This window comes from Dromiciops gliroides, chromosome 2 (genome assembly GCF_019393635.1).
Source record: "Dromiciops gliroides isolate mDroGli1 chromosome 2, mDroGli1.pri, whole genome shotgun sequence".
In the NCBI taxonomy this organism is placed as follows: Eukaryota; Metazoa; Chordata; class Mammalia; order Microbiotheria; family Microbiotheriidae; genus Dromiciops; species Dromiciops gliroides.
The window spans coordinates 273,638,978-273,901,486 of record NC_057862.1 but is presented as its reverse complement, the minus strand read 5'-3'; the positions used below and the strand labels follow the sequence as shown (position 1 = coordinate 273,901,486).

At 37.1% G+C, this 262,509-nt stretch overlaps 2 protein-coding genes across 4 annotated transcripts; both read left to right on the top strand.

The window, feature by feature from the left end:
- Positions 1 to 7,616: 7,616 nt before the first annotated feature.
- Positions 7,617 to 11,267, top strand: LOC122744125 (DNA excision repair protein ERCC-6-like). Its single transcript, XM_043989501.1, has one exon. The coding sequence runs from the start codon at positions 7,638 to 7,640 to the stop codon at positions 11,265 to 11,267; it is 3,630 nt and encodes a 1,209-aa protein (XP_043845436.1). The 5' UTR covers positions 7,617 to 7,637.
- A 33,565-nt stretch (positions 11,268 to 44,832) lies between these two features.
- On the top strand, positions 44,833 to 244,233 carry MAP4K5 (mitogen-activated protein kinase kinase kinase kinase 5). 3 transcript variants are annotated; one of them, XM_043985685.1, is made up of 33 exons: positions 44,833 to 45,102; positions 46,015 to 46,268; positions 99,347 to 99,404; positions 126,513 to 126,603; positions 133,729 to 133,793; positions 157,480 to 157,535; positions 161,808 to 161,855; positions 163,530 to 163,572; positions 164,237 to 164,309; positions 166,028 to 166,159; positions 183,359 to 183,421; positions 189,525 to 189,606; positions 190,339 to 190,455; positions 192,255 to 192,333; positions 195,879 to 195,937; positions 197,235 to 197,302; positions 201,922 to 201,964; positions 205,443 to 205,596; positions 206,684 to 206,781; positions 206,948 to 206,989; positions 208,242 to 208,326; positions 209,165 to 209,244; positions 211,843 to 211,903; positions 216,198 to 216,200; positions 216,284 to 216,398; positions 218,443 to 218,501; positions 222,427 to 222,530; positions 223,065 to 223,242; positions 229,925 to 229,993; positions 231,030 to 231,122; positions 233,773 to 233,843; positions 237,970 to 238,025; positions 243,145 to 244,233. In XM_043985685.1, the coding sequence occupies exons 2-33, from the start codon at positions 46,161 to 46,163 to the stop codon at positions 243,230 to 243,232; spliced, it is 2,541 nt and encodes an 846-aa protein (XP_043841620.1). In that variant the 5' UTR covers positions 44,833 to 45,102; positions 46,015 to 46,160; the 3' UTR covers positions 243,233 to 244,233. The 3 variants fall into 3 exon arrangements, with proteins under 3 accessions (XP_043841620.1, XP_043841618.1, XP_043841619.1); XM_043985683.1 differs by having other exon boundaries at positions 205,443 to 205,605; XM_043985684.1 differs by lacking the exon at positions 44,833 to 45,102 and having other exon boundaries at positions 45,941 to 46,268; positions 205,443 to 205,605.
- Positions 244,234 to 262,509: the final 18,276 nt, after the last annotated feature.

Here is a 262,509-nt window from a genome sequence, read left to right as displayed (position 1 = left end):
AGTTTACTCCATTTTTCAAAAATATTTGTTCATCTATTAATAGATGAAACCACAATAATTTATGAATCATGACAAAATTGACACACAACTCCAATAACATTAATATCCTTTTAAATGGAAAGTCACAAACCAATAAGATTATAAAAGAAAAGTAAATGTACACAAATTAAGTATGGGTTCTACAATAAAATATTAAAGAACTAGAAGTTCAGGCCCAATTTTGGCTTTGTCACCAACTCTGAAAGAACTTTGGTATGTTACTTGCCCAGCTTCATATCTCTTTCCCCAGCGACAGCAAAAAACAGGAAATAACTGCAACCCATCAACCACAAAATTATAATATAAATCCAAATAACTAAACAATTAACATCCTGAAAGCAGGATAAGCTAAATTGATTAGATATGTAGAAAAACTAGTAATAAATATTGGTGATGAATGGTGACACGAGTTAAAGTAGAAATGAGAATGTAAAAGCAGATACAATGTTAAGTGTCACTGGTTATTTTCAGAAATAATCTGGTTTAGGCATTGAAAATAGCAATAATATTTCAGTATTCACCCTTTCTTTCACTTCTTTTTTGTTTTTTGTTTTTGTGACAAATTTGTTTTATTTCTTATACTTCCCCATTTATCTTGATTTAGTCATTTATGCTGCTTCTTTCTGAAGGAGCATCCTTCTGTAAGTCTTTTGTGGTTTTTTGTGGGGGGGGGTTGGTGAGGCAATTGGGGTTAAGTGACCTGCCCAAGGTCACACAGCTAGTAAGTGTCAAGTGTCAGAAGCTGGATTTGAACTCAGGTCCTCCTGAATCCAGGGCCAGTGCTTTATCCACTGCGCCACCTAGCTGTCCCCTTCTGTAAGTCTTACCTTTCCTCCTGTAGGCTGACAAAGTACAGTGGAGCATCCAACATAGAGAACCACTGTTTATGCATGGCTGAAGACAGTGGTGATTTTATAGCAGCCCGGGCACTTTACATCCATGAAATACAAGTTTGAACTCTGCACCAGGTGCTGCTTCTTGTGTTTCTGCTTCTTCTCCTCCGGAGAGGGGTACAGGAGATCTTTCGCAAGAGGCATATTGGCACGGGGAGATCTTCACTGCCAGAAAAAGCTCACTTTTAAAATATATGTAAAGGATAGTGCTCATGAACAAACCTCATTCCTCATCCTTAAAATGTCAGGAGGAATCTTGAGACAGCATTCTTATTACATTTCTCTGGAAAGAAAGGAGTACCTAACCAAAATTCAAAGAAGTGCTCAGTAATACTAGATTTGACAGGGCGACTAGGTGGTGCAGTGGATAGAGCACTGGCCCTGGAGTCAGGAATACCTGAGTTCAAATCTGGCCTCAGACACTTAACACTTACTAGCTGTGTGACCCTGAGCAAGTCACTTAATCCCAATTGCCTCACTTTAAAAAAAAAACAAACTAGATTTGAAACTCAACTTCAAATTGATTGTTACTATGGATTGGCACTGGGCTGGAAAAATCTCAGAATCCTATTCCATACTGTTATGGAATATATACTATATATAAAAATAGTTATATTAATATGGAGGGGACCTACAGTCTTTTAAAAAGCTATATTTCCAATAAACAAGTACTCATCTGAAAATTAACCACAATTCAAAATCCATCTAGACAATCTTTTTACCACACTTATAATCACAGTGATTCATTAGTCTTTCAAACTGTTTAAATCTTTCAGTTATAAGTTTTGTTTGACTAACTGTTGTGTGAATGAGATCTTTGAGATCTTTTTATTAGAAAAATAAAAATTTTAAAGGTTCATTTATAAAGCAAAAACCGAATACCTGGCTTGTATGTGCAGTGAGCATTCCAACCTCCATTTTGGGGGGGTATGGCAAGAGGAAGGGTGCAGACCTACAATTTCACTGCTCTAAGCAAATTCTACCAATACCAGTACAAATAGGGAACTATTCAGCAACACACACTCTTAAGAAAGCTGTGTCAGAGGTAGTTTTGAACTACCTGGATTTAAATCCAGCTCTTTATCTACTATGCCTCTCCCTCTCTCTCTCTCTCTCTCTCTCTCTCTCTCTCTCTCTCACACACACACACACACACATGTATGTGGGTAGCTATGCCATACGGTGGATAGAGCACTAGGCCTGGCATCAGGGAGACCTGAGTTCAAATTTGGCCGCTGACACTTACTAGCTATGTGACTCTGAGCAAATCACTTAACCCTGTTTGCTTCACTTTCCTCATCTGTAAAATGAGCTGGAGAAGAACATGGCAAACCACTTCAGTATGTTTGCTAAGAAAACCGCAAATGGAATGTCTCCCCATGAAGAATGGAACATAACTGAACAACAAAACACACACATGTACATATATCATAAACCAAGGCAAACACTCTCTTGAGGGAATTTAGATCTTTCTTTCCCCAAAGAAAAGGGAAGACCAGAGAATGCAAAGGCCAATTCTCATCCCCTCCTTTTCCCAAAAGGGAAGGAAACCAGGAAAAGACACATGCCTATGAAATTAAAGAGAGGTTTTATTAAGCAGGGAAGAAAATTTAACATGATCATGGGTACTAGCCAGCCTTTTGCTAAATATCATACCAGGTAACAGACTGCAGGGGGTTATATACAGTTTAAACAAAGGCAGGTAAGGAATTTGGAGAAAAAGGTGGACTTATAAAGGAATGAGTTAGTGGGTCCCATTTCCAAGGGAAGGGAGGAAAGTAAGGAATTCCAGAGATCAAGGATGTGGCCTTTGATACACAAATCAGAAGGCATCCTTGGTGATAAGCAGTTCAGTTCAAAGCCTTATTAGGAGATGTCTTTATATGATGATCTCTCAAAAGATAAGACCATAGGGGCAGCTAGGTGGCTCAGTGGATAGAGCACTGGCCCTGGATTCAGGAGGACCTGAGTTCAAATCCGACCTCAGACACTTAACACTTACTAGCTGTGTGACCTTGGGCAAGTCACTTAACCCCAATTGCTTCACCAAAAAAAAAAAAAAAAAGATAAGACTATAAACAGGATATATCCATAGTCACATATCCTGCATTCAGACAAATCTTTACTTCAAAGGTGATATGAGCTTTATTGGCTTTGGAGTTACTCATTCTCTACACATCCAGCTAGGTTTACTCTTGGTCATGCAAAGGACCGTTGGTGTGTTAGCCAAAGCAGTTAGTACACATACAGTTGCTCTGGTTACCTGGATGATTGGGGAACTCAAGAAAATCAAGGTATCCATTTTTACAATATAAAGTATAGAAATATAGATAAGTATATAAAAATAAGCATAAGCTAAATTTTTGAGAAGTTACTACTAGTGGGGGAGAAAGCCTTGTGTGGGTGTTGCTGGAGCAGAAAATTTTGAAGGAAACGAGGGATTCTAAGAGTCAGAGATAAGATGGGAGTTCATTCTCAGCATGAGGGACATCCAGTGCAAAAAGATAAAAATGGGAAATACTGTATAAGAAACAGGAAGAAGGCCACTTTGGATAAACCAAAGTGCAGGAATGGGACAAATGTCTAATAAGGCTTGGAAGTGCTTTTAAAAGCTAAAGAGAGAGTTTATATTTGATGCTGGAGGAAACAGAGAGCCACTGGAATATCCTGAGTAAGTGACATACTTAGGTGGAAATACTTCTACTTCAAGAAAATCGTTTGGCAGCTGTTTGGAAGATGGATTAGAGAGGGGAGGCCTCTCTTGAAACAAGAAGGACATTTAAAGGGCTATTGCAGCAATCTAGGTGATTGGTGATGAAGGCCTGAACTAGAGTACTGGCACGTGAATAGAAAGGAGACAGATACAAGAGATGCAAGTGGCCAATGTATAAGAGACTGAAGAGTCAAGGATAATGTTGAGCTTGGAAACCTGGGTGACTAGATGGTGGCATCTTTGAAAGAAATAGAGAATTTTGGAAGTAATGTGGGTTGGGGGATACACAAAAATAACAAATTAAGCTTTAGACATGTCGGATGCCTGTGGAACAGTCAATTTGAAATATCCAATAAGTAGTTTGAGATGTGTGACTAGATCTCAATAGAGAGTCTATGTGTGTATATATACACACACATATATACATACATATATATACTCATGCATACATATACATACACATACACACATTTACGTGGTGATGATTGAGCAGGGACTGGTTTTGTTGGTTATTTGTATCTCCTGCACTTAGCACAGTACCTGGAATATAATAGCCATTTAATAAATGCTTGTAGACTGACTCACCTGGGAGAGGGAGGAGAAGGGAAAAAAAGAAAGAGGGAAAGAGAAAGGGGTGAAAAGAGGATGGAAAGCGCCTAAGACAGAGCCTTAGGCTACACCCACAGTTAAAGAGTAGGATTTAGATGATAACCCAGCAAAGAAGACTGAGAAAGAGTGGTCACACAGGTCAGATGATAATCAAGAGAGGCCATGAAAAACCAGGGGAGAGAGCGGTCAACAGGGCCAAATGCTACAAAGAGATTGAAAATAATGAATTTCGAGAAAAGGCTATCCAATTTGGCAGTTAAGGGATCAGTGACAACTTGAGAAAGTAGCTTCAGTTAAGTGATCTGATAAAGATCTAAATTATGGAAATAATTTCATCAAATTGTAAAAAATTATTCATGTTTGTAAGCTACAAGCTACTTTGACAGAAAGTAATAGGAAATTAATGTTAATATCAAACCAAAACTGTTCCCTTGTGTAATAATCAAATTCCAAAATAGTCCAACTTTTTTTTATCTGTACAATAAAATCAAGATACCATACTACATGGGGTGGCTAGGTGGCACAGTGGATAGAGCACCGACCCTGGAGTCAGGAGTACCTGAGTTCAAATCCGGCCTCAGACACTTAACACTTACTAGCTGTGTGACCCTGGGCAAGTCACTTAACCTTCATTGCCCAACCAAAACAAAAAAAAAAAGATACCATACTACAGGAATGGTCTCTTCTTACCAACATCAGTGATATCCAATTTGAGTTTCTTTTTCCACTCACGGCAATATCCTACCAATTTCTCAGTTTCTAACTAAAGGCTATTTCTAATTACATATAGACATTACATTTTCTTCTATCTTTTGAATTTGTCTTAATATTTAATATTTCCTGTTTTTTCATGGAGTCACTGGTTCCTATTTGATACAATCTAATTTACAGAGAATTTGTTACTTGGCCAAGGTTCTATACTTCTTGTGCCAAGCTGTTCATTGCCTCTCCAAGTGTTTCTTCCATTGTTTTCATTTTCCATTTTCTCTCTTTTCCAATTTTTTCCTATGGCACTCTCATTTAATTTATAAAAACTTTTTTTTTTTTAGTGAGGCAATTGGGGTTAAGTGACTTGCCCAGGGTCACACAGCTAGTAAGTGTTAAGTGTCTGAGGCCGGATTTGAACTCAGGTACTCCTGACTCCAGGGCCCATCCACTGCGCCATCTAGCTGCCCCTTAATTTATAAAAACTTTTAAAACTCTTTAAAAAGTCTTACTTCATCTCTTCTAGAAATAGTAGTTTTATATCCCAAGTACTTAGCATACAGTAGGTGCTTAATAAATGATTGTTGGCTTATTGAATTTTTTTTCAGATATCACAAAGGAAGAATATAGTATAACAGATATGAAAGAAAAACATTTACATAGTACTTTAAAGTTTATAAAGCAGATTCTTTACATCTACACTGTAAGTATTTTATTTTATTAAAGTATTTTATAAATGAGATAACTGAGAACATCAGAAAGTAATTTGCTCAGTTAGAAAGTGTTGAAGCCAGGATTCAAATCCAGGTCTCCTGAATCAATCAACAAGTATTTATTAAACTTTATTATTTGGAGAAGAAAAAAAGAAGAGAGCCAGAGGTTGCGACATGGGTGACAATCCAGTCAAGGAATGGTCATACAGGTCAGAGGGTAACCAAGAGGGAATGATGTCCTAAAAAGCCCACAGAGAAGAAGGGCTGGTCCATGGTGTCAAATTTTACAAAGAGAAAGGTGAGGACTGGAAAGAAGCCATTAGATTTAGTAATTAAGAGAACATTAGGTGCTTTGGAGAAAGGAGTTCAGTTGAATGATGAGGTAGGTCACAATGAAACAAACTTAGAAGAGAGTGACAGGAGAGAAATTGAACACACCAAGTACAGGAGGAGGGGAGAAAAGGAAGCTTATGGTGAATGACCTCAATTTTCTAAGTAAAGTATGAAGCATTGTCTTGAGCTGATAGGGGTATCATGGGATACTTAAAGAGAGAAGGTTTGAAACACCTTCTGTGAAGACTGGGATAGGCAATCAGTTGGGAGTCTTGTTGTATAGGAGGCTCAGCTAAGATCAAAGTTTGTAGGGGACTCAGTCAGCAGTACAAAAGGAAACTTACTATTCACTAAAATAAGATCCTGGATAAATTATTTGAAGATATAATTGCTGACAACCATTATAAAGTGACTATAATCATCTTGACATGTCAAGCTTCTATTTGCTTTCCTTAGCTTTATAAAGCATCTTGACACTTCTTTTTTTAAATTTAGTTTAATTAAATTTTAAAGAGTATTTAAAGGAGTAGTTTTTATATATGTATACATATATACACATATATGTGTATGTATAAATATTTATGAAATATTGTCATTGTAGCTATTGTGTTTTCCCCAAATTTGGTACTGTGTTCATAAATGATATCACTTAAAAGCATAGATTGTCCTATGTTATTTTGGAGAAAAAGAACAAAAACATCTCTCAAATTCAAGAATTTATGCCTATTATAACATAGGCCAAACATAACAGGGATCACTAACTTTTGCCATTATAGCTTATTTAAAAAGCCCCCCAACGGGGGCAGCTAGGTGGTGCAGTGGATAGAGCACAAGCCCTGGAGTCAGGAGTACCTGAGTTCAAATCCGACCTCAGACACTTAACATTTACTAGCTGTGTGACCCTGGGCAAGTCACTTAACCCCAATTGCCTCACTAAAAAAAAAAAATTAAAAATAAATAAAAAGTCCCCAACTATAATGAAGTAATTAAAATGTAATAATTTCTCTTTAATTTTAAACGTAAGTTTTTATTGCTTTTTATATCATCATAGTTTCCCCCAGCATTCCTCCTGTTTCCCCTCCCAGAAAACTATCTCATATAATTAGTATTTTTTTTTTTTAGGCAGGGCAATGAGGGTTAAGTGACTTGCCCAGGGTCACGCAGCTAGTAAGTGTCAAGTGTCTGAGGCCAGATTTGAACTCAGGTCCTCCTGAGTCTAGGGCCGGTGCTTTAACCACTGTGCCACCTAGCTGCCCCCTAGTATTTTTTAAAGATGATAAAAAAGAAGGAAGAAATTAGCATAAGCAATCAATACATTGAAAAAACCTGAAAATATGTGCAATGTGCAATTCCAATGGACCTTCCACAGAGAAGAGGTGGGTTGGAGGTGTCCTCTTATATCTCTTCATTCAAGTTATGCTTAATCTTTATAATTTTGTTACATCCCCCCCATCCCCCCCACCCCTTCGTCCTAGTCAGCCCCTCAGCGTTAGCGGTGGCGGAGCCACCGAGCCCGAGCTAGACGTCGGTACGGAGGCCGAGCTAGAAACCTAGGCCGAGCTAGACGTCGGGCCCGAGCCCGAGCCCGAGCCCCAGCTAGACGTCGGTACCGAGCCCGAGCCCCAGGCGGCCATGGCGGAGTCGTCGGCCTTGGCCACAGGGAATGCGGCGGCGCAGCTACTGAGCCCGGGGCGAGCAGCCAGTTACGGGAGATATGTAAAAGAAGCAAAAGAAGCTACCAAGAACGGAAATCTAGAAGAGGCCCTTAAACTTTTCTACTTAGCAAAAGACGTTTTTCCCAACGACAAGGTTCTGAGCCGAATCCAGAGACTAGAGGAAGCCCTGGAAAAGCTATCAGTGGAAGGAGATGATGAATTTGTCGATGTGTGTGACAGTGGCCTGATGCTGTATGGAGAACTGCACGATCGACTTTTTGTGCATCAGAAAGAAGGTGTGGCCTTTCTCTATAGCTTGTATAAAGACAGAAGGAAAGGTGGCATACTGGCAGATGATATGGGATTAGGAAAGACTATCCAGATTATTGCTTTCCTTTCTGCCATGTTTGATGCTGAACTTGTGAGGTGTGTGCTGCTGATCATGCCTACCAGCCTTATCAGCACATGGACCAAAGAATTTGCTAAGTGGACCCCAGGAATGAGAGTTGCAACCTTTCATGGTTCCAGTAAGAATGAACGTACTAGAAATCTAAACAGGATTCAGAGGAAGAATGGGGTTGCTATTACAACGTACCAAATGTTGATCAACAATTGGCAGCAACTTTCCCAACTGGATGGCAAAGAGTTTGTCTGGGATTATCTTATACTTGATGAAGCCCATAAAATTAAAAGTTCTTCTACTAAGTCATCAGTCGCTGCCCGGGCTATCCCTGTGAAAAATCGCATCCTCCTTACAGGAACCCCAATTCAGAACAACTTGTATGAGCTGTGGTCCCTCTTTGATTTTGCTTGTCAGGGATCCTTGCTAGGAACATCTAAAACCTTTAAAATGGAGTATGAAAATCCTATTACTAGGGCCAGGGAGAAAGATGCTACTTCAAGAGAGAAGGCCCTGGGGCTGAAAATATCTGAAAACTTAATGATGCTTATAAAACCCTATTTTCTCAGGAGGACTAAAGAGGATGTACAGAAGAAAAGTGCCAATAAATCCCAGAGCAATCTTCGTGAAAAGAATCCAGGTGGTGACATGGTCCGTGAAATCCCTTCCCTTTCCAGGAAAAATGAGTTAATTATTTGGGTGTATTTAGTACCTTTGCAAGAAGAAATATATAGGAAATTTGTATCCCTAAACCACATCAAACAGTTATTAACAGAAACACGTTCACCTTTGGCTGAGTTGACTGTCTTAAAGAAGCTATGTGATCACCCGAGGTTACTGTCAGCACGGGCTTGCAGTTTGTTAGGTCTCAAAGAAGGCAACTTCTCTGGTGGGGATGAAAGTCAAGTGGCTCATTCAGATATCCAGATTGAGCAGGTACTTCATGAATCCCTAATGCAAGAATCAGGGAAAATGATGTTTCTTATGGCTTTGCTTAAGAGATTACAAGATGAAGGACATCAAACTCTGGTGTTTTCCCAATCCAGAAAACTTCTAGACATCATAGAGCACCTTTTAAAGAAAGAGAATTTCAAGATTTTGCGTATTGATGGAACCGTTACTCACCTTTCAGAAAGACAGAGGCGAATTAACTTATTTCAGCGGAGTCAAGGTGTCTCTGTTTTTCTCCTTACTTCCCAAGTAGGTGGAGTAGGTCTCACCTTAACTGCAGCAACTCGAGTTGTCATTTTTGATCCTAGCTGGAATCCTGCAACTGATGCACAAGCTGTAGACAGAGTTTACAGAATTGGGCAAAAAGAAAATGTTGTGGTTTATAGGTTGATCACCTGTGGTACACTGGAAGAGAAAATATACAGAAGACAGGTTTTCAAGGACTCAGTAATAAGACAAACAACCGGGGATCAAAAAAACCCTGTTAGATATTTTAGCAAGCAAGAATTAAGAGAGCTTTTTGCAATAGGGGATTTTCAGAGTTCTGCAACACAGTTGCAACTGCAGTCTTTGCATGCTGGTCACAGAAAGACTGATGAGAAACTGGAAGAACATATTGCTTACCTGCACACTTTGGGAATAGCAGGAATCTCTGACCATGATTTGATGTTCACACATGATGTGTCTGTTCACGAAGAATCCGAGGTAGGGGAATCTCAGTATATTCAAGAAAGGGTTCAAAAGGCTCAACTTTTAGTTGAATTAGAATCGCAGAATAATGAGCTTTTACTGAACAGTGTAAAAACCAGAGTTGAGGAAACCTGGCTGAAGGATCCTGCATCTTCCAAACCAAAGAAAAAATGCTCTGAATTTAATGTTGTACAACATCCTTCACCACCTGTAATTGTTGATCTTACACAAGAAGACTCTCTCAATTCTGGAATGGCAGGTTTAAGTATTGCTGAAGACAGTGAGGTGCACGATCTCTCTGTCATGAATGTAGATGTGTCTATAAAACAATCTGATGTTCACTTAACAGAACACAAAATTGATGATGAATGTATAACTATTTTTTCCAATGAAGAGGGCCATGAAATGGAAATATCAAAGACCAATAATCCTGATGATAGCAATGAAGTTTTACCAGATAACACTCAGGAAAGTGTAAAGCCGTTAGCTCGTGAGACAGCAGAAGCTGACCTTGAGCCAAATCCAGATCAACCAACAAATGATGAGATTTTACTGGAATCTTCCATCTTGCCTCTTAGTCCAGAAAAGTCAATGGAATTGGGTACTTCTGTCATTAGCCTACCAGGTGATCTGTCAGGCCCAAATGCATTGGAGAATTCTGGACCAAACGAGGCCAAGTTAGAAAAAGAATCCTTAGCTGCTTCACTGCAGGATGCTGGTGATTTCAATCTTTTCTTGGAAGACTCTGTAGAGAGTGGACAGAATCCTTCCAAGCAGTCTTTGGAGTCCACTGAAAGGGAGAATAGCATGTGGAATTTAGCAGCTAATCCTAGAGGGGAGAATAGCTTTGGGTATCTACAGCCTGAGAATCTCTCTGGTCAAGAAAGTGAACTGGAAGACAAAATAGCTCCCGTGAAAATGAGATATAAGACGAGGAGGATTGTTTCTGATGATGAAGATGATTCTGTGACAGAAGGAATGTTATCCCCTTTCCCAAAGCCATTACTAACACAATTTAGCTCAACTCCCAAAAACAATAGATTCCAATCTGAATTGTTTTTATCTGAAATATGTAGTGGTGGAAATAATTCTGTAATTTCTAGAAGATCTCTGGCTTCAAGGAGATCACTTATTCATGTGATTTTAGACCATGTTGAAGATATGGAAGAAGATGCCAGTGAGCAAAAGAGTATGGACAAGTATTTAGAAGAAGAAGAAAAAGAAGAAATAGCAGAGGACAGTCAGGAATCTGAACATTCAGAAGAGGAACCTGCTGGAGAAACCTCATTGTCCCAAAGTAAACCCTGCTCTTTGTCCGTGTCTCACTCAGACTTAGCCCAGAGTGCATCTGGTGGAGATTGTGAAGAGACTACTGCACACAACCCAAGTCCAGCTCCTGTGACAGATGAGTATGAGGCTCTTGTCAGGTGTGGAAAGGAACTGAAAGAGAATGGGAAAATACAGGAAGCACTCAATTGTTTACTTAAAGCCCTTGACATAAAAAGTACTGATCCACAAGTTATGCTCATGACTTTAAATTTGTATAAGCAATTTAATCAAACTTGAGATTGTGGTTTGTTTGCTGTACTTTAAAATCTATTGAAGGGTTATCTATGCTTACTTTTCTAATTCAGTTTCTCCTAATGAAGGTGATGTTTTGAGAAAAGGATAGGTTCCAGCATGTTTAGGGTGATGATTCAAACATGCCCTTGTCCCTACTTTTCTGTGAACACTAGTTTCATATGTTGCTCCCATCAAGACTGGGGTGGGGGGGATTGAGGTTTTTGCTATTTTGTTCTTACTCTTTCACTGCCTGGATGGTCCGTGGGGGACAATATTATTTTTTGAAAGGTTCTTTTAAGTTTACACGCCAACTGACCCTGTTCTGAAAAACCTCTTTGGGGGTTTCTGGTTGGGAAAATTAAAGTGAATTTAATTTTAAAAAATTTGTTACATTTGCTTTTGTTTTTCTATCTTTGGTCATTATTTCCATTTATGTTGTTTGTAGTAATTGTGCATATTTTCTAGGCTCTGCACACTTCATTCTGCATGAATTCATGGAGATCTTTCTATACTTTTCTGTATTTATCACATTCATTATTTCTCTCCCTTCCCTTTCTTAAAGAATAGTTATATTTCATTACGATCATGTACCACAATTTGTTCCATCATTTCTCAATCAGTGGGCATCTACTTTGTTTCTAATTCTTTGTTATCGCAAAAGGTGCTGCTGTATATATTTTGGTGTATATGAGGACTTTCTTCTTACCAACAGTTTTCTTAGCCTAATAATGGAGTCTCTGGGTCAAAGGATGTGAACATTTTATTAACTTTATTTGCATAATTCCAAATTGCTTTCCAAAATGGTCGTACTATTCACAGCTCCACCAAAAATGTATTAGTGTGCTTATTATCTCACAACCTCTCCAATTTTGACTATTGCCAATTTTTTTTGGTCAGCTTTGCCAATTTGAAGCATGAAAGGCAAAACCTCAGGACTGTTTTGATTTGTGTTTCTCTTATTATTAAGTGATTTAGAGCATTCTTTCTTTTTTAATTAAAAAAACTTTAGAGCATTCTTTCAATGTGGTCGTAAACACTTTACAATTATTATTTTGAGAAATATTTGTTCACATCCTTTGACCACTTTGACCACTGATCTATTAGGGAAAAGCTATTAGTCATATAAACACATACATATATAACATATGTTTATTGTTTACATATCTTGGATACCACCTCATCAGAGAAATTTGATACTAAGATGTTTTTCTCCATTCAACCACTTTCTTTCTTATCCTAGATGCATTCATTTTATCTGTACAGAAGCTTTTCAGTTTTGTATAATCAAAGTTATCTATTTTATCTTTTGTAATTGCCTCTATCGCTTGTTTAATTAGACTATATCTCCTACTCATAGCTGTGAGAGCTTTATGATCTGCTTTTCTTCTAATTACGAAAAATAATCTTTAATATTAAGGTTACTTATCCATTTAGGCAACATCTAAGCCTAATTTTTGCCAGGCTGCTTTCCAGTCTCTTTACTTTTTAAAGACTCGAGAAACAGAAAGATACTGAGAAAATGCATGTACTTTGGAGGAAAAGATGAAATGTAAAATCTTTGGGTGCAAAGGAATTCTATCCTCTTGCTTTGCACTCAAAATAGTTTTCTTTTCCCAGAAGTATTTCATCAAGTGGTGTTGATGATTTTATAAAGTTACTAGAAATTATTTTTTTATCACCAACTTTGGAAGGAAAATCCTAAATTGGATAGAGAACAGGCCTTAGAGACAGGAAAAAGATTGGTTCTATGACTTTGGGCAAATAAACCTCTCAGTGCCTCTAGGCAACGCTCTCAAACTATCAGCAGCAGAACAGAAGCTGATGGGTGTCTGTAGAGGGAGTTAATACCTATGAAATGACAGGTCCAGGTCTATCTCTTTTTCCTCCCCAACTCCAAGAAACTATTTTTTTCATTAAGATTTTGACAACTGTATTTTAATATACTTGGTTTCCTCTATGATCTCATGTATTTTATGGTATACATTTAAAAACATTATTCTGAGGAGTCCATAGGTTTCACTAGACTAACAAAGGCATCCATAACATAAAAAAGTGGTTAAGAACCCCTGTCTTACTGTAGAAAGACCTATGGATACCATGGAATTCAGCAACAAGGGGTCACAGTGAGTGCCAACAAGAAATATTTATAAGACAAAAATACCTGATCTCACACTTACTAGCTGTGTGACCCTGGGCAAGTCACGTAACCTCAATTGTCCCACCAAAAAACCAAAAACCCTGATCTCTGGTCTTGGTGCTAAAGATTTTCTTTAGGTAAATAGATATTGCCATAATTTTATGAAACACAATAAAGTACATTTTAAAATAAAATGAATACAGAAATTAAAGTTATTAAGTAACTAATTGTCCCAAATTTTCCAGAATGGCCTTGATTCTCCAAATATTCTGTACCATTCACTAATGCAGGGAGTGGAGAGGGAAGGGAGGAGAAGAACCATACAAAAAACCCTGTATCACACTGATAGATTTTGAGTTAAAAAAAAAAAAACAAGGCTTACTCACAGGCTTCCTTTTAGGAGAGGTAATCTGAAGGAAAATCGTCCTTACATTTTCCCATCTGTATTTTTAGCTGCTGCAGTGAATAACATTTCTCTAATTATTAAACTGGAGGGCTACTAAACTACACATGAGGATGCCTGTGGGTGGCATAATGACTTAGAAAACCACATATTAACATTATCTGTGTTCTATTGTACTTTTATTTATTTTTGTTAAGTATTTCCCAATTACATCTTAATCTAGTTCAGGCTGCATTGGGAGTGTTGCTATGGCACTGGAGCCACATATTTGATACATTTGAATTACAGCATTTTTTTCACCTGGCTATTGATAGCTTGGATTTCTTCCTTAAAAATTAACTTCATTGGGGGCAGCTAGGTGGGGCAGTGGATAGAGTACCAGCCCTGGATTCAGGAGTACCTGAGTTCAAATCCAGCCTCAGACGCTTGACACTTGCTGGCTGTGTGACCCTGGGCAAGTCACTTAGCCCCCATTGCCCTGCAAAAAAACAAACAAACAAAAAACAGAAACAAAAATTAACTTCATATTCTTGGACCATTCACCAATTGGAGAATGGCTTTTATTCTTACAAATTTAAATCTACTTGTTATATATATCAGAAATGAGATCATCATTAGAGAAATTTACAAAGTTTTTCCCCAGTTAACAGTCTTCCTTCTAATTTTAGTTGCATAGGTTTCATTTGTACAAAACCTTTTTAATTTTATGTAATCAAAATTGTCTATTTTATCTTCTGGGATCTTCTCTATTTCTTCTTTGGTCATAAACTGTTTCCCAATCCAAGATAATTTCTTCTTTGCTTCCCTAATTTGTTTATGTCCCCCTAACAATGGATGTTTAGTAACATATCCATTTAGAGCTTATCCTGATCTACAACTAATTTCTGCCACACTTTGGTCATATACCTTTAAAGTTTTACTTCAATCACCTTTTTGTTGTTCTACAATCTAAAAACATCAATTTTCAATTTGACACAAAATTTTATAAAAAAAAATTAGGAACTGAAATATTACAATTTTATTAGATAGATTTATGACCAACACTACATTTACTACTGTTAAGTTTTGGTATTGGCTTTCTTATTGCAGATGAGGCTATTTTGGTGACTCTGTTTTGCCGGTGTGGTAGTTGATCAAGTCACTCTCATAACTGGTTGTATTGCCATTGTTCAGTCATTTCAGTTATGTCTGACTGTTCATGACCCCATTTGGGGTTTTCTTGGCAAAGATATTCAAGTGATTTGCCATTTCCTTCTCTGGCTCATTTTATATATAAGAAAACTGAGACAAAGAAGGTTAAGTGACTTGCCAAGGGTCACACAGCTAGTAAGTGTCTGAGGTTAGAGTTGAACTCATAAACATAGGTCTTCCTGATTCCAAGCTCAGTATTTTATCTACTGTGCCACTTTATCTGGTTGTATAGCTGTGGAGGAAAAAAAAATTAAACTGAAATAAAATTCAATTTGTAAAGTAAGTTACCTTTATGGCAATATAACTTGTTATAGTTCTAAAATAACCATACCTTTCCTTTATTTGTTAGAATGGTGTTCAGAAGGTGGCTTCTGGTCAGGTTGGAACAGCTTCCATACTGTACCCATTCTGTAGAGTAATCTGGAACTATGCCTAAAGGGCTATAAACTCTGTATACCCTTTGACTCAGCATTACTAGATCTGTATTCCAAAAGAGATAAAAAACAAAAAGGAAAAGGACCTATATGTATAAACATATTTATAGCATCTCTTTTAGTGGTAGCAAAGAATTGGAAATTGAGGGGATGCCCATCAATTGAGGAATGGCTGAACAATTTGTGGTATATGATTGTGATGGAATATTATTATACTATAAGAAATGATGAGCAAGATGCTCTCAGAAACACCTAGAAAAAGACTTACATGAACTGGTGCAAAATGAAATGAGTAGAACCAGGAGAACATTAAACATAGTAATAGCAATATTGTAAGATGATCAACTATAAAACACTTAACTATTCTCAGCAATACAATGATCCAAGACAACTATGAAGGATTTATGATGAAAAATGTTATCCATCCTCAGAGAAAAAACTGATGAAGTCTAGATACAGATTGAAGCTTACTTTTTAACTTTATTTTTCTTCGGGTTTTTTTGGTCTATGTTTTCTTTTACAACATGACTAATATGGAAATATGTTTTGCATGACATGTATAAACTATATCAAATTTCTTGCATTCTCAATGAGGGAGGTGGGGAGGGAAGGAGAGAATGTGGAACCCAAGATTTTAAAAATAAGTGTTAAAAGTATTTTTACATGTAATGGGGGGAAAATAAAATGCTAACTTAAAAAAAAGAAATTTTAAAATGTTTCTTATGTTGAGTCTAAAACTGCAAAGTGTTGAAAGATACAGCAAGGGAAAGGAATCACCAAATCTGAATAACTGGTATAAGGAGAGCAGGAGGTGGGAATTGCAAACCATAGAATAGGGGAAGAACTAGTTATTTAGGACCTCCATTGTCAGGGTCCTGTAATGGCTGAGCATGTTTGAGGTTTGGTTTATCACTCATAACACTAGGGCTCATCCTATCTCCCATTAGCCCCCTATATAAACACATACCTCACACCCTAGCCAATCTGGAATTGTCATACCCTTATGAAAATCTTACATTTTCTACCTCCATGCTTTTTCATGTCCTTAGAATATTCCTTCTTTCTCTTCCATCTACAACTGTCAAAAGCTTATCCATTCATCCTTCAAGATCCAACTCAAATGCTACCTAATAATCTTGGGTAGTATGAGTTTTCATTGATCAGAACCCCGAATAAATACTTGGTTTCTTCCACCTTTCCTGGCTTTCAGTTATTTATACTTATTTCATCTCACTTATTAGATTGCAAATTCCTTAAAGACAAGGAGCAAAGATGGTCTTACATCCTACAGCATATGAAAAGGCCTTGATACAATTAACTGTTGTTGAATGAAATGAAGGCTATCTACCCCTGCATTTCAGTCTACTTTATGAAACAATCTAAACCTACCCTGTTAGCCTGACTGCTAATTCTATTTCCCATATTTTATAATGCAGTGGAAAGAGTATTAACCCAAGCAATTAGAAGATGTGGTTATGTCTTCTGCTTTCCTACTTAATATTTATATGACTTTGAACAAATTTTTTCATGCATAAGCCTAGGTTTTCTCATCTGTAAAACAGGGCTACTGCCACCTATTCTTTCCACTTCAAAGCTGTTTTTGAGTCTAAAATGATACAATGTAAGAAAGTGCTTTGAAAATTGTATCACATAAATGTTATTGCTGCCCCACAGTGCCTAGAACATAGTAAGCACTCAATACAATTTTTAAAAGTATTTTTTTTTTGCAGGGCAATGAGGGTTAAGTGACTTGCCCAGGGTCACACAGCTAGTAAGTGTCAAGTGTCTGAGGTACTCCTGAATCCAAGGCCAGTGCTTTATCCACTGCGCCATCTAGCTGCCCCCTAAAAGTATTTTTGTAAAACAAAAGACTTGAGATTCTTAAACAGTAATTAATCTTTTTTTTTTTTTTTTAGTGAGGCAATTGGGGTTAAGTGACTTGCCCAGGGTCACACAGCTAGTAAGTGTTAAGTGTCTGAGGCCAGATTTGAACTCAGGTACTCCTGAATCCAGGGCCGATGCTCTATCCACTGCGCCACCTAGCTGCCCCAACAGTAATTAATCTTAAAGCTTAACTTTCTTAAATGAAATTAAGCACCTCTCAGAAAAACAGGATACTGATATTTGAGTGAACTCAGTATCATGAAATACTGGTTTTCAGTAGTGAAAAAGGCTTATTATTATTATTATATTAACTCCAATTGGTCTAATACTTTCTGCTTTACTTTCTTTTTGTTTGTTTTAGTGAGGCAGTTGGGGTTAAGTGACTTGCCCAGGGTCACACAGCTAGTAAGTGCTAAGTGTCTGAGGCTGGATTTGAACTCAGGTACTCCTGACTCTAGGGTCAGTGCTCTATCCACTGCGCCACCTAGCTGCCCCAATCTGCTTTACTTTCAAAATCCTTCCTAATGTTGTTCACTATTCTATTAGCCAGTTTGGCTTCAGAACACGGGATTATTATTCATAGCACACTAGTTTATAAGGTTTACCCTCTACAAATGCATTTTTTTACATATACAAAAACTAATCTGCCACTATTCTATCAATTCCTCTAGGTCTTGGTGAAATTTATCCCCATAGATTTGGAATTTCAATACCTAGAAGAGTTTAATGTCTGAAAACAGAATCAATTGTATGATCTCTTCCAAATCCATTATATAATCCTTGAGGAAACATATTAGCCCTAATCTAGAAAAAAATGTCTATGTATCAGTAGCTGGTATTTCCTAACTAAAAATCAGCTACTACAAAACATTTCTCTAGATAAAAGCTTACCTGTTGATTCAAAGAAATCAAATGCAATAGTCACTTAATATTTAGAATGGCAAAGGGGGGAGGAGTTGTTTTTGCCATCTGAAAGGCTCTTCAAATCTTACTATAATCAATAAACATTTATTAAGCACCCATTTATATGTCAGGTATTGTACTAAGCACTGAGGATAAAATTAAGGGAAAAAACCCAGATCTTCACTTTAAGATGCTTACAATCTTACAAATAAAACAATACAGAAATGGAAGCTGAAAAGGGGTGGAAAGCCAGGGGTACTTGGCACAAGGGCAGGTATGATGTTTATAGAGTCAAAACTAAGCAGAAATTAACTGAAACATTCTAAGTCCTTTGTTATAAAAGGAAGGCTTTGGGAGTAATTTATTGCTCCATCCTCCAGGCCTCCAATCAGAGAGGAGAGGCAACTGAAGATGCTAAGGTTTTGAATGTGAAAGTTGGATTAATCTCCATGTTGATGAGGTTTTATCATAATTCTGATGAGCTTATTTTGGGGAAGGCATGATGTCCCTGTGGAAAGGAAGAAGAGCAGCTGATGGAAAATGAAGTTACCATCATTCATATACATTCAACAATATCCCATTCACATACTGTTTTGGCTAGTTTATTTCTTGCCTGTATTTTATGCTTTTTTGTTTATAAATCAAGACTGCTGGCAACTTTATCTATTCTTTTCCAAATCTCTGAAATTTTATTTCTTAACTGTATTCCCTGTGGAGATACAGATCTTAGAATAGAACCCTTCTATTAGTTACTTGTCAGTAAGTTAATATGCACATCCACTTTGTAATCATTTAGACTTTTACCAAAAAATTCCAACTAAAAGACAAGCTATTTTTTTTTTGGTCCAACTAAGACATTAAGTTTACCTTTGTTGGTTCAGATTTTACTGCACTCTGCTGTGAAAGAGATAAAAGAACTGTTTTCCTTTTCTGAAGTATTCTTTTCACTGGTTATAATGCTGACAGCTGATTCTAAGGCAAAAGAACAAGGAATACAGTATGTGAAATATCTCAATAGATATAAAGTTATATAAACCTGTTCCATACAGCCATTGTGTCTAATTTCAATGGGACCCTCACTATTATAATCCTTTTTAGGCAGTTCTTCTAAGTGTATTATTTTCTGCAAAGTTTACTCCAAACTTTTTACATTTTCCTTCCATCCCTAATTCCGGCATCCTATCAAATAAAATAAACAAATAAGCAAACAAAAAACAACAACAAATCCACGATCATGTTTTGTTAAAGCTCATGCTGGAAGCTTGAGCTGGAAGCTGTGCCTTTAAAGCCATAATCATCGTTACTCATTGGGCTTGACACCTTCCATTTTCAAAATATTATCATTTGTTTCATTCATTTGAGGAAGAATTCTCTCTTTTTTAAAAAAAAATTTAAATTTTTTGGTGAGGCAGTTGGGGTTAAGTGACTTGCCCAGGGTCACACAGCTAAAGTGTTAAGTGTCTGAGGCCAGATTTGAACTCAGGCCCTCCTGACTCCAGGGCCTGTGTGCTATCCACTGCGCCACCTAGCTGCCCCTAGAATTCTCTCTTCTAAGACTAAAATGTTGACTAAAGCAAAGTAACTATTCCATTCAAACTCCCTAAATTTGTTTTCTTTCCATATAAAGGGACTTCAAGGAGCAATTTTGGTCCTGATCATTTCTATGCTTTTCTTTATTAATGAATTCACAAGAATGCCATCCCACCCTAAAAATAAAGACAACTGTTTATTCCTGTGTTCTGTAATCTTATAAGTAATTTTAAAGTTTAACAAATCTTAGGCAGTCACAGCACTTAACTTTTCTTGGTATAATTCTATATCAAACTATAGCAGTATATTTTGGTTTTCCTTGTTTATCATCCTTTTGTATGTTAGTATCACAATAAACTAAAATAAGGAGTAACCAGAATCAACCAATTGTAGAGACTAGACTATAGATTCATGTGTTCAAGATTGAGGGAAGAGAAAAGAAAGGTAGTAGATAGATGTGGGTGTGAAAGCACATCTATTAAGCCTCTTTTTTTTCCTCTTTGAAATTAAGAAATATTTCTGACTGTATCCTTGGTCCCAGTTGAATGAACAGCCTTATATCGATGTTGTCACTGTCAAAGAGAGAATGTTCTGCTCTGAAGTCATTGATTTCATTTTTTTTCTTATCAAAGACCTAACAGTTTTTATAATAAAAGATTCAGTCATGTTCAGGAATCAGTCCTGATTCCTTGAAATTAAGATTGGAGTGAAGACTAGACTGAGTGATAATGTCTTTTGAATAATGTTATGGATAGAGTGCTGGATCTCCTGAGTCCAAATCTTCCTTCACTTATTACCTATGTGACCTTGGGCAACCCAGTAGACCTGTTAACCTTGGTTTCCCTATTTTAAAGATAATAATAGCACCTCACAGGGTTGTTGTGAAGATCAAGTAAGATAACACATGTAAAGCTCTTTGCAAACCTTCAAAGTGCTATATGAATGCCAGTGTTGGTTGTTGCAATATCTTTTCATTCACCCTTGACCAGACTGAATGGTTTCAGGAAGACATTTATCCAAGGTTGGGCCACTATCAACATTACTATTGTAATATTGTAAAAATATTACAATATTGTGCTATTGTAAAATTGTAAAACATCTGAAACTTAAATCTTACACCTCTGTGCTATCTTGCTGTGGAATTTTTTTATTTTGCTTTATGAGTGCTGTAAATGTAAGTAGATATTGCTTGGGTGAGAATTCCAAATAGCAGAAGATCTTGCCTGTTTGGATCTCCTTCCAAGCAAGAATGCTTGAATATTAAATGTAAATTGTCTCTGATAGATATTGGCTAAAATGCAAAGTGCCAAGGATTTTTTTTCCACATGGGGAAAAAGAAAAAAATGTCAAGAAGCCAGAAAAAAGAAATTCAAGTACCAAGGAACCACAGTCAAGATCACACTCAATGTGGCAGGAATTACTATAGAGAAAATCTCAGAATATGTTATTATAAAAGGCAAAAGATAAAGCTTCAGAACTAGGAATAATTTAATCAAGTAATTAGTATTTAATAAATGCTTACTATGTTTCAGGTACTAAGTTAGGTGCTGAGGATACAAGTAAAAAGAATGAAACATCTTTGTTCATTTGATGAATTTAAGGTAAACTTGACCATATTTCTTCTCTCCTGAAAAAAAACCTCACTTGATCCCTGCTATTGTCCTATATCTCTTCTGCCCCTTGTAGCTGAATTCTTTGAAAAAGCTACCTACAATAGATGCCTCCATTTAATTAAAAATGTAAAAAAATTTTTTAAAGTAATAAACATTTTTATTTATAGTTTTGGGTTCCAATTTTTATCCCTCCTCTCCCTCCCCTCTCTCTTCCCTGAGGCTGTAAGCAATCATATATAGGTTATACATGTATGATTATGTAAAACATTACCATATTAGTCATTTTGTATAAGAAAACTTGAATAAAAGAAAAAGTGAAAAATAGCATGCTTCAGTATGTGTTCAATCAATATCAGTTCTTTCTTTGTAGGTGCACAGTATGTTTCATCAATAGTCCTTTGAGACTGTCTTGGATCATTGTATTGTTGAGAATAGTTAAGTCATTCACAGTTCTTCATCAAATAATATTGCTGTCTCTGTGCAATGTTCTCTTGGTTCTGCTCACTTCACTATACATCAGTTTATACAAGTCTTTCCAGGTCTTTCTGAAATCATCCTGCTTGTCATTTCTTATAGCACAATAATATTCCATCACCATCATGTACCACAGCTTGCTTAGCCATTCCCCAATTGATGGGCATTCCTCGGTGCCTCCATTTTTACTCCTCTCTTCTCAACCCCTTACAATCTGGCTTTCAACCTTATCATTCCACTGAAATTAATCTCTGAAGTTACTAATGATATCTTAGTTGCCAATTCTTTTTTTTGTTTTTTTGTTTTTTTTTTTGCGGGGCAATGGGGGTTAAGTGACTTGCCCAAGGTCACACAGCTAGTAAGTGTCAAGTGTCTGAGGCCGGATTTGAACTCAGGAACTCCTGAATCCAGGGCCTGTGCTCTATCCACTGCGCCACCTAGCCGCCCCTTAGTTGCCAATTCTAATGGCCTTTTCTCAATTCTCATTCTCTCTAATCTCTATGCAGCCTTTGACTCTGTCAATCACTCTTCCTTGATACTCTCTTCTCTCTAGGTTTTCAGGACCTGATCCTCCTCCTACTTATCTGATTGCTCCTTCTAGTCTCCTTTGTGGGATGCTTCTCTTGATCATGCCTTCTAACTGTATACATCCCTCAGGTTCTATCCTGAGTACTTTTCTCCTCCTATACTACTTCACTTGGTGATATCATCAGCTCCCATAGATTTAATTACCATCTCTACTCTGATGATTCTCATATCTACTTATCCAGCTCTAATCTCTCTGCTGACCTCTAATCTCCAATCTTCAAATGTATGTCCAATAAACATCTTAAATTCAAATGTACAAAAGGGAACTCATTATCTCTCCCATTAAAACCTCCCCAGTCCCTCCAACTTCCCTATTACTGAAGAGGGCAACACCATCCTCCCAGTTCCTTAGGCTAGCTGTCATCCCTCCTTCCTCACTATATCTCACCCTCCATAGCCAATCTGTTAGCAAGGCCTGTAGATTTCACCTTTATGTCATCTCTCCATGTGCTCCTTTCTATCCTCTAACATTGTTACCACTCCTGATAAAGATCTCATCGTCTCAGGCCTGGACCATAGGAATAGCTTGCAGATGAGTCGGCCTGCAAGTCTCTCCCCAATTCAATCCACCCTCCATTCAGCCACTTAAAGTGATTTTCCTAAAACACAGGTCTGATTATATCACAGGCCCTACTCAATAAACGCCAGTGGCTCTCTATTGCACCCAGAATCAAAAGCAAAATGTTCTGTTTAGCATTCAAAGCCCTTCAAACCCAGCTCCTCCTATATTTCCAGACTTCTTAGACTTTACTCCCTGACACATACTCTTCGGTGCAGTGACACTGGCCTTCTGGCTGTTTGCTCAGACTACTGACCTCTCTGGCTTCCTTTAAGTCCCAAATGAAATCCCTTCTTTTACTAAAAGTCTTTTCCATCCCTTCTTAATTACAGTGGCTTCCCTCTGTTAATTATTTCCTATTTATCTTGTATGTAGCTTTTATATAGTTAACCTGTGTATAACCTCGTTTTGTATATAGTTTGTTTTATATATAAACATGTATGTAAATTCCTTGAGGGAAAGTTCTGTCTTTTGCCTCTTTTTATTTATATCCCCATCGCATAGCACAGAGCTTGACACATAGCAGGTGCTTAATAAATGTTTATTGATCAATAGAACGTGCAAAGTATCTGCGTACCTATTATTGAGATTTCAAGCAACTTTTAAAATGGATGATACTTTGCATTTCTTATTTTTAAAACTTCGTAGTTAAAAGTTCTAATTTTAGATTGTGTGGGCAGAAGAAAGATTACTTGGCCTCCGGGAAAATGATTTTCAGAGAAAAACCACCATGCCCATTTCCACTTCCTGGCAACTTAAATTTCCCTCAAGCTTCCTCGGATTGGTGACTCTCGCCAAAGAGAGAGTCCGGATTGGTTGGCCGAGACCGTGGGGGGGGGAAGGGCGGGGAGAGCAAGTAGTTCCAGCCAGTGACTGTCCCCCGACAGGGCTGGGCCAACGCCCCGCTGAGCAACTTTGGACTCTAGGCACTTCCGCAATCGTTGCACTTGTTTGCCCCGCCCACTGGAGACAAGATGTCGGACCTTGGGGAATTATGGGTAAAGTGACCAGTCGGAACATTCGGTCCCTTCGGTCCAAAGTTTCCAAACGCCACGCAGGGGTGGGGGAGAAAATCCGGTTTGCACTGTTGAGTTAGGTTCCGGGTCGAGTCAATATTTTTCTTCCTTTACTGCACGAACCGGGAGCGTGCCAGCATTCGCTGGGCGGGGCCCTAGCTTTTAGAGCTTTTTTTGATTCAGACCCCACTCTACCTGGTGGAGAGGATAGAAATGTGGGAAGGAAGGTGGCTGCCTGAGGGTCTCAGCTTGAGCCACTAAAATTCTTCTAGCCGCCTGAAGGGGGAGGGAGTCCCGATTTCTGATGCTTCCATTTCTTTCCCTGCAATCAGGGAAGGCATCTTTGTTTGTTCCTTCATAGTAACCTGTGGGGCCCCAAGCCCTAAGGGTCACCTGGAATCTCAGTCCCTATAGTCTGATGCGGTTAGTCTTTTTACCGGGTGAGAAGCAGTTCAGCTTCTGTCAAGCTATTCTCAGATACAACTTTTTTTTTTTTAAAGAACATTCTTTGCGGGTTTTTTGTTTTGTTTTTTTTGCTTGAGACAATGAGGGTTAAGTGACTTGCCTAGGGTCACACAACTAGTAAGTGACAAGTGTCGGAGGCCGAATTTGAACTCAAGTCCTCCTGAATTCAGGGCCAGTGCTTTATCCACTTCGCCACCTAGCTGCCCCCCCCAATATACCTTTTTAAATGTGAAGTTTTCGAAATGAGAATTGCAGAAAATCAGGCACTTAAAAAGATGCTTGAAATCGCTAAATTATATCAATGTGAATTTTATTTTTTTTAATTTATTTTTTACCAAAAGTTGATATTTCTTCTTATTTGGCTTTTCTCCTATAGAAGTGTTTGAGGGGTCAGTGGCCTCTTTTGAAAGATTTTCTGCTTCTTGTAAAACTTTGACATCCACCTTAGGTTTATCAAATGAACAAAGATGGCAAAGTAGGAAATGTTCGGAACTGGGGGGGAGTCAAGCACACTTGCTAATGAGTTGGCTGACCATTGGTCCAACTTTTCTGAGAAAGTTTAGAATTATGCAAGAAAATGACAAAACTCTTTACTCTTTAAGTCAGCTATCTCACTACCTACCACATATCTTGAAGTGGGTAAATAAAGAAAAGCTAGGTGGTGCAGTGGATAAAGCACTGGCCCTGAATTCAGGAGGATCTGAGTTCAAAGCCGGCCTCAGACACTTGACACTTACTAGCTGCGTGACCCTGGGCAAGTCACTTAACCCTCATTGCCCTGAAAAAAGAAAAAGCCAAGATAGTTGAAGCAACACTCTGTGGTAGCAAAAAAACTAGAAATAAAAATAACTGGTACTTATATAGTGCTGCCAGCCACTGTAGGGTTTTCCAAATATCTCATTTGAGGTTCACAACAACTATTATTCCTATTTCACAGATGAGGAAACTGGGGCAAACAGAGGCTAAGTGATTTGCCTACTGTTACATAGTTGGGGAAGATGAAAGGCACTGAAAGGAGAACAATATATCAGGAACGTGATAGAACAGGGCTTAACTTCCCCATACGAGAGTGTCACTCTATAATTTCAACAAACCACAAAATGAGCCTAGAGATTTGAATAGACAGAAGAAAACAAACCACAATGATCATCTCCGTAAATATGAGTGCAATAATTCATGTCATCTCTGTAGAAATGATTCATCTATCTATCTATCTATCTATCTATCTATCTATCTATCTATCTATCTATCTATCTATCTATCTATCTATCTATCTATCTAAAACCAAAATCTCAGTTCTGCACCCCAGGCATTCCATCAATTACTTGTTCAATTTCTCCTCTGGATGTCCTATAGGCATCTGGAACTTCACATGTCCAAAGTAGGACTCAAAATAGTTTTCCTTAAAGCATGGGAATAAATAGAGTCATCCTAGTATATCTGTGCTGAGAGCACTAGCTATTTTTTGTGTCTTAGATCAGAGCTTTATAGTCTTCCAGTTCCTGGGGGTAAATCTTTGGAACAAATTTCTCTCAAAAATCTCATTTCTAAAGAATAAAAGTAATTCCCCGATTGATAAATGAGCAAAGGACATTAACAGGCAATTTTTAGAAGAAGAAATCCAAGCTAGTCTTAGCCATTTGGAAAAATGCTATAAATAATTAATAATTAGAAAAATGCAACTCTGAAGCTCAATCTCACATGCTCAGATTGGCACAATTGACCAAAAAAGGCAAATAACAAATTCTAGAGGAGTCATGGGAAAATATATATATATTAATCCATTGTTTTGGTGGAACTATGAATAAGTCCAAACATTTTGGAATTCAGAACTATGTTCCCAAAGCTATTAAACTGTCTATAACTTTTGATCTTACAATACTACTATATACTACATACTACTAGATCTATGTGCCTGAAAGACATCAAAGAAAGAGGAAAAAGATCTGTGTGTACAAAAATATTTATAGCAGTTCTTTTGGGGATGGCAAAGAATTGGAAACTGAAGGAGTACTCATCAATTGGGGAATGGCTGACCAAGTTGTGGTATATAATATGATGGAATACCATTGTGCTGTAAGAAATGATGAAGAGCAAGGCTTCAGAAAACCAGGAAAACTTGTAGGAACTTATGCAGAGTAAAGTGAGCAGAACTAAAGAAGAAGAATTTATATAATAATAACAATATTGTAAAAACAAACAACCTTGAAAGACTTAGGAATTCTGATGTCAGAGGACTCATGACACATGCTACTCACCTCTACATAGAAAAGTAAGAGTGCGTAAGACCTATTTTCTGTATATAGCCAATGCAAGAATTTTTTTTTGTTTGACATGGTATGTTTGGTGTGTTTATGGCATGTTCATAAAAGGGGTTTTGTTTTTCTTACTTTCTTAGGGGGAAGGAGGGGAAGGGAAATGTGATAAAATGATGGGACTTGGCAGACACCTAGGAACCCCTACCTGAAGTTTGATTTGGAATTGACTGAATTGGGTGAGACTGAGAGACTGAGAACCTACTTAATGATGATTAAATCGGGACCACACCTGGCCAGCGCTGAGTAGAGTGTTGTTCTCAGAAATTGAACCTAGTTAAGGTTAATTAAATTGAGACCACACGTGGCCAACCCTGAGTGGGGTGTGTTCTCAGAGGCTGTGGACTTCGACATCAACAGGAAACCACTCTCGACCAATCAACTTGAAGAACCTCTCATTTTGGGGAGGAGGACAGGAAGTAGGAAGCTGAAGCTGGCGGAGGGGATCTGGCTCTTTCGATTGAGACATCAGCTTGGCAGGAGACCTTCATATGGGCTATGAGGAAAGCTAGGATTTCCATGCTATAAGGGATCTGTTCTCAATCTTTCGCTCTCATCATTATCTTATAATATATCTTTAATTAAATCCTTAAAAGCCTAAACTCTTGCTGAATTTATCAGTGATTTTAGCCAGTTTACCCCCCAAAACAGGGAGGGGGGCAGATTAGAACCCACACTTAGATTTTAAACAACACAGAAAGAAGGTAGATTTTTGCAGATTGACAAAAAATAATTTAAATGAAAGAAAGTCTTCCAGTTTCACTGAAACATCCTCAGTGAAGGTGCTGATCTCCCCTGTGTACACTTGGTCTAAATCAGCCTTTGTTGTGTGTTCATTTTCAAAGAGGACCAATAACATCATAAGATGATGTCTTTTTTTTTTTTTTTCAGGGCAATGAGGGTTAAGTGACTTGCCCAGGGTCACACAGCTAGTAAGTGTCAAGTGTCTGAGGCTGGATTTGAACTCAGGTCCTCCTGAATCCAAGGTCAGTGCTTTATCCACTGTGCCACCTAGCTGCCCGCTGCAAGATGATGTCTTGACTTTCACATGAATTGGATTTAAGTGAGGCGAGGCTGCACAAAGTTTTCAGCCTCACTTTCTTTTCCGGTCATCAAAGTACAGTGGCAAGACAAAAGTCAGGACAACTGGAAATGGCCAAGAATGCAGTAAATAACCTTGGCATCTCTGATGTCTGACCAAGTTTGAAATGCTCCATAGTATCTATTTCAGCCAACTTCATGGCCATTGGAACAAATGGTTTTCATCTACCCATTCAGCCAGGGGAAGCCTTCATATGCTTCAAATAGACATCCCCCTAACTCATCAATGGGGATCTGTCAGTTGAGGCCTGCTGATTACCCTCAACCTGATTTATTCTGTCTGCTGACGGTTTTACTAGGGTGAAGCCACTTTGAATGCTATAGCTTCTTGGAGCCACAAGTGAGAGCTGGGTGAAAGGTAGACACCAAAGGTGGAGCAGTTGCCCTGAAAAGAACTTGGCAAGCTCTCATACCAGAGGTACTAGTCCTCTTTGAATACCCCATGCACCCCACATATATACATAGATATGTATTTGTATCTCTCTGTTTTCTATGCATGTATGTATATGTGTGTGTGTGTATTTATATGTGTTTATATATTTATATATTTGTGTGTGTGTGTACACAGGGTGTCCCACTACACTCAGAGAAGTAGTACACATGTACAAGGAAAACCATGTGTTGACTTACCTGAGATTTTTGTTCTGGTTTGTGTCCCTGATATCTTCATCAGTATGCAGTTCAAACATTAAAGTTGTAGGTCCCGTGAAGGGTGATAAGGTATTGCTCCAGATTTCTTCTTGCCAGCCAAATCTAACATCCTCAGTAGTATACTTTTAAAGTATCTGAAGGAAGTCAATACATAGAAATTGTTCTCCCTTGATATTTTAGCAATTATTGAAGCTTTCAGATTCCTGGATGGGTATGCCAGTGCATATCTTGTGAAGTGGTCAGTCATCACCATTACATTGCTATTTACTTTCAGTGATAGGAATCTAATGCAATTTCCAAAGGCTTACTAGTATTGATAATCTCCAAGAATGTACACAACTTGATAGTACTTTTCTTTGCAAGTATTGAGCACATATTTCTTGATATCTGTAGCTATTTTGAATCTCAGAATTTGAGAGTTTGGAAGGGAATTTAGTAGCCATCTAATCCAACATACACACACACACACAAATGGCAGGCCCACTATAACACATCCTACAAATGGTTGTCCAGCCTCTGTTTGAAGGCCTCCAAGGAGGAGGAGCTCACCATTTCTTTCTTTTTTTTTTTAGTGAGGCAATTGGGGTTAAGTGACTTGCCCAGGGTCACACAGCTAGCAAGTGTTAAGTGTCTGAGGCTGGATTTGAACTCAGGTACTCTTGACTCCAGGGCTGGTGCTCTATCCACTGCGCCACCTAGCTGCCCCAGAGTTCACCATTTCTTAAAGCAGCCCATTCTACTTTTGGACAGCTCTAATTGTTAGGAATCACAGAATTTTCATAGCTGGAAGGAAACTGTTATCCATATCTTAACTGGAATCCTCTACAACAACATGACTGACAAGGGATCATCTGGTCTGTGCTTAAAGATCCCAGTGAGAAATGGTTTGCCACCTTCAAAGGCTCCTCATTTCACTCTTAGATAGCTGTTAGGAAAATTTTCCTTATTTCAAGAATAACTTTTCCTCATTGCAACTTCCATCCATTGTTCTGTGGATCCAAGCTGAGTAAATCTAATCTGTTTTCTACATTATAGCACTTCAGATACTTTAAAGACGACCATCTCTCCCCATCCTCTAACTCTTCCTTTCTAGGCTAAACAACCCCAGTTCCTTCAACCAGTCTTTTTTTTTTTTTTTTAGTGAGGCAATTGGGGTTAAGTGACTTGCCCAGGGTCACACAGCTAGTAAGTGTTATGTGTCTGAGGCCGGATTTGAACTCAGGTACTCCTGACTCCAGGGCTGGTGCTCTATCCACTGTGCCACCTAGCTGCCCCTTAAGCAGTCTTAATATATGACTCAGGGCCTCTCACTATCCTGGTCATCCTCCATCAAATTAACATCTTTTTTCAACTAAACGTGCTGTAGGCATTTCAAATTCAACATATTCAGAACGGAATTACTGTCTTTTCCTCAAACCCTCCCATCTTCCAAATGTCCCTATCAGTATCTACGGAACCACCATTCTCTTAATCACCCAAGTTTGTAACCTTGATGAATCCTCAGTTCCTCATTCTTACTCATATATTCTTGTTTGTACCTTCACAACACATCTTTGAAATCTCCCCTACTCTATACTCACACAGCCATCACTCTAGTTCAGGCTTTCTAGGCTGCTTGCCTGGACTGTTGCTAATTAGCCATATAATTAGCCTCTGCCTTATCTTACCATTCTCCAAACCATCCTCCACCAGGCTGCCAAAGTGACGTTCCTAAAGACCACATCGCTGTGTAACCCTCCTTTTGCCCAAGCCTGTAGTTTTTCTAAGGGATAGCCCTATAGTATGTACTGTTTACACAGGAGGTGACATGATTCACTTAAGGGAATGGTGAACTATGACACCGTGTGAAGGGAAAAGGGATTTATTTCAATTGACTGGAAAAGACCTTAACAAAGGACTTCAAGAGTGACATGTCAAGAGAGAAGCTGAGTAGTGGACTTTTGAATGGCAGACTGAAGCTCCAGAACCATAGACATGTAGGGTAGCTGGCCCCCATCAGGTTCCATTTCTAGCACCTGCAGCCCTAATAACTTCTGTAAGCTATTGCTGGCTCAGCATCTATAGGCTATTAGCTGCCTCCACAACTGTTAGCTCTGTCTTCCCCACTGAGCCAATCTGTAAGGGCCTGCCCCCTTTGCAATTGCTTCTCCCAGACTAACAAGAAACGAGATTAAAAAGCCTCCTTTTGGGGCAGCTAGGTGGCACAGTGGATAAAGCACCAGCCCTGGATTCAGGAGGATTCAGTGTCTGGCCTCAGACACTTGACACTTACTGCTGTGTGACCCTGGGAAAGTCACTTAACCCCAATTGCCTCATAACAAAGAAAAGCCTCCCTTCAATAAAAGCAAAAACACCGTTTATTTAGAAATAAATGTAGAAATAAGGACGAAGAAAAGCAAGAAATACAACCTGTGAACTTGACCCCAATGGACTCTCTACTTCTCTTTTAACTTTTTCTCCTGCCGTGAACTCTTGGTTGCTCCCTCTCTGTGGGTGTGGCTGACCACTGCCTCCGCCACCCCCTTCCACTCAGTAGCTCCCCTCTCATCTACCCTTCCATTTACCATCTTCTTCTACATCGCCACCCGTCTACTTCTCTGGTCTCTTGCCTTCACTACCCTGCTTGTCTACCGTCTGTCTCTTTTAAAAACCTTTTCTCTCAGGGGGCGGCTAGGTGGCACAGTGGATAAAGCGCCAGCCTTGGATTCAGGAGTACCTGAGTTCAAATCCAACCTCAGACATTTGACACTTACTAGCTGTGTGACCCTGGGCAAGTCACTTAACCCCCATTGCCCCGCAAAAAAAAACGAAAAAGAAAAAAAAAACCTCTCTCAGAAACCTTGGGCCCACTGCCCACTCACCCCAAGCTAATTCACTGGCATCCTCAGGGGAGGTGTCCAAGGCTGGCTGGGGTACAGGGATTCCTTGTGTACCCTTGCTTGGCAGAGCAAGCCAGTGCTCTGGGCCTCTGTGTGGGATGTGGCATGCCCAAAGCTTTCTCCTCTCAGGAGCGGCGGTCCCTGAGCCAGGCAGCACTATGCGGTTGGGGTGCACTGACAGTCTGCCCCGGTTTCAGGAAGAGCAGTTGCGCTAGGGAAGGGGCAGCCCATCCCCTGCAAACTGGGCCTGCCCTGGGGCTGCGACAGAGCTGGGAGGCACAGGCAGCTGGCCGGCCCGGTGGGGGAGAGCACTAGGGTGGTCATCTTAATTTTAGCCAAAGGTGGGGTCCCCCAAATCACAATTCTTACACTTCTAGGCTAGGACTCCTCCTTAGGGATTTTGTTCCCTTTTCCCTAGTTGAGCTGAGGTGTTTTATCTCACTCCCTACTGAAAAGCTCATTTACTCTTTGTGTATTGGATATTATGATAGATTTAACTTCTCCAATTTCTATTTGCTGCTTTATTTGAGGTTTGAGAGGTTTGCTAGCTCATAAGTAACAGACTTTTTTGGAAAGGAGCTAAACTCTCTAGCGCAAGTTAAGGACTACCTTCTCCTTTTAATAGTGATCAGGGAAGTGATTTCTTTCTGAATCCAGACTCTTATCCCTAGACTAGATGGAAGGGTGGCAGCTATGTCTAGACTAATATTTGGATATAGGAGAGATCACCTAGCCTTAGCAATTCTAGATCATAACTATCCCTCCCTTCTTACTCTTGGCAAAGGTACATGAAATATCAGATCACATCTATCCGTGCCTTTAACAAGCTGTGTCTATATACCTAGACAGCCCCAAACACATACACCTTGGATGTGTATATACCTGGTATCTACCTATTTATTTATATGTTGTCTCTTTCTATAGAATATGAGCTTCTTGCAGATAGGTACTACTTTTGCCTTTCTTTGAATCCCTAGCACTTAGCACAGTGATTGGCACATAGTAAATGCTTAATAAATGCTTGCTGACTGACTGACTGGTATGTAGAGCTAAACATAATACTCCAGATGTGAGCTATATATTTATAAGTCACTGCAGGAAAAGGTGTATGTATCTTAAGGAAGCATTGGTTGTTGTGTTGGTTTCACTATGACTGAGGGACATTTCCTTGGCCAATTTGTTTTTTGGAGGAACTCCTTTTACTTGACACACTTAACTCCAAAATCTTGTGTGAATTTGACTGTGGCTCCATGACACTTGAATTGTTTCTTTTTGGCTGCTTTGCAATATTTTCTTCTTGACCTGGGAGCTCTGGAATTTGGCTACAATGTTCCTGGGAGTTTTCATTTTGGGATCTCTTTCAGAAGGTGATTGGTGGATTCTTCCAATTTATATTTTATCCTCTGGTTCTAGGATATTGGGTCAGTTTTCCTTTATAATTTTTTGAAATATTATATTTGTAGGCTCTTTTTTTGATCATGCCTTTCAGGTGGTCCAGTAATTCTTAATTTATCTCTCCTTAATCTATTTCCTAGGTTGTTTTTCTGATGAGATATTTTACATTTTCTTATATTTTTTAATTCTTTTGACTTTATTTTATTGTTTCTTGATGTCTTGTGGACTTATTCACTTCTACTATCCCCATTCTAATTTTTAAGCAATTATTTTCTTCAGTGAGCTTTTGTGCCTCTTTTTTTCCATTTGGCCTACTCTACTTTTTAAGGAGTTTTTTTCTTTAGTGAATTTTTGTGCCTCTTTTTATCATTAGGCCAATTCTGTTTTTTAAGGTATTTCTTCAGCTTTTTTTCTGTGCTTCTCTTATCAAGTTATTAATTATCTATTCATAATCATGCATCTCTCATTTCTTTTTCTAATTTTCCCATTACCACTCATCTCTTTCTTGCATTCTAGTAATTCTCATTGGTCTTGGGTCTAATTAGCATTTTTCTTTGAGGCTTTGCTTATAACTGTTTTCACCTTATCTTCTGAGTTTGTGACTTCATCTTCCCTGCCACCATAGTTGCTTTTTATGATTGAACTAGTTTTTTGTTGTTTGCTCATTTTCCTAGCCCATTTCTTGACTTTGAATTTTATGTTAAAATTGGGCTCTGCTTACCTTGGGGTAGGGAGGCACTATCATAAGCTTTTTCATGCTGCTGTTTTCAGAGCTAGTTCTGGGGGTCTGCAAGTTTTTGGTGCACCAAAGGTGGTGTGATTCAGGGAGGGGTATGGTCACTGTTTTCCTAGTCTATGCTCTGGTTTTTACCTAGGGATGGCCCCTGTTTCCATACAGATGCAAACATGAATTTTCCTCTTGGCCTTAGGACTGGTCCCATAGGACCACGTCCCATGCTCTCCTGCAGCCACAAGCACAAGCTCTCCTCTCTGCCTTGTATCTTCAAATAGGGCCTCTACTCCCTTGTGACTGACCATAAGCATTCCTCTTTGCTCTGGAACTGCAACCTAGAATGGTATGTGGACAATAGAGCTGCCAAATAGTACCAGACCCTGTACCCGGTGCCAATAAAGGGTCCTCTGTAATAGCTTTCTGACCAGTTGTCTCACCTCACTATATCTGGAATAAGAACTGAAATTGTTGCTGCTGTTGTTATATTCATCTTCAAGGCCCGCTCCTGGTGCTGCTGCTACCTGTGTTCCAGGCTGGCCCCTGCCCCATTGTCACAGACCTCTCCTACTGACCTCCTAAGTAGTGTTAGGCTGGAACAATGTCTCACCTTTTGTTAGTTCTGCCACTTTAGAATTTGATTTGAGGCATTATTTTATTTTATTTTATTATTATTATTATTATTTTTTTAGTGAGGCAATTGGGGTTAAGTGACTTGCCCAGGGTCACACAGCTAGTAAGTGTTAAGTGTCTGAGGTCAGATTTGAACTGAGGTCCTCCTGAATCCAGGGCCAGTGCTTTATCCACTGTGCCACCTTGCTGCTCCCTGAGGCATGATTTTAAAGTTGTTTGGAGGTGAATGTTGGAAGACTTTGGCTGGATTGCTACCTCTACTCCACCATCTTGACTCCTTCTTCCATCAATTGTTGGAAAGCAAGTAGCTCAGAGAGTCCTTGCAACATATTCTCAAACTGCTGAAATCCAGTTGGACAAATGAAAGCAGTCTTCTTATCTTTCTTTGCCATGGGAATCTGGTAATAGTCACTGCATGAGTCCAATACTGAGTATCACTGGCTACCTAAAAATCAATCCAGAACATCTTGAATTCTTGGCATACTGTACTGTATCACTTTGATTCTTTTGTTCAAAGTCCAGTGTCTATACATGTGTATCTTTTTATTCTTTTGCATTATGTCTACTATAGGTGCTTTAAGTAGGCCATTTAACTATACAATTATATCATTATATCATTAACCAATAGGTTTTTTAGATGGTCTGTTAGGTCACTTATTCCAGACAATGAATTTTCTAAAATCAGAAGTTGGTGAGTTGGATCTTGTAAGTTGCCCGTCAGGCACCTTCCTACATCTCACTCATGTACTGAGAACTCTATTTTCTTCTGGCTAAGCCTCAACTATTCTTTTGATACTGGAGAATACCAGTATGTTTTTCTCTGTCCTTCAAAGGTTGGCACTTTAGAGGTTGAAGTTTTAGGCTCTTATGGTATTCACTGTATTGTTTGGCTCTATCCTACTGTGTGAATGCACAGGCTGCAATGATGGAGAAAAGTGTAGAAGTCCTGTTGTTTGCAGTATTCTGCTAATATCTTGAATAAATTGAAATTATTCTAATTAAAGCTGACATTCCAGTAATAAATGGGAGATCTGGGGGCAGCTGAGTGGTGCAGTGGATAAAGCACTAGCGCTGGATTCAGGAGGACCTGAGTTCAAATCCAGCCTCAGATACTTGACACTTACCAGCTGTGTGACCCTGGGCAAGTCACTTAACCCTCATTGCCCCCCACCCCCAAAACACACATACACACAAAAAAATAAATGGGAGATCTGTTTATACCAGAACCAGAGTATATTTTGCCTTAGTGACACCAGCAATTTTTGGGGGAAAATTTTCGTCACTGTCATCTGAGTAACAAAGACCCAGTGCCTTCTAAAGGCTGTTATGTTGTTTTCTTCAAATTTCTTTCACAAAATAACTAGAAATTAGGAGGCAGCTAGGTGGTCCAGTGCATAAAGCACCATCCCTGGATTCAGGAGGACCTGAGTTCAAATCTGGTCTCAGACACTTGACACTTACTAGCTGTGTGACCCTGGGCAAGTCACTTAACCCTCACTGACCCACCAAAAGAAAAACAAAACCTAGAAATTGATGGTCACTTTATGTGACTGCATAGTCTCAATTTTTTGCAGGGGGGCTTTAAAATATTTTACTCCACATACATACAAAAACAATAGAATTATACATGAAATTGTAAATCACTATTATGAACACCTTTTCTTTTAATTTTAAATTTAGACACAAAAGAAAGAAGGAATGAAGAAAGGAAGAGCACTTCCATGTATATATCTGTCTGTCTGTCTATCTATCTATATCTGAACACAAAAAAGAAGATGGCATATGAAACCATAAACCTCCATTTCACAACATTTGGGTTTTTGTAAAATAGGAAATTCTGCATATCATTTTCAAAATTGCTCTTTTTGTGTTTCCTTCAAGAAATGGTTAACATGTTTAATCAAAAGTCCTTTGGAGTCATGGTTGGTTATTGCATTGATTAGAGGCCTTACATCTTTCAAAGTTGTTTTTCTTTACAATGTTCCTTGTACAAATCATTCTCCTGGTTCTGCTCACTTCACTTTGTATCAGTTCATACTACCCAGGATTTTCTGCAATTATATTTTTAATTACTTTGTTTTTAAATTTTTTATTCATTTTAAAATTTAATACAAAACAAGAAAAAAAGAACATTTCCATTTACACAGCAGAACATAAGAAGATTCAATATGAAATCATAAATTTTCATTTTAGACTGTTTTTTAAAAAAAAAAACTATGGAATAAACACTACACATTATTTTCAAAACTACGTAGCTTTTCTGTGCTTCCTTCAAAGTTTTCTTTTGTTCTCACCTATACATTTTTTCTCCCTCCCTTCCCATCCTGTCCTAGATATATGTGTGTGTATATACTCATATATACATATATGACTATACTATACGTATTTCTATTTATCAGTTCTTTCTCTGGAGGTGGATAGCATCTTCTTTCATAGGTCCAAGTTTTTCCATTTTTTCTAGACATCAGCCAGCTCATTATTTCTCATGTCATAGTTGGATAGATATATCATAGAAATATCATACATTTCTTATATTCATCACAATCATATATCACAACTTGTTTAGCCATTCTCCAACTGAAGGGCAACTATAATTTTGGTCAATCTGATGAGTGTTACATGATATCTCAAAAGTTGTTTTAATTTGCATTTCTCTAATCAATAATGATTTAGAGCATTTTTCTTTTTTATAATTCTTTATTTATAATTTTTATTTTCTCAAATTACATGTAAAAACAAATTTTAACTTCAGTTTTTTAAAACTTTGTGTTCCAAATTCTCTTCCTCCCTCCCTTCCCACCCCCCCTTAAGAACTCAAAGAGAATTTTTTCAAATAAATATATATAGTTTTGATTTCTGCATTGAAAAACTGCCTGTTCATATCCTTTGACCATTTATCAGTTGGGGAATGACTCATATTCTTATAAATTTGACAGAGTTCTTTATATATTTGAGAAATGAGACATTTATCTGAGAGACTGTCTATAAAAAATTTTCCCCAGTTTTCTGCTTTCCTTCTAATCTTAGCTACATTGGTTTTATTTATACAAGAACTTTTTGATTTAATATAATCAAAATTATCCATTTTATACCTCACAGTACTCTCTTTCTCTTGTTTCTTCATAAATTGTTCTCCCATCCATGAATCTGATAGATAACATGTTTCATGTTCTCCTACTTTTCTTGTGACATCTCCCTTTATATTTATCTCATATATTCATTCTGACCTTATCTTTTTTTTGGTTTGTTTTGTTTTTGTGGGGCAATGGGGGTTAAGTGACTTGCCTAGGGTCACACAGCTAGTAAGTGTCAAGTGTCTGAGATCAGATTTGAACTCAGGTCCTCATGAATCCAGGGCTGGTGCTTTATCCATTGCGCCACCTAGCTGACCCCTGACCTTATCTTGATACATGGTTTAAGACATTGATTGATCTATGCCCAAGTTCTGCCAGACTGCTTTCCTGCTTTCCTAATAATTTTTAACCAAATAATGAATCCTTATCCCCCCAAACTTAAATTTTTACATTTGTCAAATATAAGGTTACTATAACCCTTTACTACTGTGTATTGTATGTCTACTCTGTTCCACTAATCTACTTTTCTGTTCCTTAGCCAGTACCAGATAGTTTTGATATTTACTGCCTTATAATATAGTTTGAGGTCTGGTACTGTTGAACCTCCTTCATTTACTTTTTTTCATTAATTTATTTGAAATTGTTTACCTTTTGTCCTTCCAAATTAATTTTATTTTAGTAATTTGATTGGGATGGCATTGAATAAATAGATAAGGCAATTTGGAACTATGCCCAAAGGGCTATGGGACTGTTCATACCCTTTGACCCAGTGGTACCACTGCTAGGTCTGTATCCCAAAGAGACCATAGAAAAGGGAAAAGGACCCACATGTACAAAAATATTTATAGCAGCTCTCTTTGTGGTGGCAAAGAATTGGAAATCGAGGGGATGCCCATCAATAGGGGAATGGCTAAACAAGTTGTGGCATATGAATGTAATGGAATACTATTATGCAGTAAGAAATGATGAGCAGGCAGATTTCAGAGAAACCTGGAAGGACTTACATGTGGTAAGATAGCCAGACTCCCGTTAGAAGCTTCTGGCAGAGATAAGCCAAGGTAGGTAGAATGTGAAGCATGCAAGCATCTTGATATCATTTCTAGAGATAAAACCAAATAATTCCTGAAGAAAGTAGGACCTAATCTTGACCACCAAAATCTGAACCAGTAAGGACTGCCCACAGCATCTAAGAGTACAGTTGGTAGTACAGTTGGTAGTTCATTTTCTTCTTAAAATTTTGGTCTGCTTTATTTAGTGCTAAGATTTTCAGGACAGCTACTTCTTTTTTTTTTTTTTTAGTGAGGCAATTGGGGTTAAGCAACTTGCCCAGGGTCACACAGCTAGTAAGTGTTAAGTGTCTGAGGCCAGATTTGAACCCAGGCCAGTGCTCTATCCACTGCACCACCTAGCTGCCCAGGACAGCTACTTCTAAACTCTGGTACTTTAGCAGATGTTTTTTGCTGCTAAACAAACCACTTAACTTTATAACACTTACTTTTCCTTGTCCACAAAGAACTTTCTTTGCATGAGGTCTTAGTTCTATGCTTTTTTACTGGTTGTCCCCCCATACCTGAAGTCCTTTTTCTCCTCATTCCTTGAGAGAATTCCCTTCCTCAAAAAAATTTTTTACATTCTCCCTCCTTCCCTTGTCCTGTCCTTGAGAAGGCAAGCAATTTGATCTAGATTACACAAGGGCAGTTATGTGGCGCAGTGGATAGAGTGTCAGGCCTACAGTCAGGAAGGTCCATTTTCCTGAGTTCAAATGTGGCCTCAGACACCTAGTAGTTATATGAGCCTCGGTAAGTCACTTTACTCTGTTTGCCTCAGTTTCCTTATCTGTAAAATGAGCTGGAAATCACTCTAGTATCCTTGCCAAGAAAACTCCAAGCAAGGTCACAAAGAGTCAACACAAATGAAAAACAACTGAACAACAACTAAAAATACAGGTGCAGTCATGTAAAACATTTACATATTAGTCATGCTGCAAAAGAAAATGTAAAACAAAAAAATTCCCCAAGAATGATAAAGTTTAAAAAGTATGTTTCAATTTGCATTCAGACTCCATCAGTTCTTTCTCTAGAGGTGGATAGTGTTTTTCATCAGAAGTCCTTCAGAATTGTCTTGGATTATTGTATTGCTATCATATCGTATTGTTAAGAATAGCTAAGTCATTCACAGTTGGTCATTGTATACTATGTGATATCTTTAGAGTACAGACCTGGTAGTGGTATTGTTGAGTTAAAGGGTATGCACAGTTTTATAGCCCTTCCGTCATAGTTCCAAATTATTCTCCAGATCAGTTTACAACTCCACCAACAGTGCATTAGTCTCCCTATTTTTCCACATCCCCTTCAATACTTGTCATTTTATTGTAGTCAATTCCAAGTACAACTCCCAAGCCAGAAACTGAAGTTTATAATAGGAATAATCAGAAGAAAATTCCAAATGCAATGAAGAAATACTGTGGGCTGTGATAAAAATCCAAAGAAATCCAAGAAAGAAAGAATCCCCAAACAATACAACAATTCCAAATAGAGCCCCTGAGAAAAGAATGACTTGGCCATAAGAACTACAGAAGAAATGAAGTGAGAGATAGATAAAAACTGAAAGTTAAAGGAAACAACAGCTATGTTTGTTGTGAGAGGAGCCTGACCAGGTTTGGGAGGGCTCCTGACCAAGGAGAAAGCATAATGCACATCCCACCTGGAGAATCCAAGAGCCAAATGAGCAGCCTGCCTCACCTGTCGGAAGACTCCCTGAGTTTCAGCACCATAATGTTGTGGAAGAAACTTCCAATCTGGCTTGGGAGGGATAATTCACCTAAAGAATTGGAGGCTCACAGCAAATATTGTAAAATGGAGAGATTTATTAGGAGAGAAGAATACATGGCTAGGAGGCAGAGTTAAGATGGAAACTGCCTCTATGAGTAAGAAAAGAGTCAATCTTAAATATGTTTGCAGACAGAAAGCTACATGCCAAGTGAGGGGATTGCAAAACTATTGAGGAGGGGGTACCTAGAGATTGAGTAATGGGCTATCAGTAAGATATGCAGCATACATCCTGCTGATGTGCAAGGAATCTATATCTTGAACGTATAGAACTAGTATATCATCTTTGTTCCATGCAGACCTTGGTATGCTTATCAGTGCTTACATCATAAATGGAACTGTCCCTGAATGTACCAGGGACTGGCTACACCACATTTCTGAGGTGGGAGACAGAGCTGTTTTCCATTTCTGGATTTGTTTTTGTTTTAGTTTCTAAAGTTTAAGGATTCCTTAGGGGTTGGGGTCTTTAGGTTTCTTGGGGTCCCATGTCCCACTACATGTAGGAAAGAATGTCAAAGAGAATTATTATTTTGGAATGGCATAAATAAGCCTTACTCAAGAATTGAACTTCTTAAAACTTAGAATGGGTCAGGGGCACCTAGGTGGCACAGTGGATAGAGCACTAGCCCTGAAGTAAGGATGACCTGAGTTCAAATCTGGCCTCGGACACTTGATAGCTGTGTAACCCTGGGCAAGTCACTTAACCCCAGTTGCCTCACCAAAACAAAACAAAACAAAAACTTAGAATGGGTCAAAAAAAATGATTCCATGAGACAGCATGCAATATCAAAGTGAAATCACAAGATAGGAAAAAAACCCAATAGAATATAATTTAAGGTATGTGGTTCTTGTCCTTGCTCATAGAGCTCAGTACTTTCTTTGAAGTGGGCGTGTCATGCTGGGTGGTTCTTTGCCAGTGTCTCCCATGGCATGCAATCAATTCCAAAGTTCTTCAGAAAGACCTTGAGAGTGTCCTTGTATTGCTTCTTCTCTCCTCCATGTGAGTGCTTGATAAAATAGTCTTTTGGACAAACATGTGTTTTACCTTTCAACGTGGCCAGCCCATCAGAGTTGGGCTATCGTTAGTAGACTTTGAATGCTCAGCAATTAAGCTCAAGAAAGGACCGCAGTGCCTGGTACCTTATCTTGACCAGTGAACTTCAGATTCTTCCTAAGACAATTCTTATGGAAGGGATTCCGTTTCCTGGCATGTCACTGGTATACCATCCAGGTTTCATAGGCATACAGCAATGAAATCATCACAATAGCTTTGTAGACCTTCAATTTGGCAGGCAGTCTAATACCTCTTCTCTCCCACATTTTCTTTTGGAGCCTCTCAAACACAGAGCTAGCTCTGGCAATGTATGTGCCAACTTCATCATGTATGTGTACATGCCTGTCAAGGTAAGTGAACTTATCCATAGCATTAATATTTCTCCATTTGCTATAAGAGCTGATTACACATATGGATGATGTGGTGCTGGCTGCTGGAGAACTAAGCCTTGCTGCCCTGCTCTTCCCTCTCTTGCCCTTCTTTGTCTTGATCAGTGTAAAACTGAATTTCATCTCCCTTCTCAGAAAGACAAGAATCCTGCATCTCTCTAAGCTTTGCTTGTATTTTACTTTTGATGGAGTTAAACGTGGCCTTCTTAGAGAGAGATAAGATATCCTCCTGGCAAACCCTGTGGAGTTCTTGTTTTTAATTTTGTAGCTTCTGCATTTCCCCATCATTTTTGTGAAACCAATCTTGATATTTGGCTGTCTTCTGGTCCAATAAATGTGCTATGAACCAAATCTCTGAAAGCTGCCTACTTCTTTTCTGATCTACTGCTGCCAACTGTATGTTAGCTCAGTTTTCTTTCCAAGTTAGCAAAGAACAGTTCACTTTTGGAGAAGTGCTCTAATCTCTTGACACTGTCTTCTTGACATTGTCTTGGGGCTGCTGCTTTTGTTGAATGCAAATATTTAACTTGGAAAGGATAAGTCTATGATCAGTACAGCACTCTGCACCACACATGGCCTTTGTCACTCTCAAATCCTGTCTGTCTCTCCTCCTTACAATTAAATAATCAGTTAAATGCCAATGTTTGCTTCAAGGGTGCATTCATAAAGTTTTATTTTGTTTAGGTAAACAGAAAGCAGTGGTGATGAGAAGGTCATGAGATGTACAGGTCTTCAGTAGTAAGTGACCATTGCTGTTGCTGTTTCCAACTCCATTTCTACTCAGGACTCCTTGCCATGTCTAGTAGTCTGTGCCTACTAATTTTTTTTTTTTTTGGCAGGGCAGTGAGGGTTAAGTGACTTGCCCAGGGTCACACAGCTAGTAAGTGTCAAGTGTCTGAGGCCGGATTTGAACTCAGGTCTTCCTGAATCCAGGGCTGGTGCTCTATCCACTGTGCTACCTAGTTTCCCCCAATCTGCCTACTCTTACATTAAAGTTATCCAGAATTATAAACTTGTCCTCTTTTGGAATATTGATGATTAGGGTCTCCAGGTCTTCATAAAATTTTCTTTGACCTCATCAGGATTCCTCATGGTGGGAGCATAAACACTGATGATGGTGGCATGGCACTTTCCTGCAAGTGGTAGTTGCATCTTCATGAGCCTGTTGTTTACTCCTTTTGGTAGGCATACAAACTTGTCGACCAGATTAGTTTTCCTTTTTTTTTGGTGGGCCAATGAGGGTTAAGTGACTTGCCCAGGGTCACACAGCTAGTAAGTGTCAAGTGTCTGAGGCGTGACTTGAACTCAGGTCCTCCTGAATCCAGGGCAGGTGCTTTATCCACTGTGCCACCTAGCTGCCCTGACCAGATTAGTTTTGATTGCAAAACCTATGCCAGCTTCACTGCATACCCCTTCACTGTGTTCACTCCAGAAAAATAGGTATCTGGCTATGACTTTCATAAGCTGGCCTTCAATTGTCAGCCTTGTTTCACTCAGGGTTGCTATTTGCAGTCAATCCCAAGCACAACTACCAAGTCAGAAACTGGTTTATGATAGGAGTAATCAGAAGAAAGGGAGCAAATAGAAGAGTTATTGAGAAGGTAGAAATGGTAGGACTCGGTGATGACACCTAATGATGGTGATAACACCTAGGTTGCTAGCCTGGCTCACTGGGAGGAAGGTGGTAGCCTCAACAATAATAGGGAAGTTCAGAAGGTAAGAGTTTTGATGGAAAGTCAATGAATTCAATCATGTTGAGTTTAAGATGTTTACAGATCATCCAGGTTAAGATGACTAATAGGCAATTGGAGACTTGAGAGTAGAAGTCATGAGAGAGATTGGGTCTGGACAAATAGGTATGACAGTCATCTGCATATAGATGATAATCGAAACCATGGGAACTGATGAGATCACTAAGTGAAAAAGTACAGAGAGAGAAAAGAAGAATGTCCAGTATAGACTTGGGGAACTGCCAAAGCTGGGTGTAAAGTAGATGAAGATGCAGCTAAGGAAACAGGAGGAGTCAGACAGGTAGGAGGAGAACCAGGAGAAAGCAGTGTCATTTGTTCATATAAGTCCTGCCAAATTTCTCTGAATTCATCCCTTTTGTCATTTCTTACATTGCAGTAATTATATGTTTATAACATAATTTGTTCAGCTATTCTCCAATTGAGGAGTATCCTGTTCCCACAAAAAAGTGCTACTATAAGTATTTTTTCTAAATATGGGTACTTTGCATATTTCTTTGATTTCTTTGGGGGACATGCCTGATAGTGGCGTAGCTAAGTTCAAGAGTCTGCACAATTAAGTACATTTTCAGATATCGCTCCAACTTGCCTTCCAGAATGTTTATATCAAGTCACACTTCTAGCCATAGTATATTAATATACACATTCTCCCACTGCTCTTCCACCATTATCTGTGTTAATCAGGGGTGTGGAACATTTAAGTCTTCAATTTGCATTTGCCCTTTTTGATCAAAGGCTGTGATGGACACTAGAAGGTGATTAGAATTAAAACAGCATGACCCAAATGACTTGACTGTTTGCCACTACTATAAAATTTAACATTTTAAACTTTTGATAATGTTCTTCATTAACAGCTTTTTATCTTATGGGTGATTCATAAACACCTCAGCAAATATAATGGAAAAGCCTTCATAATCCCAGGGTTGGGGGGGGGTTGTTGTTGTTTTAAACAGAGACCTGGAGAAACAGTCAAATATGATGAGATGCCTAAAGTAACACACTGAATATATGGCTAAATCAGAATTGGATAGGATTTCATACATTACAAAAGCTGTATTCTTGGTATGGCAGAAAGGTTGTCAAGGTGTTGAACAAGACAGTTGGGACAGTATAGATAATCAGGCCCCTTCATAAGTTTCACCTTTAGAGAAATCAGTAGAGAGACAGGTTGTGCAGGTGTTCCGAGCTACCTCAAACAGGCAGCACTGGGGACGCTTTGCAAAACAAGAAGGTGGGGTAGGGTGTGCCTCTGCTCAATTCATCTGGCATTTACTTCCTTGTCCTCCACCCCCAGTGCCATGCTATCTTGGGCAGTTTCTTCCACTTCCCTTTCCCCATAATCTGGATCCCTCTCCCACTCGGTCTCCCTCCTTCACCTTTCCCGGACCGTATAATAGTAGGTAGGCAGTGGGATGCCCCGCAGGGGCCAGGGCAGGTCGCGCTTAAGTCTCCGGGGCTCCAGAGGCGGCGGGAGGCTGTCGTGGCTCGCCTAGGCCTCAGGGTGGCGCTCGAGTCGTGCAGCTGGAGCGCAGGTCGGGCCGGCGGGCGGGTGGGAGAGGAATACACAACTTGGATCTACACACTCACACACATACAGTCCCGGAGGCAGACGAGGGGCGGGCGGCTCCGTGACCAGGCCCACGAGTGGGGAGCGCGGTGAGATCCGGCTACGCCGCCGAAGCTGGAGGCGCGACCTCGAATCCTCTACCCCTGCGAGGGCTCGCCGTCTTCGAGCCTTGGCCTGGCGCAGTCGCCTCGGCCGGCGGGGAGCGGAGAGAAGGAAGCAGGCGGGCGCGCTCGGGCCAGCGGCAGCGCCAGACAAAGAGCGAGGCCCCCGGCTCCAGGTACCGGCCGGAGCTGGGCCCGAACCCCAGGCTAGGAGGCGGGGAGGATCTGCTGGCCCCTGCGGTCCGGAGCCCACCCAGTCGGCCCGGGCCTCTCCCTGGTGGCCGGCTGAACGCAGGCCCCGAGGCCGCAGTTGCTCCCACCACCACCTCCGCCCGCTAGCGCCCCATTCCCGCTGCCCTCCGAGCCAGAGCAGCGCGTCTGCCTGGGGCGAGGCTGGAGCCCGGAGCGGGCGGAGGCGGTGAGGGGGGAGGTCGGGTCAGGAGGAGTGTGGGGGGCCTGGAGGAAAGCAGGGAGCATTGGACCGGCAGAATGCAGGGCCCGGGAAGGAGAAAGGGGAGCTTAGGCCGGGTTATCCCGGGAGCCAGAGAGGACGGGGGAGCGCACTCAGGGAAGGATGCCGGAGACCGGCGGAGAGGCTCGGGGCTCAGAGCGCTGGCCGGGAGGAGTGTAGAGAGCCTGGAGGAGTGTAGAGAGCCTGGAGGACAGGGTGGTGCCTGGAGCCTGGAGGACAGAGGGGAGCGTCGGCCAGGAAGGCTGCAGGGAGCCGGAAGGGCCGAGGGGAGCATTGGCCGGGAAGGCTGCAGGGAGCCTGGAGGACAGAGGGGAGCATCGGCCGAGAGAGCTGCAGGGAGCCTGGAGGACAGAGGGGAGCATCGGCCGGGAGGGCTGCAGGGAGCCTGGACGACAGAGGGGGAGCGCACGCAGGAAGGGGTGCGGGGAACCGGCGGCGACGCTAGAGCCGGGTGCTCGGAGCACTGGCCCGGAGGGGGGCGGGGTGGGGCGGGGAGCGCTGGCAGGCTGGGATGGGGGTGGGGGGCGGCCGGGAGAGAGCGTGCAGCTGGTTCCGGGGGCCTCGGGATTCGGCCTCTGCGCTGACTCCGTCTTCTCCCCATTTTCCTCCGGGGCAGGCGGCGCCGCACGCGGAGGGAGGCCGACTGGGATCGCTCGAGCTCCATGTTGGGAAACGCAGCCGCCGCTGCCCCTCGTAGTTAGCCCAAGCCCGAGCTTTGTGCGGCCTGGGCAGCTCTGGTTGGGGGCCCAGCCCCGAACGACGATGGAGGCCCCGTCCCGACCCACCGGGGATATCCTGAGGCGGAATCCCCAGCACGACTACGAGCTGGTCCAGCGGGTGGGCAGTGGCACCTACGGGGACGTTTATAAGGTGAGCGACGCGAGTGAACACCTGGGCCTTTTACTCGCTTGGGACCATTGTCACTTTCCAGAGTGTGACTTTTTTCATCGTTGCATGCTGTGGAAGAACGGGTGTGTGTGTGTGTGTGTGTGTGTGTGTGTGTGTGTGTGTGTGTGTGAGGGGGGGGGAGGTCTTTGTGTTTGATTCCGTGGAGGAATATAACACGGAATCTCATTGATCAACCCCTGCTCATGGTTACTTGGCATTAAAAGCTTTGAACCTGTAGGATACACAACAGCTTTATCATAGAGTGACTTTCATTGTAGGCTAGTGTACACACAGTCAGATAGGTTTCCATTTGTTTTCCTACGGAGTTGTCATTAAAAGAATCTGCTTGCTTGCATGGATGGGTTCTGAATGAACTGGGAAATTCAGTCATGCTGTTTATGTTCCTTTGTAATCCAAGGAGTTAGTTTTCTGTAGAAAAGCTGGTTCTAATTTATACATGCCAAGTTTTAGTCCTGGACATTCTGAAATTAATGGAGTGGATCAGGTGACAGGCATATGTAAAATTAAAGTGAATGATGATAGCTTATTGAAGAATATGCCCATTGTTGTAAGGTGTAATAGAATGGGGAAGAGATCTGGTCACTCATAGCTTATTGATCCTGCTGGGGATACTTGGAAAGGCAGAGACACAATCCCTGCCCTCAAGGAACTTACATTCTAATTTCTTTTTCTTATGGGTGCCCTGACTAGCCCAAGGGACTAGTTCAGAATCAATTGCTGTTTTGTACATAGTGTATTGTACAAGCAGTGAAAACATACCTTCTTCTGTTTTTTGTTTTTCTTTTTCTCAACCTCCATTTAATATTTGAAAATTTTTCTTCATAATGGTATTTTGTTATTTTCCAGTTACAAGTAGGGATAGTTTTCAGCATTTGTTTTTATAAGATTTCTAGTTTCAAATTTTTCTCCCTCCCTCCCCCCTCCCCAAGACAGCAAGTAATCTGATGTAGGTTGTATATATATACATATATCACATTAAACATATTTCTGCATTAGTCATGCTGTGCAAGAAGTCTCAGAGCACAAGGGGAAAACCTCAAAAAACAAAAACAACAAAAAAAATAGAAATAGTATGGTTCAGTCTGCATCCAGATTCCACAGTTCTTTTTTCTGGATTTGGAGAGCATTTTCTATCATGAGTTCTTTGGAACTATTTTGAACCATTGTATAGCTGAGAAGAGTCAAATCTATCACAGTTGATCAACACACAATGTTGTTGATACTGTGTACAATGCTCTCCTGGTTCTGCTCATCTCACTCAGCATCAGTTCATGTAAGTCCTTCCAGGTTTCTCTGAAATCTGCCTGGCTCATCGTTTCTTACAGCACAATAGTATTCCACTACATTGCTCTACTACAACTTGTTCAGCCTTTCCCCAATTGATGGGCATCCCCATAATTTCCAATTCCTTGCTGCCACAAAAAGAGCAGCTATAAATATTTTTGTACATGTGAGTCCTTTTCCCTTTTTTATGATCTCTTTGGGAAAAAGATCTAATAGTGGTATTGCTGGGTCAAAGGGTATGCCCAACTTTATAGCCCTTTAGGCGTAAAGAATGGTTGGATCAGTTCACAGCTCCACCAACAATGCATGAGTGTTCCAATTTTTCCACAGCTTCTCCAACATTTATTATTTTCCTTTTTTTTGTCATATTAGACTTCCATTTAATATTAACAATTCCTATTTGTATCAGTATTCCTATGGGGTTAATACTCAGGATAGAGCTAATTTTTAGTCTTGTGTGTGCTCTTCAGTTGAAAAACATGGGTACATTTCATACATATTATTTTCCTGGTTTTATTTGAAATACAATTAGTCTTAGTGATTTAAATATGGTTTATCTATTTTTTTAGTACTGCATTTAATTTTTAGAATTTCAGAGTCACTTATACCTCACCTGCATATTTTTGGGCACAGTTTTGCAAACCAATTCTTTTTAATACCATATTTAATTTTGAATATTTTTATCTCCCTGTTTTTCCCATATCACATTTTTGGGAAGAAAATCAAGAAAAAGTATCTTTCTCATAATTCTTTCTCCCTTCTGTTTCCTTTTTCTCCTTAGTTCTTGAAATATCTACTACTTAATGACAGAAGGTGCATCTCTAAATTTTATCTGCTTGGTTTTTATACCAGGGTAGGCAAGACTTTAAATCAAAGGTAGAGTAAGGGGGGCAGGGCAGCTAGGTGGCACAGTGAATAAAGCACTGGCCCTGGATTTAGGAGGACCTTAGTTCAAATCCGACCTCAGACACTTGACACTTACTAGCTGTGTGACCCTGGGCAAGTCACTTAATAAATTAAAAAAATAAAAGGTAGAGTAACTAGGTAGGGTATTGGTAGAAAGGAGAGAAGAGCTAGCTAGCTAGTTAGTCAATAACTCCTTTCTCCACTCATCTGCTTCTCACCTTTTATCTTCCTTTTCCTCCCTCCACCAACCCAACCCCCAGTCTCTTTTTGCCCAGCTCACTTGGGTTGAGGAAACGGTTACCATATCCCTCTCATCCCTTCCTTGTCTCCCTTCTCTTTTCATCCCCACATTTTTTTTTTTCCTTTTGGGTGATGAACATAGCTTTCTTTAAAAAAAAAATATTGAACTATATTAGAGAGGGAAATCCAAAATGTAAACACAACTTTTCAGTTCTTTACAAGTCTCTTTCTTCCTTTTATAGCCACAGTAGATCCCTCAAATAAATGAATATGGGATCAAGAAGTGTTAGAGGATTTAAGTTTCAGCTAAAGATTACTGTGTAACTCAAGGCAGATTTTATTTTAGTTTTACTATATCTTAGTCAAGGAGGTAAGAATTCCACAGGTTAATAAAGTGGATTAGTCTTCCTATAAAAATGTATTTAGGAAGAGCATTGTACTACTACCTCACCCAAGACAAATATATTGAGTTGAATTTTGACTCCCCCCCCCTTCCCCTCTTTGTATTTGCATAATTGAATAGTATGCAAACTTATATTATTAGGTAGACTTAATAAATATTTGCTTTAGCTAACAGGAATTAATTACTAGAATATAGTCTGTTCCATGACTACTCTAAGAAAGATTTTCTCTCTTCTACATCAGAGGTCAGAGATCCTGATTCCTCTAAAAATAGATTTTATTGTTGTAATAAGTTTAGTGGCTTTTGGGATTACTCAGCAGTTTGTAAGAGGAAATCTTTCATATCACTTATTCAATATTAGCTGTTACCTTATTATACTTCATACTAAAAAAGTCCATCTTCTGAATATAGCCTAGAAATATGACTTTTGTGGATAAGATTATAAAATCCATCTGTTGGCAACTTATATAAAGATTTGGTGAAAATTTTTTTTTTCAGGTTGGGTTTGTTTGTTTGGATATTAGAGATGTATGTAGTAAAATGATAAATTTGGATTCAGGGAGTTTGCTGCACTGAGGTAGTTAGAAGTTTTCCAATATTTCTGTACTTTATGACTCATACAAAGAGATGTAATGTGAGCAGGAGCAGGAAATTAAGAAGGGCAGAGAGAAAAAGAAAGAAGGGCAAAAATGTTGGGAGTAAAAAAGACTGTGTTTTAAAATCGGCAAATTGTAATTGTAACCATTGTAAATCAGCTTTCAGTAGAAATTTAGCACGCCTAGGCATTGTTCTGGCACTCCAAGCATCAGTTAGCTATTACTGTACTGATATTTGCCCCAGCCAGGTTACAGTGGACAGATGCAAACCAGTAGGGCATTTGCTATAGAACAGCACTTTTCAGATTATTCCTTAACTTGGCCCTAGGGTGCCCCATTGACTTCTTGGGTAGGACTCTAGTGTATGGGCATTCCCTGAATGGCTTGGAATGATTGGCTTGTAGAACATCTTGCTATGACTAAGGATCTTCCAAGGCAGTTCTAGGATGATTTTAGGACTTAGTGGAAGGGACCCAATGATCTACAAATGTGGTTAGGGAACAATATTGTAGAGAATCAGGTTAACCTACAAGGGATGGATGTTTGTTGCCAACTTCTGACCTTTTCTTAGAAAGCATTGGTTGTCTAAGTATTCATTCTCTGGCAGGTGCCTGATTGTCAGTCCACAGAGAGCATCACATTGTATCACTCTGCTCCATCACCTAAGCCAGTTAGAGGGCCCCTAAATTTAAGAGGACAGGAGGAGTTTGAGAGGAGTTACAATGAGATTTTCAATAAGTTTTGGGGAGATGGAAAAGAAAAACATAGATGCCAGTAATGCTTTAAAGCTGTGGGTCTCGACCCCATATAGGGTCATATAACTGAATGTGGGGGTCAAGAAATTTGGCAACAGTAAACGGTTGTGTATACCTATTTTTTTATATACCTATATACCCAGGGTGGTGTAAAAATTTCTCAGCTGAAAACAGGTCTCAAAGTTTAAGAAGCCCTGTTTTAGGTAATAGCAACTAGTAGAGTTGGGTTGTTGTTGTTTTTTAACTCCTGAAATTGACTTCTGCTAAACATGTATATGACATTCCTATCTTAAGATAGAGACCTGCCACTCTGATCTTCTTTTTTTTTTTTAGTGAGGCAATTGGGGTTAAGTGACTTGCCCAGGGTCACACAGCTAGTGTTAAGTGTCTGAGGCCAGATTTGAACTCAGGTACTCCTGACTCCAGGGCTGATGCTCTATCCACTGTGCCACCTAGCTGCCCCCTCTGATCTTCTTTTGATAGACTTTGATGGATTATGATAAATCAGGCATTATTAGCACAGTGTTTGGCACAGAATAATCATTTAATAAATGTTTTGCTTTAGACCAGACATTTTCATTGATTCTTGGGCCATGCTAGATCTTATGTGATCTTAATTGAGCCCTAGACATGGAGTCCCAAAAGCTTGATTTTGAATTCTGACATTGCTGCTTAATAAGTGACTTTGGGAAAGTCAATTAATATCTCTGAACTTTAATTTTCTCCTTTGTAAAATGGAGATAGTATTGCTAACTGTACCAGAATTTACAAGAATTGAATGAAATTGATTATGTCAAGCAGACTGTAAACGCTAACGTGCTATATAACAGTACTACTTATGTAGTCCTGGTGAAGCCCTTGTAGTATAAGGGTATAAAGGAGGGACATGGAAAAGGATTAGAAAAAGCTTTAAGGGGGGCAGCTAGGTGTCGCAGTGGATAGAGCACCGGCCCTGGAGTCAGGAGTACCTGAGTTCATATCCTGCCTCAGACACTTAACACTTACTTAGCTGTGTAAGTCACTTACTTACTTGGGTAAGTCACTTAACCCCAATTGCCTCACCAAAAAGAAAAAAAAAGAGCTTTAAGCACCCCAGTTTACTTGTCTAGTATATTGGGCTATGTGAGTTGTCTTTACTCCAACTAAATTAAAAACTTGGGGGAATTAAGGGTGTTTGGCTCCCATTACCGTTCTTCATTCTTCTGGACTAATTTTAGAATGCATCAATTAGTATACTACAAGCTATTTGCAATTTTTAATTAAGTTAGATTTAACCTCTGGGTTGCAGTTTACTAAATCGTGTCTTTAGAGATCAGTCTCTATTTGTTTTAAGTATAGCTTTAGAAACAATATTTTCTTCTTCTATTATGTGAGAACAAGTACTTCCTATAAATTTCAAGTGCTGGGGCAGCTAGGTGGCGCAGTGGATAGAGCACCAGCCCTGGATTCAGGAGGACCTGAGTTCAAATCTGGCTTAAGACAGTTAACACTTACTAGCTGTGTGACCCTGGGCAAGTCACTTAACCCCAATTGCCCTGCCCCCCCCAATAATAATAATAATAATAATAATAATAATAATAATAATAATAAATCTTAAAAAAAATTTCAAGTGCTGATCAAGTCTGAAGGATGTGTAATAGTTCTGAGTTTTGGGGGAAACTGGAAAGTAGGTGCAAACATTTGAAATATACAATATTATCAAGTCTGATTTACTGCTTTCTGATGCTAGCTTTCATAGTCAGGTAAGTTTAATCTTGTGACTTGCTGCTAATTTTTATTTTCTGCAGCAAATTTTTTTTGACAATAACAAAATTCATGACAAAAATTAATTTCAAATATAGATGGAAAAATTAGAGACAATACTGAATAGTACTCTTGTGGGAAGAATCCTGAAAACATTTTGGAATAATGGGAAAGAATTAGCAACAGAAAGGAGAGATAAAAGCCTATTCCACTTCTTAAATAGAAAAGTCAGAACTTGTGCTATTCTTCTTGACAAATTACGTTTGAAATATTAGAAAATTTTGAATTAATTTGTGTGAAAATAGTTGCAACAGAATGTTAGCATTTTCCTTATCTGCTTTAGTGGTTTGTAAAGTTCTTGGAAAAAGTTTTTTTTTTTAAATAAGTATAGAATATTACTATTGTTATTGATGTTATAATTTACTGTCTTACTGTAACTCACCTAATGGACTTCTTCATAGTATTCCCTTGCCTTGCTGTTAGGGAAGCAAGAGTGTTTACAAAACTTTATCCAGTCTCTCCAAGTTTTATTGGATTACTTAATTTTTATTCAGTGATTTTGGAGAATGTGTGATTGATTTTGCATCACAAAATTACAGACTTAGAGAGGAACCTTCCAGGAATCTTGCACAATCTATTCCTGAAAGGAATCCCTGTTATACTATACCTGATAAAAGGTCTTTGAGTCTCTGCTTGAAGGCCTCCAAAAGGGGTTCCCACCACCTTCCAAAGCCACCATTTTATTTTTTATCATCTATATGGCTTTTAAAAAAATTCTTCTTATTTTTATTAAGTAAAAACACATCAACCGACAATATCCATATGAAAAGAACAAAAAAGGAGGATTTAATGTGTAAACTAAATCTGTATTATTTATGGCTTATATACCCTGAAACTGTTCTTCTTGTCTTTGTGTCCCAAACTTCCTTCTGTTCACTTCTATGTATTTAAAAAAATTGTTAATTGTTAATTGATACTTGTTCCTTCTTTTGGGGGTGGCATAAACAGTTATGCCACTGCTATCCCACTGTGTTCTACAACTCCCCTTTCCTTTTTCCCCCAAATAAAAGTCCTGCCTTCTAACAAGTATAGTCAAGAAAAACAAATTCACAGATATAATCCATGTTTTATGTTCTTTGTACACATGAATAATTTTGTGTACAAAGAACAGAAAATGGAAATTATATATGAAACCACAATTTTCATTATGACTTGGGTTTTTTAAAGCATATATTAATTTTGACATGTTAGGTTCAAAGCTGTTTCTTGTCCTGTTACCCTTTGAATCTTATTTTGCTCTCTGTTGCTCTCTGTTGTGCATTTTCTTTCATTGTTTCATTGACTGTCTCATAGTTCAGCAAAACACATTAGCCATGCCTGAAATTATATATCTCATTCTTTATCTTTAGTCTATCTGTCAGTAGTTAGGAAGAATGCTTCATCATATATCCCCAGGAGTCTTGGTTGACCACTGTGTTGATCAAAGTTTTATAAAATTGTTTTTTTGTTTTTTTTAACAAAACATTATTGTAGTCATTGTATAAATTACCCTGGTTCTGTTCTCTGAGTCTTCCCAAATTTCTCTGAAACTTTCTCTTTTGTCATTTGACATTTCTTTGTCATTCAGGATTCCGTTGCATTTATAATATATTACTATAAATTGTTCAGCCATTTTCCAGTTGATGAATACTCAGTTTTCAGTTCTCCTATAACAAAAGATGCTAAATGTTTTTGTACATAAATTCCTTTCTTTTTGTTTTTTGATCACTTTGAGTATATGTATATGCCTAGTAGAAGTATAGATAGGTTAAAGATTATGTAGAGTTTAGTGACTTGTTAGGTACAGTTCAAAATTGCTTTCCAGAAAGTTCTCATCAATTTATAGTTCTACCAATAATGCATTAGTGGGCTTGTCTTCCCACTGCCCCTCCAACAGTTTTCATTTTTTGTCATCTTTGCCCACATGATAGGTGTGATTTGGAACCTCAGTTTTAATGTGCATTTCAATTTTTTTTTTGCCTGGGGCATTGAGGGTTAAGTGACTTGCCCAGGGTCACACGGCTTGTAAGTGTCAGGTGTCTGAGGCCAGATTTGAACTCAGGTCCTCCTGACTCCAGGGGCGGTACTTTATCCACTGTGCCACTTAGCTGCCCCCAATTTGCATTTCACTTGCTAGTGATTTGGAGCATTTTTTTTAATATAGATGTTGGATAGCTTGCTTTTTTTTTTAAAGAAAATTGTTCATATCCTGTGACCTACGTATTGGAGAATGGCTGTTATTTTTATACATTTGAACTCCTTATAAACTTGCAAAAATTTTTTCCTAGTTGTTTTTCTTCCAATTCCAACTGAACTGATTTTGTTTGGCAAAAGGTTTTTTGTTTTCTTTTTTAAACTTTAATTTTTAATTTAACAAGCACTTACTTTCTCTTCTGCAAAGACTCATATGAAATGGTATATAGAATGAAGTCAATAGAACAATTTGTGGAGTGACAACAAAGATTTAACCCTGGGGCAATTCCCAGCCACAATTTTAAATGAGGAAACTGTTACCCATTCCTTTTAATGAATAGGTGGGTTATAGACTCAGGATGCAGAATGAGACATAGATTTGTGGACATGGTCAATGTGGGAATTTGTTTTACTTGAATAAAGCTTTTCAGTTTTATTTACTGTAGTCAGGGAGAACTGTGGTCAAATCTGTCTTCAGACATTTAGGATCTGTGTGACCTTAGATAAGTTGCTTACCTCTGTTTGCTTCAGTTTTTTAATCTGTAAAATGGGAATAATAATAGCACCTATCTCTCGGGGTTGTGAGGATTGAATGAGATAATTTCTGCCACAAAGTGAGCACTATATGTTAGCCATTTTTCTTATTACTACCATTCCTCCTCCATCTTCTCCTCAAAGTATCTTCCTACCTGACATAGTAGTTTCCTAATAAGTGCTTGTTGACTCATGAGCCATTCTCTCCCATGTTTGGTCATAAAATTATACCCTATCCATTCTTGTAAAAGGTATCTTTCTCTTCCAGTTTGTTTGCGCTATAAACTTTTATATATAGAGCTTATCTAGGTTTTTGGTGTGAGATTGTTGTTTGTCTTTCATTTGAAGAGTAAGTGATATCAGGAGGTGATGACTTGCAGTGAATTGGAGTTAAGTGAGGCAGGGCTGTGCAAAGTAACCAACCTCACTCTCCTCCAGAGCCATCTGGGTCCAGTGGCAAGATATAGATCAGGACAGCTGGAGGTGGCCTTGGATGTTTAAGGCAATGGGGGTGACTTGCCGAGGGTCACACTGCTAGTAAGTGTCTGAGGTGAGACTTGAACTCGGGTCCTCCCAACTTCAGGGCCAGTGCTCTATTCACTGTGCCACCTAGCTGCCCCACTATATGATGCTGGGTTATATCCAACTTCTGTCAGACTGCATTCCAGTTTTCTCGGCAGTTTTTGTCAAAAAAGGAATCCTTACAGTGAGTCCTTACTCATGATAAAAATGCTGTTCCCCTTCAGAACCCTTGAGGACAGATTGAAGCCTCTATTTTTTCACTTTATTTTTCATGTTTCCTTCCCCCAATATGGCAAATGCCACCAAATAAGTTAATTTATGTAGTGTGAGATTCAAAATTGGATATACAAGTATTAAACTCCCCCTTTTAACTTTTCCCTTATATGTATATCTCCCAGACCACTAAGAAAAAGAAGCCTCTGAGCTTTAATCAGTGAGGGATTAGTTTTTATGGCTTGGGAATTAATTAGACAACAAAAGGTGATACCAATTAGGGAAATAGGAAAGTAGAAATACAAATGAATAATCTCAGATCTAAGCTTGGTCTATTTTCCTTTATAAAACTCACCCAATCCCAAACTGCCCGCCAGGCCGAGAACCAGCACACTCAAATCCGAGCACAAGTCACGGCTAAGTTGAAAAGCCAGAGAGAGAGCGAACTTCCGTTCCTCCATCAATTTTAAGCTGGCATGCTGGAAGTTTGTTGCAGTCTCCTCCCCAAAAGGGAGGTCCTTCAAAAGCCGCTTCAGTAGCATGCGCTCAACTTTCAAATGATTCAACTAAAACTTCCATTTTTTACCACATGCCTCCACCCACCGAGTGAGTTGATCAACTATAACAAGGCAAAATATATAATGTCCTGCTTTTGGCATTGTAATATAGTCAATTCGCAAGTGCTCAAAGGGTGTATATGCTAGAGGACGACCTCCATAAGCTTTGGCCTTAAAAGCATGCTGATTATAGAATTGATGTGGAACAGCTCGAGCAGATTCAAGATGCTGTGTTAGTCACACCTGGTGCTATCCAGGTTCTCTTGATAGAGTCCACAATGCCTTGTGTGCCAAAATGACCTTTTCTGTAAATAAAGAGACATACCTGGTGATAGAACTTCCAGGGAAGAAGTGGTTTTCCCTTCAAAGACATCCAGACTCCATTGATCTGTTTTGCCTTAAATCTTATTTTCTACCTTTATACTTCAGAATCATCATAGGTTATTATATTCTGTTATTTTTGACTGTTTCATCAAGGAAATGCCCCATTTCTTGAAGAAACAAAGCGGGGACTGTAATGATTGGAATGACGCCACCTGCTGGAGACTTACTGTAGAAAAGCTCCGCCATGAGGTGAAAGTCTCTGAGGGCAAGACCATGAGTCTTTTCTTTGGCATCAGGAAGTGATGTTTGCTTGTGGGAGGAAGAAGGGGGAGGCTGGCACTCTGACTCGCTCTCTTTCCTGTGGACTCTGGCAGAGAACGGAGCTAGAAATGCTCTCTCCCTTTAATAGATAGATGAATCAGGCCTTTCTCTCTTTACCAAATTCTTATTCTTCTTAATAAATGCTTAAAAGTCTAACTCTTGCTAAAGCTTATAATTTATTGGCGACCACTCATTAGAGATTTTAGACAGACTAGCTAGAATTTTAGCCTTAACAGTAGTGTCATTTTTATTATATTGGTTTGGTCTATACATGAGCAAATAATATTTAAAAATTTATTTAGGTATGTATTTCTGTAAGGAGTATTTCCTATTGAATTCACATAGTTTCTTTGTGTGTCTTGATAGGTACACTCCTAAATACATTTTGTAGCTATTTTGAATGAAATTTCTGTATCTCTACCTATTGTTTTTTGTTTTGTTTTGGCTAACATAAAGAAAGACTGAGGGTTATGTGGGCTTATTATGTCTTGGAGATTTTGCTAAAGTTATATTTTTATATCAGTTAATTTTTAGTTGTTTTTCTGGGCTCCCTAGAGAGTCCACATATCATCTAAAAAAAACCCCAGTAATTTTGTTTCCCTTTTGTCTATGCTTAGTTCTTGTTTTTCTTGTTGTATTGCTGTAGCAATTCCCGCCACTATGTCAAATAGTGATGATAATAGACATCTTTTGTTTCTGATTTGATTAGAAAAGACTTTTCCTTTATCTTTACCATGCTAGCTATTGGTTTGAAATAGTTACTGTTTATCCTATTAACAAAAGTTCTTTCCTGTGCTTTTTTCCATGTTTTTGACCAAAACGGGTATTATATTTCATCAAAAGGGTTTTTTTGTTTTCCATTGATATAATCATAGAATTTTGATTTTTTTATTAATGTGGTATATTATGTTTTTAATTTTCCTAATATTGAACCAGTCCTGCATTTTGAACATAAATTGAACCTGGTTATAGTGCATACAGTTTAAAATATATTGTTGTAGCCTCTTTGCCAGTATTTATTTTAAAAATTTGCATCAATATTCATTAGGCATATTGTTCTATAGCTTTCTTTCTCTTTTGTTTTTCCCTGGTTTAGGTATCAAGATCATGTTTATATTATAGTTATAAGTCTCTTCTTTTTTAGCAAGTTTATGAAATATTGTGGTTGCATGTTGTGGTGATGTAACCCCTATTTTGAAGCAGGCTAGAATAACTTGTGTTCTGGAGTTCTGAACTAAAGTAAGACTAAGCTGATCAGGTGTCCTTCCTAAGTCCAGGACAAATATAGTAAACCCTGGGCAGGGAGCCACCATACTGTCCAAGGAAGGGTGAACTGATCCTGGTTGGAAATAGAGTAAGCCAAAGATCCTTTGTCAGCTAGTAGTAGGATTGGGCCAATCAGTGGCCTCTACACTTCTAGTCTGGGTGAGATAGGGATAACCAGTCTCTATCTCTGTTTCTTTCTCTTTTTCTTTCTCTTTCCACAGACACACTTCTGTCCATCCATCCATCCATGTTCATTATTCTTAATGTTTGCTAGAACTTTTTTTTCCTGTGGGAGTTCATCTATGACTTGTCTGATTTATTTTCTGAAATTGGTTTATTTAAATTCTTATTTGTCATGTTAATCTCCGTGTTTTATATTTTTGCTACTGTTAATTCATTACCTCTAAGTTATCAGGGCAATATAGTTTCTGATAGTCTCATTTATTTCATCTTCAATGTTGTGAATTCTTTTTTGTTTTCATTTTTGATATAAGCAATTTAAGTTTCCCCCTCTTTTTTGTCAGTCTATTAGTTTAAAAATGTTGCTCCTAGTTTTATTTATTTTTTTCTTGATTCCAGTTTTATTAATATCTTTGATTTTCAGAATTTATTTGATAACTATTTGGGGTTTTAAAATTTGTTGCTTTTCTAGATTTATTTTTATTTTTAATCTTGTATGCCTAATTCTGGTGGCTTTTTTCTAATTGATTTTCATAAGTTTTTATCTCTAAGATATAAATTTTCCCCTAAGATTTTTTTCTAGCTGAATGCCAAAAGTTTTGGCATAGCTTTATTGTCGTTAGTTTCTTTGATGGTATTTTTTATTACTTCTATGATTTGTTCTTTGGCCCGCTAATTCTTTAAGACTGAATTAATTAGACTCCAATTTATTTGAATATTTTCCTCAAAGATCTTTTACTGAACATAATTTTTATTTCATTGTGGTCAGTAAAGAATGAATTCAGTATTTCTGCTTTCTGTCTTGTTGAGCTTTTTATGCTTTAAAACCTGATAAGTTTTTTTTAAAAAGTGCCATGTTTGATTGATATTTATTTATGTAATATCCTTGCCCCCCTTTAAGTTTTCTAAAGTTCTGTTCTGGTCCATAACTTTTTTCTATGCTTATCTTTTTTTTTTTCCTAATTTTTTTTATCTTTTGCTTAGATTTGTCTTGGTATAAGAGATACATTAAGTTCCTCCACTATGATAGTTTTTGTTTCTATTTCTCTCTGGAATTTGATTTTTTCTTTACTTATTTAGAAGCTATGTCATTTGAAGCACATACATTAATAAATGAGTAAATGAAAAAGAATTTAGAGTTTACTATGTACCAAGCACTATGTTAAGTTCCAGGAATAAAATAGCAAAAGCAAGACAGTCTCTGATTTCAAGAAACTCACATTTTAATTGGAGAGACAACACATGAAGAGAATTCATCTGCATGAAAAATGGAAAGTATTAGAAGTATGAGTTCAGTAGTGAGGCAGATGGAAAAGTTTAGAGATCCTTAGATCATTAATACTACTACCTCTGCTTTCTTGAGTTTAGTGGGAACATAGATTTTGCTTTAGTACCTTCTTTTAATTGGGTGAATCTTTATTTCAAATGTATTTCTTCTAGATGACATTGTTGCTTTCTTCTTTCTAATCCATTCTGCTATCTTCCATCCATTTTATGGTGTGATTATCCCATTCGACCTGTTTACATTCATGGTTATGATTTTAAATGGTATTTCCCTCTGCCCTGTGATCTTGTATTTTTTCCTCTTTGTTCCCTGACACCCCTTCCCCTTCTTACCCAGAAGTTGGTTAAAGAGGAATGTGCGTATTAACACTAGTGATGTTAATTGACTTGAACTGTTTTAACTCTACTGCTCCTCTTCTCAGTGCCCCTCTTTCCTCATAGGTTTTTATTCTTTTTTTCCTTCTAATCTCTCCCCAAGTGCTCCATCCTCCAACTTTGAACTTTGTTTTGCTTATGAATACTCCCTCACCTCTTCTACTTATTCTTTCTACTCTCCCACTTTTCTGTTGAGTATTATCTGCTTCTATTTCAAACTCTTTGAGTATGTATGTGTTTTTTATTCTTTCTTTATCCAGTTCAAATGAAAGATTCATGTGATGCTGGTTCTACCTAGCTCTTCTTCAATATTTGTATATTATTCATCTCATATATCTACTGTGTGAGATAATAAATTCCCTTTCCCCTCCAATTTATTTTCTCTCCCAAGACCCTCAAAACAAAACAAAACAAAACAACCCCAGGCCCTTTCTAGCAATTCAGCTCCCTCAATTCAGCTCCCTCTATGACCCTTGTAGTCATTAGGGTTCTGGGAAGACACTAGTTTCTTCTATTAGATTAAAGAATAAATTATCATATAGTCCTATCCAGTTGTTCAAATTTACCTTTCTATGTTTCTTTTGATTCCTGCAGTTGCATTTCACAATTTCTACTCTGTTCTGGCCTTTTCACCAGGAATGATTGGAAATCGTCTATTTCGTTAAAGGGCCTTTTTTGGGGGGGGCAGGGCAATGAGGGTTAAGTGACTTGCCCAGGATCACGCAATTAGTGTCAAGTGTCTGTGGCCAGATTTGAACTCAGGTCCTCTTGAAATCCAGGGTCTGTACTTTATCCATTGTGCCATCTAGCTGCTCCCAAAGGGCTTGCTGGGTAGGTCTTGCCATATAATATGATGAATCTGAGAATCTCTTTACTTGGCTCTCTTTTCCAGGTTAGTCATTTTTGATAGTGTATATACTATATATATTTAGTGTATAGCTATAGCTTCCACTTTTTTCTCCCTCTCCCCACCTCTTTAAAAATTCAGTCTTGATTTTATTTTAAATTTTTTATTGCCTCACCTAGTCATTGCTTTCTAATTGGTCAATTCTCATTTTGAAGGAGTTAAATTCTTAGTACTATCTGTCTTAAGCTGTTATTTTGTCATTTTTTTCCTTTCCTAATGGGTTAGTTATGTTATGAGGAAATAGTGGGGGGTTTGGAATAGGGGTAGGGGTTCAGCGTCCTTAGGAATTCCTCTTTAAAGAATTACACCCTCTTGCATACAAATCCAATAGAATAAGATAATAGTTTATTTAGGGGCTGAGGAAGGGAAACCAAGAGAGAAATCCATGGACTTCTTTTCATGGGGAGAAGGCATGGCACAGAGTATGGCTCTGAGATACTAGTTTCCTCCAGCAGGAGACAGGCAGATACTTTTATAGAGGACTGATAGGGGTGATCATCTGACTGTGCAAAGTTCCCTTTTTGAGGGAGGACCATCCCCCACTGGTGGTGGCTAGGGGAATTGGGTGAGGGGTGGCTGCGGATCTCTCAAGACATCTCTTTCCTCCTCCCACCAAAAAGGCAGCAGCCACACCTAATTTGATCTCCCCAGGGGTGAGGGAGACTGGAATGAAGGGTGGTGGTCCTAGAGCTAGCTCAGTCCTGATCAGGTTCCACTTATCTCTTTAGGTGTGTCAGTCCTTTGGTTTAGTTTCTCTAGGAGAAGGGTCTTTGATGTACCCCAGAGAACTTCTGGGGTGCTAGGCCTATAACATTTCCTTTAAAATCGCATTTTGTGTCTTGTTTCATTTTCTCCAAGTGTTCTTGTTATCCTTCTGACTAGGACATTCATTGCTCTGAGTTTTTTTATTAGTATTTTTTCTTTCTTTCTTTCGGGTGCGGGGCAGTGAGGGTTAAGTGACTTGCCCAAGGTCACACAACTAGTAATTGTCAAGTGTCTGAGACCAGATTTGAACTCAGGGCCGGCACTTTATCCACTGAGCCATCTAGCTGCCCCGTTAGTATTTTTTTCAACTAATAAGCATTTATTTTCTCTTTCTTGTCCTTCCTTCCTTCCTTCTTCTTCTTCTTTTTTTTTTGTCAGGGCAGTGAGGGTTAAGTGGACTTCCCCAGGGTCACACAGCTAGTAAGTGTCAAGTGTCTTGAGGTTGGATTTGAACTCAGGTCCTCCTGAATTCAGGACCAGTGCTTTATCTACTGTGCCACCTAGCTGTCCCCATTTCTCTGAGTTTTTGATGCTCTCCTCTAGGTTTATCCCTTGAGCTTCTCTCAATCCCTAGTATTTCTTTATTGTGTTTGGGATTTTCTTCTGTTGACTCATCTCCAGCCTGGGTTTCTGGATTAGAACTTTGTACTTGGGTCAGATTTTACTCCCTCCCATACTCATAAGATGGTATGAGCAGACCCTGCTTGGTTCTGGATGTGGTAGCTAAAACTATGCTTCACCTTCTGTAGGAATTCCTAGGCTTTGGCTTAGTCTTCTGGTGTATTAATTTAGACTTTGCCCCTGACTCCTTTTTTGTCTCCACATTGCACAGTATTGAGCCTGTAGTTGTCTCTATCTCTTATTATGAATCTGACAGGTCCTAACCAGATATTGTTGATTGTTCTAGTAGCAGGATTCCTGCCAGACTGAAGAGGCTTTTGCCTATGAGGTATTTATTGCCTGTTCTTCACTGGCTCGGAATGGGCTGCTGTCTGCTGTTCTACCTAGTCTGGCTCAGTCTCCTGATGTGGGCTGGGATTGCCACCTGCCCTGACTAGTCTCTAGTGCCTCTACAGGACTCTTGAAACCTGTGCAATCTCTCATTGGGCAAAGGAGCTGACAGCTGCTCATCCTTGATCTTCATTGTTGTTTCTTCTAGTGCATTTGCAAAGCTCCCTTGTGGTACTTACAGAAGATCTAAGCTCTGCAGGATCCAAATACTCCCCTGTCTTTTTATAGTCTCTTTTCTCCTTTTTCAAAATGTTAATAGTATTTCTCTGTTGATGGCAACAACTTCCAAACGGTTACTATTCTCAGGGCAAGCAAGCTCACTTAGCTAAAGCAGCAGGGCACCATAAGTGAGAGGTGGGTGGCAGCATGTCCTAGATAAGTCAAACCACTGCTACCTTGACCACCATCTATCTCCCCTCAGAACTCAGTGGAGACAGCCCAGGATCCCAAGATCCATTGGAATAGCAGTGTTTCCAGCCCAGTGCCCTCAGCCATTCTCTTGATAAGCAGCCCCTGGGGGATGACAGCCTGGCCACTGCTCTAGTGCTGCAGCTGTGGCTACTGAGGACCCAGAACAGAGTCCTTGGCACTGTCACATAGTCCAGTATCAGAAACTGATGTGATTTTATTGGTGGAAATGACACTAGAGAAGAGTCATTATCATCTGCTTTGCCATTGTCTCCTAAGGGCTGTGGGACTTTTCCATCTGACTTGCAGTTGATTCTTCCATGTGTCATCTCCCCCATTAGACTGAGCTCCTCAAGAGCAGGGATTGTCTTCTCTGTTTGTATCCTGAGTGCTCAGCACCATGCCTGGCACATAGTAATAATCATCCATAGCCTTTAGATAGGACATTACAGTTTGCAAAGCACTTTACAGATTTCTCATCTTATCTTCACTACAATCCTGGGAGCCAAGGACTTTTATTGTCTCCATTTTAAGTAGATTTGCCTAGGGTCACATAGCTAGTTAAGTATCTGACACCAAATTTGAACTCCGAAGAAACTTGCTAGAAAGATCATTTTCCCCTTAACTTTTTTCCTCTTCTAATTTTAACTACATTGCTATTATATTTCATTTGCTTCTATGTTATATGCCTCATCTCTTCTGATGATCAACCTCTCTCTTTTTTTAAACTAGTACCAAGTTGTTTTGATGGCTTGCTTTTCACTCACTTTTACCTCTTACCTGATTTTAAAGAATATTAACTTACCCGATTGGTGTATGAGACCTCAAGCACTTCTATTTCGCTCATTACATAATAACCAGCAAGATTAGCAGGCTGTAGAGTGGGCAGTGGCAGTAGCCCCAGCAGTCATCAGTTGTGGCATTGGTGCAGGGCACCAGCATGGGCAGTGTCAAAGGCAGGCCCAACTGTAGCCCTTTGTTTGCTTAGGATCTAAAAATGATTGGCCTCTCCTGAGGGAGGGCTTGAAGGATGGTATTGCTGGATGGTGACTTGCTTTCTGGAAACTGTCGATCAATCATTTGTCAGTTTGACTCTTTGTCACACCATATTTGGGATTTTCTAGGCAAAGATGCTTCATGGTTTGCCATTTACTTCTCCAGCTCATTTTACAGATGAGGAACTGAAGCAAATAAAAAAGTTAAGCAACTGAAACAAAAAATTCCTGTTGTTAAGTGTCTTGCCCAGGGTTATACAGCTAGTAAGTGTCTGAGGCCATAGTTGAACTCATGAAGATGGATCTTCCTGACTCTGGGGCCAGCTATCCACTTTATTCATTATATAGAGGTAAAAGTGTCTACCTCCCTAGCATCCCTGGGAAGAAAGGGGCAGCAGTTCCTCAGAAGTCTGTAATGGGGCAAAGATTTTGTATCCTCCTCTCCCTGCCTTCCCAGCCGCTTTGGGCCTTCCAGGGAGGGTGGTTGATTCTGGTTGGTTGTCTGTCTGTCTGTCGGGGTACAGGTCAATATTCTCTGACCCTTGATTGAGGGTTGGTGTCTGAGTGGGATATGGTGGACTTGAGTCAGTTTAGACTCTGAAGCTTATTACTAGATCATTCTGTCCATGTTTTGTCCTGTTGCTAATAACAGAATATTGCAGTAATCATGTATCTTGCTTTGCTGAACTTGGTGTATGCTGGTACCATCCCTCCCTCCCTACTTGCATTTCAAAGCCCCCAGTCCCTGTTACTGTTAGACCCATTCTGTCCATATTCCATTCCATTGCTAAAACATACCTCTTACCCCACCTTGTTCTGTGGCCAAGCGGGAGAGCTGTCTCCTGTTAGTGCAGCCCCACCCTGATACTTCCTCTCCCTTCTTGCATTCCCAAGTCCTAGCCAGCTCCTGGTACCATCTCTCCCTTCTTCCCCCTTGCCTCCTCCTTACACGGGTGGAGTGGTTTCACCCTTTCCCCCTCCCCTTCCCCCCAGCTCTCGACCGTAGCTGAGCATGCATCCATACCATGATCATGTGCTGAACACGCATACTGGGTGAGACAGGATTGGGTGTTAGATTGTGAGCTCACCCTGTGCATGAGGGGACCCCCCCTCAAAACTTCCATAAAAACCCAACTCATGAGCTCATCAGCATGCTCCTCATCTCTTGCTCATTCTCATGAGAATGAAATAAATCTGTCTCTGCTTGACTTGGTGGTATCCTCGAATTATTTGAGTAAACTGAGGCAATTGTCCCATACAGTGTCTATGCAGGAAATGTTATGTTCCTAATGCTTTCCTTGCTTATAATCAACTCTGTGACCCATTGTGAACTGCAAAGATTAGGTATCACCAATCATGTAAACTAGTTCAAACACATTTAGACCCAGGACACAGTCCTTCAACAGGTAGGGGGTGGGAGGAAGGGAGGTGGAGTTTAAGACTTCTGGTCTTCCATGCCCAGTTGCTGCTCCTTTAAGTGGCTGATAACTTTGTTTTGTTTTTGCTATCTTTCGGCTTTAGTTTTCTTCCCCCTCCAGTATTGCCCATAGCAGGTTTCTTTCATCCCTGTGGTCAGGGTTGACTGACAACTGCTCTAAGTTAGTTTAAGTGGCAGAAGGTCCTCCAGAAGAACTTAAGAACCTTACCACCAAAGGAAAGGGGTGTGGTGAGAGCAGCATGCTCACCCTCTCTGCCCTTTGCTTTCTAATGCATATTAGATTAGATTTTTCCCTCAGAAGTATTGAAACTGTCCTTGAGATTTGATTGACTCAACCTACATAAAATAGGTGCTACCCCTATCTTTATAGGATAAACAACTAAAAGGAGATAATTTAGATTTGATTAGTAGCCAGCAGACTTTCTCATCCTGTGGTTTCATCTCCTGTTGTAGTTTGAAATTCAAATTTGAGCTTGTTCCATTATCTCAAATCTGCCTTGATAAGCATTTATTGAATACCAGCTTAATGCAAGTAGTTATCAGGTGGTAGGAATAAAAAGATAAAACTAAAACCCTTTCCAGCGTTTTGATTCTACTAGGAAGGAAAAACCATATGCATAGGTAAGAAAATGTTACATATGTGTGTATATATTATATATGTATATATGTAAATGGGGAGGGGCCTTATATAGGAAACGACACTTGAACCAATCCTTGAAACAGGAGAAGAAATGTGAAAGTGAGTTTCTCAGTTATTAATTGGGCTTTTGAGTGTTGGAACATCCCTCTTATGTTAGCATATGATATGTTTATCTGGGTTATTGAAAACTGCACAGGGCCAATAACAGTTTCACCATTCCATTGGAGACCTTCCAAGTTGATATGGAAAGCTTTTTGACTGACCTTTATGTGTAGTCATTTAACCACTTTTGAATTCATTTTAATTATACTATCACTTTTCCACTAGAATAACATGAGATACTTTATCAGACACTTTGCTGCAGTCTGAGTAAACTAGAACTACAGTATTCTTATTCATGCTTCCCCATCTTGTATAATCCTTCTGTTACTACAGAGCAGTGGAAAAAAGAACAGCTTTCCCAAAATGATAACATTTTTATATATCCAACTGAACCCACCTTAGACCCTACTTCTCGAGGACACAGTTTTGTATGACATAAATGCTTAATAAATTCTTGTTGATGGGAAGATTTGTGCAACCTGGTGCAGAATGAGGAAAGAACCAGGAAAGCAGTGTACATAATAACTATAAATAGCTTTTTAAAAAATCTCTAATTAGCTCTTAGTAATTATAATGGTTTATATTTGCCTTGGATTATAGACAATGAAATGCTCTTTCTTCCTTTTGGTAGAGTAGTTAGGAGTATGTTATGTTATTTATGCAGCACTCTCCTGGGCTCATTCCCTTAGTTTACACTGGTAGGTTGGTTCTTCTACTTTCAGAGTCCTGGGGCAATCTAAGTGGCTCCTCTTAACTACCTCACAAGCCCTACTAGTCTGCTTCCCCTTAATTAGCCAGTAGACTCAGTTTTTAGCCAAGGCAATTTATTCACTTGATATATCAAGAACACTAGTTACAAAGCCATCCCCTTACCTACTCCCCAAACTCAAGCTCCCACAAATACACATCCAGCTCATGGGGTAGAGGGGAAGAGTGGACATGACATTAAAGTGGAGTGGTAGCAAGGTAATATGTAGGGACCACAAGGTAAAATGTACAACTCCAGAACTATGGGGCCTCCACATAATTTCTTTTTCTGAAAGGTCCTCATAAAGTTTATCACAAGCTGTGGTATCAACGAGGGACAAATTGCTCCACTTCTCAGCTGGCCTGCCTCCTTGATGTATGCATAGTCTTGCCTGTGTGGGTCATTTGCTGTGCTGCATTAGGTCAAGCAGATTGCTTGGGCTTCTCACCAGGCTCTTTGTTACTGGTTTAGACTAGGCAGGTTGCCCAGCTCCTGAGCTCTGATGCTTTTAGGCTGGGATGGACAAATCACTCAGCCACTGGTTGGCTGCTGGACTGGGCCAGAAAGGTCATTCAGCTTCTGGGCAGTGACTGCCAGATAAAGCTGGACAGATTGCTTTGTGTAATGCAAGATGTATATGCCAAACTTACTTACCATTTAATATGCTAACTAGTGTGATGGAAACTAAATCAGACGTACTTATCTATGCATGCAATTTCTATTAATTGCAATTATCTATTTAATTACTTATACCTCAAGCCCTCTAGAAATAAACCACCAATTTCATTCTTAAAAGGTCCCAGTAGGCATGTCATATCTGATTGCTCTGTGACTTACCTAAACTTATGATGAAATGACACTAACCAATCAAAGCTTCAGTTTCCTAAATCATTAGCAGTTGTTTATCAGTTGTGTGTATGTCATTAGTAGTTGTTTCCAGATTTGGGGGACAACACTGGTCATTAGCATACCATACCCAAGTGCTTACCTTATTACAGAAAAGCAACTTACAGAGTAACAACTGATTCACAAAATAGAAGCTTAAGACAAAGTAAGAGTTGCTCATGCTCAGTTAACATACTTATTCCCATTATTTTTGAGCACTTAGTAGCAGTTGACTGCATCTCAGGGCAGATCCACTGGATTCTCTGGGCTTGCTCTTTGGTGAGCAGTTGTAGTCTCTTTCTACCTTCAGCCACAGGCTGAGCTAGGTAGTATTGTATTCTCTTCAGTTAGAGTAGTCTTTTCTTTTCTTTTCTTTTTTTTTTTGGTGGGGGTGTGTGTGTGAGAAAGTTGTGGTTAAGTGACTTGCCCAGGGTCACACAGCTAGTAAGTGTCTGAGGTCGGATCCAAACTCCTGACTCCAGAGCCGGTGCTCTATCCATTGCGCCACCTTACTGCCCCTGGAGTATTCTTTTCATTTGGAATTCTGTGGCTCTATTTTAGCTAGGGATTCAATGCCCCTTAGCCTAGGACTGGAAGAAGGATTTTCATTTTGACTCTTTCAAAAGACTTTTTTCTTGGGTTTGTCAGCTTCTGGTTGGAGGTGGGAGAATGCTTTCCAGCCATGGGAATCTCATTAAGGCTTTCCACCCAGCCTTAAGAGTAATGAGTCTCAATTCAGTCAGTTATACTTCTTAGCCTTTTGTGACCACCTACAAAGGTATGAAGTCAGTTATGTGCCCTGGAGGCAAGTTCACTGTCTTGTTGATCTCTTAATATTTTTGTTCAGTGTTTGACTCTTGGTAACCCCATGGACCGTAGGATGCCAGGCTTTTCTATTTACTCTCCACTATTTCTTGAAATCTGTCCAGGGGGCAGCTAGGTGGCACAGTGGATAAGGCACTGGCCCTGGATTCAGGAGAACCTGAATCCAGCCTCAGACACTTGACACTTGCTAGCAGTGTGACCCTGGGCAAGTCACTTACCCTCCTTGTTTTTGTTTTTGTTTTTTAGTGAGGCAATTGGGGTTAAGTGACTTGCCCAGGGTCACACAGATAGTTAAATATTAAGTGTCTGAGGCCTGATTTGAACTCAGGTACTCCTGACTCCCGGGCCGGTGCTCTGCGCCATCTAGCTGCCCCTTAGGTTTTTCTGTTAACCCCTTTTTTGCCTCCTACATCAACACTATATAGCCATCTCATCCTTTGCTTTCCCCTTCTCCTTTTGCTTTCAATCTTTTCCAACACCAGGGTCTTTCCCAGTCTTTTCTCATTATGTGGCCAAAGTATTTAAGCTTTAGTTTCAGTATTTGACCTTCCAGTGAATACCTGAATTGATTTTTAAAATTAATTTAAAATTTAAAAAATTTTAAGTATTGGGTGATTTGATTACCTTGCTGGCCAAGGGACTCTCAAAAGTCTTCTCCAGCACCACAGCTGAAAAGTATCCATTCTGTGGTGCTTAGCTTTGCTTATATTCCAGCTCACAGCCATGCATTACTGCTGGAAAAAACATAGTTTTGACTATATGGACCTTTGTCAGGAGCGTGATGTTTCTGCTTTGTAGTTGCTGTCTAGATTTGTCATAGCTTTCCTTCCAAGGAGCAAGTATTTTTTAATTTCATGGCTGCAGTTGTCATCTGCTATGATCTTTGAGCCCAAGAATATAAAAATCTGACACTTTTTCCATTTCTTCCCTTCTATTTGCCAGGAAGTGATGGGACCAGTTGCCAAGGTCTTAGTTTTTTTGATGTTAAGCTTCAAGCCAGATTTTATACTCTACTTTTTCACCCTCTTTGAGAGGCTTCTTAATTCCTCTTCATTTTCTGCAACCAGAGTGGTATCTTCTGTATGTCTGAGATTGTTGAGATGTCTCCAGGCTACTTTAATTCTAGCTTTTGATTCATCCAGCCTGGCATTTCATATGATATACTTTCATATAAATTAAATAAGGTGACAATATATAGCCTTGTTGAGCCATTCAAGCCTCAGAATGTTTATTAGGTAGGGAAAAGTTTACTTTTCATCTGAATGTTTATTTTTTTCCCTTTTACATTTCAACATTTGTCTGAAGTCCATTCTGATCTCTCTCTTTTGTGGAGGATACTCTTTCATATGTACAGTCAGTGTTTTTTGAATAATTGTGTGGAGATATATCCACCACAGGACAAAAAGTGTGAAGCTTTTAATGACCTTATTTTAGAAAGAAAGAAATACTTGTTAAATTGTATTGCTATCAGCCTCTATATTCATTAACATAAGAAAGACCTTTCTGAAGTAGACCTATTCAACTATGAATACAAATGGCCTTCCCCAAGTCTAAGATTCTTTTATTCTGGTAAATCTGTATTCCAAAGGTAAAGTACTTGATCTTCACAGTCCAGTTAAAAGATATTGTTACAAACTGACCCATGCTTAGGGTTTTTAAAGACCCGACTTTCCCTGAGACCTCCTCCCCACATCCCCCCAAAAAACCAACCCCAAAACAAAAAACTTGGCTCAGCCTTCTTATTTTCCTTCTTTGATAGGGAGAGATAAGAAAATGATGAAGGTGTTTGGGGGATTAAAGTTGTCTGCCTTGGTTAGTAAAAAAGTATGTGTGTATGCATGCATGTACATATGTATGATAGCATACATATGATAGTGTATGAGAGAATACATATACTATAATACACACACATACTTTATATGTGTGTGTGTATGTATGTATGTATGTATGTATGTATGTATGTATGTATGTATGTATACATAATACATAGACTAACAGTGACTACCCTAGCCCCCACTGCCTAAAAAACCAAGGATGCTACATTTCACTTCTCTGGTACCATGGATGGGGTTTAGAGGTGTGCAGGCTCTCTGCCAATGGCTCTAGATCCCACCAGTGTTCCTTCAGTTGTAGGGAGGGATCCCCTGCACCCTAGTTCCATTTAACCATTACAAGTCAGAGTAGCTTTAGCAAAGTATAGAAAAAATAAGGATACCTTAATTTTCTTGAGCCCCAAGTTATCCATGTAACCTGAGGACTGTATGAGGACTTGGCTGACATAGCAACAATTCATTGCAATTGCTCTCTGCAATTCCTTGCCAAGAAAACCCTCTGAAACCATTGGAGGTCATATCAACTCATCTACAGACTCTCCCCTGCCTTTGTCTTACTGTTTATGCTAGAGACTAGATCTATCAGATTGAATGAAATGAGTAACCCAAGTGTTTGTCTTTATCAGCACCAGTGGCAGAATCTTAACTCTATCCCCTAAAACTGTGACCCTGATATTTAAATATTCTCTTCCCCGTGTTAATGTTGGGTCTCTCTCTTAAGAGACTCCATGCATGCATGTCAGTCTTTCTGAGCAGAAAGAAAATAGTTGCTTCCCTAGAGCCAGGGCTTCTTAAACTTTTTCCACTCACAACCCCTTTTCCCCTCCAAGAAATTTTTACACCACCCCCAGTGTATAGGTATATACAATAGGTATACAAATCAAACATTTACTGCCAAATTTTCGCCACCCTCTCTTCAGTTATGCAACCCCATATGGGGTTGCAACCTACAGTTTAAGAAGCTTTGGCCTAGACAACTGTGTTTCACTTTGTTTCTGTTTTTTTGACAAAATGAGTATTTATTTTAATACTATAACAAATCCAAGCTTTCCCAGAGCTAAATTCCTCCTGTACTAATTTATCTTCTGAGTAGATAGGATTAGTTTCACAGTTTAGTTCAGTTCAATGCATAATCCAAAGTCCCTTTGGGTTTATACCCTGGCTCCTCAGGGATTTCCTATTAGGCTGGCTGCTTGCAGTATCCAGCCTGGAATCCTGGCTCCCAGGTCACCATGACTTGATGTTTCTGAGTCCAATGGGGATTTTACCTCCTGCTGCACCTGAAATTGAAAAGGACATGTGAAACAGAACAGAAACCTCAGTCCTGTTTCTCAGGCCCATGAGGCTTAAAAGGAGGTGGGAGGGGGAGGTAGCTCTGTACCCCAACTGGTTCAATTTGTGGTGCTCTTACTGTGGAAAGAGTGCACAGGAAAAAGAGTAAGATTATCCCAGTTTGACAGTTTTAAAGTTGCATCCTGTTCCTGCTGTGCAGCCAGTTGAAAGATGCTACTGTTACTTATGTGGTAGGGAAACTCACAGGATGTCTTCTCCCTGAATCAGGGTGCCTCCATATTAGATGATCTAGGCATGTCCAAAACAAAGCCCCAGTTTTATATGTGTGTGTGTGTGTGTATGTATATATATCTTTCCCAGTTATATATAACTTATTATATGTTACATGTATATTGAATATTAATAAACTATACCCAATGGTATATTTTATAACAACATGGCATTTACATAATTCTATTTCATAGGATATATTATACATGGTATAACATGTGACATGTTTGATATAATAAATGCATTATATGTATATTTCCTCTAATTTCCCTGATATCCTATTCTTATCTTTAGCTAACATTCAGAATTAGAGGATAAATCTTATTAAAACTGATGACTTGGGGGTCAGCTAGGTGGCGCAGTGGATTAAGCACCGGCCTTGGATTCAGGAGTACTGGAGTTCAAATCTGGCTTTAGACACTTGACACTAACTAGCTGTGTGACCCTGGGCAAGTCACTTAACCCCCATTGCCCCGCCCAAAAAAACCCAGAAAAAAACAACTTGGGCTACTTTTTACTGAAGTGTTTTGACCCTGCAAGTCACCTTGGTGGGAGGGAGATCATGAATAGTGAAAATAGAATGGGAAGGCTAGCCTTCTTTAATCTCTATACCTTTGAGCACCAACTTTAACCTGCTCTTTTAACTGATACAAAAGCTATTTTAATTCAGGTTTAGGCATTTATTCTCTTTCCAACTAAAAAACAACTAAGATTTATTTTGACCTTTTCTCCTTGCAATTTAATTATATATTTTATTTGTATATAAAATTTCAAGTCAATACATAAGGGAGCAATAATAAACCCACCTTTTTTTTTTGTTCTTTTCTTTTTTTTCCCCCCGGGGCAATGAGGGTTAAGTGACTTGCCCAGGGTCACATGGCTAGTAAGTATCAAGTGTCTCAGGTCGGATTTGAACTCAGGTCCTCCTGAATCCAAGGTCAGTGCTTTATCCACTATGCCACCTAGCTGCCCCCCTAAACCCACCTTTAATAAAATTATGCTTAGCCAGACTTAGCTATCATATATACCACATGAATAGTTAACTTGGTTTACAAAACTGGGGTCTTCCTTGTAACATTTTTATTAAAATTAGTTCCAATCAGTATGTAAAACCTTAAGAATTTAAAAGCAGGATGTGAGGGCTTAAGATAAAATATTTCTTGGGTAGGAAATTCATTTTAAAATATGCATTAAGAGATGGGAGGAAATGAATTGACAAAGAAAAAAGAAACTTATTTTAGAAAACATTTTACTAAAAATTTGACACTGCCCTGGAAAAAAAAAGGATAGATTTTCATTTGTCAAAAGGTTTATCATTTTTTTCTAGCAAGGCTACTTCCTAAGTTGTTAATAACACAAATAATTTTGACTGCTTTTTTGTTGTTGTTGATTAGTTAATTATTTGTTTGTTTATTTAATAATAAACATTTTTATTTAAAGTTTTGAGTTCCAAATTTTATCCTTCCTTCCCTCTCTCCTCTCCCTCCTCCCTGAGGAGGTAAGCAATCAGATATAGGTTCTTCCCTAAGGAGGTAAGCAATCAGGTGTAGGTTATACATATGCAGTTATGTAAAACATTACTATATTAGTCATTTTGTAAAAGAAAACTTGAATAAAAGAAAAAAAGAGAGTGAAAAATAGCATGCTACCAGTCTGTGTTCAATCACTATCAATTCTTTCTTTGGAGGTGAATAGTATACTTGCTTCATCAGTCCTTTGGAATTTTGACATTGTTTTGAAGTATTATTCTTTTTTTTTAAACAATTATGTTCTATTGATGTATTTTGACTTTACATGGCAAACATTTTTTTTGGGGGGAAATGAAAACTGCCCCTCCCCCCCTTTTTTGACAGAGTACATAAGCAAAACTAGCTGAAATTGTGACCCAATCTGACAATGCAGTCCCTTACTCCTATTCTGTAAAGATGGAGAAATATTTCCTTAACTATCATCTAGAACTTTCATTGGTTTTCCAACTCAAACTTAAAGAGTTTGACTTTTCATTTATTATGTTGTAGTAAACATTTTGTATTTTGTGCTTTTGGCTCTGTTTCTTTGTATCAATTCATGCAGAGCTTCCTGTGTTTCTTAGTATTCCTTATATTCACTTTTTTTTTTTACTGAGCCAAGCAATTTATTTATTATAGATACTTCTAAATTATAAATAATATGGGGAGGTAGCTAGGTGGCACAGTGGATAAAGCACCGGGCCTGGATTCAGGAGTACCTGAGTTCAAATCCGACCTCAGACACTTGACACTTACTAGCTGTGTGACCCTGGGCAAGTCACTTAACCCTCATTGTCCTGTTTTAAAAAATAATAATAAATAATATGGGAAAATACTGATCAGGACCCTTTAATAGACTTAAAATTCATAATCACTCCATGACATCTGTAGTATAAGAGAATTTAGGGAAAAAATAGCTGAAATGCCTTCCTTTAAGTATAGTAGAAAATTTAGCATAAAGCCCTGTCTACCCCATATTATTGTGGGGTTTTTGTTTGTTTGTTTTTGCGGGGCAATGGGGGTTAAGTGACTTGTCCAGGGTCACACAGCTGGTAAGTGTCAAGTATCTGAGGCTGGATTTGAACTCAGGTCCTCCAGAATCCAGGGCTGGTACTTTATCCACTGTACCACCTAGCTGCCCCCATATTGTGGGTTGTTTTTTTTTTTTTGTGAGGCAATTGGGCTTAAGTGACTTGCCCAGGGTCACATAGCTAGTAAGTTTCAAGTGTCTGAGGCCAGATTTGAACACTTGGGTCCTCCTGAATCTAGGGCCAGTGCTCTATCCACTGCTCCACAACATAAATGGCAGAAATTAGGCATAGACCAACATCTTACACCTTATACTAAAATAAGGTCAAAATGGATACATGATTTAGACATAAGAGGTGATACCATAGGTAAATTAGGAGAGAAAGGAATAGTCTACCTATCAGATCTTTGGAAAGGAAAACAGTTTTTGACCAAACAAGAGATAGAGTATATTATAAAATGCAAAATGGATGATTTTGATTATATTAAATTAAAAAATTTTTGTACAAACAGAAGCAATGCATCCAAAATTAGAAGGGAGGCAGAAAGCTGGGAAACAATTTTTGAGGCCAGTACTTCTGATAAAGGCCTCATCTCTAAAATATATAGGGAACTAAATCAAATTTATAAGAATCCAAGTCATTCCCCAATTGAGAAATGGTCAAAGGATATGAACAGGCAGTTTTCTGATGAAGAAACCAAAGCTATCTATTCCCATATGAAAAAATGCTCTAAATCTCTAATGATTAGAGAGATGCAAATTAAAACAACTCTGAGGTACCACCTGACACCTATCAGATTGGCTAAAATGACAAAAAAGGAAGATAATAAATGTTGGAGAAGCTGTGGGAAAATTGGAACACTAATTCATTGTTGGTGGAGCTGTGAATTGATCCAACCATTCTGGAGAACAATTTGGAATTATGCCCAAAGGGCGATAAAGCTGTGCATACCCTTTGACCCAGCAATACCACTTTTGGGTCTTTTTCCCAAAGAGATCATGGAAGGGGGAAAGGGACCCACATGCACAAAAATATTTATAGCTGCTCTTTATGTGGTAGCAAGGAATTGGAAGTTGAGGGGGTGCCCATCAATTGGGGAATGGCTGGACAAGTTGTGGTATATGAATACAATGGAATACTATTGTGCTTTAAGAAATGATGAGCAGGAGGAGTTCAAAGAAACCTGGAGGGTCTTATGTGAGCTGATGATGAGTGAGATGAGCAGAACCAGAAGAACATTGTACACAGTATCATCAACATTGAGTGTTGACCTACTGTGATGGACTATATTCTTCTCACCAATGCAATGGTACAGAAGAGTTCCAGGGAACTCATGATAGAAGAGGATCTCCAAATCCAAGGGGGAAAAAAAAAAAAAGAACTGTGGAGTATAGATGCTGGTTGAACCATACTATTTCTTTTGTTTTGGGTGCTGTTGTTGTTTTTTTTCTATTTTGAGGTTTTGCATTACTGCTCTGATTTTTTCTCTTGTAACAGGATTAATGCAGAAATAGGATTAATGTTATTATGTGTGTATATATATGTGTGTATAGATATATATCTATATGTCTTTGTATATAGATATATAGATATAACCTATATCAGATTACCTGCTGTCTAGGGGAGGGGGGAGGGAGGGGAGGGAGGGAGAAAAATCAGAAATTGTAAAGCTTGTATAAACAAAAGTTGAGAACTATCTTTACATGTAACGGAAAAAATAAAATACCTTATATGTAACCCCCCCCCCAAAAAAAAAACCAACATAAGATGGAATACATATTTTTGACAAGAGTTCCTCTTCCATGACATAACTCTACATATATTCATAAATTATTTCCCCAGTTCTATGTCAGATAACTCAGTATAATGTAGTAGAAAGATAATTGGATTGGGAATCTACCAACAATTCAAGACCTGGCGCTTCCAATAAATTTCTCTGCATTCTTATGCAAGTCACTTTATAGCTCTAGGGCTCAGGTTCCCCAGGTAAAAATTAAAGGGTTGCATTCTAATTTCTCTTCTATATCTCCATTCTGGTCTGAAACCATTTTTTTTTAATTACTACCCTAGGGCACTTGATTTATATATTCACTATTTTTACTATACAGATATCTTGTTTTTTTTTTTAAAGGACTGGGGCTTAAACCCAAATTACTCTGGCTCTCACTGATTGGCTAATAATAGGTACCAGTCCAAGCTTCATTTGGTCATTGTTTGGGTTTTGATGGCTCTGAGTGAGTGTAAATAGGAATTGTTTCTGTTCTGGCCAGAAAATCTGAGGATCTTTCTGTCCTGGACTGATTTTGTTTTTGTTTTTTTGACTAGGTAAAAGAGGCCACTCTGCCTCATTTCTTGTACCCTTGATCATTGAATGGGCATTGTGTCAGACAGACAGACCTCTGAAAGACCTTACCTTAAAAAGGCTAAGGTTTCCCACTGCACCTGGGGCCATCTCCAATCACCCTGATATATCTTGCCACTGGACCCAGATGATTGGAAAAGAGAGTGAGGCTGGTGACTTTGAACAGCCTTGCCTCACTTAAATTCAATTCACTTGCAAATCATGACATCACCTTCCTGATGTCATTGGTCCTCTTTGGGAGGGAAAGACAAAGGGCAAGAGGGGCAGCTGGGTGGCTCAGTGAATAATAAAGCACTAACTCTAGAATCAGGAGGACTTGAGTTCAAATGTGGCCTCAGACACTTGGCACTTACTAGCCATGTGTCCCCGGGCAAGTCACTTAACCCCAATTGCCTTAAACATCCACGACCAGTTCTAGTTGTCCCGATATATGGACAAACAACAACTGTACAGTATAATTTAATTACATCCAAATAATTTGAATCCTATAGTTTTTCAGTTACTCCCCAGTTAATGTATACATATTTAATTTCTTGTTACCACAAAAAGCTCTATTTTGACTGTTTTAGTTTCCATTGAACCACTGTTCCTATCCTTGACTTTCCTGGAGAGCTCAGAAAGGAAGATCATTAGAGAAAGAAGAGTATATACTGTTTCGTTACTTTTCTTGCATACTTCCAAATTAATATCTGGAAAAGTTGGACCATTTTACTGCTTTTTACAACTGTTTTGATAGTGATTGTTCCTTTTTTTGAGGGGGCTGTTCATCTTAACTAATTTGCATGGTGTGAGGTAGAGTCTCAAAGTTGTTTTACTTTGCATTTCTCTTCTAGTTATTTGGAATGTGTTTTTTACTCATCCATTTATATTCCTTCTCTCACACCACCACCACCCTGAGGCAGGCCCACCTCATCTCAGGCCTGGACTACAATAGCCTTCTGGTCATTGTAGTCCTGCCTCAAGTCTCTCCCCATCATAGTCAGGCCTCCACCCAGCTGTTATATCTATCTTTCTAATGCACAGATGTGACTATGTCACTCCACTCTTAAATAAACTCCAGTAGCTCCCTATTATGGCTAATGTCAAATATAAAATCCTCTGGCTTTTTAAAAAGCTTTGTTACATGGCCACTTCCTGCCTTTCCCACCTTCTTACACCCTACTTCCCTTCAAGGACTATTTGATCCCAGTGATACTGGCCTCCTCACTGTTCCTTACTGGTGACACTCCCTTTTCTTTTAATTTTCTCTGCTTGACTGTAAAGGGGCTAAAATTTTAGCTATACTGTCTAAAATATCTAATGAGTGGTCGCCAATAAATTATAAGCTTTAGCAAGAGTTAGACTTTTAAGCATTTATTAAGGAGAATAAGAATTTGGTAAAGAGAGAAAGGCCTAGATTCCTCTATCTATTAAAGGGAGAGAGCATTCCTAGCTCCGCTCTCTGCCAGAATCCACACAAAAGAGAGCGTGTCAGAGCGCCAGCCTCCCCCTTCTTCCTCCCACAAGCAAACGTCACTTCCTGACGCCAAAGAAAAGAGCCATGGTCTTGCCCTCAGAGACCTTCTCCTCATGGTGGAACTTTCCTACAGTAAGTCTCCAGCCGGTGGTGTCATTCCAATCATTACAGTCCCCACTTTGTTTCTTCAAGAAATGGGGCGTTTCCTTGATGAAATAGTCAAAAATAACAGAATATAATACCCTCTGCTAACTAACAATATGTTAATAACAATATAGAAAAGGGAGAGAGGAAAGTTTTGTCCAGAGTGGCAGTTTTTTGTCCTCATGAACTGGCGCTTTGATGTTGGCCTGCAAAGGGAGGGCCTCTGCAGAGAGTACAGAATTACAGATGGTGTATATCATAACAGAAGGAAAAACAACAAAACAAAACTATTCATTTAAAGTCTCTGAAAGTCTTTTCTCAGATGTCCTCTGGGTGTAGTCATGGAATGGAAGTCTTTTCAGGGGTTGATGTGTGGATGCTGGTAATCAGACAGGAAAATTTCCTACAAAATTGAGCTTAACACAACTTTAAAATAGCTTTGTAAATAATCAAATCAAACAATGAAAGTTCTCAAAAACATGTCTAAGGGAATTCAGAATTTTAGTTGTTACACATGAAACATATGATAAAACAAAAATTGAAACATTCTTTAAAATTAATATTACTATAGTTCCCCCTTATGGAGGGTAATCAAACTCAGGCCTGGGTTCCCCCCCCCCCCCTTCTAGGGGATTAAAAGCTTCTAGAGAAGCCTCCAGGCATGCAAAATTAGAGCAACAATTAGTGTTAGAATTTGGAAAAGCTGCAGAAATCCGGAGGTTTCTCTGAAAAAGCATGGCTGGGAGAGGGCCTTTCCCATCTTCTTACACCCTACTTCCCTTCAAGGACTATTTGATCCCAGTGATACTGGCCTCCTCACTGTTCCTTACTGGTGACACTCCCTTTTCTTTTAATTTTCTCTGATTGACCCCATAGCTAGAATTTTCTCCTTCCTCATCTCCACCTTCTGACTTTCTTCAAGTCCCAGCTAAAACTACATCTTCTGCAAGAAGCTTTCCATAACCCATAATATTAGTGCCTTCTCTCTGTGATGATCTCCAGTTTATCCTCTGTGTATCTTGTTTGTACACTTGTTTGTATGTTGTCTCCCGCATTGAGTGACTGTGAGCTCCTTGAGATCAGGGACTGTTTTTTTCCGTCGTATCCCCAGTACTTAGCAGAGTGGAAAAAAACAAACCCGTGCTCTAAATGCTTTAAGAAGTCCAAGGATTCAGATGGTTTTCTATTATTTAAGTATATAAAAAGATTAGGAACAAGAAATATGTGTATGTTGCCTTTTGGTACTGGTGATATGATGCTTCTGTTATTCTCTTTCCTAATGCTACCCATCATTTAGGGTCATCTTATTCTGTAAGTCTTTTTAGATAAAGGTTTGAGGAAATTTTGTTCTCTTTTTTGTGTGTGTGTGGGGGGGGCGCTGAGAAATAATGAAGGATAATGATCCAGAATAACACATAGATACAAACCCCAGCATTGTAAATGAATTTACTGTCTGAATCACACTCTAAAGTTGTACAGTTTAATTTCTGAATGATCTCTTTAATGAATTGAATCTGTAGAGTCTCTGTTTAGGAAATATATTTTTTTCCCTAAAAGACCTCAGTGCCTTTCATTATAAAAGAGCCTGGTACAGCTTTCTGTCTTAGAAATCTGGCTGGAAAATTACAGTGTTTGAACAATTGCCCTATCACTTCTTCATTTGGGTGGAACAAAAGAGTGTCATCAAAACAGAAAATAAAATTAGGTGTTTTTCCCCCTTACCAAGGTTTTTACTTTTATATTCTTTTCTTGCCTTTTTATTGCTGTAGCTAGGAAATGCGGTTGGTAATTCTGCATGGTGGAACGGAATTAAAAATTCTATTTTCTCAAAGGGTCATAGATAGAAGGAACCTAAAAGGTCATCTCTGCTACCCCTCATACATATTTTTATCAATGAGGAAACAGACCTAGAGTCTTTAAACCATGCAGGTGTTAATTAGTAGAATAAAGTAGAATAAAGATCAGAGCTCAAGTCTTCTGACTCCAAACTCAGTGCGCATTCCCTTGTACCATACCTTTATATTAAAAGCACTATAAAAGCCGGAAAATCAGTTATGGGAGGCAGTCTCTGAACAAGATGCAGCAGAGCATAGTGGAATGAGATGGGGCCTTGCAGGCTGGAAGACCTGATTTTAAAGTCCTCTCTCTAGCACATCACTAGCTTTCTGGCCCTGGGCAAGTCACTTAACCTCTCACTTGTGCCAATCACCTTTCTAAGAGACCCTAAATTGCAGAGCAAGTTCCAGTCTATATTGGGAGCTCCCTATCCTGATAAAATCACAGGTCCAGTTAAAACAACAACAAAAAACCCCCCCTCTAAATACTCTTTTAGGTCTTTCTGCTTCATCTTCTACTGTTAGGAGTATAGCAAAACTTTGGCAATTCAGACTTAAAATATTGATGTACTGTATCTTTAAAAGCAAACATTTGAATTAATAATTGCCCTGAAGTAGAAAAAATAGGATTTTTATAAAGTGCTTATTGCTGCTATTCTTATAGTACTTCACATTTGATGAGTTATCTTTTTTGTAATTATACTGTCTTTAAGTGAAAGTGAATTATAAATACTCTTACTTTACACTAACAGTGAAAATCTTGCCAGAGAATCTGATTCATCAACATATGACTAATTTTACTGATAGAATTAATTTTTCCAAGATTTTTGTGTAATTCATCTCTTTTGGCAGCTTTGGCACTTGACTGATAACTATAAAATTTTGGAGCCCCACTTTTTCATTTTGCTAGTGATTTCCTGACTAAACTGCACTTGTTTTTGTTCTGCTTAGAAAATCTGGAATAATAGTAGTTGGAATTATTTTTTGCTCCTAAATGTATCAAAGTCCATCCACTGTAAGATGAATATATTCCTGCCAGTGATTCAGATTGTAACTAATCCATGCCTGCTTATCTATGTGGAACTCCTGTTTGTGTTCTCCTATAATTCTTCCACAGGGGATCTTCCCAATGTGCTGGAGTCTCCTTGCTTTGTTGTTGTTGTTGAAAAGAGACCAGAGATCACAAGCTGTTCCTCATTTTCACCATGTGATCAACCCATCTTCTATTTTGCACATAAATTTGATGCCTTATCTTTGAAAATTGTTGCAGCACACTTACCCCTACCACATATCTTTTCATTGCTCTTTTAGGTAATTAGTTCTTTGGAAATTTCTTTGTCTTGTCAGGTGTACAAAACTGGAAAAATAGTAGTATTTTTAAAATGGAATTTTCTTTCAGGGAGAAGTTTGAGGTTATTGAAAGAACTTTGGAATTCTGTAAAGGCAATTCCAACTACTTTCCTGTTCAATTCTGAGTGCATTTAATTGTTCTTTTTCAGTGTGCCCATTCAGAGCCCTTGGTTTTTCCTAGGTTTTAAAATTTACTGTTCAGTTTCCAGCAAATTGCTTCTCACTTAGTGTGTTGGTGGCTGTAGGATGTGGGAAATGAAGAGGAGTGAAGGATAGTATAGGATTACCACTGTCAATTTTGTGTTAACCTCAGCCTCAGTTCTGTCCATCAAGTTTTCTCTGCATCTGCTGCCTTGCCTAGTTTCAACTCCATAGAGCAAGATATTTCTCCTGGGATAAGCTCATTGCTTATAAACTCAGCACCATGCTGCTAACTTAAGCCTTGATTGACACCACCTCTCTCAGCCTCCTTGACCCTAGGATTAGAGGGTGAAAAAGCAGAGTACCAATCTCCTCACAGTTTTCCTTTATAGAGGGCAGAAACTTGACTTTTGGGTTTACTGCACTCTGCATCTGCTGCCTTGACTGGTTTCAAATCCTGGTATCAAGATCCTTTCTCCACCCCAAACCTCCTTTTAAGTTGTTCTATCCCAATTAGATTGTAAGCTCCTTGAAGGCAGGGACTCCTTTTCTATTTTTACATTTGTATTCTGGAAGCTTAGCACAGTGTCTGGCACATAGTAGGTGCTGAATAATATTTATTGGATTGGGTTTATGTTTAGGTGGATGTTTTGTGAATTTTTTTTAATAGTTTATTGAAAAGTCATAAAATCAGAACTTGAAAACCTTATTTATAGCCTGAGGTCTTCTTCTCTCCCTCCTTCCCCAGGGCTTTTTTTTTTTTTTTAAAGCTCTGCAAATGTATATTACAGGTCAGCTATCATGACAGCAAAATATTGTTATATTAATATGATCTAGTTATAATGAAATGAGCTACTCAAAGAAGAAATCGTTGTTCTGCTTGGCTCTAGAAGACAGAACTTGGAGCACTGGGTAGAAGTTTCAGAGAAGCAGATTTAGGGAAAATATTATCTGGCAGAAAGTGGAATTGACTGATTTAGAAAGATTCTCGATTAAGTATTTGTGGAACTGAATGACTCTTTGTTTGGATGTTGTGGAAGAGTTTCTTGTACAGGTACAAGTAGGGCTAGATGGCTTCTGAAGGTCCTTCCAACTCTGAAATTCTGTCAGTGGTATGTTTAAAAATGCTAAGCCCTCTAACTGAAATTTAATTTAAAAATCCTTCCATTTGACTATTGCAAAGTAAAACAATGCGTCTGCTTGTTTGGGAGCAGAAACCTTATTCCTTCCTTTTCATGCTATGGGCAAAGATTAATAATAATAGACATTTATATAGCAGTTTAAGGTTTATAGGGCATTGTACATAATGCTCACATTTAGTCCTCACAGCAGCCCAGTGATGTTATTATTTCCAGTTTGCAGATGAGGAAACTGAAGCTGACAAGGTTCTAGGATCACCAAATGCCTGAACCCAGGTCTTCCAGATTCTAAGCCCAGTACTCTATCCATTATGTCATGCTGTTTCACAAATAATATTTATTGAGAGAGTCTGTTTGATACTAGCTGTATGACACCAAGCAAGTTCTTTAATCTCTTTGCAATTCCCTTATTCTTATATTCCTTACCTCACAGGAGTTTTTGGTGAGAAAAATACCTTTGAAAATGTAGTGTTATATAAATGTCTGCTGTTATTAATTACAGTAATATAAGGATTTTGCTTTTTTTAAAGTGTGATCCACATGATTTCATTTTATTTTTAAAACTTAAGTAGGTTAGAGCACATTAAAGTTACCATCTGGGGAAGCTAGGTGGCGCAGTGAATAGAGCACTGGCCCTGGAGTTAGGAGGACCTGAGTTCAAATCTGGCCTCAGACACTTAACACTTACTAGCTGTGTGACCCTGGGCAAGTCACTTAACCCCAATTGCCTCACCCCCAAAAATAAATAAATAAAAATTACCATCTAAGACAAGTAAGCAGTTTATTTTCTAACATTCTTGACCTAGAGCCTATAAAGTTGTATACTCCAGCAGTTAAGATCGATCCTGAAATGGTCTGTTTTGTTGTACTTCCCTCAGTCAACACTTAAAGGCCAGTGGCTATAGCTTTGAAGGGCCTACAGTATCTCTGAATCCATAAAGTTAATAGGCAAGGTTAGTGAACATTGCAAACCTTCTTAAACTATGGGTTGAGACCCCATATGGGGTCACATAACTCAATATGGGGGTTGTGAAAAATCTGGCAATAAATGTTTGATTTGTATACCTATATACTTATATGGGGGGGAAATCATAGGGTTGTGTGAGAGTCAAAATTGGATATACAGAGCATTAATCTCCCCCTTTAAGCTTTTAGATATACCTCCCAGGCCAATAAGAAAAGGAGCCTCTGAGTTTTAATCTGTGAGGGATCAGGTTTTATTGCTTGGGAATTAATTAGACCACAAAGGTGAAACCAACTAGGGAAATAAGGAAGTAGAAATGCAGAAAGATAGTCTTAACACTAAACTTAGGGTTTTTCATCATTAACTCACCAATCCAGTTAATATGCAGTAACTCAGCAGTCGCCCGAAACAGTATGAAACATGCTATGCCAGGTCCCTGGACACCTCCAGCCTGAATTCCCCGAGTGCGTCATGCCATGGCTAAGTCAACAGCCAGAGAGCGAGAACTTCCGTTCCTGCCCTCACTTTTGAGTTTGCGTTCCGGAAGTTCCTTGCGTTTTCCTCCCCAAAAGGGGAGGTCTTTAAAAAGCTGCTTCAGTAGCATGTGCAGTCTCAAATGATTCAGCTAAAACTTCCAATATTAATCTTTACCACAAATAATTTTTACTACAGGTGTTTGCTTAAAAATTTCTCCACTGAAAAGGGGTTGTAAGTTGAAGAAGTTGAAGGAGGGGAGAACTGCTTTGCTCTCCCCTCCCTCTATTTTGGGGGGAGGTGGTTCGGGGTAATGGGGGTTAAGTGACTTGCCCAAGGTCACATAGCTAGTAAGTGTCAAATGTCTGAGGTTGGATTTGAATTCAAGTCCTCCTGATTCCAGAGCTGGTACTTTATCTACTGTGCCACCTAGCTGCCCCCTGGAAAGAGTTTAAGAAACCCTGATTAAGAGTAGTCACAAAATCTTGGAGCTTAAAGGGACTTGAGAGGCTATTTAGTTCTACTATTAATTGACCAAGATTCCTCTCTATACTATCCATGTTAAGTCCAACTTTTTCTCCAAGGCTTTATATTTTATTTTTGATTATTTCTAGGCAGTCAGGATAGAGGAGTGGGGAAGGGAATAGACAGATAGATTAATAATGAAGAGTCAGATAAGCACTGGCTGGCCCCTACATTTCTGTTAATATTTATGGTGCTACCTTTCCCAATGATAGCTGCTTACCATGAAACTTTCCCCACCCAGACTCTAGGGGATTGATTAGTGAATTATCTGTGGACATTTAGCAATAAGAGACCAGTGGAAACAGACTTTGTGTCCTTCAGACTGCACCTTGATAATTGTGGTGAACTGTCTTTTAGGACCACTGACTATGCTATCCCTGGGTCTTTCAAACTAGTAATTTAAACCACCTTCAAATTCTAGTAGGGGATTTCCTACTAGAATTAACTCAGTTAATTCTCAAAACAGCCAGAAAGAATTGAATATGGATTAAAAGTGACTTTTTCCCCCAATGGAAAAAGATGAATGAAGAAGATTAAGATGTATACTGCCCTTGTAATTTTTTAAATGTATAGTATGATTATGTAAAACATTACCATATTTGTAATTTTGTATAAGAAAACTTGATTAAAAGAAAAAAATGAAATAAAGTGAAAAATAGCATGCTTCAGTCTGTTTCATCAATATCAGTTCTTTGGAGGTGGATAGTATGTTTCATCAATAGTTCTTTGGGATTGTCTTGGATCATTGTATTGTTGAGAAGTCATTCACAGTTCTTCATGAAACAATATTGCTGTCTCTGTGTACAATGTTCTCTTGGTTCTGCTCACTTCACAATATGTCATTTCATACATGTTTTTCCAGGCCTTCCTGAAGTCATCCTGCTTGTCATTTCTTATAGCACAATAATATTCCATCACCATCGTATACCACAGTTTGCTTAGGATGCCCCAATTGATGGGCATTCCTTTGATTTCCAATTCTCAGCCACCACAAAAAGATTGTCATTTTTATTATATTGGCTCTGCCTACCCATGAGCAATTATTATTTTATAGATCTGACTATTTCTGTGGAAAATTCTGGTCATATAGTTGCTGTGTTTGACTTGGGAGGTAGACTCCCAAGTATTTTATATTGGCCTCAGTTATTTTAAATGGCATTTCTCTTTCTATCTGTTGTTGCTGGACTTTATTGGTAATATATAGAAATGCTGATGATTTTTGTGGGTTTATTTTGTATCCTGCAACTTTGCTAAAGTTGTTAATAATTCCAAGTAGCTTTTTAGTTGATTCTCTAGGATTTTTTTTCTCTTTTTTTTTTTTTAATGATTTTCTAAGTATAATATCACATCATCTTCAGAGTGAAAGTTTTGTAATATTCTAATTCCTTTAATTTCTTTTTCTTTTTTTAAAGTATTTTATTTTTTTCCAGTTACATATAAGGATAGTTTTCAACATTCGTTTTCATAGGATGTTTAGCTCCAAAATTTTCTCCCACCCTCCTTTCCCTCCCCCCTCCCCAAAATGGAAAGCAGTCTGATATAGGTTATATATATATATATATATATATATATATATATATATGTGCAATCACATTGAGCATATTTCTCCATTAGTCATCTTGTGAAAGAAGAATCAGAGCACAAGGGGAAAACCTCAAAAAAGAAGGAAAAAAAAACAGCCCCTAAGTAGAAACAGTATGGTTCAATCTGCATTCATAATCCACAGTTCTTTTTTCTGAATGTCGAGAATACTCTCTAACATGAAGTCTTTGAAATTGTCTTGGATTGTTGCACTGCTGAGAGGAGCCAAGTCTATCACTATTGTTTATCACACAATGTTGCTGTTACTGTGTACAGTGTTTTCTTGGTTCTGCTCCTCTCAGCATCAGTATGTGTAAGTCCTTCCAGGTTTCTCTGAACTCCTCCTGCTCACTGTTTCTTACAGCATTATATTCATTTACCACAACTTGTTTAGCCATTCCCCAATTGATGGGCATTCCCTCGATTTCCATTTCTTTGCCACCACAAAGAGAGCAGCTATAAATATTTTTGTACATATGGGTCCTTTCCCCTCTTCTATCATCTCTTTGGGATACAGACCTAATAGTGGTATTGCTGGGTCAAAGGGTATAAACAGTTTTATAGCCCTTTGGGCATAGTTTCAAATGGCTCTCCAGAATGGTTGTATCAGTTCACAGCTCCACCAACAATGCATTAATGTTCTAATTCTTCACAGCTTCTAACATTTATTATTTTCCTTTGTTGCCATATTAGCCAATCTGATAGGTGTGAGGTAGTAACTCAGAGTTTTTAAAATTTGCATTTCTCTAAACAGTAGTGATTTAGAGCATTTTTTCAGATGGCAATAGATAGCTTTGATTTCTTCATTAGAAAACTGCCTGTTCATATCCTTTGACCATTTCTCAGTTGGGGAATGACTTGGATTCTTATAAATTTGATTTAGTTCCCTATATATTTTAGAAATGAGGCCTTTTTCAGAAATACTGGCTATAAAAATTGCTTCCCAGCTTTCTGCCTCCCTTTTAATTTTGGCTGCATTGCTTCTGTTTGTACAAAAAGTTTTTAATTTAATGTAATCAAAGTCTTCCATCTTACATTTCATAATATTCTCTATCTCTTGTTTGGACATAAATTGTTTTCCTCTCCATAGATCTGAGAGGTAAACTACTCCTTCCTCTCCTAATTTGCCTATGGTATCATGTCTAAATCATTTACCCATTTTGACCTTATGTTGGCCTATGCCTAGTTTCTGCCATACTGTCTTTCAGTTTTCCCAGGAGTTTTTGTCAGATACTGAGTTCCTATCCCAGAAGTTGGAATCTTTGGGTTTATCAAATAGTAGCTAGTCATTTACTACTGTGTCTCCTGTGCCTAACCTATTCCATTGATCCACCACTTTATTTCTTAGCCAGTACCAAATAGTTTTGATGACTGCCGCTTTATAGTATAGCTTCAGATTTGGTATGGCTAGCCCACCTTCATTAGTTCCCTTGATATTCTTGACCTTTTGTTCTTCCAGATGAATTTTTAAAATTATTTTTTCTAATTCTATAAAATAATTTTTAGGTAGTCTGATTGGTATGGCACTGAATAAGTAAATTAATTTAGGTAGAATTGTCATTTTTATTATATTAGCTCAGCCTATTCATGAGCAGTTGATATTTTTCCATTTATATAGATCTGATTTTATTTGTGTGATAAGTGTTTTGTAATTGTGTTTATGGAGTTCCTGGGTTTGTCTTGGCAGGTAGACTTCCAAGTATTTTATATTGTCTACAGTCACTTTATTTATTTATATCTTGCAACTTTCCTTAAGTTGCTAATTGTTTCAAGTAGTTTTTTATTTGATTCTCTAGGTATGCCATCATATCATCTGCAAAGTGTGAATGTTTTGTTTCCTCCTTGTCTATTCTAAATCTGTTAATTCCTTTTTCTCTTGTGGCTAAAGCTACCATTTCTGGTACAATATTAAATAATAGAGGTGATAGTAGACATCCCTGTTTTACCCCAGATCTTATTGGGAATGCCTATAACTTATATCCCCATTACATATAATGTTTGCTGATGGTTTTTAAGTAGGTGCTACTTATTATTTTAAGGAAAGCTCCACCTATTCCTATGCTCTCTGGTGTTTGTAATAGGAATGAGTGTTGTAGTTTGTCAAATGCTTTCTTGGCATCAATCTATTGAGATAATCATATGATTTTGGTTACTTTTGTTATTGATGTTGTTTATGTTGATAGTTTTCCTAACGCTGAACCAGCCTTGCATTTCTGATAAAAATCCCACCTGGTCATAGTGTATTATCCTGGTGATGACTTGCTATAATATCCTTGCTAATATTTTATTTAAGATTTTTTCATTGATATTCATTAGGGAAATTGGTCTGTAATTTTCTTTCTCTGTTTAGGCTCTGCCTGGTTTGGGTATCAACACCATATTTATGTCATAAAAGGAATTTGATAGAACTCCTTCACCTATTTTTCCAAATAATTTGTATAATATTGGAATTAATTGTTCTTTAAATATTTGGTAGAATTCACTTGTAAACCCATCTGACCCTGGAGATTTTTTCTTAGGGAGTTCATTGATGGCTTGTTCAATTTCTTTTTCTAAAATGGGCTTATAAATTAGGATTTTATTTCTTCTTCAGTTAATATGGGCAATTTGTATTTTTGTAAATATTCATCCATTTAATTTAGATTTTTGAATTTATTGGCATACAGTTGGGTAAAATAACTCGTAATTATTGCTTTAATTTTCACTTCATTGGTGGTGAATTCACCCCTTTCATTTTTGATACTGGTAATTTGGTTTTCTACTTTTTTAAAAAAAATTGATTTAACCAAAGATTTGTCTCTTTTATTGATTTTTTTTTCAGAAAACCAGCTATTAGTTTTATTGATTAATTCTATATTTTTCTTCCTTTCAGTTTTATTTCTCTCTTGATTTTTCAGGATTTCTAATTTAGTATTTAATTGGGGATTTTTATTTGTTCTTTTTCTAGCTTTTTGGGTTTTGTTTTGTTTTGTTTTTTAGTGAGGCAATTGGGGTTAAGTGACTTGCCCAGGGTCACACAGCTAGTAAGTATTAAGTGTCTGAGGCTGGATTTGAACTCAGTTACTCCTGACTCCAGGGCCGGTGCTCTATCTACTGCGCCACCTAGCTGCCCCTTTTTCTAGCTTTTTTAGTAGCATGTCCAATTCATTGATCTTGTCTTTCTCTATTTTATTCATGTAATCACTTAGAGCTATAAAATTTCCCCTAAGCACTGCTTTGGCTGTATCCCATAAGTTTTGGTATGTTGTCTCATTATTGTCATTGTCTTGGATGAAGATATTGATTGTTTCTATGATTTGTTGTTTGATCCACTCATTCTTTAAGATGAGATTATTTAGTTTCCAATTAATTTTCATTCTACCTTTCTGTGGCTCTTTATTGCATGTAATTTTTATTGTATCATGATCTGAGGATATGTTTACTATTTCTGCCTTTCTACATTTGACTATGAGGTTTTTGTTCCATAATACATGGTCACTTTTTGAATATATGTGCCATGTACCACTGGAAAAAAGGTGTATTCCTTTCTATCCATCCCTATTCAATTTTCTCCAAACATCTATCATATCTAATTTTTCTAACATTCTGTTCACCTCTTTAACTTCTTTCTTATTTATTATGTTGTTAGATTTATCTAATTCTGTGAGTGGAAGGTTCAGATCACCCAGTAGTATAGTTTTGCTGTCTATTTTGTCTTGTAACTGATTTAACTTCTTTATGAATTTGGATGCTATACCACTTGATGCATATATGTTTAGTATTGATATTCCTTTATTATCTATGTTACCTTTAAGCAAGATATAGTTTCCTTCCATATCTCTTTAAATTAGATCTATTTTTGCTTTTGCCTTGGCTGAGATAAGGATGCTACCCCTTTTTTTATTTCAGATGAAGCATAATATATTCTGCTTCAACCTTTTACTTTTACTCTGTGTTTATTTCTTTGCTTTGTAAAGAATTAATTGTTATTTGAGGTTTTTATGCACACTGGCCTGGGGCTCCGCAAACTGCACAGTGCTCCACCCACTGGTTGTAGCTATTGCCAGGGCTTTAGCACCTCACATCATCACCACTTGCCAACGCCTACACGGGCCTGGCAAAATTATAATGATTGGAAGCCTAGTGAGGGCAGTCACGTGACTGTCAGAGCCTCCATCCCATTGGCTGGGGCTGTGTGGAGTGTTTCTAGGTTTGGGGGAGGAGAATTGGGCATTCTAGGTGGAAATTGGAAATCGACAGGCCTTCTGCTGCATATTTTCAGCTGATTCCTGGGTGGTGGTATTTTTTCAGGTATTATAATTTCCCTTTCCCCGTTTTATTTCCTTTCCCTTTATCCTACTGATCCTGTTTGTGTTGGGTTTTTTTTAAGTTTGTTCTTGTTAAAATAAATCTTGTTCTGTTTTGAGGGAGGCTGCCGGTCTCCTTTCTTGCCCCAGTATTGCGGCGAGCCGCTTAGCTAGCACTCCCCAATTAAAAATTGGTCCCCACACTTTCAAATGTATTTCTTGTAAATAACATATTGTAGGATTCTGATCTTTAATCCACTCTGCTATTCACCTCTGTTTTATGGGAGAGTTCATCTCATTCACATTTACAGTGAAGATTACTAATTGTTTATTTCTCTCCTTCCTCTTTTCCCCTTTGTATTCTTTTTTTCTTCTTTCACCCTATTCCTCCTCACTAGTGTTTTGCTTCTGACCATTGCCTCCCTCAGTTTGTCCTCCCTTTTATCAGCTGCCCTTCCTTTTCTTTCCCCTTTCTTCCCCTGCTTCTGCCCTCCCTTCTGTCAGTACCACCCTATTCCCCTTACCCTTTTACTTCCTTAAAGAGTAAACTGTTTCTTTTTTTGTCTGTTTAGAATTTTATTTTCCAAATTACATGTAAAAACAAATTTTGACATCAATTTTTTAAAACTTTGTCTTCCAACCTTTCCTTCTCCCTCCCTTTCCACCCCTCACCCCAAGAACTCATGAAATTCAATATAAGCTATACATGAGCAGTCATGGAAAATGTCTCCACATTAGCTAGGTTGTGAGAGAAAACAGACAAAACCAAAACTTCAGATTAAGAAAATGTCAAAAAAAATGGCTTCAATCTGTTTTCAGATACCATCAGTTCTTTCTTTGTAGATGGATTGCAATCTTCATAAGTCCTTCAGAGCTATATTGGATCACTGCATTGCTGAAAATAACCCTGTGCTTCCCAGCAGACCATCTTATACTATTGCTGTTATTTTGTATATAGTACATTTCACTCTGCTTCAGTTCATGTAGGTCTTTCTAGGTTTTTCTGATAGCATCCTGTTCACCATGACTTTTATATAGTACCTTAAATTTGACAAGAAATTTTCTTCCCAATAGCCTAGCAAAGTAGGTACCATATGTTTTGCCATTATAGTCAATCATCATAACTATTTCACTCCATCCTATTCCCTTCCCATGATATTTATTCTATTTTCTATCTTCTTTTACCCTATTCCTCCTCAAAAGTGTTTTGCTTCTGATTGTCCCCTCTTCCAAGCTGCCCTCCCTTCTTTCACCCTTTCCTCCTTATCCTCTTCCCTTCCTACTTTCCTGTAGGGTTAGCTAGATTACTCCTCCCAATTGGGTGTGTATGTTATTCCCTCCTTGAGCCCATTCTGATGAGTCTTTAAGCTAATTCTGTGTTCTAAATTTTCTTGCTCCCTCCCTCCTCAGCCCTCCCCATGAAATCAAGCAATTCAATGTAAGTCATACATGTGCAGTTATGCAGAACATCTTCACCTTCCTTGAAAGTGTTTTGCTTTTTACCATTCCCTCCCTCAATCTGCCCTTCCTCCCCCCCCCTTCCCTTCCCGCTTTCCCTCAGGGCAAAATATATTACTAAACCCACTTGAGTATGTGTTGGAGAAACCAGGGGGCTCTCTGTCGACCCTCTGATTGAGTTCCCCCTCCCCAGGCTTGGGCCATGGTCACTGAGGCAGCAAAAGATTCCAGAGACAATGCTTGGCCAGTCTGCCAGGGTCCGAAGAATCAGCTGTACAAACTTTGCTCTGTTTAACAAGTTCTGACAGGTCAAGGCTGAAAGGTTGAAGAATTATTCTCTAGAATTATTCTTGCAGAGACTTTATTTGATTTCTTTGTGGTTTTTTGCTTTAAATACTGAGCTATCCCGAATAATAAATTTCACACATTTGTTCACACATAATGTGGTATTGATGTGTCAATTATTAATCGTCTCTGATTCTCAACCCCCGTCAAGGGCATTGGCCCACAACCTTGACAAGTATGTATGTTATTCCTTCTTTGAGCCAATTCTAATGATAGTAAGATTCACTCACTCCCCAACTCCTTCCCCCTCTTCCCCTGCCCTCCATAAGCTTTTTCTTGTTTCTTCTATGTGAGTTACTTTTCCCCAGTCTACCTCTCCCTTTACCTTTCTTCCAGTGCATTCCTCTTACTCCTTAACTTTATTTTAAAGATGCCATCATGGGTTGGCTAGGTTGCACAGTGAACAAAGCACCAGCCCTGGACCCAGGAGGCCTTGAGCCCAAATCCAGCCCCAGACATAAGCCACCTCACCCTGCCTGCCCCACAAAAAACAAATGCTTTGCAGATATCATCCCTTCATATTCAATTCACACCTGTGCCCAATGAGTATATTCCTTTCAGCTGCCCTAATACTGAGAAAGTTCTTATGAGTTAGAAGTATTATCTTCCCATGTAGAAATGTAAACAGTTTAACCTTTTAATATCCCTCCTGATTTCTTTTTCCTGTTTACTTTTTTATGCTTCTCTAGGGTCTTGTATTTGAAAGTCAAATTTTCTATTCAGTTCAGGTCTTTTCATCACAAATGCCTGAAAGTCCTCTTTTTCATTGAAGTCCCATTTTCCCCCATGAAAGAGTATACTCAGTTTTGCTGGGTAGGTGATTTTTGGCTAGACTCCCAGTTCCTTTGCCCTCCAGAATATCATATTCCATGCCCTCTGGTCCTTTAATGTAGATGCTGTTAGATCTTGTTTTATCCTTACTGTAGCTCCCCAGTATTTGAATTCTTTTTTTCTAGCTGCTTGCAATATTTTCTCCTGACCTGGGAGCTCTGGAATTTGGGTATAATATTCTTGGAGGTTTTCCTTTTGGGATCTCTTTCAGGAGGTGGTCAGTGGGTTCTTTTAATTTCTATTTTACCTTCTGCTTCTAGAATATCAGGACAATTTTCCCTGATAATTTCTTGGAAGATGATGTCTAAACTCTTTTTTGGTCATGGTTTTCAGGTAGTCCAGTGATTTTCAAATTATCTCTCCTGGATCTATTTTCCAGGTCAGCTGTTTTTCCAAGGAAATATTTCATATTGTCCTCTATTTTTTTATTCATTTGGATTTGCTTTACTGTGTCTTGGTTTCTCATAAAGTCACTAGCTTCCATTTGTTCAATCCTAATTCTTAGGCAATTATTTTCTTCTGAGAGCTTTTGTATCTCCTTTTCCATTTGGCTTTTCTAGCTGTTGACTTTTTTTTCTCATGACTCTCCTGCATTGCTCTCATTTCTCTTTCCATTCTTTCCTCCATCTTTCTAAATCTTCCTTCTATTTCTCTTATTTTTTCTTCAAAGTCCCTTTTGAGTGCTTCCATAGCCAGAGACCAATTCATATTTTTCTTGGAAGCTTCGGATATAGGGGTCCTGAGGTTGCTATCCTCTTCTGAGGGTACACCTCACTCTTCCTCGTTGCTAAATAAACTTTCTATCATTCTCAGTTTTCTTTGCTTGCTCATCTTGCCATCTTTTACTTGACTTTTAACTCCCTCTTACAGTGGGGCCCTACTTCCAAGCTACACTATCCCAGGCTTCAGAGGGTCCCAGGTATTTCAGTTTGAGGAAGGGCAGGTTTTTCTCTCGCCTGGCCTGTTCTCTGGTCTGAAGACAACCTCAAGCCAACTTGCTAATTAACCAGCCAGAAAAACTTTGTGTGCTGTGGTTCTTAGCTCAGATGAGCCTGTGCCCCTCCCCCACCTTGGCCTCCTGCCGCTCAAGATTTCAAGTTTTTCTTGTTTCCTTCATATGAGCTACTTCTACCCAGTCTACCTCTCCCCTTTTCTCTCCCCCAGTTCATTTCTCCTACCCCTTAACTCTATTTTAAAGATGTCATCATGGGTTAGCTAGGTGGCACAATGGACAAAGCACCAGCCCTGCAAGTTGGCTTGAGGTTATCTTCTGACCAGAGAAGAAGGCAGATGAGAGAAAAACCTGCCCTCCCTCAAATCGAAACACCTGGGACCCTCTGAAGCTTGAGACAGTGTAGCTTGGAAATAGCGCCCCACTGTAAGAGGGAGTTAAAGTCAAGTAAGAGATGGCAAGATGAGCAAGCAAAGAAAGTTGAGAACTATTGAAAGTTTCTTTAGTGACAAGGAAGATCGAGGTGTGCACCCTTCGAAGAGGATAACAGCCTCAGGGCCCCTATATCCAAAGCTTCCAATAAAAATATGAATTGATCTCAGGCCGTGGAAGTGCGCAAAAGGGACTTTGTAGAGAAAATAGCAGAGATAGAAGGAAGATTTAGAGAAGTGGAGGAAAGAATGGAAATGAGAGCAGTGCAGGAGAGTCATGAGAAAAAAGTCAACAGCTTGAAAAGCAAAATGGAAAAGGAGATACAAAAGCTCTCTGAAGAAAATAATTGCCTAAGAATTAGGATTGAACAAATGGAATCTAGTGACCTTTATGAGAAATCAAAACACAGTAAAGCAAACCCAAATGAATAAAAAATTTTAAAAAGAGGGCAATATGAAATATCTCCTTGGAAAAACAGCTGACCTGGAAAATAGATCCAGGAGAGATAATTTGAAAATCATTGGACTAGGGGCAGCTAGGTGGCGCAGTGGATAAAGCACCGGCCCTGGATTCAGGAGGACCTGAGTTCAAATCCGGCCTCAGACACTTGACACTTACTAGCTGTGTGACCCTGGGCAAGTCACTTAACCTCCATTGCCCCACAAAACAAAACAAAACAAAACAAAACAAAACAAAACCATTGGACTACCTGAAAGCCATGACCAAAATAAGAGCTTAGACAGCATCTTCCAAGAAATTGTCAGGGGAAAATGCCCTGATATTCTAGAAACAGAAGGTAAAATAGAAATTGAAAGATTCCACCATTCACTTCCAGAAAGAGATCCCAAAAGGAAAACCTCCAGGAATATTATAGCCAAATTTCAGAGCTTTCAGGTCAAGGAGAAAATATTGCAAGCATCTAAAAAAAAAGGAATTCATATACTGTGGAGCTACAATAAGGATAAAACAAGATTTAGCAGCTTCTACATTAAAGGATCAGAGGGCATGTAATATGATATTCTGAAGGGCAAAGGAACTGGGACTACAGCCAAAAATCACCTACCCAGAAAAACTGTGTATAATCTTTCAGAGGAAAAAATGGGACTTCAATGGAAAAGTGGACTTTCAGGCATTTGTGATGAAAAGACCTTAACTGAATGAAAAATTTGACTTTCAAATACAAGATACTACAGAAGCATAAAAAGGTAAACAGGAAAAAGAAATCATGAGGGATATTAAAAGATTAAACTGTTTATATTCCTACATAGGAAGATAATACTTCAAACTCGGGTAGCTGAAAGGAATAGAGTTAGAGGGACACAGTTCTGAACTGAATATGAAGGGATGATATCTGTAAAGCATTTATTTTTTGTTTATCCTTGTTTTTTGTGGGGCAGGTAGGATGGGGTGTCTTAAACTAAGTTTCTTTATACAAATGGATGTATATGTTATTACCTCCCTGAACCAAATTTGATGAAAGGTTGAAACAATGCTCTCCCCTCCCTTCTTTCCCTCTATTGTAATAGTTTTTTTTTCTGCCTCTTCATATGATGTAATTAACCCCTTTCCACCTCCCCCTTCCTTTCTTCCCCCTATTCTTTTTATTGTGCCCCTTAAGTTTCTTTATATCATCACATCAAAGTCAAATTAATAACAACTCAATAGAGATACAGATCTCAAGAGTTTAAAGTTTACATCCCTTTTAGGGATGTAAGCAGTTTAACCTTTTTTTCCCGTTTACCTCCTTATACTTCCCCTGAGTCTTGCATTTGATTATCAAATTTTCTGTTCAGTTCCGGTCTTTTCTTCAGGAAACCCTGGAATTCCCCAATTTCATTGAATGGCCATTTTTTCAAAACCCTGAAAGATAATGCTTAATTTTGCTGGGTAGTTGCTTCTTGGTTGTAATCCAACTCCTTTGCCTTCCAGAATATCAAATTCCAAGCCTTGTGATCCTTTAATGTTGAAGCTGTTGTTTTTGAGGGGAAACTCGGGAGAACTCAGGCTACTTCCTGGCTTTTCTCCACCATCTTGGCTCTGCCTCCCTTAAGTCAGGTTTTAACTTTTAAAGCATTAGTTCTACTAAATTCCCTTCCAAAAGCAGAATACTTATCGAATGAGTCTCCATCTCAGCTACTGTTGGGGCAGCTAGGTGGTGCAGTGGATAAAAGCACTGGCCCTGGATTCAGGAGGACCTGAGTTCAAATCCAGCCTCAGACACTTAACACTTACTAGCTGTGTGACCCTAGGCAAGTCACTTAACTCCAATTGCCTTACCCCCCCCCCCCCAAAAAAAAAAAAAAGAATCTTCTACTCCATCTCGGCTACTGTTGTTGAGTTAGAACCACAGTTACCTTGTTACTGGGCTGCAAAACCTAGCAATGACACATCAGGTCCCAAACTTTTGGTGGCTCACTGTTTTGACATTTTAAAATTATATGGTTTCTTGTACCTATCTCTAGGATCTCACCTGAAATTTGGAAAGAACATTAAGATAGAAGCAAAGGACAGAGGTCTGTATTCATGGGTCATAAGGCCTTGAACCTCTCTCTCCAGTGAGGGCTTACAACTCACCAAATCATAGGCAGTCAGGAAAGAGGTACAGCAGGACAGTTCTGTTGTCTGGTTGGAGCCTCCTAAAAGCATCCTGTTCTGGCTCCACAGCCTGTCAAATAGACTTCTCTTCATTACGCAGCTAGAAGCCCAGAATCTATGACAGAATGTCTGCACATGCTCGAAAGCAGGGTCCTTCTGTTAAATATCTTTTATGCCTTTCAGGAATCAGGCTCCCCAAATGTCCGTGCATGCTGTTCATGTTCACCAGTTGTCTTCACACTTCCCATATTTATATAGAATTGACTTAATGATCTGTGAAAATATAAAATTCTGGTTATACTTACATGAAACAAATATTTTCTCTCTCTCTCTCTTTTTTTTTTTTTTTTTTTTTGGTGAGGCATTTGGGGTTAAGTGACTTTCCCAGTGTCACACAGCTAGTAAGTGTCAAGGGTCTGAGGCCAGATTTGAACTCAGGTCCTCCTGAATCCAGGGCCGGTGCTTTATCCACTGTGCTACCTAGCTGCCTCCCCATATTATTTATAATTTAGAAGTATCTATAATAAATAAATTGCGCCACCTAGCTGCCCCTAAGTATTTTCTCATTTTAAAGCTAAAAATCCTACTGTTCATTAATTTCTCCTGATCTCTGATAATCAGATCATCCAAGAGATTAGTGGAAGTGAGAGTACAAGACTTTTCCCTTTGTTTTTTTTTTGTTTTGTTGTTGTTGTTGTTGTTTTTGCAGGGCAATGAGGGTTAAGTGACTTGTCCAGGGTTACACAGCTAGAAAGTGTCAAGTGTCTGAGACCAGATTTGAACTCAGGTCCTCCTGAATCCAGGGCCTGTGCTTTATCCACTGCGCCACCTAGCTGCCCCCCCTTTGTTTTTTTATACTATTTCTGATAACTCATTTTACTAACTGAAGTGTTTTGCATTGTTTTGTTTCATATTTAATGCCTTTACTTTTTGTATCAATCTTTTCCTAATATTCTGAAACAAAGAATTGTACGGGCCAAATTTAATATGGGAAGAGTTAATTGGGAAGCTAGCTGAAATATTGAGACTCAGAAAACAGCGGGGGACCTCTAGGTCCGAAGCCTCCTCTCTTCCACACTGCCCCCTCCTGAACTGTTTCTCCCAGACTGATAAGAAACAAGATTAAAAAGCCTCTTTTCAAAAAAGCAAAACTGAAAAACCTAAAAAACCCCAGGGTTTGTTGATGGAAAAAATAAGGACAAAGAAAAGCAGGAAATATGACCTGTAAACTCACCCACCCAACTCAGCTGCTTCACATTTAACTTTCTCTCTATCCCCCTGTGCATCTGCGCTTAACTTTCTCGCCTGCCGCCGTGAACTTCTCCCTTTCCTCTCCTCGTCTCTTTCCCCCTTCCATTTATTCTCCCCCCCCCCAATAAAAAACCCTTCTCTCACAGGAAACTTGGGCTTACCACCCACAAACCCCAAGCTAATTCATTGGCACCCCTAGGGGCTGCGCCCAAGGCCATCTGGGGCACAGGGTTTCCTTTTGTACCCTCTGCTTGGCAGAGGGTGCTGGGGCTTGAGTTTTCCCATTCATACCTCACGCTGGGTGGAGGGCATGCCTGGGGCGGAGGGAGCCGTGCAGGGTGTGCTGAGGCTTTCTAATTTTAGCTAAAGATGGGGTCCCCAAATTGCAATCAATTCTTACAGAACATGATGAAATACTAAATTGATTTTGACAGTCTTGTCTCCTAATAAGGTAAAAAGCAAACTTGATAAAGCCACTGGTTTTTTTTTAATAATTAAAACACATTTTTTTTCTTTTAACTTTAGGCCAGAAATTTACATACAGGAGAGTTGGCTGCAGTAAAAATCATCAAATTGGAACCTGGTAAGTTTTGTATCATTCAGAACTATTCATGCATGTTTTTCTACTAGAGTCACTGAACAAATATGATAATTTTTTTAAAAAAGCATTTTCTATATCTTCTTTCCTGTATGTTTTCCTCCTTCCCAAATTAGGTCAGTGTGCTTTTAGATATATCACCAGGATAATCATGCATCATTTATTAAGGTTGAGTTAAATTTCTTATGCTGTTGGTTTATGGTTAAATATAGTTTGTATATGGATGTGATCTTTAATTAGTAAATAAAAACAAAAATGTGTACATCTAGAATTCAAAATTTGCTTACTATACATGCTGGGGATTTATAAATAAAAATAAAATATCACTTTGTAATTTCAATATTAGTATTTTACACAACACAACTGACAATTGGATTCTCAACTCAGTGGTTTATATCATTCTGCCATCTTTTTGTACAGAAATTTGGGGAGAAAATCAGCCTAAAGAAATCTTAATTTTATCATTGCTAGAAATAATAACCAATATTGGTCTGTTAATCTCTAATAAAAAAGTTGCCTCTAGTTAAACAAACCATTAATTTTTGATCACATATAAACCTATGAACTTTAATATGTCGACAAAGCATATAGATACATAATGTGTCCCTAATTTTATTTTTGGAGCATTTAAAATATTTTGGGTTTCAAATTGATCACTCAGAACATTATTTATTTTATGTAATTAGCTAGGCATATAATTGAAATAGCAAATGGTGGAGTTTTTCTAGAATATTCTTGGGAGGACAAATAGTATCCTTTTTATTTCCTGGGAGGTACAAATAATTTTAATAATTTTAGTGTCTCTTCTAACACTTAGTTCCTGGGTTTCTACAATGCATTTGATTGTTATGGAAATATGATTCACAGAATCAAGAAGTCATAGAAATATGACTAATTCTCCACCTTTGAGTTGCTTTATGTCACATGTTCAAGGATCATTGCCTGTAATGTTCAATTTTAATTTAGATTGAGGGAGAAAACCAGTGTGGCTTAGTACTTTTAAGTGTAATACAATGTATATTATAAATTAATTGGATCTCTTTGAAAATGTTCTTTACTTAAAACTTTTTTTGAGACTTAAAACTTTTTACAGAGTGTAAAATATTAGAATATCAATGAGGGGGGCAGCTAGATGGCGCAGTGGATAGAGCACCAGCCCTGGAGTCAGGAGTACCTGAGTTCAAATCTGGCCTCAGACACTTAACACTTACTAGCTGTGTGACCCTAGGCAAGTCACTTAACCCCAATTGCCTCACTAAAAAAAACAACAACAACAACAACAAAAAAAACCAGAATATCAATGAGGGACAGCTAGTTGGCGCAGTGGATAGAGCACTGGCCCTGGATTCAAGAGGACCTAAATTCAAATCCAACCTCAGACACTTGACACTTACTAGCTGTGTGACCCTGGGCAAGTCACTTAACCCCAATTGTCTCACCAAAACACACACACACACACACACACAATGAATATCAATAGGTATAGGTAACATGAGTATAGTTAATGAGAAAAATTATAGTTCAAAGTAAACTTTTGTTATACCATGAACCTTTCAAAGTCTTTTAACATTCAAAGAGTAATTTACCCTCATAATACTCCTGTGTCCCTGGCTGTCCTTCCCAGTACTGACTGTACTATTTTATTCACACCCCCTGACTCACTGGACTTGGTAGGGGGAATCTCCTTGCTCTCTATTACCACTTCCAAGCTCTCCCTCTATCACTGAGGAACTTTTCCTCTTTTGAGGTTTATTCAATCTAAATTTATCACTCAGTCTAGATTCTGGTAGCTGGATAACCCTGAGTACATTCTTTTTTCTTTCTCAATGAGTTCAGTGCCTGGATTACAGTCTTCCTTTCTATTCCAACTTTTTTCTTCATTCTAGGAAACTTCTAGCATATATGTTGATGTTCCCTCAAATACCCTAACTTCCCAGTTCCTCTGGCTACTCACATCACATATACTTTTCTACACAGAGATAATGATAATCTTGATCTTGCTCTGAATCACATATATTACATTTCCATGTTCAAGAACCTTAAATTCCCTTTAACTGATCGTAATCTTTTATCTTTCCATCTCTCTTCATGCCTCACTCCTCCTAAAACTACTCATAGTGATCTCTATTCCTTAGTACTACTTTTAAGGATTTCTCTTAGCTTTGGCTAGTCTCTTCTACCTTCTCAGTTTTGACCCTTTGAACCAATTTAACTCTACACTGTGTTCTGCTCTTGAATACTTTGATGAATTGTCCTTATTACCAAACATACCTTGCCAAATTCCAACTCTGGATTACTCCCACCATCTGTCTCCTTTGCTCCTACTCACATAAATATAGCTGGAGGAAATCATGAAGCTAAGGGGCAAGACTGATTTTCCTCAGTCAGTCATTAGATGTTCCTGTGATATATCAATCAATATTCTTCATCTCCTGGCCATTGCTCTATAATTTTGTTATAGTTTATTATTAAGGAACTTCTTCACAATTTGTGGGATGTAGAAAAACTCTTTAACATTTCCTTTATTTTCCATATTTAAATTTATTTTTAAAATTTGAAGTTAGCAAATAAAGAAAATAGCATTTCTACACACAAAATAGAACACCAAAAGAGGACTGTATATGAAACCATGAATCTCTATGCCATAATCCTTGCTTTTTAAAAAGTAGAGTAAATTCAGTACTGTTTTCTACGCTTTTTTCTGAACTTCCTTCTGTTCTGTCTTATATACGTTTTAAAATAGCCTTTTCCCCTCTTTATGGCAACCCCATCATTACCCTTAACCACTCTCCCCCTCCATTTAAAACACAGAAAAAATTCTTATAACAAATGCACAGTCAAGTGAAACAAATTCATACAGTGACTGTGTCCAAAAATGTATTTTTCCTTTTGCATTTTGAGTCCATTCCCTCTCTGTCTGGAGACAGGTATAGCATGTTCTAGAGGTCTGGTTTGTTCTTTGATCGGAGGAGTACAAATTTGTTTTGCTTCTGCTTCCTTCATTCTTTATCTGTTCTTACTTCCTAGGATTTTCTGAAATTATCTCATCATTTCTCATGATGCAATAAATAACATGTGATCACATTTTTATATTATAATTTGTTCAACCATTCTCCAATTGATGGTCACTCTCCCTTAGTTTCTAGTTCCTTTCTTCATTTACCTCTCCCCCTCCCCCAGTCTTGGGATAAATATTTGTTTTGCTTGTGAGTGTTCCTTTCCTAGAATTATCTTCCTTTTTTACCTCTGATTCCATATTCTCATTTCCTTGTTTAGTTTGGTATCTTTCTACACTAAACTTTGTGTGTTCAACTCTCCCTTGTTAGATTTGGAAGGGCGAAGTTTACCTGGTGCTTGTTTCCCCTATCCCTTCCTCCATGTCTGTATGCTCTTCCCCCCTACTCTGAGAAATAGAAAGTTCTACCCCACCCATCTTTTTCCCCCTCTTTTCTACAGAAACATTCCTTTTGCTGTTTCTTTTCTGTCCTCTCTTTAAAACCTCTCATTGGAACCAATTCTGTGTGGATTTGTTTCATTTGATTATGCTTGTTAAAAAAAGGCTTTTTTTCTGGTGGATTCCTTTCAAGAGGTGTGTAGTGTATTCTTTCTTATTTTTTTCCCTATCTTCTCCTTTTCATTTAAAAGAAATTTCTCATGTAGTCATTGATTTCTGTTTTGTCTACTTTAATTTTCAGGCCCATTACTTGGGTAATCTAGCATTTAATGGTCCAAGAAATTTATTTTCCTTCCAGTTCTTTCCCTTAGTGCTATTAATTCATTTTAAAAACCTCACTTTATTTCTTCCAGATAGTTATATGATTTTTGTGGAAAGTCCTTTTTTTCCTCTGGAGTCTCTTGCTTGCAGTTGTTATGAAGTTAATTCCCTTCTTCTAGGTTAGATTTTTGAGTACATTTGGATCTGTTAGAATTCTTTATAAGTTTGTCAGTATCTTGTACTAATTTCATCTCTCCTGTAAGTTCATCTTTTCCCATCAGTTACTCTGCTTGGTTTCAACTCCATGAACATCATGCCTTCCCTAGGATAAGCTCATCATGTAGTTTGATTGTACTTTGATACTCAACACTTCCCTAGCACCCTCAGTTGCCTTTCCCCTTGGATTGAGCTGGATGGATGCAGAGTGGGGGTGGATTTTCAAATTCATTATGTGTATTGTCCTCCTTTATTAGATTGTATCCTCAGAGTTTAGCAAAGTGTTGGTCACACAGTAGTTTATTGACTGTTCACTCTCCCTCGTTAGTTTCTTAATTGTGGCTTTGTACCCAAAACCAGGCTCTATCCCGTCACCTAGGTTCAACTTGGTTGACCTCTGCCTCCAGATGTTAGGCTCCCCTGGATCTTTGAAACTGCATCTCTACCTCCATGATGTTTCAGGACAGAATGCTGGGAATTCAGAGTCCCTTGACCAGAAGTGTCATATGACTGCTTTTGTCACTCCATTGAGTGTTGCCACTCACTCTCAGTGACGTCCAAGGCCTCTTATTATTGGGCCACCCTGGGGCTTTCTCATGGGAATCCTTTATTCTTACTTTCTCTAGGTAGAGAATCCTCTGAGCTACAAGTGTCTCTCTGAATAGTCTTTGATCACACTGGAATGCTACTCTCTTCTTTTGTCTGTGCTAGTAGTAGCTTGGGGGAGGAGGGATGGCTTTCCTATTCCTCATGGGCTCCTGACTTTTTGTATGTTTTTGGGGTAGACAAAGTAGTTTCTTGATCATTATTTTGGTGGTGTGTGTGTTGGGGGGGGCAGTATTTCGGTAGGTGGTGTGTGTTATGTGTATCTGTCTCTATCTGGGCCAACTGCTAGTTCTCCCCCCAATTCAGGCAACTGTCTTGGACCAAAGATCTAGAAGTATGCCTTTTCAAGTCATTTGTTTAAAATACTAAAAAGTATTTATTGTTCAAAAGTCGAACAAACACAACTTCATAAGCACTTGGCAAAAACCAAAAACATATAATGGAAAAACTTTTTCAGAATGGAATAAATTGATGGATACTTAAATGAGTATTAATTTCTTAAAAGTCAAAATAAATCAAGCTTTTAAAAAATTTTGTCAAACCATCTGATTTATACAGGGTGGGCCAAAAGTCATGAATATTTGATAACTCCTTTATTTTTTTGTTTTTAATTTATAATACCATTAGCATTATATGCAGCATATATAGGAAATGAATTAACATTGTATGTGAAAAATCAAATCTTGTAAATGGCAAAAAATAAAAATAATTTTAAAAATGTATTGAAACATCAGACCCCTTCGTGACTTTTGACCTACCCTGTAGATAGGTATAGCATATAAAAGCAAGGTAGTAAATAAAATGATGTTAAAAACTTAGGGCAAGATATTAACTAGGGTGCACATTATGCTTGGTCCTTGACAAAGCATCCTCTTTACCCTTTCAGATTTCTTTATAACACCTTTGTTGTGGGCTTGTAGAAAAACTTCTTAATCCCTTCTTTATACTTATACTGCTTCACTTATAAGGGCTTTATGAGGAAAGACTTTGTAAATCTAAAACCACTACGTAAATGTGAATTATCCGGTGACCTTAAGCAAATTAAAACCTTTCGGGCTCTCATTTACCTTGTCCCGTAAAGGCAGAAATCTCTAGTTTATTGAATATGGGTAAAGGGCTCATTAATGACATGATCTTACCAGAATGTGACCGTGGAGTGCAGGATGGCCTGGATTGGGGAGAGATTTGAGTCAGGGAGACCAACTATTATTTCAGATTCCAAGTATGGAAGTGATAAGGGCCTGGACCAGGTGGTGGCATTGTCAGAAGAAAGAAGGATAAATATGTGAGAGACAATGTGAGGGTAAAGTGGACCTCAGGAGTACCTTGTATATCTCTATTAAAATTCTAATTTCTCACCTGGCTGTACTACTTTGGGACTTCTCTGACTTGTTCACCGTGCCCCAGGAAGCTCATTATTGAGATAATCCCATCATCCTATAAGATTCATCAGCCTGGGTACTCCACCTCATCACTATACTCTGCCTCTCTCCTGGAAAGGTGGGGCTACACATGGAACATCCATTTAAGGAAAGCATCTTCTCTTCTCTTTTTTTTCCTTTAAATTTTTAAAAATTTATTTTATTTTATTTTTATCTTCTCTTTTCTTACCTAGCCATACTACTTTGGGACTTATCCAACACGTTCCTAGTCAGCTATCTCTCTCCTCCTTCTGCCTGCTTTTCAGCTTCCTTTTGTGTGTTGTCTTCCCCCATGAGATTGTAACCTCCTTGAGGTCAGGGACTGTCTTTTTTTCATATTTGTATTCCCAAAGTTTATCACCATGCCTGGTGCTTAAGAAATGCTTATTGACTACTGACTAGTTATAGTTATTTAGTAAGCTGGGACCAAAATTTCGGGTACTAAAAATTACCGACTTTAATAATGTATTTTGGTGAAAAATTATTCTGTGTAGAGTAGTTCTTAACCTTTTTTGTGCCATGGACCCTCTGGCAATTTGATGAAAGCTATGGACCCTTTCTCAGAATAATATTTTTAAATTGACTAAAATAAAATACACAAAATTACAAAGAAAACCAATTATATTGAAATAGTTAACAAAACATTAAAAAAATCTAAGGGGCCCCTGATCTAGAGTTTAGGGCATAGCTAGTGAGTTATTCAGTATACTTTCAGAAAAATTTTTTCCTGCTATACCACAAAATGAGTCTTTTTGGCAAGTGGTTATCTTTTCCTGTCCAAATAAAAATCTAGTCTGGCTCATCTGTTAAATCCATACAAGGAAGCACTTTTGTATTGTTTTGGCTTCAATACAAATTCAATACAAGAAGCTTGTGAGCCTAAGAGTTTATGTCCGAAATTTAGATTGTTCTAAAATTATTTGAAGTATCCTAACTAAATGTTGGGAAATTCATTAACATATTATGATGTTTTAAAAACTAAATAGCCCCTGAAGTTCATTCCAAAATGAAAAACAAAAGCTACTTCAGTTTTGTTCAAACAGCTAGCATAAATGCTAAATACCACACAGAAATTCTGAAAAATGTATTTGTGAAAGTAGTCTAATGGAATTCATTTTATTTACACATATAGGGAAAGACATCTACATATTCTTAAGCATTGGCAGTGTGATAAAATAATGGGATTTAGCAGATACTCAAAGGCCCACCTGGAGATTAATCTAAATTGATTGAATTAAGTGAGAGTGATTGACTGTTGATTAGCTTACTTCAAGTTAACTAGATTGTTCTCATAAACTAGACTTTGAACTTAATTCGAGACTACTTCAAGTCCACTGACCAGTGGATTTGGATGACTCTAACCAATCCAGCTTGAAGCAGTGTGTAAGGACCACCCATGCTCCAGACCTATAAAAAACTTCCACAATCAGTTTGCTGGGGAGTTCGTGATTGAAGCAGGCTTGTGGTGGAGGACTTGAGGCAGAACCAGACCAGACTGGAACTCTAGGCTAGATAGGCCTTTTCTTAACTTTCTGAACTCCATGTGAATACCTGTATGCTTTAATAAATGCTTAATGCCCAAAGACTGGTGCTACAGCTTCTAATTTAAGGCGACCACAATTTAGATTTTAAACATCACAGCAGCAAAAATTATTGGAAATTAAAGAACAAAAATACAGGTTTAAGAATGCTGAAAAAACATTTCTCTTGTTTATACTTATCATTCCTCTGCCAACTACTTTAATGTTTAATGAATTTATTGTTAAATATGTATTAAAAACCAAAAGCATGAGAAATAATTTTTTTAAAGTTTTCTGAACAGCGTGATTTAGGGAAGGTATGCCATTTAATAGATAAGGCAAAGTAGTATGGTAGAGCACTAAGTATAAGTTCAGTACTTAGAAAACCAGGTTTCAATCCAAACTTCTTTTCTTTTTTTCTCAAGTCACACAAGTCAGACTTGTAACACACACTGGCTTTGTCACTTATTGATGGAAGAAATTACACCAATAAAATCAGAAGTTGGGTCTCTAGCCATATCTTTAGACAGTTGTATTAATTTGCCTAAGATCATAAAGTATGGAACTAGAGCAGTCATGTCTTGAAACCAGGTCTTCTGACTCCAGGCTCAGTGTTGTTTTTTTTCCCACTGTAGCATGCTGCTTTCCAATGAATAGTTAATATTTTCTAATTTTAGCACATCAGTTTTGTTTATATGGATGCTGTTACAATGTTTGAGAATAGTTTGAAATAAAATATCTACCTTTGTAGTCCAACTTATGCATTAATTTGATTTAAGTAGAATTTATTTTTATAGTACAGATAAACTGTATTTCAGTTATCACACATTCTTCATGATCAGGATCAGAATGAAATTCTTTATGCTGTTTTTTAAAAAACTTTTCCTGGGGAGTCTTGAGACTCAATCACAACTTTTGAAAATATCTTTCCAGAGATTTCAAATTAAGTTGTTTGCTCCATTTAAAAAAATTGTTTTTTGGTCAGCTGTCACCATCAGATTGGTGAATTGTTGCTGTCTTTCAATGTATGATTCCTTTGTAAGTGGAAATTTTTTCCCTTGGTGGAAAATGTTAAAATATTGAAACTGTTCACAGAGATAGAATATGTGTTGCCATTTCTTACAGTTCTTTAATAAATTGTAGCTGAAACAAATCTCCTTTTATGTCTTATTGGTAACAGTTGAAATTAAGGAAGGGGTGGGTGAATATACACAAACAAGATTCTTGTAAAAGCCTACAATAATTTTGAATAGAATATGTATTTTTTTTAAATGGTAAACTCATTATATGAGTCAGAATGAGGTAATGCTGTATGAAGAAACTATTACATTAACATTTTCTTTTTGTATTGTATTATTTTGATGGGAGAAGCAGCATGTTGTATTACATAGAGAGAAACAAGAATGAATAGAGTCAGCTTCTGAATCAGGAAAACATGGTTCAAATCCAATCTTGTGACTTACTGGCTGTGTCACCCTAGGCAAATCACTTAACCTCTTAGTCATCCAGGCAGCTCTTCTAGGCTAAAAGTTGCAAAACAATTGCTGATCTACATTGGTGGATAGCACTAATTCACTGGAAGTTCTTTAAACCAATAAAAGATCTGTGTGTGTGTGTGTGTGTGTGTGTGTGTGTGTGTGTGTGTGTGTGTGTGTGTGTGTGTGTGTATGTATGGGGGAGTGGGATATGCTTTTATAATCTAGTTGTCATCCATGTTTTTCTTTGAAAACCTTGAAAAGTTTGCAATATTTTGGATTAATTGCAAATTAAATTGCTAGATGGTACTGAACATGTTTGAAATGGAAGCTTACTTTTATCCTAACCCCTTCTTTGATTTTCTGCTTATCTTAGATCACTCATATTTACTGCTCTTGATCTTTTGTAGAAAGAACTCAGAAGGCTACATGGTTAGGATTTTTATAAGCATAAGGGCAAGACTCCTTTAACACTACTTATTTTGACTCTTTTCAAAAAAATCATAATTCCTTGTCCTACTTTCTCAACTCCTACCGGTTAATTCCCATATCTCTTGTCTTTTTCTCTCTCCAACTTAGTCTTTTCTTTTCCTTTTTTTTTTTTTTTAGTGAGGCAATTGGGGTTAAGTGACTTGCCCAGGGTCACACAGCTAGTAAGTGTTAAGTGTCTGAGGTCGCATTTGAACTCAGGTACTCCTGACTCCAGGGCCAGTACTCTATTCACTGTGCCATCTAGCTGCCCCCCAACTTAGTCTTTTCAACTCTTACTTTTCTACTATCAGTCAACCCTAGACCTTTAGCCAACTTAGTGTCGTCCTGCCTCTTAGATTATAAACTACAAATGAAACAGAAAAATTAATTAATGTTAAAATTCATACCTCCCCATTTTCAGGTTTGTTAGGAATCCTCATGATTATTACATTTATGAATATAAATATAAAGTTTCTTTGGGAGAAGAATTGCTTTAATACACATTTAATGTACTGTTTGACATCCATTATCCTTGCTAATATAGAATTAATCTGCAAATGTTTATTGAGCTACTATTTATAAGATACTATGTTAGAACTCTGGTGACTCTCTTAGTAATGGCAGGAATTCCTAGTTATTGCAAACCCTTTGCCACATTTAGCTAGGAATAAAAGCCTAAGTGCTCCTGACAAGGTCTGTACTCCAAGGGGAACCCTCATATGGCAAATTATATGCTATTTATTACCTTGAAAATCTGCCCTGGAACTAAATTGAATTCCCTAATATGAGCTACTTTTCTGCTCTAGTTTATGTGAGTTAGCCTAGTACCATCCTTCATAGTAAATACATATATTCCGTGCAGCTTATTTTTCTGATCTTAGAAAAAGCTTAATTAGACATTTCCTGTATTGACTAAAAGTTAACTCATCTGAGTCACATATGTGTCACTGACCATGTGATTTTGGTAGGAAATGTTTCAGCATCAAAATTAATAACTTAATTATTAGTCACAAAGTCACAAAGATGGAAACTATTTAATAATAACATTTCCTATCGAAATAATAGGTATCAAATCTATTTTAAAGATTCAGTTCATAATATATGAGGTTTTGGAAGTATTATTTATATATTTACTTAAAACTACCATTTACACATCTAAGAAGTTTTCAAAATTAACCATTTCTTATCCTAAACTTTTTCAAAAATAAGGTCTTGAACTTGTCATGTTCCTGATTATCTTTGCTCCAAGCGAAGCCCAGTAAGCAATTTCTCATTTAGAGAATTTTAAGAGATCATTCAGTGTAACATTTTCATTTTTCAGATAAAGAAATCCAGGATCCAAAGAGTTAAATGATTTTCAGAAGTTCACACAATTAGTTGATAGTAGAGTATGGATTAGAGTTTAGGTCTCTCTCTCACTCTTTTTGTTTTTTGCTAGGTCTCTATAATTTAATTGTTCTATAGTGATTAATTATAGTTTTACTTAAATACCTTTACAGATTTATTTTTTAAAAGGTGAAAACTATCCATTATGACTTTAGACTTCTCAGTTTTGAACCAGTTCTAAATCTCTTCTTAAAGTGCATTTGCCCTTGATGTCTATATATTTAATTTAGTGTTGTATTAATTTAATGTTGTTTTCTATTAATGTATGTTGTTGTCTTTATCACTGTGTTTCTTTATAAATTCATAATATAACTTGTGTACATTCAGCTCTTCAATATTATCTGTCTATAACAGGAGTTGTTTTTTTTTTTTTTTTTTTGGTGCGGGGCAATGAGGGTTAAGTGACTTGCCCAAAAGTTACACAGCTAGTAATTGTCAAGTGTCTGAGGTCAGATTTGAACTCAGGTCCTCCTGAATCCAGGGTCAGCGCTTTATCTGCTGTGCCACCTAGCTGCCCCCTATAACAGGAGTTCTTAACCATTTTTTTGTGTCATGGATATTAATAGTCTGTTGAAGCCTCTGTACCCTTTCTTGCAATAATGTTTTTAAATGGATGACAAAAGAAATGAATGATATTGAAATGAAAATATACTTTTTCCCCTTCCAAATTTGCATACCTCTAAAATCTCTGCTGAGGACCTCAGGTTATGAAACTATGATTCTCCATTTCAGGTCAGTTGCTTTTCTATAAAGAGCATATAATACATTCTACACATTTCTTTCAAAGTAGATCTTCAGAGAAGAACTCCTTAAAAAGAAGAATTGGCCAAATGGAAAAGGAGATATGATATCTCACTGAAGAAAATAACTCCTTAAAAATTGGAATTGGGCAAGGGGAAGCTAATGACTTCATAAGACACCAAGAAATGATAAAAGAAAATTTTTAAAATGAAAACATAGAAGCAAATATGAAAAATCTCATTAGAAAAACTGACCTGGAGAACAGATCAAGGGGAGACATTCTAAGAATTGTTGGATTACCTGAAAGTTATGATCAAAAATAGAGTCTACATAGTACTATATTTCATGAAATTATTAACGAAAATTGTCCTAAAGTTTTAGAATGGGGAAGTAAAATAAAAATAGAAAAAAACCCACTACTCATCACAACCTGAAAGAGATCCCAAAATGAAAATTTAGAGGAACATTATCGCTAAGTTTTGAAGCTCCCAGGTCAAGGAGAAAATACTACAAGTAACTAGAAAAAACAATTTAAATACTGTGGAGCTACAGTCAGTATAACACACGGTTTAGCAGCTTCTGCATTAAAAGACTGAAGGGCATGGAACAATGTATTCTGATGAGTAAAGGAGCTGGGTTTGCAACAAAAAATAACTTACCCAGCCAAGTTGTATGTTATCCTGAATGGAAAAAAAATTGGATATTTAATGAACTAAGGAACTTTTGGGTATTTGTGAAGAAAAGACCAGAATTAAGTGGAAAATTTGACCTAGTATACTCAGGAGAAACATAAGAAGGTAAACATTAAAGACCAATTATAAAGGACTTAATCTTTTCCCATAAAAGTAAAGATTTTGATCTTATTATCTGCAACTTGTAAGAATTTTATTTTTATTTGAAAGAGCAAACATACATAGAAGGCTCGGAGTTGAATTGCAAATGATGGGATGATCCTAAAAAATAAAATTGGGTAGAGAGAGGTAAAATGAATCAATTCTCTCATACAAATGAGGTGGGAGTGGAAGAACCATTATGGAGGCAAGAGAGGGGTTGAGAGTTGATGGTACTAGAACTTTATTCTCATCAGAACTGGGTTAAAGAGGGAATAACATATACACAAGGGTATAAAAGTCTTTTTAACTTAGAAATAGGAGAGTGAGGAGAAGGTGGGGTAAGCGAGGAAGACTTTTAGAAGGGTCAGTAATCAGAGGGTAAGGATAGAGGATAAGGGAGAGATTCTTAGAAAATGTGTTTACTAGGGAGGTAGGGGTTAGATATCAATTAGATGGGGGGGCGGAGCCAAGATGGCAGAAGAAAGGCTGTGACTCTCCCTGCTCCTAACAAACCCATCCACACACTCCAGAAAAATTAGTGCCATAAGACAACTCCTAGAGCAGCATAACCCACAAAAGAACAGAGCGAGACCATTTTCCAGCCAAATATGGCTTAATTAGGTGACTGGGATCACCTAATTAAGTCTGAGAAAGGAACATGGCACATGGCGCAGAACCAGCTCCAGGCAGGCTGCATCTCCAGAGCCTTGGAATCTTCAATGCTTCTTTGGAAGCTCAGCTTGCAGACTGGTGAGGGGGGTCCAGTGGTTGGGAGGATTAGCTTTAGTCTCTTCTGGAACTGGGGCAGGACACCCATGTTCTAAACCAGCAAGCAAACTTGAGCGGCAGCCACCCAGTGGGGGAGGGGCACAGGCACACCAAGCTTCTGACCATAGAGAATCAGATTTCAATCATACATCTGTTTCCAGTTCAAAGAGAAAGCAGGTCATGATTACTTACAGGCCAGGCAGGCTGAGAACAAGCCCAATCACCCCCTGGGTCACATTGTACCTCAAGACAATGTGTCCTGGAAGCAGCACTACATGTTAAGAAGGAGTTAAAAGCCAAGAAATAGGCTGTTAATATGAGTAGGCAGAGAAAACAGCGGACCATACAAAGCTTCTTAGGGGAAAAAGTAGACCAGAATACACCCTCAGAAGAAGATAATAACAAAGTTAAAGCTCCTGCATCCAGAGCTTCCAAGAAAAATATGAATTGGTCCCAGGACATGGAAACACTCAAAAAGGACTTTGAAGAGAATGTAAGAGAAGTAGAGAGGAGATTTAGAGAGATGGAGGAAAAAATGGAAAGAGAAATGAGAGTAATGCAGGAGTCATGAGAAAAAAGTCTCAACAGCTTGAAAAGCAAAATGGAAAAGGAGACAAAAAAGCTCTCTGAAGAAAATAATTGCCCAAGAATTAGAATTGAACAAATGGAAGCTAGTGACTTTATGAGAAACCAAGACACAGTAAAGCAAATCCAAATGAATAAAAAGAAAGAGGGCAATATGAAATATCTCCTTGGAAAAACAGCTAACCTGGAAAATAGATCCAGGAGAGAGAATTTGAAAATCATTGGACTACCTGAAAACCATGATCAAAATAAGGATTTAGACATCATCTTCCAAGAAACTGTCAGGGAAAATTTCCCTGGTATTCTAGAAGCAGAAAGTAAAATAGAAATTGAAAAAATTCACCAATCACCTTCAGAAAGAGATCCCAAAAGGAAAACTTCTAGGAATATTATAGCCAAATTCCAGAGCTCCCAGGTCAAGGAGAAAATATTGCAAGCAGCTAGAAAAAAAGGATTCAGATACTGTGGAGCTACAGTAAGGATAACACAAGATCTAGCAGCTTCTACATTAAAGGATCAGAGGACATGCAGTATGATATTCTGGAGGGCAAAGGAACTGGGACTACAGCCAAAAATCACCTATCCAGCAACACTGAGTATAAACTTTCAGGGGGAAAAATGGAACTTCAGTGAAAAAGAGGACTTTCAGGCATTTGTGATGAAAAGACCTGAACAGAATAGAAAATTTGACTTTCAAATAGAAGACCCTACAGAAGCATAAAAAGGTAAACAGGACTATATGATGATATACTTGGAAAATCCTAGAGATTCAAATAAAAAGGTGGTTGAAACAGTAATTTGAACAAAATAGCAGGATATAAAATAAGCCCACATAAATCATCAGCATTTCTATATATTACCAACAAAACCATACAAGAAGAAATCCTCCATTTAAAACAGCTGTAGACTGTAAAATACCAGTACTATACTTGCCAAGACAAACCCAGGAATTGTATAAAATGTTTTAAAATTATGTTCATATAATTCCTGGGTTTGTAAAGTAAAGTCAGATTTAAATAATTAGAGAAATATTATGGGCAAAGCCAATATAATAAAAATGTCAATTGTACCTAAACTAATCTACTTATTCAATGCCATCCCAATTAAACTATCAAAAAGCATTTTATTATGTTAGAAAAAATAACGATAAAATTCTTTTGGAAGAAAAAAAGGTCAAGCATATTAAAGAATTAATGAAAAAAAAATGTAAGGGAAGGTAGGTTTAGCAGTACCAGATCTTAAACTATACTATAAGGCAGCAGTTATCAAAACTATCTGGTATTGGCTAAGAAATGGGAAGGTGGATCAGTGGAACCAAATAGATATATTATACACAATAATAAATAATTATAGTGACTTTGTGTTTGACAAATGTAAAGATTTAAGCTTTGGGGATAAGAATATACTTTTGTGAAAATTGGGAAAACTGGAAAGCAGTATGGCAGAAATTGGGTATAGATCAATATTTTACACCACTTATCAAGATAAGATAAAAATGCATAGAGATCTAGATATAAAGGGAACTATCACAAGAAAACTAGAAGACCATGGAACACATTTTCTATGAAACTTGTGGATAGGAGAAGAATTTATGAATAAACAAGAGAGAGAGCATTGTGAGAGATGAAGTGGATAAATTTGATTAAATTAAAAGGGTTTTGTACGAATAAAACCAATGTAGCCAAGATTAGAAAGAAAATTGGAGGCGGAGGATTTTATAAGAGAGTTATCTAAGATAAAGGTCTCATCTCAAATACATAGATAACTTTGTAAAATTTATAAGAATGAGTAATTCCCCAGTTGATAAATGGTCAAAGGATATGAACAGGTAGTTTGGTGGTTTTTTTCTATGAAAAAATTAAAGCTATATATAATCATATGAAAAAAGCTCTAAATCATTATTGATTTAAATGCAGATTAAAAAACAACTGAGATCTCACAACTATCAGATTGGGAAAATAACATGTTGGAGAAGCTATGGAAAAATTGGGACATTAATACACTATTGGTGGAATTGTGAACTGATCCAACCATTTTGGTGAGCAATCTAGAATTATGCCCAAATAATTATAATGCTGTGTATACCCTTTGACCCTGCAATACTACTATTAGGTCTGCTTCCCAAGATGGTCAGGGGAAAAAAAGAAAAAAATCTGTATGTTTTGAAACATTTATAGCAGCTCTCTTTGTGGTGGTGAAGAACTGGAAATTGAAGGGATGCCTATCAATTGATAGGCTAAAATGGCTAAAAAAAAAGTTTGATTGTGATGGACTACAGTGTTGTAAGAAAAAATGAGCTGGTTAATTTTAGAAAAACATGGAAAGACTTGCATGAAATAATAATAAGTGAAGTGAACAGAACTAAGAATGTTTTATACAGTAACAACAAAATGGTTCACAGAGTAATTTTAAGCGACCAAGTTAAATACCCAGATCAAGTAGAGAGGATCTATGAAGGAAGACGCTATACCACCTCCAGAGCAAAAACTGATAAGTAGAAGTATGTTTTATATATATTTATGAATCTGTGTGGAAAAACTTTCTTTTGTGGGAGTAGGGAAGAAGGAAGGGAGACAGTTTGGAACTTAAAATGTAATTCTCCCTGCCCCCCCCCCAAAAAAAAATTTAATTTGGGGGGGGGTGTGAGGCAATTGGAGTTAAGTGACTTGCCCAGAGTCACACAGCTAGTAAGTGTTGTGTCTGAGGCCGGATTTGAACTCGGGTACTCCTGAATCCAGGGCCGGTGCTTTATCCACTGCACCATCTAGCTGCCCCAAATTAAATTATTTTTAAAAGGTATGGGGGGGGGGGGGCGGGTTGCGGCGGAATGGAATCTCACTACCATACTGTTAACTCTAGCCTTGACTGATACCACATTCTTCTGCCTTCTCTTCCCTGTGCTGGAGGGCAGACCAGAGTCTTCTAGACTTTTGAATTCACTTCACATTGCCTATGCTGCCCTATCTCTTTTTTTCAATTCCACTGAATTAAGTGCCCCTGTATGAGGGCTTTTCTTGCTTCCTTTTGTGTGTTGTCTTCTCCTATTACATTGTAAACTCCTTGAGGGCAGGAACTGTTTTTATTATTATTATTATTGTTATAATTATATTCCCAATGCTTAGCACTGTGCCTAGGACGTAGAAGACTAAATGTTTATTAAATTATCAGGAGCTAGATAACCTTCATTATATGTCCTATAGAGACATGGCTGGTTATTGTGTTTTATAGTTGTTTTTCTTTATATTGTTTTCATCTTTGTATATAAATTGTCCACCCTATTCCTCACTCTGAATTAGTACATACTACCCAGCATTCTCTGAAATCATATTTTCATTTCTCACGGCACAGTGACATTCCATGACACTTAGCATAAATGGTAGTTTATTCAGCCATTCTCCAGTGTATGGTCACCCTCTTAGAGTCTAGATCTTTGCTCCCCTCTCCCTCAAATCTCCTTCAGCATTCTCTCCCTCCTTACTCCACCCCTTTCTCCCTTTAAGTCCCTTTCAGAATTAGGAAGGTTTTTGGTTTTTTGCTTGGGGAGAGGTCATTCCCTCCCTGGTACTGTCCTCTCTGTTGACATACTGCCCCATCCTCTAATTCCAGTCATTTCTTTGTTGAGTCTAATGCATTTCTACTACAACTGTCTCTGTGTGTAAAATACTCCTCTTTTGTCTTTTTCAGGTCAGAGTGAGGTTCATATGATACCTGCTCTCTATTCCTTTTTCTATTGTTTGTCTGTCCTCATGTACCCTTAATTATGAGAAATAAAAAGTTCTACCCCCTTTCTATACAAGTGTAGTATATACAAGTGTAAAAAAAATGCTTTGCCATATATACTCTCAAATTTTTTATTCTGAGAAGGGTGTGGTATTTCATGATTTATGGCTATGTGATGTTAAAAGGATAAAACTTTTTTCAGAGACAGTTTGGTTCTTAAAAGCATTGTTCAATTTCCAAAAGGCCATCCAGATTGTTTTCTTCCTCCTAGTCAGTTTTGGTTCCAGACCATTGTCTATCTATCTGCAGCATCTGCGCAAGACATATGTGATTATGGACCAGTTCCATGGGCTGTCATTCCTATTGAATATGATAATCTGTGAAATATATTAACTTGTTTTTTCCTGTAATGAGTTCTTATGTCAAACTCTAAGGGGATGAAAATCATATTTAGGTGATTGCAGTTTTCCAAGGCTTCATACAATTTGCACCATGCTCTTCAAACAACCAGCAAGCATTTAAGTGGGTTCTGTGTGCCATGATCTGTGCTAAGTACTTGAGAATACAAAAAAATGCTCCAGAATGATTTTTATTCTGTGAAGAAGAGAACATGTTCATAAATAAATATATACAAAATAAATAAAAGATTGTTTTGTTTTGTTTTTTAGCAGGAGTACTACTAGCATTAGGGGAGGATGTGTAAACAAGAAAGGTTCATGTAAAAGATGTCTCCTGAGCAGAATTTTGAAAGAAGCAATGAATTTTAAGTAATTCTGAAGTGAGGTACAGTCCAGGCATGGAAACTTGCAAATTAGTAGAAATGGAAGACAAAGGATAGGGTGTATGTGAAAAACAGCAAGAAGGCCCCAAACAAGCACCTGGAGCACTTGAACATCCTCCTCCTGTGCAGGATTCTGTATGATTCTGTGCAGGACATACTCCATGATGGTGTCAAATACCTTTGGCTAACATATCTCTTTTGTTTTATGCTTTGCTCATTACAGTGTTCAAAAAGGCTATGGTACAATTTAAAACTATTAATATTGCACTAAGAATTTTGGGATACCCTGTGTTGGTATACTTACAGAACAAAATTATCTCTATCACATCTTTCAGGGAATAATCTTGTAAGGTTTTAAAATATGCATGAGAAAGACTTGGAGAAGAGCCTCTTAGGTTGCATTTTACAAGTAACTTTTAATAGTGTAGTGCCTGGGAATTCAGATGAAATCAATTTGCTCAAGAGAGTTTTAATAAACTTTATTGTTACTTACAAGGAAAAGAGAATATCAGATATCAGAGACAGTCTGTGTGTGACCTTCATTTCAGTAGTAGGCAGCACAGTGGTGGGGAGACAAGGACAGAAAATGATTTAGTCAGAGGCTCAGGACTCAAGCATATATCCTTGGAGAAAAAAAGCCAGTGTGAAACCAATAGTAGACTTCTGTCATCTTAATGTGAGGAAAGGAGCAGTGGTCTCCTCTCACTAGGACATAGCGAGCACCGTTCAAATTACACTCCTCTGGACTTGTTTTGAGGTTTCAAGTCTCAATTCTGCTTCCCCCTGGCAGACAGATCATGTGGTTCAAGTAGCCCTGAGCTCCTCTCAACAAGGTCTTCTCCCCGGAAGATTGAAGCAACGTCCCTGTGTCACCTCCCCCATTAGCTGAGAACTCAAAGAATAATTATGGAAATTAGGGTTAAGAATACTATGTTCTGGTTAGCTAGCTTTCGTGCTTAATCAGCCTGTGATGAACAAGGGGAGGGCCCATTTTGTGTCATATACCCATTTTGACCTTATTTTAGTATATGGTGTAAGATGTTGGTCTATACCTTCTTTCTGCCATATAGTTTTCTAGTTTTCCCAGCAGTTTTTGTCATATAATGAGTTTTTGTTCCAAAATCTTGGCTTTGGGGGTTTATCATATACTAGATTACTATAGTCATTTAGTATAGTATAATTTTTATTGCCTTGTGGCTATACCCATATATGGGAAAGGCTTCAGGAGTTAACCCCAAAGAAAAATCAGGAGTTGGAGTCCCTTAGGCAGTTGGATGTTGGACATCACATCCCTCTGGCAACTCCTGTGGCGGCACTGGTGCCGAACTGTATTGGCTCTGCCTCTCCTTTGGATCCACCAGTGTCATGGAGAGGGAAAACCTGCTGCATGGGCAACAGCTTGTTTTCCATATTGATCTGCCCAGGCCAGTGCCCTGGAGAGGACACTCCAGCTACTCCTCATGGGGTAGATACAACACGGGATGCAGCAGTTACCAGTTATAAGTCACTCAGGAGCTGCAGCTCCCATATCAGACTGCACAGCCACACTGTGGCCTGTGGCTCTTCAAGGCACTGATCCATGGTTGTCCGAGACTGATGGAGGCCTACTACTACTACTACTACTAATTTGTACTTAATCTATTCCACAGATCCACCTCTCTATTTCTTAGCCAGTACCAGATTGTTTTGATAATTACTGCTTTATATAATACAGTTTGAGATCTGGTACTGCTAGACTACCTTCTTTTGTATTTTTTCATTGATTCCTATGATATCCTTGAACTTTTGTTTTTCCAGATAAATTTTGTTATTATTTTTTCTAGTTCTGTAAAATATTTTTGATAGTCTGATTGGTTCAGCAATAAATAAATAAATTAACTTAGGTAAGACTGTCATTTTTATTATATTGGCCCTGCCTACCCACGAGCAATTAATATTTTTCCAGTTATTTAGATCTGACTAGCAAATGGCATTTTAATACTCTACTTTTTAGTCTCTTGTGTCATAGTAAAAAGGTGGTCTGCTATAAAATACTATTTGTGAAAGTCCTCTTTTTTCCATTTTGTATTTCAAGAAGTTAGTAGACATGAGCAAATAGGCATGTGAATCTGTGCTTACTAATTGCCTCTTTTAGGTCTGATTTTTTTTCTAATCTAATTCAGTAACTTTTTCTGTTTCCAATATTTTGAGAATCCTTTAATACCCTTAAAGTTGTTTCACTTTCTACCTGAAACTTATTTTTGCATATTTGGGCTGGTGCTATTTCCATTTTTTTGTGTATCACATCAGACACTGATTTTGGGGCCCAAATGGTGGGTCCTCTATTATTGATGGAGAAAATTGTTGTTATTCAATTGTTAACATTGTTTTACTTTTGGGGGGGCAGCCCCCCCCTCGAGTTTTTGTCTTTCTGACTTTCTACACCTTTCTTTTTTTCCCCTCCACAGCTTCTTGCTTTTTTATGAGGTGATAGGATTCATGGTCTTAAAACCACCTTTCTCCATAAGAGTTTAAAAATGATAAACTATTGTTTTCCTTGACCAGTATATATTTATTTGTACTTGGAAGAAGATCAAGTGTTGGAGGTTGTTTCTAGGTTCTTTTGGGCCTCCTCTTTGTGGTAATTCCCTTTCCTTAGCTAAACTTTCATAAGTGATGGTGATAGTCCATGTTGTTTTTCCCAGTTTTTTCAACTCAGACCTTTATTTAACTAGGTCAGGTTGGTATTGTTAATATGTTCCCATCTTTTTTCCTTCTGATTTTGTGTTGGCTTTGATCTTTGTTAAAGTTAGCCAAAGGTCTGACTGTGCATGTATTCAGAAATTATAATTACATTGAATTCACAAAATACTAAAGCATATATTTTAAATATTTTTTTCCTGTGGGGCAATGGGGGTTAAGTGACTTGCCCAGGGTCACACAGCCAGTGTCAAGTGTCTGAGGCCGGATTTGAACTCAGGAACTCCTGAATCCAGGGCCGGTGCTTTATCTACTGCGCCACCTAGCCGCCCCTAAAGCATATATTTTAAAATTTAATTTGGAGAATCTTGTCATACTTGACAGAATTTCACTCCCTCATCCTCTGCAATGAATGTTGACACATAAATTGTATTTATCTTCATGGTGGTCTTTAAAAAATACTTGGGGAAACTGTAAGATATAATGACTAAGTGCTCCATGAAATTAAGTTTCTTGTTGCCTTGAGAAATACAGTCAGCTCAGCTGCCAGAACTCAATTGCAGAAGCTTTTCAGTGTCACATAATCATAGTTGTCTATTTTATCTTTTTAATTGCCACTATCCCTTGTTTTTGTTAAGAATATATCTTCTGGGGGGCAGCTAGCTGGAGCAGTGGATAGAGCACCAGCCATGGAGTCAGGAGGACCTGATTTCAAATACGGCCTCAGACACTTGACAACGTACTAGCTGTGTGACCCAGGGCAAGTCACTTAACCCCAATTTTCTAACCCCCCCTATATATATATATATATCCTGGGGCAACTAGGTGGTGCAGTGGACATAGCACCAGCCCTGGATTCAGGAGGACCTGAGTTTAAATCTGGCCTCAGACACTTGATAATAGCTGTGTGACCCTGGGCAAGTCACTTAACCCTAATTGCAATGCAAAAAAAAAAAAAAGAATATATCTCCTTCCCATAGCTGAGTATATAATTTGCATCTTTTCTAATTTTTTTTTTTAATCATGTGAGCTTTAATATTAAGGTCATGAATCTCTTGTATTGCGTTGTAGAATATGATGGAAGGCGTTAGTCTAAGTTTCTTCTAGACTGCTTTCCAGTTTTCAAAACAGTTCTTTCCTGAGTTTCCTGATTTATTGAATGTTGGAACATTAAGGTCCATTGTTTCTAATTCTCCCTTGTCTCATCTTTTCCATTTCTACCTAATTTTTTTTTTAATGAGGCAACTGGGGTCAAGTGACTTGCCCAGGGTCACACAGCCAGTAAGTGTCTGAGGCCGGACCTGAACTCAGGCACTCCCGATTCCAGGGCCGGCGCTCCATCCACTGTGCCACCTAGCTGCCCCTCTACCTAATTTTTTAAACAGTACCACATGGTTTTGATGTCTGCTACTTTATGATGTAGTTTGAGGTCTGGAAATGCTATTCTCCATTTATCCTTACTTCTTTTCATAATTTTCCTTGGCATCTTAGAGCTTATGTTTTTCCAAATGTATTTTATTATTTTATCAAGGTTAATAAAGTATTCCTTTGATAATGATTGGCATCGCTTTAAAAGCTTAAATTAACTTTGATAGTTTTGTCATTTTTATTGACAAATTTTTATATATTTTATATATTTTTATTTTATATTGGCACTGCCCAGTCATGAGTACTGAATAGTGCTCTAGCTAATTAGTTGTTCTTTTTGAAGTACTTTGTAATTAAATCTAAAAAAGCCTTTCTTGAGCTTTGGTACATCAATGCCCAGATACTTTGTGCACTTTGTAGTTATTTGGAATGGGATTTTCCTTTCTGTTATTGTCTCTTGGATTTTGTTATTGTTATATGGAAATGCAGTTGATTATTTTTGTAGCCTGCAACTTTGCTGAAGCTGTCAGTTGGCTTATTTATGATCTTTGCAGATTCCCTAAGATTTTTAAAGCAAGTCATCATATCATCACTCTTGGGGACTGTTTTATCTCTACTTCAGCTATCTTTATGCCTTTATTTTTTTCTCCTTCCCTTATTATTATTGCTTAGCGTTGCCCAAATGATACTAAGTAACAGTGGTGAGAGTGGGCTTTCTTAGTTTATTGCTACATTTATTGGAAAGTATATTCTAGTGTATCTCCATTGCATATAATGCTTGATTTTAGCTTTAGATAGATACTTTTTATGATATTAAAAAAGACTTCCCTAGGGCTACACTTTGTAAAGTTCTTAGCATAAATGAGTGTTGTGTTTTGTCAGATGTTTTTTTCTGCAGATTTTAATACAATTAATTCATCTTGATTGCTTTCTTAAGGTTGAACTCGCACCTTGAATCCCTGGTACAAATCCAATTTGGTCATAATGAATTATTTCCTTGGACAAATGCACTTTGTTTGATAGGGTTTTATTTAATTTTTTTGAATAAGTTTTCCTTAATTATATTTGTCTATAGTTCTAGTCTGTGTTTCATCCCTCTTGATTTAGGTGTTAGGATTATACTTGTCTCATAAAAGGATTGTCGTGGGGGTCTTTCCTTTCTTCATTTTGGGAATACTTTGTATAGCATGGATATTACTTGTTCTTTAAAATTTTAATAGAATTTGAGGCAGCTAGGTGGAGCAGTGGATAGAACACCAGCCCTGGAGTCAGGAGGACCTGAGTTCAAATTTGACCTCAGACACTTGACACTAGCTGGTGACCCTGGGCAAATCACTTAACCCCAATTGCCTCACCAAAAACAAAAACAAAAACAAAAACATTTTAATAGAATTCTCCCGGTAATCTATCAGAACTAAGAGTTCCCTACAACCCCCCCTCCACCCACCCCACCCACCCCCGGCCAGTGGTGGCAGTTCATTTACAGTTAGTTCTGTTTCCTTTTCTGATTGTTAAGTTCTCCATTTGAGCATCAAGGTGGCCCATTGGATAGAGGGCTAGTCCTGGACTAAGGCAGACCTGAGTTCAAATTCAACCTCAGACACTTACTAGCTGCATCACCCCATGCAAGTCACTTAACCCAGTTTGTATCAGTTCCTTATCCGTATAAAAGGAGCTAGAGAAGGAAATGGCAAATCACTCAAATATCTTTGCCAAGAAAATCTGAAATGCAGTCACAGAGAGTTGGCCACTACTGAAACAATTCATTTTAATCTCTTAATTTGGGTATTTTACATTTTTGAAGATATTCCTTTATTTATGTTCTCAGTTTTTGTTAGCATATAAGTGTATCATGGGTTCCAATGATTTTTATTTCTTCTGCTTTTGTTGTGTTTTCACCTTGCTCATTTGCTTTTTTTTTTTTTTTTTCCGGGGCAATGGGGTTAAGTGACTTGCCCAGGGTCACACAGCTACTAAGTGTCAAGTGTCTGAGGCCAGATTTGAACTCAGGTACTCCTGAATCCAGGGCCGGTGCTTAATCCACTGCGCCACCTAGCCGCCCCTGCTCATTTGCTATTATTGATTTGATTTTTTTTCTGCCATTTCTTTAATCATATTGGCTAAAGGTCTATCAGTTTCATTAGTCTTCATAGCTTTCAGTTTTGTTTATCATTTTTATTATTTGGTTTTCAGTTTATTTCTTCTTTAATTTTTAATATCTCCTGTCTTGTACTATTTTTGGTTTATTTGTTGGCTTTCTAATTTTTAAAAATGCATAATCAGTTTCTTAATCTCTTTTTGTCTTGTTAGTATATTTGTAGGGATGTGTTTTCTCCCCACCCCCCAAGATCTGCTTTAGATCCATCCCAGAAATTTTGGTATGTTGTTTCAGTATTATCATCTTTTATGTAATCATTTATTTCTTTGATTTGTTCTTTGACCCACTTATTTATTATTTAGGATCTTATTAAGTCTTCATTTGGGTCTTTGTCTTTTGTGCTTCCCAAATGGATAACTATTTTTATTTCATTATGGTCCATAAAAGATGCATTTAAGTGGTCAGTTCTGCCTTTTTGTATTTATTTGCAATTCTCTCTACCCAGTTAGTTTTTGTAAAAATTTCATGTGGCACTAAAAATATGTATATTCTTTAAATCAGTCTCATTTAGCATATATTATAAGCTGTAGTTTCTCCAGCAATCTTTTCAGTTCTATATTTTACTTTTTGTATTACTATGTCTTCTTGTTAATAATCCCTTTATGTGTTTAGATGTTAAAGCATTTGAAGAATATTATATTATTATTATTATATTGATAATTGGTGTGTTGTCAGTGGTTCCTTTAGCATTATGTAGGGTTTTTTTGCTTTTTATTATAGCATGTTTACATCATCTTTTTTGGATTCCCTCAATGCATAGTAAATTTTTTCTAGTTCCTCATTTTTTATTATATTCTGTGTCTTTGTTTTTAAAATATGGTTATTGTAAACAACAGACTGGGACTTTCTTATCCATTCCATCACTTTTTCATTTTATATGATTATTTAATCTATTTACACTTAAAATTATAAATTAGCTTTCATGTTTTTAGGGGTTTTTTTCCTTCCCCAAATTAGGGGGGCCCCCCTTTATAAAAATAGTACCAAGTGTCTTCAGTTATTTTAGCCTAATCTATTTTAAAGCAACTGTTTTCCTAAAATCTCTTCCCATCACCCCCAAGCAATGCCCCTTTCCAGTTTTAACACTTGCCATAGTTTTTTTTTGTTTGGTTTTTGTTTGGTTTTTTTTGCAGGCAATGGGGGTTAAGTGACTTGCCCAGAGTCACACAGCTAGTAAGTGCCAAGTGTCTGAGGCCGGATTTGAACTCAGGTACTCCTGAATCCAGGGCCGGTGCTTTAACCACTGCGCCATCTAGCTGCCCCCCTTGCCATAGTTTTGAAGTTTTATCAGTTCCTTTTTCTTACTTGCTTTTATCTAATTATCTAATTCTTCTCCTCTTTTCCTTTCGGTTAAGTAGTCAAGTTGAATCCTCCTTCATCTCTTCTCCTTCGACTTGCTTTCTGTTCATTGGTGTCATTCTCTTTGCCTTTGTGTAAAAAAGGTTTTCTTTCACTCGTTCTTTTCATTATTTGACAGTTTTTGTCTATTAGATTTTTGTTCTTTGAGTCATAGACTTTGTGCTTATTTAGTACTTAATTCTCCACATTCCTTATGGAATTCAAACTTATGAGGCACCTATATTGAATTCCCTCATCTAACAGTTTCTATTATTTCCTTGCAGATCTTTTTTTTGGAGGGAGGTGCTGCTCATCTTTTTTGTTTGGCCTCACTCTTAGAAATACTAATACGTGTAGGTAATAGAGAAGATATTGCTCCTCATGAAAAAGAAAAAAGAACTTTTATGTACTTAGTTTGTAATAGAAAAATAACAAAATAGAAATAACCAGTATCCTATGAGCCCGCTGTTTGGAGAATGGCTAAATAAATTATTTTAATGAATTATTATGGTGTCATAAAAACCAGAACAATTGTAATTGACTCACAAGTGTATAATGTATATGTATGTATTATATTAAAATAATTAGAACTTTAAGAGGGCAGCTGAGTGGCACAGGATAAAGCACTGGCCCTGGATTCAGGAGTGCCTGAGTTCAAATCTGGCTTCAGACACTCGACACTTACTAGCTGTGTGACCCTGTGACTACTTAACCCCCATTGCCCGCCAAAACAAAAAAGAAATCTCAAAATAAAATGGGCTTCTTTAAAAATATTCATAGCATGGCAAAGAGAGTTGGAACTCAAAATGTACCAGGATGGAAATGATTCCATTTCTTTATTTGCTTTTAGAAGAAAGTTTTAAAAATTTTGTTGGGGAGGGAAATATAATTTCTGTTACTTTCAGTCCTTGACCCTGTTTAATCCCTTGAATAATGGCCAAAGTCCATTGGGAGGCTGGTGATTGCAGTTCTGAAATGACCAAAGGGTCTCTGCAGAGTAGTTTGAAATAGGTATCTTTAGCAGGGTAAGGGTAAGGATCTTTTGATTCTCCAGGATGACTCTTCCAGTCTCCAACATACTGTATTCGGTTGTTCTCTGAAATAAATATTCTGTTTCCATGTAAAGCTATAATTGAATATGATACCATGTATCAGTAGTAACTTGGGGAGGGGGAGGTTAACCTTTGTAAATGAGTTGTTTTCCAACCACATAGCCATTTAGTATTTTTTAACCTGTAAAAATGAAATAGCTTTTTAAATGTCTTGGATACAGAGTTCTAGCTTGATGATGATGTGATTTTTTGTTTTTCAGGAGATGATTTTTCGCTGATTCAGCAAGAAATATATATGGTTAAAGAATGTAAACACTGCAATATTGTTGCTTACTTTGGGAGCTATCTCAGGTAAAAAAAATCCATCGTCTGTATTTTAAACACCTTTTGTTACTACTTTTTCATTTGAATGTAATATTGTTCATATTTAATTTTCCTACTGTTTCTCTGAGGAATTCCTAAATTTCTACAAGTCTTCTAGGATCCCCCTTTCCATATATTGTTAACATCCTGTTTGCTCAGAGATCATTTTATCTGGCAACTTATAAAAGCCCAGGACACAACTGAGAATCAGTTAACAAAGTAAAGGTTTACTTTACCTTAGTCTTACCCACAGAGAACCTTTAGAGTCCATTTATTCTTACTTTGAACACATTTATAACAAGTTTGATTTTCAAAAAAACAACATCTTTGAGTTAGAAAGAGACTTCAGTGTTCTTCCCATCACAGCAATATCTTTCACATCATCCATGACCTGACTTAGCACACATCAGATTAGAAGTACCAAATTAGAAATGAGGACTGCTAAAAAGACAAGTAAAATGACAAGACATGATTCCTAACAGAAAGGAAGAGACAAAAAAACCTTAAAAAGCAGAAGACATCTGAACCCTGAGGGTAATTATTAAAATTCAGAGCAGTTGAGGTGGGTCCCTGCTCACAGCCACCCAAGGTGATAACAAAAATACAGATGTGTACCTAAAACCTAACAGAGAACCTCTGAAGCCTTATTGAGACATAGCTAGTGCTCCCTTCTGGTAAGAGATTTGAGCCCAAATAATACTGACAGAAAGTACTTGACCAGTACTGTCAAAGGTTACACAGTTTGGGGCAAGAAGCTATGTCCATAAAGACATAGGTTTTTTTCTTCACTGTTGCCCACTGGAAATAAGAAATAAATAGGAAATAAAATTTGATTTGGGAAATAAACAATGACTAAAAGGAAGTTGTCTAAGCATGGGGTTTGGCCTCCTTAAAGTGGTTTAAAACATTAGAGGTGGGGCAGCTAGGTGGCGCAGTGGATAAAGCACTGGCCTTGGATTCAGGAGGACCTGAGTTCAAATGCAGGCTCAGACACTTAACTAGCTGTGTGACCCTGGGCAAATCACTTAACCCTCATTGCCCTGCAAAAAAACAAAACAAAACATTAGAGGCGGCAGAAAGAAAATATATTTAACAAAAATTGGTAAGAAAGTATTTGCTGAGAGGCAGCTAGGTAGTGCAGTGGATAAAGCATCAGCCCTGGATTCAGGAGGACCTGAATTCAAGTCTGGTCTCAGACACTTGACACTTACTAGCTGTGTGACTCTAGGCAAGTCACTTAACCCTCATTGCCTCACCCCCCCCCCACCCCACCCCCCAAAAAAAGTATTCGTCAGATATCTTGCAAATCTAATCTTAAAAAAGCTTAGGCTAAAAAGAATGGGGAAGGAAACAGCTGCTTATTTATATCCAAGCCAAATACTGTAGAGAGTAATTTTTATGAAGGAAGAAGAGCAATTGAGATACCTAGTTCATGTGAAACAAAATCTAAGAAAGAAACCTTGGCCTCAGGTGCCTAGCATCAATGCCCACAGTTTAGGCAACAAGCAAAATGAACTAAAGGTTCAAATAAAAGGAGGCAAATTTAGCCTCTTATGTATTATTAAGATTTGGATGAAACCTGTGACTGGAATATGGCTTTGAATGGGTTTAGCTTATTCAGAAGAAACAAGATAGGTAAAAGAAAGGGTGGTGGGGTAGCACTGTGTTTTAAGAAAGTATATAATTATGTAAGGAAATCCTGGGACCAGAGGAAGAAAACATGAAGTGTTTGGGTATAGGTCAGTGAAAGGCCAAACAGAAGTGATTTTGTTATTGGTCTTCCTGTCCAGACACAGGAAGTAAATGAAGAATTAGGTAACATCACAAGTCTGTCACATAAGCACAATGTAGTAGTAATGGGGGACTTCAGTTATCTAGGTATCTATTAGAGCCCTTTCCTCTCTCTGCCAAAGACAGAAAAGCAAGCAGCTTTTTGATTTCCTTTTAATGTCATCCTTCAAAAAGTGAAAGAACCAACAAGGGGAAATTCTGTTCTGGATCTGATTCTCAGTAATAGGAAGGAACTAGATACTCAAGTGGAAATGATGGAAACCCTTGGAGAAGGGACTATTCCCTAAAGTTTATGATAGAGAAGGAAAGGAAAACTAGGCATAATATGATATACACCCTAGATTTTGGAAAGGCATATTTCATTGGTTTCAGAGGAAGCATAAGTAGTATCATGTGGACTAAAATTCTATTAGTCCAAGAAGGATGGAAAGATGCTTAGTTATGAAAATCTTATGAGTCTAAAGGAAATAATTCCAGTGAGAAGAAAAAATGAAAATCTTCTGAGGAGAACAGTATAGATGCAGGACTCAGGTTGTTTTTTGTTTGTTTTGTATTGTTTTTGTTTTGGGGGCAGGGCAGTGAGGGTTCAGCGACTTGCCTAGCGTCACACCGCTAGTAAGTGTCAAGTGTCTGAGAGACTTCAGCAGCTGCCCAGTCCCACCCCCTCACTCTACAGATGAAGGACTTGGAAACAGAGAGGCTAAGTGGGCAAACGCCCAGCATCAGTATCTGAGGCAGGATTTGAACCCAGATCTTCCTGACTCTAGGCCTAGTACTCCATTCACTATATTACACTGCTGCTTAGGTTTGATTTGGGGTTTGGAGGTTGTTGGGTTTTTTTGGTAGTTTGTTTTTAGTTAGATTGGGAGAGAAAGAAGGATCAGAGGAGAGGTATATGACTGGAATAGGTGTGTTAGCAATTGACAACAGTGGGAAGACAAAGCTGCCACGTTCTTACTTTGCTTCTGTTTTCTGTACTAAGGACAATGACTTTTTTACTCAAAGTCACAGAAAGAAAATGACTAATGGAGATACCCAAGATAAATAAGGCTTATAATAAGAGAGTACAGTACCTAATTATTAATGAATATGTCACCTGACACAAGTAAACTTTATCCTTGGCTATGGAAAGACCTGGGTTTTCTCACTTCACTTTGCATTGGTTCACATAAATCACCTGTAGCTTTTTTTTTTTTTTGACTGCGCAGTGAGGGTTAAGTGATTTGCCCAGGGTCACATAGCTAGTAAGTATCACGTGTCTGAGGCTGGATTTGAATTCAGGTCCTCCTGAATCCAGGGCTGGTACTTTATCCACCATGCCACCTAGCTGCCCCCAATCACCTGCTTCTTTGTATTCATAATTTCTTATAGGGTAGTATTATTCAGTTACATTCTTGTCTCGTGATTGTTCAGCCGTTCCTCAAATGATAGTCATCTTTGTAGCAAGGAATTGTAAACAGAATAGATGCCCATTAGGGAATGATTGTTAAACATTTTTTTCAGTGACTGAGATAAAGGTACCACTTATGTGCCAGGCCCTGTGGTTAGCATGCATAGATTGTGTGCTTATCAGAATAGCTCCCAGCTATCCTAGCAAATGGCAGTCACAAACCAAAACAGTTTTGTCTGGAGAAAGTGTGAGTGTACTGTGGCCTTGAGAACTAAATCGGGTAGCTGCCTGTTATGCCCAGTTAAATTTACATTTTTTTAATATACAGTAAAACTTTATTTAAAATGTTAAAAACTATTCTTAGTTCAGGTGCCAGGCATTGAGTTATGTCTAATAAAATGAAATTCAATAGGGATAAACATAATGGTTCAAGAATTTATGCTTTGGTTCAGGAAATCAGTTTCACAAGGTATAAAATGGGAGAACCATTGTTAACAGTTTGTCTGAAAAAGACCTCAGGGTTTTATTGGACTGCAAAGTCTGAATGCATAAGCACAGTGATGTGATGCAGCAGGCAAAAAACCTGAATGTGGTCTTGTGTGCATTAAGAAAGTCTTAAGAATCCCTTCCTTTTATTTTAGTCAGATCACATATGGAGTATTATGTTCAGTTCTGAAGACCATAGTTTAAGAAGGACATTGATAAGCTGTAGGGAAACCAGAATCGTAGTGGGCCTTGTGTTCATTTCATGTAAAGATAGGTTGAAGGAACTGGAGGTGTTTAGTCTGGAAAAGAGAAGACTTAGGTCAAATTTATACCCTTCACATATTTAAAGAATAGTCACATAGAAAAAGGATTAATAAGACTTGTTCTACTTGATCCTAGAATGCAGAAGGAGGATCAGTGGATGAAAGTTGCAAAGAAACAAATTTAGATTTTCAGTTTTGGGCATTCTGAAAATTTGTTTTATTACACTATGCATCTATTAAATGAGTTTTATTTTTATTTTTTAAAAATTTGCTCAGTTGAGGGCAGTTCGAGGGACAGATTTATAAACATTTTTGAAAAATCATTTATGCAGCATGCCCTCTCGGTTCTCAAACTTAGTTGCAACCAGCTATGGATGTCTTTTGGCTCTCAGTAACTATGCTTTCCCCTGATGTTTTTTGTTTTTTAATTTATTTTTAATTTGTGGGGAAAAACAAACATTTCCATAACAATATAGTAAAAAAGTTGATTGCACGCAAAACTGCAATTCTAGTATATACAACTTGCTCTTCCTTTTACATATACCCCTGGTGTTTTACAATCCTTTACAAATGACTCCTTTGGTAATGTTTATAACAGGAACATACATCACACACATTTGTGGTTTTTTAATGTCCTAATGGGTTGATAACCAAATTCAACTTCATTTATTCTCTTCAATTGGAATTTGATAATCCCATGCTTTATATCTGTCATTATTATGTAAAAGAAATATAATGTTTTAATCATAAAATACATGATGTACTCTAATTGTAATTAGTAAATACTATTTCATTAAAATTTTGTGTTCCATACAAGAGAAAAAAAAACAGCAGCAAATTTAGGCTTGGCTCAAGAAAAACTTCCAGCAATTAGAATTTTCTCAAAATGGAATGGACTTTCTCATAGAATCTTAGATTTAGAGATTTAAGGTACCTTAGAAGCCCCAGGACAGGGTGGGATTTCTCTCATTTGTGGTTTTCAGTTAGAGGCAAGATAGCTACTTTTCAATTATATTATAGTGGGAATTCCTTTCCAGTATTGGCTAACCTGGGTGGCCACTGTGGTCCTTTCCAACTCTCAAATTCTGTGATTTGGTGACCCTGAACTATTAATGCAAGGTTAAATTATATTTTGTGTATTATGCTTAATAAAAGTTATTATGCTGTATTTTAGAAAGATTTTCATTTAAAACAGTTAAAGTGTTGGTATTTACACATTAATCTAGAAAAGTTGCTTCTGTGGAACACTTCCATTTCCTGAAAATGATGGAGAGTAGAGTACTACCTTCTGATTGAAGTAGAATATGTTTTGAAGGTACATTTATTGTGTGATTTTAATTATTTTTCTACTTTAAGGACTTTCTGTTTTAAAAAAATATTTTCTTTTCTTAGTTGATAGGAAGTAGTTGGTTTTTTGTTTTTTTGTTTTTGTTTTTTTAGTGAGGCAATTAGGGTTAAGTGACTTGCCATGGTTCATACAGCCAGTAAGTGTTAAATGTCTGAGGCCGGATTTGAACTCAGGTACTCCCCGAATCCAGGGCCAGTGCTCTATCCACTGCACCATCTAGCTGCCCAACAGTAGCTGTTTTTTAAATGTAAGAGGTGCTGATTATTTTCCAAACTATTATATATTTTAAAATAATTAGTCATTTTCCCTTCAAAAATTTAATCAAAATTGTTTTTTAAATTATATAAGTGAATAACTAAAGAAAGTCTTATTTCAGAAAGGAGTTACCTCTTTTTGTTACAGAGCTGTGGTTCTGTTTTTAAATAAAATTACCAAGACTACCACTAATTGACTTCTTATTTTTGCTAATTCATTTCACTCCTCTGGTCTAGAAGCCTCAATGGCTGTAGGGAAAACTACATTACAGATAGATCTCTCTAGAGCCTGAAGCCATTTACAATCTAGCTTTGACCTATCTTTCCAAACTGATTTCACATTGCTCCTCCTTACATACTTTATGTTCAAGCCAAACTGGCTACTTTATCTTTCTTTAGATGACACTGCTTTGTGTTACCACCTTTGTTCTTTTGTACAAGCTGTCTCAGTGCCTGGAATGGTCTGTCTCCTCACTTCTGCCTCCTGATATACTATCTCCCATCAAGGCTTAGCTCAAGTACTACATCCAACAAGAAATCTTTGCTGGTTTCCCCTGCCCCTTAATGATTTCACCCAAAAAATTATTTTGAATTTATTTTGTATATATTTTGTATTTATTTATCTGTGTACACATTGCCTTCCCTTCTCTTTCAAGGTAAGCACCTTGAGGGCAGAAAATTTTTCAGTAATGTCCATAATCATAGGACCTTGCACAATGCTTTGAATATTGTAAGACCTTAATGTAGTCTTGTTAAATTGAATTAAATGTCATTTACATAATTTTGTTCTAAGCCAGGAAAAGTATTAGTGGTTTTGATTACAACTTCATTTAAGACTAGTGTCAGTAATATTATACGTGTTAGAAATTACAGCTTTGGGGGCAGCTAGGTGGTAAGGTGGATAAAGCACCAGCCCTGGATTCAGGAGGACCTGAGTTAAAATCTGGCCTCAGACATTTGACACTTACTAGCTGTGTGACCCTGGGCAAATCTCTTAACCCTCATTGCCCCACAAAAAACCCAAAACAGAAATTACAGCTTTGTAAATAACCAAGTTTAATACCATGCCCTGATGCATACTACCTCTCTTAGCCTTAAGTTCATGAAGAAAGAGAAAGAAGCATTTTTTCTTTTTTTTTTTCCAGGGCAATGAGGGTTAAGTGACTTGTCCAGGGTCACACAGCCAGTAAGTGTCAAGTGTATCCACTGCGCCACCTAGCTGCTCCCCAGAAGCAAGTTTTTTTTTTCAGAAGCAATTTTTAAAACCAATTTTAGACAATCTTTTGTTTGTTTTGTTTTGGACCTGTGATTTAATTGGTCTAGAGAACTCTAGGTGAGGGAACTTTCTCTGCCATGCAAACCCACTAGTGTTCTTTCATTTGAATCCTAGAAGATTGCCTGAGGCCTTTGAGAGGTTAAGTGATTTGTCTAGGGTCATATTGTCAGCAGAAGACTGAAGACAAAATTTGAACTCTGGTCTTTCTGACTCCTGAATCTCCAAATGCTAAAGTACCTTTCAAGGATGTTTTAATTGTTGAGAATTATAATCTAACTTCTAATCCTCTTTCTCTTTCATAATAGTCGGGAAAAATTATGGATCTGTATGGAATATTGTGGTGGTGGATCACTTCAAGACATTTACCATGGTACTGTATACTTTTTTTATACTTTTAAACTTAAACAAAAGAAAAAAAATTCTAAGTATAATTTTTATCCATCTGCCTTTAGGAACAGGAGAATTGCTTTCTAACAAATCTATTTATATGCAAAATAAAATTTAACAAGTCAAAATGAGAAACTTGTGAAATAAAATTTAAATTTACTATTTGATATTGACTGGCCTCTGAGCTACTATTTTTGAACAGTGTCAATATATATTGTCAAGATTTTCAAAATGTGCCTCTATTTTTAATTTGAACAAGGAATAGCTTTTTGATAATTATCACCAAAATAAAAATTAACTTTTTTTATTCATTTAAACAGAAAAAAACTTAATATAGCAAAGCTTTCTTTATCCATTTGTCAACTTAGGTGACCATTCTGATTAACGGTTGGTTAACCCATTTATGAAATATATTGTGATTAGTGTTTTGGAAAGGTACAAAGTACTAGATGAGTTCTAAAGAATTCCAATAAGTGGACTATCCACTATTGTACGTACTAACATGCTTTCTCCTCAAAGCTAAAAAGAACCAGTTTAGAAAGAAAGCTTGCTAATATTTCACTTAGGAAAACACTTCAGAAGTCCATGGGAAATGACAAGTATAAGAATATGAAATTTTATTAAATATAAGAAGTTGGTTTATTTTTTGTTGATTGTCTAGATTTAAGAAAGTAATAAAGAAAATATTAATGATCTAGATTAAACTAAAAAGGGTGTCATGTGTGCATATTTTGGGGCAAGATAGTTGTTACGCATTTACTAGGACATCAGTGAGATTTATGCAGTGATTAAAGGTCACGAAACCATGCTGATGGGATGAAATCCATTAAAATTGACTGTCGGGCAGCTAGGTGGTGCAGTGGATAAAGCGTGGGCCCTGGATTCAGGAGGACCTGAGTTCAAATCCGGCCTTGGACACTTTACACTTACTAGCTGTGTGACCCTGGGCAAATCACTTAACCCTCATTGCCCCCCTCCCCCCCCAATTGACTATATCTTTAAAAAAAAAAAAAAGATACATAAGAAGCCAGTGTTGGCTTTTCACTTAAAGAATCATAAATTCTTCACACCTTGTCTTTGGTGGCTGTTTTTAACACATTTAAAGTACTTATGAGAGACTTCTAGAAGCTCTTTTCTTTTTCCAAGGCAACTTTGAGGTACAAGGGCTGCTGTGCCTTCTTATCATTCGCACCATTCATTCTATATCTCTTCTCACATTTTCCCCATATTCTTGTGGTTATCTGAACTTTTCAGGAAATACCTCATCCAATACCTTCTCCAAAACTGCTCGTTGCTACTCTTAAATCACCCTGTCCACCAGTTCAGGAAGAGCAGCAGGTGTAACCATTGTTTCTCATCGACATTTTCAGACCCTCCCTTCTGCTGTCATTACTCAGTTGCCTCCCATCCTTTGAAGTTTACTCTGTCTGGGTCATTGTTGTTGCCATCTCTTAACTCTCCAGGTAGATCTCTTCCTCTTTTATCAAGCACTTCAGTAACTGACTGACAATCTTACTCCTTGAGATTGAGGATCTCTTTACTGTCTCTTCAGATTATCCTGGCATCCTAGTTCACCAAGCTTACTTCATACGATCTCTGCCTTCCACAAGGGATGACTTAGATCTCACAATTAACCCAAACTATTCATTCACCATGGTTATGGATTTTGAAATTCATCTCTTTAATCATTATCTCATTTCCTACCATCTCCTATCTCCATTCTTCCCCAGACTAAATAACCTCTAGCCTTTTCAGCTTTCCCTTTTTTCTTGTCCGGCACCTTGTTTTGGCTTCACTTTCCTCCCTTAGCGTCATTATTGTTTGGGTAACCAGTTCAACTGCTCATTGCCATTTCCACTTGGACTCTCTTGCTCCCCTTGTCCTTCTGCCTTTCACATATGGCTAGTCCTCAACCCTGGGTAATCCGTACTATCTGTCTTTTCTATTTCTTGACATTTTTTTTCAAGGCAATGAGGGTTAAGTGACTTACCCAGGGTCACACAGCCAGTAAGTGTCAAGTGTCTGAGGCCGCATTTGAACTCAGGTCCTCCTGAATCCAGGGCCCATGCTTTATCCACTGAGCCACCTAGCTGCCCCTGTCTTTTCTATTTCACTACTGAACAGCGAGATACCTCTAAAGCAACTCATTACAATTGTGCTTAATGGGTCCACTAAAAAATTCATCAAATTAAGGTCAAATGAGCTGTAATGTTTACATATCAATCCTTTTATTTTTCTCAGTGTGACTCTCTTGTTTCCTGCAGTAGACATCCCAGACTTTCTCTTCTCTTTTAAAGCCTTCAACTCCATCTTTTTCCACTGATGATTTTGACTTTACTGAGGAAATTGAGAGCTTCTATTAGGAACTTATTTCTTTTCCTTTATTTACTTTTTATGTCTTCACCCATAGGGCCTCTCCTCTGTTCCAGTCTCAGAAGATGAGATGACCCTTTTACATGCCAAAGCTAAGCCTTTTCTTGTGCCCTACTTCCCGTCTATTTCAGGAGGTTCTAGTCCATCAGTCCTTTATCTCATTTTTATTATCTCCCTGTCTGATGTCTGCCTATAAACTCATGTCTTATGCCCAGCCCTATCTTCAAAAAAACCTTCCCTTAATGTTCTCTCACATTATGGTCCTACACCTGTCTTCCCTTTGGCTACAGAACCCTTAACAAACATCACTCGTGTTTTCTGTGTCAGACACTGGGTACCAAGACTCAAACAAAATAGTTCTTTTCCTTGAGGAGCTTAACAGTCTGCTTGACATTCACATGTATACAGATTCACAGATATGAAATATATTTAACATAATTGCAAGAAGAAGATAATACTGATAATTAGGGGAATCAGTAAAGGCCTTTTGTAGGAAGTGGCACTCACTGTGTACTTTTTTTTTTTTTTAGTGAGGCAGTTGGGGTTAAGTGACTTGCTCAGGGTCACACAGCTAGTAGTATTAAGTGTCTGAGGCCAGATTTGAACTCAGGTACTCCTGACTCCAGGGCCAGTGCTCTATCTACTGCACCATCTAGCTGCCCCTCACTGTGTACTTTAAAGGAAGGAAGCTTGAGATTCTGTGATGTGAGGAGGGAGGGCTCTCAAGACATAGAATGAAAAGAGAACGCCTGGCAGGAAAGTGTGACTGGAATAACAAGTTTATAAGCGGAAGTATATGAAATAAGACTAGATAGGAAGGTAGGAGCTAGACCAGGGACAGACAGGCTTATCCTAAAGGCACTAGGGAGCCACTGAAAATTTTTTGAGTAGGGAGTGCTATGCTTAGATCTGTGGTTTAGGAACATGGATTTGGTAGCATGTGAAGGGATATATTGGAAAGGAAAGAAACCAGAAGCAGTGAGACCAATTAAGAGGCTTTTGAAATTGTAGTGACAAGAGGTGATAAGGGCCTGAATGAGAGTATAGAAGCTGTGTGAAAGGAGCATGAGAGACAGCTACAAGAGATTTGGAGTTCATGTCAAGTCTTGGTAATTGAGTAGATAAAAGGGGGTTTGGAGAGAGGCGACAGTCAACAGTAGAAGAGTAGTGCTTTTAATAGAAATAGGGAGGCTTATAGGAGGGATGTTTTTTGAAGGGAACACAAAGATTTCCATTTTGAACATGATGCATTTGAGATACCCACAATACATACAGTGCCAATGTCCAATAGGCATTTGGCAATATAGTACTGGGATTCTGGGAAGAATGAGGACTTAGCTAGATCCAGCAGGCTTTTCTATTATGAGATTATTGGAAACCTTAGATATACAGAGGTTTCAGTGGAGTGGTGGGATTGGAAGCTGGATTTCCAGGGCATGAGACTTTGATAGGAGGGGAAGTAGAGATGATGATTATAGATCACTTTTTTCTAGGATTTTGGTTTTTAAAGGGAGAAGAGATACCAAATGATGAGGTATTTTATAGAGCTGAGTGGAGGTTTTCTAAGGATTGGGGAAACCAGAGCATGTTCATAGGCAGGGGATGGAAGGATCCATTGGATAAGGAAAAATTGAAGATGAGAAAGGGAATAATTGAGGAAGCCAGCTTTCGGAGGAAACAAGGGAATGGGATGAAGAGTACAGAGTGTGACTGAATTATATATAGAGGAGAGAAAGTGGAGGAGTCAGCTCAGAGACTGAAACAAAGGAGAAGAGACTGGGGCATGATGAAGTGAGGTTTTGAGATTTGTAGTTGAGGAAAAAGAGGGATCTTTCTACAGATGTTTGCTATTCCTTCTGAGGAGTCAAGGAGGAGGTGGTGTGTGGTATAGGAGAGTTGAGGAAGGAGGAAAAAGTTTAGCACACCTGTTGTGGAGGAGTGATAGTGAGAAAAAAAAATAAAATTATGTAGCAGTGAGGGCCCAGTTAAGATTAGATAACATAAATTTGTAATGAACCCACTTGATGAGTGTTTATGGCTTACTTTCTCCATGAGTGTTCAGCAGCTTCTGAGTAGAAATAGAGAAAAATGGACAAGGAGTAACCAAGGTCAGGAGCTTGGTAAGGTGAGATGTGATCCAACAAGGGAGCAAAAAAATATAAGGGTAACTGACAATGTATGGTTAGCCAGATAATTATAGAGTCTGTCAAGCGAAAGAATTGTAGGGGCAGCTAGGTGGTGCAATGGATAGAGCACCGGCCCTGGATTCAGGAGCACCTGAGTTCAAATCTGGCCTCAGACACTTAACACTTACTAACTGTGTGACCCTGGGCAAGTCACTTAACCCCAATTGCCTCACCAAAAAAAAGAATTGTAGAGATCTTTGAAGGAAAAGAAGAAACACCAAAACATAAGTGATGAACTAGGAGAACAGGAAGAGAAAGAAATTCATTCGTAGTGATAACAAAGAGATATATTGAAAACAAAGAATTGGCTTAGGACAGATAAAGCAGAATGAGAAATGGAAGGATATTGGGTTGTGATTTGAGAGAATAATTTCAGAGTGCTGGATCATGTAGATAGAACAGTTTTGGGTGATCAGTGTTATGACCATGAGAATAAGTAGACTAAAGATGGACTATTGGGAGTTTGGGAGGTTGATAAATTTAAGAGGCCAGGGTATTCTGGGGACATTGATATATAAGTGGTGCTCCCGGTGTGAGGATAGGGGTAAGTTTGTCAATAAAGACTTAGTCAGATAATGAATTTTCTGTTAAAGGAGAGAGAACGACCTGAAAGTTAATAAATGAGCAACTAGGAGTTATACTGCCTCATAAATATGAATGAGTAACCCTCAAAGGAAAAGAGGTTATTGAGTGATTGTGGAAAAGAGCCAGTCTGGAAGTATCAGTTTTATTATCTTAGTCATCCTTGACCTTCTCTCTGCACTCTTATGACACATCTCCCCCTACCCCCATCCACAGTCTAATGCTCAGCTCTGGAAATGCTACCTCCTAGACATCCTCTTCTTTCCAGGAAGACAGCCATTGTCTAAGTCCTTATCTCCTTGCCTGGACCAATATGATATATCTTTAAATATTTTTATCTCCTTTAATATTCTTTTTCATTAGGACCTTAAATCTCAATAAACACTTCAATATATAAACAACAAAGGGACTTATATATGAAACTGTGAACTTACTGCAGTTTGGTTGTCCCAATACATACAACTTTTTTTATAATTAAAAGTTAATGTGGCTAGTCCCAGCATTGTCCTGCTTGTCCATAACTTCTTCTAAACTTACTTCTTATATTTGTTTTTTAATGATTAATTGAAGCTCTTTTATTTTCTTCCTTTTTTCAGTATTGCTAACACCTCACTCCATCCATCAGCTCTTCCCATTTCCTGCAAATAAAAATATAATCACAGAAAATAAATCCACATTTTGCCTGTATCTGAAATTGTAAGTCTGATACTCACCTCTAGTTCGTCATCTTTCTGCCAAGAGGCAAGAAGTGTGATTCATCATCAATTGTCTGGAGTTGAATTGGCCATTGCATTGATCATAGATCTTAAGTTTTATATAAATTTTCTCCTGGTTCTACTCAGTATACTGTACATAATTCTATTTATGATTTTCCCATTTTTCTGAATCTATCCCTTTCATCATTATTTATAGTGTGAAAATATTCTATTATATTCATATAATATTAGTTCAATCATTTCCCCACCTATTTTGTTTCCATTTCTTTCTTATGCTAAAAAATGCTACTATAGATATTTTTGTACATAAGAATCCTTTTCCCTCTATCTTTAATCTTTTTGGGGTATAGGTTTAGTAGTAGTACTCATGGAGTTGGTTTTTTTTAAGTACACATAGGGGGCAGCTAGGTGGCACAGTGGATAGAGCACCAGCCCTGGAGTCAGGAGGACCTGAGTTCAAATCTGGCCTCAGACACTTGACACTTACTAGCAGTGTGACCTTGGACAAGTCACTTAACCCAAATTGCCTCACGCTCCCCCCAAAAAAAGCATTCAAGCAATTTAACATAAGCTATACATGTGCAATCGTGCAAAATATATCAGACCAAAAAAAAACCTTTAGAGATAGGAACTAAGAACTTTTCAATTTTATGTAATCAAAATTATTCATTTTATCTTTGTTAATCCTTGCCATCTCTTTTTTGATTAAAAGCTCTTCTCCTATCCATAATTGTGAAAGTTACTTTCTTCTCTACTCCAAATTTAATTTCTGCCAAACTGCTTTCTAGCTTTCCCAGTAGTTGTCATTTAGTCTTTACCTGAGTAATTGAAGTCCTTAGCTTTATACAGTATTGGGACACTATATTTGATTGCTCTGAGTTTTTGTACTTGATCTTATCCCACTAATCTTTTCTATTTATTAGCTACTACCAAATAGTTTTGGTGATTATTGTTTTGTAAGATAGTTTGAGATCTGGTATGACTGGGCCTCTTTTCTTCCCATTTTTTCCCTTCAATATTTTCTTAAGATGATCAACTTTTTGTTACTCCAGACCAGTGTTGTTATTATTTTTTAAATCTCTAAAGTTAATGACCGTTTTTGGTATTACACTGAATATGATTAATTTGAGTAGTATTATCATTTTGGGGGGCAATTACATGGCGCAGTAGATAGTGTGCTGACCCTGGAGTCAGGAAGATCTGTCTTCTTGAGTTCAAATATGGCCTCAGTTTCTAGCTGTGTGGCCTTGGGCAAGTCACTTAACCCTTTTTGCCTTAGTTTCCTCATCTGTAAAATGAGCTGGAGAAGGGAATGGCAAACCACTCCTGTATCTTTACCAAGAAAATTCCTAAATGGAGTCCTGAAGAGTCAGACACATCTAAACAACAACAAAAAGAACACAGTCATATTTATTACATTGCATAGTCCATATAATGAGCAATTAATCTCTCTCCAAATAGGTATCTCATTTCTTTAAAATGTCATATTTATTATATTAGTATGGCCATACCTTGTATGATTAATCTCTCTCCAATTAGTCAGGTATGTCATTATTTCTTTAAAAACTGTTTTGTAGTACATTAATGTAATTTTTTTCTATTTATCTCTTGCTGATTTTGTGAGTTTAGTTTATATTCCACTGTGTTGCTGAAGTTAGTTATTTCAACTAAATTTATTTGGATATCCTAGATTCTTTAAGTAAACCATAATATGTCTTCTTTTTAAAAAATAAATGCTTATGTTCCCTCATTTTTTTTTTGTCATGTTCTTATATCTGACATCTCTAGAACTATATCAAATAAGAGTGATGATACATTTTCCTTACTTTACTTTCTAATATTGTTGGAAAGATCTCTGGCTTTTCTTCAATCAAGATAATGCTAGCTTTTGGTTTGAGAAGTAATGTCTGTCATTCTAAGGAAGATCCTTTTCCCCCCCCTGTGCTTTTTAGTGTTTTTAATTTTTCCTATAGACTGCTTTATTTTATCATGGACATTTCACAGGTCTGTGATACAGAGTGAAGACCAGTTAGGAGTCTCAGATAAGGTCTATTTGGAACACAAATCTTTTATTGTATACATTGTGGGGAGCCAGAAAAACGAATTCTTTCTTCAAGTAAAGGAGGTATAGGTTGTTTTTATAGGAAAATGGTCACAGAATGCTTAATAGAAAACTGCTTTTGTTTGAAAATAGTTATGCAGAAGTAATTGCCAACTAGATAAGAACACAGCTGTGGAGACTTCCTGGAATGTTTATGGTCTGGGTGTCCTGATTAGCTTCAGCTGTGCAGTCAAGGGCAAGGCAGTTTTTAACTATCGGTCTGTATCTCAAGCATCTTGGCATGTTTTCTCATATTCTTTACTATAAAAAACAGGATGGAAAGAAAAAAGAGGAATATGAACAACACATGAAACCTATAATCAAAGTAGTCTGTTCCTCGGGGGCAGCTAGATGGCACAGTGGTTAAAGCACCGGCCCTGAATTCAGGAGTACCTGAGTTCAAATCCGGCCTCAGACACTTGACACTTACTAGCTGTGTGACCCTGGGCAAGTCACTTAACCCCCATTGCCTGCAAAAAAAAAAAAAAAAAAAAAGTAGTCTGTTCCTACTTTTCTTCCTCTCTCTGCATCAAGTCCAGACCCTGATCTCCTTACACCATCTCTCTTTATTCATCTTTTATGATTAACCTTTCCAAAGTGGAAGTTTGTATTTCTTTTCACTATTCCTTTTCCACCTCTACTTTTCCTCTTATAATTCCTTGTTCTCTTTCCCTGACTCAGCCTTTAATCCTTTTGAATTTAGTGAATCTCTGTATATATTTGTGTGTGTATGTGTATTCAGCCCTCTTTTCTGATAGGGGAAAGGTCATGAGATGCCTACTTCATCCAACCTTTCTTCCATGTTTGTATATTGTAAGGGGCTAAAATTCTGGCTATACTGTCTAAAATATCTAATGAGGGGTCGCCAATAAATTATAAGCTTTAGCAAGAGTTAGACTTTTAAGCATTTATTAAGGAGAATAAGAATTTGGTAAAGAGAGAGGCCTGATTCATCTGTCTATTAAAGGGAGAGAGCATTCCTACCTCCGCTCTCCGCCAGAGTCCCCAGGAAAGAGCCCCAGTCAGAGCGACAGGCTCCCCCTTCTTCCCTTCACAAGCAAACGTCACTTCCTGACGCCAAAGAAAAGACGCATTGGTCTTGCCCTCAGAGACCTTCACCTCATGGCAGAGCTTTTCTACAGTAAGTCTCCAGCAAGTGGCTTCATTCTAATCGTTACAGTCCCCGCTTTGTTTCTTCAAGAAACGGGGCATTTCCTTGATGAAACAGTCAAAAATAACAGAATATAATAACCTATGCTAACTAACAATATGTTAATAACAATATAGAAAAGGGAGAGAGGAAAGTTTTGTCCAGAGGAAAGTTTTGTCCTCGTGAACTGGGGCTTTGATATTGGTCTTGCAAAGGGAGAGCCTCTGCAGAGAGTACATGTAACAGATGGTGTATATTATAACAGAAAGAGAAAAGAAAAACAACAACAACAACAACAAAACAAAACTGTTCATTTAAAGTCTCTGAAAGTCTTTTCTCAGATGTCCTCTAGTCGTGGAATGGGAGTCTTTTCAGGGGTTGATGTGTGGATGCTGGTAATCAGCCAGGAAAATTTCCTACAAAATTGAGCTTAACACAACTTTAAAATAGCTTTGTCAATAATCAAATCAAACAATGAAAGTTCTCAAAAACATGTCTAAGGGAATTTAGAATCTTAGTTGTTACACATGAAACATATAATTTAAAAAATTGAAACATTCTGTAAAACTTAATATCACTATAGTCCCCCCTTATGGAGGGTAAATTGAGAAGACAATTGCTGTGATATTAATTTTTAAAAAGAATTTTTATCTTTGTTTCATCACTTTTTGCATTACCTGCCTAATTATCCTCATGCCATTATGAGAAATTTAAAAATCTAATATAATTGGTAACAGATGTCAAGGCCAAATTCAACACCATACTTATCATGACACCTGAGATAATTATGGGGGTTACCATAAAAGAACAGAGAAATGATGGGATATGAGCATTCCCACACTTGAGCAATAGCTCAAGCGCTTAAAATAGGTGGATGGAATATATGTCCATGCCACCGAACATATTGGAGGAAACTGAGTCAGACTTAATCAGATGCATGGGATTGAGATGTCCATGGCATCAGGTATATGGGGGGGCATAGAAGCCAGGTGTAGAAGTGAGATGGGTGGGATCAAAACTTCCAGCCACCTGTACAATCTTGTGGGGAAAAAGAAAACAAAAATTAAACCGAGAGAATCCAGCCTCAACATTTGACAAAAGCTTTTCCCTCCGCCATACCTTGACTTCATGCATGTCTCCCCTTATGTGACAGTTCAATGTCTGCTCTTGCATGTATTCCTCTTGTGATTGGATGGCATCTTGGCCAACTGGCATCTGATAACTCAGAATAAAGGCAATTAATGTCTTAAATGATAAATTCCCATAATCCAAGTCTCATGTGGATTTAAAGATTGAGGATAATAAATGATCACAAAAAATGTGAATGTACCTTGACTCAGAATATAATATACAATTATGCAACAATTTCAAATAATACCCCCCCGTTGTTTTTTTTTTTTACTAAGTATACAATTACTTTTGTGGAAAATCAGAACATATTTAAATACAAGTTAAAGTGCAACACAATCTCAAAGAAAACTTTTTTATTTTTGAAAAAAGAAAACTTTTACAAATGTTCCCCTCTTTTTTTTTTTTTTGGAATATGCTTATCAAAAATAATACTTCTAGAATCAATTTACACTTTCCATGGCAACCAATTTGCCAGGGAAATGCTTTAAAGAGTTTGATCAAATAATCAGTTGAGAAAAAATAACAAAAACAACTCAGAATATGGGAGCACAGTACTCCCAGAATTAACATTGTATTATGAAATCAAAACCATCTTGCAATGTTTCAAAATTAGATAGATGAATGAATAGACAATGAAATTCAAACTAGGGAAATCTAAATGAATATGAACTTAATATTAATGAGTATCGTAAAATATTAACTTGATCACATGACTATAAAAAGCTTTTACAAATATTCTCTTTTAAAAAAAAAACTAAATATAAAACACAATCTCAAAAGCATGAAAATCTCTATGAAAATAGACCCATACCATTAATGTCAAAACGTAGATGTAATAGCATAGAAATCCTATGTAACCTCTGAACTGATACTATTACTCTGAGTGAATTTAGAACACTTTTGATTCCGGTATCTAAAATCCCCAATACTCATATCAATACCTTGCTGCTTTTTCTGTAAAATATGTACCCTTCTGTGGCAAATGAAGTGGAGTCTTGAACTATGATGATGATTGTCATTTTTATTCAGCTTAAGTTTTTCTTCTTTAACCCCTCTATATTGTCTGTCAGTCCTTTCATAATACAAATGTTTTAGAAGGTTACTAATTAAAGACAAAAACAGAGTAGCAAAATTATGAACAAAACGAGCATATCTGGAATTTAAAGGGTTTTCTAAGGTTGAGTCAGAATCACAGTTCAGCTGGGGTAGGGCTGAAAATGCAGGTAGAGAAAGCTGCGCATGTGCAAGATCAGGACCTGAGAAAGGTGGATTAGATCTCATGACCTCCCAGGCAGGAGGATCAAAGAGAGGAGGGGGAGGAGGTGGGGTCCCTAGAGAAGGGGAAGGGACCACCTCTCCCACATGGTGCACAGCCCTGGAATCAAACTCAGGCCTGGGTTCCCCTTCCCCCAGGGGATTAAAGGCTTCTAGAGAAGCCTCCAGGCATGCAAAATTAGAGCAACAATTAGTGTTAGAATTTGGAAAAGCTGCAGAATTCAGAGGTTTCTCTAAAAAAGCATGGTTGGGATAGGGGGAGATATTTATATTCCCTTATGTGAGCACCTTGCTGGCTCTTCTAACAAAAATAAAAATAGAAAATAGAAAATCCACAAAAACAAAGCATTAACATGATCTTATCCCCCATTTGTCTGGTTAACGGGGAGTTGAACAAGCCCATTTGAAAATTTAAAGGCAAAACAGCCAGTTACTTGGCAGTACTTTCCAATTTAAAGGGACAGGGTAGGGGAAATTCCTTACCCACCCAGAAGATCAGAAGATAGAGGTTTCAGCTTTCCTCTTCATGGTCACCATCTGTAAGGGGCTAAAATTCTGGCTATACTGTCTAAAATATCTAATGAGTGGTCACCAATAAATTATAAGCTTTAGCAAGAGTTAGACTTTTAAGCATTTATTAAGGAGAATAAGAATTTGGTAAAGAGAGAGAGAAAGGCCTGATTCATCTATCTATTGAAGGGAGAGAGCATTCCTAGCTCCGCTCTCCTCCAGAGTCCACAGAAAGAGAGAGAGTCAGAGCACCAGGCTCCCCCTTCTTCCTCCCACCCGCCAACGTCACTTCCTGACACCATATAAAAGATGCATGGTCTTGCTCTCAGAGACCTTTACCTCATGGCAGAGCTTTTCTACAGTGAGTCTCCAGCAGGTGGCATCATTCCAATCATTCCAATACTCTTCTTTCACACTCTGTTTGAGACATAGTTAAGTTCTTCACCTCTTTTCCTCCTTTTTTCCATATTAAAATATAGTTTTTGTATCTGCCTCTCTCCTACAAACAGATCAGAGAAATTATGTTTGATATCTTCTACAAAATTAATAAACAGATCAGAGAAATTATAATATCTTATACAAAACCAGATACCTGTCCCAAGAAGAAAGATAACACAACATGATCATCTGGAGATTCCCTCAAGAGAGAAGCTCAGCAGACTCCCCATTTTTGAGGGTATATATGGTTTTAGTCCAAGGATTACAGGGTGTTGTCAGTTTCAACAGTATGATACAGAAATCAACTCAGAAGCAAAAAGCAGTTTAACAATTTCAGTTATAACAAGTATGGAGGAAATACAGAAGCATCATGATAAGAATACAGGATTCCAAAAAAGGGTTTGGCAAGGATGAGGATACCCAGATGTTACCATAAGATAGGGACTTACTATCCTGAGGGAAAAGAAGTCACTAGGTAAGGTCTTTTATCTGCTAGCTGTCTGGGTTCAGGTTCTGAGTTCAGTTGAAGGACATTTTGCTCCTATTAAGCCAGGGTTTCATAAAAAATACTTTTGGATAATAAGGTACCTCTGTCAAATCCATGTGATCCATATATTCGTTTAACAGTGAATATCTTTTTCCTCTGCCTTTTTCCCCTCTCTTAAAACAAAACATAATCCCATACCTAGGCCCTGTATTTGTCTTATTTAATTATCTCTGTGACCCTTGAAGAGTAAAGACTATAATTAGAATGTAATTAAGTCATAATATAGTCCCTTCCAATTGTGCAAGTTTACATTACTAAGTTTCTCTTGTCTTCTATGTTTGTATTTTAAAGTTTTACTCATCTCTTGTCTTTTCATCAGGAATACTTTAAAGTTTTCTGTTTTATTAGTCCATTAATCTTGTCCTATAGGATTATACTTAGTTTATCAGGGTAAGTTATTATTAGTTATAAACCTTTACATTCTGCCATTTGGAACTTTGTATTTCAAGATTTTCTCTCATATATTAGGTGCTGCCCAGTCTTGTGTAATCCTAAATGGTTCCCTGATACTTGAACTTTTTCTTTCTGATTGCTTTTGGTATTTCTTCTTTGACTTGGAAGCTCTGGATAATTGACCATGTGATGTTTTTTTCTTTAGATTTTTTGTTTGTTTTCTTGAGAACAATGCAGTATAAATTATGCATGTGTACTCATGCAAAACTTTTCTACATTAATCAAGTTGTAAAAGAAAACAGATGAAAAAACGTAAGGAAAAGAAACTAAAAAAATATGTTTCAATATGTATTCAGACACCATCAGTTCTTTCTCTGGAGATGGATTGCATTTTTCCTGAGTCCTTCAGGGTTGTCTTGGATCATTATTGCATTGCTGAGAATAGCCAAGTCATTCACAGTAGTGCTGTTACTTGGTATACAGTACATCTCACTTTGTATCAGCTCATGTCTATCACCCCATCCCCTTCCCTTCCCTTCCCTTCCTTTCTTTCCCCTAGGGTAAGATAGATTAATATACCCAGTTGAGTGTGTATATTATTTCCTCTTTGAGCCAGTTCTGATGAGAGTAAGGTTCACTCACTCCCCAGCACGGAGCTCCCCCTTTTCCCCTTCCACTGTATAAGCTTTTTCTTGCTTCTTTTATTTGAGATACTTTACCCCATTCCACCTCTCCCTTTCCCTGTCTCCCAGTGTATTCCCCTCTCACCCCTTAATTTTATAATTTTTAAATTTTTAGAGATATCATCCCTTCATATTCAACTCACACCTGTGCCCTCTGTCTAAATAAATATACTGCATCCACCTGCCCTAATAATGAGAAAGTTCTTATGAGTTACAAGTATCATCTTCCCATGTAGGAATGTAAACAGTTTAACTTTTTAATATCCCTTATGATTTCTTTTTCCTGTTTACCTTTTTATGCTTCTCTAGAATCTTGTATTTGAAAGTCAGATTTTCTATTCAGCTCAGGTCTTTCCATCAAGAATGCCTGAAAGTCCTGTCTTTCATTGAATTCCCATTTCCCCCCCTGAAGGATTATAGCCAGTTTTGCCTGGTAGGTGATTCTGAAGGGCCAGTTGTGAACACTTGGATAATTGTAGGACAGGTGATAAAAAGGTGAGAATTCAGCCCTATATTAGAGATAGGAAGCACTATAAAAACGCAGGAGTTCTCACCTTTCATGGGCAGTATAAAGGAGAGACTAAACAAGGGAAGATCTATAAAAGTCAGTCCTAAAAAACTTTTGATGACAGAGCTCAAGGGAAAGGGCTAGCTTTATCTGTCCTGAGAGGTGTATCTCGGAAGGAATCAGAAGTAAGCTTTGTTTAGAATTGAGAGACAAGACAACTCTGGCCTAAAGGTGTGAAAATCATTGTGAGTTATAGTTTATAACTATGGAACAGGACATAGGTAAGAACTCATCCCTATAGCAAAGGCTGAAAATACTATTAAACTCAGGAGTTCTCACCTTTTGTGGGTGGAGTAAGGGGAGGACCTAACCAAAGGAAGGCATATAAAAAGACCCTCAACAAGTCACTGCTATCAACCTTTGCTGCCAAAACTCCAGGGAAAAGAGTAAGCATTATCTATCCTGAGAGGAATATTGGAGAAGGATAGAATCAGAGGTCTAGGAGCATGGATGTCAAGGGGTTAATTGAAAGCCTCAAGGACGATCTCACTTGCTCTATATGTCTGGGTTACTTCACTGACCCAGTGACTGTCAAATGTGGCCACAGCTTTTGCACACAGTGTCTTCTCCAGTGCAGGGAGGGAGCTGATGCCACATTAACCTGCCCAGAGTGCAGAGGAGTCATAAGATCCTGCCATTTGATACCCAACAAGAGCCTGCAGAATCTGTCCATCACTGGCCAAATGCTCAGACCTCATTTACTGCAGAACATGATGGCCCTGACAACCTGTGACCAACATGGGGAAAAAGAGAACCTCTTCTGTGAGGAAGACCAGAGACCCCTCTGTGAGTCTTGTTCATTAGCCCCAGAGCACAAGGATCATCATGTTCTTCCCATGGACAAGGCTACTGAAAAGTGGAAGGACAGCCTCCAGGAGACACGGACTGTCTTGCAGAGAAAAGAAGAGAAATGTAAAGTTGCACTGAACAAAGTGAAAAGGAGAGAGGAATATTGTAAGGAGGATTTACATGCTCTGAAACAATCAGTTATGTCTGAATATGAGAAAATTTACCAGTTCTTCCGGAATGAAGAAGATCGACACCTGCTGGAATTGGAACAGGAATTCAGAAACAACATGGCAAAACACAAGACAAACAAGGCCAAACTATTGCAGCAAATCCAAAATCTGCAAAGAATGATATTAGAGGTGGAGGAGAATTTGGACAAGGCACCCTCAGAAATGTTCCAGGTTATGAAAATCCCATTGGAAAATAATGAGGAGCAGCTACTTCAAGAACTGGAGGTTGATTGTTCTACCTGGAGCACCTGCCCCATCACTGGCTTGAGAGAAATGCTCACAAACTTCCACAGGGATATAACTCTGGATCCTGAAACAGCAGATCCTCATTTCATCTTGTCTGAAGATTTGAAGCATGTCGAGTGTAGAAGCATCCAACAGGATCTGCCTGACAATGAAGAAAGATCTGAGGTTGCTTTCAGTGTACTGGGGGCCCAGACCTTTACTTCAGGCCAACACTACTGGGAAGTGGAGTTGGCTGATAATACAGAGTGGGAAGTGGGTGTCTGTAAACATTTAGTCAGCCAAAATGGGAACCTCTCCATGTTATCTGAGGATGTAACTGCCCTAAAAGGTTACAGATCTGCAGATGATTTCTTCATCTGGAAATTACAAAATGGCTGCTTTCTGAGTAAGCCAGTAGATAAAATGGGCATTTTTCTTGATTGTGACAAGGGACATATAGCATTTTACAATGTCCTGGAAGAAACCCTTATCTACAGTCCCCCAGAAACCAGCTTTCAGGGGACTCTTCGCCCTTACTTTGCTATTTATCCTCTTAATGAAGAAGGAACTCCTGCATCACTCAGTATATGTCCCAGAATTAATAAGTGACAAATGACTGGAAATGACAATAAAAACGACTTTCTATTTATGTGAACTCGTGTTGAAATTGTCAATAAAATTATGTGTGATTATCAAAAGCAATGACAGTGGGGCAGCTAGGTGGCACAGTGGATAAAGCACCGGCCCTGGATTCAGGAGTTCCTGAGTTCAAATCTGGCCTCAGACACTTGACACTTACTAGCTGTGTGACCCTGGGCAAGTCACTTAACCCCCATTGCCCCGCGGGGGGAAAAAAAAAAGCAATGACAGTGAAGTCCATCCTGTTTGTACTTGGAAAAAATAATAATAAACATTTTTATTTAAAGTTTTGAACCCCGAGTTCTTTCCCTCTTTCCCTACCTCCCATCATCCCTTCCTGAGGCAGTAAGCAACCAGATATAGGTTATACTTGTGCAATTATATAAAACATCACCATATCAGTCATTTTGTACAAGGAAACTTGAGTCAAAGGAAAAAAAATGAAAGAAAGTGAAAAATAGCATGCTTCAGTCTAAGTTCAATCAATATCAGTTCTTTCTTTGGAGGTGGATAGTAGACTTCATGATTAGTCCTTTAGGATTGTCTCGTATTATTGTATTGCTAAAAATAGTTACATCATTTACAGTTCTTTATCAAAGAATATTGCTGCCACTGTGCACGACATTCTCCTGGTTCTGCTTACTTCACTATACATCAGTTCATACAAGCCTTCCTAGGCCTTTCTGAAATCATCCTGTTTGTCATTTCTTATAGCACTGTAATATTCCATAACCATCATTAACCACAGATTGTTTTGCCATACCACAATTGATGGGCATTCCTTTGATTTCCAATTCTTAGCCACCAGAAAAAGAGCCGCTACAAATATTTCTGTCTAAATAGGTCTTTTTCTCTTTTTTGGGATGTCTTTGGGATATAAACCTAGTAGTGCTATTGCTGGATCAAAGAGTATGCAGAGTTCTATAATCCTTTGGCCATAGTTCCAAATTGCTCTCCAGAATAGTTGAATCAGTTTCACAATTCCACCAAAGGTGAATTAGTATCCCAGTTTTCCCTCATTCCCTTCAACATCCAACATTTTCCCTTTTTGTTGTATTTGCTACTCTAATAGGTATGAGGTGATGATACCTCAGAGTTGATTTAATTTGCATTTCTCTCATCAATGGTGATTTAGAGCATTTTTTCACATGATTATAGATAGCTTTGATTTCTTTTTCTGAAAACTGCTTCTTCATAGCCTTTTACCATTTATCAATTGTGAAATGACTTGGATTTTTATAAATTTGACTCAGTTCTCTATGTAGTTGAGAAATGAAGCCTTTATTAGAAATGCTTGTTTCAAAAATTCTTTCCTAGTTTTCTGCTTTCCTGTTCTTCATCTGTTTTTACATAATTACATAATCTTGGTTGCGTAAGTTTTCTTCGTGCAAAAGCTTTTTAATTTCATATCATCAAAATATTTTACATTTTGTTTTGCTTTCTATGTCTTCTTTAGTCCTAAATTCTTCCTCTGTCCATAAATCTGACAGATAAACTACTCCATGCTCTCTCTCTCTTTTTTTTTTGAGTGGGGCAATGGGGGTCAAGTGACTTACCCAGGGTCACACAGCTAGTTAAGTGTCAAGTGTCTGAGGCCGGATTTGAACTCAGGTCCTCTTGAATTCAAGGCCAGTGCTCTATCCACTGCACCACCTAGCTGCCCCCCTCCATGCTCTCTTAATTTGCTTATGGTATGTTTATGGTAATATGCTTATGGTTTATGTGTAAATCATGTACCTATTTGGACCTTATTTTAGTATGCAGTTTGTATACTTAGTTTCTCATTTAGTGTTTTTCAGTTTTCCCAGCAGTTTTTTTTTTAACTTTTTTTTTATGTGCCCACATGTTGTGTTTTTTTGTTGTTGTTTTTGCAGGGCAGTGAGGGTTAAGTGATTTGCCTAGGGTCACACAGCTAGTAAGTATCAAGAGTCTGAAGCGAGATTTGAACTTAGGTCCTCCCGAATCCAGGGCTGGTACTTTATCTACTACACCACCTAAATGCCCCCTTTCCCATCAGTTTTTGTCCAATAATGAGGATTTTTCCCCCAAATCTTGCATCTTTAGGTTTATCACAGACTAGATTACTAAAATCATTTGCTATAATGTAATTTGTATCTATTCTATCTCACTTATCTACCTCTCTATTTCTTAGCCAGCACCAGATTCTTTTGATAATTACAGCTCTATAATACAGTTTGAGATCTGATACTACTAGACTACCTTCTTTTCCATTTTTTCATTGATACTCTTTTTTTGTGGGCAGGGGGGAGGCAGGACAATGAGGGTTAAGTGACTGGCTCAGGGTCACAGCTAGTGTCAAGTGTCTGAGGTCAAATTTGAACTCAGGTCCTCCTGAATCTAGTGTCGGTGCTTTATCCACTGCGCCATCTAGCTGCCCCTCTCATTGATACTCATTGAGCTGTTGATCTTGAAGATGAATTTTGTTATTATTTTTATATATCTATTAAATATTTTTGATAGTTTGATTGGTATGGCACTACATAGGTAAATTAACTTAGGGAGCATTGTCATTTTTATTTTATTGGCTTGGCCCACCCAAGAACAATTAATATTTTTCCAATTTTCTAGAACTGACCTTGTGTGAAAAATGTTTTATAGTTCTGGTCCAATAGTTCCTTGGTTTGTCTTGTGTGCTCATTATTTCCAGACTTATCTATGCTGCCCTAACTTCTGTGCTGACTTCCATTCTTGCACCTCCCACTGGATGTCCAGTAGACATCTTAAACTCAACATGTCCCAAACTTAACTCATTGTCTTTCCTCCTAAACCTTCCTCCTTCTCAACTTCCCAATTTTTTTATTTTTATTTTTGTCGGGCAATGGGGGTTAAGTGACTTGCCCAGGGTCACACAACTAGTAAGTGTCAAGTGTCTGAGACTGGATTTGAACTCAGGTCCTCCTGAATCCAGGGCCAGTGCTCTATCCCCTGTGTCACATAGCTGCCCCTCAACTCCCCTATTGTTGCTAAGGGTACCACTTTCTTCCTACGCCCTCTGGTTGGCAATCTAGATGTCCTCCTCAACTCCTCACTACCTCTCATTCCTAACTGCTCCCCTCCATATTTAATCTGTTTCCAAGACCTGGCAAGATTTCACTTTTTAACATCTTTCAAATATACTCCCTTCTCTCCTCTAATTCTCACCTAATTTTTGGACTATTGCAATAACATTTTATTCTACTTCTTGTAAGTCATCATCAATAATAGTATTTGGTTTCAGCTTACTTATACCTCTCATGTATCTCTTCATTGTGTCTTGTCATTGGTTTACCTCGACTTTTATTTTTTTAAGGATTGTGTTCAATTATTCATGGCCATATATGCTTTTTGGGAGAATACTCTTAAATATATCTGTTGTTTATGTTTTCCTTTTGTGTGGAGCAGCTTGAGATTTTGGAAACTGCTGCATAATTTCTTAAATGTAATTCAGTTTACTTTCTTCAATTCCACTCTGAATTAAGTTTATAGTATACCTACAACTGGCTGCTAAGTGGCACAGTGGATAGAGTGCTGGGCTTAGCATCAGGCAGACTTCTCTTCATGAGTTGAAATCTAACCTCAGGCACTTACTAGTTGTGTGACCCTGGGCAAGTCACTTAACCCTGTTTGCCTCAGTTTCCTCATCTCTAAAATGAGCTGGAAAAGGAAATGGCAAACCACTTCAGTATCTCTGACAAGAATACCCCAATTGCTGTCACAAAGAGTCAGATGCAACTGAAAATTGACTGAACAACAATATCTTCAAAACCAATCAAGGTTATGTTAATAGATTAACCCTATGGATTGCACATCCAGCTACCTATGCTAGTCTGGAAAATGGGTATTTTTCATCCACTTGGTTTTCCTTATGTAAATTAGTAGGCTAATCTCTTTTGAATGACCATGGATGTTACTGAGGAGCATCTGCAGTATTTTAGACTTTTTCAAAAAAATATTTTATTCTGAACTTTAGAAATAAAACATTTCCTTTTTCCCATTTATTTAGAATTTTATTTCTCCCCCCACCCCAATTACATTGAAAAACCATTTTAATGTCCATTATTAAAACTTTGTGGTCCAATTTCTTCCTCCCTCCCTCTTTCAAGCATTTCAATATAAGTTATACTTGTGTAGTCATGCAAAACATTTATACATTAGACAGGTTGTGAAAGAAAACAGACCCAAAAAAAACCTAAGGAAAAGAAACTAAAAAAATATGCTTCAATATGTATTCAGACACCATCAGTTCTTTCTCTGGAGATGGATTGCATTTTTCCTGAGTCCTTCAGGTTTGTCTTGGATCATTGCATTGCTGAGAATAGCCAAGATACTATTGCTAACTGAATTTCCCTCCACCCTACTCCCTCCTCATGTCATTTACTCTATTTTCTATCTCCTTTCAACCTTTCCCTCATCAAAGGTGTTTTGCTTTTGATTGCCACCTCCCCCCAATCTGCCCTCCTTTCTATTACCTCTCCCCCTTATCCCCTTCCTCTTCCTACTTTCCTGCAGAGTAAAATAGATTACTATACCCAATTGGGTGTGTATATTATTTCCTCTTTGAGCCAATTCTGATGAGAGTAAGGTTCACTCACTCCCCAGCACCTCCCCCTTTTCCCCTTCCACTGTATAAGCTTTTTCTTGATTCTTTTACGTGAGATACTTTACCCCATTCCACCTCTCCCTTTCCCTGTCTCCCAATACCTTCCTCTCTCACCCCTTAATTTTATTTTTTAAAGATATCATCCCTTCATATTCAGCTCACACCTGTGCCCTAAATATACTCCATCCACCTGCCTTAATAATGAGAAAGTTCTTATGAGTTACAAGTATCATCTTCCCATGTTCTCTGACTTTTGATGTCAGCAACTTAACCGAGAAGAGTATAATATTCTCTCCCCCACCAATACCGTTGCCATTCTCCAACTGATACACATGACAGCTTTCTCAGGGATAGGTCTGATTAGATTGTTTTCCTGTTCACAAACCTTCAGTCAAGACAGGTATGATTCATACTTTATTTTCCTGGACCTTTGACCAGTTTTTTAGTGTCTGAGAATTTTAACTTTTTTTTACTGCTTTTCTTATTTACATTGTTGTAATACTTCTTTGCCTCTTGGCTTTGCTTTGCCTCAGTTATTATAAATATTATGATGCTTTCCTGAATACCTCATATTTATCATTTTTATTGCACAATAATATTCTATTACATTCATTTGCCATCGTTGGGGGTTTGGGGTTTTTTTTTAAGTACTTCCCCAAAGACTAGGAATCTCTTTTCCTTTCTGTTGGAAGGAAAATCTTTTACCAGTTTCTTGTCTGGTTTTAGCCCTTCCCACCTGCTTTCTTCCATTTCCCCCCATCTTTTTTATAGTGACATGCCATTTTCTTACCTTGCTTTTTTGTCACAAAATTCCTCAGCCTACCAGCTCTTCGATGAATTTGGCAGATTGGTAATAAATTCAAAGTTCTTTCCACCCTGCACTGATGACCCTATCTATCTTCCTTATTTTTGCCTTTCTTCTTCCTCTCTCTACTATACACACACCTTGAAACTTGAGCTAGAATCGGAGTTCTCTGGGAACTTTAAAGTTGTGGGTATTTAGCTTATACAGTATTCAGACCATTTTAAAACTCTCTACCACTAATCTTTGTTTTGGAGATGGAAAGTTCTCTGTTCTTAGAATTTCATCAGGATTTTCCAAGTAATGTTCTTTTTTTTCTGAATTTTTCCAATTATGGAAATCTCTGAAAAAAAAAAAGTTTTAAAAGTGGACCTCATACTTGGAAAGATTGGAAACCCCTGGACTCTGATTCCAGAAAAAAGTGATCCTGCCATAACCAGCTTTTGCCAATGCTTTTGTATGCTAACAGCCAGCATTATAATAGGTTCTAATCTTTTCAGATTAGAAGTGAGACTTAAGGATAATTTAAGGTTTAATACAAATGGGTCCTTGTATCATTCCTCCCTTATCCTTCTTACTCCACTCCTAGAGTTTAGTCCTTACTTATTTTCAGCCTGTAAAATTTCAGGACTTCATGGGATATTTCTACCTTCCTTTATATTTTTATCTTCTGTGATTTTAAACTTTAACCCCATAGCAACCCCAAAGATAGGTCCATTTATGAGGAACTAGGGAACAATTACACTAAAATTAGAGTACAAATTGACCTTAAGGAAAATATGACCTTCATGAAAACTTTTAAGTTATTCTAGCAGTGTAAAATTCATGTGTATATATATGCATGTATGTAATATTTCATATATATATATTTTATGTTTGTCCTGTCAACTCCCTTAGAATGTGAATTTCTTAGGACAGGCAATAATTCCTGTTTATTGATTCTTTTGTAAATACTTGTTTTACTTATTATGTTCCTTTTGCAGTCTATTTTTTTTTTTCGGGGCAATGGGGGTTAAGTGACTTGCCCAGGGTCACACAGCTACTAAGTGTCAAGTGTCTGAGGCTGGATTTGAACTCAGGTACTCTTGAATCCAGGGCCAGTGCTTTATCTACTGTGCCACCTAGCCGCCCCTGACAGTGTATTCTTAATGTGTCAGATTTAAATTGTAAGGAATCCATTGGCATAAAGATATTAAATTTATGTCATATACATTTTAAAATTTAAATGTTGTTTTTCTTATTGAAGCTTTTTGCTAATATCCCTGTCATTTCCCAATATCCATTTGCAAAGCAGTCTCTTTTTTTTTTTTTTTTTTTTTTAGTGTTAAGTGTCTGAGGTCAGATTTGAACTCAGATACTCCTGAATCCAAGGCCAGTGCTTTATCCACTGCGCCACCTAGCTGCCCAAAAGCAGTTTCTTTTAAAAAGATTTTAAAAGTGACAAAAAAGTAGTTTAATAGAACCATCCAAACACATTATTAACTGTGTCTGACATATATGCAATGTACCCCCACCCCAAGTTTGATTTTATTTTTGTCACATTTACATTGTTGTATTGATTGAGTATATTGTTGACATTATTTTGCCTGCTTCACTTGCACATATTTTAATTACCTCAGTCTATCCTTTTTTTCATTTAGAATAGTTTTTGTTAAAAAATTGCAGCACTCTTAATTGTTGTTTTATATGTTATTTTAGATGTGTAAAAATGTGATCTCTTTATTTTTCTAGTTACTGGACCGTTGTCAGAATTACAAATAGCTTATGTTTGCAGAGAAACATTACAGGTACTTGTATATATAGCTGGAAAGAGAATTCGACATGAAACTGTATAAATAAAACTATATTCGAATATAGTTATGGCCCTGCCCAAAGGCAAGGGAATAGATAAGCTAAATTATTACCATATTCTGAGAGCCTGGTTATTTCCTCTGTTAGGCTACTAAATAGAAAGGTTTCACTTAAACTCAATTGCTAAACAGTGGTAATGGGGTGGCATGGAGAGGAAGACAGTTCTACTTAAGTAAGTATTCTCTGACTTGAATAGTTTGAGCTCTGGGGAATTCAAGGGAGTGAGGTGGATACCTGAAAAGATCCTGTCTCTAGCTCTGATTGTGTGTTATCACTACCTAACGCTCAAACTTCTTTGTACCACTGTAGCAATTTGAGGAAACTGCCTTTTTAGTGTTGTGGTATAGGCTACTAATAGATTTTGTGTCCCTCTTCCAAAGCATTGAGGAAACTAGGCTGATTTGATAGCTGAGAGAAAAATATAAAGAGCTTAGTAGCTTTTAAGATTTCCATGAATTAATGTACATAGTTTTCAAAATCAGTTACATTTTGCTTGGCTCAGGAAAACCTGATAAACCAGGGGAAAAAAATCAATCCAGAAACTTTATGATTAGCAGTATTGTTCATACATTACAGCCAACCAGAAAGCCTGTTACTGAGACTAGCACATAACAATTTTATCACTTTAAATTTATGATTTTAAAAATAAGTCAATTACAATTATTGCTTAGTGTATTCGTTTAAAATTGAGAAAATTGTTGATTTTTGTGTTTGTCAGGACCATAGATTTAGAGTTAGCTGGATGGTACCTGAAAGGCTAAGTAGTCTGATCTCCTTATTTGTTTTCAAGTAGCTTGTTTAGAAATAAAAACAATGTCCAGCTGATGCTGTTTGTGGATTTTGGGGCTGTTGACATATTGACCTAGTCTGAGCAAGAAGTCATTGCAAAGACTGGAAAATGTTTTTTTATAGTTCTTATTTCCTGAATGGAGAAACCTATGGTATGGAAACACATACACATACATGTGTGTATTTAACATGCTGTTATAAATAGGAAGCTAAGCTCCAAGCCAAGAAGACCTCAGAACGGATCTTACGTCTGACACATAGTGGTTGTGTGGCCCTTGGCAAGTCCTTTATCTTCTCAGTGTTATAGACCAGGGCTTCTTAAACTTAATCCACTCAAGACCCCTTTTGGCCCAAGAAATTTTTACACAACCCCAGGTATATAGGTATATAAAATAGGGATACAAATCAGATATTTACTGCCAAATTTTTTTGATCCTATATGGGGTCATGACCCACAGTTTAAGAAGCACTGAGTGGGACCAACTCCCAGCCTGGGCGCTAACCCATAACAATCTCAAGTGCAGCCAAACCTGTAATTGGGAAATACTTAAAATAAATAAAAATACAACAAAACTTAGTGTCACATTTTAAAACTGAATCAAGATGTAGGCCTGCAGAAATCTTTATGTACAAATTAGTGGGCCCCTTTCTATTTGAGTTTGACACCACTGTTCTATACCATTCCCTTAAGCCTAAAAGGTTTCAGAGAAGCTACTGACCTGTAATGGTAGGAGTTTCCTTGTCTGGGAGTTCCCTGTACCAATAAAATCACAGGTCCAGTGAATCCCTGTCGCTATCCTTAGCTAAACATTAGACACATAGAACTCAGAACAGTGAGCAAATTAGTTGTTTTGCTGCTTATTCCCAAAGTTGGTTAAGGCTTCAAGTAGTAGAAAAGGCTTTGAATTGTTTGTTAAGAGACCCAGATTTTATTTCCAGTGCTTCCATTAATGAGGTGAATATGACTATGAATATGTCACTCATTCTTTCTCGGCCAAATCTTTCTCATCTGTAAAATGAAGAAGATCTAAATGAGATGAGTGATTCCTGACCTATGGGCTCCAGACCCCTTCCAGAGCTGGAGGGAGGGCATTGTGAAACTTTCCTAAGGGGGCTCCAAATATTCCTTTGAATCAATAAATAAGCCTACTTTTCTTTAGACTAAACAAATAACATTTCACAATCTGTATTTTATTGCTTTTGTAATTGATAGAAATTCATTTAAAAGTGTAACTGAATTCCTGGTAGCTTTTTGTCATTATGTTCTCAATAAATATTTCACATACTTAAAAAGGTTGGGAACCACTGAACTACAGAACTCTTCCAACTTTAAAATTCTCTTAATTCTAATCAAGAGCTTCTGCCTTAGAGCATCAAGCCAGATTCTCCCAAAAGAGAATATCATTTTTTCACCCAATAAACATTTATTAAGCACTGTATGCAAATATATCATGCACTGAGGATACAAAAATAAAAGTCTGTCCTGAAGAAGACAGAATTCTATAGGAAGTGTTAGGAAGGTTTGATTTCTCCTTTCTCACTTTGCCCTTTGTCAAGTTCTGTAGTATTAGCATTAGTTTTCTCTTTACGACCCTCCCACCCTAATTTAATTAGTTGTGTTTCTGTGGGGCTGAATGGGTTTAAACAGTTTCATATTGACCTAGCTTTCCCCAACTCTTCCTTGCTGGTTTCCATCTCCTAAGAGGAGGAAGACAGATCCATGTGACCTGAATTGTTGGTAGTAGTACAAGGCAAGATCCAGGTTTGCTTCTCCACTTTGCAGAGCCACACCTCGACCCCTTGCTGCCCCAAGGGCTACAAAGCCCCCACTTTGATATTCTAAAAGCCAGTATATTAACATGTTCTGATCATCTCAGATTAAAAATCAGATTTAAGAGTTACTTAAACTTAAATACCATCCTAATTAAACATAATAGCTTAATTGTCTAAGGTTAACCTAAATATTGGGGATGAGGAGTATTCACTTTACCTTAATTTAGAATGCAAAATATAAACATTCCCAGTTGCTATTCAACTCTTCTTTTGTCTTTAAACAGTTTTAATATTTATTTTTGAAATCAAGATTTATTTTTCCATACAGTTCTCGAGGCTTTATGTAGAGTATGTAAAGGAATAAACTGGTTTTTAGGAAGGCAGTCTGATACAGGAGTAGCACTGAATTAGGAGTCTGAAGACTGGGTTTCAAATTCCAGTTCTGCCAAGAAAGCCCCTTAACCTCTTCAGACTAGTTAACCCATTGGGTCAGTTGAATTCGACCCAGAACATGAACTAAACAAAACTTCCAGTTCTATGCTGTTTTAAATTTACATGCAAATTCCCTTAAATAGCTTTTAAAGTCTTTAGTTTGTTTTACATTTGTTTTTTGGAGACTAGCTCTGGCTGAATGAACAGGAGTTGAATATTGGAGTTAAGACTTCAGTAATTTGAATAGTCCTGAAATTCCTGTAAGCTCTTTCCTCTAGTCCCCCATCATTTATTTAATTATTTTTAATTCCTTTCATCTTCAGCTAGTAGATTGGGAAAGGCTTACTTACTACTACCAAAGAATGGGTAATCTATTGCATCTTGATAATAATAGAGTATATCTGCTATATAAGATGAGTCCCTGCCCCCTTCTCCTCAAGGAGCTGATAACTGGGGAGAGAATACCCTACCTTTTGCTCTGCATGTATACTTACCATTAACCCTAACCCTAGGGTATAGGAGGCCTCTCCTGTTTATGTCCTGAAAGATAAACTTTTACACTGATATATGAGGTAGTATGAAGAATAGAAATCGTAGAATTTTAGACCATCAAAGAGAAGATCCAGTCCATTCATTTTATAAAGACATTTTAATTTGATAACATTAATGGTTACTCCTTACTATGTATTAATTATGATATAATATATTTAAACACTCTTCTTAGTCCAAGATGATTGTGAAAGTTTCTTGTTTACGAATTTGTGTGGTGTGAAGTGGGCTGGCAACAGGGAGTTAGTGAAAGGACCATAAACCCAAGAAGGCCTTTCTGGATATGGAGAATAATTTGGTAAAAATTTGTGAATTACAACCAGGAGAAATAATAGAAACCTTTGAGAAGTAGTAAGCAGTGATCAATAAAAGGAAATGTTTATACAATATAATACATAATATTCTCTCAGTTTCACTTCCCTTAAAGTCACAATCATATTAAATTTTGTAGATCAGGTGATTTAAAAATTATTTTTTAATAAGCCTTAGTAATTGTACCTTCAGCTCATTGTTAAGAAACTTTCTCCCATTCTCCTCCTCCCCTCACCTCCCCAAATATCTCAGCTTTCTTATTAAGCCAATGATTTAATGGAACATTTTTTGTTTGTTTGTTGTTTTCTGTTATATTAACATATATATATTTATTTTGTTTTTGTCACTTTTAGGGTCTTGCTTATTTGCATACTAAGGGAAAAATGCATCGAGATATCAAAGTAAGTTAAAATAACATTAAAATTGTTATACTTTGGATCAGTGGAATAGGCTAGGCACAGGAGACACAGTAGTAAATGACATTAGCAATGTAGTGTTTGATAAACCCAAAGACTCCAGCTTCTGGGATAGGAACTCAATATTTGACAATAACTGTTGAGAAAACTGGAAGATAGTATGGCAGAAATTAGACATAGACCAACATCTTACACCTTATACTAAAATAAGGTCAAAATGGATACATGATTTAGACATAAGAGGTGATACCATGGGTAAATTAGGAGAGGAAGGAATAGTCTACCTTTCAAATCTTTGGAAAGAACAGTTTATGACCAAACAAGAGATAGAGAATATTATGAAATGCAAAATGGATGATTTTGATTACATTAAATTTAAAAGTTTTTGTACAAACAGAAGCAATGCATCCAAAATTAGAAGGGATGCAGAAAGCTGGGAAACAATTTTTGAGGCCAGTACTTCTGATAAAGGCCTCATTTCTAAAATATATAGGGAACTAAATCAAATTTATAAGAATTCAAGTCATTCCCCAATTGAGAAATGGTCAAAGGATATGAACAGGCAGTTTTCTGATGAAGAAAGCAAAGCTATCTATTCCCATATGAAAAAATGCTCTAAATCACTATCGACTAGAGAGATGCAAATTAAAACAACTCTGAGGTACCTACTACCTGACACCTGTCAGATTGGCTAATATGACAAAAAAGGAAAATAATAAATGTTGGAGAAGGTGTGGAAAAATTGGAACGTTAATGCATTGTTGGTGGAGCTGTGAACTGATCCAACTATTCTGGAGAGCAATCTGGAATTATGCCCAAAGGACTATAAAGCTGGACATACCCTTTGATGCAGCAATACCACTTTTGGGTCTTTTCCCCAAGAAGATCATAGAAAAGGGAAAAGGACCCACATGTTCAAAAATATTTATAGCTGCTCTTTTTGTGGTGGCAAGGAATTGGAAATTGAGGGGTTGCCCATCAGTTGGGGAATGGCTGAACAAGTTGTGGTATATGAATGTAATGGAATTCTGCTGTGCTGTGAGAAATGATGAGCAGAAGTTCAGAGAAGCCTGGAAGGACTTTTATGAACTGATGATGAGTGAGATGAGCAGAACCAGAAGAACATTATACACAGTATCATCAACATTATGTGTTGATCAACTGTGATAGACTGGATTCTTCTTACCAATACAATGCTACAAGAAAGTTCCAGGAGACTCATGATGGAAAAGGCTCTCCAAATCCAGAAAAATAAAAAAGAACTATGGAATATGGATGCTGATTGAACCATACTATTTCTTTTGGTTTTGGTGCTGTTGTTTTTCTATTTTAAGGTTTTTCCTTATTGCTCTGATTCTTCTTTTGTAGCATGACTGATGCAGAAATATGTTTAATGTTGGTGTGTGTGTGTGTGTGTGTGTGTGTGTGTGTGTATGTGTGTGTGTATAACCTATGTAGGATTGCCTGCTGTCTGGGGGAGGGAGGGGAGGGCGGGAGAAAAATTGGAAATTGGAAATCTTATGTAAACAAATGCTGAGAGCTATCTCTACATGTAACTGGAGAGTAATAAAATACTTTTATTTTTTAAAAATTGTTACACTTTTCTGTAGAAAGACATAAAAATGTGTAATTCTAATTCAGAATGTATTTTTGCTTTAGGGTGCAAATATTTTGTTGACAGACCATGGTGATATTAAATTAGGTATGTTATTTCAAGATCCTAATTTATTTCTAAATTTTTAAAATTAATGTTAGAATTGTGTGACTAGATGAAGATGCTGGTCCATGCCTATAGACTTTCTTACTAGGAATGCTGAGGCTGATGGATTGCTTGAGTTGGGGAATTCTGAGCTACAGTCAGGCTAAAGGTAGTTGGGTGTTTGCACTAAGTTTAGCACCAATCTGGGAGCCCTTGGGAGCAGAAGACCAGCAACCTTCCTAAGGAGGGGGAGGACCAACCCAAAATATAAACAGAGTAGATTTAAGCTTGGTGTGAATCAGCAGAGTGATTGGGCTGCTTGAGTGGTCATTGCTCTTTCAGCCTGGGCAAGAGAGGCAGAGATACCTAGTCTCCCCCAAGATTTTGTGTTGTTGTTGTTAATGAATCCTTTATAAATTCTGAAAAGAAAAAAAAGTCAGGGAATTTTCTTGTTTTCAAACTTTGTGAATAGAAGGTTAAACTTTAAATAATGGTGTATAGATAACTGCTCTGGTTTTCTGTTACACCTCTGGTTTATTTGCATGTCTCTGTAATATACTGTATGATTTTATATTTGCATTGTGTTGTGGACACCGATTTTTTTCTATTAAGATGAACAAAAACTCCAAATCTCTTTAAAATGTAAGTTTGTTTTGTTTTGTTTTAGCTGACTTTGGTGTGGCTGCAAAAATAACAGCTACCATTGCAAAGAGGAAATCGTTCATTGGTACCCCTTATTGGTAAGAAATGGCCTTATTGGATTTGATATTTTATTATTTGTTAAGGGATAGGATATTGCCCTAAGATTGTGTTTCATGGTCTAATTCTTAACCCAGGGTCCTTGGATTTTGATAATGGTATTTCAATATAATTAGTTTCCTTTGTTATCCTATGTGTTTTATTTTACCCATTTAAAAATATTATTTCATGAATGGGTCCATAGACTTCATCAGACCACAAAAGCAGTCTATGGTACACAAAAAGGTTAAGATTAAACCTCTGACCTAGAAAGGAAAAGATTATTTGACATTGTTAGAATATTTATATCCTCTCTGACTTGATCATAGCTCTAATTTGATATATGCAATTGGAAATTGTTTTTCAGTGCCCTCTTCCCAATAATAAACTGGTAATGATTCCTGACTTCTATTATAAGCACCACTGAAAGCATAGGTGTGAGCTATTATTTATTGAATTTGCCCTTTTATTCCTACTGCCACCATTCTGGTACAGGCCCTCATCTCATGACTGAAGTATTAAAGTAGTATTCTAATAGTTGTCCCTGCTCCAGCCCCCATCCTTTACATTGTATCCAGGTTAATAATATTAAATATATATTGCCCAGAATACCATTTTTGTCATGTCATTCCCCTTTTCAGAAGCCTTTAAAACTTCCCCATTGCAAACAAAATAATTCCCAAATCCTTTTTCTGGCATTCATGCCTATACACAGTATACATTGGTCATTCTTTGGTTATCCCAACTCACGATGATCTTGTCCTCTCAAATTCCCTAGACTTCTTGTATATACTGTTTTGTTGGTATTTATCTCTACAGGTTTGTGTCATGTCTCTCCAACCATGTTCATGAGGCCAGCTATCATTTCTTATATCTTTTGGGTCTCTAGCATCTAGCATATAGCTTTGAAGTACTAGGTACTCAGTAAATATTTATTGTGGATGATATTATTAATATTTGTACCAGCATAGCTATGTAGAAGGGCCCAGTCAACATGTGGGAACTACTAGTACATGAGACACCAGATCAGAGTAATCAGAGGTTTAGCACTTCCTGGAAATCGATAGAGCTATGTTCTTGGTATGTTTAAAAGCTGTCAGCTCCCAATATGCTGTGGAGACTAGTAGAGTAAGAGATGTAGAAGAAGTAATGCCACAAGACAGTGGAACTCCCAGGGCTGGCAGTCAAGATATAAGAGCTCCTTAGTGAATAGTGATGTAACCAAGAACTTGCTTAAAGCTTTGTAGGTATTTTAAGTATAAGAAGGGAATATAGGGGGGTAAAATTCAGAAAGGGGAGAAACGGTTTATCTTGTTTACACAGCTTGTTTGTTGCTGCAAGACTACAAGAGGGGAAAAAAATCTTTATACCTTAGATCCACTTTGTACTGTAGAAGTTGTTCTAATTTTCTTTTCTTTTCTTTTTTGGTGAGGCAGTTGGGGTTAAGTGACTTGCCCAGGGTCACACAGCTAGTAAGTGTTAAGTGTCTGGGTCAGATTTGAACTCAGGTCTTCCTGAATTCAGGGCTGATGCTCTATCCACTGCACCACCTAGCTGCCCCTCTAATTTTCTTTTATTATAATATTTTAAGAACTGTATTGTGTATAACTAGAAGGAACAGATTTCAGTTGTTAGGTTTTAAAAATAGAATTTTTTCCCATTAATGACACTATATTGAATTATATATGGGCATATACATATATACACAAATATATTGCAGGATGGCTCCAGAAGTTGCAGCAGTGGAAAAGAATGGTGGATACAACCAACTTTGTGATATTTGGGCAGTAGGGATAACAGCAATTGAACTTGGAGAACTTCAGCCACCTATGTTTGATCTTCATCCAATGAGGTATTTATTAAAATGTTAACACATTCTTGGGTATAATGATATTCTTTGGAAATGCTAATAACTGGAACTTTTCAAGTTTTATTTTCACTACTGTAAAAGAAGTTTTGAAATAATCTAGTGTAAACCCTGCTTTATGATAGGATTATATCTACAACACTGGAAAATGTTCAGTTTGATGATTATATACTAGTGTTTAACAGCTACCAAGAAAGTTTACACTAAATTTTTAACTTTCTTCTGGCAAATGAAACCATTTTTCTTTCTTTTGTCTACCTCCTTGGAAATAGAAAAGAATCAATCACAAAAATGGTTTTCAAATATTTCAGAACTGATTATCTGGCATGTTGATTTTCCAGACCTTTAACTATTTTTCCTTTCCCTTCCTTACTGATCATTTTGCTATTGATCTTTAGGGAATCAGCAGGGAAAATCTGAAGGTAAAAACCCAATATCAGTTGTCTTGATCTGGGAAAAAATGAGAATAGGAAAGACATTGAAGCTGTTGGGAAAAATGAGTTTTGGATTTGGGAGGAAGAGAATAAGGGTTTTGAGGGGAGAGAAGAAAAACATTATCTATGAATTTAATTTCCTTATATTCTTTTTTACTATAATCATTCAGTAAAGCATTTGTTAAGCATCTGCTACATGCCAGGATCTCTGTTAGGCACTGGAGATAAAAAGACAAAAATGAAATTAAAGTTCCTTAAATGACTTATTCTGTCAGTCAAGGAAATATGCATGTGTATAATAGATGATTATATGCAGAATAAATACAAGGTAATTTTGAGGAGACCACTAAGAAAGGCCTTATGAAGAGTTCATAATCTGGGGTCCATGAACTTGATTTTTAAAAATATTTTTATTGCTGTAGTTTAATATAATTGGTTTTCTTAGTAATCCTTGGTATTTTATTTTAAGCATTTTAAAACATTCTGAGGAAGAGTCTGTAGGTTTCACCAGTCTGTAGAGGGGAGTCCAAGACATAAAGAAGGTTAAGAAGCCCAGAGTTTTTTAAGTTTGAGCTGGTTTTGAAGGAAAATAGGGATACAAAAGGGACAGGCATGGAAACGGGAAATGGGGAATGTCTTGTAAGAGGAACCGTAGAATTCCATTTTGGCTGAATTGTAGAACATGGGAAAGTAAGGAACATATAAGAAGACTAGAAAGGGAGAGTGGGTCTGATTGTGAAGGGCTTTAAATGCCAGAGAGTGTTTATGTGGGTTTTTTTGTTGTTTTTTTGATGAGGCAGTTGGGGTTAAAGTGAGTGTTTACATTTGATCTGAGGCAATAGGAGCCACTGGAGTTCAGTGAGTGGGGAGTGACATGGCCAGAACCATACTTTAGAAAAATCACTTTGCTAAACATATGGAAGATGGATTAGAGAGATTTCATGTAGTGAAATGAGTTAGGATTCTGTTAATATCCAGGAAAGAGGTGATGTCTATAAGTAGAGAGAAGGCAAGAGAGATGAGACTTTGTGGAGATAGAAAAGGCACCATTTGGCAGCTGATTGGATATCTTGGTTGAGTGAGACTAAGGAGTCAAAGATGTCACTTGGGTGGTGAACCTGGGTTATTGGAAGGAAGTAGGAGGGTTGGGTTAGATGGAGAAGAGCCAAGCCAGAGATCAGAATGAATTCCTCAGAATGAATCTGGAATTAGTCTCTGATTTGGGGAAAGCTAATTGATTTTATAAAACCCAGACCCGTTTTCTTAATAGATAAGTAGTCAAAGGGTATGAAGTTCAAGAAATCATAAGCTATCAACAAATATGGGGGGGAAATGCTTCAAATCATTAGTAATAAAAGAAATGCAAGTTAAACAACTCTGAAATCTCAAGTCACACTCATCAGATTGGCAAAGATTATTTTTAAAAAAGAAAATAACAATTGTTGGAGGGATTATGGAAAAGTAAGCATACAAATGTACTATTGGTGGAACTGTGTGAATTGGTCTGGACCATTCTGGAAGGCAATTTGAAACTCCAACTAAAAAGGCACTAAACAGCTAGGGAAAAATTTATATATATATATATAAAATTTTTATATATATATTTATATATATAAATTTTTATATATATTTACATGACCAACGTATGGATTTATTTTTCTTTGCTCTGTTATGTTTATTTGATACAAGACTTTTTTTTTAAAAAACCTTTGATGCAATGATACCACTACTAGGTACATATCCCAAAAAGATCAAATAAAGAGGAAATGATTCATATATACAAAAATATTTATAGCAGCACTTTTTGTTGTAGCAAAGAAATGGAAATTTAAGAGGATGCCCCTTATTTGTGGCTAGCTAAACAAATTATGAATGCAATGGAATATTACTGGGCCAAGAAATTTCAAAAGGGATGTAGTCAGAGAAATCTTGTATGAAATGGGAAATCTTTTATGAAATATGAACAGAATAGGGAGTGAAGTGAGCAAAACTATAAGAACTAACACTTTTATTTATTTATTTTTTGTAACTAACACTTTTTAAAATAACTTTCAAAGATTTAACTCTGATCAAAACCATGACCAGAGAACCCTTGATGAAGCATGCTGTTCACTGCCTGACCGAGAGGAAGTATACATTTTCTAATGTGGCCAAATGTGTGGTATTTTTTTCCCCTTTGGCTAGTCTTGACATGAGGGATTTGGGGTTTCTTATTTTTTTTGTTTGTTTGTTTAATTAAGGGATATTTGGGAGGAAGAGGTATATTAGCAATGGTATTGCCTCCAAAAAAAAAAAACAGAAGAGAAAAAGTAATTGAATAATTTTTTTAATGCACAGAAAAAAACAAAACAATGAATGTTCAGAAGAAGGTATAGAGAAGCAAGACAGCTTGGAAGCTTATGGATTTATTATTATTATTATTATTATTATTATTATTATTATTATTATTATTATTATTATTATTATTATTATTATTACGGGGCAGTGAGGGTTAAGTGACTTACCCAGGATCACACAGCTACTAAGTGTCAAGTGTCTGAGACCAGATTTGAACGCAGGTCCTCCTGAATCCAGGGCCGGTGCTTTATCCACTTTGCCACCTAGCTGCCCCTGAAATTATATTATTCTTGAAAAAGAAATGTCAGTTGTACATGATAAAAGATTTATGGCTTCATCTGCAATTCAGTCTTTTTCTTTTTTGTATGTGGAAGTGCTCATGTTTCTTGATGTTTGTCAAGTTCAGAATAACAAAAAATTTTAAATTAAAAAAAGAAATTACATATATTTTTTTAAAAATGAGAGAGCATATGAAAAACTTTTAGGATGCAGCCAAAAGTAATTCTTGGGGGAATTTTTATTAAATTTTATTAAATGTTTTCATCATCCAGAGAGAAAAAGAAATGCTAGTAGAAAAAATTAAAATTCATGCAACAAATTAAAAAACCTCAGTTAAGGGGCAGCTAGGTGGCGCAGTGGATAAAGCACCGGCCCTGGACTCAGGAGGACCTAAGTTCAAATCCGGCCTTAGACACTTAACACTTGACACTTACTAGCTGTGTGACCCTGGGCAAGTCACTTAACCCCAATTGCCTCACCAAAAAAAGAAACAAAAAAAACACCTCAGTTAAAAACAAAGACATTTTGAAAATTAAAGAAGAGAAAAGAGAAAACAAACAAAAAAATGAACTGATAAACCTAGGAGCTGGTTTTTCAAAATAAGCTCAACTATAATTAAGCTTAGCTAACTGAATAAAAAATTAAAGAATGACCAAAATACAAATTTTTAAAAAGGAAAATTCATAGCAAATTATAAAATTAAATAAGTTATTGGGAAATAATGATGATAAAAGTTGGCATTTATATAGTGCTATATTTCCCTGTGAAGTAGATGCCCCTATTTAACAAATGAGGATACTGAGCCTGAGGTGAAGTGATTTGCAAGCTGAGATAGGAACTTAGGTTTTTCTGACTCTCTAGGCCAGTGCTCTATATGTGTGTTTGTTACCTAGCTGCCTCACATAGATGGCAGTCAAACTGATAATTTAAATGAAAAAAAGATGGTTAATTAAAGAAATGTAAAATGCCCAGTTTAACAATATAAGTAGAAGATAGAAATAAACTACTCAGAAAATGAAATTGAATATGCCATAAAGGAACTCCAAAAGATAAAAATCCAGAACTTAAAAGTGAAATTTGTCAGACATTCAAATAGCAATTCTAATTTTGCATAAATTGTTTTCAAAAAAAGGGAAGAGATCCCATCACATTCTTCAAATAATAACTAGATTGGTGATTTTTATCATGTCAGGGTTTGTACTCATCTGCCCATCTGATACAGTTCTCATAGGTGTCAGTCATAAAGATACTTCGGGGGGGGGGGGCGGCTAGGTGGTGTAGTGGAGAAAGCACCGGCCCTGAGTTCAAATCCGGCCTCAGACACTTGACACTTACTACCTGTGTGACCCTGGGCAAGTCACTTAACCCCCATTGCCCCACGCAAAAAAAAAAAAAGATACTTCCCCCACCCCCACCCCAATATGCTAGAGGCCTTTCTTACTTTTCCTGATATCTGGAGGGTGACAGTGGTACACTCTGGCCATCCACATGCTTTTTCATAATAAATAAACAATTATACAATGTTTAAATAAAAATATACCGATAAAATATACAATTATACAAATATTCTTCACACTTTTAGACAGTTTTGAGATAATCATCTAAACCAGGGAACTACAGATTGATATCTTTAATAAATATCAATGTAGGGGCAGCTAGGTGGCGTAGTGGATAGAGCACCGACCCTGGAGTCAGGAGTACCTGAGTTCAAATCCAGCCTCAGACACTTCACACTTACTAGCTGTGTGACCCTGGGCAAGTCACTTAACCCTCATTGCCCTGCAAAAACAAAAACAAAACATTTTAAAATTATTAATGTAGAAATATTGAACAAAATATTAGCAAGTATGGGGATAACAACATATGAAGAACACTGTACACTATGAACAAATTGAATTTATACCAGGAATGTAAGGTTTGTCCAGTATTTTTATTATCATTATTTTTCTTTTGTTAGTGAGGCAATTGGGGTTAAGTGACTTGCCCAGGGTCACACAGCTAGTAAGTATTGTGTCTGAGGCCGGATTTGAACTCAGGTCCTCCTGACTCCAGCGTCGGTGCTCTATGCACTGCGCCACCTAGCTGCCCCTGTCCAGTATTTTTATGATTTGCTTATTGCATTTATATAGTTTTGAAGGTTTGAAAAATGCTTTTACATATTTTCTCATTTTATTCTCATAGTAACCCTATAAGGTTGGTGCTATTATTATCCCCATTTACAGATGAGAAAACTGAGGCATTGATAGGTTAAGTGACTTGCCCAGGGTTCACAGAGCTAGCAGGTGTCTGAGAGAGGATTTAAACGCAGGTCTTTCTGACTCCTAATCTTATGCTCTATCCATTTCACCATCTAGTTTCCTATTAGGAAAACCCATAAATATATATTAACATATATTTCTAAAAAGTGCAAGTCATATGATTCCATCATTGAATGCAGAAAAGGCTTTTGACAAAATACAACACCCTGTGTGTTAAAAATATATTTAAAAGATTGGGAATAAATGTCCCCTTCCTTAATTTGACAAACTGTCTACCTACAACCAAATTTCTAAATGTCTTTTTTGGGTTGGGGTGGGGAGGAGGCAGGACTAATCCTCAGGTGAAAGGAAAGGCTTAGCTGCAACTGGGGAAGTGCACTGGTCTTCAGATGTGGCTCAATCAGGTTCTCTCTGGTTTTGGCTTCCAGGTTGTGGAGACCAAATCACTCCTAACCTTGATTAGAAAACAAGCACTGGAAACTTGTCCCCTGGGGAATGGAGCTCAAGCTGGTTTTCTGACTAAGGGGCCTGGCCCAGCCCCTGCTGGTTAATGAGCAGATGCCTTGGGCTGGGAGCAATCACATTCCTCACCTACACCTTAGTTCTGGTTGGGAGAAGTCTCCATTTGAGCTACATCTAGAGATGGGGGCTTTGACCAAAAAAAGGTTATAGTATAGATAAATATTAATTATCAAATGATACAGCATAATATTAGTTTTCTTCAATATCTACCTATTAAAACACATCAGAGGTATATGAATCCAATTCAAGTCAGCAAGCATTTAATAAGTTTGTATCAGTAAGTGTGTTAAATGCTGAGGATACAGAGAATGGTAAAAAAAATAATTACTCTTATCTATGAGCTGTGTAATTTAAGATTCTAAATGTGGATTCTAATGTGTTCCCCCAGTTTGGGGGAAACTGACTAAAAATCACTGATAAAACGAGTTTAGGTTTTTAAGGGTTTGTTGGAAAATAGAAAGAAAAAGATTGAGAACAGAATTCTAACAGCCTGGCATTCCTATCTTTCCTCAAATTTCCTGTGAAGTCCTCTGCCTCCACCACCATCAAGTCCGGAAGCCAAAAAGGCCAGCGCTCTCTGCGCAGGCTCCCTTTCCTCCTTCCTGTCTCCTCCCAGACCATAGGAGGCTCCTCCAGTTGATTGGCTGGTAGACTTGATAGACAGCACCCATGAGCAAACGTCATTTCCTGACGCCAAGGAAAAGCCACAATGCCTCTGAGGCATTTTCCTCATGGTGGAGCTCTCCACAGCAAGTCTCCAGTAGGTGGCGTCATTCCAATCATTACAGAGCTAACAATCTAATGGGAGAAAAACCATACAAAGAACTATGTACAAACAAGATATATACAGGATAAATTGGAGATAATCACAGATCAGGTACTGGTATTAAGAAAAATTGGGAAGGGCTTCTTATAGATGGTGAGATTTTAGTTGGGATTTCAGAGACACTGAGACAGAGATGAGGAAGGAGAACATTCAAGGGATGGGGGGCAGCCAGTGAAAAAACCTGGAGTTCCAAGATAGCGTTTTGCTTGAAGAACATCAAAGAGGTCAGTATCACTGGATCACAGAGTATGTAGAGATGTCAACCTGAAAATAATAAATATAATAGAATTAAGTTCTTTAGCTGAGGCAGAGAAGTTATCACTTAGAGTATCACAAAGCAGATTGACAGGGTTTGTATGGGGTAACAGAACAGAGAGAGCTAAGAGACTGCCTTTGGAAAAAGTAAGTTTTTCACTGATAGAAACTACTTAAGGTAAATGAACCTTTTTGCATAATAATCTAAAACCCAGAAAGTAAGCCCGGGAATCTTTGGGAGGGGATAGTTTGTTTGGGAGATCCATAAAACAGTCAAGAGTCTGGAATTGACAAATGAGAAGAAAGTGACCCCTTCTAAATAATCCTCTGGAATTCAGCAGGGAAGTGTCAAAGGCTCATTCCTTTCTTTCTCCCTAGAAAGGATACCATGAGCAGTAATTCAGTGTACAAAGCATAGGGGCTCGAAGGCCCTGTTTTAATCCCTAGTCCCTAATGCAAAATGGACCCCTCCCTTCTTCATCATTGGCTGATTACTTAAGGGTTACAATCTAAGCATGAAAGCAAACTAATTGGAACACAGTATTCTTAACCCTAATTTCCATAGTTATTCTTTGAGTTCTTAGCTAATGGGGAGGTGACACAGGGACATTCCTTCATTCCTCCCTTATATGGACACAACCCAAGAGAGGACCTAGTTGAGACCAACTCAGAGCTACTTGTACCAAGTGATCTGTCTGCTAGAGAGAAGGGGGACTGAGACCTGAGTCCTCAAATAGGTCCAGAGGAGTGTAATTTGAATAGTGCTGATGTGACAGTTATGTCCTACTGAGAGGAGACCATTGCTCCTTTCCTCACAACAAAGATTGGTCCACCCCAGGCAATTCATTGGCCTGGGAATGGAGAATGGGAATGGTGAGGATCAGTCAGTTCTCTGTAAATTGTGCTTATCTGAGGGAAGTAAAGTTTTAGAAGTTAGCAAAGGGGAGAGACTTGAGGCAGGAAAACCAACCAACAGACTATATATGTTATAAAAGATCTATAAAAGTCCAGGTATGAGATGATGAGGACCCTGACCAAGGGGAAAGAAGTGGATATGTAAGAGAAATGTCATGAATGTATAATTGATAAGATCTGGCAGTAGATTCGATGGGGGTGGGAGTGTGAGAGAATGAGGAATACCACAAAATGTTTCTTATAGAAATAATTGGATTTAAGTAACTGGATAAGATCTGAATTGCTTGTGGTTGGCCCATGCATAATAAAATAATTATACTCCCTAAATTAATTTATGGATTCAATATCATACTAATCATACTGTTATAGGGTCAGGAATTTGGGACTATTAAAGTATAGACTTGCCAACTAAACTCAAGGACAGACATACCTCAAGAAGCAAAAGGGATATAAGCCCATTAGGCGTGGCTGCTGCCTAAGTGGCACCAGGGAGACAGAGATGATTCCAGAGATCAGAGCAGCTGCCTCTTGACTGACTTCTCCCAGCCCACCCCCAATTAGGACTCAGGCGATTGATCACCCCATCTACCATCTATAAAAGCTATAGCCTTTCTCTTGTTTAAGGAGATAGGTATCTCAGAGAAGGTCTCTGACTTACTCTATCACCTTAATAAAAGATTATTTTATTCTATTGGATTTGTGTGCAAGAGGGTATACTTCTTTAAAGAGGAATACCTAAGGACCTCCACCAACTAACCTATTTCCCCATGACAGTATTACCAGAGTTACTTTATAGAACTAGAAAAATAGCTCATTCTTCTTGGAGAAGCAAAGGGTCACTAATCTCAAGAGGATTCATTTTTTTGTTTGTTTTTTGCAGGGCAATGGGGGTTAAGTGACTTGCCCAGGGTCACACAGCTAGTAAGTGTCAAGTGTCTTGAGGCTGGATTTGAACTCAGGTAATTCTGAATACAGGGCCGGTGCTTTATCCACTGTGCCACCTAGCCGTCCCCGAGGATTAATTTTTTAAAAAGCAGTAATGAAGTGGGTCTAGCAATATTAGATTTCAAGCTGTTCTGCAAAGCAGTAATTATCAAAATTATTTGGGCCTGGTTAAAAGAGAGAAAAGTTGTTCAGTGGAACAGATTATGTACATGAGAACCAGAAGCAGTTGAACATAGTACTATAATGTGTGAGAAAATATAAGTACTTCAGTTACTGGATTAAAAACACAGTATTCTGCAAAACTGTTGAAAATTAGAAGGCAGTCTAGTAGAAAATAGGTTTAGACCAATACTGTACCACACACTACAATAAGTTCCAAATGGATCCATCACCATGATATACAAGGTCATATCATAAACAAATTGAGGGAGCAAGGAAAGAGATACATTTTACAGCTCTTTTAAAAAAAATAATAAACATTTTTATTTAAAGTTTTGAGTTTCAAATTTTATCCTTCCTTCCTTTCTTCCCCTCCCCCTTCCTGAGGCAGTAAGCAATCAGATATAGATTATACATGTGAAATTATGTAAAACATTCCCATAATAGTGATTTCATATAAGAAAACTTGGATGAAAAAAAGTGAAAAATAGCATGCTTCAGTCTGTGTTCCATCAATATCATTTCCTTTGGAGGCTGATAGTATACTTAATCATTAGTCCTTTGGGATTGTTTTGGATCATTGCCTTGCTAAGAATAGTTGTCAATCACAGTTCATCAAAGAACCACTATGTGTCACTATGCACAAAGTTCCCTTGGTTTTACTCATTTCACTACATATCAGTTCATACAAGTCTCTCCAGGCCTTTCTGAAATCATCCTGCTTGTCATTTCTTATAGCACAGTAATATTCTATCACCATCATCTACTACTACAGCTATTTATAAGGAAAAAAATTTCTGACTAAAGGATTAGAGAAGATTATAGGAAATGAATAATTTAAATTAAATTAAATTGAAAGGTTTATGTACAAACAAAATCAATTACATTAAGATTTGGAGGGGGCAGCTAGGTGGCGCAGTGGATAGAGCACCGGCCCTGGAGTCAGGAGGACCTGAGTTCAAATCCAGCCTCAGACACTTAACACTTACTAGCTGTGTGACCCTGGGCAAGTCACTTAACCCCAATTGCCTCACTAAAAAAAAAAAGAAAGAAGATTTGGAGGAAAAATCAACTAGGAAAAAGGTTTGTGGACAATTTTTCAAATAAAAGCTTAAAATCCAAGGTATATTAAGGAATTGATATAAATATATGTGACCTGGAATCATTCAGTGCTGAGTACATGGTAGAAGGATATAAAGGTAGTTCTCAAAAGAAAAAAGACAAGTTATAAACCATATGAAAAGATTTATATAATCCAGGTCTTCTTGACTGTGGCCAATATAAAATAATTGGGATTCTCCCTGCCAAGACAAACACAGGAACTATATGACCAGAACTACAAAAACACTTTTCACACAAAGAGAGGTCTAAATAATTGGAAAAATATCGATTACTCATGGGTAGGCAGAGCCAATATAATAAAAATGATAATCCTACCTAAGTTAATTTATTTAGTTAGTTCTGTACCAATCAAACTATTGAAAAAATTATTTTATAGATCTAGAAAAAATAATAAAGTTCATCTGGAAAAACAAAAGTTCAAGGATATCATGGAAATCGATAAAAAAAATATGAAAGAAGGTAGTCTAGCAGTACCAGATCTCAAACTGTATTATAAAGTGGTAATTATAAAAAAAAAAAATCAGGTACTGACTAAGAAATAGAGAGGTGGATCAGTGAAACAAAATAGGTACAAGTTACACTATAGTAAATGAGTATAGTAATCTAATATATGATAAATCCAAACTTTTGGAACAAAAACTTCCAGGAAAACTATGGCAGAAACTAGGTATAGACCAACATCTCACACTATATACTAAAATAAGGTCAAAATGGGTACACATAAAGGATGATACCATAAGCAAATTAAGAGAGTATGGAATCATTTATTTGTTAGTTTTATGGGCAGTGGAAGAATTTAGGACCAAAGAAGATATAGAGAGTAACAAAATGTAAAATAGAGCATTTTGATTATATAAAATTTAAAAGCTTTTGCACAAACAAAATTAATGTAACTGAGATTACAAGGGAACTAGAAAACCGGGAAAGAATTTTTGAAACAAATATCTCTGATAAAGACCTCATTGCTCAAATATATAGAGAACTGAGTCAAATTTATAAAAATACAAATCATTCCCTAATGGTCAAAGGATACAAACAGGCAGTTTTCAGACAAAGAAATCAGTTATCTATAGTCATATGAAAAAATGTTCTATATCACTAGTGATGAGAGAAATGCAAATTAAAATGACTCTGAGGTATCACCTTACATCTGTCAGAATGGCAAATATAACAAAACAGAAAATATTGGATGTTGGAGGGGATGTGAGAAAGCTGGGATGCTAATCCACTGTGGGTGGAGTTGTGAAAAGACCCAACCATTCTGGAAAGCGGTTTGGAACTATGCCCAAAAGGCTATAGAATTGTGCATGCCCTTTGATCCAACAATACCACTGCTAGGTTTATATCCTAAAAAAGAAAAAAAAAAACCTATTTGTACAAAAATATTTATAGCAGCTTTTTTTCTGGTAGCTAAGAATTGGAAATCAAAGGAATTACCATCAATTGGGGTATGGCTAAACAAACTGTGGTATATGATGGTGATGGAATATTATTGCACTATAAGAAATGACAATCAGGATGATTTCAGAAAGTCCTGGAAAGACATGTGTGAAATGATGTATAATGAAGTGAGCAGAACCAAGAGAATATTGTGCATAGTGACAGCAATATTGTTTAATGAAGAACTGTGAATGACTTGACTATTTTCAACAATACAATGATCCAAGACAATCCCAAAGGACTATACTATCCACCTCCAAAGAAAAAACTGATATTGACAGAACTGACTAAAGCATGCTGTTTTTCACTTTCTTTTATTTTTTTTCTTTTATTCAAGTTTTCATATACAAAATAACTAATATAGTAATGTTTTACATAATTGTACATGTATAACCTATATCCAACTGCTTACCACCTCAAGGAGAGGTGGCATAAAAATTGGAACTCAAAACCATAAATAAAAATGTTTATCACTTTAAAAAAATAAAATTTAAAAAGACCTGGATTCAAATTATGCCTCAGACACTTAATAGCTAGCTGCATGACACTGTGCCAGTCAGTTTAACTTCTCTGTACCATAGTCTCTTCATCTGAAAAATGAAGTAGTTAAACTAAATGGCCTTTAAGTCTCCTTCTAACACTGTGGTTTTATGATTATTGCACTGTAAGAAGTGATGGAAGGGATGAATTCAGAGAAGGCCAGGAGGACTTGTATGAACTGGTGAAGAATAAAATGGACAGAAGGAAGACAATTTATGTAGTTAAAACTACATAGTAAAGGAAAATGAGTGTGAAAAAACTTAATAACTATCATCAATGCAGTGACCATTCATGACTCCAGAAGCCTGATGGTAAATCATGTTTTTTCTACATCTTAGCAGGGAAGTGATAGATTAGAGGTATAGAATGAGACTTAAATTTTTATATATATCCTATATAGATTTACTTTTCCTTGACCATACTAATAAATAATAGGACTTAATTAAGTTTTTGCAGGGATATGAGAGAAATGAAGGAAAGCAAGAAACACAGGTCAATTAGTGTGGTGATTAAAAAGTTTCTAGAGGGGCAGCTAGGTGGCTCAGTGGATAAAGCACCAGCCCTGGATTCAGGAGGACCTGAATCCGGCCTCAGACACTTGACACTTACTAGCTGTGTGACTCTGAGCAAGTCACTTAACCCTCAAACAAAAGAAAACAAAAGAAAAACAAACACAAAAACAAACAAAAGAAAAACCCACAAAAATGTTGTAGAGACATAGTTTCTGGGTAATTTAATAATTTTATTAATAAGACCATCACATTTATTAATAAAAGGATGGTCATTTGGCTGTTCCTCTTAAACCAAAGACCATCATGGTGGTGGGTTCACAATTTATATATTGTTTCCCAAGGTGGGAAACAATCAAAGAATGATTAGGGCAGTGGGGGGCAGAGAGTGACATTATGTCACCCTTGGACAGAGAGACTATCTTTATAGACAGACCATGCCCAGTCTTGGGCAATTTATTTAAAGAATTTATGCTCCACATACAAGCCTGAGCAGAACACAATGGCTAATCCATGTGAGTAGAGTCTGCACAAGAAAGTCCAGTGTCGTGGGGGGGGGGGGGCAATTGGGGTTAAGTGACTTGCCTAGGGTAACACAGCTAGTAATTTTAAGTGTCTGAGGCCGGATTTGAACTCAGGTCCTCCTGAATCCAGGGCCGGTGCTCTATCCACTGTGCCACCTAGCTGCCCCGCAGTGTCATTATTAATGATAGAAAAAGGGAGAAACTCTGGATCTCCCCAAATCATTGATTATTTTTTTTTCCACATTAAAAATATTGCTGTATTAGTCATATTTCCCATCCTTCATTTTCTTTTTTTTTTTTACATATAAGGTATTTTATTTTTTCCGTTGCATGTAAAGATAGTTCTCAACTTTTGTTTATACAAGCTTTACAATTTCAGATTTTTCTCCCTCCCCTCCGTCCCCCCTCCTCTAGACAGCAGGTAATCTTATATAGGTTATATCTATATATCTATATACATATGCATATATATATATATATACACACATATATATATATATATATATCCATAATAACATTAATCCTATTTCTGCATTAATCCTGTTACAAGAGAAAAAAATCAGGGCAGTAATGCAAAACCTCAAAATAGAAAAAAAAAACACAACAGCACCCAAAACAAAAGAAATAGTATGGTTCAATCAGCATCTACACTCCACAGTTCTTTTTTTTTTTTTCTTGGATTTGGAGATCCTCTTCTATCATGAGTTCCCTGGAACTCTTCTGTACCATTGCATTGGTGAGAAGAATATAGTCCATCACAGTAGGTCAACACTCAATGTTGATGATACTGTGTACAATGTTCTTCTGGTTCTGCTCATCTCACTCATCATCAGCTCACGTAAGACCCTCCAGGTTTCTCTGAACTCCTACTGCTCATCATTTCTTACAGCACAATAGTATTCCATTGTATTCATATACCACAACTTGTCCAGCCATTCCCCAATTGATGGGCACCCCCTCAACTTCCAATTCCTTGCTACCACATAAAGAGCAGCTATAAATATTTTTGTACATGTGGGTCCCTTTCCCCCTTCCATGATTTCTTTGGGAAAAAGACCTAAAAGTGGAATTGCTGGGTCAAAGGGTATGCACAGCTTTATAGCCCTTTGGGCATAATTCCAAATTGCTCTCCAGAATGGTTGGATCAGTTCACAGCTCCACCAACAATGCATTAGTGTTCCAATTTTCCCACAGCTTCTCCAACATAATAATAATATAATATATAATATAATATAATAATATCTTCCTTTTTGTCATTTTAGCCAATCTGATAGGTGTCAGGTGGTACCTCAGAGTTGTTTTAATTTGCATCTCTCTAATCATTAGAGATTTAGAGCATTTTTCATATGGGAATAGATAGCTTTGGTTTCTTCATCAGAAAACTGCCTGTTCATATCCTTTGACCATTTCTCAATTGGGGAATGACTTGGATTCTTATAAATTTGGTTTAATTCCCTATATATTTTAGAGATGAGGCCTTTATCAGAAGTACTGGCCTCAAAAATTGTTTCCCAGCTTTCTGCCTCCTTTCTAATTTTGGATGCATTGCTTCTGTTTGTACAAAATTTTTTTAATTTAATATAATCAAAATCATCCATTTTGCATTTTATAATATACTCTATCTCTTGTTTGGTCAAAAACTGTTTTCCTTTCCAAAGATCTGAGAGGTACACTATTCCTTTCTCTCCTAATTTACCTATGGTATCACCTCTTATATCTAAATCATGTATCCATTTTGACCTTATTTTAGTATAAGGTGTAAGATGTTGGTCTATGCCTAATTTCTGCCATACTATCTTCCAGTTTTCCCAGAAGTTTTTGTCAAATACTGAGTTCCTATCCCAGAAGCTGGAGTCTTTGGGTTTATCAAACACTACATTACTAGTGTCATTTACTACTGCATTTCCTGAGCCTAGCCTATTCCATTGATCTACCACTCTATTTTTTAGCCAGTACCAGATAGTTTTGATGACTGCCGCTTTATAGTAAAGCTCCAGGTTTGGTACCGCTAACCCACCTTCCTGTGAATTTTTTTCCATTATTTCCCTGGATATTCTTGATTTTTTGTTTTTCCAGATGAATTTTGTTATTATTTTTTCTAGCTGTATAAAATAATTTTTAGGTAGTCTGATTGGTATGGCACTGAATAAGTAAATTAATTTAGGCAGCATTGTCATTTTTACTATATATTAGCTCTGCCTATCCATGAGCAATTGATATCTTTCCAATTATTTAGATCTGATTTGATTTGTGTGAAGAGTGTTTGGTAGTTGTGTTCATAGAGTTCCTGGGTTTGTCTTGGCAAGTAGACTCCCAAGTATTTTATATTATCTACCGTTACTTTAAATGGAATTTCTCTTTCTATCTCTTGCTGCTGGACTTTGTTGGTCATGTATAGAAATGGTGATGATTTATGTGGATTTATTTTATATCCTGCTACTTTGCTAAAGTTGTTAATTGTTTCAAGTAATTTTTGAGTTGATTCTCTAGGATTCTTTAAGTATACCATCATATCATCTGCAAAGAGTGATAGTTTTGTTTCCTCCTTGCCTATTCTAATTCCTTTAATTCCTTTCTCTTCTCTGATTGCTAAAGCTAACATTTCTAGGACAATATTAAATAATAGGGGTGATAATGAACGTCCCTGTTTCACCCCTGATCTTATTGGGAAGGCCTCTAATTTATCTCCATTGCATATAATACTTGCTGATGGCTTTAGGTAGATACAGTTTACTATTCTAAGGAAAGCTCCACCTATTCCTAAACTCTAGTGTTTTTATTAGGAATGGGTGCTGTACTTTGTCAAAAGCTTTCTCTGCATCTATTGAGATAATCATATGATTTTGGTTGGTTTTCTTATTGATGTGGTTGATTATGTTAATAGTTTTCCTAATGTTGAACCAGCCCTGCATTCCTGGTATAAATCCCACCTGCTCATAGTGTATTATCCTGGTGATCACTTGCTGTAATCTCCTTGCTAATATCTTATTTAAGATTTTAGCATCAATATTCATTAGGGAAATTGGTCTATAATTTTCTTTCTCTGTTTTTGCTTTGCAATCATTGATTATTAATAATCAGTTCTCTCATTAGTTAAATAAAATACATAGAAGAGAGCAGAAGAAAGTTCAGGAGTAGACATAGCCAAGCCAGGGCTATGTTGAAATTACTGTTACATTTGAAATATATTTTTTAAATTGTTTGGAGTATAGTGTTCATACTGGCCAAAATGATGGGAGCAACTTGCTTAAGGAGACAGAATCAAGGATATATGTAGAGGGTTTGGCTATGGCAAGAATGGCCACATACTCATTAAGATCTATAGAAAAGACAGAAGGGGAGATAATGTCAAGGGGTTTTGAGATTCTCTTTTTCTAGGACAGTATGAGGAAAGGGGCCTCAGCTGAAAACATGAATAATAAATAATTATCCCTTCTTTGTGGCTAATACAGATTTGTTGGATTGAATATCATTCACATATTTTAGGTTTTTTCAGAAGAAAAATACCTTTAGAGTGCCTAAAAATTGGGTTTTTTTAATGTTGACAATGAAAAATTGGGTGAATTTTGACTGAGAAGCCTGGAGTTGGATAAGAGGCAGTGGAGGACATCCAACAATACCTTTTCATTCTATGTCTCATTATGGTTCAGGGAAATGTGGTTCAAGACATTTGTGGATAAAGGCCATATGTGAAATTGAGAAACTGACCTCTCTGGCCCAGGAGCAGAGAAGTGACTCCATTCGAACCTTGACCTAGTGCAGTCTACCCAAACTCAACTGCACACAAGACAGCAAACCCAAACCTGCATCAGGAACTTCCATGTCTCATAATCCTACAGTGGAATTATGGGAATATTTTTAAGTGGGCCTTTGTTCCTAGGTAGAGTTTGAGGTCAGTATAGGAGCTTTGTAATTTCCAGGAGGCCATCCATTCTCTTGTTTAATCCTACATCCTGCTTGTTTGTTCAGTAAACTTGGTATTTGTATTATTATTTGTATAGCTCATAAGTTAACCTACTTTGAGTAAATTCACTGTAGACTTTCATTATAGACCGTGAATATTTTAATAAAAGTGAAGGTGCATTGATGAAGCTTATTTAATTATACTTTTCATTTCAGGGCTTTGTTCTTAATGTCAAAAAGCAATTTTCAACCTCCAAAGCTAAAAGAAAAGACAAAATGGTAAGTCAAAATGCATGGATTTATGGACTTTTTTGGATTAGGAGGGACTTTAGATACATCCTCTAACTCTTCTGTTTTACAACTGAGGAAATTAAGCCTAGAAAGGGAGTGTGTAGAGAGTCCTCTCTCTGGGGAGGTGTGAAACAGTGGACATATTGTTGTTTTTTATTTAGCACATCTCTTGTACTAAATACATACATTAAAATCAAAGTCAATAAAAGTGAGAGTAACATGTCAAATTCACTCCATCTGACAGTGTAGGTCAGTGATGGCACATCAGATTTCTGGACAAATACAATGCTATACATCCCAGGCAGTGAGTGTAGGTTTGTGACCACATGTGTAGTGTTCTCTTCTTGTCACCTTAGAATGTTAAGTATGTAAACTCAAAGTTAGTCTTTATATGGGAGTTAAAAGTGCCATAATATCAGCCCTATTTCTTAGCATCATTTCTTTTTGGTAAATATAGTGTGATCTGATTGGTTTTTTTTAAGGTGAAATGTCTTAAAAATTGAAGTAACTTGAGAATGGTTGTAGGTAATCATTTGAAACTTTCAACAACTACATTTAAATGAAATTATGTATCCTAAATCTTTTGTTGTTGTTAGTTTTTTTTAAAGTAAAATAATATCCCTTCCTGATAGATAAATCCAAAACTGTTTTGAGTAGACTTATTTTTCAATGTAAATTATCAAAATGTGATGTCATTCTTTTTCAACCACTAATATGATTGATATATTGTAGGTACAGAAGAAAATTCTATTTCACACAAAATTGTTAGAAAAGTTAGTACAATCTATAATGCTAAGTTAGAGAAGCTAGAGGACTCTTTATTTACCCAAATCCAAAATGTCATAAGATTTTCAGGTTCTCATGGCTATTTCAGTGTGCTGTCACAAAATAATCTGTTATTGGTTCTCCTTCAGCTGGACTAAGACAAAGCATATATTTGTAGCCCTATCTTTTCCTAAGTGCAATCAGAGTGTGAATTTAAGGACCTTACATTGATTAATTTAAAGTACTCACTTAAAAAAAATTCAATAAATACACATTTTAGGAGGTAATTTTTGTTATAAAAATGAATATGCTTCATGTTCATTATTTATTAATAATTAAACATTCACAACCCTGACTAGGCCCGAGGGTCTCAGGAACTTAGTTGGTTTCTCTCTCTCTCACTCTCTCTCTCTCATCTCTTTCCACACTCACTCCATAGCTCCAGGGAAACTTATTTATGTAAACTATGATTTTGGTTCATATTTAGAGTTTCCTCAAAATGGTAAATATGGGAAAGCTGTTTGTTTCTATTATTCAAAAGAAATGCTTAATACAAGTAAGACTCACAAAGACACATTAATAGAAAAACATACAGCATTAGTCATGTTACTGCTCTGTTATTCTCATGGGAGGTTGTTATTTAAAACATCAAAACATGATGCAGTTTGTGAAATTATTAAGCAGACATTTATATTTTACCTCAGGCACTGCACTCTCTTGTCTTCCAGCAAGCCAGGCCAAGGCTTATCCTCTATGAATGTGTTCCTCCAAGGAACACTGTAGTAGATATAGAAAGGGTCTGTTCTGGGGTTCAGGCAGCACCAATTGAGAACCCAGGATATCTATCTCTGCCTTCCAGACTTATAAGACTGCCTCCAACAATAATATAGTCATCTTAGAATCAGCATTTGGTTACCTCTGATCAAGAAGAAGAAACAATGTGGAAGGCACAACTTTAAGCCCAGATTCAAGCCCATTTAGCTGAGTTTCTACTCTCGTTGACATGTGGGAGTAATTCTGGACCCCTACTGGAAAGTCCCAGAATTGTACAGTGCCACCTGTGGCATCTCTCTCTATCAAGTGAGGGCTTTTTGTTTTGTTTTTTAATAATTAGTAATTCTGTCACAGATGTGACTTTTTAATATTTTTTTCCCATTACATGTAAAAAAAAATTAAGTTCCGAATTCCCCTCATTGAGAAGGCAATTTGATATAGATTATACGTGTGTGGTCACATAAAACATATTTCCATATTAGCCATGTTGTGAAAGAAAAGAGATCCAAATAAACCCCCGAAATTTTTTTTTTAAGTATGCTCCAATCCACATCTGAATCCTTTAGTTTATTCTCTGGAGGTGGATAGCGTTTTTCAATATGAGTCCTTTGGAATTGTCTTAGATCATTTTATTGCTGAGAATAGCTATGTCAATCACAATTGATCATCATGCAGTGTTGCTTTTACTGTGTATAATATTCTTCTGGTTCTGCTTATTTTGCTTTGCATCAATTCATTTAAGTCTTCCCAGGCTTTTCTAAAAGCATCCTCTTCATTTCCTATAGCGCAGTAGTATTCCATCACAATTGTATACCACAGCTTGTTCAGCCATTTCCCAATTGATGGGCATCTCCTCAATTTCTAATTCTTTACCACCACTAAAAGAGCTGCTATAAATATTTTTGTAGACATAGGTCCTTTTTTAAAGTGTCTTTTTGGGATACAAACCTAGTAATGCTATGATATAACTTTTTAAATGGTTGATTTGATCACTTAGAAGCATTTAATTCTTTTTGGAAAAATTCTCATCTTGTCTACTTCAAAATACAGTTTCAGTTTATTAGATTTCATGCTATGTACAGTTACAGGGCAAATACTAGTTTTCCTTTTCTTCAATAATAGTACTTAACAGATATTTGAGAACCTGAATGATAGGACATAGTGGTTCCTTATTTTTTAAATTTTGGGATTTTTGCTTTGTTTTTCAGGTTTTTAAAATTTTTATTTATTTTATTTTAAAATTATAGTTATTGTCAGGCAGCTAAGTGGCTCAGTCCTGGATTCAGGAGGACCTGAGTTCAAATCCAGCCTCAGACACTTGACACTTACTAGCTGTATGACCCTGGGCAAGTCACTTAACCCTCATTGCCCTCCAAAAAACAAAACAAAAATTTATAATTATTGTCTTTATAGTTTCAGCTGCTACAGTGCATTTCCCTTTCAAACCAGTTGTATAGATATCCATCACTTTTTGAACTTTACAGAAATGAAAGTATTTAAGAATTAAAGTTTCATTTAATTTTTTAAAATTTCAAATGATTATCTACACATAACCTCACTCTGTTAAACTGTTTAAATTGGTTTAATAGATCAGAAAAGGGCTGTTTTAATAAGATTTTTGTTCATCCTCATAACTCATATAGTGCTTTAAGGTTTGCCAAGGGCTTTACAAATATTATCTCATTTTATCTTCACAACAATCCTGGGAAGGAGGTGTTATTATTATTACTGTTTACAGATGAGCAAGCTAAGGCAGATAGAAACAAATCACTTGTCCAGAGTCATAGCTAGTAAGTTTCTGAGGCAGGATTTGAACTTAGGTCTTTTCTGACTTTTAAGTCCAACACACTTTCATAGGGTTGGGTTGTTTTTTTTAATTTACTTTAGTGTTGTCATAAATTTGTTAAATTATGAAAAAAAGCCTACCTAATAATCTTATATGACTTTATAATTTGTGGTTTGTTTAACCAAAGGAAAAAATTGAAGCAAGGAGTTGAAATGAAAATAACCATTTTCATCTTAAATTCCTGAATTTTCCATATTGTAAATTAATCAACAAACATTTAACTGCCTGCTGTATGCCAGGCACTGCACTAAGCACTGGAGATACAAAGAAAGGTCCGTACAGTCTAATTGGGAAGATAATATGCAAACAACTATACATAAATACCAGCCACCAACAGGATCGGTTCAAAATAATCAACAGAGGGAAAGCACTACAAGTGAGAGGGATTGGGGAAAACTTTCTCTAAAAGGTAGAATGTTAACTGGGGCTTGAAGGAACCTAGGAACTGGAAAAGAGGAGGAAGAGCATTCTAGTCATGGGAGACCATCCACGAAAAGGCCCAAAGTTGAGAGATGGAGTATAGTGTTCAAGAGACAGCAGGGAAGCCAGAATCACTGTATCACATAGTGCATGGGAGAACATTGGAATGGTGGGTATGTAGAGAGAGGGCATGTTGTGAAGGCCTTTATTTGACAAAGAACTTATAGTTGATCCTGGAGATGATAGGGAGTCACAGGAATTTATTGAGTAGAGAGGGTGACATGGTCAGAGCCGCACTTAGGAAAACCATTTTGACAGTTGAGTAGAGAATGACACTCCTTTCAAAGAGCCTGCATCTTACAAGGAGACAAGTACATATACAAGTATATACAGGATAAATATAAGTACAAAGCCATTGAATGCAAGGTTTTTGGGAGGAATGGCATGAATTAGCCTAAATACAATTCTCTTCAATAAAATACTGCTTTCCCATTACTGAAAAGTATTCCATTGTGACTTATTTAATTTGTAAAATTTTGAGGAAGAAAATCACATTTTACAGTGAATTATTTTTGAATCTCAAGTGCTTAAGTATCATGGGTATGTTAAGGTTCACAGATGAATTCATCTATAGATATGGTCAACTGTTCATTGTTAAGTGTCTGTTTCAAATTAAGTTATACCTCAGAATATCCTCAAAAATCTGAAAACTTCAATTTTGTAGTTAATGCTATATGAATAATAGTAGCATTACTAACTCATTTGATGTACTATCAGCACAAGGTGGGAATGGTATAATCATAAGCCTTAATTTGGGAATTAAATAGTCTTTATGATTTCAATAAATTTGATATGTAAGCTGATTTTAAAATAGGGAGAACCTTTGAATGTATAGGGAACCTGAATGGTAGTGGTGGTGCCACTGAGAAATGTAACCAATATTCTTGTAATTTTTTAAAGTTCCACACAAGGATAGTTTAACTTCACATTTATACACTTCACTTTCAGATTGAAACAAGCAACCTTGCTCTTCAATAAATGGAGCAGATCACACTAGCATAGAGATGAAACAAATACCTGCCGATTCAAATTTGACCTTTTTTATGTCCAGTCCATTAAATAATCACTACCTTGCATTCACTGTTGATTGGAGCAGATTTGCTCATTTTTGTTGACTTTGATTGGAATTTTGTTTTCACTTTAAAAAGTGGATGTATCTGTGAAAAATGTGTACTACAGACAGTTGAGGTCCTCATCCCCTCTCCACAGCTCACTACTGTCTTATCTTAAGAACCTTAAGTCACTACATGTCTTTGTCACCTTTCAGTGCCTCCATTTCAAGGTATACAAGTCAGTTGACATTCAAAAGTCAAAGACTTTGGTACCTTGGTACCACTTTTTGGATGAAATTATGGTGGTTTATAGGGGAAAGTCACTGCCTATCTCTCAAGTAGCCAGTTGCTCCTTCTTTCTCCTAACCCCTAACAGGTATTACAGTAGTAGCAAAAATACCACCTGTATCATCCAGACCCTTACTCAATAGAATTTAGAGCTGGCAGTACCCTTAGAGATCATATAGTCCAGTCTTCTCATTTTAGAGATGAGGAAATATGTTCAGAGAAATTATGGCTTACGGACATCACACAGGTAACAAGTAGCAGTACCACAATCAACCCTATGTCTTTAGATGCCAAAGTCAGTGTTTTTTCCATTACAGTACATTTCTGCCACTGTTCTAGCCCAAGGAACTTGAAGGTGATAAGAAAGCTCCTTCTGTTACTAACATCATTCTTGGTCCCAACTTGTCATCTTTGCTTCTTCTTTTCCCCAAGAGTGTAGTAGGGTGCTGGTACCCTTTAGTGCCTCCTGACCATTTTACCTCTGGGGTATTCTCTTAGATATGCCTTCACAGACTAGGCAATATGAGAAGAACATTCTGGTTTCTGAATGGTGCTTTTATGACAAAATAAAAACTTTGAATTCTTAATTATCCAATTTTTTTTTCATTTTTCAAGGTATTTGAGTCTTAATAATTGCTTTGTTATACTAATATTGTTTAATCCTTGTTTGATGATAATGGCTTAGATGTTTTCAACTGAGTAAGTTGAACTTTTGTGTAAATCACACAGCTTTATGGTGCTAAGTGGTCTCAGATAGATAGATAGATAGATAGATAGATAGATAGATAGATAGATACTTACCAGACTTTATAAATTACATTTATGAAGTAATATCAGTAATATTATAAAAACCAATACTAATGAAACATGTTTTTTAAATCTAAAGGTCATCAACATTCCATAATTTTGTCAAAATAGCATTAACCAAAAATCCAAAAAAGAGGCCAACAGCTGAAAGACTTCTAACTGTAAGTGTTTAATTACATGATGTTTGCTTGTAATTTCAAATGGTATTTTGAGGTTTCACTAGAACAAATGAATTCTCTGAATTGAAATATTCAGTTTTTCTTTTGTAATGGTTATTCCTAGAATAATCAAATATTTTCCTCATAAGAATAAAATACTTTGGGGTTAGGCACAAGCCTAAGCATAAACAATGATGTCTGTACTAAAAATGAATCCAGAATTTACAGGCAACCAAAGAAAAATATTTTGGATAAAATTTTATTTAAAATTTTTTCATAGTTTAACTATTTTGGCTTTTCTAAATGAAGATAATTCTCTTTACTCATATGTACTTTGAGTTGATTTTTCAGTAGTAGATAATGGATTGCACTAAACCAGTTAGACTCTTTTGCCCACCAACTCGATATAGCTAACATTTGTGAGGTCATTGGCTAGTGTAGTAAGATATAATACTAATTGTAGCCAAATTTTTTGTTCATATTTGGGCTAGTCACTTTTGTAGAAGAAAAAATGTCCCTCAATTATATAGAGACTTCATTGCTATAAATTATATACAAATGACATGTAATTTAATACATTTAAAAGTTGCATAATAACTGCTCATTTGTTTGCTTCTGTACCATTTCCTCAATGAGGAAAGTAAAATAATGAAATTTGTAGGTGATTTACATATATACAGTTTTATCTGACAATATATTTGTGTGTGTGTGTTTGTTGTTGTTTTTTTTATCAAGCATAGTTTTGTAGGACAGCCTGGTCTCTCAAGGGCACTAGCAGTTGAACTGTTGGACAAAGTAAATAATCCAGACAACCATACACATTATAATGAAGGAGATGATGATGATTTTGAGGTAAGGAAATATTTGTACTCTCATATTGAAGAATATGTGTGTGTACATATATACATAAATACACATATACATATATATGTTGTGTAATTTAAACTACTGTTAAAAAAATTGTCCCACAAAAAAAATTATTTGCCTATAAAATCAGCACTTTTCCTACATGTATTTGCTGATGATAGTAAATCTTGTCTTTTCTAGTCAGTTCTTTTTATTGGTATCTTTATTTCCCTATTAATGTTTAATAATCTGGATCCCTGGTAATCTTTAAGGAATTAGATTTAGGCATAGGTCATGAAGTATGCAATTTCTCTTTCCCTCAGAAACAATTTGATCCATAAATACTGCATGTTATTCTGGCCAATACCTTCTCCCCAAACTCAAATTTCTATCCTTAGCCAACAGTTAAGTTGAGAATTTGACAACATATTACCTTTGCTGTATCTATTTAACAAACTATCCATTTAAAAAATTATTTTTAAGTTTATAAACATTGTGTTTGACCAACAAGAGAACAAAAGTGTTTGCCCTTGGCAAAATGCCCTCAGAACACATCTCAAAACATTGATGATAGAAAATCAAGAAATAATATTTTCTTGTCTCTCCAATTTGCAAAAATATTAAAACACAAATAATTTAATATTTAGAGTCTTCAAGGTAAGTTGTTTTCATTGTAATCCCATAATTTCTTTAAGCAGTTTTATTCAGTAAGGTTAACAATGTGCTTAACATCTTCAGAAAATATAAGACAGGTTTGATTTTTAAGTACATTACCTTGAAAGTCTTCATCAGGGTAAGGCCTACCTGGTCCTTGGATTATTTTCACCCATACTTCAGGATAAGTGTGTGTGTGTGTGTGTGTGTGTGTGCGTGCACGCGCGCGTGTGCATGCACGCGCATACATACATACAATTCCTACTATGGTTGTAAAAACACAACATGCCTTGAAATCTGTGAATTTTTGGAATATTGTTATTACAAAGTCTTCATAACTATCTCATCTCCTTTTTTTGGTAGTTCTCATTATTTCTCTCCCTTTCCTACCCTTTCTATTTTCATTTTCCTATTAATTTCCCTTCTTTGTGTATTATAGAATTTTAAATGTTTAATAAGTATAAATAATAATGATTTTAATAATAAAATTGTAAAATTTATTGCATATGTCTCTTGTTGATAACATAAAATAAATACATTTTATATATTGCTTCTTTCTTTCTTTCTTTTTTATTTTTTTTTGCGGGGCAGTGGGGATTAAGTGACTTGCCCAGGGTCACACAAGCTAGTAAGTGTCAAGTGTCTGAGGCTGGATTTGAACTCAGGTACTCCTGAATCCAGGGTTGGTGCTTTATCCATTGCGCCACCTAGCTGCCCCCATATTGCTTCTTTCTTTAAAAATTAAGGGTTTAATGATGGTTGGTATAAGTGGTCATTGGACTTCAGTAGAAAACAATACTACTAGTTTTTTTAACTTAATTTCTATGTTTGTTTACTGACTAGTAGTCGTCTAGAATTTTTATGTTTCTTAAATCACCCTTGTGGAGTTTAGATTAATGTGCAAGACTTTTTCAAAAGCAAATGATACGAAATGTTAAAAATGGAATTGTAAGTTATCTACTCTTCAGGGAGTCTTCCACTAATCACACAGTTGTCAAAATTATTCCCTAGCCTAGAATGTATTAGATTTTTTTCTTCGAATTTTCATTTATTTTAGACTTTATTTTCATAGATTTTAAGTAGGTTTTTAGAAGAATTATATTACAAAAAAATTGTTGAGATTTGATTATTTTGTGATATTACATTTACAGCCCCATGCAGTTGTACGTCATACCATTCGCTCTACAAACAGGAATGTCAGAGCAGAACGAACAGCATCAGAGATAAACTGTATGTATTTATAATATATTTTAATTTGTTGGTCATGTTATATGATTAAGAGTTCTTGCATTTCTTTCTTTTTTCTTTTTCTTTCTTTTTGGGGGGAGGGGAAACAGTGAAGGTTAAGTGACTTGCCCAGGGTCACACAGCTAGTGTCAAGTGTCTGAGGTCAAATTTGAACTCAGGGCCTCCTGACTCCAGGACCAGTGCTCTATCCACTGCACCACCTAGCTGCCCCCTGTTGTAAGAATTTTAAGGGCTGAATATGTGATTATAGATTTTAAAAATTATTTTCTGATAGAATAATACCAAAAATTGTCATGCCTTTGCAGTTTTAATTACCTCATCTTATTTTGATACCTTTTTATCATTTTGTTAAAGCGAAGAATTGTGCTGGAAATGTGGTGTGTGTTTTTTTTATTAGTTGCATATTATTAGTGTGTTGTCTGACATCACAGTTTATAGATTATAGGTTAATAAATATCTTTACATGATTTTTAGAGAATTTACAGGAAAGAATTATTTTCTGAAAGGCTATGATATGTGTATGCCATTGTCACAGGTTTTAGAAACTCTCAATTGTTTCTCTTTACTTTTTTGTGGTTACTTTTAATTTTTTTTTAAACAGACATTATGATTATAAGGCTCATTGATTTTGCTATAGCTCAGTTTGATGTAATCATATACCTTGAAAAAGATTCAAAATTGAATTAAGTCATCTCCCTCTTAAATCAATAATTTATTTTTTAGTACCAAATAAAATAAGAAGGCATGCTAGGTAGAGATTTAGTTTATTAAAGTTTTGAGTTCCAAATTTTGTCCCTCCTTCCTTCCCTTCCCTCACCCCTCCCTGAAGTGGTAAGCAATCAGATATTTATTATCCATGTGCAATTGTATTAGTCATTTTGTATAAGAAAACTTGAATAAAAGAAAAAAATTAAAGAAAGTGAAAAATAGCATGCTTCAATATAAATTCTTTCTTTGGAAGTGGATAGTATGCTTCACCATTAGTCCTTTGGGATTGTCTTAAATCATTGTATTGCTTAGAATAGTTAAGTCATTCACAGTTCTTTGTCAAACAATATTGCTGTCACTGTGCACAACATCCTCTTAGTTCTGCTCACTTCACTATACATAAATTCATACAAGTCTTTCCAGGCCTTTCTGAAATCATAATGCTTGTCATTTCTTGTAGCACAATAATATTCTATCACCAACATATACCACAGCTTGTTTAGCCATTCTCCAATTGATGGGCATTCCTTTGATTTCCAATTCTTAGCCACCAGAAAAAGAGCTGCTATAAATATTTTTGTACAAATAAGTCTTTTTTCTCCTTTGGGATATAAACTTAGCAGTGATATTGTTGGATCAAAGATTATATATAGTTCTATAGCCCTTTGGGCACAGTTCCAAATTGCTCTCCAGAATGGTTGGATCTTTTTATAACTCCACCCATAGTGGATTAGCATCCCAGCTTTCTCACATTCCCTCCAACATCCAATATTTTCATTTTTTGTAATATTTGCCACTTTGATAGGTGTGGGGTGATACCTCAGAGTTGTTTTAATTTGCATTTCTCTGATCACTAGTGATCTAGAACATTTTTTCATAAGACTATAGATAGTTTTAATTTCTTTGTCTGAAAACTTCCTGTTTATATTCTTTGACCATTTATCAATTGAGTAATGACATTTTTTTATATCTTAAAAGTATTTTATTATTTTCTAGTTACATGTAGAAATAGTTTTCAATATTTGTTTTCCTAAGATTTCTAGTTTTCAGATTTTTCTCCCTCACTCCCCCCCAACACAGCAAGCAATCTGATGTAGCTTATATATGTACAATCACATTAAACATATTTCTGCATTAGTCAGAATGACTCATATTTTTATAAATTTGACTCAGTTCTCTATATATTTGAGAAATGAGGCCTTTATCAGAGATATTTGTTTCAAAAATTCTTTCCCAGTTTTCTACTTCCCTTGTAATCTTGGTTATGTTAGTTTTGTTTGTGCAAAAGCTTTTTAATTTTATATGATCAAAATGATCTTAATTACATTTTGTTTTGCTCTCTATATCTTCTTTGGTCCTAAATTCTTCCTCTGCCCATAAATCTGACAGGTAAATGATTCCATGCTCTCTTAATTTGCTTATGCTATAATCCTTTATGTGTAAATCTTTACACATTTTCACCTTATTTTAGTATATGGGGTGAGATGTTGGTCTATACCCAATTTCTGCCATACTGTTTTCTAGTTTTCCTGGCAATTTTTGTCAAATAATGAGTTTTTGTTCCAAAAGCTTGGATCTTTTGTTTTCTCATATATTAGATTACTATAGTAATTTAGTATAGTGTAATTCGTACCTATTCTATTCCACTGATCTACCTCTCTATTTCTTAGCCAGTACCAGACTGCTTTGATAATTACTGGTTTATATAATACAGTTCGAGATCCAGTACTGCTAGATCATGCTCTTCCATATTTTTTAATTGATTCCCTTGATGTCCTTGAGCTTTTGTTTTTCCAGATGAATTGATATTTTTTCTAGATATATGAAATATTTTTGATAGGTTGATTAGTATAACACTAAATAAATAAAGTTTCCTCAGGTAGAGAAAGAGTAGATCAGTGAATTTAAAAACATCTTTTTTAAAAAATTAGAAAAGCATCACATCAGAAAACCCTATTTTAAATTTTAAAAATTAAAATATGGAAAATTAGAGATTAACACAATTGAAAGCAAAAACAAATTATTGGCTAAATAAAACTAGGAGAGCACCAGCCCTGGATTCAGGAGTACTTGAGTTCAAATCCGGCTTCAAACACTTGACACTTACTAGCTGTGTGACCCTGGGCAAGTCACTTAACCCCCATTGCCCCGCAAAACAAACAAACAAACAAAAAACTAGGAGATTTGGGGGATAGAAAGAATGGATAAAACATTAGCTAATCTGATTTTTTTTAAGTAGTTTCTAATATCTCAAACTACATTTAAAATTAGAAAAGAAAAAGAAAAGATTATAGAAAATTCACAAAAGAGAACAAGAGGTTCACAGGGCAACAACAATAACAAATAAGGCAGTTTGTGGCACTAATGTGCTAAATTTAAAGTTGGATATAATTAAATTCAATTTCTTTTTTCTTTTCTCTTATAGTAATATTCATATTCATCTCCAGTGTAGAATAACAGAAAAAATTAGTTTAAAAAAGTATCAATCTGAATTTTCTGTAGAGTATATGTGTATACTTCCTTCCCAGACAACAGTAGATTTTGTCATTTTAATTTTTTTCACAGTGGGTTATAACTCAGTTTAATTCTTTTTGGGGGTCGGGGGGCAGTGAGGGTTAAGTGACTTACCCAGAATCACACAGCTAGTCAATGTCAAGTGTCTGAGTGCGGATTTGAACTCAGGTCCTCCTGAATCCAGGGCCAGTGCTTTATCCACTGCACCACCCAGCTGTCCCAACTCAGTTTAATTCTTGTAGGTTTTATTAAAATTTGAGTGAACAAATGAAAATATAGTTATCTGTTAAACATGTATTTTTCAGTTGACAAACTACAGTTTGAACCGCCTTTAAGAAAAGAAACAGAAGCACGTGATGAAATGGTAATTTTAAATATTTTTTTGTTTTATTTTCATTTTTAAACAAAAAAAATTAGCTATCTTCATTTCATGTCAATAATTTAATTTTACATGTGGAGAATTATGACTCAAATTTTAATTTGGAATGGTTGTAATTCTCTACATGAGTTTCTTTCAAGTATGAATTTTGATAGTAGATTTTTTAAAGTGTTTTGTCCTCTTTCCAAATGAAAATATTTACTTAATTTGTTATACTTGTATAACAGATATGTCTCTGGGTTGTTGATTCCCATCTTCTGAATATTAGGGCATATTTTCCTTTCCTAGTTTCTATAAGACTGTAGTAAATTATCTGTTACTTTGTATGCTTTCTAGTTTTTTTTAATGCATTCTTTAATTTATTGATAATTTTTTTCACCTTTGCCTTTATGAAATTAAAAAATATTCCTAATATGAAAGGAAAAAGGTGTAATTATTCCATCTTTGAGATAGATATAAATATATAGATATAGTTTATATATTTGTTTTTGCAAACTATCTCACATAGTTCTGGGTTTCAGAAAATCTCTATTTTTCTATCCTGGTCAAGTTCTTGCTTTCGCGTTTTCTGTTTTAAAATTGGAAGTCTTGTCTCATATAGTTTTGCTTTTAGTTTTTAAAATAACTGATGCATTTTTTTCATTATTAGTTTTTATTTAGACTAACATTTTCACATATTAATTTGTCTCATTGGACTGTTGTTCTTGATCTCATTCCTTCTGGACTTAGAACTTTGCCCCATCCTTTTTCCCACCCTATTTTTCCATTAACTAGTGCTCTCTCTGTTCTGATATATAGCAGAAGTCGCATTTCTGTACATTTTCACTGGCCATTCACCATGTCTTGAATGTATTCCCTCCTTAACCTCTGTCTCCTAAAAATCTCTCTTTTTTGAAGAGCACAACTCAAATACCACCTTCCGTGTGAAGTCTTTCCTCAACACCCAGTTGTTATATCCTCTCTCCTCTAATTACATTATATGTAACTACCCTGCGTCTATTTATTTATTCTCTTTATGGTTCTTTTTTTAATCTGTAGTAGTTTTTTATGTTTTTGTTGTTTCCTTATTAGGATACCAGCCCTTTATGAATTAAAGATTATTTCATTTTTTAATTTGTGTCTCCTTTACCTAGCAAAGTAGCTGTCACATAATATATATTAATAAATGCATGTTGATAGATTAATTGAAATGAATGGAAATATTATTTTTCCTGAATCAAGCAGTAGTAATTCATCTTGTATTCAGTGTATAACATGAAATTGTATTTTCTTATTTCCCTAGATAGTATCAGGTGACACTGACTTTTCATCACAGTGGAATCCTTTTGTAGATAGTGCAAACACCAGCAGGTAATGACTTAATAATGATTACTTTTTTCTATATAAATGAGCATTTGAGAAAAAGGACCTTTTACAAGCCTTGTTATGTGTTGTTCAAGTGAGAAAGTAATATACAATTAAACCTGAATAACATTGCAGATTGAATACTAGTATAAGTTTATATTTTCTTATCATATGTTGTTGTTGAGTCATTTTTCAGTCATGTCCAACTCTTCATGACCCCATTTAGTGTTTTCTTGGCAAAGATACTGGAATAGTTTGCCATTTCCTTCTCCATCTCATTTTACAGATGAGGCAACTGAGACAAACTGGGTTAAGCCCAGGGTCATACAACTAGTAAGTGTCTGAGACTGGATTTGAACTCAGGAAAATGAGACTTCTTGCCTTCAGTCCTGGTGCTCTATCCGTTGTGCCACCTAGCTGCCTTTTCATAGTTATAATATATCTGGATATATTTTGATGTTTCTGTTTTGGTTTGGTTTTTTGTTTTGGTTTGTTTTGCAGGGCAGTGAGGGTTTAAGTGACTTGCCCAGGGTCACACAGCTAGTAAGTGTCAAGTGTTTGAGGCCAGATTTGAACTCAGGTACTCCTGACTCCAGGGCCAGTGCTTTACCACTGTGCCATCTAGCTGCCCCTCTGTTTTATTTTTGAAAAATAGCTTTTGTATAGTATAGTATTTTCATTTTACTAACACTTAATAAGTTAATATGTCATTAGCATTTCAAGGTAGTATTACTGACACAGGAGCATAATGTAATAGAAAAGATGAAGTATTTATATTCTAATAGGGAGGAAAGAAATGTGTCACCTCAGAACTTTAAATATCATAGTCATGAAAAAATTTTATATTTTAATGATAAAAAATGGGAGAAATATATTAGAGAAAAAATTAGTAAGGAGATTTGAACTGATTATTATAATCAGAGTATAAGGGTAGAGTATACAACATAGAGGAAGATATGGGTTAAGCAGGCTTTATACATGAGCATCGCTTTAATTAGAATCAGAAAAGAAGGCTGAAGATATGTATATACAAAGAATTTGGCATAGAAATAAATACAACTCAACATTACATGGGGACAGGGAAGTGAGGATGATGTGGGAGTTAATAAGGAGGATAAATTCAAAAAGATAATTGTAAGTAAAACAAACTCCAAGTCTGGAGGGTGGATCATGAAGGGAGAAATAAAATGAAAAGAAGAAAGGATGAGAACCTGTCATCAGGGATTGGACAAAGGGAGAAGAGAAGCAGCATAACTAGCAGATGGCATGAAATACAAATAATGAATATTTAACTTTTCCTCAAAGAGAAGAAATGGTATAAGCAGATAGGAGGTAGGGAAATAATTAGTTCATAGTTATAACCATGACTTGAATGTGATGGACTTCAACCCATCAAACAGAAAAGGATAGCAGAACATATTAGAAAGAGAATCCATAGACCCGGTGGCTCACTGGGCCTGGAGTAAGGAAGATCTGACTTCAAATATGGCCTCAGACACTTACTAGGTGTTCAGCCCTGAACAAGTCACTTAACGTCTGTTTGACTCAGTTTCCTTAAGTGTAAAATGGCGATGATAACAGCACCTACTTCAGGGGGTTGTTGTAAGGATCAAATGAGATAATACTTGTTTTAAAAAAATGCTTAGCACAGTACTTGGCACATAGTAAGCACTATGTCAGTGCTTTTATATTCCCTTCCTCTTCTTCCCAGAAACCAATAATGTATACATGAAGCTAAAAGACTCACAAGAGTTCAAATAAAAGACTAGAGAAAAATCTGTTATATGTAAGTTGAACTCAAAAAAGCAGAGGTAATAATCATGATCTCTGACAAGACAAAAGTAAAAATAGACATGATTAGAAAAATGAAACAGGAGAACTTTATTACTGTTTGATTACAGCACAGTAGATAATTAATTTCAATATTTGAGATAGATATAAGATATAGAATGGCAAACATCTAAATACTTAAAGAAAAAGTTCATTGATTTACATACATAGTAGGCCTATAATACTTTGGAGACTTCAGTATACTCCTTTCAGATCTAGACAAATCTGAACAAAAGATAAACAAGAAAGAAGATAAGGACCTGAGCAGAATTTTAGAAAAGTTATAATGTACTGTCAGTTTACTGAATGGGGGCAAAAAAGAACATGCACATTTCTGATTTATGTGTGGCAGCGTTATGAAAATTGAATATCGGAGGCAGCTAGGTGGCACAGTGGATAGAGCACCGGCCCTGGAGTCAGAAGTACCTGAGTTCAAATCCGGCCTCAGACACTTAACACTTACTAGCTGTGTGATCCTGGGCAAGTCACTTAACCCCCATTGCCTCACTAAAAAAAAAAAATTAAATAGAAAATTGACTATCCGTAAGGGCACAAGAACCTCACATATTAAAATGGAAATACACAAAACATACTGAGCATATCTTTTAATTCACAGTGCAACATTCAGTAAAGGCCATTTAAAGGTCCTTTTAATTGAAGATTGAATAACTTAATTCTAAACATTTGGTAGATCAAAGATTATTTATTATTTCATTTCATTTTAAATGAGAGGAGTAATATACCAAAACTTTGGGGATTCAGTCAAAAAGTCCTGAGAAGAAAATCTGCATTTCTGTTTTTTCAAAAGAACAGCAGTAAATCAGGCATTCAAACTTTTTAAAAATCTAGAAAACCAACAAATTTTTAAATGTCAACTCAACATCAAAATAGAAATTCAAATTAGATGCTTTTTTTAACTAATAAAAGAGAAGCCATTAAAATAGTCTGTTTTTTTTTTTAAGAAGACATTGCCAGTATCAAAAAAGAAAAAAGGGAAATTATTAAAGTAACTCCCAAAGAAGGGGAAACACCAGGATTAGATGAATTTACAAGTGCATTCTATCAGACCTTCAAAGAACAATTAATTTCAATAGTACATACAGAAAAAGAAGGCATCTTATTAAGTTAGTTCTGTGATAGAAATGTCCTGATACCTAAACCAGAGTGAGACAAACCAGAGAAGCAAAGTATGATCATATCTCTAATATCCATGAAAAAATTTTAAATAAAATAGTAGTAAAAATACTTCAGCAACATATAAAAAAGATTGTACATTGTGAACTGATAGAATGTATAGTAGGAATGCAAGATTGGTTCAATATTAAAATAAATAATCATAATAGAGCATGTTTTAAAAAAAAGCAAGCAAAACCATATCATTATATCAACAGATACCAAAATAGCATGTGTTGTTTTTGAGTCATTTTAGTCATGTCTGACTCTTCGTGATCCCATTTGAGGTTTTCTTGCCAAAGATACTAGAATGGTTTCGACAAAATACAATACACGTTTCAGTTCTTTAAAAAACTACAAAGCGGGGAGCAGCTAGGTGGCACAGTGGATAAAGCACTGGCCCTGGATTCAGGAGTACTAGAGTTCAAATCCGGCCTCAGACACTTGACACTTCTGGCGGGAGGGGGGGGGGCGGGGGGGCGGGGGGGGGGGCGGCAATGAGGGTCAAACAGGCTAGTAAGTGTCAAGTGTCTGAGGCCAGATTTGAACTCAGGTCCTCCTGAATCTAGGGCCGGTTCTTTATCCACTGCATCACCTAGCAGAGTGTTTGATAAACCTGGAGACCCCAAGTGCTCACTCTTTGACCAAAAAATGCCGAGAAAAAAGGATAGAAAACTTCAGGGCAGTGTTTTCACACCATTTACCACAATAAGCTCCAAATCATCTAGATCTGTAAAATCAAGTCAGTAAGCCCCTAGGTACAGAGTAAAGTCTTAGGGATAAAGAGAAGGGCACAGAACAGACCCTTCTCTCATGGAGTTCACAGTCTAATGTGACAAACAACATGCAGACAACTGTAAGATAAACTCAAATTAAATGGGACCAGGAAACGTTTTTTGTAGAAGGTGAAATTTTTAAGTGGGACTTGAAGGAAGCCAAGAGATGGAGATGAGGAGAGAAAGAACTCTAGAGATGGGGAACAGCCAGTGAAATGCCAGTGTCCCTGGATCATAGAGGACATGGAAAGGGATTAAGGAAATGACTGGAAAGTGGAGAAGGGGTTAGGTTATGAAGGGCTTTAAAGTTTTTGCACACAGACACAAAATTAATGCCATTAAAATGAGGAAGAGAATAGTTAACTGTTTTGTTTTCTTTTTAAATGGTAAAAGTAAACTAAGGGTTCTAACCTTTAGTTGTAAGACCACTGGTAGATCACTTTAACCTCTAATCCCTCAGTTTCTTCACTTATAACATAGTAACTTGTATTCTTCACTTCAGATGGTTAAGAAAATTGCTTTGTAAACCATAGAGTATTATAGAAATTATATTATTCAGACTACTATGATAAGGAGAGTTTTCTTTGTAGCCTTTGGAATGTTGCTTTGTAGTCATGTTTTAAATATATTTAAAATTATGACTTCACAGTATTTTCCCAGAAGATTTTTTTCTTTATGTATATGTAGGCTGTACTTTTTGTGCTATATGCCTTCCAAAGAGAATCAGATTTCTTTATACTCACTTAGAATTTGTTACTAGTTATAATGGTTTCCTGATTTAAATAGAATATATTTTATGGTACCTTAATTTATGTTTTCTAAAAGATCCTTTTCTCATTGTATTAGATCAACTTTAAAGCATGCAGTACCACCACCACTACCTCCTAAGGTAAGTTGCAAAATTATTGTAAAGTTTAAAAATATTTTGTAAATAATTAAATTTTGTCAAAATACAAAAAAGCTGAACTTCAACTGGAAACTTTCTTCTAATAAAAAAAAAAGGCAGTGCCCATCTAGTATGCATTTTCTAAAAATTCCATAGGAGTGAGAAAAACCTCAGTATAGTTGATGAATCAATAGTGTCACTTTTCAAATATTAAGTTACAACAAATATACTAAAGAATATAGGTCAGGTATGGTAGTGTGGATGGGCTTGAGACCTGAGTGACTATGGCACTTCTAGCATTGGTGAGATAAGGAGACTTAGTCTTTTCATTATCTTTTAAGGAAAATCTAGCCTTAATTTGTCCCTCACCACAGTATGACCTCCAGGGCACAACTTTGGTTTGAATTTATCGTAATTTATGCTGTAAAATCTAGACCTGTATCCTAATTTTTTTTAAATAATAATAAACATTTTTATTTAAAGTTTTGAGTTCCAAATTCTATCCCTCCTTCATTTCCTGAGGTGGCAAGCAATCAGATATAGGTTCTTTATCTTTACATTTCTACAGGTGGTTTTCTGTGTCGTACCCCAGATACACAATTTCCAAAACTGAGCTTATTTTCTTCCTTTCCAAATATGTTTCTCTAAACTTAACAGTTTGTATCAGTGGGACTACCATTCATGCTGGCTCCTAATTCAACCTTTTATAATTTTGCCTCTTACCTTTCCCTCACTTTTCTTATCTAATGTTACCAAGTTCTGTGGATCATTCCATGACATGTCTCATTATAAACTCATAGGTTCACAGGTTAAGAGTGGGAAGAGACCTCACAAATCTTTTAATTCAGCTCCCTCATTCTAAAGATGAGGAAATCGACCTCATAAATGCCTGTTATCATCTCTATTAAGGTGATTCACAGAACTATAGATCTAGTCTTCGTCTCTCTTCTGAGCTCAAGTTCCACATTAGTCAGTGCCCATTTTGAACTGGATTTCCTATAGGCATCAAATCAAACTCACTGTGTACGCTAACCTCCCCAAACCCTCCCACCTTCTGAAATTTCTTGTTGCTGTGGAGGAAACCACCATCCCCTCCAGGCACCTGGGTTCACATTCTGAGTCATTGTTCTCTCCTCACTTTTACTCAAATTGCATATCCAGTCAGTTACTATATCCTTTCTATCTCCACATCTTTTACATATGACCACTTCTCTGCATTTACCCAGAAACCACTCTGATTTAGGGCCTCATTACTTCTTAACTTGGGACTGTTGCATTGTCCTCTTCATTGGTCTCCCTTCCTAAAGTCTCTCCCATCTCCAGTCCATCACTTTATACAACAGCCAAATTGATTTTCCTAACGTGCAGTTCTAACCATGTCAATCCCCTAGTGAGTAAACATCTGCCCCTCCAGGATCAAATATACAACTCTTTACAACTTGGCCTCAAACTACCTTTCCAATCTTATTCCTCCTCCACGGACACTAAAATATAACCAGACTGGTCTTCTTGCTGTTTTTCATATACAACACCTCATTTTTCAACACCATATCTTTGTACTGGATGTTCTTCTTCCTATATTGTATTCCCTCCTCATGTTATCTTCCTTGGTTGGCTTGTAAGCAAAATCAGGGACTATTTTTGCTTGTGTCTTTGTATTGCTAGTGCCACCACAATGCCTGGCACATAGTGGGTGCTTAGCAAATGTTTGTTGATTAATTGATTGCTTATTCAACCTTGCCATTAGAAAGAAAAACTTTTATGACATTTATTAAGCATCTCCTATATGCCAGGCACTGTGCCAAGTACTGGAGATATATGTGTAATCAATGTCTTCTTGCAAAGAATTTACATCCTAATAGGGAAGACAAATACATATAATAAATATTAAGTGGATAAAGATACATGTATATAGTATATAGTAGTAAAAGACAAAGTAGTTTTAGAGTGAGGGTATTAGCAATTGGGAGGATCAGGAAAGGCTTCAATAAAGGAAGAATGGGACTCTGGGGCAAAGGTCAGAATGGCGTATGATCTGGGCATGTGAGATAGACAGGAAGTGGAACCTGACAAGTGAGGAACAGAAGACTAATTTGATTCACAAAGTGTAAAAGAGGGAATGATGTCTGATGAGGTGGGAAAGATAGGTTGAGGCTATGTTTAGAGGTTTATATTTTATCCTAAAGACAAAAGGAAATCATTTAATTTGGTTGAGTAGAGGGGTCAGATTGTCAAATCTGTATGTAAATTCCAAAGGACTCATGGTGAAAAATACTGTCCACCTCCAGCTATCCATTGTTCAGTCTGAACGCAGATCAAAGAATACTATTTTTCACTTTATAATGGGTGTTTTTGTCTGTTTTGTTTCACAACTTGACTGATGTGGAAATATGTTTTGCATGTTTGCATATGTATAATATATATCAAATTGCTTGCCTTCTCAAGGAAAGGTGGAAGGGAGGGAGAGAAATTGGAACTCAAAATTTTATTTGTTTGGGGGTTTTTTGGGTGAGGCAATTGGGGTTAAGTGACTTGCCCAAGGTCACTCAGCTAGTCAAGTGTCTGAGGCCAGATTTTAACTCAGGTCCTCCTGATTCCAGGGCCGGTGCTCTATCCACTACACCACCTAGCTGCCCCAGAACTCAAAATTTTAAAAAAGATAAATGTTAAAAAATTGTTTTCACATGTAATTGGAAAAAAATAAAATTCAAAAGAATAAAAGCTGTGTATAAAGAAAATTACTTAGGCAGCACTAGGTAGCGTTGACAGGAGTGTTAAGAGGATTGAAGTAGGGAGTGCAGTTACAAGGCTTCTGCTTGAACTGAGGTGATCATGCTCTGAGTGGAGAGAAGGGGTAATATGTGAAAGATACTGTAAAGATAGAAATGGTTAGATCTGTTCATTGATTATCTCTGTGGCGACAGGGAGAATGAGCAGTCAAGAATAATGACAGATTTATATATCTGGAAGGCCTGACAGAACAGTCTTTGACAGAAATAGAAGATTTTGGAAGTGGAAAGGGTTTAGGGGGAAAGATAATGTTCCATTTTGTACATATTAAATTTAAAATATCTCTAGAAAATCTAGTTTTAAATGTCCAAAAGAAAATTGGTGATGCAGGCCAGAAACTTAGGAGAGAGCTTCAGGATGACTATGTATAGCTCTGGGAGTCTTCTGCTTAGAGATGATATTTAAGCCCCCAAGAGTTGATGGAATTGGGGCAGCTAGATGGCGTAGTGGATAGAGCACCGGCCCCGGAGTCAGGAGTACCTGAGTTCAAATCTGGCCTCAGACACTTAACACTTACTAGCTGTGTGACCCTGGGCAAGTCACTTAACCCCAATTGCCTCACTTAAAAAACAAACAAACAAACAAACAAAAGAGTTGATGGAATCGCCGAGTGAGTGAATGAAGAGAGCATAGAACAAAATCTTTTTAATCCAAGTATATTTAAGTAGCATTTTATTTTCTCTTGTTCTAGCCAAAGATAAATTATTATTCTGAGGACAGTTTCCCAGATGAAGAAAAGTCATCAACCATAAAATGTTGTCCCAATTCAGAGAACAGAGCTCCACAAGTTCAAAGAAGACAAAGTATCACAAGTTGCGTTCCTGGGGTTGAGACTTCCTCCCTTGGTATGACTGGTAGGATCAGCTGACCTGAACTTTTCAGAGCTAAATACTGGGATATAGATGAATATTAGAAAAGTTGAAAAAAATAGCAATTTTTTTCCCTCATTTAGGATTAATTTGGTTGGGGGAAAACCATTTTCTGTTCAAAATGTCTAAATATTTCTGACTGCCAGGTTGGAAGGATCTGGTTTGGGTCCCAGGAATAGGGTGTCTTGGAAGGTTTATTTTAGCTGGTTCCTGTACAGACTTGTTTTAAAATAGAATGGGTTTGTTAATGTTCTTTTTATTGTAGAACTCTTACTAGCTGCCCTGTGTCCAAAACAAGTGATTGCATGCAACAGAAGTACAAACGAAAAAGACCCAATAATAGTTTTCCATATTTTGTTATTGAGTAGACGGACTCAGATTTCTTTTTTATGTTTTTTTTTTTAAATACTGTTTTCCAGAAAGTTATGTTGGTACTTTTTTTCTTTTTTTTTTTTTTTGGGTGGGGCAGTGAGGGTTAAGTGACTTGCCCAGGGTCACACAGCTAGTGTCAAGTGTCTGGGGTCAAATTTGAACTCAGGTCTTCCTGAATCTAGGGCCAGTGCTTTATCCACTGCGCCACCTAGCTGCCCCAGTATTTTTTTTTTTTTAAGTTAGGTCAGTCTTGTTTTCCAAAATGTTAAAAAGCATCACGTACTTCTGCATTAAATTTATGGTGTCAGCACAAAGGTGTGGAAAACGCATCCTGAGCCAGTTCAATTATGTGTGAATTTACACTTTTTTACTTTTTATGCAATCTGGTGAATAGATGAACTCACATTTAAAATTCTTTAAAAAGCACGTTTATTGTAACAAGAATTGTTAAAGATCAGCTTATGTTGCTTAAAAAAGAACAACACAATGTCTTCATATATTAAGCCTGCTATTAAAGTGATGATGTAGCCTTGGCACATGTTAGAAGAGGGCACCAGACTTTGGTAACAACGAACATCATCAAACTAAGGATCACCCATTACCCATATTATAGGAAAAAAAAGAATATTTATACTAAATATGTATACTAGTTCATACTGTCATTTCTCTTTACACTAATGATTCATTTTAGGAAATGGCGATGGTGTTTTGAAACTGATTAGTGAAAATGCAGGAGGATTAGGACAAGCACCACAACTGCCACGAAAAAAGGACAAGCGAGACTTCCCTGTAGGTATTCCATGCTGTTGTTGATCTGGATCAAGTAATATACTGGCAATGTGATTGAAATGTTTAATGTTATTAGCTAGTTCTTTCTTATTAACAATTAATATGTAAATATATAACATTTTTTGTGTCATACAATTTAGAATATTTAAAACATTTTCGTCCACAGAAACCAGCCATCAATGGTCTTCCACCAACCCCAAAAGTATTGGTAAGAAATATTTTAATATGAAATTGTTATATATTTGTTTAGTAACAGTACATTTTTATTCAGTATTGAATAACCTAATTAGAAAATAGTTATTGTATAAATGTAAAGTAGGATAATAGAATAGTGTTATTTATTTTTTTTTTTTTTTCAAAAGTGGTTTGGTTTTTGGGTTTTTTTTTTTTTTAGTGAGGCAATTGGGGTTAAGTGATTTCCCCAGGGTCACACAGCTAGTAATTGTCAAATGTCTGAGAGGCCATGTTTGAACTCAGGTCTTCCTGAATCCAGGGCTGGTGCTCTATATACTGCGCCACATTTGCTGAGTGACTCTGGGCAAGTCACTTTAACCTCTGTTTACCTCAGTTTCCTTATCTGTAAAATGGGAATAATAAATAGCACCTTGAGTTGTTTTGAGGATCAAATGAGATAATATTCATAAAGTACTTGGTAAACCTGATCATAAACACACCTAATGAGGCGCAACTACCTGATGTTTTCTTTGTTTGTTTGTTTTTTGGCAATGGGGGTTAAGTGGCTTGCCCATGGTCACACAGCTAGTAAGTGTCAAGTGTCTGAGGCCGGATTTGAACTCAGGTACTCCTGAATCCAGGGCCGGTGCTTTAACCACTGCGCCATCTAGCTGCCCCCTACCTGATGTTTTTTAATCTTGCCAATAGCAGTTTTGACTACAGGTCTCAAATCCTCAAAGAATTTGCCCTTGGATTGATGCCATCTGCCTATTTGTATGAATAGAACTTTTTCAAATTGTTTGTCAGGGAGTACCTTTAGTTTTTTACTAAAGGCCTAATATAAAATAAATATGTTAGAGGGGGTTCCACTATAAATATAATAAATATAACCTACAATAAAATATCTTATATTTTCACATTGAAGATAAATTAGGGGGCAGCTAGGTGGTGCAATGGATAGAGCACCAGCCCTGGAGTCAGGAGGACCTGAGTTCAAATCCGGCCTCAGACACTTAACACTTACTAGCTGTGTGACCCTGAGCAAGTCACTTAACCCCAATTGCCTTAAAAAAAAGATAAATTAGGAATCCATAAAAATCTGGGAAAGCAATAATTTAGTTTATGTCACAGTCATAGTTAAGCACAATCTAGATGCCCCAAAGGTAGAACATGGGCGGGAGGGAGGCTCCTTTGATTGAGGATCCCAAATTATAGCAGGGTTTTTTTCTAAAAAGATATGAGTTGACTGTATTGAAATAAGTAATCACCTTAATTTTTTTTTTAAGATGGGAGCATGTTTTTCAAAGGTTTTTGATGGTTGCCCTTTGAAGATAAATTGTGCAACATCCTGGATACATCCTGATACAAAAGGTAAAATTTCAGGATTTTTAAATTGTAAATTCGTAATAAAATACTAAGTGCAGTAGAATTAAGGTTTAATGCAGGTGGTTATCCAGTGATTTAAGTTTTCCCAGTTGTTCCAATCACCTTAAAAATAGGGCCTAGTATCTGAGAAGAAAGAAGATCCCACATACACTAAAATATTCATAGCAGCACTTAGTGGAAGCAACTAACTAGAGACCAAGTGGATGCTCATTGGTTTTAGAATATCTGAACAGATTGTATACATGAATGTGATAGATTATTACTGTTTTATAAGAAGAAATGAATTATGAAGACTTGAGAAATGCATGGGAAGACGTATGTGAACCAATGCAGAATGAAGTAGGCAGAACCAGGAAACCATCACAAATGATTACAACACTGCCAATAAAAAATGAAACTGTTCAGTGTATGTATAGACATGCCAGGCTGATTATTGAAAGAGAAGAAACATCAAAATCTCAGTCACAAGATTAGATCTTGTCTAAGAGGCATTTACTCATATTTTAAGAAGTAATCTAATAACCTCTGTAACTTCTTAGTGGCAGAACAGATAAGTTTTTTATGTAAGTACTTCCCTTGTTGGGTAGAGCAATTTGTTGTAGCTACATTTAGAGAATAAGGCAGTTGTTACAGTAGTTTTGAGAGAAGTGGGATGATATGAAACTTAAAAATTGAAACCATTTTTTAGATGTTATTTTGTTATATAATCTATAATTGGACTATAATAACTAACAAAAATAGTACTCCATTTCCTATAAGGAGCAATTTCACAACCCTACTTAGATGGAATTCATTTATAAAAATTTTCATCTCTCCCATTTAGATCAATATATTATTTTTGGAACTGAAGATGGTATTTACACATTGAATCTAAATGAACTACATGAGGCAACAATGGAACAGGTAATTAAGAATTTTCAAGTTAGAATTCCATTTTGTTGGGGGCAGCTAGATGGCGCAGTGGTTAAAGCACCAGCCCTGGATTCGGGAGTGCCTGAGTTCAAATCCGGCCTCAGACACTTAACACTTACTAGCTGTGTGACCCTGGGCAAGTCACTTAACCCCAATTGCCTCACCAAAAAAAAAAAAAAGAATTCCATTTTGTTAACGGGAAAAATCAGATAATTGTGTTTTATTCAAGCCTTAGACTTAATATCCTTGATATAATTCTCTCTTTTTTTTTTTTTGGTGGGGCAGTGAGGGTTACGTGACTTGCCCAGGGTCACACAGCTAGTAAGTGTCAAATATCTGAGGCCAGATTTGAACTCAGGTCCTCCTGAATCCAGGGCCGGTGCTTTATCCACTGCTCCATCTAGCTGCCCCCTTGATATAGTTCTCTAAAACATCGTCTTGTTTTATTAATCATCATAAAATATAGAATTTTTATGTTTGAGTCCAAACCTCTAATTTTATTGGTGTAAAATCTACCAGTTGAACTTCCCTCTTAACAGTTCAAATCAGTGACTTAAAGTGTTGAAGAGTTGCCTGGTCCCTGAGAAATTAAATAACTTGCCTGGGATCTCACAACCAGCATATATTAGAGGCAGGTCTTAAACCTAGATCTTCCTGACACCAAGGCTGGCTCTCTAACTGAATATTAATTTTGTTATTGTTATCAATTATTAGTAATAACAACTGACAATTATATAATGCTCTGAAGTCCATAAACTAATAGAAGCTGTTAGAAGGGGTATTTGGTATTATCTAGTCTAACATATTTTTAAAAGAATATTTTCTATGATATTTCCAACAAGTGCTCGTCCAGCCTCCACTTGAAAATTTGCAGTGATTGAAAATTCACTGCCTTCTAGTTCACATATGTTTAGCTCTGTTAGAGAGTTGATGTTTTGGGTTTTTTCCCCTTATATCCCACTTAATTCTACCTCTCAAATTTTCTTCTTTTGCTCCTAGATCTGAACTCAGAAGCAAAAGCCAAGCAACCAGATCCTTTTTCCATCTAGTAGCCCTTCACATGCTTGAAAGAAAGATTTCTCTTTTCACTTAAATTTTCTCTAATTCATGCTAGATTTTCTCAGTTCCTTCAGTAATCCTTACTTTCTCTTTACATGGCCAAGATGTCATTGGGCATGGGCTCTCCTCCAGTTATTCTTTTCTAGTCATGTAATGAACTCATCTTCTTTTTTCATACATTTCTTTGTTATCCTTTACTCCAGTTTTTCTTCATATTTCTTTATTTGTTATATCTTAGGGAGTCCATTCACACCCACCATGAGCCTATCTGTTGCCCTTTAGTTGAGCCTTGGTTTTCATGCTAGATTTAGAGCTGGGAAAGATACTAAATGTCCCTACCACTTCCATTTTTTAAGTAATTTTGATATATGCTTATTGGAAAAGGACAAATTTCAAGACAGTTTGCTCTACTATATAAAATTATGTGATATATTTGTTTTTATGATCACCACACAGTAAGCACAGTAGTTGTATCAGCTCTGTACCTTTGTCAATTGTTGGTTAAAATGTAGTTTTCTATATAGTATCTCTTGTGAAAGCCTGCCTATTCCCTTCTGATAATATATTGAGCATGCTTTCTATGTGAGAGTAGATTAGTTTTGGGGGTTTTTTGTTTGTTTGGTTGTTTGGGTTTTTTTGGTGAGGCAATTGGGGTTAAGTGACTTGCTCAGGGTCACACAGCTAGTAAGTGTTAAGTGTCTGAGGCCGGATTTGAACTCAGGTCCTCCTGAATCCAGGGCAGGTGCTCTATCCACTGCACCACATAGCTGCCCCAGGGTAGATTAATTTTAAAGATTCTATATAGGGAGAAGCTAGGTGGCACCCTGGCTTCAGGAGGACCTGAGTTCAAATCCAGTCTCAGACACTCGACACTTACTAGCTGTGTGACCCTGGGCAAGTCACTTAACCCTCATTGCCCCACCGTGCATCCCCCAACCCCCAAAAAAAGATTCTATGTAGATGAGAAAGTGTGTGTGTGTGTGTGTGTGCGTGCGTGCGTGCGTGTGTGTGGGGGGGGGGGGCTATTGATGTTCTCTTGGCTACCTTTGATTGGTATTAATAAAGATTTTTTTTTCTATGTCTCATTCAAATACCTTTGAGAATTTCTCAGTGCCTTCACAATTATGTTGCCTCCCAGCATAGGTCTTATCTGTGTGCCCTTGGTCTAATCCAGCTCCTTTCCCCATGTTTTTGTATTCTTTAGTGATATTTCTACTTCCTCCAGAAGCACATCTGGGACTATGATTTTTAATAGTCATGCTGGCTTCACTGTCTTTTTTGTTAAAAAATAATTTCAGATCTTTTCCATTGTTGCCCTCCTAGTTTCATTCTCAGATGTTCTCAAGGTGATTTTTCTTAGTTTCCTTTGCCATGGTTTCTTTGAAAGACTTTTTTTAAAAAATAGAAAAAAGTCAAGAAGGAAAGAAAATATCTTAGCCATATTTTAAGATATACAGAATTTGAATGGGAGAATTAAAAGTTCCTGTATATTGTCATATTATATTAAAATAATGGTGTTTTTTTCTATAGTTATTTCCACGGAAGTGTACCTGGCTGTATGTTATTAATAATACATTAATGTCATTATCAGGTATGTATACCGTAGTCTAACATAGATCAAAAAGTAAGCACGGTACATATTTAACTAATTTTATCTATACTACTTAAAACTAAATGCCATTTTGGATATATACCACCCAAAAGTCAGTGTTACCTTTTCTGTTTTCCTCACTCCCATCTCTTGATTCTCTATAGTAAACAAATCTAATAAGATGATTGTTTCATGGCCCCTAGAGTTTATACAGCCTCTTGCTTTCCAGTAGTATGGGTATTTTTTTCATCTATTTATACTACCAAATATAGATACCAACATAATTCAGCCTCATTAATTTCTACTTAACCAATTAGAACATCAGTTTACGTTTGTGAAAAGTCTGAATTACAGTGAATTTTCCAATAAATGTACATTATTACTCACATACAGTAACTTAAATTAAGTCAATAAGTATTGCCTAGTAGGGATTTTGCAGAAACCTATATTATAGAACAAATTACTGAATTAGTGTTTGTATTTTATATAAATAATTTCTAAAATGTAGGAACATACTTGAATTCAGATATTTCTCTGAAATTTAACCATTCTCCTAGCAAATATGCTTATATTCTTCATTTGTTTATAAGCTTCAACTGAAGTTACTGTGTGAATTTTTCAATGCTGAATTTTCTTCTTCTGAATTAATACATAAAATCAACACATAAAATTGCTTCTCTCAACCTGTTCTATTAATTTTCTTGGCCATTACTTGTAGCAATAATATTGGATCATCACATTTCTATAATGCTTTTAAGTTTTACAACAAACCTGCAACATAAATAGGACAATATTGTTATCTCTGTTTGATAGTTGAGGAAACCAAAGCTCAAGAGAGGTAAAATTACTTTTGGAAGGTTTCACAGCTAGTTAATGGGAGAATTTAAACTCATCTGGTGCCCTTTATTCTTTTTTTTTTTTTTTTTTTTTTTGCAGGGCAATGGGGGTTAAGTGACTTGCCCAGGGTCACACAGCTAGTAAGTGTTAAGTGTCTGAGGCCGGATTTGAACTCAGGTACTCCTGACTCCAGGGCCGGTGCTTTAACCACTGTGCCATCTAGCTGCCCCCGGTGCCCTTTATTCTTATACCACATTGTCTCAACAGCCCTTTTTAAAATAAGATATAAAAGCTTTGCATTGTTAATGTTTTGTGTTGCTAAAATAGCCTCAGAAAAACTGGTAGCATAGAAAAAATTCTCCATGCCTTTAAATGTTAATTATTTCTATAGTGATGTTCAAAGGAACTTCTAAAAGAGAGTCAAGTTAGCAAATTACTAGTTTTCTGTCCTATAGTTTTTGCCAAATGTATGTGTCTTGTAGGTGGGTTGGGGATATCTGAGCATATATTCTAAACAATTCAAAATACTTTGAAAAGATTTTCAGCTTGGGGGGAGGTGGAGAGAAAAAGAGTTGTATGAATAAGAGATACCCTGTACTAATCAACTTCAGGATTTCAAAGAACATAGAGAAAACTTCACATTAAGCTTATTTATATATGTGGTTTATTGAATTACTATACAAAGCACAATGGACATACTTAGAAGATGTGTTCACCAAGACTTGTACATTGCTGCACTGCCAAGCGCGGAGTGTCCTGTATTTGTCAGGAAGGTGAAATTGTTCATACAGCTGTTCAGTGTGTCATCTAGCCCACTGGATGTATGACCACTGAATCATTCACAGGTCTCATAGCCCTCACAGTTTTTAACTGAGTTAGACAAAGGGAGCTGAAATTTATTACAAATTCAACAATTTTTAGTAGGTCAGACAAGGCCAGATTTGTAGAATTTCTTTGGAGTCAGGGCCTATACTCGTGGATATTCATCAGTTATTCTAGCTGTCTCTTTCTGAATGTCCCCCCCTCCTCTAAGTAAAGGGAACTAACTAGAGTGTGTCACATTCACTCTCTAGTTCTATTAACTATAATTTTTATTTAATTTCTTTAATAGCCATTTAATGGCTTATCATGAATAAGAAACTGCAGGGTATCAAAAAAGATAGTCTAGTGGGGATTGGGGTTGGAAGACAGCACACACACAAATATGCCTACCTACAAATTTATGCAAGAATATAGAGGATGGGAGCTCAGGAAGGGCTTCTTGGATAAGATGGCATTTGAACTGGGTCCTTTAGGATGAGAAGGACAGGAGTAGGAAAGTACTGATATATACAAGGAACAAGAAGTTGGCTGCTCTATTTGGAGTTTATTTCATTTGGAGAACAGAAATGAGTCCAGAAAGGTTTGCAAAGTGCCGGCTTTCTTCGTCTTGAAAGCTAGACAACAGATATGAATTGTGGAGTGACAGAATCAAATCTGTATATACAGATTAATTGAAAATTAATATATCAGTGATATGGAGGATGGGTTGGGAGGAAGGAGGAGCTACGGATGGGGAGACCAATAGTGGATTAGAAGATATTAGAGCCCATTCTAAGGTGACAGTAGGACTAGAGAGGAAGAAATGGATTCTAGAGATTGCTGTTTCCTCATCTGTAAAATAAGAGGGTTGAACTAGATAACTTAAGGAACTTGAGTAGCTCATAATTCTAGGATCCTAAGTAATAATAAATAGTGCAAACACATGCATGCAGACATGCACTTAAGTTAATTAATGAGAGACAAGCATCAAAGATAATGTTGAGATTTTGAACATAGGTGGCTTGTTAAATGGTGGTGGCATTGATAGAAAGAAAGAGTCCAATTGGAAGGAAAATTAAAGTCTATTTTGGACATTTTGTGTTTGAGGTACAAGAGGGATATGTTGCTTGAAATGCACAAGCACAATTATGAATGTAGGTATGGAGCTCAGAGAGAGGCCAGCGTTTCATATGTAGATTTGGGAATCATAAGTGTAGTTGGTCCTGGGACCAGATGGAATTTCCAGGAAGGAAAGGATAGTAAAAAGAGCACAAGAGAACAAAACCTTGGGAAATAGTTAAGGAGTTATAAAGAGGAATAGGAACCAATAATGAGGCAGTCAGAGAGGTACAGTGAGAACCTGTATTTTTAGAAGAGTCAACTGAGGAGAATGTTAGATGCTACAAAAACATGGGTCAAGAAAGATAAAAACTAAGAAGAGACCATTAGATTTCCTAAAATCTTGAGAGTTGAAATGTACCTTGGAAGTCATCCAGAATTGTAGGTTATCATTTTTATCATCTCTTCATCTTTTTTTTTTAATAGGATTCAGATAGAAACAGTCCTTAGAATAAGTTGCTAGCCTCTTAAATTTAATGTTCTGGGGGCAGCTAGGTGGCACAGTGGATAGAGTACCAGCCTTGGATTCAGGGGGGACCTGAGTTCAAATCCTGCCATAGACACTTGATACTTACTAGCCGTGTGACCCTGGGCAAGTCACTTAACCCCAATTGCCCTGCCCTCCCCCCGCAAAAAAATTTAATGTTCTGTTATTGATTATTACACAAATGCTTAAAATATCTGCTTTTTGTAATGTAAAGTTGTCTTCCATAGGCTCACTGAAAGTATCCTCGGTATATCTCCAAGAATAGATAATACAACATGAATGCTATTTACCTTGTCTGTTTCCCACATGATTTTGATGTCCTTGGCTAGGTCTCTATATTTTAAAAGCTTTTCGGTCCATTTAGGAAGAAATTTGAGCATTTGATGTGACAACATCTATTTTTAAAATTCTTAAGTTTTTATGGATCAATATTAAAGTCAAATGATGCTGGTAATTATTATTCAAACTCTGTCTGACGGTATCAAAATGATAGTGTTACTGCCAAGTACTGGTGATATGCCTTAAAATTTTGATTTAGCACTCTACTAATTTCAGCCTGTTTTCATTTAGGTTTAATCCACTATATTAATTTAAATACCTGCCTGATGCCTACAATATAACTATCATAATATATGTGACAGTGAACAAGGAAAATATATTTTATTGGTTTTTCCATGTTATAGCAGGATAAGCATGATATAAATGTCACAGTGAAAAGAGTGTTGTCTTGCATTGTAATTGCATCACAAGGTGCTTTTATTAGTCTGTATTGAGCATCTTTTTCTTTTTTTTTCTTTCCTTTTTGACTATATCCCCAGTTGGTATAAATGATTATATCTGTTGTATGTACTTCCATAAATAATTAATTTTCTTTAAAGTAAGAATTTTAAAAGCAAAATCTGCTTTATACTACCAAGAAATACTTAATTTCTTATTGTAAAATATAATTTTGGCTACTGTTTGAAATTCTCTCAGAATAGTTTTAACTTTTTTTAAATTTCTGTTTTTTTATTTTGGCTTTTTGAACATTTCTGGACTCTTCATTTTTAGAAGGTAAATATTTATACTTTTACTTGAAAATTGCATTAACCTGCTATGAATGTCTATAACAAAAATAACGTGTTTCTCTTTTGTAGGGAAAACATTTCAACTGTATTCCCATAATCTAATAGCCTTGTTTGAACAAGCCAAAAAACCAGGATTAGCTGCCCATATTCAAACTCACAGGTTCCCAGACCGAATATTGCCAAGGTACAAAATGTGAATTCTGTTATTTTGAGAAATCATTATTTTTAAATGAACTCATTTGTAAACCAGGAAAAACTAAGAGGAATTCCATTCAAAATAACTATAAAATGTGATATATCTGAGAGTTAGCCTACCACCAAACAATAAAGATTTATCTAAATAATAAACATTAAGGGAAGTATTTAGTGTGACTGGTAAAGCTGAGCTAGTATATTTAAAATGATGAAGGTACCTAAATTAATTTATGCATTTTGTGTTGTACCACTTGAATTTTGGAATATATTACCAAATTCATTTAGTTTCTAGAACTAAACAAAACAATTAACGAAATTTATTTCAGTGAATAAAAGGTCTAGAGTCTTAAGGGAAATAGCAAGAAAAAATATGACTGAAAGGAACATAAAAAAGGTATATCAGACCTCAGATCATATTATGAAATCAGATCCGTGGAACAGACTAAGTCATAAGCAAAAGGCAGTGCAATTGAATGGTGTTCCACTGTTTGATAAATGCAGGAATATAAATTATTGAATTTATCTTTTGGACAAGAATTGCTAGGAAAAGTGAAAAGAAGTTTGGCAGAGATTAGACCTGGCGCCCTATGGCAGAATAAGTTCAGGAGGAACATGTGACCGGTATTCAAAAGATAGGAAAAGATTAAAAGAGAAGGAATGAAAGCAGCTACTTTTCACATCTGTGGGTAGACAAAGTTGGTTTGGGTTTTTGTTCTTTGCAAAGAATTCTTAAGCAAGGAATAGAGGCAATCTTAAAAGATCAAATAAATAACTTTGACTATATAAAAATAAAAAAGGTTTTGCAGGAGTGAAACCAGTATAGATAGAATTAGAAGAAGAATAGTAGAGGGAAAAACAATTTGCATCAGGCATTACCAAGAAAAGTCTGATACTGACACAGATATGTAATGTGTAGAGCTTGAGCCATTCCCCAATAGCTGAGAGGTCAGAGATAGTAATGTTTTCAAAAGAATTGCAAACTATAAATGACTGTTTTAAAACATGCTCCACGTCAGTACTAGAGAAATTAAAATGAAAACAAAGGAGGTTTCACCTCACACGTGGAAAATTAGCAAAGATGGGCTAAACATAATGGAGCAGTCAATGTTGGAGAGGTTATATTGAAAGACAAACTCATTCATATTCTGTTGGAATTGTGAATTGGCTCACATTTTAGTTATCAATTTGGAATATAGTACTTAAGTGACTTGGATCAAGCAATTATACTACTGGGCATATATCTCAAAGAAGTCAAAGATAAAAACAAAGGTTCACATATAAAATACCCTCTTTAGTAGCAAAATACAAGGAATGCTTATTGGGGCAGTGAGGTGGTGCAATAGATAGAGTGCAGGGCCTGAAGTCAGGAATAGTCATCGTCATCATCAGACACTTACTGTGTGACCTTGAGCAAGTCACTTAACCCTATTTGCTTTGGTTCATCATCTGCAAAATGAGCCAGAGAAGGAATTGGCAGGGGGCAGATCCAAGATGGCAGAGGAAAGGCATTAAGCTCACAGGGCTCCTGATACAACCACCCCAAAAATAGCAATAAAAGAACCCTTGGGAGAAGTAATTGGCAAACCACTCCAAGAAAACCCCAAAAGGGGTCATGATGAGCCTGAAATGACAGTATCAACAGTCTTTGGGGAAATGATTTTTTTAAACCTAAGATATGAGTAGGATGGAATATTATTTTACAGAGAGGCAAAAAGCAGAATATTGGATACAATGACAGATTGGGTCACTATATCAGATGTTTATGCTTAATTGTTTTCTTTATTTCAAAGGAGGATTCAGCCTGGTGTGAGGGTAGAAGGTTGTTCCAGAAGTGACTGATGTAAAGATAAAAAATAAATAAAACATTTTTAAAACCAAATTAATAAAAAGTATATTCTCCAATAATAATTAAAAGAAAACCAAGTTTGTGTGGATAGTGAAAATTCTCCATCTTAATTTTTAGAAGTAGGGTATAATATAATCTCTTATCATAGAGTACAGCAAAGTATTTTAAGAACTTTTTATAATTTCAGGAAGTTTGCCTTAACAACAAAGATTCCTGATACAAAAGGCTGTCACAAATGCTGCATAGGTAAGTAAGAGTAATATTTTTTTAAACTGGAGGATAAGGGTTTTAAAATAGTATTTTAAGGGCACAGCTAAGTGGTACAATGGATAAAGCACCAGCCCTGGATTCAGGAGGGCCTGAGTTCAAATCCGACCTCGGATATTTGACACTTACTAGCTGTGTGACCCTGGGCAAGTCACTTAATCCTCATTGTCCCAACAAAATAAAATAAAATAACTGTAGACAATATAAAATATTTGGGAGTCTACCTGATAAGAAAAACCCAGGAACTATATGAACAACTATAAACTTATTATTTTAAGAATGTTCCAGTGGGGCAGCTACGTGGCGCAGTGGATAAAGCACCAGCCCTGGATTCAGGAGTACCTGAGTTTGTGTAATTTAAGATTCTAAATGTGGATTCTAATCTGTTCCCCCAGTTTTTGGGGGAAACTGACTAAAATCACTGATAAAACGAGTTTAGGTTTTTAAGGGTTTATTGGAAAATAGAAAGAAAAAGATTGAGAAACAGAATTCCAACAGCCTGGCATTCCTATCTTTCCTCAAATTTCCTGTGAAGTCCTCTGTCGCCACCACTACCAAGTCAGGAACCCAAAAGTGCAAGAACTCTCTGCGCAGGCTCCCTCTCCTCCTTCCTGTCTCCTCCCAGAAAATAGGAGGCTCCTCAAGTTGATTGGCTGGTAGCCTTGATAGACAGAACCCATGAGCAAACGTCATTTCCTGACGCCAAGGAAAAGCCACAATGTCTCTGAGGCATTTTCCTCATGGTGGAGCTTTTCCACAGCAAGTCTCCAGTAGGTGGCATCATTCCAATCATTACAGTCCCCCCTTTTGTTCCTCAAGAAACAAAATGTTTCCTTGACGGAACAGTAAAAAGAATATAATAGCTGTTGCTAACTAATAATATGTGAACAACAATATAGAAAAGGAAGAGAGGAAAGTTTTATCCAGAGGGGCGATTTTTTTTTTTTGTCCTCATGAACCAATGCTTTGACATTAGTCTTGCAAAGGGAGGGCCTCTGCAGAGGGTACATGTTACAGATGATCTATATTATAACAGAAAGGAGATAGTAAAAACTAACAAAACAAAACAGTTCATATAGAGTCTCTGATTTCTCTTGTCTTCTTGAAGTGGTAAGATGTCATCAGGAGGAAGCTGGATTCTGGTCTGGAAAACTGGATTCTGGACTCTGGTCTGGAAAGCTGGATTCTCTTCTTTAATTGTCTGAATTGCTGCATTTTTACTAAACCTTAGCATAGCATTGTCAATGATCAAATTAATAAATTCCATTACAAGTTCAAATCCGGCCTCAGACACTTGACACTTACTAGCTGTGTGACCCTGGGCAAGTCACTTAACCCCCACTGCCCTACAAAAAAAAAAAAAAAAGAACGTTCCAAACAACGTTATAGAATTTTTAGGTTTTTGTGTTTTCTTTTTTGGTGACATCTCTGGGAGATCATAGTATAAAAAAATTTGAGGACCATTGCTTTAATGCTATTTTATATATATCATTCTAAAGGCATTTTACTGTATTTACTAAGGGCTTTCTTTTTATTGTGGTGTGGTTTGGTTTGGTTTGGTTACACTTTCCTTCATACGACCTGAATCAGTTGTCCTTGAAGGATAAGACAGACTCTCCTTTCTCCCCATTGCCAATTTCAGACTTTTTTGCACTACCAGCATCATTCCGTATCCTCTCCTCCTTTGAGATTCCCTCAATTTAAATCTCATCACTCAGTCCACATCAAGGTTAATGATATGTACTGGTATCTCCAGGATATTCTTGTTCCATTTCTCAATGAGTTCAATTGCCTGGCTCACAGACTCCTGCCACCCCTATTCCTTCATCCATTCTATGGAACTTCAACATATTTGACTAAAATACCCATAACACCTAGTTCCTTGATTCACTAAATTCTTGATTTCATTCACAAGTGGTGAGGTTCCTTTAGCTATACATAATCTCTTAACTATACTTTATTCCTCCAAAACCTATTTTTCATTTTCTTTGGACTTTTAGTCCTCTATCCCTTAATACTTTCCTAGGTCATCATCTCTGCTCTGGCTACACTGCCATTTCCTGCCAAATCTCAAATCTCAACCCTTTGATAAACTACTTTAATTCTTTGGGGGGGGGGGGGATTGCAATTGGAGTCAAGTGACTTGCCCAGGGTCACATAGCTAGTGTCAAGTGTCTGAGGTCAGATTTGAACTCAGGTCCTCTTTGACTCCAAGGCCAGTGCTCTATCCACTGCACCACCTAGCTGCCCCTAAACTAGTTTGATTCTATATTAACCATACTTGTCTATATTTGTAAAGCATCTAGTACATTACCTGGCACATAGTAGGTGCTTAATAAATGCTTATTCCTTCCCTCCCTTCTCCCTTAAGGTTGACAAACTTCAGCCCTGGATTCCTTCCAATATCTACTACATCTCCATATGGTCATATGCTGCTAATTCATATGCTCTTGAACTGGAACCATGCTAACTTGATCTACTACAAATTTTTGTTAGCAAATCTGAACCAGTCCCTCATAGCAGCAAAGCATTCTTTTTGTTTGTTTTGTTTTTTGCAGGGCAATGGGAGTTAAGTGACTTGCCCAGGGTCACACACCTAGTAAGTGTCAAGTGTCTGAGGCTGGATTTAAACTCAGGCCCCCCTGAATCCAGGGCCAGTGCTTTATCTGCTGTGCAACTTAGCTGCCCCCAAAGCATTCTTTTTACTCCCTATTTGATTCTCTACTTCACATACCACAATAGTTTAGTTCGGAACTTTCCCTTCTCCAAGCATCCCATAGTAAGCCTTTTAGCTTACCAAGAAAATCAAGACTGTTCACCTGTGAGCTCCTTCTTCTCTCCTCCTCATCACATATTCCCTTTATATCATCTCCTACTAGGTCCTCCTTTAGTCTCTGATGAAGTAGCCCTTCCTGCCAAAGCCCCTCATTCTGCATGAACCCTTGAAACTCCATCTCATCTTCTCCAGAATATTGTCCCTACTCATTCTCCACCACTTTAAAAAAATAATAATAAATATTTTTATTTACAGTTTTCAGTTCCAATTTTTATCCTTCCTTCCCTCCCTTCCCCCGCAAGCAATCAGATATGGGTTATACATATGCCATTATGTAAAACATTACCATATTAGTTATTTTGTACAAGAATCCACCACTCTTTAATCTTCCATCTTTCCTTATCTATACTAGTTCCTTTTCTGCTGCCTACATTCAAGTATCACCTATCCTTTAAAGTCACTAAAAAGAAAAAAAACTCTTTAGATCCAACCATCCCCAATCCCTATAATCATTTTGTATCTCTTATCCCTTTCACAGTCAAACTCCTCGAAAAAGTTACATTTAATTATTATTCCCATTTCCTAACCTTGTACCTTCTTCTAAATCCTCTACATTAACATTCAACTGAAGGGGGCAGGTAGGTGACACAGTGGATAGAATACTGGTCCTGGAGTCGGGAGGACCTGAGTTCAAATCCAGCCTCAGACACTTGACACTTAGTAGCTGTGTGACCCTGGGCAAATCACTTAACCTTCATTGCCCCGCCAAAAAAAACTAAAACCCAACAAAACAAGCAAAACATTCAACTGAAAATTTTTTTTCCAAAATTATCCATAATCTTTTTAAAAAATTAGCCAGAATTTTCTGATAGCTCTCTTGTCATAGGAAATATAGTGCAATATTATTACTTTCATATGCCATAATTTGATTAGCCCTCACCCAGTTGTCTAAAAGGCAATTAAGACACCCCCTTAGATTTTAGCTCTTTGTTTTTATTTCCTTTTTTCCCTTTTGCTACTTCCTTCAGAATCAGGAAGTTGGCTTTACTTTTACTTTTAGATTTGTCATTTTTTGTTACAATTATATTTTCAAGTATACAGTGTTCATAGTCTTCTCTTTCCTTCAAGTGAGAAACCCCTACACGGGACACAAATACCTCTGTGGAGCTTTGCAGTCTGGAATTGTTTTGCTTCAGTGGTATGAGCCAATGCAGAAATTCATGTTGATAAAGGTATGATCACTATATTTATAATTTCTTTTTCTGATTAATTATAAAGAGCTACTACTAGTATCAAAATTCAGCAGAATTAAAAGTATTGTGTCATTTGCTAAAATTTCCTTACTAATTTTATTGTTTATTTAATTTTATTAAGCTAATCTACTTCAAAGAAGCTTTACGGGGGCGGTTAGGTGGTACAGTGGATAAAGCACTGGCCCTGGATTCAGGAAGACCTAAGTTCAAATCCGGCCTCAGACACTTGACACTTACTAGCTGTGTGACCCTGGGCAAGTCACTTAACCCTCATTGCCCTGCCCCCTCCCCACCCCAACCCCCAAAAAAAGAAGCAGCAGCTTTGCATTTTTGAAGACAGTCAAATCTATACAATACATTTTTAGAAACTATTACAAACTTGATGTTTTAAGTTCTATTTAAAGTAATGCCTTCTGGAATTACAAGGAAGTGAATACGTATTTGGTATATTCAGTAGCTGTCTGAATGATAGAAAAAAAATTAACTAAAGTTCTCTGTTTTATTTTCCTGCAGCACTTTGATTTTCCTTTGCCAAGCCCTTTGAATGTATTTGAAATGCTAGTGATACCAGAGCAAGAATACCCCATGGTGTGTGTAGCTCTTAGTAAGGGAATTGAATCAGGTCAGGTTGTTCAGTTTGAGACAATCAACTTGAACTCTGCATCTTCATGGTTTACAGAAATTGGTGCAGGTGAGTAGAGTTCTTTTCTCCTTTTAAAATGTGGACTGTGGGGGGTGGCTAGGTGGCTCAGTGGATAAAGCACTGGCCCTGCATTCAGGAGTACCTGAGTTCAAATCCAGCCTCAGACACTTGACACTTACTAGCTGTGTGACCCTGGGCAAGTCACTTAACCCCCATTGCCCCGCAAACAAAAACAAAAATAAAATGTGGCCTGTGGTATGGTTTTCTTTTGTTTTGTTTTGTTTATTGTACGTGTAACAAAAAGAAATTTAACAAACATAACTGGTTTTAGGCTTTTAATTAAGTTATTAGAATACATATTCTCTTCTCCCTGCCTCCTTCCCCCCCATAAAAAAAAAAAAACAATTAAATGTGATTTTATGCTTTAGTTACCAAATTAGTATTATATTGAATTAGATTGTTGTATTGTAGTACAAGATGATAAGGAAATTTTGCCAACTTGTTCAAACATAAAATATTCCTTAAGCTCATTTAAGAATTTAAACAAATTTTTTTTTTTGCAAGGTATTTTTTCCATTCCAATCAACTCTCCCAAAGACAAAGATCACCCCTTTTTTTGCTATTCTTTCTGAGTAACTAGACATTTTGCTTTACATTTTAACTTCTTAATCTAATGACTATCTTCTGTCATAAAGAGGATGCCTTCAGGCTTTGGCATCTTTGCCTTTAAACCATTTCAAGATGACTATAGTAAATTAGGCTAAGATCCTCCAGGCAGATGCTCCTGAAGTGATCTGCCCAAGTCTGACAGATAATCAGATCTTTGTTTTCTTTGTTTACACTAACCACTTTCACATTGCTATTATCAGAAATGATGTTTTAGTTGAGAATTATGTATAATAAAATTATAAATTACTTGAAAAGTTTCTTCTTTGCCATGAATATGAAATAACATCTTAACAGATACAAGATAGAAATTAGACTTGTGCAAAAAAATTAACTATATCTAATCCTAACCTGAAAAAATGTATAACTGTAATTATATGAAAAATTATAACTTTAGAAAAATTATAATTGGGCCATAAATCCCATATGGGTCACCATTCAAATGTAAAAATATTTTAATTAGCTTTCCTAATTTGGGGCGACTAATCTATCTGGGGACTAAATCTGGGGACTTATTACTGGCTGGTTATCTGACTGCTATTAATTTAATATGGGCCATTTATAAAGTTCCACCACACTTGCTCCTCCCAAATTGATAAGCAAAAGATTAAGAAGCCTCTTAATTAAACAACCAAAGCAGAATTTATTTATAAAAATCAATGTAAATGATAAGGGTTAAGAAATGCAAATTATACAACCTGTCTGCTTTTAATATAAGGAAGGGCCAATGCTGCCTCTTGCCTTGGGGTATGCTCCAGCTTTCTCCAACTTTCTCCTTCCCTCCAACTTCACTTTCACTGCTCAGCTCCTTTCTTCTTACTCCAAGCCCCTTTTACTTTATCAACCCCCTGAAAAGCCCCTTACTCTGTACTGCTTCTTCCTCTGTCTCCCCTCTTACTGTTTTCTCCAACCGCCTTGTACTGTCCGTCTTCTCTCTTCTCCCCCCTCAAACCTCAGGCTCCCTGCACCCCCGCACACACCAAGCTAATCTGCCAGCCTGCTGTGGCTGGGGGGAGGAGACACTTGAGTGTCTTGTGTGTACCACACCCGGGGCTCCAGGGTTAGGGTTAGGGTTAGCCTAACCCTAACCCTAACCCTAACCCTGCTGTGCACCCAGGGACCTTTGCACAGGCTTCGCCAGAGGCCAGTCTGGACAAGCCTGGGATCTCTGGGGTAGATTCTCTCAGGGTGGAAGGAGCTGGGGCTTTTTCCCCCAGCCGTCTGACCTGGCATCTCATAAAACCCACGGGGCTTTTTGGCTCAGCTGAAGCAGAGGGAGAGGGGCACCAGCCCCTCTGACAGAAAAAACCCTGAGGGCCTAAGGCTTTTTAATCTCAGCCCAAAGGCAGGGTCCCCAAATCAAAATAAATTCCCACACTTGTGATGAAGAGACTTCCCCATGCAGGACAACACCTTCTTTGAAACTTTGTTATTGGATATAAACTAGCCCACCTTTAATCTCCTAATTTCATCTTTTGACAAAAATATGATTTATTATTAGGATTGTAACTAGACCTGTGATTTTATTGGTACAAAGGAAACTCCCTCTTCTGCCCTCTAGTTAGCACCTTTTCTTTTTTTTTTTTTTTTTAAACTTGACTGACTGAGAGGCCTCCCAATAGCTCCCATCTACTGTGAGGTTTTCCTTCCTTTCCCTGATTTTTAGCCTTCTTTTTTGTTTTTTTGTTTTTTGGGGGCTGGGCAATGAGGGTTAAGTGACTTGCCCAGGGTCACACAGCTAGTAAGTGTCAAGTGTCTGAGGCTGGATTTGAACTCAGGTACTCCTGAATCCAGGGCCGGTGCTCTATCCACTGCACCATCTAGCTGCCCCCTTTAGCACCTTTTCTACAACTTGAGGTATCCCATAGTTTCTAGGTGATAGTGGGGGATTTACAGTGTCAAAGTGTGTCAGAGGCAAGATCCGAGTGCAGTTCTCCACACTTATATTATGAGCTACTTAAGGGCAGGAACTCTTTTGACCTTTGTTTATATGCCTAGCACTTAGTACAGTACCTGACACATAATAAGTCCTTAATAAATGCTTGTGACTTGGTTTAACTATCTGCATAAAGCTTTTTGATTCCCTACCCACCCAACTACTAATGACCCTTCTCCTACTTTATATTTAGCCACCTTATATTTATTCTTTTGTTTATCTTGTATATACTCATGAATACTTGTTTCTGGTTAGAATTCAGACTGTGAAAATAGGGATTTCATTCCTTGTATTTATATCATCAGTGCCTAACTCAATGCCTATTACATATAAATGTTTCTTTATTGTTTGATAAAACACTGTTACTGATAAAATCAATTAAACTTGATTCACTATATTTAAATAAATTTCTATACAAAATGCCATAACTTTTCAGTCACTTCCAAAATCAAGACACTTTGCATTCATTCTAGTTTACTATTTCCCTTAAATGGCACAATATATTGGAGAGTAAGCATGTTGGAGTAGATAGAAAGCTGGTCTTAAAACCCAAAACCAGGAAAATCCCCGTTCAAGTTCAGTAGCATTTTTCATCATAAGTCATTAGATAGTCTTAGATCGTTGTATTACTGAGAATAGGTAAGTCATTCACAGCCGATATCTTACAATATTACTGTTATTTTGTACACTGTTCTCCTGGTTCTGCTCACCTCTCTTTGCATCAGTTCATGTAAGTCTTGCCAGGTTTTTTTGAGAGCATCCTGCTTGTCATTTCTTATAGCACAATAGTATTCCATTACAATCATAGACCACTCATTTTAAGTACCCAAATAATGAGAAAGTTCTTAGGAGTTACAGTTATTATCTTCTCATGTAGGAGTTCCTTCTGCTTTCTCTTTCCTGGTTTACCTTTTTATGTTTCTCTCAAGTCTTGTATTTGAAAGTCAAATTTTCCATTCAGCTCTGTTCTTTTCATCAGGAATGCTTAAAAGTCCTGTTTCATTGAATAGCAATTTTTCCCCTGAAGAATTATACTCAGTTTTGCTGGATACGTGATTCCTTTGTTGTAATCCTAACTCCTTTGCCCTCCAGAATACCATATTTTCTTTTTTTTTTTTTTTTTTTTTGGGTGAGGCAATTGGGGTTAAGTGACTCGCCAAGGGTCACACAGCTAGTAAGTGTCAAATATCTGAGGCCAGATTTGAACTCAGGTACTCCTGACTCCAGGGCCGGTGCTCTATCCACTGCGCCACCTAGCTGCCCCCAGAATATCATATTCTAAGGCTCCAGCCCTTTAATGTGGAAGCTGCTTAATAATCTTGTGTTGTTTTGACCATGGCTCCACGATATTTGAATTGTTTCTTTCTAGATATTTATAATATTTTTTCTTAGACATGGGAGCTCTGGCTGTAACATTCCTGGGAGTTTCCAATTTCTATTTTACCCTCTGGTTCCAGAATATCAGGGCAGTTTTCCTTGATAATTTCTTGAAAGATCAGGGTTTTTTTTTCTGATAAGATATTTCACATTTTCTTTTTTTTTTTTTTTCATTCTTTTGATTTTGTTTGATTGCTTCTTGATGTCTCATGGAGAGGTGTGTTTATTACTCTACTGGCCTGTGCACTGGTCTGTAAGTGACCATAAACACTCTTTTACTCTGGAATTGTGACAAGGTCCCTGCTCCCCTACAGCCACAAGCTCTGATGGGTTAGTGCTCCTCTTCACCCTGGCACTGTCACCTATGACTGTGACCCAGATCCAAGTATGGGTAATGTAACAGAGTACTGCAGCCAGTGACAAAAAAAGGACTCCTGTCATCTTCTGATTAGTTGTCCAACAACCTTACTGTCTATGGTCTGAGAGCTCCAGAAACAACTGATTCTGTCACCCCATGGCTTTTTTCTCTAGTTATTAATCCTCATATTTGTTGATCTTACCTACATTTAGTCTTCTGTTACATTATTGTGCCATTATCTGTTGCTTCAATTTTTTGTTTTTTGTTTTCTGGCATTTATCAAATAATTCTGCTATTAAAACCTTTGAACAGATTCCCACAGCATGTTTTCAACCATGAAGTTATTGGATAAAAAGCTGTGATTTTATTATAACTTTATGATATTGCCAGATTGCTTTGCAAAGTATTTCCACTAGTACTTAATTCCACCTGCAGTAATGAGTATACATATTTTTCTGTTACCTCACCAGCATTATTTCATTAACTTGGAATTATTTTTGCTGTTGTGATATCTGTGAAATGGTACCTTCAAGCTATTTTAATTTATATATCTGATTAATAGTTAGGTTAGGGATTTTCTCAAGTGAACATTTATTATTAAATTTGTAAATTGTGAGTTCATATACTTTGCCTGTTTGTCTGCCAGGAACCAAGGAGTTGTTATGTACATAGCTCCTCATATATAGGTTTTTATTGATACCTTTTTTTATATCACCTAGATTTCTTCCTGTATCCTCTCTTTTCCCTCACAAAGAACCATTTCTTTGTATAAGAAAGAACTTTCAAAAAGAAAAAGAGGAAGAAAAGGAAAAAAAATCAGTTGACAAAACTCTCTCTCTCTCTCACACTCTGTGTGTGTGTATAGATATAGATATAGATAATTTTAAACTTGACCTTAAATCTAATGTTCTATATTCCCTGACCTTCCCCGTCCCCATCTCTTCAAAAGAGTGAGAAGGGATCTTTTCTTTTTTCTTTTTGTTTTTTTTTAGTGAGGCAATTGGGGTTAAGTGACTTGCCCAGGATCACACAGCTAGTGTTAAGTGTCTGAGGCTGGATTTGAACTCAGGTACTCCTGACTCCAGGGCCGGTGCTCTATCCACTACGCCATCTAGCTGCCCCATGAGAAGGGATCTTTTCATCTCTTCTTTGGTACCAAATTTCGTCTTCATAATTTTTTATCATTTAGTTTTTATTGTTTGGTGGGTGTTCTTTCACCTTACTTTGTTGAAGTCATTGTGTTTATTGTTTTCCTGGCTTTGCTTATTTCACTTTGCATGAGTTCATGTAAGTCTTTCCATGTTTTCTGTATTCCTCTGGTCTGTTTTTTCTTACAACACAATAACATTCCATTATATTCCTTTAGCACAATTTGTTTTGCCATTCCCAAATCAGTGGGTATTTACTTTGTTTCCAGTTCATAAGTACTACAAAAAGTTCTACTCTCAATGGTGTGTGTGGAGGTGTGTGTGTGTGTGTGTGTGTGTGTGTGTGTGTGTTACCTTTTTTCAGACTTATGCCTAACACAGATTCCAGGCAAATTTATGTAAATTTTAGCTATTTATTAGTGTAATTCCAAATTGCTTTCCAGAATGGTTATACTTATTCATAAAAATGTATTAATGTACCCGTCTTTCCACAACCCCTCCAACATTACCTATTCCCCTCTTTTGTCATTTTTACCAATATGTGCAGTTTATTTAAATGTAATCAAGTATATCTACCTTCTTTTTGATTCCTTTTGTTTTTAATTTCTTCCCACAATTGATATAAAGACATTATTCCATTTCTGTTTTTTTATAATTTTTTTTTCGTGCTTGGTGGTCATCTAACTGGACTTACTGAGGTAATAGTTTGATATGTGGGTTTTGTATGTGTCCAGCCAAAGACTTGATCAGTTTTCCCAAGTACATTAATTGAATAATAAATCTTTTCCCCAGGTTTTATTTTCTATAAGTATATTAAGCAGTTTTTATGCTATATATTTTCATGGATAACTGGTAGTTAGAATTTCTTCCAATGGTCTATTTCCCTTTTTTTTTTTTTAACCTATAACCAAATGGTTTTGATAACTGCTTTGTCAGGTTTTTAAGTCTGCGAATAAAAGTCTACTTTTATCATCTCTTTTTTCACCATATACCTTGACAGACATAACTTAATCCTCATGGATATGTTTTAACCTTTATATCTTTGCTTACTCAAATATAGTCATACTTTTTAAAAAAAATGTTAATTACTATGTAGGATTTATGTTCCACAGTTAGCTTGAAACCAAAAAAACCAAAATCAGAGCAAAATTTCAAAATGGTATTTATTTTCCAAGTCCTAGTTTCTGTGTTGTGGATTTTTTTAAGATTCCACATAATTATAACCTTTTTTTTTCTTTTATCAAGGCAACCAACAGTTAGATTCCATTCATGTGACACAGTTGGAAAGAGATACAGTTTTAGTGTGTTTAGACAGTAAGTACTATTCTCGTCTGTTTTGTAAAAATTTCATAATTACAAAATTTGTGTATTGTTTCAAAAAGTTTCATGGTTACTCCCATTTTAATTCATATTAACAGTAGTTACTTTTTTCCCATAAAAAATAATGATTGTGTAGTAGTTAATTCAGAATTATATTTGTTCTCCAAAAGATGCCAATTCAGCTGTCCAAAAAAAAATTCTTTCATGACTAAAATATTTAGTTTGATCTGTACAACTAAAGTTTATTAGAAAATAGTGGAATTTATTAAACCAGCACTGATTCCTAGAATATACTCCTTATTTGACCTGTTTCGCTGGCAATAATAAATCCAATCCAAATTAATTTAAAATTTTAATCATCTCTAGAGGAGTAAAAATATTTTACAGAATATATTGTACTATTTTTTGTCAGATTTCAGTATTGGGAAAAATGGAAATTTGACCATTCTGGCTGTTTGTATTGAGATTTCAGTATTGCTTACCTGAACTAGTACATGGAATATTGCCTCATGGAGTCATAGAATTTGAAGCCAAAAGCAACATTTGAGATCAGTTAGCTCATCATTCTACATTTTTTTGTGGGGCAATGAGGGTTAAGTGACTTGCCCAGGGTCACACAGCTAGCAAGTGTCAAGTGTCTGAGGCCAGACCTGAACTCAGGTACTCCTGAATCCAGGGCCGGTGCTTTATCCACTGTGCCACCCAGCCACCCCAGTATTTCTTAAAGAAATCATAATAACCTTTTGTCCAAAGGGGACATCTTAATAAAGAGTATTCTTTGCAGATAAACAGATATAAATATACTTATGTTTATCTATATCTACATATATATATGAAAATCATAATTTAAAAACCTATTTACTGACTATATATTGATGAAGAGAAAAGCAGATACTTTTGCCTCATTATAATTATTTTTACTTTATCAGGACTTTTCTGTCTGCCTGCTTAGTATGTATATATCAGTTTACATTTATTTCTATACCATTTAATCCATGCTTCATTTTTGTGGGGTTTTTTTTCCTTTGAGGATTTGTGAAAATTGTGAATCTTCAAGGAAAACTGAAGTCAAGCAAGAAACTGGCCTCTGAGCTAAGTTTTGATTTTTGCATTGAATCTGTAGGTAAGTCATTGAGTGTTTCTTTAATTTTTTTTGTAGAAAGACATGTTTTGTTGAAACTATATATATTTTGGTCCCTAGGTTATAGCTAATTTTTAGAAATTTCTGAATATTTTAAAAGTTTGAAATTACATGCATTTGTTTCTCTTCATTGTCCCCTTTATTGCATCAAGTGAGTTATATTGAGCTTGGTTCTTTTCATGCCTTGGAAGTATTTGTGTGATGTGACAGATTATTAGTTATTATTAAGACTTTTGTAAAATGCTGCTTGGTGTGTTATGATGGTCATTGATTTCATTAAATTCTTCATACTGTAAAATTTCTACTTGCCTTCAAAACAGAACAAAGACTGACAAATATACTTAGCTTAATTTATCCTCATATGATTGCAATGTGTCTGTATATATGGGGAAGTATTCATTCACTTTGCTAATATTTATACAAGAAATATTTATCTCATCAATAATGTACAGATAGGTGAAGTGTGGCACACTAATTGGCATGTGTTTAAGAGAAGGCCCTGGGGGCAGCTAGGTGGCACAGTGGATGGAGCACTGGCTCTGGATTCAGGAGGACCTGAGTTCAGATCCGACCTCAGACACTTGACACTTACTAGCTGTGTGACCCTGGGCAAGTCGCTTAACCCTCATTGCCCTGCCCCCCCCCCCAAAAAAAAAAAGAGAAGGCCCTATTGGCAGTGAGGTTTGTGAAAAAAAAATTTGTGAACTAGAGTTTTTTAAATAATTTGCAAAATTAACATTACCATATGTCAGGAGAAGTTTTAAAAGGTTTGGAAGTTTCCCTTTGGGACATGAGAAATGTTTGGGTTATAACAATTCAGTAAATTGATATATGACTCACAAAATCTTGAGCTTTATTATTAGATGGGGTCTTTATTTGAAAATAAAACTAGACACTTGAATGTAAAGAGTGGTATGATCTTGTGGGAAAAACACTGATTTTGGAGACAGGATGTGGGTTCAAATTCTGGCTCTGCCACCTTAATAGCTGAAGATCTTTGGGGTTCAGTTTCCTTATCTGTAAATGAAGTTTTGGAATAGATGATCTCTTAAGTTCCATTCCGGCTACAAACCTGTAATTATATTTATCTTTTCATTCAAGTCTGGGAGTTTAACCTCAACATAAATTGTATTAATCTTTTTATACAACTTTTGAACAGAGAAAACTGGTTAGGGTAGAAGAATCAAATTTATTGAACTAAAAATAACAAACTACCAGATGTTTCTTTAATAGATTATCACTGCTTGTTATGAAACTTTAATATTAGGGATTCCCTCTGGCTATTATATGGGCTGCTAGGTGATCCAGTGGGTAGAGGGTAGGGCCTAGAGTCTGGAAGACCTGAGTTCAAATCCAGCCTCAGATGCATACTAGCTGTGTGACCCTGGGCAAGTCACTTAAAGTGCCTCTGTTTCCTCATCTGTAAAATTAACTGGAGAAGGAAATGGCAAACCACTCCAGTATCTACCAAAAATACTTCAAATATGGTCAGAAAGAGTCAGACACGACTAAAATAACTAAACACCGCCACCACAATCTGACTGAGAGTCCATATATTACTATTGTTATCATTGTTATTATTTAAACCAAACCTATGGTTTCATTAAAGGAAACTCCCACTGAGGAAAGTTCCTCTACCAACTCATATTGGCACCTACTTGCTCAGGCCACTGAAAGGTCAAGTGATTTACCTGGGGTCACACTACCAAGTAGGGGTCAGAAAGACGACTTTAACCTGACATTGAAGCTGACTCCCTCTCCACTGGTCCACTTCTTCTCAGTCACACTTACCTCTACTAAAAGCAGTGTTTTCTTGAATCACCTCGTGAGTCCATCAGTTGTCATTTATTTTCAATATTGAGCAAAATCATGCTGCCAGAACATTCTTCTTAAAAAAAAACTAACCTCTTGTCCCAACTCAGTTTTAAAGATCTAATTTCTATAAATAACAGGGCTAGTATAAAAACTTTGTGGTAACACCTTGCTTTCCTTTAGAGAGGTCACTTCCATTTGAATTTTTGTAATAATTTTGTTATTTGGACACCCTAATTACTAAGTCCCAAATCACATTGTCTCTTATTGGTTATCTACTATTTGAATCTAATTATTAGATATTTTATGTGCAGACTGTGCCTAGTGTCTTGTAGCTGATGAACAAGTTTATTTTTTTTTAACTTAATTTTGAAGAGAGACAATAACTTAAGAGAAACAAAACTTGTAAGAGAGTCAGTATAGAAAGGAATAAATCACAATTTACTTTAGTATTATATTTTTTTCTCATAAGAATGGTATTTTAAATGTTTTACCCATTTAAAGAAATAGCTGTGGATTATAAAAGATATGTAAATAATATTAATCTTAAGATCATCAGAACTTTCCTCTGGCATAAATGAGCTTGTAGGGTATATAGTTTTGAAAACTCACATAAACTATTCATAAACTATTCTGTGCTTTAGTAAATTACTGAAGCGCAGAATTGATTGGCTTAGCTACAAAAATGTTGGGAATGAATGGCCTGGACACTGGGTTTTGCAGCAAACACTAAAAGCAACTTCCTAGTTCTTTTTCTATTAAAATTGTTAGTCAGAATTTAAAATAAATCACTGTTTAAAATTTTCATTTTCTTTTTTAGTATGCCTTCAAGACAGCGTGTTAGCCTTCTGGAAACATGGAATGCAGGGTAAAAGCTTCAAGTCAGATGAAGTAAGTTTCTATCCATTGCCATGATTCTACTCTGTACTGATATACATGGGGGGGGGGGGCTGAATCACTCAATCATCCTACCTCCAATTAAAGTAACTAATAAGATGATTCCTTTATCAGATGAAAATGCTTTTATTCAGTCAGCAAGTCAATGAAAGGCATTAAACTCATTGTGAAAAGTGCATACTCAATTTGGAATGAGTGAATTGGAAGAAATGAAATGATGTTGCATAGGAGGTTTGTTGGGATTGGATGCAGTGACTCAGCCACTGTGGAGCCTCTATAAAATATCAAAGCTAGTTTGGATTCCAGTTTCAGTTGCCTGACCAATCCAGAATAGGTGGCTAAGCCCTTGAGAAGGAATCACTTGGGGTAGAGGAGAAGAATGGCTGTCCTGCAGCCCATCAATCCCCCTTCTTGAATAGCAGATGAACTTTGAAGGGTCAGAAAAATGAGCTTGTCTTCAGTATCCTAGCAGTGCCGGTGGAACAGCTTCAGATCTCTACAAGGAGCCCCGCAGAAAGTACACTGTATGTCCATAAGGGGAATTTCATGGAGCTTCATTAAGAGGGCCAAAGGACCTCCATTCCAAGAACTACAAGTTACCTACCCCCTTTGCTACCTCACATGCTCTAAGCATGAGCCCACTTTCCCCCAGACTCTCTATGAACTTGTGGCCCTTGAATTAAGAGGATTTTTTTGTACCAGCTATTTCATTACATTCATAAATACTTATAAAAGTTAATTAAGTTTGACTGGTTAATTAACATCCACTGATCATCATTAGGAGAAGAAGCACATTGATGGGATCTAATGAAAGAAGGTTGCTTACAAAAATGCAAATCTTCACTATATTTACAGTTTTTTGCCCTTTTTTAAAAAGTATATCAGGGGCAGCTAGGTGGCGCAGTAGATAAAGCACTGGCCCTGGATTCAGGAGGAATTGAGTTAAAATCTGTTTTTTGGTTTTTTTTTTTGCAGGGCAATGAGGGTTAAGTGACTTGCCCAGGGTCACACAGCTAGTAAGTGTCGAGTGTCTGAGGCATGAGTTCAAATATGACCTCAGACACTTGACACTTACTAGCTGTGTGACCCTGGGCAAGTCACTTAACCCTCATTGCCCTGCAAAAAAAAAAAAAAAAAAAAAACCTTTTTAAAAAGCCCCAAAGAAAGTATATCATAGGGGGCAGCTAGGTGGCGCAGTAGATAAAGCACTGGCCCTGGATTCAGGAGGCCCTGAGTTCAAATTCGGCCTCAGACACTTGACACTTACTACCTGTGTGACCCTGGGCAAGTCACTTAGCCCTCGTTGCCCTGGAAAAAAAAGAAAGAAAAGAAAGTACATCATAAATCCAACTTGTTAAGGTGTTCTTGACTATCTCTCTCAGAAGTTTCAACTTCTGTTCTGTACATTATTTTAAAAGCTTCATTGCTACTCTGTTTACTTTTCCTCTTCTTCCGGAGATGGGATGCATCACTGCTGTTAGCCCCTTTTCCTCTCCTAAATTCTCCCTGCACTCTTCTTCCAAATAAAAAATAACCCTTTCTTATAATAAATAAGCTTAGTCAAGCAATAGTCTTTTGCCTCCCTTTGTATCCCCAGTACTGAGCATAGTGCTTATAATAAACATTTAAGTAAAGTTTTTTGCCCAGTTGAAGAGAATAGAAGGAAGCCTAGACAAGAAAAACAGTTTTGAAAGTAATATGTAGAATTTATTAGATACTTTTAATTTCTTCTTCTTCTTTTTGGGTGAGGCAGTTGGGGTTAAGTGACTTGCCCAGGGTCACACAGCTAGTAAGTGTTAAGTGTCTGAGGTCGGATTTGAACTCAGGTACTCCTGACTCCAGGGCCAGTGCTCTATCCACTGCGCCACCTAGCTGCCCCTCCTAGATACTTTTTTAAAAGGCTTCCACATACTTCAAACATTCCTCATACCCCAGCAAAACTTCAAAATTCACAACACACCAAATAATGATTAAGAAATCCAATGAGAAATTACTCTTTCCACCCCAGCTCTCAGGCCAGAAGCCCAAAACCAATAGGATTGGGGAACTACCAGCAGCATCACAGGGCAGCCTCCCAGCATGACTTGAGACTGCCATGGCTTTTGTGTACTTGCGCAGCAAGCCCCAAGGTGAGGACCTTGGAAGTTCTGGAGAACAACAGCTCACAGCAGCAGTAACCACTTGGGGCCACAGCACTCAGACCAGGACACCCCAGATCCAAGGGTTCTGAGGTACCAGAGAGGGCCCTGAAAGCCCAATGGTTTGAACCTCAGATATACAGGAGGACCTAACCCCAAGAAGTGGAAGTCAACATACAAACGCAGATGACCCTGAGCAAGACCAAGTAAAGCCTCATTCGAAGTATCAGAGGGGATGGAGAACGTCCCTGGCACAAAACCCAATTCAGGAACTTTTTTTTTTTTTTTTGCAGGGCAATAGGGGTTAAGTGACTTGCCCAGGGTCACACAGCTAGTAAGTGTCAAGTGTCTGAGGCTGGATTTGAACTCAGGTCCTCCTGAATCCAGGGCCGGTGTTTTATCCACTGCGCCACCTAGCCGCCCCCCAGGAACTTTTAATATGGAGAGAGAAGTCAATCAAAGAAAACGCCAACCATAATTAAAAGATTATTGTAAAACTAGTCATCTCCACCTCCTAGCTTCCCTGGCTTTCTTAAAAAATATCAGCTGCTTGAGGAAATCTTTGCTGATCTTCCTTAATATTGGTGCCTTTGCTCTGAAATTATCTTCAATTTACCCTGTGTCTATCTTCCCAATAAGAATGTGAGCACCTTGAGAGCAGGGGTTACTTTTGCCTCTTTGTATCCCCAGCACTGAGCACAGTGCTTGTAACATAGTAAGCACTTAATAACAGCTTGTTGACCAAAAAGAACAAAAGGAACCATAGACAAGACAGTTTTGAAAGGAACATTTAGAATTTATTATACTTTTTTTTTAAAGCAAGCAGTATGAAATAGTCACAGTTTCATGGAAAATCTTTTTGTGTTTTTCTGTGTGTTTAGAAATGCTGAGTTACTTAAGTTCAGAGGTTTTTTTAAGGGTTTTATTTTCCTTCCTTCCCCTCTCCCTTGCCCTAGAGATGGTTACCATTAGATACATGTGTATGTGTGTAAGATCATTCTATACATACTTCTCTATCTAAAAATCAAAGAAAGTAAACATGATGTAAAAGACATAAGGCTTATCTATGTAGTCTTCTGGTATTTGGTATCTCATTCCTTATTTATGTCAACATTTTCCAATATATTTCTCACCATCCTTACCTGTATTTTTAGTTTTGTATTAAAGTTGCCACTGTCAAACTATATGTGGATTTCATTTAGAGGATCTTAATGAGTTCTTCATAGAATTTATCTATTCATCATGGGATTCTTAATGCATTATGTCACATACTCCTTTTAAGCACTGTAATATGAAATTATGTGCTTTGTTGCCTTTGGGTATAATAAAACTAAATTCACCAATTACTTTGCCTTTTCATAAAGTACCTGTAAGCCATCCTTCCATTCACATGAAACTTCCTTCTTTATTCTAGTTTCCTTTATAGCGAACCTGACAAGACGGATGTGATTTAGTTCCTCCAGTAGTATGTCCAGTTTGTCAGGATTATTGAAGGGGCTCACATTTTAGAGTAAAAATAGACACATAAAAGTTTATAGATGAGCTAATTGATTCTTGCTGTTCTCTTTCCCCTTTACTGCTATTCTGCTACAGTCTCTTCAGAAGTGAAAAGAGGTCTTGCTTGGGACTGAGGGTCATTTCTCATTTTGATTTGTTTTACTGGTCTTTAGAAAACAAATTGGAAAGGCAGGTTGGTGTAGTGGGTCGAGGGCTTGGCCTAGAATCTGGAAAACCTAAATGAATTGTTTTCTCTATTTCTATTCTCTCTTCAATGAGACAGTAAACTCCTTGAGAGCAGAGACTGTATCTTATGTATGTCTTCTGTATTTCTCACAACATCTAGCTGGGTTCTTAGTAAATTCTGAAATGTTTATTTTTGTGAACATTTATTTACTCTGCTTTTCTGTTACATATGAGAAAATCTTGTATAGTTATGATTTGGCATGCTATATAAACTGACTCTCACTATTAATGTTTTTTAGGTTACCCAGGAAATTTCAGATGAAACTAGAGTTTTCCGTTTGCTAGGCTCTGACAGGTAATAACTAATTTTTTTTTAATTAATGGGATGCAAATGTTTTGTTCATATAAATAAGTCCTAAAATGCTAAAAATGGAACTCGTGGTATACTCAGCCATGTTAGAGAAAATTTCTGATTTCCATGTTGAGATAATCTACTCTTTTCAACCAGTCAGTTTAGAGATCTCTCATAGTAGCATAGCTGTTTCCAAAGAGTATTAATCATGATCACTCAAAGTTAAAATTAAGGTTACTAATTAATAAATTAAAGTTATTAATCATCCTTGTGATGAAGATTATCAGACCTTATAATTACTCTAAAAATTTTCTGATTACTCTCTAACAATTATTTTTAAAAACACATCAAATTTTCAGCCCCTACCTGTCCATCAAAAGGAATACAATATTCCCTGTTTATTGTGAAACTTAGTCTACCTTAAGGATGCTTAGCTCTTCCTTTTGAGAAAATTAAAGATACATCTCAAAACATACCATTGCACAAAGTTGTTTTGCCCCACCTTTTCTTTCTTTTAGGCTAGATTATATAGTAAACACAATGTCCCTTTTTTCTTGCTTGCCTGCCCTAAAAGTAACCTGCTCCATGTAGGCTATAGTAGTGTTTGCTGACCAGGTAAAACCAGCAAAGAACCTGTGTACAAGCCCTTTGTTTAATGTCATCTGACCCTTCAAGTTATGTTTCTTTAAAATATAGCTTTCTCCTTTAGTTGAAATATATAATATTCTTTAAAAGTACAAAAAAAAGGAGTTAAAACCTGGATTTATTATAGACTGGTTGTTTTATTTTCTGTTACACTTGGCAACCTTCCCATCCTTATCCTTCCATGCCATCTCATCTTATGTGGATCTTGTCTGGGTATTTCCATAAATGCTATAAGAAGTTTATTTAACATGATAGCAATTTCCCTCCTGATTATTTAATATCTTGGGGTATCTGCATCTGTGGTCTCATTTTTGATACATGACGGATATATTTCTTTTTCCGATTACAAATGGGCCTGGATAATTTCTTTTACACCACTTCTCCCATGAAAGTCGTATGCTAGATTTTTTTTTTTTTAGGGCAATGAGGGTTAAGTGACTTGCCCAAGGTCACACAGCTAGTAAGTGTTAAGTGTCTGAGGCTGGATTTGAGCCCAGGTCCTCCTGAATCCAGGGCCGGTGCTTTATCCACTGCACCGCCTAGCTGCCCCACTAGATTTTATGAGAGCATATTTATACCCATCTTACCATTGCCCATTGAGCGATTTGCAATTTTAATTCTTACGTTGCTGGTCCCAATAACAGACTGTCTTAAGGACCACGCTGGTTAAATACAGAGATCAAAATGTGCAGATAAGTACTGCTCAGTCTCGAAGACTCCCTTTACTCTTAGAGTGCAAGCAGTGGAAAGAGGGGCACACCATTTTTAGACAGTTTGTAAGTATCAGTTTAACTATTGGCATTCTAACTATGAGAGCTTTTCCTAAAAACCAGTAAATTAATAGATCCTAGAAGAAATGAACCACATAAATACTGACATGAAATAAGATGTAAAGGGTGCAGCTAAATGGATGGCTCACAGGTTTTCCTCTTTTAAGCAAATAAAGGAGTTCATAAGAAAGATGTAGAGCTGAGCAAGACCTTAAGAGATTAACGTCTTTATCTCTGTTTTAACAGATGAGGATACTGAGCCCTGTAGAGTTAAAATGATTTGTATAAAGTCATCCAGATTGTAAATAGTAGAGAATAATTGGTTTCACTGTGTTTCCATAAGCAATAAGAAAAATCTTCACATAAGATAGTTATCTTCCATAATACTCATGATGAGTATAAGTAGGACTGTGATAAAAATAAATACAACTTATTAACCAATAATCATTGCAAAGAATGATGAAATAAAGAAGTTCAATAAAGGACTTGACAAATTTGTATATTTGGTCAGCATAAGTTTTGATAATCATTTTCATTGTGTAGGGAGGATAAGAAAATGAAATGTGGTTTGGGATCAAGAAATAAAATATTCAAGCCTTACAGATTACTCAGAAACTCATACCTGTATATTATGAATATTTTCTTCCAAAATATAAAAGGTACTAGACAACATCACAAAAATGAAATTCACTGTTCATACAGGAAATAACTGTCTTCTAATTTGGGAATCATTAGAATTGTCTTTCTGTGTGCAGTAAATCCATTATCTGTACATAAAGTAATGCTAAAAATTAATATCAAATTAGAAGAAAGGATAAAGATGAAAAGAAGCTACTGCATGCAGTTACAACAATGCCAAGTCATCCTTTTTAAGTAAGAAGTTAACTCCCCAGAGTAAGAAATGGATAAGAATAAAGACGTTGACTCATCAATATTTCTTTTTTTTTTTTTTTAGCGAGGCAATTGGGGTTAAGTGACTTGCCCAGGGTCACACAACTAATAAGTGTTAAGTGTCTGAGGCCGGACTTGAACTCAGGTACTTCTGACTCCAGGGCCGGTGCTCTATACACTTCGCCACCTAGCTGCCCCTCATCAATATTTCTTAGAGAAATTTGCATAGCTTTTGATAAAGTATCCTATGGAGAAGATGGAGAGATTTGGATTAGATATTATTATTACAATCAGATGGTCCAGAATTCAAAGTATAATTGTAAAAGATTCAATATCAACCTGGCAGAAGGTTTCCAAAGGAATACCCAGAGATCTGTGCTTGGCTTTGGGATATTTAAAATTTTTATCAGTGCCTTGGATAAAGCCATAGATCATAGCTCATCAGATTTACAGATGACTGAGTCGTTTCTTAGGAACTGGAAAGGATGGTTTCCAACAAACCAGATAACAGAGTCAGAATCCAAAAGTTTACAGGCTAGCACATTGGGCTAAAATCGATAAGATAAAATCCAATAGAGATACATGTAAAGTTTTGCACTGGGATACTAAAAATTCAGCTTCACCAACAAAAGATAGGGACAGGACATGGGTAGGCAGTAGTTATTCTGCAAAGATGTTGGGTGATGGGGAGTTTAATGAACTGCAAGCCCAATATGAGTAAGTAGTGTAATATCCTAGCCAAAAAACCCCTATTATAATCTTGATCTATATTAAATGGGGCATAGCTTCCAGGATTAGAGAATAAGTAGTTCCATTTACTATGCTCTGATCAGACCTCATCTGGAATGTTATATTCATTTCAGGGTTTAAGAAGTATATTGCTAACCTGGAGTGTATCCAGAGAAAGGCAACCAAGATGATTAAGGGCCTTGAGTCCATGTCACATGTGAATCAGTTGTGGGAAATGGGCAGAGAATACTTGTGGATCACAGCACTGTCTAAGTATTTCAAGGACTGTTTACTAGAGGAATGACTGGACTTGTCCTGTTTGGCTCCAGAGGTCAGAAATTGGAGCAATGGGAGGAAACTCCAAACAGGAGAGTTGCTTCCAGACATGCCTGTAGCTTGCCTTGAGACTTGAAGCAGAGGATGACCACTTGTCAGATATATTAGGGTGGGATTACTTTTGTGTGGGGGTTGGACTCAGTGATCTCTGAAGTCACTTCCTACTCCCCAAATCTAATTCTGTGAATGACCATAATTAGAAAACTTGAAAATGGTTTTTAAACCATTGCATCTAGCAAACACGATGATCTGGCTAACCAATGGCAGCCCCATTTTAGCATACAGATTCATTTGCAAAACATCAGGGGACAGTGGCTCCTCAGAATGGCAAAAGTCAACAGAGGGAAACACAAACCTGTAGAAGTTATGAGGGGAGGCCAGAGCACAGGTGGTAGAACAAGAGAACAGAAAGTAATGGTGATTAATGGTGACAACAAACAAGTTTAGGAGGAATAAGGCAAAGGCAAAGGTGGGCTGGTAGCAGATTATGAGCAGAGAATGGAATTTTAGAATTTGATTGCTTGGAGGTGGGACTTTATCCCTGAAACAATGAAGATACAGGTCAGGGGAGGTAAGCAGGTTGATGAACTCAGAATCAGAGGTATGCAGGGGACACATCAACCAGAATATTGAAGTCCTCCAGTATGAGAGTAAGGATAAATGTGGGAAGAAACACTGAGCCAGGCACCTGAGTAAGGGGAATAGTCACCAGGAGGCTAATAACGAGTAATTCTAAGGATCGGGACAGAGTTATCAAAGAATGGAGTGAATGCATGAGAACAGAGGAGACAGTAATGGCACCAGAGGGAAGGGTAGTCTCAAAGGAACCACAAGTTTGCCCGTTCCTCTTGGTCCCCTCTGTTAATACAGTAGGAGAGGAAGAGCAGCCTATCCTGGACAAAGTGGTTGGGCAGAGACAGGTTTGCAAGAGTGCCAGCAGATGAAAGAAGGATAGGAGGAAGAAGTCATGGGTTAAAGGGCCTTTGTTAACAACAGAGCAGAGCTTCTACTCAAGCACTTCCTGGCTGTGAAGTGACCTTTAAGGTCCTTTCCAGCTCAAAATGTAGAATCATATGTAAATGTGAGATACATTATGTTCCCAGTTCCTAATTTCAATGGTAGTCAAGTTTAATCTATATTTCTTTCTGTCAGCTTACCCCTCACCCTCAGAAAAGTTTTTCTGTTGTGGTCCATAATTGTTTCTGCTTACACATAGCCCAGAAAGCTAGGGCAGGGGAGAAAGGTGATGTTAATACTTTATGAGTATCAGTACTTTCATTATGGTGTCACTGTTTTCCCACTGCCTTGAGAACTAGTCTAAGATCTCTTAGGTTAAATTGGGCCTCTTTCACTTATTCTCCCAGCTAGGCATCATGTAATTTTAACATTATATAATTGTCTGTTTCTATTAAAGAATGAACAAACTGATATTTCTGGTTTTTTAAAGAAAATTTTATTGCTATTTTTTGGGTTTGTATTGTCTAAAATTGCCCCATCCATACCTCCTTTGCCCTTCCCAGAGCCATCCCATATACAAAGGTTTCCGGTTCCTTAGGTGAGATGTTGTCAAACTACAAAGAACTTAAGAGCTTTAAAGGAATTGAATTTAAAGCCAAGTATAATTCCACTTCTGTGTTCCTTAGTCTTATGAGAATGTGAACTATGAGATGAATTTCTGGTACAGCGTCAAAGCATGCAATGTGTGCTTTTACTTTTAAACAGTTCTTTTGTTTGTTTTGGTTTAATTACAGGGTTGTCGTTTTGGAAAGTAGGCCAACAGAAAATCCTACAGCACACAGCAATCTCTACATTTTGGCTGGCCATGAAAATAGTTACTGAACAACACCCACGGAAATGACAAGAAAATGAAAATGGCCCCATATGAAAAATGCCTTCAAGGAAATGAAATACAAACTGAAATATTACTTGTTTTCTTGTAGGTGACATCTCAATGATCTGTATGTTAGGGTAGGATGTAGTACTTTCTGTAGCTGGAAACAGCTATTATATCTCTTGCCACTATGTGGTGATTATATAAAGTTTGCTTAATAAAAGCTATGAGACAAATAGTCTTCTTCTTAGTTCCTGGAAGCTCAGTTTAAAAAAAAATATTTGCAACCAGGGTGCCATATCATTTTTAAATAACTCATGTGATTGTGTCTAGAGTGGTTTTAGCACTGACAGTTCTTTCATTTGAACATGGTCTTATTCTTTCTTAATGAATATGATTTTGTAGGAATTGTCCCCAAATCTCTTTACTTTTAAATCAGCCATTCTGTATGTTTTTGTAAAATAGAATATTTAATTCTTATTTATTAATCTGCTGCTAGAATGGTGTAATGTATCTAACTTTTAGTAAAGGCTGGTTGCAAAGCAGCTTAAAATTTTTTACAGTTGTATTAAAAAAAGGGGTGTTTTTTCTCTCTAGATTTAGTGTTTTGTTAGGAGTTATGGGTAGCATATCAATTTGTGGGGTTTTTCCTGTTTTATTGCAATTTTATACAACAAAAAGTATTTTGTAATACAATTTCATGCAGATTGCCTTAAAGGGGAGCTTCATACATCAAACTAATAATGTTGTAGAGTGCATATAGCAGTATAATGGTGATGATTGAAATATTCTTAGAAATGGGCGTGTGTATCTATGTGTGACTGTATCATGGAAGTGTCTTGACAAGAAATAGTGTATTCCTTTTTACATTATTGATAATAACTCATGAGATAATCTTTGTGCACATCTAGCCATTCCAAATGTAGGAGGAGAAGTATTTAACTATTCATGACACATATTTTATTTATACTATGCCAGAAGGAATACTTATAAAGTTACTATGCATGTATCTTGGGTTTTTCATTTATGCATGTGGTTGTTCATTTGGGGTAAGGTAAAGAAGAAAAAAATGCCTTTAAGTAAAAGATAATTCCTGATGGGATAGTATAAATACATATTATGAGAAGCAGTATTCTAAAAATAAGTAAACTTAGAGTCATTCTTTATATTTTTTCCCTCTACCATCTTACTATGCCACATTAAAGTCATATTGGTTCCAGTTGTCTGTATTAATTTACTTAACATTGATAGTATTGCACACAATATAAAGAAAAGGTTTTTCTGCAAGAAACTAGGTTTCATTTGACTGGGGTACCTTATTTATAGATAAAAGATTTCTCTGAAAAACATGCAAGAGATTTTTTTTTCTTATGTTTTTTACATTTACTTCAACTCTCTCCACCACCACCGCCACCCCCCTCCCCCAGTGTAGACGTTGTTTATTCTTTGGTCATTTTAACAGGAAAATATGGTAACTAATCTTTCAGTCCACTTCCAAAAACATTTAATCAGTGTCTTGCATCTAATAATTGGTGTCAACAAACTAATTGCAGAGCTTTAGACAGAAGAAGACTACTATGCTTGCTATCATGGAACTGATGCTATGACCCAGAAATGGGTGAGGCATCAGCTGGCATCAGACTTAAGAGGTATGCAAGCATACCCCATCTGACCTTGCTCATTGATTCCACCAAAAACATGTTTGGTGAATCAGCATTATCAGGAATATCCTGTTACTTCCACGGGAATGATATTACAAAGAAGTGATTGACCAAAAGTGTTGAAGCAGGGTTTTATGATCTCACAGGGCAATATGATGATAACATAAAAGGTGTTCTTACAAAATGATGTTGTGAGGCATACTTAGGTCAGTCAAGCTATGAACAAGCTTTTAAGCATCTACTATATGCCAGGCACTGTGTATGGGATATTGTATATGAAAATAGAAGTCTATCAGCCAGTAATTGTATTCACTCCACCCCATTAATTCCCTATCAAAATCAGAGATGAAGGGGGAGTGGGGGGTGGGGAAACTCTTCATGTTTGGTGATTAAGAAATAATTGGTAACTTTGGAGAGCAATTAAAGTTAAGTGATGAGGTCAGAATCCAGATTGCAAAGGGCTGAGAAGTAACGAGAAAGTAAAAGTAGCTTTTTCTGAGTTTGATTGGACAGGAGAAATGGAGTGTGATAGTTTGAGGGAATGGTAGTGTCTAATGAAATGCATTAGGAAAGGAATCTCTCCTTCCCCTCCTCCCATTATTTCTGCCTCTTAACTTTTCTGGATTCCTTCAAGAGATCTCCAATCTCATGTTTTGCCAGGAGTCAAACCTGGTTCCTCCAGTTGCTGGTGCCTTCCCCTCTTGATATTAACTTTTGTCTACTCTGTATCTATCTTGTATGTACCTAGTTATATTCATGTTATTTTCCTCATTAAAATGTTAACTCCTTGAAGGTGGGGGCTATTTTTTGCTTTTCTTTGTTTTCCCACTGCTCAGTATGGTGCACTGGTTGGTGCTTAATCAGTGCATGTTGGCTGACTGACTAAAATAAGAGGGTTGGATGTGATGAGCTTTTTTGGGGGGGGGGTAGGGCAATGAATGCCAAGTGACTTGCCCAGGGTCACACAGCTAGTAAGTGTCAAGTGTCTGAGGCTGGATTTGAATTCAGGTCCTCCTGAATCCAAGGTCAGTGCTTTATCCACTGCGTGGATGTGATGAACTTTAAAGTCTTCTCCAGCTATAACAGTCTGGTCATTTTTATCCCCATTTTGCCATGAAGCTGAAACCTTCAGACCAAAGAGTAAATTCTGGGTCTCAGGCCTAGTTCTACCACTACTACAATGCTTGTTCCCTATGGCAAACTCTTCATTTGCTTACTGTATGGGTTGAAGCCAAAGACATGCATCTTAGCTTGGGTCCTTCTAAATAATTCTTCAGGGTCAGATTAGAGAAAGAAAGGAAATTAGCTGAAATTTGTATATCCCCTTTGAGTTCATTCCCCCAACTTGAACTAACTGGTAGGTTGGGTCACCAGAGGGGGCAGCTGCTACATCAGGTTCTAGAAATAACCCTGTGGGTGACCACTACTATCACAATAACTCATAAGCCCCCTATGGAGTAGTTCCCAAACATTGTCTTGGGATTTAGAAAGGGCATTTATTCAAATGGCATAAGAACAGTTAGTTTTTAAAAGTATTTTTTGAAAAAAGAAGGTTGTTAAGACTCTTCCATGGATGTACAGAGTACATGTGGGTAGACTAGTCAGAAACTTAAAAGCAAATAATAAACCCATGTGTAGAGAACATATATAGCCAAGGTGACTCACAACTCCTAATTCTCAGCGCCTGCGTGTTCCCTTTCCCCATGAAACTCATTGTGATGGGGTCTAAGTCTCCATGTTGGATGAGTCGCCCATTGCTAAGCTGGGCTGACTTCCCATAGGGTGGTATCAGGGCTGGACTAGTCAGATTGCTCAGCCACTGGGTTGACCTGGGCTTGCTTCGCCGTGAGCTGCTCAAGTCTCTTCTTGCCTCCAGCCTCTGGTTCGGTTGGATGTTAACTTTGTACTTTCTGCTAGGGTTTCAGCAATGCTCTTTTCAAGTGGAGTGCTACTGGGCTCTTTCAGAAGGGACTGGGACCTTTAGTCTAGGATTGACAAAAAACTACCCAAGTCTGTTTTCTCAGGGCCTCAACTCTGAGCTCTGTTCCCTCCTGGGTAGGAGAGAGTCTCTTCTGTCTGACAACTGTTTCCTCAGTGAAGGATCCCACCCTACCCCCAACTTTTTGTGACCATATATTTACATTTCCAAGATTCTTTTTGAGTCATGTAAATAAGTGGCTGAAAACCAAGGTAGTGAGGTGGTCTGAGCTATGGGGACAAGTTCATTGCCTTTTTAAACATAATTGAGCAATTCAAAGCCTCAGACTTCTTCTACATGAGTTTATGGAAGAAAAGGCATTTTTACATGCTCTGTATTGTTACCTTTCTTGGTGATTACTCTAATGTGATTCACTGCTGAGGAGGAAGTATCTTTGATCATAATGAAAACCTCTTTGTGTATTCCTGATTTCCTAAGCAATAACAGGATATCATCTTTTAGACACCTATCAAGCAAACACATACTGCATTCAAAACAAGTCAAAATAAACTCCGCCCCACTCCACACAACCTGCTGGGAAAGCTCAGTTGGCTTCATTGGCCAATGTCACCTACGTACTTGTTCCTGTAAGGGGCTAAAATTCTAGCTATACTATCTAAAATCTAATGAGTGGTCGCCAATAAATTATAAGCTTTAGCAAGAGTATTTAAGTGTTTAAGTATTTATTAAAGAGCATTAGGATCAGAGAGAAAGGTAAAAATCTAACTATTTCTAAGAGACCCCATCATCCAACCCACCATGGCGAAGTCAGGAACAAAAAAAAGACCGAACCCTTCGGCCAGCATCCACTTCCTACTTCATGTCCTCCTCCCAGAAATGGGAGGCTCCTCAAGTTGATTGGCTGGTAACCTTGATCGACAGTACTCATGAGCAAACGTCACTTCCTGACGCTAAGGACCTTGACCACATGGCTTGCCCTCAGAGGCCTTCACCTCATGGTGGAGCTTTTCTACAGTAAATCTCCAGCAGGTGGTGTCATTCCAATCGTTACATTCCCATGTGGATGTTGTAAGGGAAATTGTTGTCAATGAGTCACTATACAGAAAGAGACTAAGTATGGAATAAAAGTAGGTCATAGAACCCAATGGCTTTTAGTGGTGTGGACTAAAAGAAGATAAAGATGAAAAACAACAAAGGGAAAATAAGTCCTATAATCTCAGAGCAAAGGGGAGAATGAGGTTAAAAAAATAGATTTCAAGAAGGGAAATCTTAACCCAATGGGGAGAGGAGAGCTCACTGAAGCACATTGGAGGGGTGTGGGGCAAGACAGGAAGAGACTCTGTAATGAGAACTTTTCATGGGTTTAACCATCAGGTATTTGGTGACACTGCTTCTAAGAGAGTGTCATGCCTCAGGAAAACATCCTGGATCCAGTGATGTGACATTGAGTGAGAAACATGGAAGAACTTGTACCCAAAGAGATTACATGGCAAATAGAAAATTAACATGAGCAGGATAGAGGTTAGAATTGGGCCACATGGTCAAAGACAGGAAAAACTCTACCATAGAACAAATGGTTTTTATCTTTATTTCCTCACACAGAAACTGGTACACCATTTTTTTTTTCACTTAATGGTGTTTTATTTTTTCCCAGATACATGTAAAGATAGTTTTCAACATTCATTTTTGTAAGATTTTGTCCAAATTTTTCTCCCCTCCCCAAGACAGCTAGCAATCTCATGATCTCATGTAGGTTATACATGTACAATCATATTAAATATTTCCACATTAGTCATGTTGCAAAAGGAAAATCAAAACAAAAGGTAGAAACCATGAGAAAGAAAAAAAAAGTGAAAATAGTAAGCCTCCATCTGTATTCAGACTCCATGGTTCTTTGGATGTGAATTGATTTTTCTATCATGAGTTTTGAAATTGTGCTGAGAAAAACTAAATCTATCACAATTGACCATCTCACAATGTTGCTGTTACTGTGTATAATGTTCTAGTTCTACTCACTTCACTCAGCATCAGTTCATATAAGTCTTTTCCAGGTTTCTCTGAAATCTACTTGCTCTTTTTTTTTTTTTTTTGGTGGGGCAATGGGGGTTAAGTGACTTGCCCAGGGTCACACAGCTAGTAAGTGTCAAGTGTCTGAGGTCGGATTTGAACTCGGGTCCTCCTGAATCCAGGGCCGGTACTTTATCCACTGTGCCACCTAACTGCCCCTCATCATTTCTTATAAAACAAAAGTATTCCATTACATTCATATACCACTACTTATTCAGCCATTTCCCCAATTGATGGGCATCCCCATAATTCTTTGCTACCACAGAAAGTGCTGCTATAAATATTTTTGTATATGTGGGTTCTTTTCCCTTTTTATTGATCTCTCTGTGATACAGATGTAATAGTGGTATTGCTCAGTCAAAGGGTATACACAATTTTATAACCCTTTGGGCATGGTAATTCTAAGAGTGAGGCACAACAGAAAAAAGGAGGGGGCAAGATCTACAAGTCAATAATGCAGAAATTGTTTAGAAAACGGAACTCTAACCTGATGATTTACAAGTTTTAATTCCATGAAGAGAATTAACTAAGGCTGGAACAAATTTTAAACCTCATGAATCAAAGAATAAAAGTTTAGAATAGAATGAAGAGAACAAGATAAATATTTTTTAAAGAAAAAAGCACAAAGGGAAAAAAAGTTGATGGGGTGGAGGGATTTTGAATTAACAGAAAAGAGAATTGAATAAGCAAATAAAATTGGGGGGGGGCGGCTAGGTGGCATATTGCCTGGATTCAGGAGTACCTGAGTTCAAATTTGGCCTCAGACACTTGACATTCACTAACTGTGTGAGCCTGGACAAGTCACTTAACCCTCATTGCCCTGCAAAAAATAATAATAATAAATATATAAAATGAGGGGAAAGGAATTTATATATTTCCTATTATCAATAGGAAAAAGATTGACAAATAGGTATAGGGGTTGAGGGTTAAAGGGGAAAAAGCAGGAAAAGCAGTCGACAAGGGAAAATGATATATCTTTAGAAATGTTTACAAAATAAATGCATTTTACAAATTAGAAACCAAGCAGACATCCCAAGATAAGCACAAAAGAGGAGAATGTTGAAAATTAGAGGATAAGTAGATAAATTAGAAACCAGAAATAATATGGAAATGATAAAACTAAAAGTGCTTTCTTTGAAAAGACTAGCAAAATCAATAAACTTTTAGCAAGCCTGATTAAAGAGGGCAGTAAATCAAATCAACAAAAGAGCATATGAACAAGGTGAAATCACAATAAAACTAGAAGAGAAAAGAATTATGAGGACTTAACTGTGCAGTTATATCCCAACAAAACTGATAACAAAAGAAATAGAATACCTTTAAAAATGTAAAATACCCAAACAAGTAGAAGACCAAATAAGCATCATAAATAATCCAATTTCAGAAAAACAGAACTACATGTAAAGCAACTGCAAAAGGAAGAAACCAGAACTTACACAGGATTCCTTCAAACTTAAAAGAACAATACCAATACTTCACAAGTTATTCTCAAAAATTGAGAAAGTATTCTACCAAACTTTTTAAGAGATAAATATAATTCTAATACATAAACTAGGGAAGGATAATGTAAATAAAGTGGTTCAGTCATGTCTAATTTCGCATGACCCCATGGACTATAGAGCACCGGCCCTGGAGTCAGGAGTACCTGAGTTCAAATCCAGCCTCAGACACTTGACACCAGCTGTGTGACCCTGGGCAAGTCACTTAACCCCAATTGCCTCACTAAAAAAAAACAAAAACAAACAAAAAAAAGAGACAAAGGTAAAAAAAAAACAAAGAGACAAAGGTCATCCTAGTACATAATCCAGGGAAGGATAAAGCAAATAATAAACCAGGGTGGCTAGGTGGTGCAGTGGATAAAGCACCAGCCCTGGATTCAGGAGGACCTGAGTTCAAATCTGGCCTCAGACACTTGACACTTACTAGCTGTGTGACCCTGGGCAAGTCACTTAACCCTCATTGCCCCGCACAAAAAGAAAAAAAAAACCTATAGAACAATATAATTAACTAATATAAATTAAAAATTGTTTACTAAAATCCTGCCAAACAGCCTATACAGTTCATCCAATAAATTATTCATTATGAGCAAGTCAGAGTTATACCAGGGATGCAAGGATGGTTCAATAAAATATAAGAGAGAAAAAAGGCTGTCCATTATCCCTAATATTATTTGATGTAGTTCTAATATAGCAATAACAATGAGACAAGAAAGAAATTAAAGCTAAAGAGACAAAGATGAGATAAAACTATCATTTGCTAATGACATGATAGTGTACTTAGGAAATCTTGGGAATAAGCAAAGATACTATTTGAGACAATAACTTCAGCAAAGTTGTAGACCACAGGAAAAACATTCATAAAAATCAACAGCATTATTTGGTTTTGCGGATTTTTTTTCTACTTCCTCTTTTTCTTTTGTTAAAAAAAAACAAAACGGAATGGTTCTCTTGGAGGGGGAAAAGGAGAGAGGGGGAGGGGGAATTAGGCAATGTAAAAATAAAAGATATAAATAAAATTTATTTTTAAAAAATCAGAAAAGTAGGGGAAATTTTCTGACATCCTGCTATTGTTGTAAAGGAAGAAGATGGAAAAAATATTAAACCTTGGGGGCAGGAGTGGGGGGGGGGCCGTAAGGAGGATCTAAATAGAGATTATCTTTGATAATACGGGCAACAGGGAGGCTCTGGAGTTTATTAAGTAGGAGAGTCACATAGTCAAATCTGCACTTAAGGAGAATCAACTTTGGTAGCATTGTATAGTTACGGAGAGCTTGAGGCAGGGGGACCAATTAGGAAGACATTGCAATAATCTAGGCTAGAAATGATAACTGCCTAAACTAAGGTGTTAGCTACATAAGTAGAAAGGATTGTATTCAAGACATGTGGAGATGACTGAGATAGACAGGAAAAGATCTGACAACCGATTGAAAATATGGGCTGAGGAAGAATGAGGGGCAGACTCTGGGAGCTCAGCTGATCAAGCTACCTACTATTTCCAAGGGGAAGCTTTTTTTGGTGGGGCAATGAGGGTTAAGTGACTTGCCCAGGGTCACACAGCTAGTAAGTGTCCGAGTCAAGTGTCTAAGGCTGGATTTGAACTCAGGTCTTCCTGAATCCAGGGCTGGTGCTTTATCCACTGTGCCACCTAGCTGTCCCCAAGGGAAAGCTTTGTGAAGTCTCCAGTGGGAAAGAAAGGACATTGAAGCATGGCAACAACAGAGGAATGAGCACTTGTTCCCTACCATTATGCTCTAAATTTATGTCCACTTTTTCCGTGTTGATGAGGGAAGGAGATGCTTTGTACTTGCTTTTCTTACTACACCATTTTAGGAAATTATTTTGATGAGCTAATTGTGTCTACTTTTGTAAGCAGGATGAACACCTTTAGAGGCTAATGATTTCATGATTTCACAACGCTACAGAGTACATCTGAGTATTTGGGAGAAGGAGCCAACTTCTGGAGATCCATCTGGCAAATGCAAGTTGGGAGAATATAGAAGAAAAATTCTGTGGTCTGCCTTTTAGATAAAAATCTACCAAAGAGAAAATTACTAATTAGATTATTTTAATTCTGAGTATCTCTACTTAGAGAAACCCAAAAGGAGACATTTCTCCCTGCCTCTGACATATTCACAATGTATAATATTACCAAATAAAAGTTAAAGATAAAACATGATCACAAAGTTCAGAAAACATTTTGATTAACCAAGAACAAGTCACACAGAAAGCTGAGAAACAATTTTTTATGGCCAGTACTTCTGATAAAGGCCTTATTTCTAAAATATATAGGGAACTAAATCAAATTTATAAGAATCCAAGTCATTCCCCAATTGAGAAATGGTCAAAGGATATGAACAGGCAGTTTTCTGATGAAGAAATCAAAGCTGTCCCCATATGAAAAAATGCTCTAAATCACTATTGATTAGAAAGATGCAAATTAAAACAACTCTGAGATACCACCTGACACCTGTCAGATTGGCTAATATGACAAAAAAGGAAAATAATAAATGTTGGAGAAGCTGTGGAAAAATTGGAACACTAATGCATTGTTGGTAGAGCTGTGAACTGATCCAGCCATTCTGGAGAGCAATTTGGAATTATGCCCAAAGGGCTATATACACTTTGACCCATCAATACCACTTTTGGGTCTTTTTCCCAAAGAGATCATGGAAAAGGGAAAAGGACCCACATGTACAAAAATATTTATAACTGCTCTTTTTGTGGTGGCAAGGAATTGGAAGTTGAGGGGATGCCCATCAACTGGGGAATGGCTGGACAAGTTGTGGTATATGAATGTAATGGAATACTATTGTGCTGTAAGAAACAATGAACAGGAGGAGTTCAGAGAAACCTGGAGGGTCTTGCATGGACTGATGATGAGTGAGATGAGCAGAACCAGGAGAACATTGTGTACAGTATCATCAACATTGTGTGTTGATCAACTGTGATAGACTGGATTCTTCTCACCAATCCAATGATACAAGAGAGTTCCCAAGGACTCATGATGGAAAAAGCTCTCCAAATCCAGGAAAAAAAAAAAGGAACTGTGGAATATGGATGCTGATTGGACCATACCATTTCTTTTGTTTTTGGTGCTGTTGTTTTTCTTTTTTTGAGGTTTTTCCTTCTTGCTCTGATTCTTCTTGTATAACATGACTAATGCAGAAATATGTTTAATGTTATTATATATATATATATATTATAAATATAACTTATATCAGATTACCTGCTGTCTAGAGGAGGTGGGGAGGGAGGGGAGTTGGGGGAGAAAAATTCGAAATTGGAAATCTTATCTAAACAAAGGAACAATAGTCACAACTTTTGGTGCACCCTGAAGAATCATTTTCCTAAAACCTTTTCAATACCCTTTTACCTATTCTTTCTAAGGATATTCTTTTCAGCCTGGACAAAGGTAAACCCAATAAATAATTCTATTACCAATTAATCAAAGATATTCTTCCTCACTCTTGATAACTTTCAAGGAGGGGCCCTTCCTGGGTTGTCATGGGCTGGACCATAATCACCAGTCCTTTTAGTAGTTTAGGTTTGAAATTGGAATGAAATGAGATACTCACAATCTCTGTAACAATTAACAAAAGGAGAATTGCTTGGCCATCGCAGGAAAAGAACATAGAGCAGGGAAGAGGAGGGGTTGGTTTTAAGTTGAACACAGCTTCCCAGTGGAGTTCATACTGTTGGTCTCTGGTCAAAAGCCAGAGGGAGGAGATCCAGTCCCTCTTGAACTAGATGTTTTGTACACAGGTGGCCAGGAAGTTATGTCAATGGCAGTGCCTTAGTCTCTTGAACTAATTAAATCTCAAGGACAATTTCAATGCTGTTTTAGAAAAAATTAGGCTAATTTAAATGGGGCGGAGTGCATGAAATGGTTTGGGGATATTACAACTACTATATGAGCTAATCTCTCTATTTAGAATGTGGTTCAATACCTGATCACAGTTCCATGGACAAGAGGAGTTCTAGCACTTGTAGCTGCAGGGGAACAGGGACCCTTCCTGTGTAAAAACTAGAGCACAATCCAGGAGAACAGTGACATACCCAAGACATTAGATTTGCAGGGGGGAAGACTATCCTGCAAGCTATGCCAATATTAAGGAGCTGATCTGTTCTGGCCTGATATGCCAGTGTTAGGGACACAGACCCTCCAAGAGAATACTGAGATACCAGAAAAGGAGAGGTTCAGGGGGTGGAGCCAAGATGGCAGAGGAAAGACACTAAACACACAGAGTTCCTAATACAATTCAAAAAAATAGCAATAAAAGAACCCCTGGAGCAGAAAAACACACAAAAATACAGACTGAGATTATTCTCCAGCTATAGATAGGTTACAGGGGGCCATGAGTAAAGTCCAACTCCACAATCATGCTGACAGAGACCCCATCCACAAAGCCGGAGGAATTTACCCCAGAGCCTCTGAATCAGCTACAGCACCAGTGTCTTCCAGAACTGAGCATGCGGGTGGGTGAGAGGGCTGAATGGCTGGCCAGGGGAGAAGTGTAGGGGTACCAGCAGGGACCTAGGGAGGAATTCGGCTGTCTCACCCCAGTAGGGAACCAGGAAGAAATCCTGAGCATCGGGAGCCCCAGGTGGGGGAGGGGTGCAGGCTCATTGAAGCTAAGAACTGCACCACAGAAAGCGTTGCTGGTTGGTTGTTTAGTAAGTAGACTTGTGGTTATCTTTGGACCAGAGAACAGGCCAGGTGAGAGTAAAACCTGCCCTCCCTCAAACCAAAACAACTGGGACCCTCTGAAGCTGGGAACAGTAGTGGAACCAAAAAACAGGGTTCCCCAGCAGAGAGTTTAAAGTCAAGTAAAAGATGAGCAAGCAAAAAAAGTTTAGAACTATAGAAAGCTTCTTCAGAGACAAGGAAGATCAAGGGGCACTATCAGATGAGGAAATCAACCACAGGGCCCCTATATCCAAAGCTTCCAAGAAAAGGAGAGGTTCATGCCAGCTTGGTTATTAATAAGTTTTATTAGGATTAGGTTAATTGGGTTAATTAGGTTAATGGGGAAGTTTACTCAGTTGACTGGTTATTTGACAGCAAGAGGAATGAATAGTATTTCTCCACACCAACCAAGGTCAGACTAAGCAGGGTTGAGAAAAAGGGATACACTAGGAAAAGGGAAAAGGGAGAAGGGAGAGGTAGAGTAGGGAAAATGATCTCACATTAAGAAGGAGCAAATGAGGGGTGCAGGCAATACTCGAACTTCACTCTGATCAGAATTGCTTCAAAGAGGAAAGGATGTATTTGTATGTATGCGTGTACACGCACATGCACATGCTTGCATGCGCGCACGCGCGCGCACACACACACACACAGTTGGAAATGGAAATCTATCCTACCCAACAGAGAAACAGGATAGGAAGGAGATAAGAAAAAAGGGAGAAGATGATAAAAGAGAAAGTAGATTTAAGGGAGGCTGAGGTCAGAGGCAAAACAGAATTTTGTGGAAGGACAGGATTAAAAGAGAGAGAAGGATAAACAGAGGACAATGGAATAGAAGGAAATACATAGAAATAGTAACTATGAGTGTGAAACACGCAAATAGTAAAATGAATTAGAAACTAGAATATGCAATATGTTACAATGAAATGATAAAACAATGTGTTGTTTACAAGAGACACACTTAAAACAGAAAGACACAATCAGTTAAAATAAGAGGCTGGAGCAGAATCTGCTTCAGCTGAAGTAATGACAGGAATCATGATCTCAGACAAAGCAAAAGCAAAAATAGAGCCGATTAAAAGAAATAATCAGAGAAACTACATTTTGCTAAAAGGTACCCTAGACAGAGAAGTAATATTAAAAATTTTACAACAAGTTTTCTAATAAAGGCCTTATAGCTCAAATATCCAGGGAACTGAGCCAAATGTATAAAAAATAAGAGCCATTCCCTGATTGATAAATGGTCAAAGAATATAAACAAGCAGTTTTTGGAAGAAGAAACTAAAAAACTATTTATAGTCATGAAAAATGCTCTAAATCACTATTAAGTAGAGAAACACAAATTAAAACAACTTCAAGGTACCACTTCACAGTTAACAGAAATGATAAATGCTGGAGGGGATGAAAGGAAGCAGGTATACTAATGGATTGTTGGGCAGAATAGTGAGCTGGTCCCACCCTTCTGGAGAACAATTTGGAACTATGCACAAAGGGCTATAAAACTGTGCATATCCTTTGAGCCAGCAACAGCTTGTCAGCTTATCATGGTTACTGGCACCCATACAACTATCACCCCAGACCTTGTCCTCCAAATGCTGCTTCTTTTTTTTGGGGGGGGGGGGCAATGAGGATTAAGTGACTTGCCCAGGGTCACACAGCTAGTAAGTGTCAAGTGTCTGAGGTCACATTTGAATTCAGGTCCTCCTGAATCCAGGGCTAGTGCTGTATCCACTGTGCCACCTAGCTGCCCCCCAAATTCTTCTTTATAAGATAGCAAAGAGGTGGCTGAAGCACCAACTGAAAACCCTGCTCCAACCATTCAGCAGAGCAGTTCTGGATGTGAGGTCTTGGCTCTATCTAGGCACTTTTACTATTATAGGTGTACTAAAACAAAACAAAAGAAAACAAACAAACAAAAAAGAAACCTTAAACACTTTACCAATACCAAAGAAATATCGAAATAATAAAATGGAAGAATAAACTAACCAAAATTTTTGAGAAGATTGGAGCTTTTTTATTCTTAAATTAAAAACATAAAAGAAAAAAAAAACAATCCCACCACCGTTACCAGCAAGCTGAGAGCCCGGGAACATCTACACAAAAGATCAAAGAAAGAAAAGGAACAGCCTCCTCAATTTCAGCAGCAACTGTGGTTTTTTCTGGCTTTACCATTTTGCTGTTATGAATTGAAAGAGAAAATGTGGGCACCAACTCTAAAGGGAAGAACCCCAATCAAAAAAAGTATAGTAAATGCTTTGTTTTTGTTTTTATTTTTATGCTGATTCTAAGCCTTTACAGGTTTCTTTTGGTAATTCTGTATTTTCAGGATGTGGGGAGGAGAAATGTCCTGCTTTATACTATGTAATAACTATTGGAAAATGTGCAGCATGAGTGACCTTCCTCAGAAATAAAATGATTTCACTCTCTGAGAGAAAAAGAAAAAAATGTAAAAGCTATTTTGTAAGATGATAAACTGTGAAAGACTTTGCTATCCTGATCAATACAGTGATCCCAAAGGACTTATGATAGAAAAAATGCTGTCCATCTCTGGAGAAAGACTGATGAACTTTAAGTGCAAATTGAAGTATAATTTTCTCGCTTTTTTTTTTTGTTGCTTGTTTGTGACACGGCTAACATGACAATATATTTTGTATGATTTGACATATATAACTGATATCTTGCTTTTCTTCTTAGTGGATGGAAGATTTGCAGAAAGGAGGGAGAGAAATTGGAATTCAAAATTTAAAAAAAAAGAAGGTTAAAAAGAAATAAATATGTGGTGGCTAAGATTTGGGAATCAAAGGAATGCCCATCAATTGGGGAATGACTAAACAAACTGTGGTATATAATGGGGCTGGAATATTATTGTGCTATAAGAAAGGACAAGCACGATGACTTCGGAAAGGCCTGGAAAGACATGTATGAAATGATGTATAATGAAGTGAGCAGAACCACTGTGCCACCTAGCTGCCCCTGAGATAACACTTTTTAAATACCCCTTAAGGATGATTTTAATTTTGAAGAGTTTGTACATAATATAGCCAAGTAAAGGAGTGAAGAGAATTTATCCAGCTAAAGAGTAGTAAGGATAAATGGTGATCAGAGAGGCAGTTTTATGTGATTCAAATGTTCCTAAATGGAAAATATTTTATTATATTGTTTAGAAAACATTATTATACTGCTTAAAGTTAACTTTATATGACTAGAGTTTGTTTGAATCCAGAATGCCAACCTGACTTCAGTAACTATCCAAGAATGCCCTGAGATGGCAACAAAGGAATTTTAAGTTCCCCCCAGGTCATGGATTTATGATTTTATAATTATAATTATTTAAACATCAATATTAATAATATAAATAGAATGAATAAATATAAAATAATAACAATAATTATTGCTATGATATAATTACAAAACAATTGTTATTATTTTATCATTATAATTACAAACTTATAAAATATTTATGCTTTAGGTCCACTCACCCAAGTCTTGTTTTGCATCTACCCAAGCTTGTATTTTGAGTTTCACTTGCGCTTTGACTTTTCTCAAATTTTATTGAATGTCTAAGTAGAAAATTGAAGAGAATTTTCCCAGCTGAAGAGTGATAAAGATAAATGGTGATCAGAGAAGCAGTTTTGTGTGGTTCAGATGTTCCTGAATGGACCAGTAATATCACAGCTTGTAGTATAGAGTTTTGAGTTAATATGGGAACATAGATTATCCTTCTTCATGTGCTTCTCTGTCAAGTCCCTCTAAGAATGTGCCCACTTTTAACCAGAGATATTCTGTGTATTTTGGGGAGAATATGATTTAGTTTTATATGTGTATTGTGGTATGTTTTATTATTTACATGTTGATTTTAATATATCGGTATCTATTATGTTATTATTTCATTTGTCTTTTTGTTAGGTAAATGGTTATGTTTAAGATACAAAAGTGTTATTATACTTTTTGTATAAATATCTCATACCACATGGTTGTACTTTTTAACTAAGTGGCTTTTTGTATAGCTGGAAACACATCATATGGGGACTGAAGAGATTAAGAGATGAGTAAGGGTAGTATATTTTCTCTCAAGAAGGCTATGCCTAGGACCCTGAGAGAGTTTCAGTGCTGGAAAGTCTGAAGGCACATCCCAGAGGGTGAGTGAGTGAATGGTTAGCATGCCTAGGTAAGAGATGACACCCAGGAGATCTCCTTAACAGACCTTGACAATACCCACCTATAACGCCGTATATGGTGTTACATAGACACTGAAATAACTTGAGGGGGAAAAAATCTAAGATAGAAAAACAAAAGAGTTAAATCAAGTTTCTTTCTAGGATCCTATGAAACTGTTTGCAGATTTTATTCTCCTGTTAAATTTCAAAGAACTCCAGCAAAGTGACCATTAACTCTGAATCTCTTCTAAACCGATACCTACACAAAACTGTTCACAATTTCTGTATGTGTATCCCTATCAAGTGAGGTTACATTTCGTTGGATAAAACTAGTCAGCCACTTTTGTTTATCTGCAGTTTGTACACGTTATTTAAAGTAAATATTAGGTACTAAATGGCTCAGCTGTTGGTCATTTAGGTTCTCAGTTTCCTTTTTTTTTTTAAAACAGATATCTCCTTCACTGTTGTTCCACTTAGTCAGCTTGCTTTTGTTTGTATTCCACTCAACATTCCTTTCAACATGCACTGTCTGTTGTTCCTGGTCATCTCCAGCATGTGACTAAAAGGAAATGGCTATATAAGGCTGAAGGGAAACTGATGAATGTCTTATTGTGTTAGACTAGAACAGCAGGGTTTTGTAGGAAGAGATAACCAGTACTGTACAAATATAGTCTTTACCCTACATCAGTGATCTCCGGAATGAAATATTTGCACCCAGAGGGTACAAGAAAAAAAAAAAAGACAGAACTTCTTTTTCTATATATTTTTACCTAAAAATAAAGAAATTAAGCTATTTAATATTCAGCTCAATTCTGATGCCCACATTTGGTCTGTATATCAGACTTCCCATGAACATATACATGTACATGTATGTAACAGGAGTTGAGTTCCACTATACGGACGTGTTGGCAATCAGTGACACCTTCAATTCATTTATTCCCTTTCAGCCTATTGTAAAGCAATATTTTACTTGCCCCTGGTTAAGTGTATTTTCAGATTATATCATCTAGTTTTAAGTAAGTATTAAAATAAACTGAATTTAGAACCATTCCTTTGAATCACTTTATAATAAACCAAGATATTAAAAAATAAGGTAGCATATTCAATCATATTGCTCTCACTAAAATGCTAATAGTAACATTAATAAGTAAAATAATTATTTAGAAATATGTTCTCATTCTTCTAATGTAATATTTGTATATGTTTTATAAGGGATGTAATATTAGTTCAGTGGTATGTATATGTAGAATTTATAAACAAATATATATGTTGGAGTTGTTTAACTTTTAATGTTTTTTTACTTATAAGGGTGCCCGATCAAAATAATTTGGAGACCACTTGCCTAGAGTATTAAGAAGGGGGTAGGGGCAGCTAGATGGCACAGTGGATAGAGCCCTAGAGTCAGGAGTACCTGAGTCCAAATTTGGCCTCAGACACTTGACACCAGCTGTGTGACCCTGGGCAAGTCACTTAACCCCAATTGCCTCACTAAAAAAAAAAGAAGGGGGTAAAGCTTAGGATGAAAAAAATGTATTAGCAAGAGAGCTACTCTTTTTGAAGAATGAAAACCAAAAGATGTATATGAATTTATGGGAGAAAAATACTAGGAACAGTTTTTACCCAGCTTATTTTTGTCTTCCATCTGCTGAGGATAATGTTGCATGTGGTCAGACAGTGTAGGATTCCATTTAAAGGACTTATCATAGGCTCCATAGGATTTAGGGATGCAGGAAAGGAAAGAAGCAAGAAGTTGCTTTCTCTTATGATAAATGAACTTTTATTTAGAGTATCCTTACAGTGGATAAAAGCTACAAGTAAAAAAAAAAAAATCCCAAACTATAGTAACCTCTTGAATCAGAATTTCCAAGTATCTCCTAACCTGTTATGGAACTAATGAAGGTAAGAGCATTAATTGCTGTCTGGGAACAGCAATTCCTGGGACTGAGAGATTGCCAGCTGCTTAGATGGCAGCTGTTGTTCTTGGGAAATCTGAATTCCTTGGTTTATTATAGATGAGAAATGAAAATTCTTCCTAGTGGATTTTTTTTTCTATTTTAAATTGTGTTTGTTTACTTTTTAAAATAGCTCAAATTCTATTACAATATTACAATGAAAACATCTGTATAATGACCACAATAAACATAAAGGGATCTAACACTGAAAGGCATCCATGTTCTGATTAATGCATTTGAGCAACCTTGACTTTAGAGAACTGATTGTAAAAACATTTCTCTGTCCTCTTGGCAGAGTGATGATGGACTATGGGCTATTACATGCATAATGGTCAGACCCATATGGTTGAGGCATTGGCATGCTTGACCTTGTTTGTTACAAGGGAGGGTTCTGGGCATTAAAGAGTGGAGAATTATTTGAAAATAATGGCAATAGGGGCAGCTAGGTGGTGCAGTGGATAAAGTATCGACCCTGAATTCAGGAGGACCTGAGTTCAAATCCGACCTCAGGCACTTGACACACTAGCTGTGTGACCCTGGGCATGTCACTTAACCCCCATTGCTCCCCCAAAAAAAGAAAGAAAGAAAGAAAATAACGGCAATAATAAAAAATCAATAAACATTTATAGGTTATGTAAAAGTGGCTAATCATGATTTTTAAAGTTTTGTTCCTTTTATAAAATATTCCTTTTAGGGGGCAGCTCAGGTAGAGCAGTGGATAAAGCACTGGCCCTGGATTCAGGAGGACCTGAGTTCAAATCCGGCCTTAGACACACTTGCCCTGGGCAAGTCACTTAACCCCCATTGCCCCGCAAAAACAAACAAACAAACAAACAAAAAAATGTATACAATAAAATAAAACATAAATCTAAATAACCTGTCTTCTCCTTTCTCATTCTCCTCTTATTTGCTATTAATTATATTTAAAATGTACTTTTCAAAAATTGATTCAGGTATACCTTTTAAAATTTTACTCATTAAAAATTATTTAATAATAAATTGTTTATATTAAAATGTATATTAAAATTATTGAACAATAATAATAAAGAAAACAGTCAAACAAAATTGACCAACAAAAACAACATGCATGGATAGAGTGATTGGCCTGGAAAACAAAAGCTGTTGCTGTTCAATCAGGTCCAACTGTTCATTACCTCATTTGGGGTTTTCTTGGCAAAGATATAATGGAGTGATTTACCATTTCCTTCTCTATCTCATTTTACTGATGAGAAAACTAAGGTAAACAGGGTTAAGTGACTTGTCCAGGGTCACGTAGCTAGTAAGTGTCTCAGGCCAGATTTGAATTCAGGAAAATGAGTCTTC

Coding starts and splice junctions, on each gene's coding strand:
- LOC122744125 (XM_043989501.1), top strand. CDS start 7,638: ATGGCGGAGTCGTCGGCCTTGGCCACAGGGAATGCGGCGGCGCAGCTA.
- MAP4K5 (XM_043985683.1), top strand. CDS start 46,161: ATGGAGGCCCCGTCCCGACCCACCGGGGATATCCTGAGGCGGAATCCC. Junction 157,536..161,807: donor TTTGCAGAGAAACATTACAG/GTACTTGTATAT, acceptor TGTCACTTTTAG/GGTCTTGCTTATTTGCATAC. Junction 195,938..197,234: donor CAGAAGCACGTGATGAAATG/GTAATTTTAAAT, acceptor TTATTTCCCTAG/ATAGTATCAGGTGACACTGA.